We start from the raw sequence: 234,362 nt of genomic DNA, 5'->3' as shown, positions 1-234,362 counted from the left end.
TCCCTCCTCCTTCTCTGTCCCAGGTCTTTAAAATGTTTTCCTTAAAGCAACTACAGAGATGTTGACCGTGCGCAGTATAAAGTCATTGAAGGCAGTTTGGGGTTTACAATTGAAACTACTTATTTAGCGGAAGCATTTATACAAAGCAGCTTACAAGTAAGACGCTATGGACGACTTGGGGCTTCAGCATCTTGCCGGGGACACTTCGACTTATAGCAAGGATCCTGTGGGTCATGGTCGACTGCTCTACCAACTGAGCCACAGCTCAAATAATAAGAGTAAATTCTAATCTTTTCATCAAATGATGTGTTGTGTTGGTGGTAAAGGAGAGTTGAGAAAACACAAATGATGATCCAATAGGGGTTGTGGGGATCAGAACAGGGACCAAATACAAAATTGACTACATTTCTATGTGCTCGCCACCGTGGCTCTAAGCAAATACAGAGGGATTTACAGCCAAGTGCCAAGGCAATGACGGCCATCACGAAGCACATAACATGGTGCTGACTGATCCCAGCTGCTTTAAGGTGAGATGACTGTGGTGGAGTTTCATGTGTTCGAGTTGTTTCATGCAACTTTATGATTGTTGAAGTGACGTCATAGAAGCTTCTATCTGCGTCTCCAGTGTCCAGGAAAATAAAATCAGCTCTTTAATGTTCACTTTTCAACTTTTACTTTGTTTATGCTGTAGTGTCTTTTTCCTGCTTTTTAGAGTTTTCATTTCTGAACATTAACAGATTTGTTTTATGTTTTTCTCCTTTCCCATGTACAGTGCTGCTCGCAGGTACACAGTGTTCTTTGGATTTTTGTGCTGTAATTGTGATGAAAGGCATGTGAAGGTCTTTTTTTCGCTTTGTTCAATTTAAGTAAAGCGGGTGAATATTTGGTTTCATTTTAGATAAACTGATATCGCACACATGCAAACTAGTCTTTCTATAGCTGTGAGGACCCTTATTGATATAATGCACTCGCTAACTTCACCCATCACAATCCAACAATAATCTAAGTCTCATTTTAACCCTCAAAGAAATGTTTGAACTTGTGAGGACCAAACAAATGTCCTCACAATAATAGAGTCCAACTGAAATTTGTCCATAACGCCACAGAGGAACACGCACACACACACACACAGCTGCAGGAAGGAAAAGTTTTAAGTAAATTGCTGTGTGAGAAGTGAGCGGTGTAAATGTGATACTCATGACATAATGCAGTTTATCTAGAAGCAAATGTGTGTCTTTGGGAGTGTGTGTGTTTGTGTAATGTGAGTTTTTCAATGCATGTGTGTTAATCTTATCTGCTATCGATAGGTTTAACTGTATCAGCAGTATTAAAACCCACACACACGTGGGTAGCCTCATTTCGTGTGTGAGGAAAAGTCAAATGTGACTGACAAAGGTCACGGGTTTAATTATCATCAAGATAGAACAATATGTAAAAACACTGTGATATTAAAGGGAAACTGTGGCAGTGACTCACATTAGTAGTGAGGCTTTGTAATTAGTGTCAGTCCATTATTTCTTTGCGTATTCATTGTTCTAACGTTAGTGTGCTGTCAGGTTGAATTTAAGGATTTGGAATTACAGCCAGTTTTAGTTCTTTTTGCAAAAATAAAAGCAAAATAAGCAACAAAATTGTCAGTTTAAGTACTTTAAATCATCTACAGTCAACATCTGCCTGAAATCTACAAACTATAGACATCATTAACAAAATGCAGTGATACTTCACTGGTGATACGCTGACACAACGTTGCTGCAGCCATCTTCACTTCCTGCTCGATCTTGTTGCATGTGGCATCATTTACGGGAGATTCAGATCAGGTGACTGACTTTGACATGGCAGCGTATTCCACTGACCCAGAGGCCCACAGAAAACAGCTGTTTACCACCAAGATCTCAAACACAGGAAGACCACATTATAAATCAGGCAGAGGTCTGAAGCAATGTCCGATGGACCGATGAGACCAAGATGTGTCGAAATGATGGCAGGTTTTTGGCGTCTGTGAAAAAAGGTGGAGGTAGATTCACAGTCTCGCACGTATTTATTGATGAAGTGACTTCTGACAAAAGCAGCAGGATTAAAATTGAAAACTCACTGGACGGTGCTTCACAGTGCAGATGAACACTAACCTAAAAAAATATAATCCACTGAGTATTGACGATGTCCCCCCTGAGGTTTCTTGTCACAGATGGTTTTAAGTATATATAAATGTTATACATTATTAAAATAAAGCTATAGAACTGATTTGTGTGTATGTGTTTGCATTATTTCATGTCTTTTGTGTTTTTAAATGTAATTTTTAACACTTTTATTGATACATGAATGTGTTTTTTCATTATATATTGTTCTTTCCTCTAAGGCATCATCCTGTATGTTGTCTCTAATGTTAACTGTGTGAAATATTAACTTTAGCTATTATGACTAAAACCACATGAGATGATTCTTTATGGTATTTCAATGAAATATGATGTAATCTTTTATTCTTTTCTTCAGTGTACTTCATCTTCATGTCCCTGTGGTGGAAGCCATCCATCATAATAAAAAGGGAGTTAGCTCGAGGTGAGGGTGACAATTAGTAAACTGATCTGTGAATGCAGTGATTGTCTGTCTTCCTCCACACACAACAGCACCAACAACAAGGCTGAGATGTAGCTATGTAGTGTCCTAAAGTACCGTTCTGTAGGCTCGTACTATGCATTTCCATTTTTATGTTACTTATGCCAAATAGAAATATTCCCCTGACTTTTTCATATTTACACTAACTGGCCACTTTTTAAAGTATAGCTGTAAAATCTAATGCAATGCAATACAGCAGCTCTGCCATGAGTCTTACTTCTACAGTGTTATAATTTCTCAGTTTTTAGGTTGAAGCTGTCGGAAAGGTGACAATTCTACTCTCTGTTTATTATTGAGGTCAAAGTGCAGTTGTACTGCAGTGCATAATAAGAAGAGGTGGTTCTAATGTTTTGGGTCATTAGAGTTTGCATGTGTACCTAATAAAGTGGCAAGTGTATTGTGTGTCCCATTTTCATAGTTGCTACAGAATATTACAGAGTAACAGTGAAATATAAATTATTGTTAAAGAGTTAACAGCTGTAAATCTGAAAACATTAAACTTAGCTTCATCCTTACAAACACCGGTCATAAAGTGCAGTAACTGATGGGGTAAAGTTAATTACAATAGATTTCATATTTAATGTTACACTTTTATCTAAGCCAGTTTATGGTAATTATTTGTGTTTATTTACATTTTAGACAAAAGCGTGACAAAGCTGCAGAAAACAGTTTGTAACACTTTAAACTACAATGTAACTGTGAATACAGTACAATCGAATTAAAATTGTTGAAATTGGCTCCAACTTGAACAACAGTAGTTGCAGTAGTTGATGCTGTAAAAGAACTGTTAAAATGTTAATTAGTTTTAATCTTTTCTGCCTAATGTGTATTTCTGATTTTGATATACAGGGTTAGTACATGTTGCTACTAACTGCTAATTTAGCCTGGAATTGTACTAATAATAGGTTTTTCCTACAGCTTTGTGTTGCTACTTTAGCTTTTTCATTGTTGATCATATAGTTTTGAATATAACTCAGCTAAATAATCTTGTACTTTAACATTTATAACAGCCAGGTGAGTCATTGTGCTTTGTCCTTGATTTAATAAGTGTTTGTGTTTATCTGACCACAAATCCAACTGCGTGTTTTCGAGTAAAGTGACACATGAGCAGAATCTACAGGAACTATTTAACATTTCCTCTGATCTTTTGTGAACCTTCTGTTTGTTTTCACACGTTTAAATGAGGAGCCCTTAATCCCACCCCCACCTCCCTCCCCGCTCACCTGTATCGATGGATGCAGGTGAGGAAGCGCGTGGGTATCGATGTGTGGTGAGGGAGGGGCGGGGAGAGCGTGACCTGGGCTGTGGGCGGACCGCGTACTGCGCGTGGCGGTGTCGCAGCAGCCTATAAAGGGGATCAGGGGTCCGGGTGCATGTCACCGATCCGCCCAGCAGCTGCGGCATGTGCGACGCCTTCTGCTCACCTGAGCATTTATTTTGTGCCTTAGAAATATTTGTTTGAAAGTGGAAAGACGCAGCAGACTAACGAACCCTGAAATTGGGAATTTGGTGCAACAGATCGGGAATAGTCCAAAAACATTTGGATCATTGGAACAGAAAGAAGAAATTAATTCTGCGGTCACCAGGTAAAAACACGTTGTTTTTATTTGCTATTTTCATTGAAGTGCGCAGATCAATTCTTGCTACAAGTAGCATATAAACATGTTTCTTCTTCAGCTGCAGGTTTTTTGCACACTCGAAATGCGCTAACTGTGATTCGTTTCCCCGTCAGCAGCGGCCATGACCCGTCGGGTGGTGCTGATGGTGAGTCTCGGGCTCGTGCTGTTGGCAGGTTGCTGCGGCGGGAAGGCGCGCGTCAGGCTGAACGCCATCCAAACAGTGGTCCTACGGGAGGGGGAACTGCTGCCGGTGAACCGGAGCACCTGGAAACCGAGCGCGGACGTGACGGTGAGCGGGTGTTTCTGGGGTCTATGTGTGACCCCAGTGGTGAGAGATGCATGCTTAACATACCACCACCACAAGTAAAAGTACTGCAATACTACAAGTATTATTAGAAGTTAAAAGTAAACTAGTCTACAGCAAAAAAATCACTGTAACTGATGCCTAATAATAAATCACATCATTACACACATCATTACTTACTGCTGCAGCTTTATCTAGTTTGGAAATAGTTGGTTGTAGCTACTGTTTTCCTACCTGGGGGTCAGCCACCAGATAAATCTGCAGGGTCCTGAGATGATTGATCAGACAGGAAAAAAGAACAAAAGTATGACTTAGTTTGATGTGCACATCTTTCTTCAGGTTTCACATTTTTCCATCTTAAATCTAGTGGGATAACCAAGTGAAAACACTTTCAACAGAACAAACAGTACAATTTTGTAAACTTTATTGCTGGAACTGTTTGAAACTTTATTGTCAGGACTGTAACAATGTTTAAACTTTATCGCCTCGGCTGTTACAATGTTTCAAAGCGCCTCCCATTCACGGTGTCTAACATTGTATTTCTCCAGCTCTATCAGTGCATGAGTGACCTGGAGTGTGCCGAGGGGAACTACTGCCACACCTCCACCAAGAGTCCCACACGCACCCGCTGCCAGACCTGCCGCAGGCGGAATAGGCATTGCCATAGGGACAGCATGTGTTGCCCCGGCAACCACTGCAGCAACAGTGAGATTGGTTTTTATATACTGTATTATATACCTATATACGTATATACTTTTATATACCCATTTTTATAAATTGAATTGTAGTCCAAAACCTTACTGTCTAGTAAGTTTATTTTTATTGCCATTTTGTGGCTTTTATTTTCATGCAGTTGATTGAAAGTTCTGTATTTATGCCTTTTCTGTTTTTTTATTCTCTTTCAGATATCTGTGTTCTTGATGTGCACAGTTTTATGTCGCCTAAAGTCCCAGAAAAAGGGAAGAGTTCACTGTCTAAAAAGAAGAAATGGAAGAAGAAGGACAGGATGGACATCAAAGTTACACTGGGTAAACCTCTAGAAACTTTTTTGTCTTACTTGATTTACAATGATTGTCAGAAACTGTTAATCGGGTGCTCCAATAACATTGTTCTTTGTGTCCTCGTGGCATGTTAATCAGTCTCTTAGAGACATTTTTGTTGCTAAAAATACAGAGAATACACAATCGCAAATAGAAGGAGCCTCTTTTGTTAAGTTAAAAGAGCTTTTGTAATTATACATGAATTTTCTCAAACTTTGCTGATGAAGAAGTCTTGGAAATAATGCAACTCATTGCCTAGATTCTAGGACATGAGTCATTTTTGTGAGACAGTATCATTACAGCTGCTGCTTCCCTCACATTATTGTCTGTTTCCAGGTCAGGCTGGAGATCCCTGCCTGCGATCCTTAGACTGCTCAGCAGGTTTATGTTGTGCCCGCCACTTCTGGACTCGCATCTGTAAGCCGGTGTTGCGCGAGGGCCAAGTTTGCACGCGACACCGCAGGAAGGGGAACCACGGCCTAGAACTCTTCCAGCGCTGCCCGTGTGGAGCTGGACTCAGCTGCCGAACGCTGCGAGAACCAAAAGTCCAGCCTTCATCTTTATCAGCCTCTTCAACATCACTGCTGGTGGACGCTGCAAAATCCAAGTTTGTGGCGTCTTCTTCCTTGTCTCAACACTCGACTCCAACCATATCTTCATTATCAGCAAAACCATCATCGGTGGTGGCAAAGATGAGACTTCATGTATGCCAGGAAATCTAAAGAGGGAGGGACAGATGAGAAAAAGAAGGAACAACTGACAGCGAGGAGAGATGCATTGGTCTGAAAGGAGGGAAACGAGAAAGGAAGGAAATACTTCTCTCTTTTTGCCCATGACTGACTCTAGAGGGAACAAGAGGCAGATACAGGAGAAGAGAGTGAACACAGGCAAATAGCAGGAGGGTTGAATAACCATACCTGCTTACATATGTGAAAAGTCACTTTGAGCCCCTCTTCTCCTCCACCAAACCTTCCCAGTATCTTCATGCAAATTAACGTCCTGTCGGACTGCATTCACACACAAACTCAACTGGATTTGAAAGTCTTTGCGGATCAGATTGGGTTTCCTCCTCTGTGTCTAGACGGGCAGAAACCATTTTAAAATCCAGTTTGACCCCATTTACACCACCAGGAAAAGCTTTAATATTATAATACTTCATATATGTATATTGCGATAGCCTGCAGCAGGCTTTAAAGATTCACAGATATCGGATCATGTGCTGTTATTTTGAAAAGCCGTAGAGCAGAAAAATCAAAAATATCTATTTGTATTCTTGAAAACAAAGAGATTATTGTAAACTAATTGGGAAATAAGGGTCAGAGTAACATTTGTTTTAATAAAAATCTAGTTAGCCGGGTGGCTTTTTTATAAAATACTTTTTGAACATACTGTAATTGTAGTGTCCTGAATTGCACGGATATAACCAGCAACGGCTTTAATAGGCAGTTTGAGTGTAACTGTAGTTTAATAGTGGTGATGGTTGACTGGTAGACACCAAACTGCCAAAAAATAACTACCATAAATATAAATACAGCACCTTTTTCTTCTCTACACCAAAGTCAAAAGTTGCAAACTTTCGACTGATGCATTGTGATGATCCAGTCTGAAAACACACAACACCACATAGTACTAGTTTCTAATATCTCCAGCCTACCTGTTTAACATACATGTGGCACGATGATTTTATGATCATATGATTCTGCAAATTAAGGAAAAACGTATATTCATTTATAACCTTTCAAATTATTTATGTTTGCATGTTTAAAGTACATCAAAGAAATGTTAAGTGAAAAAGTTGCGAAAAGTCCCAGATCTCTGAAATAACAAACAGCCACAATAGAAACTTCTTCACATCCACATTCATATGACTTAAGTGTGAAATGCTGCCTCATTAAACCCAAACTATCCCGTCCCAGGTTTTGAGGCCTGATGTCCAGGCTCCTTGTTGATTGCACTATTTCTACTGATTGATAGTTATTTTTGTAGAATTAAGAGTTAAATGTTGGTATGATTAGTGTGTTGTGTGTGACTCTGTCAGATTGTTTTGGGGGGGGATGTGTCCACTTTTGTGAGCAGAGATCTTCTGTTTCACCAGTGTCCTGTGATTAAAGGGATTAGCCCTTTTCTAACATGTCAGAGTGTCTGCAGGGGACAGCTAAGGATAGAGGACAAAACCATGTAGCACTTTTCAAGACTTTAGCCACGAAACATCAGGATCAATTTTATCTTATTTCCTTATGTTTCTCTGGCTGATGCCAAATTGTGTAATCAAGTTGCTGAAGTACTGAAGTGTGGTAATAATAAAACACAGTTTTGTATTCTAATCCTTCTATGCTGTGGTTTTGTGACTTTGTAAAAAAAAAAAAAATGGCTGAATCACATCCCGCAAATAATTTAAAGGGTTTATGATAGTTAGCTAATCAATCAAGCTAATTTTGGGGATAAATTAAAGGTGGCTTTATTAGTTTTGCACAAGTTTTGTTCCTCTGACTAATCCTTTGTGTAACTAAAGTTGCTTGTGTAAAAGTTTGGTAATTTATTAAAAATAATTTCAAGAAACATAGTTTTCTTTGTTTGACTATGCTACATTCACTCGTCTGAGTAAACAGGAACATACATATGCTTTCTAGGACTTTAACATAACAAAACTACAGAAGCTTTCAGTACTTAACAACACCACCCTTGCTAAAAGTAACTTTACAAGGTAATTTTCTAGAGGTTAAGACTGTGAGAGTGTGTTCTGCTGATGGGATGCTAGTACATGCCTCACACAAAAACACTGATTTGTTGTTGTCGTTAAGTCCTTGATTAGTAGTAACACTTCAAATATTTTACTCAAGCAAAAGTACTCAGCAGATCATCAAAATTTTAATTACTGTACAAAAGTAGAAGTACTCCACTAAGAAAACAATGTATTTAAACAACAGTGATTATGGTCATAATGTCAAAACATGTACAGTAATTAATTTTTAAAAATAACGGTCAGAGGTCACTGTTTGTTAAGGTGGAGCTTAATGTGCTGACAGGTGGTTAACACATAATGATACATCATCATTTATGAGTTTATAATATTTATATAAAAACCACACCATATTTTTATATTAAAACCACCAGATGGGTTAATGTTGTGGCTGATTGGAGTAAATTTACAGCATGCAAACATGTTGACTGATGAGTCTTTTCCCCCTGAGGACGCAGGGTGTCACATGATGTTGTTTGTTTATGCTATAATAACTAAGCTACGTAAAATGGACATGGCTTCAGTTTTAGAGGTGTTGTTTTTAGCCAGACCAGCTGTTTCCCCTTCTATCAAACCTCTGTGGCTAAGCTAAGATGGATTTCCTCCAGCTCCCATTTTCCCCCAGAATATTGAACTAACCTTTCAATATCTAAGACGGAGGCATTTGGTTAGACCACATGTATCTAAAAAACCAGGCAGTGAATGTTTTCCCAGCGACTGGTGGGTGGTGATGAGATTATCAAAGAGGAAAAGACTTCCCCACAGGCCTGTGAAGACACAGGGAAATGATCCCATCTGTGCAGATAAAAGTTATTCATGACCACAGAGTCAAAGCACTCCCACAGATACATAACTGGTTTAAATATCTGTCAGAAGCATAACAGGTGATTTCTGTCTTCATTTGGAGTGGAACAGAAGACATAAAAGAGTAGATCTTTAGAATATCAGGGTTTAAAAATCACCAGATTGTCTTCCATTTGACTTTCATGGTCACATTAACATTTTATCTGATCTTTTAACCTTAAGTAACATCAGACGTTTGATGGCTTTTAAAACCCATAATGCTCTTATTTCCCTCTGCACTGACATCTCGCAAGCCTACAACTTCATCTTTCATCCTAATATTGCATAAATAAAGTTAAAGATCTGACTCAGAGAATGTGACGGTAAGATGGCACCTGCGGCTGAACCCAACTGAAACATTCCAGCATGGTCTGTATATAACAGTTAATATTCAATATAAGGGTATTTAAGTTTTATATGTGATCACTAGATATGTGCACAAAGAAACTTCCTACATCCTTAAAAAAGAAAAGTTTACAAAACTATGAGGAATATGAGTTTATCCAACATGTTCTCATCCCACAGCATTAGACAATGATGCTTCCTAAGGCTTTGCTGTATCATGTTGATGCCACAGGTACACTTCTGCACTCCAGTAGCGCCACTATTTGATGTCACAGGAACGACATTTTATACACACAAATAATGTGTTAGAGTTAGGGAAAATAACTTCAGGGTACGGTTACGTTAAGAGACAACAGTTAGGGATAGGCGCTCAAACTTCAGGATAAGGTTAAGTTACAAGATAAATTACATAAAAACAAAACACTACAAACAGTAACAACATCACACACATACTCCTTTACTATAGTAACCAAGTCTGTCACATTGTGTTTTGATCATCATTAAAGCAAAAACATGGTCTCACTGAAACCTCGGAGCGTTGATTACCAACGCAAAGAAGTACACTTAATGTCATCATGTAACGCAAGAGGACTGGACACAGCTGGGCTTTTTGATGCTTGGGAATGAGACAAGCTGGTTTATTTACTCTGATGTAAGCCACAAACTGTTACTGCACTGGCTTCTTTACAGACTGATCATTTTCACATGATTTTTGTTGAAACGTTATAGACTCAGAAGGACCTTCACTGAGCACTGACAGACTGAAAAAAGTATGCATTAATGTATGTTCCAAAAGGAAAACTCAGAGACAATAAACCCAGTGTAAATTACCAAAGAGCTTCTGAGATAAGGGCTAAAAAAACAGAGATCCTTGTCTCACTAATTTGTTATTATTGGTATTCGATTCCATGTGAGGACACTGTGAGAAGCCCAAATCTTAACAGAGTAAGACCAAATATGGAGATTTGTTTTGGTTTGTTTGTTTGCCAAAACCTCCCTAGAATCAAGTTTAATATTTTGAAGGATCCAAGAAAATGAAAAATAAAGGAGAGAATATGTGTGTGTTCGCTCTTCTGTGGTTGATAGCTGTTGGGCATTGCTGTCCTCACTGTGGGTACGCTAGTTATAAAGATAACACACGCACACAGGTTTTTCCATGCTTGTGTCACTCTTCCATCCGTGTTCCCCAGCTATCTGCATTATCTTCACTTTCCCATCTGTGTTTCCCCGTCTCTTTGATGTCTTATTTCACAGTTTTTCCTTATTGTTATGATATTAATATGATTAAAGTGAGGAAGTACTTTCCATTGTTGGTCACTATTTTCACCTTTGGACCACCTTTACCATAAAGAGGATTAAGTGTCTGTTTTATAGGTTAAAGTTTCCCAGAAGTTATAATTTGAGTAGTCTGCACAGTTTTTGTGGTGTTTGTTGCCGTGGCACTTGATGGCGTGCTATGGGAAGCTCCTCCCATCTCTTCTCCTGTAGTTCCATACTAATGGAGCCACACGGGTTAACGGTAGTGCCCTTCTTATAGTAACATCATTGTACTCACAGCTTAGTTTGGTGTCAGAAGAATGAGGCTGGTTGAAGAGTGGGAAAAAGATCAAATGCTGTAGGTAAAATAAATTTGTTGAAGGAGTCTCTGGCTTCTGCGTGCTGAAGGTCCTTGCCTTCTTGGTGATGGAATGTCATCTGCAGGCCCTGAGGCTCTAATGCCCTAGGCAGCCTCACCTGACCAGGTGAAAGATGAAAGAAGAAAAATGTAAACCTTTCCTTTACGCAGCCTTCCTGCATTAGGAACCATACCCTGGTATTTGGTAAATGGTCTGCACTTATATAGCGCTTTTGTACTTATTGGCACTCAAAGCGCTTTACGCTGCTTCTTATTCACCCATTCGCACTCACAATCACACAAAACCCTGCTGCTATGCAGCTGGCCAACGCTCACCGGGAGCAACTAAGTACATGGTCTTGCAAAAGGAAACTTCAACGTGTGACAGGAGGAGTCGGGGAATCAGACCAACAACTGCGAGATTGGTGGACGACCGCTCTACCTTGTTATGATGCACCACAGTCGATTTCTGACATATACAGTGGTTATTTTCTAGTGTTGCCATTATCAGTCTGTATAGCAGCAGGCTATAACTGCTTAACATGTAAAATGTGAAATTATTTAATAACCAGGACTCTGGCACACAATATATCATAAAAAATTATGAAAATCAAAATTTTTATAAAAGCAACAATATTCATTAGTTCATTTATTCATATAGGGAAAATTTACTATGCAGTATTTTTTAACAAAAAGTCACAATACTACAAATTTAAAAAAAAAAATTAAACATTTTATGAAAATAAATTTGTTTTGAAAACAAATAAGGAAAAATGCTGCATGTAGACATATAGTATGAATATTTAAAAAGCTAAATTAAAAAAATAAATCTTTCAACTTTGCAATAGTTGGCTTCCATACATCATTCAGGTCCCTTTTAGTCTAATCTGAAGCAAGGTTTGCCACTTTTACAACCCAATAAAACAATGCAGTGACGAGCAGTTGGACAGATCTGGTTACAATTTAACCAGAAACCTCCCCTATAAACACACACAACCAACTTCCCATACTGATTAGTCCAGGAAATGTGTTTCTGTTTGTCTCTTCTGCAAAGGTATAAGAGGTAAGACACATTATTTTTTAATACTGATGATCGTCTAGTTCTAATTTTTGTGATTAGAAAGTTCACAAACAGTTTAATAGCAGATTCATGAACTACATATCATTTGTTATCATACCGATCGACATTTACACGCAGGTTTAGATGAGTCTTAGACAGATAGTCACAGGTCGACACTAATTCACACGGTGACTGCTGCTCTGATAAGTCCTTTGAGTTTTATAAAAATAAAAGGAAAGTTACCGTTAAATTGGGTTGTTAGACACAGGTTTTGATTTTTTTGGATCTGTTGTGCACAACACAAAAAACTTAATTTGGTATAATACATTTTTAAAAATACTTAAAGCAGGTGGCTTTCTGGGGGTTGATTGTCCTCTATTTCCTCTATTTATAAGACAGTTAAAAAAAAAATTATTCGGTAGGAATAATTGTGAATAAGTGTTTTAAGTTTTCAATTTTTTTTTAAGTGTAAAGTTTGCTGTTGTTTTTTTACAAAACTTAGTTCATCATAAATCTTTACCTATCACTAAATAATATGAAACCTTTAAACTGCTAAATTTGAAATTGTTATCAAACATTTTTTTTAGACGGAGCTCAGCATGGAACACGGTCGTCGTTGCGACAAACCTGTTAATATTCTCGGCAGATGGAGTCCTCAAGACAACAGTGATGAACGGAATGTGCTGGTCCTGAACGTACTGTTGCTAGGCAGCAGGCAGTGTGGGAGGAGCTCTGTGGGGAACGCTCTGATTGGTATCAATAGTTTTAGATACTCGTATTTTACTAAAATCTCCACATGTTAGCTGCAACCTGCAACCCATTATCGTCTTTTGGTCTAGTTTGCTGCATTAATATCTATTGATAAAGCGGCTAAATATAAGAAATCTAAACATTTGCCCCTGCATCACATGCACACAAAAATAAAACCCAAAGAAGATTCTAGCATCATCGATTTCAAGTTATTCCAAATGAATGTGTCACAATAATGGAATAATTATTCAAAATATTGATTTACTTCATTATAATTTGTTCTTTTGGCATGATTTATTTTCCATTTGCCATTTTGTAGAATTAAAGCATTATTATTCTTCCCAATATTTTAGGGAGAAAACTGAAAAATAATGACTGTATGACTTCATTTTTATACCGTTTAAAATTAATAAAAAAAATGTTTCATAGGTGGGCATGAATTCCAAACAGGCACCCGCATTTGTGGTGATTCTGTGACCACTGAGTACAAGGTCCTTAGCCGTAACTACCCGCAATATTTCAGACGACAGGGGGCAGAGTGTGACCTGATGCTGCGAGTGATTGACACGCCCCCTCTGCTGCCACAGCAACAGATCGTGCGTGAGCTCTGCCCTGAGGGCGTGCATGTCCTCGTGGTCATTGTGAGAATCGACCTCCCACAAGAAAACATACACCTGGATCAGCATATGGAGGTACGCACACAAATGTACACGAAAACACTTTGTGTTTGTGTATTTACTTTATGTTCACTCATTTTTTGTGTTTTATATGTGTTCTTGTTTTCTAGAGTCTATTCGGCCCAGAATGGCATCGTCACGCATTACTCGTCCTAACATATGCCGATCACCTGAAGAAGGCAGGTCTTCAGCAATCTGACTACCTCGCGCAGACCTCGGACTGGCTGCGAGCTCTGGCGAAGGAGGTGACAGGTGGAGTCTTGTTCTTGGACAACAGTTGTGACTGGCCGTTGATGAGAGGGAAGCCGCTAAGAGAGACACTGCTCAACCTCTCAGCCAGGAACCACCACAAAACTCTGAAAGTCAGGACAAGTGTCTCACTCTGATTTCAAATTTAGCAATCAACTACCAACACCCCAAAAATCAACAGCCCTAAAATGATGCTCTTTTTACTCACATTGTAACACATTCTGACATTACTCATATCAGAATCACAGAAGCCTGGAACTTGCCAGTTAAATGTCTTTATTACTCAATTAAGGATAAACTTGAGCATAATATATCCATTAACTGTCTGCTTCCTGACCAGCTGAAAGGGACCTTAATGTATTTATCTGCCATTGTCTTCGGTGAAGAACACTCGAAGAACTAGACGATTTTGGTTTCAAGCAGTTTTATTCAATAAACAGTGATAGAATTAAATGTTTTTATCCTTTGTAAGCTGACAGCACAAGTCCATAGCATTAGCTACGCTGGCTAACTGATTAACATCAGTTGATTTTTGTGGTTGCCAAGCCACAGTAGAGAAGGCCTTTCACAATAAAAGTGCTCTGGTGCACATCGTGTCTTTATCATGTCTCCAGTGTTTGTGTCTATTTGATGATGCAGTTGGTAAGTGTGGGGGCCCTACACAGCCCCTTCCCCTTCACTTCAAACCCACAGCCTTTATAATTGGCTACACCCTTGCAGTCGACCTGCATGTCGGGCTGAAGATTCTCCCAAACTCTCTGCTTGCCCTGCAGCTCCCTGTCCGGGTCACCTAAATACATGAAGAAAGACGGGTTAATGATTTCTTTGAAGGAAATGTTATTTGTGTCCATCAAATTTGGCACAATTTTTTATCAAAAATGTCTAACCTCCAAAATATAAAATATTTTTTAATGGTATATTTTTAAAGAACTTGGGGTATTCGTTCCTTTGTGTAATGAAAATTTCATTGTTGTAACCATGGTTACCAGGGTAGTTGAGGAAGGTGACTCTGTCTCCAGGGGCGGAGCCTGTAGGCGGTGCCAGCACCTCAATGCAGTCGTCAGAATTGGTGCAGCAGAGCAGCCGGGCCTGCGAGACCACGCCTCTCAGTTTACAGGTCTTAACATTGCACAGCAGCACAGCCAGACTGCCCTGGAGCTATGGCAGAGAGATGAAATAGTATTTGTACAAGAAGTGGAGGATAACAAAAGAAAAGAAATAAGGGTAACCAAAAACATTTAAAGTGAAATAAAAGTGAAAGAGAAAAGAAGAAAAGAAATGAAGATGATGTAAAGCTTCACAAACCTTCCCTTTACACGGCCTGTCTGCGTTAGCAACATCAGCTTTTTCTTTCCAACAGATGAGGTGGTTATTTTCTAGTGTTGCCATTATCAGTCTGTGTAGCAGCAGGCTATAACTGCTTAACATGTAAAATGTGTAATTATTTAATAACCAGGACTCTGGCACACAATATATCATAAAAAATTATGAAAATCTAAATTTTTATAAAAGCAACAATATTCATTATCATATAGAGAAAATTTACTATGCAGTATTTTTTTAACAAAAAGTCACAATATTACATTATCAGGCTGTGTAGCTTCAGGCTACAATTTCTTAATATAGAAAATATGTAATTACAGCGTTACATTCTGTTTGTAATTAAATGGTCTGCACTTATATTGCACTTTTCTACCCTATTGGCACTGAAAGCACTTTACACTGCTTCTTATTCACCCATTCGCACGCACAATCACACACACTCTCACACACTGATGGGTTTAACATTGTCTTTCTAAAATATCCAAGGTCTTCCCTGAAAGAGACGTTGTCTGGATGGGAGCATATGTTGCTCTAAAACCTCTATGTACTTTTCAGCATTGATGTGTAAGCTGCCCACACCACAGTCACCAATTCCCCCCACACCATCAGAGATGCAGGCTTTTGAACTGTCCGCTGAGAACAAGCTGGATGGTCTCTCTTCTCTTTAGTCTGCAGGACACGGTGTCCATGGTTTCCAAAAAGAACTTCAAATTTTGACTCACTCATCGGACCATATAACAGTTTTCCATTTTGCCTCAGACCATTTTAAATTAGTTTTATCTCAGAGAACACGGCAGCATTTCTGCATCGTGTTCACATCTGGCTTCTTCTTTCCATGATACAGCTTTAACTTACATTTGTGGATTACACAGAGAACTGCGTTCACAGACAGTGATTTCTGGAAGTTTCCTGAGCCCATGCAGTGATGTCCATTACAGAATCATGACTGTTTTTAATGCAGTGCTGCCTGAGGCCCAAAAATAACATGCACCCAGTTTTGATCTTCATATTTGTCCCTTGTTCACAGAGAGTCCTACTGATTCTCTGAAACTTTTGGCAATATTATATAATGTAGATGGTGGGATCTTTAAAGTCTTCGCAATTTTATGTTGTCCACAATTTTAAAGACACAGTTTATCACAGATTGGTGAACCTCAGCCCATCTATACATTTGAGAGACTCTGTCTCTCTGAAATGTTCCTTTTATAACAAGTCATGTTTCTGACCTGTTGCCAATTAACCTAATTAGTTTTCAAATGCTTTGCAGATCATTTCATTCTGTTTTTATCTATGTTTTCATATCTTCCCAACTTTTTTGGAATTGGGGTTGTATTTACTACTCAGGAGTCTGGAGTTTGATAGAATCACTAATATTCATTAACATATAGAGAAAATGTATGAATTTTGTTTTCATTGCAATAAAAGCAAATTGTTTTGATTGCAGTAATTTTTAAACAAAATCATAATATTACAAATTAAGTTCCAATATTAAAGAAAGAAAAGTGTTGCATGTTGACATTGTCTTTTATGAATAGCGATATATGATTTATATATGAACATTTTTTAAAAATAAGTCATAATACTTCAAGGTAATATTTGAAATGCTGTAATATTTTATAAGCAATGTCTAAGTAGTTGGAGAATAAAGCCATCATATTTCAAGAATAAAGTCACTCTAATAAAAGAAAAACGTTATACTGAAGTCACGTTAGTTAAACATGTGTGGTAACGCATCAAGAATAAAACCAGAATATTAAAAAAATCCTAACATTTTGATAATAAAGTTCGAATGTTTTTATAATAAAGTTATCTGTTACCTCCTCCAGATGTGTTTTCCCTCCCAGTTTGCTGACGACCGTTCTGGGAGCAGTTTCTCCCACATCCACCTCCAGGATGGACATTGACGCAGCCAGTGGGTGGGAGCGAACAGTAAAAATCCGCCCAATCCTCAGATCAAGTCGAGACACGTCAACCCGGGGGTCCAGCTCCAATGATAGAGAGTCAGAGGTGGGACGAGCTGAGGGAAAGAAAGCCAATCAGTCTTTGCATTTTTTTTCCTTCCTCACTTCCACCCTCCCCCTTACTTTGCCTCCTGTCACCTTTCCTCTCTCCTTTCCTCCTCCTGTTCTGTTTATCTCTCCGCTCATGTGAGGAAGAGCAGGGAGGAGGAGGATTTGTTGGAGCAGTAGCTGTTGCTCCAGCAGGGGGCGCAGATGGATCCACAGGTGTGCTGGGGGCGGGGCAGAGGGTTGGCTGAGGTGTGGCTGAAGAGAGCAAGGCCTTGGCTGTAAGAGCGAAAAAGAAGAAAGAGATCTGATGAGGTCAGCAAATACATGCAGGACTGTCATCTTTTGGCTTGAATTTTAAAAGGTTTTGACTCAATAACGTGCTTATCAAAATTTTTGGAAAATAAAATTGAGCCAAGTTTTTGAATGTGGGGATGTTTTGGAAATGTAATTTTTTAAATATGTAAATGCAATTTGAGGACACTTTATAGAAAGTGGGACGATTAATAAAAGTGTTGGATTTCTTGTAAAATGTCTTTTTGTCAGGTGTCCTCACCTCTTGAATGTTTCTTTTAACATCAGTTTTAGAATTAGGAAATGCTGTATGAGTCCAATTTACCAGTGCGTCTTCTTTGTTTTTCCTGGAGTTGAATTCTCAGCTGTTCGATGTCTTTTTTCAGTTTGGCATTTTCCACCAGCAGCTTCTTCTGCTCCCTGACCGACGCTTGCAGCACTAAAACATTGCATTGCTTACTTTGTCTTTGAATGTTCAAAAATGATTTTTAATCAATTAGTCATCATGAGTTGGGGTACTTACGTGCTTTCTCTTTCGTCAGAAGGGCATGAGTTTTAAAATATTCCATGATCTGCTCACCATCCTCTGGATCGAGCTTCATGATAGCTGCTGCCAGGCTGAGACACAGACAATTTGAGTAGTGAAAATAAAATAAAAAAAACAATTGGAGAAGAAATTGGAGAAAATAAAATTTTGTCTTCCCCAAAATTCTTTTTTGAATTTCAAACAATCTATGGCTCCAAAAAATGCTGTAACAAATGTTCCTTGTAATGTATCTGCCTGAGAATATCCTTTAATAACATTCAGCCCCTCTTCAGTACAAGTCTTTTGTACGTGATAAATGACTTTTTGACTGTGACATGCTTGACAATCATAAAATGCTTAAAGTGTCAAATAATGATAATGACAGATTTGTGATTATTTTTATTCTGCATCAAAATTTTATTTCATAGTCTCAATCTACTTCAAAGCACTTGATGATGTTTGAAAGACAGGTGGTTTAGACGACACCTGTCAGCTTCCTCATCACCTGACACACACCTGAGTTCTTATAGAGAAAGAAGCAATGAAGTTTGAATGAATGATGAATGATGAATGAGTTTTTTTTTTTTTTTGGTAGAAAGTGCTATTCTAAAGCTTGGAAGTAGCAAAAGTTTTAAAGTTTTAAGTTATTCTGTTATTTATAACACAAATAGTTTGAAATATGTTTAGTGCCACAAAAAATATTGTTTGGAATATTTGGATAGATAAAGGTAGATGATAATTCTTTTGTGTTTAACACCATTAAAGGGGACATTTGGCATAATGATTTTTCGCATTTGTTGCAAATGCGAAAAATCCTTTTTTATTTTTTATTTTCACTATTCAATCATCACCTCTGTTTCCTTTAATTTAGCAAAACACTTCAGGAAAATCCATTAACAAACACACACACACAGAAGAGTCTAAGGAGCCATAAGTGAAGTTTAAATAAATGTTACGGGGATGGAGGAAAGCACATGATAATAACCATCAAAGGACTGAACACACACACATACACAGGCTTATTAAAACCAGTCTATTTGCATAATGACAAACAGAAAACTGCTGACGCGCCCATCAGCTGTTAGGTCTAGTTAACATTTGCATACACAAGCACACTCAACTGTTGGTAGCCCTTTGTAGCCAGAGATCCAAGTCTGCTGTCATTCATTTGAGCCTTTATAATGATGACAGCTTTGCCTAATTTAAACCAGCAGAGGGCTGCCCCCAGTGTTCTTTGACATTTAACCTGACATTCAGCCTGACAGATAACACATGCATCGGGAGCACGCGTGTCAACGCTTGGAATGAACCATGTATTAATGAGCTTTTGATTCAGGAGCCCAAGTTTGACTCCTGAAGAGAGAGAATTACAACATTACTAAGAGCAGGTGCAAAGTCACTAAAAAAAATAAATAACAATTAAAAAGAGACGCTACAAAAAGATGCAAAATGACTGAATCTATGGGTTTAATGTTGTGAGTGTGGGGGGCCTTTTACTCATCTCTGCCCAGGGGCCCATTGTCCCATAACACATGAATAGGCAGAGGTAACTGGTGAGGATTTGGGTAAGTTTGGGATCAGATTATGCAGCAGAACACACGAGTGGTTGGGCTAAGCTTCCAAAAGATTTGCATGACAGTCTTCCTGTTTCTCCTTCAACATACTGTTCATAAGAGAGAGTCCAGGAGAAACAACCTCAGTGGGGAATTTCAGAAATAACATCATCAAGGTCCAACGCATCTTACATTTACATTTACATTTAGTCATTTAGCAGACGCTTTTATCCAAAGCGACTTACAAGTGAGGTACAAGGCAGCAAAAATCTCAGTCAAGGAGAAAACATCAAAGCAAAGTCCTATCAGAAAAGTGTTCACAGTTCGCGAGATGCAAGTGCGAGAAAAAGCAGAAAGGAATTTTTTTTTTAAGAGATTTAAGTGCATAGGAATATGCGAGATTCTGTTTTCAGCAGTTTTTTGAATATTGAGAGAGAGTCAGCTGAGCCTGCAGAGTTTGGTAGCTTGTTCCACCATCGTGGGATCATTGCGCTGAAAAGTTTTGCTTGGTGTCTTCTGTGCGGTGCTGGGACGTCGTTCGTTGGCACCTTTTGTCTGCACAGATACTGCAACTTAACCATCTCCTCTGCTGAAATAGTGCAGGGTCAAAATGGGCCCCCATGTTTGGGGTGTGTTTTTTATCAGACAGGCAGCACAATTCTGCAATAATATGGCCTTAAACTGAAGCCAGTTTTAGACATGCACTGGAATCCTGACGTTCTTCTGGCCTTGTCAGGAGGCAGGGGTGTATGGGTCAACACCAATGTCAGTTATCCAGACATTATATGTCCCGAATTGCGGATTTAATGTGAGCAAATAGGCGTCCTGCAGATGTTTTTATCACTCGACTGCATTGTAATGTGCTGTAAACACAAAGCCCACAGCTTAAGTTTTCTACCACGTTGTGCCTCTTGTGAGTTCAAATAGGAAACAAGCTTCACAGTATTAAATCTATGCGTTCATGATCATTATTATGGTGAGTAACTATAAACAGTATATAAAAATACAGTTTTAATTATGTAAAATTTAAAAGTTTACCATGTGGGGACTCACTGTTTGTCCACATGGTTGTGGAGTCTCCATAATGTCTAAACATTTATGACCTCAGAGTGTCCCTAATACAAGTGTATACTCACACACACACACACACACAGGCAGCAGCTGCTAAAGTACTGAGTACTGAAACAGAGAGATGCAACAGCTGCAGTCAGACCTTTCTACTATAAATAACATAATCTGCAACAACTCACACACAAACACACAACACTGATCCAATAATGTTGAAAATGTTATCAAATACAATAATAAAGAATGATTTGAAAAAAAAAAACAACAGCAGTGTATGATTATTTCAAGAGATGCAACCACTATAACTATGCTCAATAATACTATATTAAACAAGTTCATGTCATGAAAATTAAGATACAATAAAATCACTACATTTCCAGTTTAGAAATTACCAAAGAAACATTTTAAATTTAGACAAAAAGGGCACATATCTGCAGCTACTGACATTACTGTATATAGCTGCACTATTTAAGTAAATGTCACCAATGTTTGTCACCAACATTTCGTCTTCAGCAGACCTTACCTCAGATTTTACCTTTAAAGATCCTCTGCAGGAACTTTATATAATATATATGTACAATATATAATCCTTATATCAAATCTATTGAAAGTATGACATGCATTGCATGTGACATTCACAAAAGGCTGGAAAAATTAAACAGACATAATTAAAAAATAATAAAATATAACAAAAACTAAACACAAATGCAAGTTTCTACCTTGGATTAAACAGGTTTTCTACATTGTCCATGTTGGAAGATGTTGTCGGTCGTTCGGTCAGAGAAAGAAAGCCCAGAATTTGTCTTCAGCTGAGACAAACTCGCTGTCAGCTGTCTGTTTCAATCTCCAGCTGGAATCACGCCTGACTGTGTTTGCAGGTCACAGGTCAGACCCTCCCAATTAAATCTCTGATCTAGGCTCTCATTGGAAATTAGATTTAAATTTAAAATTAGCTATAGAGTAATTTACTGTATATAGATATCGGTGTACTTGTACATATGTGATATGTAATAATTGTGTTTTTAGTGAAACACAGATCTCATGCAGTGGTGGGTTGAGCATCACAGTGTCATAATTGAACTACCTACCATACGATTACCATAACTACCATTTTAAAACAAATGTTTGCATAATAATAAAGATCTACAACATTTTTTATATTAGCATGAACCAAAGCCAGAACACATAGCGTATAATTGAAATATTTATCATGGTTTAAACACATGGTAGATAGATCTTTCCATAACCTAAAAAATGTAGTTTAGCCGCAACGACGTGATAGAACACATCAGACAATAACAGTATTAATGAATAGAATTACTAGTCAAACATGCATAAAATATGCTTTAAAGTATATAGAACAGGGGTCACAAACTCCAGGCCTCACAGCCCTGCTTGTTTTCCAACTCTCCCTGCACCACCCACTGCTGATCACCTGGATCAGTCAGTCAATCAGAAGAAGTAGGATGAGGGTTGTGGGAAAACAAGTAGGGCTGCAGCTCTCGAGGCCTGGAGTTTGTGACCCCTGCTATAAAAGCATCTATTGTGCCAGTGCTCATGCCTTCTTGTATCTGAAGTCACATGACCAACACTCAGGCAATAGTATGAATGGTGTTCACTTGTTGTTTTTATTTAGAACACAAACGCAATATGAGTAACTGCACCTTTATCCATTAGATCCTCATGGTAGAAAGAAAAATATATGTATATCTGGGTGAGAATCAACAGGATTATTTCAGCCCGATATGAGCCTTACGGCACATTTGAAGAAGAGGGTCCACATCTTAATGCAGCTGAACATGTGTGGAACTGTGCAGGCTTAGAGCAGGAGGGAAGACAGACAGTGTCAGGGTCATTTCAGCTTTCAGTATGCAGAGAATGTGTATTTGAGGGTAAATATAGGGTGTGATGTATCATTGTTTCACCAAGTCAGGACAGCGTGGTGTGTTTTTCAGCAGATGATCAGCCTCCTCTGGTGGAAGTATACAGTTCTACAGCCACAGACATTTATCTATTTTTTGTCTTCACTACTTTCCTAGTTAATTTCTTATCACTTCAACATGGTAGTTTCTGGTTAACATTGCTGACGTCTAAGCCAAACGTGATCTCTGACTACCAAAGTCTTCATAGACACATTAGAAACTGCATTAGAATTAATGTGAAATTTTCATGTGAACTGCTTTGAATCTTCTGATGGGTTTGTTTTAGAAGAATAATTAACAAATGAATTGTTGCATAGGCTATTTAAAAAAAGGGAAACAACCGTGGTGGGGATTTGTGTTGTTTTCAAACACCCAAATCTAAGCTTTAGCTTGTTATATGGATATTGTTTTTTTTTTGTAATGTTAGGAAAATTATCACATTGTGCCCCTCAAAACGTCAAAGAATTACATAAAAATTTCTCAAATTAATTCAAAAAGGTTTCAATTTAGATCCTGGAATAGTGTATATTAATTTAATGAACATCAGAACAAAACTTTATAGATAACTGTAGTTTGTAAAACATGCTCCAAGCAGACCTGCCAGTTTCACAGAAAATGCTGAGTCCAGCCAATAGAGGCAAAGTGAACACAACAGCCAGGAATTGAGGTGCAAAACAAAGGAAGTGGGGATTTGATGAGAAGCCATCCCATAATTAAGTGACTGGGCAGGAAAAATAAAGGCAGGTAACGGATAAAGGGCAGCACTGTGACAACATCTTGTTACCATAAATCTACAAGTATGTATTAAGTAAAGCAGTAAAGCTACACCATTATTGCAATAAATTAAATAAATTACATGGTAAGTCATGGGCCGTAATCTAAAGCACAACCATTTTCACTTTGTAATTATGGGTCACAATGTGTAGGCTAGTAGCAATTGTGTAGACATTTTGTCTATTTTAAAATAAACATACCACATAGTATAATGTGCATAAAGTAGAGGATTCTGAATATTTTATCTAATGAGTTTCTGTAACAGTGGTGCTCAGGAGCCACTGTGCTGCTTGTTTTCACATTGTTCTTGTATTACAGTCTGCTGGTTGACCTGGACATCTGATCCAGGTAATAAAATAACAACAATAAAAATGTAATCCAAATGTGTGTTCTCTATAGCAGCTGCAGTTTAGTTGTATAGATATGTTATTATTGAGAAACAGATTATGAATTCACATGACCGTTTTTAGTGTTAAGTGTAAAGTGCTGATTATTAGTGAAAGAATATTCAAAGGACAATATGTAGTCAGATTAGTATCTGAGTCATTGCTGGAAACGTGTCCTGAGGTAGAACCAGACTTACAGGTTATTAATAGAATAGCAGTGAGGAATTATTTCTGCCTCTGCTTCCTTGAGTTCATCCGCAGTTAGGTTTTTCCTTACAAGAACTGTTTTGTAGTTCAGGATTCTTCTTTGAAGCACAAGACATTGTTTATCTTTGTCCTTTTCATTTTGGGCAGTACTTATACTGTATATAGCTACTTTCTCTTTCTGGACAAAGGTAGACGTGTATCCTTCAATCTAAGGAGCCATGCCACATCCCCTTTAAGGCATGTCCATGATGAGTAGTACTCCGTCAACTTTTTCATTGTCTCTGAGCTTTCTTCACTGAAGAACATTCACTGTCACATTTCTTTGCACCTCAGGATCAGCTGTTTCCAGCTCTTTTAGTTGCTCTGGATTCTTTGGCCATTTCTCGACTGACTGTGTGAGGAAGTCAGGTCCAAATATCCACCGTTTGCTTCGAAGAAAGACGTTCATGTTCTGACACCTAGATGCACAGTCTGCAGGATTGAGTTGAGCATTTATGTAGAGCCACTGTGAGACCGTTGCAGTGCGATTAATCATTGCCACCTCTCAGTTTCAAATAATCGAAACCTTGATGTCTCTTGTATTTTAGTCCTCCAGTGGTAGCTGCATCTCCTTCCTTAGCATTCCATCCATATGCACTGCCAAGGAATGATTGTTTGACATGGTAATGTCCATGTCTTTTAAATAATACTGTAGTGTCCATTTACCATTCTAGCAGACACTCTGTGACACTCTAGCCATAAACAGACACTTTGCCTTAGGCATCTCCTGCTCTTCCTCTTGACCACCCTCAGGAAAGTCATATTTCAACTGCTGACTACACAAGTCCTCCATCTTGGCTACAGATACACGTCTTGACACAACCTGTACTAGTCCATTTTTATGTTGCAACCACCTTCTTTCAGTGACCCATTGACTGTCTGTGCCAGCATAGTTCTTACTGCATAAGGCTCATTGTTGATGACCTCCTCTGGTTCCATTGCCTGTGCAACATTAGTTAACATTACCAGTTCTATGAGTGATATGAGTGATATTTGCAGCGCTTTAAGATGCGGTCACTTATCTACATCTTCTCGTCGTGGGATGTTGTCTTCACTGGAAGTTTATCTGTTCAAAATGTGGCTTTGCTGCCAGGATTCAAGAATCATATGAAATAATTAAGTTGTTGTTTTTTGCCCAAACTCAAACAGGAACTGTAGCAAAAATGCCCTCAGTGTTTCTAGTATCCAAATGCTGATTCCGTCTGGCGTTCACACATCTGCTGATCATCATCCACAGACTGCCTTTACTTAATAGGTGTGTTTTCTTTGTGTGCAGAAATGTGGGGTGTGTCCTTGAGCAAACCTGACAGTTTAACTTCTCCTGGCAGACCAATGAAGAGACTATAGTCCAGAGGATCTCCACTAAAGATGAGAATATTTTGAGGAGGTAGACAACCTTTGGCGTTTAACCAGAAATTGGAGAATGTCATTCTGCCGCTGCATTAATGTGAGCAAAGCATGCTGACTTTCTGGAACTGGAAGCCGGCTAACAGCACTTACTTGGGAACCACAGTGGCCTGTTTCTGCCTTTGCATTGCCACTGGAATTAGCACTGCAATACCTCATATTAGGCTTATTGCTTGCTTCTTCACACTGTTCCACAGCATGTAACGTGTATTTGCGTGTATTTGCCTTAATGCCTCAGCCTTAGGTAATAAATCTGGCCTTTCTAGTTCAACCTTAAGACGTACTGATGAAGCTAAAGATTCAACAGAGCTCTCTGCTCAGAACTTTTTTTGGACTTCCATGATCTCCTATAGGACACCACAGACACACTTTCTTCAGGACTTCACTTGCTCTGTTTGCTTCCTCTATGCACTTTTGCGCCTCTTTAATCCAAGGGGTCAACAACAGTCACAAATTATTTTAATGAATTTGCCCTTGGCTCAAACCAGCATATCTGATAATTTAATTTCCTCTTCGGATTTAAGGTTTTGCAGTACTTCTTTAACTGAGATATTTATATCACAAAACTCACCAAACAGTTGGTTGATACCACCTCCACGCAGCAATCATCATCCATTAAACGAAGTATCTTGTTCCTTTTTCCACCCGCCGGCCTAATTTGACCTTTCGCCATTCTCCATGGCGTTAAGATTTAGTTTTGTCATTTGGACCAACTTCCCCTCCATTATTTATACCAAATGTTAATCCATGTTTAGTCCAGGTAGATACGGTTTCTTACTAACTTGTGTCCGGTGTTCAAACAATTATCCACTCCAGAGATCATTGAATGATAAAATACTGAACATTTATTGAATTCCACAGTCCACAACGGAGCTGATAAGTTCCACAGAACACGAAAAGAAACCGTAAACCTCCACAGCTACGCACTCTTCCCACAGCTACCTTGTTGCTCTCCCCCACCCCTTAGCTCTGAGAACGGCTAAACCAAACAGTGTTTCCTTGACAACTGGTTTGGCAAACTTCAAAGGCAAACACTTCAAAGGTAAGGTGCTTTATTTGTCATTATACATACAAGCTGTACAACGAAATTGCATCAGATGGTCAGATGGAGGGTTAGTCCTGAGCCACTGAGACTGAGCGTACCACCACTATGGGCCCCCGTGACCTGGTCCCTCTGTTATTAGAATGGATATAGTCCTCGGACCCAGGACCTTCTTGTTGTGAGGCAAGAGGTCTAACCACTGTTCCACCGTGCAGGCGGCTATGTGACGTCATTGATGACATCATCGGTTCCTTATGCACTTCTTAAGTTACCTAAACCTTTCAAGACAAAGCGACCACAGAAAAAACAAAAGCAGAACAAACACAGAGAAAAGTCTTGTTGCTCTCGCTCACACACTTCGATCAGCATTGTGGCTGAGAGCAAGTGAACCATGAACTTTTAATGTGAGAACACTGAGTCAGGAGGTGTGTCGCAAGGTGTGTTTCTATCCAGTGAGAGGACATAAATCCGAGGCGTGTCGGTGGCAGAGTGGATTTAGGAATTGAGTGATAAAATGTAGGCGTGTTTTACCAGCAACATTACTGTTTATGATTTAATAATCCATATTTATAATGGATATAAAATATTTAAAACTGCAGTTTCTTTTAAAAAAATTTTTTAGCATACATACAATTGGTTTGACATCTGTACAAATCATATAAAGTAGTAATTTGCAGCTAATTTTCTCATTACCTCTTGGAACTATTTTCTCTCTCTCTCGCAACTCTCGTCTCTAGCGCTCTTGTCATCGGAAGAAGCCGAACCATATACGGATTCTAATCGGTGACTGGTGGGAAGCGCGAGGACAGGCGGAGTCAACATGCTCGTGCCCACAAGCAGAAAGCGCGAGGGCGCAAACAGGTAATGAGAGACAGATGGTGAAGGAGGAGGTGAAGTGTTCTTTGGAGGTAGAAAGTGACCGGGTTTGGCGGGTGTTGGTGAAACCCAACAGTTACGATGTTGAGTCTGTGTCTGTTCGCATCCCCTCGGAGGAAAAACCCACTTTGTTGATTCATTTACTAGCAGTTTGAGAGCAACAGGAAGCAGCCACGTGTCGCACGTCGTCCTACAGGTGAGTGGTTTCTGAAGTCCCGGCTTTCTTACCTCGGCCTGTCGTTCAGCTTGTAAACACTACGTTTGGTGTAGTATGTGCAGGTGGGCCAATTAGCACGGAAAGTGAGACCCTGAGCACCATGAGTGCCCCGCCCCCCTGTACAGGCCCCCCAGTTCACAAGGTGTCTGTTTTAATTCTTTTTGTTTTTGGTGATTTTCAGTCTGGCTTTGATCATTGTACCAGCCTTCGTTATGTGGCATCTGTTTTTGATTCTTGTGCCATTTTCAGGTAACTTGATGTCGGTTTTTGGTGGTTGTGTGACTGCTGTCATTTTCTTTGTTGTGGTGTTGTCATTTGACTCTGCTGAAAGTCTCTTTTTGCTAGTTTTTTCTCCTTTTTGTGTCACTTTCTTGTCTCTTCCAGGTCATTTCATGTCAGTTACGGTGTGTTCTTTGTAGTTGTTCTGCATCCATATTTGGTTTGGTCTTTTGGTCATTTTGGGCTCATGGGTTTTTGAAGTTGCCTCCAAATTGGATGTTTTCCCTCTATTTGGGATCATTTTGTATTGTCTTTTTAGTCGGTTGGTGTCGTCCCAATGATCTCTGTCGATTTCACACAGGCCAAACATTTTTTAGGCCCTGTTTAAACCTCCTTTGTTCTTTTCATATAATAATAACTTTGGATATTTTTTTTTAAGTTATGCAAAACGAGCCATATCAAGAATGTTACTTGGTCTGTGTAAAATTGTGTTTCTTCACTAATTCCTGATCTAATGTATTAAATTAATCACTTAATTACCTAATAATTTACAATTAATCTGAACTGATGTCTGAGTCAGATGGTGTGTTTCTGTCAGGTGAGACACTTTCGCCCGGGAATTGGAGTCATGTCAGTGGCAGGGTGGATTTAGGAGTTAAGAGACAAACAGTTGTGTAAAATAAACCTTGGTAGAAGCCCTGGTTTTAGTCTCAGTGATACCAAGACAGCAGTTTTTTAGTTGCAGCTCTCTAAGACTCCCTTCCTGTCAGTCTTGTGTTGATGAATCAGCACTAATTTGGGGAAATTGAATTCTTGTGTTCTTAACTTGATTAGGGTTGGTTTCTGTTTTTTATGGTGTGTAGCTGTAAACAGGATGTTACATGCAGATGAACCATGCAGAAGTCAATTTGGTTATGGTCTGGGACCAGAAAAATTGGTTTTTAAATGGAAATTTGCTTAAACAAAACTTAAATTCATGTCAGACCTTGATGGAGTATGTTGGTGCCAATATTACAACTCCAAACAACAACAAAAAATTTAGAAGTCAGATAGTTATAGTAGACTAGTAGACTAGTAAACTAACTATAGATAGTTAAATTATTTTAAGTTCTTTTTTTTTTTTTTTTTTTTTTGCTCTTTTTAGTCAAATGCAGTTTTTGGGCATTCAAAGTTGCGGCTTTTAGTCAAAAGTCAAGCATAGTTTCTTCACAGGTAAAAAAAACACTTATTTAACTATACAAAATAGTAATTACAGATATTATAGGATTTAATTACAGTTGTGTAATTATGTATCTACATGGTGTTTTCTTGCAATGAGTTGGTGTAAAAAGTTATTTCATAAGTTAGATGGGTTTTAGAGTATGTTCTGTCGTCAGTTAGATGAAAAGTTAGATTTCATCTATTTGAAATACCAACATTCACCACTAATGTTTATTTTTATTGATCAATAATAGGTCAGCAATTTGTGAAAGTTTCCAGTAGAGTCAAGTCACAGCAAATGTGAAGATCAGAATTGCATTAAGATTTTTGAAAGCCATGGCCTTCTCGGCAGAAAAGTGTGGGTGCTCCTTTTGCTGCTTTTTATCTAGTCAATAATACGCCCAAAAAATTATGAAACATCTCAATTGGATCAGGTCGCTGCAGGTGTGCAGTTAGAACCTCATTAAGAATTCCTTTGATTTATAAATGAAGCTAACCTATGTTTTTAAACAATGACTCAAATGATTTATGATCAGAATAGTTGGTGCCAACTTCTGTTGATTGAATACAAATAGCAGTATTGCCTGCTGTCATTTGGATCATCAATCTGTATTATTTTCTAGATTAATCCTTTTGTCTTTTGGTCAGAAAAACATTGCCAGTTACAGTTCAAAAACCCTAAAATAACGAATTCAGTTTTGTATAAGGCCATGGAAACCAGAAAAGAATCGCATTTTGAGACAAACACAGGATAAATCAGATATTTTCTTAAAACAACTGGCTCATATTTGTTTCTGACCATAAATTGTTTAAACTGTCTTATGCATTGATTTCACGCTCAAATCTGCAGACACATGCTCAGCTGTATAAGCAAAGAAAACTACTTGCCAAGAGGCAGCTGATGGTGGAGACTTTATTACATAAACTGATGCTTCAACATCTGTGTGCCTTCTTTAGAGCTTTGGAGCAAATAGTTTTTGAAGCTGTTTAACTTGTGTGTGTGTTTGTGTTAACATAACACACCAATATATATGCACTTTGTCTGACGCGTGGTCAGTGAGGCAGCAGGGAGAAGAGGTATTTAGCAGGGGAGAGAGACATGAGTCACATTTTAGTGAATGTGCAGCAGTTTAAACTTTTCAATGCTATCTTTGTCTAAAAGTACAGCGTGTTTATAATTTCCCCTCAGACGGAAACAGACACCCTCACCAACCAAAGTTCTCAAACATCTAGATACACATCGACATACACAACATGCCTGTTTTTCTATATATATAACAAATCCAATGAAAACAGCCAAAACAAAAACCTGTTGGAGTAGTGTATTTCTCAACACTTTCTGACCTTCTGTCTGTGTATGTGTGACTAACTCAAAATAAACTACAGTCTGTGTTTCTGCTAAGGTAGTGAAGGAACACGTTCACAAGTTCACTGATAGTGTTAATAGTTTTTGAGCACAAGTGAAGCTCTGTGCCACAGAGGCATTTCTGACACACACTCACACACACTCACACTGATATTTAACGTGGGTTTGAATTGTCACATGGGACACAGGGTAGAACAGTCTAGACTACCACAAGATTTTTATCTTAAATTAATACAAGATAACATTTGCAACAGTATTAAGTTGTCTTAAATATTATTAGAATTTTAGTGCTCATACAAAAATAGCATAAAGTCAGAAATTGGCATTATGCAGCACTGCAGAGATAGGAAAATTCCTGCAAATGACCACAGTAAAATTCTGAGGATTCTTGTCTTCGAAGGTGTGTTTTGCAGAACTTCCTTGAATTTACCAATGGGCAACTGCCAAACGATATAGCCACTGCTTTCACACCTCAGCACAGAATTGTGTTAGAGTGGTTGAGTGTGGTTACAGGAAATGTAATCGTCTGACAACATGATCGAAAATAAAGTTTTAAAGCCATTCTGTGTAAAAGCAGCATAAGTTCCTGAGAACTAAATTATGTTTGCATTAGGGTAAGAAACAACTCCAATTACAATTCCTTTGTTACATCTACTAAACATGAAAAGGTATATTTAGCATAAGAAGTTGTGTTAAGTTTGCACGGTAAAGCAGTTACTAGCCGGATAATTAAATGCACGTCACAAAAATAGACAAATGAAAGAAAGTAATTCAGATCGTCAATGCTATTTTAAGCAGGTGAATTTTTCCTCCTGGTTGGTTATCACAAAGTGTCTTTATGTTAATCTCATGTCAACGCTGTCTGACTTGTTTTCTGTTCAGTCACGTGTGTCAGTACTGTAGGATTGACAGCATGTTTGTGGGTGTGGGTATTTTCCAGGAAGTGCCTTGCTTAGGTTACTTAATATCAAACATGCATTTTTATATGTGTGTGAGTCAGATTGCATACACTTGGTTAGCTACAGAGATAAGAACATTCCTGTATACAATTTCAGCAGGTTCCTGGAGGGTATATCAGAAAGCAGGTTTAACAAACTTAACTCTGAGTTGATTAACTCTTAAGATTGGAAATGTCCAGCTCCAGAGAAGCTGCAGCATTGGTTCAATCAGTTCTACGTTTGTTCACTCTGAGTTTAAATAATAATATAATGTCGTCATCATCAGTCAAGTTTAGAAACTACAATGGGTACAATAAAAAGCAGAGCCACTATTGTAATCCAGTGAAGATAGAAAGGTCAATGTGTGATCATTTCAATCCATTTTGAATAACCGAGCAGCAGCAGCAGCAGCAGTGAAAGACTTATTTATAGATCTCTATTTGTAACCCTATAGTCTTATTGTAATTATGGAGATTTAAAGTTGAAAACCCACTGAGATTTAAATTGACAGTAAAATTGTAGACACTTAATTTTAAAAGAAGATGGGTTCATATGCAGCCTAACAACTAACTTCTGAGATACAGTGGGGTGGGGGTTTCAATATGAAAGTCCAATGACAGTGGTAAAAAGGAAATAAACAATAAGGTAGGGTTTAATGATAAAATAGATAAAAGTAGTAGTAAAACAAAAATATTGTCCTGTACAATATATAGGCCTAAATATTGCATCAAACCCTGCAATCTGTCGTAGGGCGAGAGGCAGGTTCACCCTGGACAGGTCTCCTGTCTGTTTCAGGGTCAACACAGAGAGACACATACAGGCAAACATTCGCACAAAAAGGCAATTTAGAGTGAAGATGTACGACACTAAATTGGATTGTAAGAGTTTTTCTTTTTTATTTTAAGTTGGTTTAATACATTTCAGCAGAACTGAATAGAATAGGAGGTAAAAGGTACTTGTTTATTTCCACATAAGCTGTGATTTTGTTTAATGGGAGTTTACTGAAAAAATTATTCTGTGGTTTTTCAGGTTTTTGCTGAACCATCCTGACTGGACCATATCCCCCAGTCACCATCTTGCTCTGCAAACTCGCTGGCTTGGATGCTTGTGTTAATCCGATCATTGATCAATGACTCTGAAACCTATGATCCAAATCCTGAACAGAACAAATGACTCCATACTAATAGTTGTTTATTAACTACTTGTCTTTTTTTTTTTTTTTTTTATTGTGTGTGTGTTGGCTCAAGTGATCTTTTTAACAACCCAGCGAGTGGATCAATGGCAGTGACAGATATTTGCCTTAATGTGGAAGATGGTGTGACCACTACAAGCCCCCCTGATCCTCCAAGGATTGCCAACGGTAACTCAGTTTGCCACTCCTCCTTGCCGTTGCCCCACTCTGACTCCCATGATGGAAAAGGCAGTCATGAGCGCAGCAAACTTTGCAATTTTTTTAAACAGAAGATCAATTGTCCAATGAACATCCATTCTGTAAGCAACACACTGAGGCAACACTGTGACTACAACCAGATTGCCATGCCAGAGGAACCGGAGAATTGCCTCCCAAATGAGTGGTGGAAGACTGGCGTGGCCTTGCTCTATGCCTTGTTCAACCTTATCTTCACCACCATTGTCATAACCGTCGTCCATGAGAGGGTGCCGGACAAGTCTGTAGACCCTCCGCTGCCTGACAAGTTCTTTGATTACGTGGACCGAGTTCCCTGGGCTTTTACGGTCACCGAGGTCAATGGATTGATCTTGGTCGGACTCTGGCTCATCCAATGGATCTTCCTTAAACACAAGTATGATCAGAGATCCCAATCTTAGTCCCAGTAATAAGTGTCTTCCAATTCCAATGCCAATCCAATACAATCTGCTCGTCTAATTTACCAATTTGCTGCCTTGCTGTTGTGTATAAAAGGTAAAGTACATGCATGTAGTGATTTTTGACCCTTCTTTATGCTGCCACGAGCAGTAGTAAAAGTAGTACAACCATTCCACCCCAGTACCTGTGTAAAAGGAGAGGGACAATTTGGGGACGGGGGGTTTAAAAAACATGTTTGTCCTAAAAACTACTACCTGTTTAGTTTTTGGATTTATGACATGATTGACGCTCAAATTTGTTGTACTGTTTTGTTTTTGGTTTTTGTTTTTATTACAGTGACTTTGGCAGAGAAATAGGAAAAATCTCAAAGGACTGCTAAGACAAGCAAGAGTTATGCAGAAGGCAGCCAAAAGAGGAGGAACAGTTTTTATTTATTTATTTTTTCCTAGTCCAACCAGTTGTGTGTTGTATTGTCAACCTTACAACTCTTAAGTTACTTCCGGCCTTCACCTGATCTGCATGTGATAGCAGTCCTCACTTTCTGTTCCATCATGTTGGCTGCAGCAAACAGAATCCATACTTACAATTATTTTTAGCCCCGGTTCTCAGCGCAAATTATCAAGACACTTTACACAGTAAAGTCAGGAAATTCTCAACAAATCCATGGGCAGCACTAGGTGACAAAATGTCAAGGAAGGTGGAAATAAGGTCAGGATGCATAAATTAATGAGCCACAAAAAAAAAAAAACGTGAGCAGGTATGTGGTTATCTTGTAGCATAATTTTGAATTTAACTTTTTAAATCTGATTGCTTTCCGCAACTATATATAAGTAAATAGTACAATGGGGCAGCTTTTTATTTCTTTCTGGCTTTTGTTCAATGTAAATAGGAAAAGCAGTCATAAAAAAGGGTCAACTTAACCACGACATTCTTGCTGTAATCACTCCTCCTGTTCGTCCTGGCCTGTTAACAGGATGAATAATCACAGCTAGTAACCTGAAACTGCACTAGCTGGCATAAAAGCATATGAGACAAACTTGACAACTGATTTACAAAAAGCTGCTACAACCCAATCCTGGAATTATTTACTGGGCAGTGTATGTAGCAGCAGAGACAATGATGAAAACCTCATTCTTTTTTTCTCTCCCCCTCTCTCTGCAGAGCTATAGTTGGTCGTCGTTGTTTCTTCCTGATAGGGACTCTCTACATGTATCGCTGTGTCACCATGTACATCACCACCCTGCCAGTGCCTGGAAAACACATGGTCTGTGCTCCAAAGGTACGCAAACACCAATTTACATATGCTTTACACTCATTGTTTTCCTGCAGTTCATCTGTAAATGCTTCTTTGTTTGTGCAGCTGTATGGCGACTCAACGGGGAAAATATGGAGGATTCTTAGGCTGCTATCAGGAGGAGGTAACCAACAAACCAGTTTCTACTAACCTGTCATTTAGGTTGTAAAGAACAGAAACGAAGAATTCTACTCTTTAGAGCTGAATAAGGATAGACGAAGTGTTTTAACGTGTACAATATACCCGTACATTTAAACTGAATGAGTTCAGAGAATAGGTTGTCATTAGGCCGGGGTTCACTTATTTGCTAAACTGCATAATGAATGCTTGAATGCAGGAATAAAATACAGTGGCTTGTGTTCAAATTGATAAAAATAGTCAAAATTGATCTTTACATGCAACTAGACTGAGAATCTGATCTTATTTAATACAAATTTACAGGTAATTGCACATAATTTCATTTAGTTTTTCCTACTGTAAATAAATAGACTGGTTTCTGAGCAGCGTCTTCGTAGAGATGTGTGTACATGTCTAAGGAAGGAAATGATGTAATAGATGAAATAGAAGGTGTAACCCTGCCTGAACACACAGAGAGCAGAATTAGCTGTTTGTTAGCCACTTCAGACGTCTGCTCAAAGTGTCTGACGTACTGTCAGATGGATGGTGGTTGATAACATTTCCAATCTGCACTTCAGGTGCATTAAGTTCCACCTGCAAGTTCGTGTGCATTTTGTCAACATGGGGTTTTATAACTCACTGCAGTTTAGTGATGCATCAATAACCATAGAACATGTAATTTAAAGAAAATTATTATTCTCCAGATTGCAAAACTGAGAAATACCAGATGTGACAACTTTATATTTACTATGTGGGACATTTTCCATCGGGACATTGTAATGTTATGTGTGTGTGTTTTGTGACTGCATACAGTTCAGACTTGTATGTAATAAAATAGTTTCTTGCATATTCGTTCCAAAGTCAGTATTTAGTAGCTTGTGTGGTAAGGTCTCAATCATCTTTTGAACATCCGGAGGCAAAATCTACCCGCTTTTCTTTGTGAGACCACTTAATCTTATGTCTGGTTGCATGGGGAATCGTGAGTTACCAGTACTTTTTAAGTTTTAAGCAAAAATTCTTTATTTGGTTGATGTCTGGGCTCTTATTCAACAACTCTACAATGTAAACCTCTTTCCTGTTGTAGTAATAATATCAAACAGGAAACTGTTCTGTAAGAAATGTTTGTTTTTTCAGTATTGTATTTTTTTTGGGGGGGGGGTTTCCCAAGTAGCATAAAAAGAAACTCCAGGTAATTACAGAAGTAAAAAAAAAAAAAAAAGTATTTGTTTCTAAAATATTTAGTTTTCTTTTTTATTCATGTTGAAAAGCATTATGACTGTGGTACAACCTCTTGTTTATATTTAGATTTATTAATATACATTCATATTTTGCTTTTTTCAACTTAAACCTCCTGCTGTCTTGTGCTCAGGTTTGTCTTTGACTGGTTCCCATTTGATGTGTGGAGACTTCCTGTACAGCGGTCACACCGTCATGTTGACTCTGTCCTACCTCTTTATCAGAGAGTGTGAGTAAACACAGTTTTCGTCACGCATTCACTCCTTTCTCATACATGGTTCCTTTTATTATTTACAGTCTAAATTCAGTGCAGCACTTTTCACTGTACCAACTTGTTGCCTTTCTTAGTTGATGATTACTTCAGTAAACTTTTTAAATATATTTCTTCCTACATTATTTCTTCTCTAAAGAAGGCCTCCATGTTGCAGTAGATTTCTAAATGCTCAGAACGAAGCACAGATATACAAGGTCATATTTGTCAATCACTGACATGCATTGAATAATATTTGAAATGATTTGTTCAGCTTAGCTTTGTTTAACTGAAATCACAATAGCTACATGATGAACTGACGTGCATAGACAAATATCAAGTAGCAAACTGCTTTTTCTTTGCAAACAATTTGACAACTCTGCAGGGGTAAATTATTTCAAAGGTTGTAATCAATTTACGTTCTTACCAAAAAAGGGTAGTTTGTGCACCCGAATGCACATTTTTGACAAACCCCCAAAAAATCCTGTAAATTTGGGAGTGCAAACTTTTTGTTTACTTGGAAGAGGAGTTTTTTTTTAATTAAAAATAACAAATTATAATGAAATGTTTAATTTTTGGATGTACAGACTCTCCTCGGTGGATGTGGTGGTATCACTGGCTCTGCTGGGTTCTCAGTGCCTCAGGGGTCCTCTTCATTCTGATAGGCCACGAGCACTACAGCGTTGATGTGGTGATTGCTTACTTTGTCACCACCAGGATCTTCTGGTGGTACCACACCATGGCCAATACACCCGTAGGTGGACACACACTCTGGACCTTAACCCACCTTCTGTTAGAACGGTTACTGTGTGTTAGTAAATTTGAACTAATATTTGTTTGTGTGGATTCTCAGCAAATTTTATCAGGTCTGTTCCTTTTATTTAGTCTCTTCTTTCACCTTATACTGCGTAAGCTCACTTACTTGGCAAAGTCAAGTTGGGTGAATGGACCTGAATGACCTATCTTAAAGTAGCCGTTAATACTGGGTTGATCCTTCTTGAAACAAAGAGATGTATATACTGTTTGTATGTAAATAACATACGACAGAAAAGTTCTTTCAAAAAAAATTTGAAAACAAAGAAAAAAATTAGTTGACAACCTGTTTTTCATAAGGTTTAATAAAGGATAATAAACTTTATATACATAATTTATTAACATACAATTCCATTTTGCTATTTTGATCAGTTTATTATAAGATGTATAAAGACAATTTAAATTCACATTAAAACTAGTGGAAAATGTGGCATTTTTAGTTGAAATTATTTGGTTTTGTAATTTTTTTTTATGTATTTTTTTTTTGTGTGTATTTCTGATTAGTCACTGCGTCAGGCTTCAAACAACTACCTGTCAAGGACGTGGTGGAACAGGATCTTCAACTTCCTTGAGAAGAATGTCCAGACAACTGTTCCCATCATGTTCGAATGGCCCCTGGCCCTTCGTTCACGCCGCAGACAGAGATACAGTCAGGTGGAGGGTGGGAGGGATGATTGACGAGGTAGCTGAGGGGATGGAGACCAGGGCCAACCTAACCTGTCTGATACAGACAGACGGAATGATGGGGATGGACTGACGAGGAATTTATTTATTAGAAACGAGCATTTCCACCTCTCTCCTTATGTTTGCGGAGGAGGAAGCACCAATGGGTGTATTGCTATGTTTGCGTCATTAAAGTCAGAACATTAATATTCCAGTGCCTGTGAAATGTGTAGCTGTGAATAAATAAGCCGTATGGTCAACTTCCAATGCTCACTGTAAGCAAAAGAAGAGCGTGAATTAAAGACACATGTGCCTAAGAAATCAGTTTCACGTCACTGCCTCGTGGTGTTTGCTCACAAGCCTCCAATAAGTCTCTAAAACAAACCCTTTTTTTCTGACATCGCAGTGCAACTACACAATGTCCATGCGAAGCGATAATAAACCAAGAAGTGATCCAACGGTTCAGTTCGTCATTCAAAAATGGACGATTTAAAATAATAAGAATGTGAATTCAGCTGGTCCCGCAAAGTTTTGAAATGTAGTTTGGGGTATTTGGCTGAAAAAAAAAAAAAAAACAAGCAAACTGTCCTACTTGCAAGCGAAATGCTAAGTAGTAGTGAATGTATTTACTTTTGCAGTTAATCTATATATTTTTTTCTCAGTGGCTGAAAAAGATAAAAGCAGCTTTCTGTCTCTGCCAATGATTTGTGCCTTCCACTTGACACATATCTGGATTTATTCACCACGAATGTGTTGTTAAAACAAAGTTTGTAATTTGTTGTGCCAAACAAGTCTGTCTCTGAAATGGGTGCAGTTAGTTATTTTTATGAGTAATGCAATCAAATCTAAAAGGAAATGTAAGATTTTCTATACATTGAAGACTAACTAAGCATTTTTCAACACACAAGAAAGTGTTAAAAACTTGAGTGGCTAGTTTGTGCGTTGCTGGAGATTTAGAACCAAAGGTAAACTGTTACCTTTATCTTGCTAGTGTCACTAAAGACTAAACTAAGCAGACCGGAGAGTTGGGAGCTTCCCTGTGCTAACTGGATTTCTCTTTGAGTTGAGTGCTGTTTAAAGTGCTGACGCTTGACTGGTTGGTTTGTAAGAGTCGTGGCTTGACGCCAAATTGCGAATTACCTATAGCTAAAGCTAACATCTTCACCAGAATGAGTAAAGTAGAATTGTTTTAGTTAGCAGCATGCTAACTCATTCTGCTATACACATGTTAATACTAATATCTACATAACACGGGAAAGTAATGGCATTAAGTTGAGTGCAATAGCTACAAATACGCAATGTTGACCAAACTAAAATTCCAATTTTAGCAAACGGCAACACGCCAACTTGAAAATCAAACCAGTTCGGGCTGCTTGGATAATTTATTGCTCTTTTGGTTTGTAAGACAGATTTCTGAGCAAAGTGAGCATCAGTTGTGCTTTTTGGCTTTGTGAGAATGAAGAAAGAACTGAGGAAAGGATTGTTTTGGTGACTAATGCTAGCTAACTTAAGCTAACTAGAAATTCAGGACCAACGCTAAAACTGATTTTCCGTGCCATGTAAATTTCGTCATCATTTTGGATGTAAAAGTATGCGAGAGTGCAGTGCAGTAGTCACATGTTAGCTCTGTATGCTAAACACAGATAACGGTTTGTGTTTGCAGCGATTACAGATGTGGGCAAACAAGAAAAGTAAACCTTGAGAATGTTGACGCTTAAACAATGTGTTGCTGTTTTGGTTTGTCAGCTAGCAAGACGTTCAGGATCAAAGCTAAATAGGCTAATGACTAAATATTCCCAGTGCAACCTGCAGTTTGGTCTTTATCCAAGTGGAAGTACATGAATATCAGTTGATAAATTTTGCTGTATGTCTTTCTGTACTTGAATATTGTTTAAGTTATATTTTCCAAATATGTATAGTTCCAAATATGTATAGTATTTAGACACCGAGCTTTTTTTTTTCCTTCTTTTAATGTACTTTTTCATTTATTCATGCAAAATGAAATGAATCTGTGAAAGAACTGTAATTTTTGACTAAACCAGAGGTCCCTCATAAATGGTGCAGATTTAAAGTTAATTATCTGATGAATTTCATTAGTGTTACCTGTTATCTTGCTAATTGATTTTCTTAAAATGTCAGTCGAGTTTTTGCTTTGATAAGAAAACAGTTTTCACTTAAAGCCTGTATTAAGGATTTATGTTGTAAGTAAAAGAATAAGTAACATGTTGTTTCTTTGTTGTGTTTTCCATCAGTTTATTTTAGCTATTAGACGCTATTTCTTACATTGCTGTTGTTGAACTGTTACATGTATTTAGTAAAGCCAAAAGCACAAAAAACAAACAAACTTGTATTTAAGTATTTTACTTAGTTGTAATAGTTACCCTAATAGTGATATAGATATATTCCAAAATGTTTTTTATTCAAATGTTATTGTTCCACAGTTTTTCAGTAAGTCATATAATACAGAATACTTCTCACTATAATAGTCAGAATCGTGGTGTTTAGTGCTAATCTGTTATTACAGATGCACACACCAGTCTTTTGATAATTTTGAATGTGCAAATCTAAAATAAAATGTAGAAAAAAGCTGAAAAACTAAATTGCATGAATAATCACATACAACTGAGCAGTTAAATATAGAAACCTATTCAACATGTTGGTTGATTACATCTTATACTTCTTAATACTGAAATAAACGAGCAAGAAGACCTGCAAATTCTGTTTTTATCATTTAGCTGAAAGGACTAAGGAATGTGACTTGTTCATCAGAAAAACCAGAAAGAATCCTGTTCTTTTATTTCAGCCTGGAACGGTTTCCTAAAGGCTGCTGGCTTTTTTTCCTCTTCCTTTTACCCTGGGAAGAAACGGAAAAAAAGTTTTGGTTTTTGATTATGTACAGTATACACTGTAGTATTGAATGAACTGTACATACGTAGTTATCTCTGGCGGACCATCCAGGATAAAGCTGCATGTGGAGCAGCCTCTCCTTCTGTGCCAAATCATAGTATTTGGACTGTTCAGAGTGGGACAGACCATGCCACTGTGAGAGACAAACACCGGTTTATATCTAAGTTATATCAGACAGAATCAAACATTCTACATACGAAAGAAGTTGGGGAACAAATTCCACTGCTCCAAACATCATAATGGAAAGGGGGAGGGTTTTATATATATATATATATATATATATATATAGCTTTGGGAATTGTGAAATGTGTCTTGATACACAAAATTAAAATGTAAACAATAAAAACTATTTTTCCTTTCTAATCATTAAGAATGTGTAATTGATGTGTCTTATAGGGCCTTTCTTAGTGTTTTTGCAATGATTGTTCTGTGAATGGCTATCGTTCTTTATTAATCTACATTTTTGTAGATAAAGTTGAATGGAAACTGTTTGTATTCTCACCCTGCGTCCCAGGATGCGGTTGATAGCGGCACTCTCTCGCTCTCGTCCCTCCTGCAGTACTTGGTGTCTCGTCCCCTTCATGTAGAGCATGAAGGCATTCAGGGGCTTCTTCACCTGCACTGGCTGTCTTCTTAGGGCGAGAGACATGTACAACAAATGGGGGCATAATGGGAGAGAGTGAGCGCTCATCCACATCAGGTATCAGGTCTAATTGATTATTGTGTAACAGACCTCGAACCTGGTCAGGAAAAGAATTATGTCCTGTTGGGTTTCAACTAATTCAATAGTACTTCGGTTCCTCCAGATCAATTTTCTATTTCAGTATTAAAACACTAGGGTTGTACTGCAGTTCATCTGTACCATTGTATCATGTTACATATACTGTAGTCACACTGCAAAGACATGAAAAGTACTTTTAATCACAGCTGTGATAGGTGCACCCAATGTAGTAACACGAATAGTAATTGTTGTAGTGTTTCTAGGTTTAGCAGTAACAATACTTAGAGTTTTCAGTGTCAGTAGCAGCAGCTGTGGTAACTTTAACTGCAGTATTACAAGTAGTGCTTTTACTACAGTGTCACCTGAACCTCATTACAAACTCACGTGGTGGTGATGTTGTCATGGTAACAGGGGTGGAATTTGGAGTGGGTGTTGGTCTGTGTAGCAGCAGTGGACATGATTGGTCGAGTGAATGGGCAGGATGGAGGGACGTGTCTGTCACTGTAGAGTAGGAGAGGGACAAGAGGATGTACGGACGACTGCAGGGAGAGCAGAGATGAATCATGGGTAGTAAAGGTACTTTTTTACAACTGCTGACTATTTATAGACTGTCCGTTCAGTAAAACACTACTGATTCCTTAGAACATGTACTCAATATTTTTATGTTTGGTTTTTAAAACTGCAGTAGTGGTTGTTGTAGATGTAGTAGTAGTAGAACTTACAGTAGCTTTCATAGAAGAACATGTACTTGTTTTGGTAGAAGTAGTAGAAAATTCTCTTGTGTTTGATAGAGATTTAAAATACTGCAGTAGTACTGCATTTTACCTAGGGTTATCAGGTCTCTAATAAAAAATACTGCATTGATCCTGCACTTCATCCAGATCAATGTTCTGCATTTGTGGACAATTAGTACTGTATCAGTATTGCAGAAACAGGAGAATATTTGCTATTAGTAGTGTAGCTATTGTAACAGCAGCTGTAGTAGTTGGTAGAAGCTGCAGAAGTAGTAGGAGCATTTCTATGCACAGCATCGATAACAGTACTTATAGTAGTTGTTGCCACAAAAGAGGCAGGAAGTAGGAAGTATTATCAGCAGTTCTAATAGACGAAGTAGGAGAAGAAGCAGCCATGTTAAAAACAGTAGTAGTAGAAATACTAGCTGTTGTAATAAAAAATACTAGTTTAAAGGAAATAGTAGAAGCAGTTTTAAAATAATAAAGTGCTACATTAACAGAAAGAGACATTTGTTAGACAGAGAGGTACAATACACTACAGTATACACACACACACACACACACACAAATCCTTAGGGCAGTGACTCACTCAGACTCTCAGCTACATTTAACACTGATTGTGTCAGAAAGGGAACAAATTGGCTTCAAGGGAAACTTTACCCACACATGGAGTCTGAGGACATCAAACATTAAACATCGTCTTATGGTGACTTCAACCATGACCCTAAACACTATTTGCCCAAATCTAACCTTAATCTTAAAACTAAAATTGTTTTTTTTAAAAACAATATTTTATTAGATTTTCCATATCAAACAAACAAAAAATGAGAACCAGTCACCTATAGCAAAAGAGTTTGGGGAAAACTACAAGGTTTCCATTCTTCTTCTCCGCTGAGCTCAGTGGTTCCAGGCATTTGAATATTTACTTTTCCACTGGTTTGATAGTACATGGTCTGGTCTTAATCCACGGAAATAAAACTCGTCTTTGCCAGAATTTTGTGCAATGGTTTTTGCCAAATGTTTGTCATAGCTTGTTCATCCCCAGAGAGATCCCCACCCTGGATCAAACTTTATGTCTTTCTTAAGAATAAAATTAAGTTCTTATGAGATTATCTCCCTAAACCTAAACATTAAAGAGTGTTGCCAAATACAGTGTAAGTAAGATCCCAGGTGTTAGTTACACTTCACACAGGGGCGAGAAATGTCAGGGTAAAACTCATAGAGGCTGAGGTCTATGTTGTGCCGGATTCTGTACCGACATTCTGTTAAACTGTTTATTATATTTCAATCATCCATATTTGAATTGTACTAAGTAATACTGGACTCCTTTCTTACGTCTACTGGGAGCAGGGGTATTTCATAGGTAACAATACTAAGCAATAATTTAAACTCTTGCCCAGAAAGTGTTTCAGCCAGTGACACCATACACGGAGGCCCAGTGGTAAAATAGACAGGTTTGGAAACTGTCCGACCCTCCACTCATTTAGCAATTGCAGTGGTGATTTAGGATGCAGTTTCTCACCTGGCCAGATACATTTATAACTTTTTAATATCAGAAAGAAACTGATTTCAAAGGGAGCATTTGCACTGGATATAGTATCCTTGCCAGAACATTCATCTTGATCAGGTTGACTCTACCCAGTCAGGCACGAGGCAGCTCTGGCCAGATAGTCAGATCCCTCATAAAAGCACAAATACCTGTGGCCAAATGAAGTTCATATCAGCAGAGAAATTGGCAGAGGTTTTAATACTTAAATGTGTAAGCCCACTGTCTGAGTGAAAGATTTAAGATTTATCATAGTTTTTTTTAGTACCATTAACCAAAAGCATCTATGACAGAGATCAGTGCAAGGATTGAAGTCTCAGACCTAATCAGAAAAGAATAATGTTGTCTGCATAGAGCCTCACCTTCAACTCTGTTAAGGGTCATGTCGTATAAATTATTTTGACACTTCATAGTAATTTTCTTGTCAAGTCCCTAAAATAATTTAGCAAATATTTACACACACATACTCACAGCCACAGATGTCTGAGTGTGTGTCCCACTGTTTTGCTCCCCCCTGGTCAGATTCATGTACTGCTCCTGGGGAGGTGTAAACCAGTCACATTCTCGAGGTTTACCTGAAATATGGTGAGCAATAACACAACATAATGATTTGTGTAAATTATTCAGCTTAAGTTTAAGATATTTAAATTAAGTTGTGTTTCCCACCGCAGGTTGATGCTGCAGAGTTCTGGTTCAGCTCAATCATCAGTCCGAGCTCCTGAAACAAGATTTCACTTCCACTCTCAGAGATCATCAGTGCATAAAGAAATGCTGCTGTACACGACATAAACTGTGTGTTAAAATACACTGTACAAAGTAGTCAGCAAAAGCTGGGCTCTGAGAATTCCAGGAAGTGATATTTACATACTCTGTGGCAACAGGAACATTGTTGTCTGTCATAGCTGCCAAACTCACCAACACGATGGTGATTTGTTTTCAAGATGGTCTTGTTTGTTATCTTACTGTTTCACTGTGTGGGAGTACGCAGCTACAAAGCCAGCTTTGACACAAAAGGAAACTTAAAGGGATTTATATTATAAAATACATACAAAAAAGTAATTAAATACAAATTAAACAAGTGTAAAAAGACTATATATACATATATATATATAAGAAGTGGGAGGTCGAAATGAAATAAAAATAAAGATATCAAAAAAGTAAAAGTAATAACCAAAATAATTCAAAACCCTAATTAACTTACAAAAATAAATTGTACATATTATACTAATAATAGCATTAAAGGTATTTTCTGCATGTATATTTGCATTTTCATTTGCAAACATGTAAAAACATTTAAATATACAAAAAATGGAAATATATGAATTAAAATCAAAATGTGACTGTAATAAATTCATTTCTTATGAGATAGAATGTGTAAAGGTTAATGCAATGACTAAGTAGTCATGTTTATCTTTTAAACATTTCTTTTAAAAAAAGAAAATACTACTTACCCCTCTGCATGGCATCTGCTTCATCATAATAAAAATGATGACAATAATAATGTTTAAGAGCAGAGGAACAGAGAGCTAACTGTCACATCATCACACTGGTGGATAAAACCACGGTCAAAATCCCCACCACACACACTCGCACACTCGCAAACACACACACACACCCATGAGCTAAAACATCCCAATAGACATATTGTGCTTGTGTATTCAAGTATATCTATACAGTGATTCAGTACTTCATATTTTGACTTTACTAGATATTAATGATCTTCTTGCTGCATTACATTTGTACATTTGAAAATTGTTGGATAATTGTACTTTTAAAGACCTTTGAAAAGATGAAACTCTATGAGAGCTTTTCATACGGTCATTGGTGGAAAGATTTATCAGACAGCTACATTGTACATACAGATTATTAATGCAGTGTTTGCTTAGCTACATATATGTTTTGTCCCTTAGGTCTCTTTGCATACATTTTTACATGCAGGCTTAATTTCTGATGGATATAATTTGATTTGTACTGCTGTCTAAAGTTTAAACAAACAAAAAAGACATTAAAAGATTTAACAATTTCTGTCATATTTAGACAATCACTACTGTATCTGACCCCATTTCTACTCCCTATTTTGTTCATCTCGTCTTTTTTTTTTTTCAGCACTCTGACTTTTGACTTCTTTTGCTCTCACTCCATCATTTTGCCTTTGGTTTTGTATTAGTCTCCAGAGTACATATCCCTCTGGATCTGCCACCACACTTGTCAGAAACATTTTTCTACAGAGCCTCAGACAGAATCACAGCAAATAAAAATCAGCAGTGAAAATGTTAACCTATGACTTATAGCATATTTTTTCTATCAAATGAGGTTAGAATGACACATCTTGGTAATTTTTTGAATTTTTAAAATATCCTTACTTATCTTGCTGTAATGTATATACAGCATAGCACTATATAGCACTCGCATAGTTATTATTATTATTATTATTATTATTATTATTATTATTATTATTATTATTATTATTATTATTATATATTAGTTGATTGGAGTTTTACTTATTTAAGGAAATATTATTTATAGCTAATTTAATGTAATTTATTGTAATGTCATGTGTTTGTTTTTGTTTTTTTTTACATATTTTAACATTTATTCATCTACATTTATTTTATTTTCAGTCTGTTCGTTTTGTAGTTCATACTAATTTATTTGCATTACTTATTATTTATGTTTATTTATTATTTAGATTTACTTAATCAAGTTAAGTTTGATTAGGTTTTGATATGACCAAAGATTAATGTAAATTAATTTCATTTTAATTTATTTTGTTTTCGGTGTTTAATTTGTGTCAAAGGCACAAGATGGCAGTGATGCAACAGGGACAAGAAGTTAAAAGAGAAGAAGAATTGGAGCGGAACTTTTATTTTCTAATGTTTCCCGTAGGACAACATTACTGAGGAACAACATCTAGTTTTTCTGCACAACAACTTGAGAGTTCTCCGTTAAAATGGAGAGAGTAAGCTTGCAATATATTTCCCCGACGGACTCTATGGATTCTGAGGACTCTAAACTGTCCAAAGCAGAAATACTGAGGGGACTTATCACCGAGAAACTGACCACAGCTGCCCAGGAAATATTTGCAGTTGTAGAGAGAACTGTAGCCGGGTATGAGGAGGAGGTTTCGGGCTTGAAACAGGAGGTCGACCGGCAGAAGAAGCAGATGGAGGTGGTTCTTCAGCCTCATGTTTCACTGTGTCGGATAGGTGAGTAAACCTGAAATGTCACGAATCATAAAAAATAATGGATATACACGCTGGAACAGATAGAGCTCATTCATGTACTTGGATCGTACCAAACTCCATTGAAAAAAAGGTGCTTTAAGATCTTTAAGTTTGTAGCCTATATGCGTCCGTGTTCATTTCAAAAACAATACCGAATTATGGGCTTTTTGATCTTGAAATTTGAGAATCATTATGTACATTAAAACCACTGTTTGTGAATCTTTTCTCTGATTTGTGGAATCATCTCTTACATTTCTTTCATTTCATTCCGTGGTTGTTGATGTTTGGAGTAAAATAATACCATAATGCATTAGAATATTACTACGTTTCCTTGCTTATAACATTGTGTGTATATATTACTTTGTATTTCCATCTTGCTTTGTGTTGTCATGTCATTTTACACTTTTCCTTCCCGTCCTCAACTGTAATTATTTTGCTTCTTTGTACGTCGTCGCCGACCTACGCTCGGATAGTTTGCACGTGTTTCTTTTATACTCTCGCGTACACGTACGTGTCCAGAAGAGGGCAGTCAACTGTTTAACAAACCTCAATTTGTTGAAAATGAAGGAACAATTTCCCGAAATTAAATGCGCATATTCTACAATTCACAACACGCAGTGTCTGTAAAGGGTTTGTGGTCTACTGAACCACAAAGAAAGTCACAAGGCTAAATTCACATCTCAAAACAATCAAGTGGGATCCTGTTCTAATAAAAGTACTATCATAACACAGCAAAAACAAAACGTATACACTGAATAAATAATAAATAATGCAGCAGTAAAACAATAGAATATATCAAATAACGTATTAATATTATATAAAAACAGTGTATGAAGACTTGTGTTTCTTCTACTTTTCTATTCTTTTGCTTTCTGGTTCTATTTCCTGACATTATCCAATCAACTTGTTTACACTCATCTACGCCCGGCATGTTGTTGGGATTTAGGAGGTGTGAGCATCTGCGGCCTACAGTTACCCATTGTTCCTGCATAGGTCTGCGTCGATGTTTGCGTGTATCAACGGAGAATTATAATTCCGCCTTGAATCTCTCCAACTGACTGAAAACCCATTTACCATAATTTGGGTTCATGCAGCTAGCAGTTCATAGTGCAAAAGTATGAAATATGTCTGACAGCCATATTGCTGAGTCCATCACTCTGAAACAACTGAACAGCGCTGGGCTGTCAAGCAGTTTTAATTGTTGTTAATACCAGTAATGCATTCATTACTTAAAGCACACTGGCCCAAGCATATTTTTTCCCATTGATGGTAATTAGAAATGAAAAGCTTCTAGACTGAATCTTAACCAAATCTTATCAGAAGCAAAACCAGTTTGTGCTAGTCATGAGAACATATGCACAACATTAGGATTTTTTTTTATGACTAGAATCTGGAAGACAGCTGAAGAAAGCAAACAACTTTCATGCAGTTGAATTGTGCAACATTTTGTAATTTGGAATCCAGTTCTCTGTAATAGATCTTTGGGAAAGTCAGTGATTTTTGACTAAACCCAGACAAAAACAAACAAAGCTACTTTCCTACTTTTTTCCAAACTTCACCAAAAAACTTCACACTCATATTAAACCAGACTAAAACAGCAGCCTATTGGCTTACTGAGATATCATGCAGGATTGTTAAGAAACAGAGTCTAAAGCGCACAATGTAACCCTTAATGTATCTAACTTGTGTCCCTGTGTTGCCCATGAATTGATTTGAATAGTAATTTTAGGCTATTTTTCTATCTTTACTTACACTCAGTGAGAGAAGTTATACAAAATACATTTTATAATGACTAGGGATGTCCTGATGCCGATACCAGTATCAGGCATTGGGTCAGATCCTGCCTTTGGATATTTGTACTAGTTAAACGTCTCTAAAGACGTGAACTCTAGATAATTTTAGGAAGATCAGATGCTGACATTGTCTGGATTTTCCCTTTCAGACATGTAGACAACATCGGGAGATGGTCTGTGCGAGATGCAATCTCACTTGTGAACAAATACTCCGGTGTAATTGGGGAAGGGGTGGTGCTTGGGCAGTTCCAGCAGGACATGAAGCAAAAACAAAGGTGCGAACGTGACCGTGTTTTGCTTTGTAAGCGTATAGTCGTATACCACAGAATCTTGTGCTGTTCCTTGTACAAATACAAATTCTGCGAAGTGTTACCTCCTCCTTCACAAACGACCTCGGTTGGAGATAATCCAGACTTTGCACTAAGAAGTTGTCTGGGTAAAGTCTGAGTTATGTCAGGGGCAACATACTTGGGCATTTGCATTCACACATACACACACCGCAGAGAAATTCTGGAAAATGTCTAAATTCCAGTCCATGTCCAAAAGGGGCTTGATGTTACGTTATCCTCTGCAGGTAGGCAGAGGTGGAAAATGTCTCTGGTCGATCTTTTTAAAGTTAATTGACAAAAGTAAATCCAAATCCAAGCTCTGCTGTGCTATTCTAGTCTTTGGATCCATCTACTAATAGCCATACTCGTGTTTCTTAATATTATTTTAAAAATGTGTAATATCTGCAACGAGGGTTATATACAGTTACTAGAACCTTACATTTATATTTCTCTGTGGATTCTACAGTCTGCGTTACTCGCACGTCTTCATATAAAATGTTTTGTTTTGTTTTTTCGCCATATTCGTTTTGACAGAAGATCACACAAGAATTTCCATTTTCGTGGGATTTCCTTAACTGCATTGGATTGATGAGCATCTTGCCATCATGATAGAAGCAAAACAGTTTAGTACTCGTACAAGTAGGAGGAAGTGGTATCGGGAAATCTCTACCAGTAACCTATCAGAATTAAATTTAAAATAGCAAATGACAAGTAAGAGTCATAAAAACAATTCAATAATTTTTTTTTATTATAATTTATGGAAACTTAAAAAAAACATGCTCCTTCGTCATAGGCAGTTTTTCAAAGGTTATTAAGGTAAGTGAGGAATTTTTATTTATCATAAATTATCGGGTAAAAAAGCTAGCGTTTTTTTATTTAGGTGTGAAGTTATTTTTGCAAATTTTTCTAGGCTGCATCAATGACTGTGTTTTTATTTTATTTATTTTTTTAAACACATTGCTTAGGGAGCAGCTGAAAGAAAATACAGTTTTGTGTTTTGTTATGACTTATAAAAACTGGTGTAATCTGTTGTTGGCTTTTGGAATATCTTCTGCTGACATTTATGCTGTATATTTAAAGTAATGCAGGAAAGTTTTATGTTGCTGTATCAGTGATTAACTTATCATTTTGGTAGTTGGTAATGTTATATGCTTAGAAATTAACACTAGTTAGCCACATATTCACTGCGTTATGGACAATGATTCCACCTGAATCACCAGGTTAAAGTTTAATGGACTTCTGATGATTAATTGTTTTAAGTCAATATTTGCAATTTTTCTTGAGTATTGTGTATTTAGTTAGTGTACTACTACCCCTCTTCACACAGTGTATCACAGTGTATTTGCTGTGGTCGGGGTTGTGTAGCTGCAGACTGCTCAGACTGGCCATTCTGACCTTTGTCGTCCACAATGGTTGTTGTGGCTGATCAGTGTAGAGGACTTTTTCTTTTCTTTTCACCAAACGAGACAATTTGAATCGCGCAGAATTAATTAATGTTTTGATAGGGGATTTGTTCCACTGTGGAATTTTACAAATCTGGGTATTTTCTCTCATAAATAATTAACAAATGCACTTTGTTTTGGATGCTTTCAGCCTGTATAACCCCATTATGGGCTTTACTGCCCACAAATTACTAATTGAATATTGACTGACTGTCAGTATATGAGGAATTAATGTTGTCTCCTTGCATCATTCAAACCTTCGCAGATGTGGATAATGACAACCTGCAACGTGAAATTAGGACGGCGTTACCTGAACTGCATGAAGAAACAGCAAGGACACTCAGTGAGCACCTAAGGGAGAATATCGGCGTTAGAACAACACAAGATCTCTTCTTTGTCGAACCTGGTGACGTCTGCACTTTTCTTACGCCAATACAGTGTCGGAGACTCATTCAAGCCTTCAAAAAAGGTAAGTTGAAGGTGATTGCATATGTAATTTCCAAAGGCTTTTATGGTGCCAAACTTTTTTTCCTAATCTAAATTATAAAAATATTGTTTTATCGCTTTACTTCTAATTCTTTTGTGGAACCCTTTAATAATGATTAAAGCTGGAAGGAAGATTGTCACAGACGCATCTTCACTTTTAGAAAACTGACGTGTCTTGAAGTTTTTTTTTTGGTTTTGCTCACGTCACTTCATCTCAGTGTTTTTTGGTTTTGTAGTATCGACACTTAACAACACCTTTGCAAACGGCACTTTGTGTTTCTGAATGCAGCTCCATGTGCCACCAACAGACATATTTTGTATTGTGTATGTCTCTGTTCATGTAACATGTATCTTACTGCGCCATTTTCTTCACATCGAATGACAATGGTAAGTTTTTCATTTTCACCTATTGAATAAATAATTTGACATATCCTGTATCAAGAGCATGTTAAAATGACTATACTATGGCTGCAAGTGTTTCTTAAGACTTTTCATTTCGAGTGAGTTGCGAATATGAGGGCGACGTTATGTGCAAATGGTAAACACACAACTAGCTGAAGTGATTGGTTAATGTCAGTGTTATCTAATACTGTTGTAAGACTTGTCATCAAAACTTGATGTGTGATGGTACAATTTGTGATGGTAATTGTGACTTGTGTCCTTGTGTGTGAAATTCAGTAAAACTGGAACAAGCTCTTGTCGGGAGTTAAAGTTAGCTTTGAGCTAGTGTTAACATTAGCTAGCTAACTATCACTATGGGTAACACAGGTGTGCGGGGATTCGGTTAATGTTACATAGTGTAATTGGCCTAAGATACTTTGTTCCTCTGTGTTGTCTTGTCACCACCAAAGTCTTCACTAAGTTATGCTAATGTTAAACACCATCCTAGCTCACCAGTGCTAATTTAGACAAAGTAGCGCTTGGCCCTGGGCCTCATGTGCTTTCTGTTTTAAGTAACATTGTGAGAGCTGTATTGCCTGTAGTGGGGAAAATAAGTGCGTCAACTGCAACCATTTACTGATGTATGAAAACGTGAAGTGTTTTTATGCTCAGCTTTTAAGATTAGTGCTCAGTAGCAGAAACTAAATAGAGCATTACTCAATTGAATTCGCCAGAGTAATAAAAAAATTAGTGAATATAAATTATGTGTGGTATTAAGGGCAAATGAAACAAAAAATTTGGTATGGACTAATAAAGTTAGTCTGCCTGACACAATACCTTGTTATACTCAAATTAATGGTACATGATAAAATGTATAACGAAATGTAGGAGTTACTGCAGAGCAGTTCTGCAGGAATTCACTGTTCTGACTGTTCTGTTATTGTATCATTCATTTTTTTCTGTTACTGTTGTGTAATTAAGTGCAACAACTATAAGGAATCATTTGTTTGTACTCTTTACAGGGAGAATGCTGCTTAAAGTAAAACTTGGAGACGTGCAGAAATTTGTTAGAGTATCGAAGCCAAGTCTGAAGCAGTTCTTGATTGACGGTAAGAAACCAACATTGTTGCAGAAAGATGCGAAAGGTGTTTTAAGGTATTTTAGTAAGTTAAGTGAAAGTAGTCTCTTTAATCTGCATTTTATATGAAATTCTCCATTCTCTGCATTTTGGAATAATTTTCATTATGTTACTTATGTTTATGATTGATTATGTTAAAAATGAATCAATTTTTAGGTGTAAAAACAAAGCCAAAAAAAAAATCTACTGTTTAAAATCTATAAATGCTTGACAAATCAATTTCTAATAATTGTTTCATGGGAGCCCCTTTTTTAAAACGGAATAATTTTATTATTTCAGGAAAATGCTCGATCGTCTTCATTTCAGGCTTATGTAAAATCAATGGTGATCCTGCTTTTTACAGAAAACCTGTGATTGTTTTACAGCATTTGCAAAGTTTGGTGTTCCAGCCCTAACAGAAGGTGTGAAAGTGGTCGACAGTTCAGGGACTGAGTTGGACGATGATATATTTGAAGATGTACTAACAGATCCCTCAACTGGGGTACTAACCATCAAATATGACACAGGTTTGTTTGTGTGATGTTTCTTCTTATGAGTCTTGCGTTGTTTATGAAATAAGTCTGTAGAAGGTGTCAGTGAGAGAACTGTGTATACTGATATTTTATTTCTTGATGACGTTCAGAAACGGCTGCCACAGAAGTGTCTTCTGAATGGTCCCAGTTATCATTATCGTCGCTTCATTCATCAGACTCACAGGATACAGTCCTCATTTCAGATGGCCCTTCCACCAAACGCCAGAAGCTGGACACAGAAGCTAAGCAGGTAAGAATTAAATAAATTCTACATTCTTCTGACACTATTAAATTGTTGTCTTGAGCTGTTTCCACATATGCTCTCCGGACTATGCCTGGAGAATCTGGGTAACAATGTGTTCTCACTTGGGTAAATGGTCAGTTTGGTTTCAGTGTGGGGCGGGTTGGGTAGAACTTGTAGGTGGCACAACGTGACACAAAAAGTGCGCTGAACAAATCAACGATATTTTGTTTACAGTATATCGAAGCAGAACCAATCACACAATTAGAAATGATACGTTATGTATATATAACCCTGGTTTTCTGAAGGAAAAAAGTGGTATAACGACAGAAACATGGTAATAATTTCCTATATTTTGTGGTGTTGTGCTAAGCAGATTGATTGAAAGTGAACACCCACTCACTGTGTTCAAAACTAGGCTCACACTGACATTACACGGATCCGGATCATGTCCTAGGTTTCTTGCAGTATAAAGAACATCTAATGTCCATGCCGACTTACTTGTTCTCACATGCAGCTCACAATGGTTAAATCTGGAGAAGTTCAGGAATCCATTGCATGTGTGAAAGCAGCTTTAGAATTGTGACATTACCTTAATTTTGGATTAGTTGAGTTGCACTTTAAATGGCAGTGACTATTTTAACATGCAGAATGTTTTTTATTATATTTTCAAGTTGGTGGAATCTATTCTTCTCAGCAAACCGGGTGGGGAACGTATAATAAATGAATACAATCGAACCAAATCCCTGGTGAATGAAACCAGAAGAAAGCTGGTAAACCTCCTGGCAGCCGATATGACAGAAAAGAACGGGTAATTTGTGAAGTGTTTTCATTGTCTTTTTTTTTAAAATAAATTCAAAATTCAGGGAAACTGAGAAGTTCTTTCCTTTTTGGTCCTGCAGCACATCACCACCACGACATATAAAGGAAATGTATGCCAGAGGAGTTGTGACCCTATTCCCCTGCCTCAGTGACCCATACTCTAAAAAAGGCTATGTAAGTTGCTCACAGGAACAACGTCAGTACAAATAACTTCACCTGTAATTTGATTTCTACCAAGAGTCAATTTATTATTAATTGGTAAACAGCAAAGTAACTTGTCTGTTTGTGTCACCCTCCAAGGAACATTACTATGATGGTGAAAGTGGCACGGGGTACTTGGCCTGGAGAATTAAAACTATACAAAGATGCCTCGCTAAAGACAGACGAATAACATTTGGAGGTAAAAATACACAATACCGAAGCAAATTGTTAATGTCTGTGTTGCAGCCAAGATTCAGAACTGTCAATTGTCTAAAGCTATATCAAATCCACGTTGGTAAAAGTGCTTTCAAATGTTCATAGTTGTCACCGGTTTTGATATCGGGGTGTTTTTTTTGTTAATGTGCTTTTTAAATATTGTCTAGCATCAATAGAAGGACCACCATTTGAAGGCTACTCTGGAGGACCAACTGTCAGACGAGACCTACAGTTTGTTGCAGAGAAAGTGCTGAGCGAAGACGAGTGCAAGGAAGCAATCTTACTGATGAAACATTCAACGGATGAAGATACAGTCAAGAAACACATGAAGCTGACGTTTCTCAACCGCCGCAACATGGTCCTTGACCCCCAGCAGTCAAGCAACATACTGTCTCACTTTCCACGTTTCAAGGATATCAAAGGCTTGGTAAATATTTTTCATTCCTTTGGCAATGCAAAGACAATTTAATAGGTAGACAAAAGATATAATTCTCCATCAATCAATTACAGATTGAACAGGATTTTGTACTGATGTTTGGTGAGGATGTATCCGGCAAGCTTTTGGAAAAGTGGCCAACAACATTCAAGAGAAAGATCATCCAACAATGCAAAAAGCTTCCTTCCTCTGGTGACCTGGAAAGACTCCTTCTGGCCGCTGATCCTTCTGAAGATGACATTAATGCCAACAATGGTGAGCTGTTCACACTTTTCGTTATTTTGACAGTGTGCACACAAGAAACCGACAAACATGGGGCGGCTCAGTTGTAGAATCAAACCTCCTGTTTGAGAGGAAATGTATTGTCAGTATTATATTTGAAGTTTGGTTGAGATAGAGAAATGTTTAGCTCAAAAAATGTTGCTGTACGTTTAAACTAATTTCTGTTGTTACAGGTTGGGACAGTGACCTTTCAACAATTTTGCTGCTATTACATTTGATTCCACCTTCGGCTCAGGGACGGAAGAGACCGGGAAAGGTGTCAGCCTCCCAGGCAGAACAGCACCTTTTGGTCTTCAAGAAGGTTCGTATTCTAGTTCCTTTTTGGGTTGAAATTGCCAATTTAGAATATTATAACCACTTAGTTCTTACAGTTTGTCTATCTGTGTTTGGCTTTTCAGAAAGGAACCAACCTCCAAGAGCATCTGGATGCCATCACTACCAGCACTCAACCCTATCTCCTGGCTGTTGGAGCAAAAAAGAGCAAGATCCACCAGTTCTTCATCATTCTTGATAAGACTGCCATACCATGCAAGACAACTTCCTCTCTGGGTGCTTTCGATGAGCTTTTTAAAGCACACTTTGTGTTTGGCACATCTTACAACATCATACTCCAAAACATGTACACATTCATCCAAACCACTGTGTACAACATAGATGTTGGAAAAGTAAAGGAAAGTCCCCGTGTTGCTGAAGTTAGGGCAAAGTTGCTTCATTAGCATTTAAAGGTTCTACTCTGTCATGAAGTGTTTTGTACGCCACAGTTTACTTGTTCAAATGTGGTGGTTCGGTATTTGCAATTAGTTCATGGCTACTTACCTGAATAAAATCTTTGCCTTAAATGTCCAGGTTGAGTGTAGCTGTAAGATTAAATGTTTTCTGAACGCTGAAAAAGTAGTAAACACCAAATGCGACTGTGGTGCAGTAGGTGGGCGGTTGTCCACTAATGCTTTAGCTGGTGGTTCGAATCCCTGCACCTCCAGACACATATCAAAATCTCCATGAGCAAGACACTGAACTCAAACTTATTTATTCCCAGTGAGTGTTGGCAAGCTCCCCGATCGGTTTGTGTGTGTTTACAAACCATTTACAAACTTCCTGAGTATAGTGACCAGGCTTATGCTTGTGTTACTCTATAGTCTGATGTGGCAGTTAAATCAATTACCACTGAAGGAGAAGTGGTATCAAATAATGTAGAAGAGACACGCACAGCCTCTGAAATGTTGAGATAGAAGCACCTTAGATATGTCTACCAGAAAGGTAAAATACATGCCTTTGACTATGGCTACGATCGGCACGAAAACTGGCCTCCATAAGTAAAGTGGTGTGACGGCTGTAATGAATTAGGATTAAATGCAATTCCGTCTTGATGCTTATTGCATAATATGCCTTTGTTGTTTGGTAAATTAGTACAGGCAGATGATAAGTAGTGGCACCTCTACTTTCCACTAGGTGAATAAAAGCTCATGGTACAGGGTACTACCCTGATTCATCATCTGTACAGAGGTTGTCTGAGATTCCTGTGCTATGTAAGATCAACACTATTGCTGTGAAAGATGACAATGTAGTGCTCTGTGGGAAACTGATGGAAACCCTGTTTTTTGAAGACCACCACAATGCATTTAGGGAGTTGTGAAGGTGTTGAACATTATTAAGCTGTTACTTCAAACCACTGGATCTTCAAATGAAGTATGGCACAACAGATTCCTCCCTGTACGTTGTTCCATATTTCTGTTTTCTGCAGAACTAAAGTCAAGGTTTTTTTTATACGCTACTGTTTTATATATTACATAAGATGTTTTAATATTTAGAGCCTGACATAGTTGGGAGAAGAAAATAAAGCTGTTACATGTATTATTTGTTTTGTCAGTTGTGTTTTTTCACTTATTTTCTTTGAAATAGGAAAATTGAAAATTTGCACATTTTTGATGCTGCTTAAAGTTAATTAGTTTTAAAAGTAACGCCACAGTTTTCTAACACCATTTTGTATACAATTTTAAGTTTTACTCTATCAGAGCTTATTTTTCACTGAAGATAGTGTATAAACAAAACAGTAGTGTTTAACCTTTAGTCTTGTTAGAGTTCTATCACCCTTCAGTTTTAACTTCCAATAACTAAATGCTGTGTTTAAAGCAAATGGGCTGTAACTCGATTAGTCCATTTACCTCTGTGATCATTTACTTTTGGTGAACGAGTCAATGATCACCACTACTGAGTGTAAAATTAACACTCCAGAGTTATTTAACATGTAATGAAATAACACTTGTCAGTGATAAATTTGCACACGATTTAGAGTTAATGTTACTCAAACATGTTAACACTATAGCAACAGTTAATTTAACACCAATTCTGTTTAGGACCAAATAAACTCAGGAGTAGTGTTAAATCTAACTCTTACTGATTTTTACTACGTAGTTAGAACTTTTAATTTACATCTCAAATTTTAAATTGACAAAACCTGCTTTAATTAAATCCTGCTTTAATGAAGGTATAATAAAGTATCTGTACCAAAAAAGAAAAAATGTTTTTCTGGGTGAATGAATGTTAAATTTTTTGTGATAACTCTTGTTTTAAAATTGTCACAGAAGCAGTATCTTTGTGTCCCAGGTACTATTTTTATTGTCTCTGGAACAATGAGGGTGCAACAATAGGGCAGCTGTAGGTGTCCTTGTATGGCAGTCACCACCATTGGTGTGTGAGTGTGTGTGACTGGGGGAATGAGAAGCAACATTGTAAAGAGCTTTGGATAAAAGCATTATGTAAGTGGCCATTTAGAATGAGACGTCCATAATTTTGAAAAACTGAAAAGCCAGGTCTTATTTGCAGTAAATGGCAGCTGTTGATGGCCCAGCGTCCTTGAATCCTCTTTTTGAATTATCCCTTAAAAGTACAACAAGCTAAATCCTTAACCTGAAATGGGTACGGTTTTCCCATGTGCTAGTTTCACTCTTATTCTTGGTTGCATTTATTACTGTCTTTATATTCAGTTAATGTCTTTTTTTTCTTTGAGGATTTAGGTGAAGTTGTGAATTCCAATTCTTCAAACCATTTGGTGGAACCTGTAACAAACCCCCCACCACCTGTGTCAGTAGAAGCACACGCGACAGTTGAGCTTCCTTCCACACAACCTTTAAAAGCCAAAGCCTCTTGGACCAGCAACTTTCAAATTCCATGGGAGAAGATGCCTGTAGGACTCTCACAGGCCATAGAAAGAGGTGTTATGGCTCCACCTGAAGACAGAAGAAAAATGATTAGGATTGTTGTGGAAGCAATGAGAGTGCACTGCCTCAACCCCAACCTGGCTGCTTGTACAGAGGTATCCAGGTTGATTGTAACTCAGTATCCTGCTACTTTTGCGGCTAAGACTGCAGATGGTGAGCAGTTAGGGTGTGGTTATTACTCCATACTCAAACAACTTAAAACGAGAGTTGAATATGTCAACAGAGACGATGTCTTTAGCAGAATCCGGCAACCTAGGAAAAGGCTCAGTAGTGAAAATGCTCCCCATGATGTTGCCATCAAAAGAGGGAGATCTGAACTGGATAGGTATAGTTGCATCAACTGGCAACCCACGGTTCTTCCAGATGGTGAAACAGTTGACTCCTTGGAGGCAAAAAGAAAATCTATGTCAACTGTCTTCAGATCAGCAGGAGCTCAAGCTATTGAGATGACAGATGTAGATGAATACATGAAACTGACTTACATTCACCAGAGACAGAAGATAAATTCTTGGCCTGCCCTACGCATATGTGAGATCAAAGAGGAGTGGCCATTCATTTTTACCAAAAGGGGCCTCTGCACCCACTTCCACTCACTCACAGGTGTTGAGGTAGACGCACGCCTCAAGGAAGCTCTCTCAACCAAGGGACAGAGAATTTGGAACTACTGTCAAAGCAGGAGACTTAAGCAGACTGAGGAGATTTGGCATCTGCTAAGTGAGGCTGACAGTAGAGAGTTGAGCAATGACCAGATCTCCATCGCAGTCATCCTTCTCTTGATGAAGTGCTTCCAAGAAAACGAGGACTCCATCTTTATCCTTGCTGATGTAATATTTTGTATCTTAGGCATTCAGTTCATACTCAACATCCACATCTTAAATGTGAATATTTCATTTGTTTCACTCAAATCAAAACAAACATGTCATTCTTAGTCATTTAGCTTGAGAGTTGTGGTGTCAACGTATTGTTTTAAGATCGGGCCACATTTTTCTCTCTGAACCCAATCCAAGCCCAAGAGTGTGGTGGCTGCACCTGACCGGAGCCTGGCTCAGTTTGTGGGATGTTCTTTCTAGTACAAGCACGTAACAAGAAGCAACATGGCCACTAACCCTGACCCTACATGGCTCATTATTTTAGTGTCTATTAGGAAATAGATTCATGAAGTTTGTCTTATACTTCTACTGATTTATAGTTATGCATATTTATGCTAACCTCCATGACCATGACCTGAACTAAACATGATTTCTAAATGTCAAACCAAACCTCTGGTACCAAAGGTTAAGGCTTGGCTTGGCTATGCACTAGGGATAATGCAATACAACTTTATCCTCCACTGCTTTGTAGGTGAAGAACATGACAATATACCTATGTATTTAAGAAAATGGATAGGTAGATAGGTTATTGACCCTAAGGGATTACTAGAACATGCACAAGCACCCAACACCAAGTAAATCAATAACTAGAAACAAGAACTGTACAACATAATCTATAATCATAGCATACAATAAGAAAAGCATATTGTATTTTGAAGGCATCCACCAAGACGTCTGTTGAGACAGAGATGACATTACCCTCCACACCAAGGGTGATCATGCTTGGTAAGATAAATTCTAAAAGCGAAAAAGAATAAAATGTTTGCTGTGGTATTCTCTACTTTTACATACTACAGTTCAAGACACAAGTGTTGTTCTATTTTAGGGAATATGTTGATGTCAGCAACCCGGTGGATGGTCAGTATGGAGGGGAAGATATTTTATGAAGCTGACCAGTTCCACGACTTTAGCAGTGTGCTTGCAGTCTTTTTTGGATCGTATTATATCTTCAACCTGGAGTATCAGGAGTCAGCATCCACCACACTGGAGATGATACAGAGGTAAGGGATAATAGATAAATGACACTTTGGAAGAGTTTCATTTCCTGTTTGGTAAACCTCCCTACCCCTTTTTGACTTGTCTCTTAAGGTCTTACAAATTACCCTGCATTTATCTTGTCCATTTTGCCACTTATTTTTGAGTTTGCCTGTGAAAACCCTGTTTGAAAGGCTACTCATCTGACCAGATAGGCTACTTTGCCCTATTTTGACTACATTTGACTACAGGACCAGGTCACAACCATCTCACTGCTGTATGTCTTAATTTCTAAGTGTTTTTTTTTTCTGTTAAAAGATTCTTTGTGAGGATCAATCCAGATGTGGGTACCAAGTGCACAGCCAAACTTGGTACAAGCCGCAAGACGGGACGCGTGGTCAGCAGAAAAGCAGCAAACGTCAACGTCATGCCACATTCCTCCAACGCCTTGCTGAATTTGAATGCAGGACATCCAGATAGGTAACGGATTTGCTGTGTCTAATTTGTTTTCTTTGTCTCAGATCTTTTTTGGATAATTTGATGCTCTTCAGCCTATTAATAAGAGGCTGAAGAGCATTCAGGTAATGTCTTCATAAATTGACTGTTGGACAGTTCCCAGCTCAGGTTGTTAGCACACATCACTCTGATCATCCTATGACCTTCCTTGTTGTCTCTGTATTTCTTTACAGATCATCCGTCCAAGGTGGACTCTGTGTTGGGTGAAAATGAAAGTCTGCTAAAGCTAGAGAATGGATCTTTTGGTCGACACAACAGTCCGTCCATATTGATAAAGAATCCCACTCAGAGTGATAAAAAAAAGTGGATAAACCTGGCACATTTCCTTGAGTATGGACTTTTTGTAGTTGTTCACTCAGTTTGAAAGTGGACTTAGGAACTTTACTGTAAAAACAATTTGTTTTGACACTAACTTTTATTCACTTAATACTTTTAATTAAAAAGAACTTAAAATAGAGGGAAACCCACAGCAGAACATTGAGGTTCAGTGCCTTGCCTTGAGATGTCCTACAGTATTTTTAACTATGGACTAAGATTTAGTTTTTGTAATGTTCATTAACAGAATAAAAATTGGGTGAATACATTTAGACAAATCTGTTGATCTTGAATAAATGAATCTGTTGTTCATTGTACCAGGACTAATGTCTCATTTATTAAATTCAATGGTTCGTAGTAAATATTAAACACAGTCACTTAAACAGGTGCAGTAAACCAGTTTCACGGTTAAGCACAAGGAGAGTGTCATTTATCACACTACACAAGAATCACTGTAAAACTAATGTACGGTGTAACAACAATTTGTTGTAGTTTGTAAGCAGTTGATTGAAATACATTTACTTCACTTCATTTTACCCTGCCTCATGGGAAGTACAGTACTCATCCCAAAACGGTACTTATTGCTCAAGCATCATTTTTGGGTGTTTGTACTTAGGTTTTCCATTCTGTTATACTTTAATCCTCTACATTTCAGAGGACAATATTGTAATTTTTATTTCTTCAAACCACGTTTCTGACAGAGGGATTATTAATAGAAGTAGAAATACAGTCAAAATGTGTTTTTTGCTGAAAGGCATCAGTCTTTCACTGGTGATATTATATTATTTTTTTGAACTTTCGTAATATTATCAGATAACAAATGTAATGTCAACATACTCATAGGATGTTTAAATAAAGGACTTGGCTATACAGAGGTGATTGCAGACTGCAATTTCTTGACAAATAAATTAAGACATAAAAATATTAAACAATTCTAATAACGTATTGTTTAAATAACAGTGATTTAAAATTTCTTACATGTGAAAATGATCATTTTCTTTGATAGGAAAATTGAATATGCTACATCCACACTAGTGTTTTCTGTATAGTTTTGAGGGACAAAGAATGTATCGATTGATTGGGGGAGACACATTTTGTATATTAATGGATAGATTGAAAACTTTATTTCTGAATTTTATTTCAGTATGTGAAGATGTTGAGGAAAGGGCTGGTGGAGGTCAACTCACTGTGGAGGAACAATGGCAAAGAAAGCAGAGATGTACGTCCTCACTGTACATTTTTAATGTTTTTATTTTTTTTAATGTCAACGTCTTCTTGTAAAGGGCTTCTTGTTGACTCTGTATTTTTATTCAGATCTGGATGCTGCACGGAGCTATAAGTTTTCAGGGCACAGTGATGAACGAGGGAGTGAAGATAAAGATGATGTGGCATCTGCGGAGGAGCCAAATAAAGACAAAGATGATCTAAGGAAATCAGATCATCAACTACAAAATACAAGGTTCAAATATGATATTACTGTGTTTTCATGGAGATCAGATTCACAGGTTTTGGTTTGTTAGAAATTCTTACCTCAGATTTTTCCTTAATTTTTGAATTATTATTTATTGCAGAGATCAGTCTGTGACACCAGAGATCAGGATGTGGAATCCCTTGAATCTTAGAGTCTGTCTGTTGAGAGACACCCAGGCCAACATGGTCAAAGAAAGTGGTAAGACACAGAAAAAAGATGAAGCCTTTTACAAAGTTGTTTGTGAATAATAGCTGAGCATATTGCTGCACGACTACACACAGCGGTGCACAGCACACCAGTACAACGTGAATAAGCCAAATGTTTTTGGCATAAGAAACGAAGAAAGTTGTATGCTAGTAACAGATATTTTGTCAAAATCTCATTTGCAAGAATAATGTTTGATTAGATACAACCTGTGTTTACGCACATTTGAAAAAAAAACACAAATATCGTAGAAAAGTTCTTGCAATACTGCTGTGCAACAAATATGTAGTAGACAATGACATTGAGAAAATTGCATCGACAGTTACTAAATGAAAAACGAGGTGAAAGACAAAACCTTAGCAAAAAATTGTAGAAAAAACTGGCAATTAAAACCGACTTAGTAAAAAAAAATGACTTACATTTAGCGCAAAACACTTTCTTTTTAATGCCAAGAATATAAACAGATTGGCAGAGTGAGGTTCTGTATACTGACAAATACATTAAACCTTTTTTCTGATCCAGAAAACCAGCACATTTTATATAACAGAATAAATTCCCACAAACATTTGAATCTCTTTTGTTCAGATGTGAAGCAAGCTGCTGGGAGCAAGGAGGTCTCAGGCCACACTGAGGAACAAGAGGAAGAGAAAGAGGAGGTGGCATCAGCTGAGGAGCCAGCACAGAGCACCAGTGTAGAACAGGAGGGTCTGAGGGACCCAGATTATCAAATACCAAAAAAAAGGTTCATATAAAATAGTTGATGTTTATTTATTTATTTTCGGTTTTCTTCCTTGTACACGAACTTAAAGCAAATCACGATTTTAAAATTGTATTAAAAAAGGAAAATACAAAATATTTTCCAAGCAATTGTATATTGAACAAACACTGTAGCTGTTAATTGTAGACACAGTGTTACTTACTGTGAGGCCTGCACAAAAACCTCAGTGAGAGGAGGGGGAGGCCATTTGCTTATTTCTGAGGTAACAACTGTGTTTCTTAGCTATTATTTTAGTCTTTACCTGCCGCAACAGGCAGGTGTTTCTATGGAAATGGCAACATGTTGTAACTGTAACTGTTGTAACTCCGGAGAACTGCTCACTGACTTGTGAGTGGCAGCTGAGGAAGCATTAATCTCGATTATGCAGTTTAAGAATTTTTTACTTTGTTTAAAAACCCAAATGAAAAGTAATCGAATTACTTCAATGTATCACCCAGACCTAATCAATACTTTACATTTCCTTTGTGATGAGACTGAAAGATTTTGGGCGCTTGACAAATAATCCAGTGATAAATGTTTTTCCTTTTTTTTATTCTTTTGCAGAGGCCAGTCTGTAAAAACAAAGTTTAGGACATGCGATCGTTTTATTCTGAGAGTCTGTCTCTTGCGGAACAACCAGACCAATGTGCTCAAAAAAGGTGGTAAGAATACAACAGAGAAAAAAGAGAGTGCATAATACTCGGTAACACATCCAGTCAAGTTAAAGAAAAGAAGCTGAGGATACTGGCAAATAGAATCTAACTTTGTTAGTGGAAGAAGGAAAGTATTTGTATTTAACAAAACAATTGTGATGAAGCCTTAATGACAAAACTTTGGAAATGGCAACAGAGTGAATTAGCTGAAAACATTTAACCACTAAAACTTAGTAAAGGCAAAATTTAGTTAGCAAGAAAAAAAAATTAACAACAAATACTGTTTACTCACACACACATCAGGACACACAGACGGATCTAATACACAAAGACAAAAGGATCATGGAGCCTTGGAAACGTTTTGCAGCTTTTGCTGTTATGCTGTGTACTAAGACGAAATGCCAATACTTTGCTTGTGTGTTAGTGTTAAAGTCCCAGATAAAGCGGATGAAGTGTCCTCGATGCATGAAGGAGGCTGACTTCCTTACACAGCTGAGGTCGACCTTCCCTAAGCTGAATGGAGAGTTTGACACCTTCACAAGTGATGCAACCAGAAAACTAACGCCACTAAAACTAAACACACTGACACCAGTGGAGATCTACAACTCCATTAAATCATCAGGGAAAGGCAGATCAGCCCTGTATATCAGAGTAAAGGTAGGTCATTTAACAGAGTGGAGCTTCTTCCCTTGCAAAGAATCTTTGGCTGAGTACAGAAACCAACATGTTCATCAGAATAAAAACTTATATAATACAGACCATACTTGGCTATGCAGACACTTGGCGTTGAGACAAAACACATTTGATTTCAGTAAAGAAAGCATCAGTTTTTAATGGATTGATTTTGGCCGATAATAATCAACTTGGGGCGACTGATAAAAACAGTGTTTTCCACAATACCACCATATTTTCTCATGCATAATTACAATGTTATTTCATAAGATTGTGCAAACTTCCTGTGTACACAAAATGATTTTATTTATTTTTTGTTTCCAGGCTGCAGATGAAAAGCAGATCAGTGACAAAGAGCTTCATCCTGCCATTACAGGTTCTCTGTCCACATCTGTAGCAGCAAGTGATGAAACTGGACAACACAAAAGGTAGTAACCCATTAGTTAAGATACTGTGAGGATTAGGAATACAAGCTACTACAAACCATTTAGTTAGTTTAAATTAGGACTGGATTTATTATTTAGTAGGAGTTCAGATGTTTTAGAGAAAATTTACTTTCACAAAGACACTAAGTGCCAAAAGAAGCATGTAGTGGCCCAGTGGCTCTGGACAGAATAGAACTAGTGAAATAATTTTGACATACACAGTGAATATTTGCAGAGTATATGTTTCAGTAAGTGAAATACAAATGCTTATCACCATCAAAGATGCGATATTTAGCTTATGGACAGTTGTTTGTGTGAACAAATGTAATGAAACCCACATTTGTACTTTTCTAGTATCTGCAGCAGGGCTCTTGAAAGAGTGGAAGGTAAGAAAGCAGATGCTGTGTCCAGCAACCCAAGGAAACATCAGATTGAAACAAAAGATGCTGATGATGATCATGGAGTAGATTTACCTGTATTACCAGACCCAACCAGTGACTCTCTGGTAGCCTCTCCCACCCACTCTGCAGCTCTCAGTGAAGCGAATCATGGTGAAGCCCCTGAAAACAGGCAACAAGATGACAGTGATTGGTGCATGATGGAAAGTAACACTGATTCATATTCATTAGTCCGTCATAGGAAACAGTCAAGCAGACTATCTTCTTTACCCTCCTCTGCCAGCTCTGAACCTAACAATGAAGAAAATGCTAGTGACAGTAACATGAATGAAGATCACAGAGATACTGACTGGAAGCCAGAAAAGGGTGATGAGTCTCCATCGTCAAAAATGAAAACGAAGAAGCAGAAGTCACTGCAAGTCAGAGTCTGCTTCCTGAAGGACACCCAGACTGATATGCTCACAAAAAAGGGTAAATCTAAAAAGTGTAATTCTACTTTAGACACCCAGATAAAAAAATAAAATAAGAAATGGAAATCAAATTCTGTAATCTAATTTGTGTCTTTGTTTTAGCCTATAAATGTCCAGTCCGGATGCTAATGTGTCCACGTGGCCTGCAGCAGAAGGAATTCTTGGCTTTGCTGAGGTCGACCTTCCCAGAGATACTGAAAGGTAACCAGCCATTTGATGCCTTCTTGACTGACAACTTAAGGAGGCTAGAACCACTGAAAGTGAAGACACTGACAGCAGAGGAGATCTGCAAGTCCATCAGGTCCACTGGGAAAGGAAGATCAGCTCTTTGCATTCGAGTAAAGGTAATTTTTGGGGCTGGGTAACTGTCTCATTTGCTGTTTTGGATAATATCACTGTTTAAAAAATACAGGCTTGTCATTTGTTTTCATGAGTCCACTTTAGTGATTAATTCGTTTTGGGAAATAATTCCACTGTTTACCTTGCAATTGGTGCAGTGGCTGATTCTAGCTGTAAAATCCCTTCGTGGAGTTTTCAGTCATTGAAAGGAATCAAAGCTGTCATCAAACTAAGCTTTCATCATTTGCAGGGACAAAGTTGACATGTTACACATTATGCAGCCCAAATAAGTTAACACTGCCTCCACAAATTTAGCACAGAGATGCATATAAAATTAGGAAAAAAGAGCAAATGCAAAGATCTTGGGATTTTCAGAATGATTATTGGATAATTTAAATAAAAACTGCATCCAATTAGAAAATCATTTCTAGAAATACTAGAAAAACATATTCCTAATTTGACTTATGAGCTTGTAATGATAACAGTTTGTTCTCCGAGGTAAAAATTAACTATTTAAATCAAGGATCCTCCTCCTCCACAGAGAAACAACAAAGCCACCAGTGAAACTCCGTGCACCTCTACCACACCAAATTATGAAAATATGCCCCATGCAAGGTGAGTTTAAAAAGCAGAGAACATTTTGATACTGTTAAAGCTAAAGGTACATGTAACTAAGTCCTTATGTTCTACCCTCAGTTCCTCCAACAGTCCTGTGGAAAAAGCAAAGCAACAACAAATAAAAACAGATGAAGTTGAGGAGGGGGAAGATTGTGGAATATCAGATTCAGATGACATTACAGTGCTGTCTTCTGCCGGCTATGCGACTGAGAATGAAGACAACAGTGGTGGTGATGAGGAAGTGGAAGAGGGTGAGAGTGATGTCGACTGGCAATCAGACAAGAATGATGACGAACAGCAGGGGGAGAGTGACCCAAAACTGAAGTCATTAAAGGTAAAAAGAAAGCAGGGAATGAAACATTCAGGTGTCAAAACAAAGAGAAGAAAACTGATCAAATCCTCTCAAAAGGCCTGGACCAAAGGTATTGTTTCCTGCAAAGTCTGCGGATCTCTGCGTGGGTCGATGAATATTTTGATTAAACACTCCTGGAGTCATGTGGACAATCCAAAAAAGCTTTGCGGAGTTTGTGGAAAACATTCAGAGTCTGCAGAGGAGCTGAGGAACCACCTTCAGAGTCACCTGAAAACACACACATGTAACATTTGTGGAAGGTTTTTCATCTGTGTTGCTGCTCTAAACAGGCATGTGAAACTTCACTCGGGAGAGAGACCATTTAAATGTGAGATCTGCCATAAAACATACATAAGTAAGTCTAGTTTGATTGCTCATCGCTGGAAACATGTGGACGATAAACCACACAAATGTGATGTTTGTCATCAGTCTTTTGGTCAAAAAAAGCAGTTGATGGTTCACAACATGGTCCACACAGGTGAGAAGCCTTACTGCTGCAATGTGTGCAGTAAATCCTTTGGTAATTTGAGGTCTTTATCATTACATAAGTTGAGACACAACAGGGAGAAGCATTATGCCTGTCAGGGTTGTGAGAAGCAGTTCATATCACTGGAAACACTGAGAGAACATAGGAAAATTCACACAGTCAGAGAAAAAACCTACCTCTGTGACATTTGCTGCAAGGCCTTTTATAAACAAGGCGAGTTGAATGTTCACCTGAAAACACACAGCACTGAGAAGATCTTGTGCAATGAATGCGGGAAGGGGTTGTCTTCTCAATCCGCTCTGAAGCGACACATGATAATCCACAGTGGGGAGAGGCCATACAGCTGCTCCAAGTGTGGACGAGCCTTTAACTCCAGGAGTACTCTCAGTGGCCATATGAGAACTCATTCAGGGGAAAAAAGGTTTGTCTGTGGGGTTTGTGGGAAAGCGTGTCCTCGCCTTGAACACCTGAAGGTCCACATGAGAACGCATAATGGAGAGAGACCCTACCAGTGTACTATCTGTGACAAAGCCTTTACTCAGAGCCACTGTCTGAAAACTCACATGAAGAGCCACCAGAGAGACGAGGAGTCAGCAGTGCGTGGACTGATCCCCTAAAAGACTGAAGTGCCTTTTCTTTCTCTACAAAACATTGAGGGTTCTATCATATGAACAATGTGTAGTTAGGAGAATTTGTACATTCTAGAACATGCAAACTCCACACTGAATCATTACTGTATTATTTTCCAACATGACTATCGAAATGTTGTTTCAAAGCCCCTCTCATCCCCAAAATACCTACAATTTCTTTTTTTTTTACCTGTAAATGTAAAGCTCCTGGCTACAAAAAGCAATGCTGTGTTGGGCCAGTAAATTAAGGAGATTTACAGAAATCTATTTCCCCTTTGAAAGTTTGTTTGCAAATTGCAGCACAAATGTGAAACACTTTGACTAATATTTTCTCCTCCCAGAGATTAAGCTTTTTTTCCTTTGTTCTTTGTCAGGTTAAGAAAAGCAGCTATGTTGATACTATTCGTGTCAAGGCCATATAAGAAATACAATATTGTGACTCAAAAGGGATTTACCTGATGGCTTGTGGGAGAAGCTAAGGATAAAACATACTTACGGTTGTATTAACTTTATTAACAAACACAGGATAAACAAATACAATAATCAACCTTTATTGCCATCATTAAGTTTGATCTTTCTCTTTTTTTCTGTTAGAATAAAAATAAAGTTCTACCTAGTAAACCTTGCACATTTTACTTGTTGTGTGTTTTTTTAATATACATATAGACAGCTGGATAGCTCAGTGGTTGACGCCACTGACTTTAATACAGTAGGTTGTGGGACTGCACACTTCTGGACAGAGATCTCAGATGTTGTACCTGGAATCTATCTTAGCCACTCTCCCAGTTTTGGTTTCACAGCCCCCGTGTTCTTATTACCACTTGTACCTTCACCTTCCACATCTTTTCAAACTCCTGTTTCAGCCCATGGTATTTTTCGAGCTTCTCATGTTCCTTCTTCCTGATCCTGCTGTCGCTACATCTTCCACTACAGCCTTGTTCTTCTGTTTGTCCACAACTACTATGTCGGGTTGGTTTGCCATTACCAGTTTGTCAGACTGTATCTGGAAGTCCCACAGGATCTTAGCTCTGTCATTCTCAACCACCTTTGGATGTGTGTCCCATTTAGACTTTGAGATGGACTTCTTCACAATAAGCTGACTTCTCAGGACTTGGTTTACTCTTTGTAGGTACTTGGTATTAGCTGCTTTCCTTGTGGCCTCTTCATCGTTACCATTTTACCTGTGTGATTCCAAGTTACTTATAGCTGTCCTCAACATCTGCTATGTTGCCCTCCGGTAGTACAATCCCAGTTCTGACTACCTTTCCTCTCCTTGTTACCAACCAGCCACACTTATCTAGTCCGGATGACATTCCGATTTCCTGGCTGTATATCCTGGTGGTATGGATCAGTGAGTTGATGTCTCGTTCACTCCTGGCATACAGCTTGATGTCATCCAGTCTCGCGCACTGGTGGGTCTGGTCTCTTACGTTGATCCTATAGCCAAACGTCTCAAGGACCACGGTTGCCGGGTTGATGGTCGTAGTCGGGTTATAGTGCTCCATTCACATCCTTTCATTATTGGTAACCGGCCATGGACGTTCCAGGTGTCCATCTTAGCCATGATCTTCAATCTTAGGTCAGCTTCTCTTGCATTAAGCTCATTTTTTTAATTATTGTTATGTTTTATTTTAAGCTTTGGCTTGAATATAAACGTCTGTTTGACAGTAAACGTGTTTTTGGAATTTCTCATCAATGGCAAAATAAATAGCACGCTAGGATTTAATCCACCTTCTCCACATTTGGCATACATTCATCGATACCCGTGAAGTTGTCCGTAGTTCTGCAATTGGTTGCAAACAAACTCAACCATGTCCTCCAGGTCAGAGTACACCTTGCGGTGAGAGTATTCTCCTAAGGTGTCTGTCACTGATGTGAAAATTGTGCCAAGCACTGTGTTAATGGCTTTGTATTGGAGGCCAAGTTAAAATAAAGCTCTATGAATAGCTCCCATGTCCATGTCCCTGCCATTGTTGTATTTTCCGTGGTGACAGACCAAGAAGTATATTTAAAACGAAAACATTTGCCAGATGTAGTAAAAGTTTATCTTTTTTTTTTTAGACCAACTTTTTTCTCTTGCAGAAGTTTATCGGGACATGTACGATTGCAAAGGTCTGTTTTTTCCCCACCATCTTGTTTTTTCTTAATGAACTTGTCGTACTTTTAAAGTACATTTTTAAAAGGGTAGTACTTTTTAGGCACGTGCACGAGTATTCATTAATTCTTCCCGCGCCATTTCTAGCTTATAGGACTTTTTCTTTTCCATTCGTGTTTCTAGTCGGACAGTGTTTGTGTTTGCATCAGCACCCGCGCCAAACCTTCCCCGCCTGTTTCCTCCAGCAACAACAGCGCCGATGCTAAGCTGGATCCACAGGACCAACATGGAGCTGGACACAGTCGTCAGTCTGTCTAAAGTGGAGATTCTGAGAGGAATCATCACCGAGAAACTCACCACGGCCGCCCAGGAAATCTTCGCGGTGGTAGAGAGAACTGTAGCCGGATACGAGGAGGAGGCTTCGGGATTCAGACAGGAGATCGACCGGCAGAGGAGGCAGCTGGAGGTGGTTCTTCAGCCTGAGATCAAAGTAGAGGCAACAGGTTGGTAAAACCCGAAGTTAAACGCATTGTCTTCTCGGTGTAAAGAGGACGCAGCTACTGGCGAATCCGGTTTAGAAAAGTGTCATGTTAGGGGACGTTTGCCAACAGTAAAACACATCGACGTCCCCGAACAACTGTTGTCATCGCTTCTCCGTTTGGCCTACAGTCAAACTCCGGCTGAAACGTGGAAACTCAGAGTGAGCTGTTGGTGCTTGAACGTAGCAAACTGCATTGACCCACTGAGTGTTGGACTTCAGGGTTTCTGTTGAAACAACTTTCTACTAAGACGGTACATTTATTTGGCAGCTTGACGAGCGAATTCACCGTCTTCATCAGCGGTTTTCATTCAGAGACCAATTATTAATGATTAAGTCTTTCGTGTAATCCGTAAAATGGAGAAATAGGAAGCACATTTACAATCTGAGGAATTATTCTGTATTTTAAATATTTTAAGAAAAAATATTATATATATATATATATATATATATATATATTTTTTTTTTTTCTTTTTTTTTTCTTCATCTTGCATACAGAAGTATTTTTTTTGTCTTTAATTTATTTTCTCTGTCTTTACCTCGCAAGCATGTGCTTCGAAATCTCACTCATACTGGAGCGTGAATGAATGAGCATAAAGTTTTTCAATCTTACATTTGGACAGTTAATTTACCTTAAATGTTCATTTTCATTTTACCTTGGTGTTTATTGACAGTACTGGCATTTTATAAACAATTAGTAATCTACTATTTAAGTGAATAATAAGTGGATTTTTACATATTGAAAATAATAATTGCCTCCTTTGTTATTCCTTATTCAGAGGAGGAGCATCTGTCCCCCATCTGTGAGCCTGTACGAGAGGAAGCGACTGGAGGAGTTGAACTCTCTGAAGATGACGAGCAGCACAAATATGAGCCAAGTATAAATTAAAATACTTTTAAGATACAAACAAAGTGAACTGAAATCAGGAATGAAACAAGTTTGTTTTTTATATAGTCTGACATTTCATTAAAGACAGTACAATTCAGTGTTATATTCTTAATAATATAAAAAATGTTAATTTAACAAATACATTCATACAGAATGATATTAATGAACTATTACAACAGTGTTATCATTATCAGTATTTAATATAATCCAGGTTTTAATGATGATGTATAGTATTTAACAAAAAGTAATTAAACTCATCAGTGTTATTTTCTTGATTAAATATCATCTACTGAATTAAAAGTTCTTACAATGTTACTATAGTAACAGTACACTACACTCTGTAGCAGTAAATTCCCAACTAACCCTGCACCACCCACTGCTGATGACCTGGACCGGGTGTGTTTAAACTAGCTGAAAGATGAGGATTGTGCAGGGATAGTTGTTAAACAAGTGGGGCTTTGAGTCTCAAGGCCCAAAGTTCACCACCCCTCCTCTAAAGGCGTATAAATCAGTGCATTATAATTACAACAACCACCTATAACTTCCTTTTTATGTGATCTGATCCCTATCCATAAATGTTATTTTGTACAAAATATGTTTAAATGAACATTTCAGTGGTTACTGAATGTTTACATTCATTACATATTACTCTGGTGTTTGCATTCAGTGACATTTTTAAGGATAGATGTGTAAATAAAAACAGTTACTTTTTAAAACTTAAACTAAATAATGGTCATTTTATAAGTTTATCTAAATGAAAATGCTAATTTACTTATATGTACTATTTTTTTTAATATATTTTTTTCTGAAGTTACACTAAAAAGGTGATTAAACTGGTTTAACTGGGAACTATTTGTGTGCAGATATGGGTTTTATCTACAGCACTGAAGATGAGTATGATGAGGGGGTTGAGAAGCAACCTGTACTGAGCCCCACACAACATCAGGAACATCTCGCAGAGCCAGATTATGAACCAGCATCAAGGTTAGAGGCGACAGTCTTACGATGTGGCCAAACACATGTGGACACCCTGTCTGCTTTTGTTCTGTCTTATTTCTTCCCATGGTGTATTCACTGTAACTTCTGAAACGCTATTGCGTTTGTGTCTTCTCCGTTTTAGGTTATTGCCTGCCTCAGTTCCGTTTAAAAGAAAAAATGGTGGCAGACATAAGGTAACTAAACCACAGAACCACATAGATCTCAGAATCCGCATCCTGGAAGACTCTCAGATTGAAGTCCTCTCAGTCAGTGGTGAGTTTGAAGCAGTTCCCACATTCAGATAGAACATTTAGTGAAGGTTTCCCGAGCTGAGGTCTTCAACGTAGTTCATCCAAACGATAAATGAGTTTGTTTGAGCAGTAAGGAACATTCAAGTATCTCAGATTCACCTCATGAATTTTCTTCTGTTTCAGTGTTTAAGAAGTATCCGCTTCATGAGCTGCAGTGTCCCTGTGGTCTACAGGAGGCAGACTTCCTGAACCTGCTAAGGTCCACATACCCTCAGCTGGCTGCAGATAATCCATTTGAGATCTTCCTGACTGATCACACCCGAAGATTAAAACCTCTGAAAGTAACGACGCTGACACCCGAAGAGCTCTACGCCACCCTCAAATCCACAGGAGCCGGCAACTCAGCCCTCTACATCCGACTGAAGGTAGTTTGTCTGACTGATGTAACTGTATGTGAGAGTAAACTGTTTATGCCGCCTGGACGATATTTAATTTTCTTTTTGTTCTTAACAACATTTATGAACGTTGACCTTAAAGTTGAGCAAGAGTAAAAAACCTGAGCTGTAGATCTTGTAGTCATAATCGACCTCCTCCTCCAGAGCTCCACCCAGATAATGTAATCTGAAAGATTTCATTTTTATACAGATAAGCTAGAGAGACTGCCATTTATACACGTCCTCCCCAAACTGAAACCATAGAAAGTCAAGTGAAAATATGTAAACTTGCATCTCGCTGCAGCAGTACTATCAAAGTTTATGTCTTAACTTACTGTAATTTGGATTCTTTTGTGCCAGAAGGTGTCTGTTTTTGACCGGGATTTGATCCGATTTCAGACACAGGTGGAGCCCGAGGCTGGTAATGAAAACATTCATCCACCACAGAGAACAGCTGCTGCTGATTCTGCATCCACTTCTGATCAACTCAGACCACACACAAGGTACTTGAACTACTCCAGTGAATGAGATAAAATACTCAGAATAGCTGTTGTTTAAAAAAAAAAACAAATGCCAAAAATCCACCAATCTTTTGCTATAAACAACAAACCAGAAACACATTCCAAGACACGGAGAACCAAACTACTGACAACAGGTTTAATCACTGCATTAGTTTTTGATGAACCTGCTAAACCCATGTTTCAGGTCCTTCCCAACCACGGTTTCTCCTGCCAAGAGGAAATGTGGCAGACATCGAAACAGTGAGCCACAGACGCACGTAGATCTAAGGATCCGGATCCTGGAGGACTGGCAAATTGATGTACTCACAGGCAGTGGTAATTTTCACAGTTTGATAAACATTGGTGTTTGTGAATTTTTTATTTTATTGTATTTTTTGGTCTCTGACTTCTTGGTTATTGTTAGAGGTTTAGAGATGTTTGGGAAGTATTTTATTATTATTAGCAATTATTTTTCAGGGTAGATTTACTGAGAGGCCTCCTCTCTTTTTCAGGAAAGCCTACAGTTACACACACACACCCGTCTGTCTAGAAACTGCTCAGTCTGATCTGCAACTAGTGAGCAGCAAGTACTGGAGCGGTTGGCATTAAGGGCCTTGCTCAAGTTCGTAAGCTAACGATTATTAACGGTTCAAGGCCAACAACGATGCCTCGCACTAGGTCCCGAGCTTCGCCTGCCTCTCGGGTTGTGTTGCACACCTACCCCACTACATGTACCTCTGGGTGGCCAATTTAAAGGGTTGTAGCCCCTTGTTATTTTTCCCGTGTCTGACTTCAGGGGGGATGAGGTCAGGTTCAAGTTCAGGTGCTGCTCCTTCATGTCGAAAGATGCCAATCGAGGTAGTTTAGGATCTGATTAGGATTCTTCTGGAGGTTTGTTAGTTATGTCCAGCTGGTCAGAAACCACAGGATCCAGAGTTCACTGGAGAAACTATAAATATCTGGCCTGTGAACCTCTCATCATCCAACAAGATGAAGTGGAAACAATGGTGGCTGAGAGGATCAATGGCTCATATTGCTGCCATGGGAATTTAAGGATGTAGAAGAACAGTTGGTGACCTGCTTTTTCACTGGACAAGCAAATAATATCATCATCCATCGCAGATGATCAACAGATTTCACAAATTAGGCTTTATTTAAATATAAAAATAAAACATTCTGCACCCTCCTGCCAACACAGACATCTGGGCTGATTATAAATAACGTTGACTGCGGCCGTCACCATTTTTAAACGCAGCCCAGGAGGATTTTCATACATTAAGGGCAGTTGGTAGCAGGATTCACAGTCCCCAACCCGTTGTCAAAGTCCACAAGGTTCACCTACCTATAACGACCACGTCAACTATCTAATATAACTTTTAATTATATGATGACACTTGTCTCTAGGTGGAGGAGCTGACATCTCTGCAAATGCTGTCTTTGTGTTTCAGTGTTTAAGCAGTACCCTTTGCACGAGCTGCAGTGTCCTTGTGGTCTACAGGAGGCAGACTTCCTGAGTCTCCTGAGGGCCACCTTCCCTCAGCTGGCTGCAGATAAACCTTTTGACGTCTTCATAACTAATCACAGGAAGAGATTACAACCTCTGAAAGTAAACACACTGACACCAGAGGAGCTCTACAGGACCATCAGGTCCATTGGGAATTCTGCCCTCTACATCCGACTGAAGGTACTCGAAGAAGTTGTTAGGATGGATTTTGATTGTGCCGTCTCAAGCTCGTCTTAGGTTTGTTTGTGTAACCGTAATTGAACCTTTTTATTCCACTTCTGTCAACTCTACTTTAAGCCTCCTGAGGAACTCTGGACCTTAAAGAAACATAATCATATCCTGCAAAGAAATGAGGCTGCTTCTAAAGATTCCCGGTCTACTTTTGAACCGACCAGACTCAACTCAAGGTAAATCAAACACTGTCAACTGCTGCTCTTAAGCCTCATCATTAACATCCTCAGCTCTTATTACCTGGTGTATTATGTTGCTCTCGTTAACTCGGCTGCTAATTTCCATCCTTATTGTTGCCCAGGGCTGAGTCTGACAAACCTCAGATCACTGAACTACAGAACCCTATAGATCTCAAGATCCGGGTCCTGGAGGATTCACAGATTGATGTGGTGACAAGCAGAGGTAAAATAAATCGTAGTAATTTTGTTATCTTTTTTTCTAGTTATGGTCATTTTATATCATCGTTTAGTAAGTTTGCATGTTTTTGTGAGGATTTGCTTTTTGTCTATTCTGGTAATGTATCAGTGATGATCTTGTGTCTTTGTAGTATCATTCAGTTTTCTTTATATTAGTTTTATGTATGTTTTCGGTTCATTTGTATCATTTTGTGGTGATTTTCTTCCCCTGTGATTGTTTGTTGTCTCTCTGTGGTCATTTAAATCACAGCTCATCATCATCAGCTTTATTGGTATGTTACTATAGTCAGTTTGTCTCTTTGTCGTTGAATCTCTTTGCAATCCTCCTAGACTTGATGGACTGTTTCAGTTTGATGTTTTTGCTTTACTGACTTTTACCAGTGTTTAAGAAGTACCCCGTGCAGGAGCTGCAGTGTCCTCGTGGTCTGCAGGAGGCAGACTTTTTGGACCTACTGAAGTCCACCTTCCCACAGCTGGCTGCAGATAAACCTTTTGAGATCTGTACAACAGACAGAACCAAGAGACTCCACCCTCTGAAAGTAAACACACTGACACCAGAGGAGATCCACGGGACATTCAAGTTTAGCAGACCTTCTACAATCTTCATCCAACTCAAGGTACTTTGATTTTTTTTTTGCCATTACGTTTAGTTTCCTCTGCAGTACTGTTTATATTCCCCCTGATTCAAAGGGACAATTAGAAATGACCAGACAGATGAGTCGGTCAAGTCAATAAAACTGGCCATAGTCTCAAAATGCAGCCATTTCAATAAAATATATCTTTGTATATGACACTGCTCAGCCTTTCTTTATGGATTAAAGAGGATCATAAAAAAATCTTCAGGCAGTTAAATATGGAAAATGTAATGCTCTCAGGCTTATTGTCAACATAATCAGCATTAGGAAGAAGAGAACATTACATGGGAAGTGTGACTAAACACCCATCAACCACAAATACTTTCATAGAGATCATACGGAGTCTCAAATCAAACCATAATATGTAATTGTCCAGGGGAAATACCTGCATGAGGTATAAGCCAGAATTCTTAGCAAGTTTGCACGTGAGTGTTCATGTTCAGGACATGAACACTCGATTATCGTTCCTCGATTATCGTATGTACTAAAGCAAAGATGGATTCTTCAAAGCCTTTTTGAAAATATGAAATGTATCAAACCTTTCCAGGCACAAGAGGGAGTTAAGTTAAATGTGGAACATTTTCTGCGGAGAACAGTTGATGCAGCTAAATATTATCCTTCAACTTCTGACCAAACTACACTGCACAATAGGTAAGTCAGGAGCATCAATTGAATTATGCGTATTTATCATGTTTTAAGCTCAGAAAATAGTCCATAGGCCTGTCTTTTTTTTAAGTACACTAGTCTACCTCTCTAACTTCTGTTCTCAGTGTCAATGTTCAACAAAAAGACAACTCACAACAAATAAACATTGAATCAGGAGAAGCTGAAGACACTGATCATGAGTCCGCCAGTCTATGGTCCCTGCAGTCTCTGATTCCTTCCGAGAGTGAAAAGGATGGCGATGAGGCAAGTGATAGAGATGATAACTGGAAACCAGAGACAAGGAATGCAAATCTGAGGAACAATGAATCCCAGAACGTGAGAAAGAGGCAACGAGCCGAACGTTCAAATATCAAAGTGATTAGAAGCAAACAGTCAAAGGTGACTGAGAATGGTGAGGCTGCTCTGAGACTGTCCTGCAAAGTCTGCAACATTCTTCGTGGGTCTATGAAAATGTTGGTTAAACATGCCTGGAGTCATGTGGACGATCCAGAAGGGCGTTGTGGAGTTTGTGGGCAACGTTCAGAGGAGCTGAAAAGTCACCTCCAGAGTTATCTGAAAACTCACAGCTGTGACATCTGTGGAAAATCGTTCCTGTCCTACAATGGCCTCAAAGGACACATTGCTCAACACAAGGGAAAGAGACCATACAATTGTAAGATTTGCCACAAAGCTTTTGCCAACAATTCAGGATTAAATAACCACAAGTGGGTCCATGCGGTGGATAAACCACACAAATGTGGTATCTGTCAAAAAGCATGTGTTTCAAAGATAAGGCTAAAACTTCACATGGCAACGCACTCAAACAAGAAGTCATTCAGCTGCATCACATGCAGGAAATCTTTCAGCAACCTAGAAACTTTATCCAAGCACATGGTGAGTCACTCAAGTTACCCAGAAATCAGAGTAAAATCATACATCTGTAAAATCTGCAGCATGCGTTTTTACACAAACGAGAAGTTACAGCGCCACTTGAGAAACCACTCCAGAGAGAGGCCGCACGCTTGCACTAAATGTGATAAGCAATTCCTGGCCAAAGCCCACCTGCTTATTCACATGAGGGTCCACACTGGGCAGAAACCTTTTAAATGTCCTGTCTGTGACAAAGCCTTTAGTCAGAGCCACTGTGTAAAAAGACACATGAAGACCCACAAGGTGGAAGAAAACTCATCTCTAGATGGATCAGATTAGCAGCGCTGTAAAACTTTTTGCAGTGTTCATTATATTGAGACTTTTTAACAGAATGTAATTCGATTCCTTTTACAGTTTTAATTACTGAAGAATAACAGAAAACAAGTTACAACAATGTGAGTGTTCATTTTAATGTTTCCTAAACCCATGTGCAGGTTTAGTGAATAGGCCCAGTTTATAAAGCCTCTGTTTAAAGGGACAGTAGTTTTTCTAGTTTGAACATCACAGTAAAAGACTGACCACAAAGTGATGTTAATAGATCACAAAGGCAAAATGACCACTGGTTTTCAGTTCATTCAAAATGACCATAAATATATAGAATTACTGCAAAGGGACTGAAATCAACCACAAAGATACTCAGCTTATCTCAATGATGTACAAAATTGCCCCATAGATTCAAATTGACTGTTAGAATATGCAAAATTACCAAAGAGTCAAAATGACAGTAAAGACGCAGTTACCACAGGCTAAAATTTACAAGAATCAGCCATAGAAACGCAAAAAGACTACAAAGAGATGCAAAGCCAGACAACCCCGAAGATCCTGTTTTTAATATTTTGCTACTCGATTGTGAGGTAATGGGCTTTCAACAGATTAATAATAATAATATTAATAATACTATGGTCTCTGCAAGAAAATATTTTTGAGTCTTTTTGTAAGGTTTTGAAATCCTGTCTTTTTTTTTTTTTTTTTTTTTTTTTTTTTTTTTTTTTTTAAAGAACTAAATTCAGTATTTTTAAAGACTTTTCCAGACCTGCAGAAGCCATGGTGAAAATTGAATCACAGTTTATTGACATTTACAAATGTCTTGTTTATTCTGGCCAAATCTTCCTTTGAGGATCTGGGCTGTGAGAATGTGCTATATTGTTTGAACAATAGCTGCACATTTTCCTGTCAGTTGACTCATTGGTTGGCTAATTATTTCAGCCTAAAGATTAGTAAAACATTTTACTTAACATTCAACTTGTTTTTAAACTACAGCATTGCCGTAAAGTATTGAACACACAGGAGTTGCAGACAGGATATGGAAATTAGAGATCCAAGTAAATGGAAAATTGTGTTTCGTTTGCTAAATTGTGTAAAAAAAAAAAAAAAAAGTGTAATTGAAATGTTTTCACCATAATTCATCTACTTATGTGATATTTTGTCCATCATACCTTAAAATGCACACTAATAAATATAAAAGATATAGGTGTGAAAATGTCTGGCACACAGACTCCTTTGTGTTCTCACAGAAATTCACGTATAAAGGCACAGAAAATACTTTAAAGTTCTGTTTACTGAAGGAAAAGTTTAATATTCACTTTAAATCTTGATTTCAGATGAAGGCTTTAGAAAAGATGGCTTTAGAGGTCTTTTATTGATAAACCAACGTTTTATCACTTCTTAAGATTATTTTATTGTAAGTTGACAGACATTGTGTGATGCTGTTTTATTGTTTAAAACCACATGAAGAAAAGATGGAGATTGTTTGTTTATTGTGAAGGTTTTTGTACTGTGTTTTTTGTACTGTATTGTTTTCGCCAAACTTTTACTTTTTTGTCAAATTTTCTTGGATTTCTGTAGCATAATGTTGTATTTCTATTTTTATCTATGTTTGGATCTAAAGTAAATGAAAGAATGAAAACATAAAACATCTTTCTATCTGGGTAACAATTGCATTTAAACCTGATTGTACTAGATTTAGAATGTGCCATTCTTATCAATGGGGTAAGTGCAGAAATAGTAGCATTTCCTCTTTGTAGGGTTTAAAGGGATCAAAGAAATAAATAGCAAAAATGTCTCTCAAAACTTTGAAAAATACTTATGAAATATCCACAAATGCCAAAAAAATGTTTTATGATAGTTTTGGTAAAATAATATAATGCAGAAAAATATGTTCCCCAAAATATAAAAATTTCTAAAAAAAAATGATGTGAAAACTTACATAAATTGGCTTGTAACAAGAAATTTGATGAGCCTTGTCAAAAGTCACTATAAAAACTGATGAAGTTATTGAATTCAGTCTGAGAAGATTTTGCTTAAGAGGCAGAGAGTTCTGCACATGACAGTCTGACACTCACAATGAATGTAAAACAATCTGATCATGAAAAACTACTTATAGAGTGTTGAGCAATGACTGTGGATTTAAATGAAACATGATTCAAGACTTAAAGAAATTTTAAAAACCATGTAGGAATTAACAGCCTGTTTATTTGAAGACCCTCAATTTGGGTGGCTCATAAACACGGACTTGTTTTATGGCAAGATGAGTTGTTTTAAGTGTGACATTTGCATTTGGAGTCTGTTGTTAATGGTCCATATGAAGTTCATTGTTTGAAAACCAAAAGAAATCCTTCATAGAAAGAGCAAAAACATTAGATGTGGTTGAATCCACTATTTAGTAGGTTCTTAGTTGGATAGTACAGTTCCAGGACATCGAAAGGCAGAGAAACATGGTGGCGGATGACAGATTAATGTTTTCCCTGGTGAAGGAACAACCCTTTACAGCTGTTGGACAGATGAGGAACACACTCCAGACAGTAGATGTATCTGCAAAGTGCAAATTTAATTTAAAGACAGATAATGTTCCACTAATGATGAAACTAAGGGCAACATCTTTCTTTCAACATTTGAGGAAATTAGAAAAGTTAAAATGTCCACCCAAAATATAACGAACTGTAATTTTGTACAGTTGTTAATTAAATCTTCTACAGTTTTTAACGGACTTAAGTTAATAATAATATTTTTACGACAAATGTCTATTACTAAAACAATATGGCGCAGAGTTTTGGCGCCACCTTCAGGCTAATGGAAAGTCTGCAAAAACATTATCATTTATCTATATTAGTTTTCATATCTACGAGGATATAAAAATGTTAAGGACCAAATGACGATCCAAAACAAGGCAGTAAGACTGAAGGCTTCATTCCTTTATAGGGAATTGTCTCAGCTATGCTTATTGTTTCTGGTCGGACCGTTTTTGTAGCTGCACTGTAATCCGGAAAAACACCTTCCGCGCAAAGGTGTGCTGCACCAAAACAGCTGTGGGAACAAATTGATTATGTTTTACTGGATGAAGAGCAACAGCGGCGGCTCCGAGACACTCGACAGTCTCGGTGAAATGTCTAAAGCCGAGATTCTCAGAGGAATCGTCACCGAGAAACTGGCGACGGCCGCTCAGGAAATTTTAGCGGTGGTGGAGAGAACCGTGGCCGGGTACGAGGAGGAGGCAACGGGCTTCAGACACGAGATCGAGAGGCAGAGGAGGCAGCTGGAGCTTCTGCAGCCTCGGGTGAGAATAGAAAGAAGAGGTCAGTGGCTGCATGAACTTATAGTAACGCAAAAGTAATCACAAGCTTTCTGGGTTATTTTTGTTTGTTTTATTTTGATTTATTTTCTCCGGAGTCTCAAACAACCTCAAACTTCCTCGAATATTAAAAAAAAAAAAAAGCTGTTATAAACGACTTTTGCTTGCTGGCGGATGTACACATTTCACAATACATCCAGTGAATGCGTATATGTTTTTAGGATGTTATGTGCAATTTGGCTTCTCCCTACATTAAAAAGTTTTCCTAAAATGTGTGAATCAAGTCAGCTGTTGGTTCGTAGGCCCCATCATAAAGCCTGAGTTAGTCAAAGTAAGAAAAGTCACAAGTTCTGGTCTTTGTTAATGACAAACCTGAACACATCCATATACATAAAATGAATACTTTACAATAACAATGGCACTTACAATTGAAGCACACCGTAGCCCAAGTTCTAGTAAATCTGCTTATATCAGGTTTACAGGCTCTAACACAGGGACATATATTCTTTAAAGCTGTGGTTTGCAGAAATCAAATCACTAGGATCAAACAGCATTATCTTATTTGTACCTTTCTTTTAAAAGTCAAAACCCTGAATGCTGATCTGGACACCCATGAAGTGGTGGTTGTGAGTGAGGAGGAAGATGAGAATCAACAGCGTACACAAGAGGAAGGCACGTCTTCATTTTACACTTTTTATTCCTTATATTTACCTGGATAGATGCCATTTGTTGTTATTATTGTATTTTTATATCATTTGTCTTACGTTCACACAGTAGGCTACAGTTGTAATGCTTGATAGGACTCTGATTCTGAATCTCTGATTTAAGAAACTGGAAGAAAACATCTGCCTTATGTTTTTCTATTAAATCCTATATTTTATTGTTTATTTTTTGTGGAGGGGAAGGTTTATAGCAGGAATGAACAATGTCCAAAATACTGTGTTCTTTTCAGTTGTGATTTCTCAAATGTAACTTCTAAGCGACTGAATAAATCTTGTTAAAGACATAATGTAGAGCTGAAACAATTAATCTCCTGCCATTTGTTTGTCTGTATTTAGTCTTTAGTCTGTATTATGACTTTGTCGTGATTCTAAAACAAAGCGTCACAAGCGTAGGTTGATCACCTATTAGATCAGTAAAGGACACTGTAACCTTTGCCCCATCTCCATCATATTGTGAAGGATCTAAAATGCCTTCTCAGCCAAACAAAACAATTGACTGCAGGTGACCCATTGTAAATACTGTAGCTGGTTGAGCACTTTCCTCTGAAAATCCCTCCCTCTTCCTGTCCCATCCCTTAGCCCAACAGTTCACATGGCATGATGTAACTTCACATTCTTCAAAGCAAAGCATCGTCCACACTACACATTTTGTTAGAATATTTTGAAGCGAGTGCTCGGGTGTCAAGGATAAATTCAATTGGGTTTTCCCTTTTTCAGAATATAATCTGTCACCATGCAGACTATGCATTGCTGTTCATACACAAGTCATTGGTGACTGTGGTTTGTGCTGAAGAGACAGTCAAAATAAATTATGCAACTAAATGGAACTTTTGATCCAATCTCAACCTTTGTCCAGTTGTGGAGGACACGGGGAGTCTGGGCCTCCTGTGGTTTGATGATGATGATGTTGATGAAGATGCAGCGAAGCAGCAGCAGCCATCATTGCAACCAGCTACAAGTTCCAGAAAGAAAAGAGATGACCTGAAGGATCCGGATTATCAAATACCATCAAGGTTACAAATCCCACTACTAACTTGAGAATATGATTTACTAATGGTTTTTCAGTAACACTGCAATATTTTCAGAACAGTAATGGAGAGTGACAGTAAGAGAAACTGGTCGAAACTAGTTTCAGTTGGTTTTTAATCTCCATCCTCCAGGACCTTTTCCCCCAAGGTTCGTTATGGAAGGAGGAGGCCTGGTAGGCCTCGATACAGTGACACAGAGAATCATCTAGACCTCAGGATCCGCATCTTGGAGGACTGTCAGGTTGACATCCTCTCGAAAAGTGGTAGGTTTCAAACACTTCACAGTTTGTCAGTTTATCATTTAGTGAATTAACACATCTCAGGATTCATTAACAGAATTGGAGACAAATATTTAGATTTTTAACTTCAAGATGAACTTTTCACGGTTTCAGTTTTTAAGAGGTGTCCAGTGCAGGAACTGCATTGTCCTCGTGGTCTGCAGGAGGCAGACTTCCTGAACCTGCTGAGATCCACCTTCCCTCAGCTGCCTGCTGATAAACCTTTTGATGTCTTCACATCAGACAGAAGCAAGAGATTACACCCTCTGAGAGTAAAGACGCTGACACCAGAGGAGGTCTCCAGGGCCATCAGGTGCAGCGGAGCAGGAAACTCTGCCCTCTACATTCGACTGAAGGTGGTTTCATTTATATAGGCTATTCGCCCAATCCTACAATACCTGTACGTCCAAAAACCAGCAGTCCAGAACCTTGTCCTATTTATAAAGTAAGGCAGTTTATCCTGTCTGTCTGGGTTCTTCTACAGCCAGGAGACAAGCCCCAGGCCTGCAGCGAAGACCTCCATCCTCCACAAGCACAAGACAGTTCTGTCAATGATCCTCAGTCCATCTCCACCACCTTGTCAGCTTGTCAAACCAAAACGTTCACGGGGTAACAAAAACATCAAAGGGCAAAAAAAATGGGTCTTATAGTCTCCATAGTTGGTGGTGGTGTTAATTTGCCCCCTCATTTTGGTTACATTCATTTTCATTAAATCATATGTGTATATATAACATTTTCTGTAAAACTTGTTTCACATTGTTTCCCAGAGATCAGTCTAACAGGAGGAAGCGAGGAAGACCCCGGCTCGGTGAAGAGCCCACTCATCACTACTTTAGAATGTGCGTGCTGGAGGAATCCCAGTCAGATGTGGTGTCAAAAAATGGTAACTTTGAAAGATGTCAACTGATCAATGCCGTAACCGTATTAAACAAAGTTTACATTTTGATTGACTTTGTTAAAGGATAATCTGAAGCCTGTGGTGGATCTTTCTCTGTTGCAGTGTTCAGTGTCAAATCCTTAATGCAGGAAGTGAAGTGTCCTCGTGGTTTGCAGGAGGCCAACTTCCTGGACCTGCTGAGGTCCACCTTCCCTCAGCTGGCTGGAGACAATCGACCTTTAGATGTATTCAAGGCAGACAGAGGAAGGAAACTCCAGAGGCTCAGATTACAGAGTCTAACACCAGCAGAAATCTATAGGACCATGAAGTCCACTGGAGCAGTCAACTCAGCCCTCTACATCCGACTGAAGGTAGAAATCAACTTTTGAGAACTTTAGACATCAATAGGTGTAGAGTGTCGGCTTTATTTCAAGGGTTTATCAAAATATTGGATGAACTATGTAGGAATTATCGCTATTTTATTTTTAATTCAGTCCTAATTTTAAGGGCTCAAAAGTATTTGGATAAACTAACATGGTCATTAATTGAATTATTTTCAACACATGGTAGAAAATATTCAGCAATTGCAGTTAGCTACATTAAAATAATAAAAAATTAACTCTAGTGGTATTGATAGAGGTTTTTTTTTTTTTTTAAAGTTCTGTCATTTTTCTTTATAGACAACAGAGGAAGAGGAGGATGAATTTCTACAGAGCGACACTGACACCACTGTGGAGTCTCCATCCACTGAGACTGCGGGAGGGAAAAGTGACGAAGCAACACTCAGATCAAGGTAATTTTTACAACCAACATTAACCAATTACTATAAGACACTACACAAAATGGATTTAAAAGTTTATTTCATTCATATGCTCAGCTGATTATATTCTGAAGACATTAATAATGTGGAAAACCTACAGATTAAAATGTACATTAATCTCTGTAGGGCTGTTTTCAGCATTCAGACGGTAACAGAGTGGTTGTTCTGTCCTGCAGCTCAACATCAGAGCAACGGGACATGGAAACTGAGGAAGCTGGTGATGAAGATGCCGCTGAGAGCGAGGTGGGTGATGGAGATGATGATTGGCAACCGGAGCCCGATCCACCAAAGATTATGAGACGAGGGCCCAAAACTTTTAGTGTGGAGAACAGTAAAACGCCCTGTAAAGTCTGTGGGGCTTGGTACAGGGTGCTGGGCAGCTTGATCAAACACGCCTGGAGTCACGTGGATGAACAGCAGTGCATTTGTGGAGTGTGTGGAGAACATTTCGAATCTGCGGAAGAGATAAAAAGACATATTAGAAACTACCAGAAAACTCACGACTGCTCGTACTGTGGGAAGTCTTTCTTCACCATCACTGGCCTGAACAGTCACACAACTCTGCACACGGGAAACAGGCCGTTCAAGTGTGATGATTGCCACAAAACCTTTCCTCACTTGTCCAGCTTGACAGCTCACAGATGGGTTCACGTGGTGGACAAACCACACAAATGTGATATCTGCCCAAAAGCATTTGGCCTAAAGGCCCAGCTCAAAGCTCACAGCAAGGTACACACCGGTAAAGACAAGTACCACTGCAATATCTGCGGTAAAGCCTTTTACGACATCCGCTCTTTATCTCGCCACAAGGCGACTCACTCTGGGGAGAGACGTTACGGCTGTGAGATCTGCGGCAAGCGTTTCAAGATTCTTGGCACACTGAAGTCACACGAGAAGATCCACACAGTCAGAGACCGGCCATTTCTCTGCGACATCTGCTGCAAAACCTTCGTGTCAAACTGTGGTTTGACTGCTCACATGAAAACACACAGCAACGTGAGGCCGTTCATCTGCATCATATGCAGCAAGGGCTTCATATCCAACGGTGAGCTGAGGGCTCACATGCGAGTTCACACCGGTGAGGCGCCGTACGGCTGCTCCGAGTGTGGCCGCTTTTTTAAACGCAAGACTCACCTGAACAACCATGTCAGGAGCCATTTAGGCATCAAACTGTTTGTCTGCAGTGTTTGCGGGAAAGCATGCTCTCGTCAAGAACACCTGACAGTCCACATGAGGACCCACAACGGAGAAAGACCATACAAATGCACACTGTGTGACAAAGCCTTTACTCAGGGCCACTGTCTGAAAACACACATGAAGAGTCACCGGGCAGAAGAGACCCCCTTCCTGAGTCCATCCACGTCCTAAATACACATTTTATTCATAGGTTCTTATGTAGTTGTAATTAAACATTTTACATTTGAGAACCTTGATTATATTCACATCAAAGGCGTTAATGTTTTTTTGTTTGTTTGTTTGTTTTGTCATATTTGATCTTTTTTGGAACATGTTAATGTGAAAGTAGGTACAGAGTTGTGAAATGAAAATGCACGTGTATATTCCTTCAAATACTGAAAGTATTGTTGCAGCTTTGATACCAAAATTTACAACACTTGTAGAAAAACTATCATAGCAGAGCTGGTACTGAAAGTGTCAAACTATAACCCAGTGCTACTTTTTGAAAAGACAATTAAAAAACAAACTTAGAAATGTGCAGCTATTGGTTATGGCTGGCATTAAACATATTACTCTACTTATAAGTAACAAAACTAAATTCAGTAAATAACTGATTAGTTAAACTAGGGAAACCGTTAACAGTATTAATTAAAAGTGGTTTTGGCGTTTACAGAAATGTGAGTGTTGGCAATGTTATTGAACATTTTGAATTATGGAAACTAAGAAAATGGTGAATTGTTATAACAGTGTGTATAATTGGTTTGTAGTGCCTATCAAGAGCAATACTTGATTTAAATGTTATCTGATAATGAAATTAATCAGCAGATACTGCTTTAAAATGTTTGAGTTAGAACTCATCTGGTCTGACAGCACTTCCACATTTATTTTGCTACAAAATAGTTACAAAGCTTAATGATGTTTCTATGTAAGTACTGTCATGTTGTAGTTACTGTTTTTTGTACATCACTCATATAAACACAAATCTCTGTCAAACTTGTCTACAAGATGAAGTTGTGGCACTTTGTGCTGATTAATACTAAAAATGCTGCTTGTTGCTTTAGTTAGATTTAGGTTCAGAATAATAGAATGTGTCTTCTTATTCCACTGTAGCCATTAAAAACCCCATAGTTAATGTTGCATTCAGAGCAAGTGGGAGATGGGGCCTTTCCTCAAAGTGAGCTTAAATCAACCCAATCAGCCCCTCACCATCTTTAATAATATCTCCTTTATTTGATAAACGTTTTCTTCTTGATTGTGATATCAGATCACTTCCAAATACCACGTGGTCCTGAAAGCAACATACGGTGCCTTAAAGTGCATGTTTACATCTGCAGCAAAATGAAAAACCATCTGCTTAAAGTTCTGTACTTCTGTGAACAATGTGAGCCTGCCTGTTTGCTATTACATACACTGTGTGTGGCTAAAATAAACTACATTCTGTGCAAAATACAAACGTGCTATTTTTGTTCAGCGTAGATTCTCACATTTATAAAGTCGACTGCATTGAGCCCAAAGTTGCCATCCAGTATGTGTTTTTGTTTTTTGGCTTGTTCCTGACATTTAGCTAATAAATGACCCAGGTGTGTACGTACCATCACAGGGTTGACGGCTGCTGGTCAGGGCAACTCCAGCATGCCGTGTTCAGCCAGTATTCTCTGAGTTCGCGTATGCACCAATGTCAGAGCGTGGATGATGATACGCAGGACGGGCGCAGCCTCGTGTTGGTTCTGAACGCATACAAGCTGCAGAAAGTACTGCCTGTCTGGGAGGGCGAGGAAGACGAGCTCAGCGGCCTGACGGAGCATCCAGGGGTGGTGGGGGGCCAATGCCACCCTGTAGGCCTCCCTGAGGGAAGAGCACACAAACAGACCAGTTACAGATAAAACACAGCATCTCTTAAATTCCTGGACATAATATACTAAGGATTTAAGTGTTTTCTGTAGTCTGTGTAGGCAACAAGCATATAAAACAAAAAAAATCAACTAGCAGGAAAATAAAACTTTACTAAAAACTAATACATTTCTTCAGTTGGTAAATATAATTATCCGATATCTTTCAAATATGTTTAAATCACATGAAAGGAATCCCAAATAAATATTCCCATAATTTTTTTGAAATTCTAAAAAACGATGACACTAAACATATTGTTATTTGCCTGACAGAAAATAATTCAGCAACCCTTTAAACAATCATTTCAAGAAATCTTTTAAGAAAAAACACCCAACATTCGATGGTTCCAACTTCACCAATCAAAACATTAACTGATGTTAAGGGTGTTAAATGTTAACTAAACTCACGGTTTTGGTTTTAATTTGGGTAATTTTCCACTGAGATTCTGAAAGTGCACATAGTTACCTGCTGAGCTCTCCAGGTTTTTTGTATTGTCCATCTGCATCTGGCCCTTCAGCCAAACCCTCCAACATCAGCTTTAACCACAGCAGAGATCGATGCAGACGCAGCAGCGTCCTGCAGCCTGAATCTGTGCGGCGGGAGAAGTCGACCAGGCCTGTTTTTAACTCCATCTCCACCATGGATCGAACTGAACGATAGGCCTCGAGAGAAAAGTCAAGAAAACTGAAAATTAGACTTTTTCATTTCATTCAGGCTCGTTCAGTCCTCAAAGTTTCTGTCTCACCCCATCTTTCAGTCCAAATGATGCTGGAGTTTGAAGTCTGGAGTGTTCAACTGGACCACGTTTCCTATGAGCCTCTGCACTGTGTTTGAGTGACAGCTCTCGTATGAGTACGACTTTTTCTTCCACTTTCTGAGAGAAGAAACTGACCATTGTGCCGAGAGAGTCCATGAAACTGTAGAACAATAGGAGCAAGATTTGTCTCACCAGAACTTCATCTGTGAACTGTAAAAATGGGTGTTTAAATTCTGGATTTCTACTTCTGTGACATGTATTATAGTATTTTTCTGTTTTTTCTTTACTTCAATTGAATTAGAGCTTTTGTTACATTTGGACAGTTTCCACTCTATAAGCTAATCAGCGACTGAGTGTAGCTTCATGTTTAAAAGCAAGTACATTTATTTCCCAAAATCCCTTTAGAAAAATTTATTTTTACTTGAGCAGCTGATCCCAGCTCTGCAAGTACGGCTCCAACAGGATGTCATCATCATCTGACAGACTGGACTTTAAATACAGCAGAAGATGCCAAGCCTGAAACGACTGGCCTGGACACTCCTTTATGAGGGGTGGGAGTCCAACAGGGTCCACCCATCCATCATGTACCAGTGGAGGCTGGGGCTGAAGAAAGGTTTTTATGTATAAAAAACGTTTATATAATCAGAAAGTTGGAAGATTAAGAACACAAGAACTTTAAGAAGAAATATTACAGGTTCTGAACCTCTAACAGCTCATAAATCAAATTAGGCAAATTGTTTTTTACAAAAAGTTCGGCATCTCGATTTGTATCCACTGCAGCAGTTCAGTTGGGTTTGACAGAGTCATCAGAGGCTTTAAAAGTACAAACGTGTACTGGCCCTACCGTTTTGCGGTAAAAACTCAAACATGGCTGCCAGACGGTGCCACAGTCTCCAACTCCGCCCTGAGCTGAGGAAACACAAAATGTAGCATTTGAGGATTTATTTTTTATATTTCATATTGACATTAATACTACTTTATATTACAGTATTACTACTGTGAACCCTTCAAATTTTCCTCTATTTTTGCAAATTATGTTGCAAATTAAACAAATGACTAAAATTTTATTTTACACTTATTATGATTTGATTTGACATATTTGTGTGTAGCAAAAGTATGTGAACCTCTACTGTAGCATTTCTATTGTTTTGAGGGCAGGCAGGTTTTTTCAGTTAACACGATGACAATCAAGTGCGAGTCTGGGAGGTCCTGCATTGTTCAAAGGACTTTGATACCACTGCTGGAAGTCTGGGACGTCACAAGGGAGTCCCGGGTAACATCTAGGAAACTAAAGGCTTCTTCTGCACTGGCTAATACCACATCAATGCAGCCAGTCAACAGTTTGTTCAACTCCATTTGAATAAGCTAGAAAACTATTGGATGACAGGGAGTTCATGCAGGAAACAACCAACATCCCCTTCTGTAGGAGGAATAGACTTAAATCTCTCCAAACTGATGTGCAGAGCTGATAAACAGTGGCTGGAAACCTTTGTCTAAAAATCCCTAAAACAATACATGTGATAGAAAATGTGTTACTTCTAGTTCTTGTTGCAAACGGTAGTCACAGCAGTTACTGATGGTTCACATACTGTTGCCACACAAATGTAGGCGAGACTGGATATTTTCTTTACTAATTGTCATTTGCTGAACTTGTTTCGTTTCTTGTAGTGGGCACATGAACGTTTAAATATCACGAAGCATCAAATGTACCTTAAGTACAGTGCTAGAGTTTCTTTTACTCTGTAAAAACGTAATGAGCCAATGAGAGGAAGAAAGGTGGAGCCAACATGGCCGACCAGTATCAGCGACACTTACGTAGCCAAAAGGAGCTGATGAAGAGAAGCACAGCCAAAAGCAGCAAGTAACGAAGTAGAACTGTCCGTCTGAGGAAAACCATGGTGCTAAGAACAGAAACACACTTACGCCTCACACACACTCACACACACACACTTTGTTTACAAGCCTCCCCTCTCATTCTCAAACTCTTCCTTGGGCTTTTGTTGGGGTTAAAGGTTGTTTACTCGCTCACTCCCACAGGTGCAGGGCAGACTACACACATCCCATGATGATCTTTAGACTCCACCTTATCACACACAGTAATGTAACATCTTTGATTTCATTTGAACCTTGTTACAAACTTCAGATTCAAAAGTGGAAACGGTAGCGTTCAAATTCCGACGTCTCTTCAGTAAAACACTGCACAAACTAATCAACATCGGATGTTAATTTGTAACAAGCAACTTTCTAGGACTGAAAAACATCTTTGGATGTTACACATGTAAAAGTCTGCTGTCTTTTCTGTTTCGGAGCAAAAACCCAGAGAGTAAAAAGAAAAACTACAAAACTGTTATAGCTCTTTGTTATTTATCTGTTTCTCGAGCAGGTGGTTCATTAATTAAAGACAAAAGTCTCCAGTGAGAAAACAATTTATTGATGGTGAAATGACACATTTAGCACCTGTGGGTTCTATAAAGATGTTGTAAGACACATGATGGATTCGTCATTTCATCAGTAATTCCAACCTACAACTTTGACTCACTGATGTCTTTTATTTATGATGTCATGTTTGTTGTGCAAAAATATCTGTGCATACCTGTGGGTGCACTTGTGCTTATTTCTTAAGGTAAAGCTAAGGGTTTTGTTAAAATTCAATGTATGACTAAATACACAAATTATGGCTTTTAAAAGGTATAAGTCTTCTTAAAATTCTTGCTGCTAATTATTTGAAGAGTAGGTTTTTTTAACGTAGAGCTACAAACGGTTGGTAGAATAAGGGTTATTTTAAGGTGTGTAAAAACTGTTGAGGTTCATTAGGGATAAGATTTTAATAAGATTTATTAATAGACTTAATGATCGATTTAAGGGAATCTGTTAAGGTTCTTCAAATTAGAGAGGAAGTATTTGATTTATACAGTGTACTAAAAGACAAAATAGGTGGAAGAAGATTGTTTGAAGCGTAAAGTGATTCAGACAGGATCAGGGGCTGTGAAGGAAGGGTCAAGGTTTTTCTGAGGCCTTAGCCAGGACCAGTATTTCCTACTATCCAGTGAGTTTATGTTTTGAACTTTTTTTTCCATAAAAGGATTTTAATGATGTAGGCGTACTGGATAGGGGTCAAATGTATAAAAATGTGTGCAGGTATTCAGGTCATCACGGTGCTTCAGCTATAACCTGCAGGATGTCACACAACCCGGGACGCTTCTGCAGAACCTGAAGGAAAGACAAAGACAAAGACTGGTCTGCATATGGGCAGTGGATGGGAGTAAGATTCAGAAATGACAGCGGTAAAACAAATGACATAAAAAATAATATTTATATGAAAATATACCATAGTGTGTAACATATTTGCTATCAAGTTTTTTTTTTGTGATTTTTTTTTTTTATATCAATAAACCAAGTGACATTTTGCTGCTCGTGGCTGTTATCTGTTTAAAGAAAAGAGACCTTTTTAAACTTAAGGTGGTATTAATGACCACATCTGCCTCAATAACGGAGCTAAACAAGAAAAATCCAAGTTGGACTGAAACACGGTCACGTTTTAATAAATTTGTGGCTTGTATGTATGTCCTAAGAGACATCTGACATCTGAGTTATCTTACTAATTTTTTTTTTTACAGTGCAACAATCACTCACCTTCAGTGTGCCAAGAATTTCCCCAAACAGGTGTTGAGCCTCCTGCGTGTCAGGCTCTTCAAAGTAATCTGCAGCAGAGACCTCAACCACTATAGATCTGATGTTGTCACACATACCTGCACAATCACAAAGAGCATCACTTAACACTTTTATATCCAAATAATTGTACATAACTTTTGGGTTCACAATGGGAAAACAGCTCACTGTGGAAGTGCAGGATGGCCTGACCACTGACAGGTGTATGTGTCAGGATCAGCATCTGCAGACTCATCAGTCCAGCTTTACACAGCTCTGTTGCTGCCTGCAGGCCGAGGTCGGTGATATGCTTCAGCTTCAACACCTCCAGGTGAGCACACCTGCGAACTGCAAACACACAGACAGTAACTCGAGTTGTGTTACTTCTTCCCATTATATGTCTTTTCATTGTGTTCATATCCAGTCAGGTGCAATCTGGTGAAGGTCCAAATACGTCATAATTGCACGGCCCAAAAGTGAAGAAAATAGTCAGTGTATTGGACCCGACTCTTAGAAGTATGAAAAGACACTGTGCATGTCGTAAGACAAAGTAAATTATAGGGGAGTCCTGCAGTAGGTACTGGGGACACAAATGAGTACAACAAGAGAAGGTTTTCATAAATGGAAGACAGAGAGTTTTTTTAAAGAAATAACATGAATGAATTTCTTTTTACCGGAAAACATCTGACACAATATGTGAAACACACGGGGCAAAACAGAGGATTACAAAATAATATAACAAGATAAAACATACTTTAGACCGTACTGATAAGGATGCTTTACATTTGGTGAATGCAAACAGCATAGTCTAAATTCTTTTTGGAAATTAGATTTAAGCAATTCGAATCTATGTATTGAAGTCTTTAGTCATCTTTGTAAACCCACTTATATTCAATTTATTAGACTGAGTTTAATAAGACTGAACGTAATTCAGTGCTTAGCGCTGACAAGTTAGAGGAAAGTTCTTTTGCTGCTAAACCTTTTGCTTTGCAGTTACTTACCAACGTCAACTAATCCTTGAGTCCCACAGCCTGCCCCTCCCACGCTAAGCAAGCGGAGGTGTGGCCAACATCGACCAATCGTCTGCAGGCAGCGATCTCCAAAACGAGTTGGGTGTTGGCTGAGGTAAAAACGTAGCGATACAAAAATGTAGTAAAAGTTCACTTCATGCCAGTAAAACAGTAAAAGTAGTTTTATTTAGTTAAGTATCAGCAATTACAGTACTTAGATTATTGATACTGATTTAGCATTTCACTACTTTTTAGCTGAGTGGCTGAGTAAGTAAATTCAATATTTACTTCAAGCACAGTACACTTTCTGATCCTTGAATAATTAACGGTGTGTATACTGACCAGGGGTGAGCCGGTGCCACCTGCAGGCTGCTGATGTTCCTGCAGCCAGCACCCAGGGCCCACAGAACCTCCTGGCCGACAGGATCTGAAGAACTCCTGCACGAACAGACAGAAAGGTCATTGGTCAGACAGACACATGAACCGTCAGACAGGTACGGGAGCGTCACCTGTATGTGATAGTCAGTAGGTTCCTGCAGTAGCAGCTGGCCAGCCACACAGTCCTGTCAGTGAGGATGTGAGGACATTGGGAGACAGACAGGTGGAGCAGACTGCCCCCTGCTGACCGAAGCAGAGCCTCCAACCCCAGCTCCATACTCCCCCTTAGAGAAAACACACACAGAGAGGTGGACTTCAATCCCCACAATGCACTAAGGACATGTTTCTTCATACTCAGCTAGATTTTATGTTAATTTCTTCAATCCATTTTTCCCCCCATCTGTTCAGACCAATCTCAAGACAGCTAGGCTCTTACTGAAATTAGATCAGCACGGCAACAACAACAACAGCAAAACAAAAAAGATAAGAAAAGCTTTTAGATTTTTCCCACTTTGCAGCATTTTTGAGTGTTAATCCCTGGTGCTTAAGGTGGTATCAATGACCACATCTGCCTCAATGACGGAGCTAAACAAGACAAAGATCCGAGTTGGACTGAAACACTGTCACATTTTAAAGAATCTGTGGCTTGTAGGTATGTCCTAAGAGACATCTGTCCTGTGAGGAGTAGTTTTAAACCATTACAAGCACATTTATGCGCTGTGAGGACATACTGGCTGGAGGACTGTCCAACAAAAGACAAGTCTGAGCATGTGTGTGTGTTACCGTGTGCTCCTGTGGTAATCCTCTCGCGTCTCGTTTGCTCGTCTGTTTCGAGGTTTGAGGTTGTGGAGAATCACAGACTGAGTTTGAGTGCACCACTGTGACAGAGTGATCAGGAACTACCCACCACATTGGAACAAGAACAAAAAATAAAAGTATTATTACTAATATGATCTTATTACTGTTATTGGGTGTTTCAGTAACTTAGACTCATTAATAGAATAGAACCTGTCAGTTTAATACAATGCAATTCAACCAGAGACCAATTTTAACATAAAGGAGGATTTTTTGCAGGGTTGTACATGATTTAATTTAGAAAAATCTGTCCCTGTTGGCCATTTTAAAATCAACTTAAAACCATAAAGGCGCTATCAGCTTCCCTAAAGGCTCATCACCAAACACAGAACAGCCCCCAAACTCTGGTTTATGTCATTACAATTTAGGAGGAGCCGCAGGATTTGTCAAAACAAATCTTTAAAATCCTAAATGATGAAAATGGCTAATATATTAGCAGGCAGGAGAAGATTTAGATAACAAGATGCAACATAATTACTTTCTCAATAGAAATGGTAAGTTATAGTACTAATGTTGTTTAGCAAAAATAGCTCAAAGCTCTCATATTTTACCTTTTTTCAGTCAAAAAAAGTCAGAAGATGACTTGAGTATCATACTTGTGTAAATAAATCCCCAAGGATCACGCACCACAGATCCCTTCTAACCCTGTCTGTAGCAGCCCTCTTCAGAATGAGCGGTTTTGGTGCCTGTTGCTTTAAATGTTAATAAGTCTATGAAAACCGAACCCACTGTTGTGGAGCATATAACAAAATATTTGACTGGTTAGAAATTAACTTTGTCACTTTGACATTTATTTTGTATTTAGATTAAAGTCAGAGTGACGGTCACTTCCTGTGCTCTATTTACATTATCTGTGGTATTAATGAAAATAGTTAAACATGAAATATTGTGGATGTTCTAAACACCAAGCCCTAAAGCAACATTTAAACATACACAAACCTTCAGTGTAGGTGATATCATACCACCAAGGAAGCAGAGTTAAACATCTGGAAATTCATTCATTTTCTTTGCAAAAAACACACAGAGCGGACACAGACCCAAGACTTGGTTTTAAGTGATGTCTCTTGCATGCGTTCTACTCAGGTTTTGGATATTTGGCCTTGCCTAATATGATCTGAACTGATCTGCCCAGTAGTCCAGCAGCAACTCACCCTTACTTGGATTTAAATTTTTATGGAAGATACAACTAATCTCTTTTCATAAGAAGTTAAAATAACCATGGACGTGTATTTGCTTTTACATTGTTCAAAACAGGAATTGATTCACCTCACATGTGGGCTCTTAACCTTCCAAATAGTGTGCAAAACAGGGGTCCTAAAATATGAGGTCTGAAGTTAGACACTTCTTCATTTATACTGTATGTAAAGATATTTCTTATACTATATAGTTGTTAGATGATTCTAGTAAAAGCTTTGATAAAGACAGAAACAACAGTTGTGAGAAAGACAACATGTTTAACAGTTCGATGATGACTTTAACAACAGTAAGGATGAAGGTGAAGGCTCCTCTACCTCAGCTGACACTCGGGCGTTCTCCAGCCGAAGACGTGTCCAAACCGCTGGGTGCCGAGCAACAAATCTCCAATCAGAGCAAACCTCCGCCGCACGCAGCAGCGAGTGCACATCCAGATATGGAAACACGCAGAAAAGCCCCGCCCGTAGCCTCAAGGTGTCCGCCCCCAGCTTCCTGTCACCACGACGATGAGAAGGGGTGGAGAGGAGTGAAGAGGCGGTGTCTGGAAGGAGATAAGGAGGCTTTTATTGTTAAAAAGCCATGAGAAACGCTAAGAGAAAAAAATTTTAATCAAGAAGAATTTACCTGAAAAAGGTGAGTGCATCCTGTTGTAGAGAAGCCTCCTCATTTCAGCGCTGTTCCAAAGTGTCACCTCCTCTTCCTCCTCTTCGTCATCCTCCTCTTCTTCAGTGCTGTGGTGGCGACGGTTTCCCCTACTCAATTTTCTCCCCCATCCTCCCTCTCCAACCCTGGAAACACAGAAAAAACAAAGACAGCAACTGTATAAATGATTTAAAAAAACTGTAAATTGCAAATCTTTTTCTCTCCCTCCAGTTCTTTCATTTTGTCCACATTCACCAACAGAGCGACTGACCAAATGCCGTTTCACATACCAGAGTCTCTCTCCTTCTCTTCCCTCTCGTTCTCGAGTCCAGGGTGGATTGTAGTGGTGTGGGTGGATGCGAACCGACCCCCTTTCAAAGTCCCACCCGCCTGAACTCAGAGACAAGGTTCGCATACGACCAGTAAGACCACTTAAAGGAGGTGAGAAAGATAGAAACAGAAAAATAATTTGTGTCTGAAGTTTAAAACCATAAAATATGTTACAGTAAACTCAATATGTCATTATTACTCACAACAAAGTGTTTCTTACACATTGCTTCAAGGTTTTTCAAGATTTGACAATAAAAGTTGTACAATGTCTTTACAATAAATAAAGAACATTTCATGCTCTTTTCTCCAGTATGATGTTAACTGGGTGTTTTTCAGGTACCTGTAGTGACGATGACTGTGCAGCTGTTCCGCCAGTTTGCAGGAGCCTGAAACACTGTAGCTTCTCTGGAAGAGATGGAAAGTGGAAGGAAGACACAGAGCTCAAAAATGCAACTAAATGTTAATCCTGTTAAGCAAATCAGTTAATGGTAATTGAAAGAATGCTTCAGAATGGTCGCAGTTGCCAAATCATATTATAAGCTGTTAGATAGATTTAATATTTTTACACCTATCAAGCCTAGAAACGTATAGCCTGTACAGTCTTCTGTTTTTTTTTAAAAAATGGTCCTTTCAAACATAAAACACGTCAACAAATTTGAATCTGTGACCCTTGAAGAGAAAACAATGCAGGAAAAAAGTTTCAGACTGGTTTTGCACGTTTTGGAAATAAAGTCCGAGAGGTCAGATTGAGGTGCAGAGACTGTGAATATATCGGTAGAAGGATGCTGAGGTTGGAGTTGCCAGGCAGGAGGTCTAGAGGAAGAACAAAGAGGAGATTTATGGATGTAGTGAGAGAGGACATGAAGTTAGTTGGTGTGAGAGAAGAGGATGCAGAGGACAGAGTTAGATGGAGGCACATGACAGCTGAAAGGAAAAGAAAAAGATGATCCTGTTTAGGGTCTCGGGGGGCTCAAGCCTATGTCAACTGTCACTGGGTGGGAGGCAGGGTCCACTGTGGACAGGGTCTCCAGTCTATGTCAGGGCCAACACAGAGACATATACGGACAGACAACCATTCACACCTAAGGGCAGTTTAGAGTCACCAATTAACCTAAGATGCATGTTTTTGGACTGTGGAAAGAAACTGTACCTAGTACCCAGAGGAAACCCACACAAGCACAGAGAGAACATGCAAACTCCATAAAGAGGCCACGGTCGGCCAGGGATTCAAACCAGGGACCTTCTAACTGTGAGGAAGCAGTGCTAACATGCTGCAGTCTTTAAAAAAAATTTTTTATTTGAGTTTAAATTTATTTAGGTATTTTCCTTGTTTAAATATAATTTCCCCTCTTTTCCCTGCAGAATTCTGTTCAAATACTATAAACTGAAACTGTACATGTTTTAAATTGAAGTTTTCTCACCCGGTTACCAATGGTTTCCTGCATCTTGTTTGCGAGGATGTCGTCTGTGCTGCCGTCCAGGCTGTGTCCTCCTCGACCGGGTAAAGGTGAATATTGCTCTACAGGTGTGTACGGGTCGGTGTACAGGTCTGTGTGTGTGTATTGGCCATTGTGTGGGTAGCGGTTGTGATGTGTGTGTGAGCTGAGCAGCAGCAACTGTCTCTCTGCCCGGTCGGCTCGTTCCAACAACGTCTCGATAAAAACCTGCAATATAAACCAGGACATTAATTTTAAGCGTGTGTAAATACTGTAATCAGAACAAATTTATCCACCTGGATCAGTGGAGAAGTGAGTACTGATGAGTACTAATGAGCACTTTGGGAGTAGTTTGTTATAAAAATCTGAGAAATTTATATTTATGTTGACTGTAACTCGGTAAAGAAACACTAGTTCATTGACTGAATTAGAAGCAAAGCCTCTAGCTAATATGAAGTAACCTGTTTTTAAAGTGAAATTCAACTCTAACGTGAACCTGACAACAGAACTTTTGAACATTTTAAACTGACATCTCTTGTCCTGAGTGTTGGTGTCAGCTGGAAGTTGCTCGACATCCTCCCTCATCCTAATTTTCATTTATGTTTATTGTCTATAATGTTGTGCTATGGTTTCCCATTTTTGGTTTGGTTTATGGTTTATTGCATGTCTGTCCTTTCTGTAGGTGGGTCCTGGCTCAGTTGCATTTTAGAAACCAAAAAAACAGAAGACGATGTTTAAATACTACACCACAAAGATTATTATCTTCTGTTACTCAGACGGCAGTATATGATACGTGTGGACTAAAGCTAAGCTAGCTGTCTGAATGTCACAATAATAAACTGTTAGCTAACCTAATAAAAGTGGGTGGGTGAGTCATGCTCAAAAACTTTTAGAGACAAATATATCTGCACTTCTGCCAGCGCTTTGGAAGAACGTGTTTCACTATTATGGATCAGTAAAATTTGTAAAAGGAGGCAACACTATACAATGTTTAGCATTAGGATACCTGCAGTCTGGATTTGGCTTCAGCCTCTTTGTCTGCTGTCTCCCTCAAAAAACGCTCAATGTCCACCATCTCCCTGCACGGACACAAAAGTATTATGATCAAAGACACATTTAGAAAAAACTCCTACAGAATTAAATCAACACTTATCTGTATAATATAAAACATTTCACCACAATTTCAAGTTCTCGATTTTCAGTTGGCAGACATCTATATACATAATAATGCATGTTTAGCTAGTACAAATGTTTTTCCATCATCATAAGCAACAAAAATGGTCAAGAGTATATATATATATATATATTGTGTACATTTTAAGAAGTAATTAATATTTTCACACAAAAAATTATATATATATATATATATATATATATATAAATAATGTGAATGAAAAAATGGCAATGCAACTTTTTTTTTTTTTTTTTTACAGTTTATATACTAAATCAAATGCTTTGACAGACTTTTAGATGCATATAACGACGAATATATAAAAGAACATTAAAAACAATAATATGCACATGTATGCAGATAAATGAAGCCACACAAACAGCAGTGTGGACTTACAAATACAAGCTCACACAGCCTCAGGGCTGCTTTGCCTTGCTGTCATCTTATATTCACCATCCCAGCTGAGTGTGTTCAGTGAGGCAGAATAAACATGACGTGTCCTCTGTCTGTGCATCACGTTGTGTTTGGCACATTATGAGCTGTGCCTCAGACATTCTGCTTGATATAAGCTACGACATTATACTAGTAATTACATAAATACATCATCAGTAAATAGCGCTCGAAATAATTAATATTTCACTAGGCTGGATTTCCATAGTTGGTTTCAATTTGGATCAGGTTTCAAATAGGTGAATTGATTAATCTGCCCACAAATCATGTTAATTCACATTCTTTGTTTAGTTCAAAGACAGGCAGACTGATTTTATAAACAATAATGCAATAAATGGGGGATGCTGTTGTAAACAAAACAATGATGGATAAACATAAGCTGTTAAATGTGATCATTGAGGGAAGGTGATGACAACTCCTTTGTTTTATAGTAATGAAGTAGACTTTCTTATTGCTGTGGTTGTCGTATCAAACCCCGTCTCTAGAGCTCAATTATTGTCACTACAAATTAAATATGGCAGATTTTATGGTACAGACAGACACATATGAGGGAATCCATGGTGATACTGACTGTTGTCGTTCACTCAGCTCCCTCTCTTTTCCTTGCAGATCCTTCTTGAGTCGCTCCATCATCTCCATGGCAGCAGAGACCTAGTAGGAAAAAAGAAAGTGCTACTGAAATATCACTGAGTATTTAAAGGCTATGTCAGCATCTGAGCTGCCCACACCTGTCTTGTCAGGTAGACCGCCCTCTCCTCCACCTCTGTTTTCTCACTCCTCAGACGCTCCCCTTCCCGTCTCGCACGCTCCAGCTCCACGTCCCTCCTCTGCAGCTCCACCTTCAGTCGGCCCATGCGGCGGTTCACCCTCTCCTCCACCTCTGCAAACGTCTGGTTGATTTTACGGTCCAGCCCCAGCCCCAGTCGCTCCTCCAGGCCAATCCCCACTGGGAGCCCAAAGTCCAGGACACCCATCTTCATCCCTGGGAAAAGCTCCAGAGAGCCAGGGAGGGCCAGAGCAGTGAAGGGCTTCTCTGTGTGTACTGCAGAATATGGCAGAGCGTGATCCGAAAGTCCAAACATTTCCCTGAGAAGGTGGACAGATGCAGATGAAGAGGCAAGATCCAGGCAGGCCAGAGGCAGCGGGAGACTGTGGAGTTCTAGCCCCAGAGAAGAGCTCGGTCTGTGGGATCCAGCTGGGCCGGGGAGGAGAGCGCGTGGTCTGGAGCTTCGAAGCCGAGTCTGAAAGATTAAGAAAAGTTAGATTCAAATTTCCACTCAAAGCCATTTACACTGCTTCTTATTCACCCATTCACACTCACAATCACACACACACACACACACGCACCGATGGGGGAGCTGCTATGCTGCCCCAATTTTCCTTCCACCTTAAAAATCTTGTTTTTGAAGCGATTATCAAAACATTGCATTATTCCTGAGCACAGACTCCACATTCAGCCCAGCCGACGAGAACACTGCCTCACAAATAATGAATATTTCAAATTCTGCTTACACCGATACAGTAACAGTAGTTACGTTGCAACTTATACGCTGGATTCTTATCCTGGATGTGAAGACAAAGAATGTGCTGTGCATAACTGAAACCTCAACAGGATGTCTCTGAACAGTCAGACGTTTCCAACAATTTTTTGTGTAAAAAGCAGCTGGAGGCAGCTAGCTTAGCTTTAGCCCAGACATATCCTACTCCTTCCCCCGAGTAACAGAAAGAAATAATGTTCATTGTAAAGTTAGTGTTCAAACATCTACTTCTGTCATTTTTGACCACATAGGTCTTTGCTGTATTTCTTTATATTAGACTCATTATCTATATTAGACTATATTACTCATTTAGATCTTTATTGTGGTATTAGATGAAGCAGCCATTAGCTCCCAGTTTATGATTCAGGCCTTTTTTTTATTCCAGTTGCACAGTGAAACAGTTTCTGTGTCACACTGTGGCTGCTTAGTTTGACAGTGACTCCATAGCTCCTGACCTGTGACCACGCTGCACTTTAAAGTGCTGCTCCACGCTCTGTCATATAACGTCGTTTAAAGCAGAGACGTTTCAGGTTTCAGAGTGAGTGAAGAGAGGAGATGGGGGAAAAAAGCACAGGTCGAAAAACCATGAAACAAACAATGAGTTGGAAGTCAGTTAGAGTTTAGTAGCTGCAGCAGACGTCCAGGGCAGCTACATAGTTAAACATGGCTGAAGTGACTGTCGTTTTCACTGTGTTCTTACTGTGAACTGTCATATTGCTAAGATGTTTAAAAAACACCTAAAAGCTGTCTGCACTTTTTAAAAAGTTTTATCTAAGGAATATTTTTGCAGTTTATCACCCTTATTTTAATTATTGGTATAACATGAATTTAGATCTACAAAAACTCAAAAACAATTTGCAGCAGAAAATTATCTGCAATTGCTTTTATAACCGAATTACTGTGTTTTAAATGTTGAATTTAAATAAAATCTCTGGTTTCAGGGTCTTAAATGTGAGGATCTGATACTTTTGGTTTTCATACAGCACTATAAACTTTAAGTTTCAGACTGTTGTAAAAAAAAAAGCAACCTATCTGATTACGTTTACTTGTGCATTTTCTGACCAAACTAATAATCATTGTACAAAATAATCAACAGATTAATCTGCGATGAAAATAACAATTTGCAGCTCTTGATAAATCACCTGTGACAGCACCAGCAGGGTCTCGTAGGTGTGACGGGCGACTAGGTGAGCCCGGAGCTCAGGTACAGATGAGAAGCGAAACTCGTCACCACAGCGAGGACAAAAGTAGGGCAACTCCGAGGTAGAAGAGGAGGAGAAAGACATGATTCACTGGGGAGCTGCAGACCTGGAACATAAAACAGGAGCACGTTGCAGAAGAGACAGTAACTGTTAGTAGAATGATATGGTTTCTGCAAACACAGTCTTTAAGAGTAAAAACCTTAGTAAAAACTGGGTCAGTGTGTGTGTGTGTGCGTGAATGCTACATAATTGATTTTAAGGAGATAAAGATTTAATGACCCTGATATCTGCTGAATAAAAACAGCAAAATGTATATTTGAGCCATTCACACAGTTTAAGGAGAGGCCGGTCATGTTGATGCATTTTGAAATATCACTAACACGTGTTCTACTAATGTCCAATCCAACAGGCGAGGAGGTCCTGTTGACATTAGTAGGACATGTGTGTTTTCCAGTGAGGCTAATCGCTAAGTGAAGCATGCATCTTCCACCCCGCTGACAGCGTCCTCCGGTCAACTCCATGTAGAGGAATTTTAAATATGGATGGATGAGCAGGAATAAAGAAATGTCTGGGGTGTGGATCCTGTCTCACGCTGCTTTATATCCCCCCATCTCGACCCTCGGTTCTTCCTATTGACCCCAATTAAGTTTAATTAAAAAGCTTGTTTAAACAAACAAATATCTCTGCACTGTTCCACTGTTGTTCTGATAGTCTGGGTTTACAGCTTTGGAGCATTTTTACATCCTGGATCTTTGTTGGTTGAGGTGGATTCGTTTTATAAAAAGGGTTTTTTCAGGATGTCTGTATCTGCTGATTATTTTCTTATTTCATCAGTTGACTGTTTTGTTTGTGTAATGAGAAATACATCCAGATGACCTTTTTTGTCTGGTCCAAGCAGCGGTAACAAACAAAAGAATGACCAAAATTCCATGTGTCAACTGTTAGTGGGTTTAGTGCATTTAAATATACAAGGTAACTGTCAAAGTAGTTGCCAAAAAACTTTCTCTTGCCAGCTGATAGTGTAAAAGTGTAACATAAATCATACTGAAGTGATCATAAACTCTAGGACAGTATTTGACTTTTCACTTCTATCGTTTTACCTAAAGCAGCGTTTTACATGCTCTAATTTCATATATATATATATATATATATATATATATATATATATATATATATATAAATTCTATTAGGCTGAATAACGATTTAGGAACAACAACAACAACAACAAAAAAAAAAAGAAAATTGTAAAAAAATGTGATTGTCATTTGATTCATGTCTACCAGAATTTTAAACAGATTTTTTTTCGGGTTCTGGACTGTTCCATAACAAATGTAAAGATGTCACTATGGGCTGTGAGAAATTACAGGCTACCGTTGGAATGTTTGACTATTTTCTGAGGTTTTATCATTAAGATGGAGAAAATATTCAGCATTTTTTTTTTTGATAATCCGCCAATGTAGTTTGTGAACTGGTCAGTGCCGTAAACCTGTCTGTAAATAAGCTCTTACCTGTAAAACGATGCGTCACTCCGTCGACCTCGTTTCAAACCCCGTTGCCATGGCGGCGGACCGTTCAGTCCATACCGTCCGGTACCGTAACGGTCTCGTGCAGGTGGAGCAGCAGCGGGACCCGTTTCAGACTGTACGTGGTCCAACCGCCGCCCCGCGCGCGCGCCCCTCCCCTCGCGGGTGTCTCTGCTTGCAGCCACCGCGTGCAGCTACTGCTGACGTAAGAGTCGCGTGACGTGTCAGTCCTGACGCGGAACAGTAATGAATAATTACAGTGGCTGAATAATTACCGCGTTTATTTAATGTAAATTTTAGAAAACAACAACCGCGGAAGGTTAAGCAGCACAGGTTCAGTGGTTCAAATCCCAGTGCCTCCTGGCTGTGTGTCGAAGTGCTCTTGGGCAAGGTACTGAACACTAAATTGCTCCTGGTGAGTCAGGTGAGCACCTCGCATGGCAGCCATTTGTGTGTGCGTGTGCGTTTGCGCGAGAGTGTGTGTGATTAAAACGAAAAATTGTAAGTGCTAGTTATCTTTTGCTGAAGCGCCCCCTACTGAAGCCCCTCCTTTTACGACAATTTTTGCTTAATGTTCTGAGATATTTTCCGTCTCTCTCTCTCCCCACAGATTTTAACTTCTGGTCAGATGACTGGACTTTGAATTTCTGTTTCCCCATAACAAACTATTTTTACATTATTGCAACACTAATGACACAATAACGTTTGAAGAAAAGCTAATGGCTAAAGGCTTTTGAAGATCTGCAAATACAAATGTTGTAAGCGGTTACATTGTTAGGCTACAGTATCAGTGCTAACCTGATAATTTGCTCTTTTATCAACCACCTAATGAGGAAAAATGTAATAGGACAACTGCATTTTAAACAATACAGAAAACTGTTTTAAACAATACAGAAATTGTGACCACAAAGAGAAAACTTACGTGGTTCTGTGTAGTGATTTGCTCGACAGTGGTCAGATGCAGTGCTGACTGGAGACCACTGGAGAGCGCATTTGTGTCTTCAGTAGGAACTAATGAGCTGAAAGATATATTAGAGACTGTTAAGCCTTCTTTTCTACTAAGGGACATAAAGAAAAAGAAGACTCGAAATAACCAAAAAGAGGCACAGTGACCATAAAGAGATGAAACGTGAGGACACAGAGACTCTAAATGACCACAAAAACTCCCTATTGGTTTATAACAATCGCAAAGATTCAAAATATGGACAAAGAAGTGCAATAACACCAAATGGACACCAAATAACTACATGTGCTACAAAGAGACTCTAAATGACCCTCAAGCAGCACAAAATGACTAGATAGAGAAGTCCGATTTGAACAGACTGAATAACTTCAAAGACGCAAACCGACCCCAAATGGATTTGTTTGTATTAATAAAACGAATACATTAACATCGGATGGTTGTACTCTCATGTTAAGATGAGTCGCGAGTAGGTTTTTAACTGGTAAAATAAAACAGGATGAAATTCATCGTTACTGTGGCAACACAACTTTCACACTTCATAAAACTGGACAAACTGTTATTCTGAGAAAATTAATGGGGAGTGTGTGTGTTGCCTGGCAACGGCAGCCTGTTGCTGAATGGAACAGGAAGTACAGAAAAATCTTTTGCGATGAAGATGGTAAAAATACAGAGTGATGATAGAAATTAGGCTGAGAAAGGAGAACAATGAGCAATCACAATGGAAAAAGATAAAAACCGTTTATATTTCTCGTGATAATGATGATGATGAACACGAGAATGAGCATTTGTACAAACGTGATGAAAGTAATCTTCAGGGCGAAACAGTGATTCTGATGTTGAGCCTAATTATTATGATCTACATGATGCTGCTCACTAATGCTTAAAAGATGGCGAGGAGATGAAGATGTTTATAGGTCAATTATGTAAAATCCCAAAAAATAAAAAAATCAAAAAAAAAAATCACAAGATTAACAAGGAGGGAGGCTGGCGATGAAGACTGCGAGAATGATGATGGTGACAGTAATAATGACAATGACAAAAGACAACGTTAACTATAGCGACAATGATGACAGTGATGATGATGTCAACGGTGATGAAGATGATAACTATAATAACAGCAGCGATGATGACAAAAACAGGGACAGTGAACACCATGGCAAAGATAACATGGCCGCTACAATGATGGAGGAATGATGAAAAGGCTGAACTCTTTGTTGCCGTTTGGTGCCTGTGATGACATTTGCATTATGACAGTCGATGATCATAAAAAAGAAGAGAGAGAAGACGCAGTAAACCAGACTCTTTGTTGCTGTTTGTTTGTTTATTGACAGCGACAGCAGCAGCAGCCTCCATGCAGAACGAGGGAACAGTACAACCTGCACAGCCATGTGTGCTACTCAGAGCTCAGCTTGCACTGAGCTGTTTCTGTTTTATCTTTACACTGCAGACACCAGGATACATCAGTGCAAATGTACCAACACTGGATCAGCAGAATGAAAATGATGGAGTAAGGTCCATTCAGTGTCCACAGAGGAGTTACAATCATTTCATAGAAAAGTGACATCATTGCACATTTATCCACCATAGAAATCTGGCTTCTTTTCTAGAAATATATACACTCTGACTGTAAAACAGTGTGACATAAAGAGGTAGACAAACCATCTAGAAAAATAGATATGTTACAAACATAGACCTCCTTGGTAATGTCAAATATAAAGCGGTTTGACATAAAAATATCTGGGTCAAAACAGGAACAGAAGCACAACATCCTGACACCAACACTCAGTTTCTTCACTGGTCACATCCTCATGCAGGGAAGTAGAAAATAACTATTTTACAGTGAAATGTTTCTTCACTTAGACCGTCTGCTCCTTTAAAGTCCAGCCCCTGTCCATCACTCCAGCTCAGACTGAAAGCACAATGTACACATTCAGGGTTACGACAGCAATAAGCTTTTTTTCCCCCCATTTCTTAAAATAAAAACAGCCTTTCCAGAGTCCCGAGCACCATGATTAGGAGGAGGTAAACCAGCTGGTCCAGGATCAGACCTGAACACGATAAAAAGTCTGATTCTTCATCAGCTGCACAATCACAACCCTCCTGTAGTGGGTTGTGATGCCCACATTCATAGCGGATCCAAAGCCCGGACTAAAGTCCTCATTAACACTTTTTATGTCATCTTCGGGGCTTCTCTTAAAACCGCTTCCACTGTGACGTCACACTGAAGCGTCCCTGACGTCATTCCGGTTGACGGTTCAAATCCTGAAGCTTCAGCAGCCTCACCGGCCATGTTTTGGGCACCCAGCGTTACTGCTTAGACTCCAGGTGCATTCAAGGCCAGGGAGTAGGTGGCCATCATCTGCGCGCGCAGCTGCTGCTTAACGTGCACGCGCCCGTGCCGCTTTCTCTCGTCGCTGCGTGCGAACCTCTTCCCACACACGTCGCACGAGAAGGGCTTTTCTCCGGTGTGCGTGCGCGTGTGCGTTGTCAGGTGGTCGCTGCGGCTGAAGCTGCGCGAGCAAATGGTGCACTGGAAAGGCTTCTGTCCTGTGTGAATACGCACGTGCCTGTTCAGTTCATCCGAGCGCGAGAAGCGGCGCTCGCAACCCTGCACAGAGCACGGGAACGGCTTCACTTTCAAGCCACTCTTGGCGGGAGCTCTTCTGCCCCCGCGTGACAGTTTGGGGGCTCCTGCCGCGTGCACGTTGCTGATGTTGACTATCGGGAACGCACCCTGCAGGAGGGAGGAGAGAAGCTGGGCGTCCAGAGTGGAGGGAAGGGGGGCGGGGGAGAAGTGGAGGTCGCTCCCGCTCTGCACGAGCTCCGTCTTGACAAACGGTCTGCTGATGACGTAGCTGCTGGAATCTCCTCCGGTAACCGGAGCAGCCGCTAAGCTCTTCAGCCAGTCCTCCAACCCCATTGGCTCCTGCTTCACCTCGCAGCCGAGCTTCGGCTCGCCCTGGGCCGCCTCGGAGCTCAGCAGAGTGTCAATGAAATCAGCCACATCCACCTGTTGCTCCAGAGCCGACAGCGGGAGGAGAGATTCGACGCCTGCCGGGAACACAGCATCCATTGCGTTCATAGAAGATTGTCCACACCCGCTGCTGCAGCTGGAGGTCACAAACTCGCTCTTCACCACCACTGGATGCGAGGTGGAGGTGGGGGGGGAGCTCATGTCAGAGCTGGGAGCCAGGCTCGGAGATGGAGTGACGAGCGGGGGCGAGGGGAATGCTGCGGCTGTGGAGGGCGTTGACTCGCAGGCAGAGCTGGCGTCGCTCTGCTGCTCCATCTCAGTACAGATCCCAACGATCTCCGTGATCATGTTCAGTATCGCGTCCGCGGTGCTGCTCAGACCTGCTGCTGCAGGTGACGACTCGGGCTCGGCGAAGAAGCTGCCGGTGTAGCCGAGGGACGGAGAGAGGGTGTCCGAGGAGCAGTCGCTGAAGTCGGAGAAGAAATCTGAGTCAGAGGCGTCAGTTCCCGGAGAGAAAACTGTAGAAGGAGAGAGGGAGGGAGAGGGAGAGGGAGAGGGAGGAGGGGGTGTTATTGCATAATATCTCCTCAGTGAGCAACAGCCTACACAGAAAAATCAATATGATGTGAAGATGCCAGAGCATCTGCAGCCATGCGAGCAGTTGCATCATGATTGATCGACAGGTTCAATGAGACTCGATCACACCTTTCTGTGCGCGAGGCAACAAGTGAACAACTAAACCGATCAATCAATTCAGCAATTAGGACAACAGTTCATAAAACTCATATCGATCTGTTATTGATGAGCACACACCTTGACAGAAAGGTGACCCCACATCTGAGTCCGCTCCGTCACTTGGGCTCGAGCCCACACTGTCCACCCAGGCGCTGCACGCGTCCTCAAACTCCGACATGAAGCTATCCTCGCGCTCCAGAAGCATGTTTGCGTGAACTGTTGGGTAGGCGCGTGCAAGAATGCAGAAACAGCAGATGAGCTTTAGCAAACTGTATGGTGGATAAACTGGCGCTAAATTGTCCGTGTCGGGGATTCCCTGTTGCGGTTAAAAAGCCCAGTTATTAATCCGCTACCGGGGCTCTGTGTGTTCCGTTAGTCCGCTCGGTGATGCTGAAGATGCTGGGCTCCCTCCGCTCGATGCTCCTTTTATACTCTCCATCTCCAAGGTAACTCCCGTCCAAGTCTTATTGGTTGGCACCGGCGCAAGGGATTCCCCCCGCCGAGCGCTTCGCACCTGCCCAAATATGGGCTGCATCCGGTGGTGACGGCGGGTATCCCCATACCAAAATAGGAGAGGCGGGAGAGCGACGTAGACACCAGAGGAGAGAGGGGTTTCCTTCACTGCGGCAACAGAGGGAGCGATACCGAGAGAGGTTACACAAGCAGGAGGGAGGCAGGGAGTGTGACAGAAGGATGAGGAGGGCTGGATGGAGGGATGATGGATGCAGCAAAAGATGGAGATCCACTAGAGCTGTTGTTTTTGACGCATTTCTACAGGTTGTGCACAGATCAATTGGGCCCCGAGTTTGGCCTCGCAGGCACATGCAATGCGTGTGATTGGTGCAGCCTCTGTCTGCCAGGATAAAATCAGGCCAAAATAATAAAATCTGTATGATAACATTCTGCAAAAAGTCCCCAGACATTTGTCTGATATATGTTCACATAAAATGATGCAGCACCTTGTAACTATTTTACTTTAAAATACATATTAAAGACAATCTGGCCTTTTAATGTACAGTTTTTATAACTATTAGTTGGACTTGGACTAATGTACAGTGTAATCATTGGTTATTGTGTTCTATCAATGTAAAGTTTCAGGCTTAAACTCCATAGGTCCATTTATCTTTGTGCACAATTTATTTTACAACTAGAATTTCTTAATATGGTAAGTTTATTTATTACTTTTGCTTATTTTGGTTTTGGGGAGGATGTCAATCTATTTGGCTTTTCTTTTAATTTAACAACATATATTGGCCTTTAAAAGTAGAAAGTCAGGAGAAAGTCACTTTTTAAAATTCATTTAACACACAGGCCTTTTTTTTTTATCTGGAGTCAGTGGAGGACAGATGTTATAAACTCACCATAAAAACAGAATAAAAGAGTATAATAAATGTAAAAAGACGTACCAAGCTGTCACAAACAAAAATCAATCAACAGCTGATCACTGATTAAACCATATCTGTTCATATAATGTGCAGAAAATGTCTCTTTGGTTGCTCCACATAAATAAACTCGAATGCAGAAATGGCCCATGGGAAGTATTACAGAAATGTTATATGCAGGAGACATTTTCTTCAAAGAAGGAGGGCTTTTCTGTAAGAAATGACACTCCATTTTCAGCCTGTGTCGCACTGAGAACTGTTTTCAGCACCACAGACAGCTCTGCAGTGCTGCAGAGTGGGCGAGAGACAGAGAGAGAGAGGGAGGGAGGGAGGCAGCAGGAGAGAGGGAGGTAGAGAGATTATCACATATCACTGCCCCACATATGACATTCCTGCACATTCACCCAATGTGATGTCGCCATGGTGATGGGAAGACATCCAGCGCAGGCGTTATGTAAAAGTATGTCAGGAATAGAAGCGGCGGGGTTTACCTTCGTTTACTTTTAATACTTATTACACAAATGTGACTAAGGGTCTGTTGTGTCAGCGGTAATTACAAAACTGCACATGAGTGTAACATTACGGAACATTTAGTCCCAACAGAAATGAAGGTGTATAACTGCTTTCTGCAGTGCCCTCTAGTGTGGGGATGCTGGTGTTTACAATTTGTTTTTATGTGAAACAAGTGGCTTTTTCATCCAAACGAAATTCTCTAGACTGTCATGCAAGATTACTGGCTACAAATATGTGAAGTTAGAACTACAGTATACACTTGCTACTGCTGTTAGAGTACAGATCAAGGGACTGTTTATAAGGAGGAGATGCAAAATAATATGACCATGAAAGACAAGATGCAAAACGACAACAAAGAGACTAAAGTAGAGCACAAAGAGATGCACACGTACAAACAACTACAAAGAGATGGACAAAAATGTGATATAAAATAGCTGTAAAAAGATGAAATACAATTACAAAGAGCTACAAAGTGACAACAGCAAAACACGGAATCACTACAGACACAAAGAGACACAAAACTACGAAGTGAAGAAAAATAAGACACAAAATGATTGAAATTCAAAAATCGCTACAAAGAGATGCAAAACAGCCACAAAGTGAAACAAACTCACAATGAGACAAAGTGATGGAAAGACATACAAAACAACTACAAAAGACACACAAAATTAATATATAAAATCAAGACAAACTGACTACAACAGGACACAAAAGGATTAAAAATAGGTAAAGAAATATGGGACAAAGAGATGCAAAGCAGCCACAAAATTGCACAATACAATTAGAAAGATACATAAAATGACAACAAGATGCAAAACAATGCTAAAAAAGCAGCAACAGATGCCAAATTACCAAAGATATGGCTGAAGGGATATGCAAAAGTAAAGAAAATAAAAAAAAAGGGGGGGGGGCCCAATGTAGAGGGGCTCACTCTCTATGCTGATCCCACATTCATCCTCAGCTGCCATGTTTGGGTAGTGCTTACGTTTGTGTTTGCGACCAGATTGGCAGAAATAGCGCTGGACTCCTTTCCATCTCAGACCAATCACAGCAACGTGTGAACAGTGAGGAGTTGTGGCTTTGATCCAAACCATCGGTTCCCTGTAACGAGGGATGAGGCAGGAAAAAAAAAAGAAAAGAAAAAAAACTCTCACATGAACACGGGAAAAAAAAGGCTAAAATCAACAAGAGGGCATGGTTGAAGTATGTGAGTGTGGGGGCGAGGTAAGAGACTGTTGCCATGGCGCTGTGCCACCTTCTGGTCCCTCCACCTGTTACAGAACACACACACACACACACACACACACACACACACACACACACACACACTCACACACACACACACACACACACACAGCTAGATGTTCAGAGCCTTGTGGCGTCAGAAACTGTCTGGTCTTTGGTTTCTTTCATCTGCAGCCACTGACTCACACTTTATACATCTGTCAGATAAGTTGTGTAGTTAGTCAGATGGTCAGTAAGTCCGTAGTTAAACGGCTAAGGCACAGATTTAGCATTGCACCCTTATGGCAATGGGCCTCATGCAATAAACAAGTTCTACAAACAGATTTTTGGCATTCAAGCATCAAAATGCAATCAGTGAAATATGTGTGGATTTCTGGTTTACTAAGAGATATTTCAGATTTTTATTCTTCTTCACATTTCCACAGTTAAATGTGTAGGACAGTATTAACTCTTTCCCTGCTGTTGCTGCCTTAGGATGTTTATTCAGGTTTTTGTCCAGTATCATGTGTTTTGTAGTTAGAATCTAGATTCGCAAATTAAGTAAAGCTGTTACATTAATGTCCTGGAGCAAAAAGTTCAGTATTTCACTCTAAAATGCCAGTGGAGTAAAAGGGAAAGAAAAAATGCCCATGGTAGTTAGAGCTGAATGCAAAACTTTGCATGGCCTTATTCTGAAAGTGCAAATGTTCCTTCATCACGAGAAGTAACAAAAAAAAAACCCAATCAAGTTTATAAAAGTTAGAGTAAAATTATGAAATGTCTGCATTGCTTTGGATGAATTACTTAAAATAACTTTAATTTCTGATGAAGGAATGGTTGTAGTTGAACATGCTTTAAATAGCATGTTGCTAGAAACATAAATCATAGTTTTACTACTTTGCATGCAAACATTTGCACCCAACTTTAAAAAAGCGATTTTACTGTCACATGTCAAAGTGTCCTTGAGGAAGACACTGAATCCCTGTGTCTGTGATTGTGAATGAGAATGATAAGCAGCACAGAGCACAGTGGGAACCAATAAGCTACCGTGTACCTTTGGTGTTTATATTACTTTATGTTAAATCACCCTACATCCCACTTTTCACCATGACCTCAGGACTGAAGACATGAGCTGTAAACTGAATAGGGCTCTGGCAGCAGACTCCAGGCTTCAGAAACCACTAACACATCTCTTGGCTGTTGGGCTGGATTGTGGGATATGTAGGCTTCAAGGTACATTAGTAAAGAAAAATGTGTGGGATTTAAAAACTGTTTACCTTCTTAACTACATGAATCTCAGAACAGCACTCAATCACCACAATCTTGTAAAGGAAAAAAGGCCTGCACATTTTAGATTTGGAGGTGTGTGTGGAACACATTGCTATGTAACTTTCATGGGACGTAATTTTGCTGATTTACTGATTTTAAACATTTTACCATCAAGCTGATGGTAACAAAGCTGATAAGATACTGACATGGTGTCTACTTTTATTAGACTTCTATTACTTCTATTGGTCGATGAGCAATCTGATAACATGAAGGTCGGCTGACCAAGATAAATATGCACACATGGTCAGGGTGAGGCCACCCACCCACAGACACACACACCCCCCCCCCCCACACACACTACTGATAACACAAACAACCTCTGACCTCTCCAAGGTTTCTGCGTGTGTGAGAGATTAAAACCAGGACTCCTCAGCGTCTGTCTTCATTTTTTCTTCCTCCTCATCACAGCCATGTTTACCCATCTGCTCTCGTCTCTCCTCCCTCCCTGTTTCTCTCCTTCACTCCTCCTCATCCTCTTGATTATTGCGGCAGTTGCCTGGTTTCTAATCACACATCTGTCGCTTCCTCAAACTAAACCTTCATCGCCCCCTTCCAGAGCTGGGAGCTCCATCCCCTGCCTGCCGAGGATCCCCATCCTGGGCAGTCTCCCCTGGCTGGGAGGAGGCCTCCCTCCTCACCTCCTCTTTTGTCAGCTGGCCCACAGGTGAGAACACTGAGTTTTCTCCTTAGAAAAGTAGATTTAGGTTTCTGGGGTTCCTAAAGACCGTTTTGAGGTTAGAATTACTGTAAAGAACATTTGTTAATGTTTGAATATTAACTAAAGTTTGGAAGTATTTGTTCGTATTTAAAGAAGTTATTAATGTTTGTGAGGAATAATTATCATTAATGAATAAAGTGCTTTTACATGTTTTACTGTTTGAGAAACTTAATTTATGAATGACCTTGTTTAAATGTGAAATAACTAGTATATATTGTCTGTTTGGTGAAGGATACGCACAAGAACTTGTTTGTTTGAAAGAGCATTTAAATATTTAGTAAGTGATGAGTGTTTAAAATCCAGTTAATGTTTAGAAGAACTTCAAGGCCTCCGTTAGGGAGCCCTTGTTCATGTTTATGAGGCTGCTTCATATCTGGAAGGTCGCCAATCAGAAAAGCTGCATGCAGGATGCAATTTTTACAAATCTGGGCAAGATAAATACTTTGGCTCTAGTATTTCACAGAAATCAAAACATTTCATATACAAGCTTTTACACAGTGTACTGTTTTAGATACGGGTCTCTGTTTGCGCTCTACCTTGGTCCCCACTACACTGTGGTGGTGAACAACAATCAACACGCCAAAGAGGTCCTACTGCAGAGAGGAAGAGACTTTGCTGGACGGCCAAGCATGGTGAGACTTACAAATACTCAGAAAAGGAATAATTACGGATTGTCGCAGTGTTTTATAAGATTAAAATTATTTAAACAATAGTGGGTGAATTATATTTTTTTAATTCTAATCTGCTATAAACTGCCTATTACTCCTACAAAAATTTAAGTTAAACTCAACTTAAATTTTTCCATCTTAATGCTTTGTGCTGCCATTTTCTTGGCTTATTATTATATACAATTAAGCTTTTAATCTGAATTAAATGCATTTTATCAGGACTGAGATGTTATTGTGTTTAGGTTGCACCTTTTTTCCTGCTGCTTTAATTTCTTCTAATTGAAAAATAAAAATCTCAACTGAACTGGTGCTGATGTACAAATAAATTATTCAAACTGTTTAATAATCAGCTTTCTGACATTTGTATGATTCCGGGGCAACAAGATAGAGTTTGTTTAGTAAAAAAACATTAATCTATTGGAAGTATTGGTTGTATGCATAATTCACATGGTTTCTCCTACCATTGCTATGCTGATGACATACAGCTCCTCCTGTCCTTCCATTGGATGTCTCCACTGTTTCAAGATGCATCTCTGTCCATGTCTGACATGTCTGCTTGAATGAGAAAGATACATCTGAGCTCAATCTCTACAACACAGAATTTCTAGTCTTCCCAGCAGCATCAACATTGAGTCTTCAGTGATTGTCCCTAGTAAGTCTGTCAGAAATCTAGGGGTCGACGATCAACTGAGCTTTACCAACCACATCTCCTGTGTCTCTAGGGCAGCAGATTTGCCCCGTATAACTTTAGAAAGATCAGCCCACCTCATTGTTTGTGGGCTCTGGGAATATCTCGTCTTAATTAATGCAATGTCCTATTGTCAGAGCTACCAGCAGAACAATCAAACCCTTTCGATGATCCGCATTAGTGGGTCTCATTTTTAATCAGCCAGAACTTCAGGCTCAAAGCTCTTTCACCTACAGAGTGATCAACTCATCAGCACCTTCCTTCCTGAACTCCCTCATCCAGGTCTACAATACCACCAAGTCACTGTAATACATAAAAAACACCAAGCAAAACTCGTCAGCCCAGTGATCCCACGATGGAGGAATGAGCTCCCAAACTCAGTATGCTCAACTACCTCACTCCAAATCTTCAAAAAACTGCTGAAAACAGAACTCTACCTGAGAGCTTCCTTCTTGCCTGTCTGTCCTTTCTTGCACTTGCATCTCATGAAACAAAAACATTTCGTCTCATAGCACTGCTTCAATGATAAAAACATTTGTCAATGAGGAAATGTAAGAGTTTTGAAATTAACATTGCTCCCGTTTTTTCTACTACACCACTTTTAACCTCTCTCCATTTCATGATTCTGCAGGTGACCACCAACCTATTGACCAGAGGAGGTAAAGACATTGCGTTTTCTGATTACTCTCCTCTCTGGAAGTTTCACCGTCGCCTCGTCCACAATTCCTTCACACTGTTTGGAGAAGGGACCAGTCGATTGCAAGACATTGGTACAACTTCCTTCATTTAGATATTATTTTTCTATCCTTTTTACTAATTTGTTTTCCTTATGTACAAACATTTTCTGCCTGAACTGGCCTTAACATCTGCAGTCCTCTGACATGAATACAGTCAATTGTACATAAAAATTGTAGTTAAGTTAACATACTGATACACTCTAAAATGACTGAAGCAGATTGAGCCCAGCAGAAACCTGTTGCAGTTGTTCTCCTTGTCGCGCCTTTTCCTTATCAAGTATAGTCAAGCAATTAGTCTTTCAATAAGAAAATGTTCAGCGAGGGGATGCTGGGGGAAAAGAAAACGGTGTGGAGGGAATAATGGGGATAATGTGCACTCTGGCACATTATCACAACATCTGCCATGAATCCTTAACATGCTGCAGACATGCAATGACTTGAGCAGGTCATTTTATACAGATGCTGTGGACAACATGTATGGCGGCATAGTGGATGATTGGTATTGGAGCATTAGTTTGGGATGCAGAAGGCCGCAGGTTCAAATCCCACCCCATCAGGTCTGGCCCCGCCCACCCACCAAGGGCGACCTTGGTGCTGGCCCCAAGCCTGCATAAAAAAACAAAACAAAAGAAAACAAACAAAACAAAAAACTGCCATCTGGCAAAAAAAGAAAAAGCCAAATGAACACGTAAAACACGTCCCACTGTGCCGACCCCTGGGACAAGGGGGGACAAGCCAAAAGCCATTGATCATATTAATTCACAGACTGCTTTACTAAAAGTCCTGTTTGGGTCATACTGGTTTTGGGGAGCTTAAGTTTTTTGCCCTGTAATCATCAGCAATCATCAAACATCATGTGTTTTTGTGAAGTTCCTGCAAAAGTGTATTTTGATAAATTGATAAAGTTAATGTCTAAGCAGAGTAATGCAGCTTCAGAAAAAGATGTTAGTGCAGTACCATCAGCAGCTATGTTATCCGAATAAATATCACCTGACTGTTTCTCTCACCCGTACATCAGGGACGGGCAAGGCTCCTTTCAAGGTCAGGAGACAGGAGCACCATGCTGATAGTCATAATCAGTAATAACAGGGTCTGTCTCTCTGATTGTTCTCTCTCACTAAATTAATGTTTGCTCTTTACCACAGGCAACAATTAACAAAGCCAAGTAGTTCGCAAAAACTTTAAGCAAAAATATTTCCTTGGTTACTTTGAAAAAGCTTAGCGTGCGTTAGGGCTGCGCGATCTATCATTTCAGCATCATTACTGCGATGGGTGCACGTTTCATGTAATTATTTCATAAACAAAAAGGACAATGACTGAAAACAGTTAGTTTGTCTACAGTTAACAAATGTAAAAGTACTTTATTTCTTTGTCTAAAATCACTTTAGGAGAGACAGTCAAAGTATATCACAATAAGAAAAAGAGTTATAGGACTTTATTATTCGCACCATCTGGTATTCAGTTCTAGATATCCATAAACTGTTTGGGCAAAAATGATGTGAGCCAATCTGTGACAATTTCAGGAACCGAAAAAGAAAGTAAGTTTACAGCCCAACATAGAGGAAATATAAAATAAAGAGGAAAAAGTAATACAGTTCCCTAATTATTATTATTATGTGTGTTATGTAATTTATGTAATGTTATTGTGACAGAGAAACAGTTGGAATGATTAATAAAAATCGTTTTCCACCGTTGTTGGTGTTTAGCAGAGACAGTCAGAAAACAACTGCCCGCTGTGCTCAGCACAACACATCACCTGAACTGCTGCTTCACCCTACGCTAACCTCTTATTAACCTCACTTATTACATTTCTAGATTAGCAAATCTGAACTTCAGATATTTCTTGCGTTAACAATGTGTTAACACTGTGTAAAATGTAAATAAAAACAGAATGCAATAATTTTCAAATCTCATCGACCCATATTTTATTCACAATAGAACATAAACAACAGACATTTTAACATTTAATGGGAAATATTAGCTCACTTTGAATGTAATGGCAGCAACACATCTCGAAAAAGTTGGAGCTGGGTGATGCAGCATCCCCTCTTCTTTTAACTACTGTCTGTAAATGTCTGGGAAGTGAGGAGACCAGTTGCTGGAGTTTTAGGAGAGAAATGTTGTCCCATTCTTGTCTTATGCAAGATTCTAGCTGTTCAACAGTCCTGGGCCTTTGTTGCTGGGTTATTGTTTTATAATGCACTAAATGTTTTCTGTTGCTGAAACGTTTTGACTGCAGGTAGGTCAGTTCCTCACCTGAACTCTTCTCCTGCCAGGAGGTAGTATGTGGCCTAACACTCTCTTGCTGAAATATAAAGGCCCTTCCATGAAAGAGACATTGTCTGGATGGGAGCATATGTTGCTCTAAAACCTCGATGTACTTTTCAGCATTGATGGTTCCTTTCCAGATGTGTAAGCTGCCCACACCATAGGCACTAATGCACCCCCATACCATCAGAGATGCAGGCTTTTGAACTGTCCGTTGATAACAAGCTGGATGGTCTCTTCGCTCTTTAGTGTGCAGAACACGGCATCTATGGTTCCCTGTTTTCCATTTTGCCTCAGACCATCATTAATGAGCTTTGAAGAGAGAAGATGACCGTGTTTCTGGATCGTGTTCACATAGGTCTTCCTCTTGGCATGATACAGCTTTAACTTATGTTTGTGCATTGCACAGCAAACCATGTTCACAGTCAGTGATTTCTGGAAGTTTCCTGAGCCCATGCAGTGATGTCCAGTAGAGAGTCAGGCCTGTTTTTAATGCAGAGGGAATAAAGATCATATCCATCCAGTTTTGACCTTCTGCTTTGTCCCTTGTGCACAGAGATTCCTCCTGATCTTTTGAATCTGAATCTTGAAACCTGAATCTTTTGATGATATTATATACTGTAGAAGGTGGGATCTTCAAAGTCTTTGAATCTCTGCCCATCTTTACATTCAATAGACGCTACCTCTCTGAAATGCTCCTTTATACCCAGTCATGTTTCTGACCTTTTGCCAATTAAAATAATTAGTTGTCAAATAATCCTCCATTTGTTTTGGATTTGCATAAATTACTTTTCCAGACTTTTGTGGCCCTTCTTCAAACTTTTTTGAGATGTATTGCTGCAAATCAAATCAAGTGAGGTAATATTTTCGATGAAATCGCAAAAGATCTTTTTTCAACATCTCATATGTTGTTTAGGTTCTATTGTAAATAAAATATGGGCCGATGAGATTTGCAAATCATTGCATTCTGTTTTTAATTTATGTTTTACACATCGTCTCAACTTGTTTGGAATTGGGGTTGTACTTCATATTAGCCAAACTGTCTGGTATAGTATTCCAATAAAGGATGCTTCAAATATGCCCATTAGTTGTATAATAGATAGTATAAGATAAGATATGACTAAAATATGAGATTACTGATATCTTAACAGTATGTTGCTGTTGAACTGTGCACACAATATGTCACTATGGGCTATATACTGTGCATATAATATGCAGTGAGAGAGGTGACAACACCCAAGTTATTTACTTAATGAAATTATAAAAGTGTAGAAATACTCTAAGTAAAAGTTATGCACTTTAGTTAAAAGTGTTAGAGGAAATATACTTAAAATCACATAAAGTCAAATTATTATTACAGAATTGTTAAGTTATAGTCATTTTACTAAATGAGTCATTGATAGTAATATATTACAGGATTTAAATAACTGATGAATTATTTTGACTTTATTGTTACAACCCATAAAGGCAGAGCTAATTTTACTTATTCGCACTATATCTATTTTGTCATTATAGTATCCTACAATAATTCAATCAAACAAATCTTATCATTAGTAACTGTTTAGTCAATGCCTTTAAAAATAGGTGTAAAAAAAACTACCAAAATACAGTGGAGTAAAACTACAATACAAAGTAACAAAGTAGAGTAACATGAAATGGAAATACTCAAGTAAAAAGTGGTGGTAATTTAAAGCATTTATCCTGTTTCAAGAAAGCAAACAGCATTTGAATAGAAGCAGAGCCTGTTGAACCTCCTCTTGTTAAACCGTGTGTCCATGTTTACCTGAGTCGCCTCTTCAGCTGCTCCTCGGTCATTATTCACAGGTTTGATGGCCACGTTTGCGAACAAATCTGTGTAGGATGATATAATTGCTGCTGGCAAACTTCAGCGAAGAGACGAGTAAACTTGTGACACACCGCGCTTTTCCCGACAGGTGAGCAGAACTGGCGGCATTTTTGACTTTCTTCCTCTTTATGTTTGTTGACGGTTTGCAGACAATGACGTGGCGCATTACCGCCCCCAGCTGGTGAGGAGTGTGGATCCAGGTTAAAGTAGGATATTCATTAATTTGATAAATAAATAAATATAAAATTAATTTTAAAAGACTGAAACAAAAACTTAGAACAGTCACTTCCGGAGTTTTCCCTTAAGAAAAAAGAGAAATCGGTTAAATTATAGTTTACTTGTATCTTACTGAGGTTTTTACATAGACTCATTTTTTGTATTGTTGACAATAGTCGCATCTACCTGTTTGTGTTTTATTATTTTAAATAGAATACTTTAGTACTGTAGGTCCAAATTTAAGTTTTGATATTGTCACATCTCTTCTACTGTCCTTTCACAGGCTTTTTTACTTTCCAATCAATCTTTTCTGATGTTTCATTTCCCTTTACCCCCAAATCTGCTGTTATCCATAAAAAGCCACACCTATAATTTTTGTTGTCATTCTACTTAAATTTCTGCTCTAATGCCAACTTATCATTAACATAATTTGAAGGCTGGGTGTGGTTCAGTTGGTGTATGTGTCCTAACCAGAGCATTTATGTACTTTGTTGAATCCATAAATATTTATCAAATACACAGTAAAAGCCCTTTTGAAGCAACCATTCAAATTCCTCATTAGGTGGTTATATAAATGAAAAATGGCCATCAAAGATCAATGGCTTTCGCCTTTAAGTAGACAAATATACCTACAAAGAAATACTAAATCACTATAAATCACAACAACTAAAACAAGAAAAACAAAACAGACTTAAAGAGGAGATTTCAAATGACACCTACAATGTCTACAATAACTTACCTATAGAAGATTCAAAATGAACACAACATACTGAGTTACAACTACAAAGCTCTTTCACCTTGTATTGAAAAGAAAACCATCACACTTGAAAGTTTTCACCTTTTATTTTTTACATTGTTTTGTGGTGGTAAATATATTTCAGGTTTACAGGGGCCCTGCCTGGTGGATCAGGGGTAAAGTATTGGGTTGGGATGCAGAAGGCCTAGGGCTTAAATCCCACCCCCACCAGGTGTGGGCCCCCAGCAGCCACCAATGGTGACCTTGGTGCCGGTCCTGAGCCCAGATAAAAATGGGAGTTGCGTGTAAAAACTGTTGCCAAATCAACGTGTGGAATGCGGTCTACTGTGGCGACCCCTGAAGGGACAAGTGACCTCAGCTAAATAAATAATTTCAAAGAATATAGAAATAATAATTAAAATATAAAACTGAAAATACGTGAGCGTATGAGTTCTTAATGTAACAATACAATTTCATTTTGTAAAATAATAAAAGTTGAAAATTTCCTAGAATTTTAAATTCTGTTTTGTTCTCTCTCTAGTTCTGTCCTCAGTTGACAGTCTGTGCATTGAGTTGCTCTCTGGTGGGAGGTGTGGCTTTGATCCGTCTCCAGCAGTGACCAGAGCTGTCACCAATGTCGTGTGCACGCTGGTGTTCAGTGCTACCTATCGCCCCGGAGATGCCGAGCTGCAAGAGGTCATCAAGTATAATGATGGCATCGTGCAGACAATAGCCAGGGGAGGACTGGTGGACATTTATCCTTGGATGAAGGTTTGTACTTCAACATTTGTGTTCTCTCACACTGACCAAGCCTGGAAATATAATTAAAATTTTAACCCTAAAACAAAAGGAACAAAAAAAATTTTTTAAGAAATGTTTTCACATTCAAAAAAATCTATTATTTCTAAAAATGGTCTCTTTTAGGATATGTTCACTTTTAAAAATGATTCCTCACTACTCAGGAATGTTTTTGCAAACGTACAATCCCGTCTCCTCAAATCCCGTCTCCTCAACTGTTAAAATATGAAGAGAAAAGAGACACAAAGAATGACTGTTGATTTCTCCTTAAGAACTTTGCCATCTTAGAACCACTGGTTGCATTGGTTCTAATGAAGTATCAAAAAAATCGCAAAATTACATAACAATAAAGTTAATGACAAAACTGTTGACAGTTATTCTACATGACAGCAAAATACATATGGTTATACAAAACAAACTAATTTGCCCAGACAAAATGACAATTGTGCTGCCCAAGCTGAAGCGAGGTAGCTCTGCAAAACAGTGACTAATATAATGTGGAGTTCTTAACAGGTAAAGGAAACTCTGGTTAGATATTTCTCAACCAGCCCCAGCTTGGAAGGACAACAGCAGCATCAAACAATTGCAACAACGTACGATTTTACTAAAAATATTGTCCAGGTTTTAATGTCATTATAGTGTTAGTGTAGCTAGTTTTACCTTTAGGCAGTAGCTAATAACACTAAATATACCAAATCTATGCTAATGTTGCTAGCAGTACAATATTATGAACCTACACATGTGGTAACCTTCTGGAAATTGCAATAAGGTCTAAACTACTTAGAAATTATGCAAAGGTATGGAGTTACAAACAGCATTTGTGTAACTAGACTTTCCCGATGCTGTCTTTGCCCTGTTAATGACCAGCTGGCAGCTTCTCGCTGGGGTGCTGCTGGAGTCATAACAGCTTCGTTAAAATGATGGGAAATTGCAGTCACTCTTACAAATAAGATAATTTTGTTCTCACCAAAGAAACTACTGTTGCTCCTCTGCCTCGGTCAGCAAATGCTCTTGTTCCTCGTTCAAATTCAACCGCCAAACTCAACAGGATCCAGCTGTGATGTGCATCATCTTCAGTCAAGATACAACTCGCCTGTAATGGTTCAATATGTCATTGTGGAAAAATGCGGTTAGCAACTGTAATTGTTTTTAACCCATGATGCATTGCAATATACAGTTAAAATTTGTAAAATGACAGAAGTTATTGTAAAATTGTACTGTAGAAATTGCAGCAATTTGTTACAGTGTCCTAACAACCTGTGTCTGTCCCTCAGATGCTCCCAAACAAGTCTCTCAGTAAACTGAAGGACTGTATTATCATCAGAGACAGACTGCTAACACGCAAACTGGAGGAGCACAAGGTAACGTACAAACACTGGGGGGTCTGAATACCGTTAAAGGGTATTTAATGTTGTGTGCCCATAAGGTTAAAAAACATTTTTAGGTGATCTGAGAAAATGACACACAGCAGCTATTCTACATATTAAACAAAAATCAAACTTGTGCCTCTAAGACCAGTCAGATGAACTCTGTTCCACCTCTTCCACCTCATATTCAGGCATCACAGAGTGAAGATGAGCCCCGAGACCTCCTGGACGCCTTGCTAAAGGGCAAGACAGGGAGCGGCCAGGGTCATAGGTCATCTGGGCCAGAGGACGAGGGGATAACTGATGACCATGTCTTGATGACAGCGGCTGAGGCTTTTGGAGCCGGAGTGGAGACGACATCTACCACGCTGCTGTGGATCTTAGCCTACCTGCTGCACCACCCAGAGGTTAAAAAAACATCTGATATTGATGGTGATAATATATCACTGCTTCTACAACTATTGCTAACAATAGCCAGTAACAGTTCTACATAAATGTGTCATTTGCTTTTTCTTTATGTATTTCAATGCTGTTTTGGTTCATGAATAAAAACTGCCACTGTGGACCTTGCAGGTGCAGGATCGAGTGCAAAAGGAGCTGGATGAGCATATCGGTAGTGAGCGAGCAGTTTGCGTATCTGACCGAGGCCGGCTGCCGTACCTGGACTGTGTCATTAACGAGGGCATGAGGATCCGACCGGTCAGTCCTGTGCTGATCCCACATACTGCCATAACCAACAGCAGGTAGACCTACACTGACACACAGACGATTAGTCGGATATTCAGTTCCAGTGGTCCTTCAAGCAAACGTTTCTTGGTTAGCTTCTCAAACATTAGGCTTTGGTTTTTGTTGAGGCCAGTCCTGCCCTCAAGGGGGCCTCATCAATCCTCCACCTTCCGACTCTATAACATTGATACGTCTCTCCTCTATTTGCGGCTAAAGTTAAAAAAGCATAAATCTACTACAGAATGGCTTTGACACAGACACGGAAGACACAGAATACACCTTTTGGAGAGACCCAGCCAGAGACCAGACTTCAAACCAACAAAGACGCCTTGGAATGACCTCAAGAATATGGCTGCGCTTTTACCACCATCGCTTGTCTGTTTAATGGGTGTGTTCATTGAAGACACGAAAGATCGTAATTGTGTTTTATCTTATAAGTACTGTTTGCGGACATTTGATAAAGATCAGATCACAGATCAAATGACCACTTTATGGAGAAAACCAGAAAATTGCAAACAATGCCATTAGTTTTTTTGCAAATGTATTAGGCAGGAAGTGAAGAGTCTGTGGTTGAAGGTGATGTCTTGGAAGCAGGAAAATTCAGCAGGCCCAAGGATCTGAGCAACTTTCAGAAGGACCAATGACAAGCTTGTAGTGGTGAAGGGTAGCATGTCTCTTCCTATCCTACAGCTGAGCTACTTTAGCACCAATTGCTAAAAAAAGGTGGCCACGATCAACAGTTGTCAGAGCTCATCGTGCACAGTAGCTGTAGACTGGTCATAGTGACCATGTTGAACCCTGTCCATCAACAAAAGCCTCAGACTCGTGAGCATCTGAAGTAGACCATGAAGCAATGGAAGATGAACTCATGTGAATCTGAGAAAGCTGGGAAACCTTAGGGCTCAGCACTGATCCACGGGGATTTAACTTTGACACATAGCACCTATATTACCTCAACATAGTGGTAGATCAACTAAACCTTCTCATGGAATCAGTTTCCTGTTGGCTTCTTATTGCAGGATAATGAGTCTTGTTACAGTGCAGGAGTATGGCAAAGATGAATTGATGGATCAGGGCTGTTTTGGCAGCACGATATTAATGTTGAGGCTAATCGGTGTAGTAGTATAGTATAAACAACATCATAAACTTGAATCTAAACATTCAAAGTACCTAAAACTAAACAATGATCATCCGACATAATTTATGAAAATAATTTCTTGAAAATTGAGGAAATCTCGATAAAGAAATTGGCTATTGCAGAAAGCTTATTGTACACTTACTTAAACACTGACTTATACACACTCTCTCTCTTTCGTACAGAATTGGAAATCACTCGATCAGTCGTGGGACTCGTGTTTTGATCAATATGTGGTCAATTCACCATGATCCCCAACAATGGGACAAACCGGACCTGTTTAACCCAGGTAACGAACATTGACTCTCCTATTACATAAAAGAGCATCTAAGCACGACACTTTAGTTTTTCGCCTGCCTTTTTAGATCGTTTCCTTGATGACCAGGGTCAGAGGGTCACACCCTCTTGCTTCCTTCCGTTCGGGGCAGGCCCCCGGGTCTGCGTCGGTGAGTCATTGGCCAGGCTGGAGCTGTTTCTCTTTTTGTCTTCTCTGCTACAGCGAATGAGCTTTAGGCTGCCGGACAAGGCTCCCCCACCAAACCTGCAGGGGCGGCTGGGTGTGGTCCTGCAGCCATTACCCTTTAAGGTCGTGGTCACTCCGAGGCCGGGATGGGAGAATGGATCAAAATAAAAAAAATAAGGCAGTAAAATGTAGGTGAAAGAGACATGAAATTAACATTTTACATTCGTGAACATAGATATTCTCCTGAGATAATCAACCAAGTGTTAGTGTTGCCACATTGAGCAGGTTTTCACAGTAAAAATCACTTTGAGCTGGTTGTGGTCCCACTTTTTGTAACAAACTCTATCCCTACAAAAGGTTGTTTGTCACGGAAATAATTATTCCGAATAAAAAATTAAACTTAAAGCTCCATTGTTTGTTGTGTGAAAGCGCTCATGCAATAGATCACTGCCGTGTTTTTTTTAATTGATACATAATAACTTCCTTCAGTGTGGTGTGTTTATTATCAGGATAAACGTGGCTCTGCAGAATAAAAGCACACAGACAGATTGTAGGTTTGACAGTGTCATTTTATTGTATATCTTCACACACTTTTAGAACAGGCTGGTTTAGTTAGGTCACCCACATACATACATCCACACATACACACTCATTTAGTAATAATAATTAGCATTGTTATCATATTGAGGGATTTTACACTCTTCTCTGTGTCCTTCGAATCCTCTGACAGAAACCTCATGCAAATAGGAAGGACAGAAGAGACGAGATCACAAGAAGAGAAAAACATCCTTTAGAGTGAGTGATGTGCTCCTTTGATAGAAGGAACATACTGAAGTTTTAGTAAGTTAAAGGAGTTTGTCTAAGACCACAGGTGGAGCTGCTTCCGGTCTCCTCTTGGAACACACAGAGATTGGATTTAATTATACCAATTTCCAGTGTTGTTCCAGGTTCAGAAAATATTTGACTGGGTTCACATATCAGAGTCAGTGCTGGTTTTACAAGGCAAGAGAATAAATAACAGTTGGATCAGGAATTTAAGTTTATAACATTCTAGGGACTTTAAATAGATATTGGGGTCTTAAAGTTGAGCTACAGTCTTGTGTTGGGTGTCTGAGTGGAAGTGGACTTAAACCAGAGCTAATGATATAGGTTCGTAATTTTCTAAAAGTCCTAATTGACATTGTTGAAAACTTTTCACCTTTCATTCGTAAGACTTCTTAAGCTAAATTTGTTAGGGTTACGAGTCAAGTTGTTATTTGGCGTTAGGCTGCATGGGTAGTGATGACAAGACTGCAGTGTAAGTGGTTGATGATGGCGATTTCATTCTTTCTGTTTTCACTGTGACATGCATAAAAAAAAGGGTCTGAGCAGAGTTCGAATATATTTCTGCACTTATTTCAAGAATTTGTGTCCTCACTGCAAACTCACTCACTGCACATGTGCCAGATAAAAAAAGACTTAATGCTCAATTCATGCAGCGCAGGTATGTACTGATATTTTAGCATCCTTGGCCGTGTTGGATGTGTGGAATGTGTATTCACATATGATGAGTTTCTGCTCTTGTTTCACCAATTCTAAAAAGTACTGAATCTGTTCAAACAGCTCTTGCAAAAAGACCCTAATTATCTATTTATAGCTCAGATACTTGCAATGTGACACACCATTAACAACCATTACCAGAGATTGAGAGGCTGTTATTTCCATGACGAAAGGTGAAAGGCAAGAGATAATGTGACAATGTGTTGGAAATTCACAAAAACTGAAATAAATACCTGCAACTTTTTTTATTTCTTACCAGCAATTGTAAAGAAGTAGACTATCTTCTATTTAAATGAATTCAACATCATCATTGTGACTGCACATTATCTCCTGCAGCTGCTTCACAGTAAAATCATCCACCAAATGGCAGCAGATGTCAGGTCGATAAGAAATCATTTTTCTTTTGTTGCATTATCTATTCCTATAAATGCTTATGCACAGACTTGTAAGCTGGACACACATTACTGTTGAGTTGGTTTTCGATATGATTTGCATATGATAACAAATGGAACCTATTCCAGTTTTTATGGATCTTTTAACCCCCAAAATCCAGAAAGGTAACTTTAAAACTTACTTGAATCATGCAGGAATATTTTTTTAGTTAAAAACCAAATCTGACCTGTCAATGTCAATCCAGTCAGGGCCAAACTCTTCGATGAAAGAGAACCAGATTAGAATGTTTTCGTACACCAATGAAAACTAGTCCTTGTTAAAGTTGGATTTCTCAGTGACAAAAAACATGGTTTCCAAAGCTAAGCTTGCCCCAAACATCAGTCTCATATACAGGGATATCGCTTAAGCTACTACGAGTTATTTGGTTGAAGATTTTAGCCTGATACACTTCACAGTACCGGAAGTGTTGAATTTCAGCGGGATTTGAACCCCCAAACCTGGTGATGCTGGTGCTCTGTTCTACTTTATAAACTACATGGAATCACCAAACACCACTCATTCCAACCAATTATTGGTCGAAGCCATGGGTTCTTTCCTTGATGTCCAACATAATTTCTATGCTGGTCTCCCAAAGCAAAGTCAACACTCTCCCATTACTATAGGGTAGGGTAGATAAAAAATACTGAAATTGCAGAAGTTACATTAAAAACATTCATTCCCACATGAGGCTGATCTGAGAACTGCAGAACCTTTGGGAACCTGAAGTACAGACACACCTCCAGTCATTCTGGTATAACGTCCACACTCACACAGAGCGACAACAGCTCTATCTAATGCTAAGTAGTAACAGTTGTCAAGTAGAAATGGCACTCGGTAACCATGAAGATATATAACTGTATTAGTTCCGGTAAACAAAAAACACCATCAACCACAAAATCAACCACAACATCAACGGTTCGGTGTCACGCTTGAGCTTTCTTGTGGAGGTCCTTCAACCTCTACAACCTCTTCATACTTAGTCCACAGGCACAAATTTAGCCTGATTTACTTGATCAATATCTTGTACTTGACCTCAGTCTGAGACAAGACATAATCAGAGAATTTGCCTGAGCTCTCCAAAGTCTGGATTGGCTAAAACCAGATTCCTATGTCTGCAAATTTAGCCACAGAGGTTTACAAAAAAATAAAAATAAAAAACAACAAATATTTGGGTCATTTTGATCCATCCATTTATAAATCCAATCTTGTGCATGAAGGTTTCCAAACTGACTACCAAGACTTCTTGAATTCCAGAAAACATACAGGGGTCAAACTGTTTGGAATAGAAACTGTCATGTCCTTTCCATGGCAGGACATTGCTTTTGTTATAGTGAAGTCCAGGATAGCTTTGTCCATCATGGGCAATGTTATGGTTACAGATCATCCTTTGCGGCAGTTGGGTAGCGAATAATGTGACATTCATGTTGTAATGCAGCATGGACAAGAGTTTAAGGGTCAGAGTGTCCATCAACAAGACTCAAGGTCTTTCCTTCAGAGGAGGCTGAAAATGACATAGGTGACTGTAACAATTTTCAAGTGCCTACTACCACAGCATTTGCTGTATATACAAAGAGCATCACTTTCCTCCTTAAGTGAAATTACCTCAAGCTCCTGTGTCCTTATTTTGTAAAGCCCCATGCAGATGGCATCAACATTACTGAGGGAGGTTGGGAAATAAAAATTAATTCGGCTCCTGTGTAATTTAATTCATGCTTCCAGATGGCATGTTAACCACAGTCAAATAACAGAACACGGTCTGGAATAGAATTAGTGCCAAAAAATATACAATTCCTCAGAGTCATATGATATATGAACATTAATGTCTTTCAGTGTGACTTAAACCTTCTGAGGACATCTCCAAACTCCATTAAGAATAAACATGTATAAATTAATTTAGAAGTTAGTAAAGGGTGCTGCAGAACTTGACCACATTGTCACCACATGTTTTACTTTTGTGTAGTATCAAAGTTATGCAGTGATAACGGTGCATACACCTGGGAGTACAGGAACAGCTGTAAGCTATTTCAGAATACTTTGATTGGAGCCAACGTGCCAAATGTTTTAAAGAATTGTAGCTCTGGATGGTGGGAAAATGTGGCTGTAATTATTATTGGGGTTGTGTCTACACTCAGTAAGTTCCAGACAAGATTGAAAACACTAACCAGACCAGGTAATGAAATTCACTGCACCTCCCTCCGAAAAAATACATCTAGTCTGAATGGGGATTAAGACAACACTGAATCATCTGCCAGTACAAAGCGATAACAGACTATATTTCTTATTGGCTAAGGGTCACATTTTACTATCTGGTGTCTTTTTTTTTTTCAACACACGCCAATGTCACACACATTTGTGACAGTTTCTAACAGAGACTACATGACAACCTGTAAAACAAGTGCACACTGTGGGAGCAGGTGTACGAAAAGGAAAAACATCCAACTCTTACACTCAATTCTTAGTTCTAATGAGAGCAAACATCTTGTTGTATTAGTGTAATGCATTACTTGTTAAAGAAGCTGATGGAATTAATAAGAATCTATTCATATTTATGTAGAATAAAACATTTATGAATGTATCAGACCAATGGACCAAGAGGTTCATTTCGAAGTTTCAACATAAAAAATATTACAGATGTGTGATGCATCAGTCGAGTGTGTTGGAATTGACTCTTAAAAACTGCACCACCCATTACTAGTATTACACTGCTGAGACTTTTCTTTCTGACCCTGATACATCTTTCAGTTTACCCAGAGGATTTTGAAGACATCTGCAAAAGGTCAAAAGACACTGCCCAACCCTTAGAAGAGAACATAAGATTCACCTGAACTGGACCATGTTTTTACCAAAGATTGGCAACACACTGCTTTGCTATAACCCATCTTGAATCAATTTTTCTACATTTTGGGGGAATTATTTACATACAGACCCTTGCTGATGAAAAATATTGCTTTTCACTCATGTCAAATCGTCACTAACAGTGGTTAGAAATACACCAGCATGTACTATACAAATGTTACTGTCATTGACAAAATATACTCTACCTTTTCTGTCACGAAATATCCATATTGCCACGCCTATCAATCTGACAGCATACAAAACATCAATATGTTACAATTTCAAAAAATAAATCCTAAATGAGACGGCTTTGCAATTCTTTAGGAGGACTGCCCTAGAGTTGTTTGGTAAAGTAGGAGGCTATAAATTTAGTCCACAATCGGATTTCTCAATAATAAAACTGAGATGTGTTTAGAGATATACAAAGTGAAAAGGGAATATTTCAAAGTGTAGAATGGGACTTGTGTGGTGTCTACATGTTGTTGACCTCACATTCAGAGAAAGAGACAAAGACGAGAACGATGACGTGTCCCGTCTCTGCTCTGTATGGTGCTTTGTTTCTTTCTAAAAGTGCCTATTGTTTATTCTTTCTTACGTAAGAGCTTTTCTCTGCCGAAAGGCCGACGCACAGGAAGCAAACTGATCGATTCGCCCTGGAACTTCCCATACAGGATCCAGTTGAACACGTAAAATCTGAAATGCTGTCTCTCCTAATTCATAAACTACCCACCTAATTCCACTTTCTTGACAGACTTTAACAAAACGTCCCCTCTAATGAATGAATCAGTCTTCCCTCTGTCAGTCAGAGTGAATCATCCACCCACATCAGTCTCCCTTCAATTCCAAAACAGCCAATTTGTCCCCGGCATGTTTCCAAACCTCCGTCATCACCCAAGATAAGATTGGATAAGGAGGTGTCTTCAGCTAAATGTTCAACTATTTAAAGTTGTTCTTTTCTGGTTGGTGAAAGACAGACGCAAGAAAGACAGTGTAGATTCTGTCTGAGACATAACGCACTATGCAACAACCTTGTTCACAGTATTTATGTCATGTTCATTCCATGTGGGTGAGACAGGCAAAAATGGGAATGATTCCGCTGTTTACAAGTTTTGAGCATTCACAAAAGTGGAACAATGCGGAACTGGTTGACTGAGAAGTATAAATCTTGTGCATTTTCAGTAAAAGCATAGTGCTTTTACAGACCATGCACAAGATTCATTAATTGAATTACCAGTGAATGGCAAATTTGGGTGCAGTGACATGTCAATAATGAAATTGAAGTTGAATCATTTCAACTGGACTTCTTTTTTCTTTGTTGGAAACATTGCACTTGGTTGAATATCCCTTTTAAAAAATATGTTTTTTTAAATGGATTCGTGTTCTTCTAAAAAGGACTAATGTATCGTTTGGCTATAATTGGATCAGTCTCCTTGCTATAGTTTGGAGGCTATGCCTAAAGAGATATCAATTTAACTCCACAAACAAATAGGTTATCAATTTATCACTCTGACTGACCACTTTACTGAAATCTACAGATGCTTTCTAACAGGCTACTGTAGTGTACTGTTCATGGCCTTTGGTAGAGATTTAGACATTCTACATCAAAAAAACAAATTTCCAGTGCTACGTAATGGCACTCAACAGCTGACAAAAGATTCCTTGCGCTGACATTTTTAGGATTGATCAACCTTGATTACAATCTAGATAATGCTAGTAAATGCCTCTTCTCTTGCGTAATCATCCAAACCGTAGCCCATAATAATTCTAACTCAGACTTGAGTAAATCATGACTACTACTATATCCTGCTGAACCTGCTTCTATCAAACATCCAATACCCACACTGGTTTAACTAACAGCCGCTAAAAAGGCAACATTTATTTATGGTACATAACTGACCGGTCAACACAACATCCCTTGGTACAAAATCTCCAGAAACACTATCAAGGTTTGACGTAATTTGCCTTCTGTTCATCCCTTGTTTGGATGAAAAAAGTTTTATCTACTCGTGTCTATCAATCACACTGTCTCCATGACAATGATGACTTTGCCACTGTCCTCAGACATGGGCGTAGTGGTGGAGGTGGGGTTACACAGTGTAAGACCTTCCCCTGTGGTTATCTGACCTCTGGCAGGGCAGTCCACACTGTCATGGAGATCAGTGCTATCTTTCTCACCTTCTCCTCTCCTACCATCCGTCTTTCTCCCCCCCTCTTCCTCTCCCTCCTCTTCATCTTCTTCCTCCTCCACCCGACACCTGCACACCTCAATTCCAGAATCACCAGTCAGTCGACGATGTCTATACTGACTCTCATCAGCTCCCATGTCCTCATCTTCATCGTCGTCATTGTCTTCTTCCTCCTGGTTATCCTCTCCACCTTCCCAGTTGGGAGGGCCCGGTTCAAAGACATCCACGCATGGTGAGAAGAGAGTCTGTTTTGGAGGGGACTGAGTGGCACGAGGTGAGGGGGAGAGTGAGGAAGTGTGGCCAGAAGAAGATACACCTTTGTCAGACTGGTGCAAAGCAGTGAGGGGGTCCAGAAGTAAAGCAGGGGCAGGAAGAGAGGAAGAGGACAGGGGTGGAGGGGAGGGAAGGGAAGGAGGAGAGGGAAGACATGGGGGAGAGGATGGGGGTGAAGGTAGGGACAGGGCTGAAAGGGGTGAATGAGAAAGACCAAGAGAAGATTCAGATTCTATATTTATGGCTGGGCAGGAAGAAAGGGAAGAGGAGCTTATAGGTGTTGGGAAGTTGAGCACTGGGGCAAAAGGAGACAGCAGACCTGGCCTAGAACCAACATCAGAGCCAAAACCAGTCTCAGTACTAAAAGAAGCATGGGTATCTGAAGGCAGTGGACCAGGTCTAAGGTCTAACTCTGATGACTGAGATGGCAGCACAGAAGATGATGAATGGGCTGTTACTGAAGCTTGACCTGGAATAGGCGCAACAGGTAATAGGTGCTCAGGCAAACCTGACCCAGCACTTTGAGAAACCAGGACTACAAGTGATCCAGGTGAAAGCTCTGGGTTCTGGATTTTGGGTACTGGAGATGAAGTGAGTGCAGCATCAGTAGTTAAAACAACATCTAAAAGTGTATTTTTTGGAGTTAGTAGGTGGTTAAGTGTGGAATCTTGGATGATGGTGGTTTCAGAGTGTGGTTCCAGCACTAAGGTAATATTTGTGGATACTACTTCTGGTTCTAGACCTTTGCTTAAGTTTGTAGGTACTGCGCCTGGAGAATGGGTAATTATTGTAGGGTCTACCTCTGTAGTTTGGATAAGGTCTGTAAATTCTGGGCCTGATAAGGGGGTAAGATTTGTTGGTGCTAGTTCTGGTTCTAGATCCTGGCTCACATTTCTAGGTACTGCATCTGGAGCTTGGGAAAGTATTGCAGTTCCTTTGACTGGAGTCTGGGTGAGGTTTGAAGATACTGGAATTGGCACAAGGCTAGGATTTCGGTCCAAGGTTGCAAGACCGGCAGAGTCTGTTACCAGTACTATAGTTCTTCCAACATCTGAAGCCAGCATAGAGACTGGGCTAGTAGGAATAGTGGTTATATCTGAATTCCTTGTTAAATTGAAGGTGTCTAGGGGTTTAATGGCTAAAGGGCTGTTAGAAGAGCAAGCTGTGGGGGTAGAAGGGCCTGATATTGGGGTGATTTTTTGGCTCGGGTTAAATTCAGGGCCCTCGTTTGGCCCATCAATGCTTATTATTTGGTTAGAGGGGAGTGTTGCATTAAGAGCATTTGGACTACTAAGTGTACTCAGGCTACAGGTGCTAACTTTTGGGGTACATGGTGCTAGGTCAAGCTGTTTCTTTAATGGAGATGTAGTTCCAACGGGTAAAGCATCAGTAACAGGAGAGGACACAGATTGAGGTGAGGCCGCCCTGGTGACAACCGCAACAGTAACAGTCTGGTTGGGAACCGATAAGTCCGTGGCAACAGGTTCCTGTGCTCTGGCAGCATCTGCATCACTGGTGTCAATAGCCGCTGTAGTAACCATCCTCTCATTTACCTCCAAACAGGTAGTGGCAGCAGCGATGGCCTCCATGGTGACATCAAGAGTGAGGGGCAGAGCCTCGCTGGGTGTGGAGGCGTGGCTTGTGTCAGTCTCATAGGTGACAGGTGCTGATAGGGAGGAGCTGCATGGAGAGGATGGGCAGCAGGAATCACAGGAACAACTGGAGCTACAGGAAGGACACACATAATTCAAACAAAGCAAACAATGGACTTATTGATAATTCTTCAGGTCCAAATCTGAACAAATCAACCTTAGCTTCATCAATCTACATAACTTGTGTTGTGAAGTATCATGCAAAGCACTTCGCATAGTATAAAGGAGTCGTAGACCAACATGAAAACTTCATCCAAACATATGGTGGAGTTCAAATGTGATTTCTGGCCATAAACTAATATGTTTTCTTTATCTGCTTTTTTAAATATAAAAAAATATATATATTATTATGTTATGAATTTAGATATAGAATCGGTTTGAAAACATGACTCCTTCTCTTCAGATTCAAATTCTAAGTTTATTACCAGATGTTTTTGGAATAGAAACCAAATATTTTTTGATGATGATGCTGAAAACAAATTGAGTGTTTATAATATATTCAACTGTCCTCTTCTTACCCTACCAGTATTTATATAAGTATTGCCAGATGTAGAAGCAATAGTATTGGTAATTGCCATCACAATAAATGCAGCAGTACCACCTTTGGTCCTACCAGTAGTACCAGCACAGTTAACTAGCTTGCAGTGCCATCGTCACCGGCGGTTGTCTTAATAGTGCTAAATGTGAAGCACATGCCTGACACCAGTATTCCCAAAAGAGTAATTAGTGTTCATAGTTCTACTCCTTGTATACCCAATAGTCCCATGTCCCAGTAGCCTTACCAGCATTCCCAGTAATCACATTCGTATTTCCTTAACCGCCAACATTTTTCCAAAAGTTTCCTACTGCTGCTTTTTTTCCTCTCTTGTTGTTGCAGTGGCTGAACCAGCAGTAGATTGTGCTGCTGTGTTACCTGTTGTCGGAACTTAGCGAGGAGGGTCCATCGCTGACTGGCCGGTGCAGCAGTGGGTCGTGCTGTGTGAGCAGGTGGGGATCAGCGGCGCGGGGTGGCTGTGGATATCTTGGGGCGGTAAAAACTGAGCTGTAGGGAGGAGGTGGGGTGGATGGCTGAGCTGCCACCTCTTCATACGATGGCAGCTTAAGGGAGGCCAAGAAACCTAAACACAGAAGATTGAAGTGAGGTTAAAGCAAAGTTTAAAATTCATATTTTCAATATTGATTAGAATTTTTGAAATCTCATCAACCAATATTTTATTCACAATAACATAAACTACATATTAGATGTTGAAACTGAGAAAATTTTACCATTTCATGAAAAATATTAGCTCATTTTGAATTTGATGGCAGCAACGAATCTCACAAAAGTTGGAAGAGGGGCAACAAAAGGATGAAAAAAACATTATTAACATGAGTGTGTATAAAAGGAACATTTTGGAACGGCAGAGCTTATTAAATGTAAAGATGGGCAGACGTTCACCAATCTGAAAAATTGCACCCAAAAAATTGTGGAACAATTTCAGAAAACTTCTCCTCAATGTAGAACTGCAGAAACTGCACGTTCTCTGGGCCAAGGCTCATTAAATATGGTCTGAGGAAAAATGGAAAACTGTTCTATGGTCAGATGAATCAAATTTTTTGGAATTCTTTTTGGAAACCATGGATACACTGTTCTGTGTACTAACAAGGAGAGGGACCATCCAGCTTGTTATAAGAGGACAGTTCAAAAGCCTGCATCTCTAATGGTATGGAGGTGCATTAGTTCCCATGGTGTGGGCCGCTTACAGATCTGGAAAGGAACCATCAATGTTGAAAAGTACATAGAGGTATAGCAACATATACTTCCATCCAGACAACGTCTCTTTCAGGGAAGGTCTTGAATATTTCAGCAAGACAATGCTAAACCACAAACTGCATCCATCACAACCGCATGGCTGCGCAGGAGAAGAGTCGGGGTGCTGAACTGGCCTGCCTGCAGTCCAGAAGTTTCACCAATAGAAAATATTTGGCACATCATAAAACAAAAAAGTCCAGCAAAAAAGAGCAGCTACAATCCTGCATCAGACAAGAATGGGACAACATTCCTCTCCCAAACTCTCCTCACTTCCCAGATGTTTACAGAAAGTTGTTAAACTTAGAGGGGATGCAATGGTAAACATCCCCCACTTTCAACTTTTGTGAGATGCGTTGCTGCCATCAAATTCAAAATGAGCTAATATTTTCCATGAAATGGTAAAATTTCTCACTTCTAATATGTTGTTTATGTTCTACTGTGAATAAAATATGGGCTGATGAAATTTGCAAATCATTGCATTCTGTTTTTATATACATTTTACCCGTTTTCCGCAAATTTTTGGACGTGGGGTTGTAATTGATAACGTTTGGAAAAGCTCAAATCTGGGTATTTTACCAAATTGTAACCAGTACAAAATTTAACAAACAACGAGAACCAATTCTACAAGTTCTTTGTCTGAAAATAAGTAGAATTCCTCTTTAAAGCAAGTTGTCACGGCCACACTAGAAAAACAGTACGTCACTCGACAGCCGAGCATCAATCGCATACACACAAAAAACAAGAACTGGCTTCATTGTCTTGATGCTGGGAATTTAAAAGCAGCTCTCAGACAAACAAACAGTCGTGTGTCTTACTGAGGTCCAGCATGGAGGAGGGGTAGGAGTTAGCGCCATGATAGGCCAGGAGGCTGATCTCTCGCTGCCTCTGCTGCTGCTGGATTCTCAACTTGGCTCGGCGGTGTCGGTAGGCACAGCAGCAGCTGAACAGAATGAGGACGGTCCACAGCAGCCAGAACCCTGAACACACACAGTAATATATTTTCAAGACAAACCCCCCACCACACACACACGTGGACAGATGGTTTAACCTGACTAACCTGAATTTAAAAGTTAAAAACGAGGGCTGCAAATTAGTTTCAGGTAGATGCCATTTAAACATTACATATGTTGCAGTACTTAAAGTGGCAATTTAAACTTTATGAACCTTTTAGTATTTCCTGTTTCTACATAAATTAACAAACAACACCTTAAGTCCTAAAGCTGCACAAAATAAAACCAATTAAATAAATTACACAGAACTTACACTCGTTAATGTATTGTATTGGAGAACATGGTGTAATCTTAAATATTTGCATATAGCAAGAGTATGTGTACCTGTATGGGATTTTCAATTAGTTTGACCATTGTGTGATGTTTGAGTCATTATTGGGAATTCTCTCATTTAAATAGGAGAACTCTGATCTTTACAGCACAGGTTTGTAAAAGTGTGTCATGGCTAGAATATTACTTTTCATAGTAACGCTGTAATATTCTGACTTATGAAGTTTAGCAATATTATTACTAGTTCCTGTATGTAGTTATGCATCACCATGTTCAGGGACTATACTGGTTTTGTTTTTAAAAGTCTTTTTAAAAGACCCTTTTCTGGTCTACTCACATGTAGACTCACACTAACTGAGACTGGTGATGGACAGCAATGTATTTGTGCCGCACGAAGATGCAAAGCAGTACAAGTTGGAGCGGAATCCCTGTCATCGGTTAAATCTTTGTATAGTAGGAGCCATGGCGCCTTGTAGTGGAGTGTGGGCCGACAATATCTGACCAAGTGGATTCAGTCGAAGCATGAAGAGGGGAGTTTTTAGCTGCCAGCTGTTCAGGCCCATCTAATTTTGTGTTTAAATAAAGCTGGTCTATCTTCGGGCTCTGTGAAACTTGGTGGAGGCCGTATCAAGATCTGAGCCTGCTTTGCTGTCTCTGGATCTGGACGACTTGCCATTGTTGAGCTACAATTTCTGAGTTTACGCGCAGATTCTACAGGAATGTGTCAAAGTACCCATCTTTGAACCGAAGCTCAACAGAATATGGATCATGCAGCAAGACAATGACCCTAAAGATGGAAGTCCTTATATCAAAGAATGGTTAAGTTCTCAATCCAAGCCCTGATTTCAGTTCTGTAGAAATGCTCTGGAAGGGTTCACTAACTTTCAAGCACGATTGTATATGCACAAATCTCCAGATGCCATGCACCCCAGTAAAACCTTTTAGCTTATCAATGTGAAACCTTATAGATCCACCGCTGTGTTCAGTGTATTTTAAAAAAACATTTTGGATGTGTGCCACTACTGAATGTCTACGGGGGAACACTGTAAAAAATGGTCTTTTACAGCATAACGCTCCATATTGAGAAAAAAGTTACATTTATAAAAATTAAAATATCAACCCTTATTGTCATTGAGCTCATATACATATTGCACATACATATAACATGAAATTCTTTCTTTGAATCTAACCCGTCCCCCTGGGGGGGAGCAGTGGTCAGCCGTGGGGCGGCACCCAGGGAGCCATCGCTAACAATGCTATATGAACCAGACCCACAGTAAAAAAAGAAAACTTACACCAGAGTTCGTAGTAGTAGGTGCAGCAGCCAGTCTCTCCGCAGCAGTGTCCCGTCTCACACAGGTATCCTCCGTTAGCGTTGGCCCCAGGGCAGTACCGCGGTCTCCCCAGCAGGGGCAGGCTGCCACCGGAGTGGTACTCCATCGCACCCCTGCTCTGCCCAGAGTTAGCCCCACGCCACCGTTACCTGCTCCCCACTAGCCACTAACTAGCCGTTAGCCACTGAAGACGTGATCCTGGTTAGAGTCCAACTACATTTATAGATTTATTTTTCAACTCAAGTTTCTTCTGTGTGTGGGGGGATGGTATTGAGTTTGCTGTGTTAACTGTTAGCCGCTAATTGTTTCAAGAATAATCTACATGTTGAGAGCAGACAAAGCAGCTGCTAGCCTGGGCGATTTCTGACAAACAGCTACTGAGCTCATCAGCAGCAAGATTACAACAAAGCAGGGAGCATTCAGGGACCACAAACTTTTAGGGCCGGCCAATAAGATGTTGGTCCAGGTGTGTTTTTACTACTAGTCAGATATTAGCTGCAGACTAGCACCACCAACAGGTGCATTAAAACACCTCTGCTAGAAAACACTGGTATTAGTACTGATTACTGGAGGTAAATACTACAAGTACTGCAGCTGTTGCGGAGGACCGGGTGATGGAGCGTGACAGGATGACAGGCAGTCAGAGGTCCTCAGCTGGAGAGAGAACAGACAATAGTTTATTGATAAAAGGTACGACAGTACGTCACACGCAGCTGAAACGTCCACTTTTACAGGCCTGTTTGATATTCTTCACCGCTCCGGCCCAAACCACAAGTGGACACAAAGCTTCCACTCACATGTCACGCACATGCACGTTTGTACTTCATTTGTCAGGACCATTACTGACACAATTCTTTCAGTGGTTCATGGTCTTTCTATGTCCGTATTAAAACAAAATTCACAAATACACTTGTACTTTAAAAATCACTTCAGTCGCTTGTCCTCTTTTCACACTGGCAGCAAAGAGCTCAGTCTTCATTCAGCACTGTAATACAGATGTTAAGATGGATGGATGTGTGAACAGGTCCACCAGGCTCAGGGGCCTGAGAAGTCTTAGGTCCCTCTGGGAATGAGCGTCTGTATGAAGTGGCAACCAAAACCACAGGCACCTGTTTCTCACTCTTTAAATACTACAAACAATGATTCAGGTGCCATGCACCAACAAAAATAATTGAACATGGCCTAGAAATACCCAAAAATGCAATGTGAAATACATATCAATCTATTCGCAATTGTTTGTTTTTTTTTTACTTATTTACATAAAAACGACCATCACGTATCCACAAAACCTAGACAAATTACAAATATTACAAATATTAAACGTTATAAACTTATATTTTATATAAGTTTATAAGAACTTCTTTATCAGTTCATCACTCTAAGCTCTAAGTGAGGACTGGTCTTCCCAGTCTTTTAAACTAACATTGGATGTACAACAATTCTCACACAGACAAGAGCTGAGATGGACTCACAGTACAGGTTGGTGGTCTGAAAAGAGTTTTTACAAGGCCAAGTTCTCCTGCATGCTGCAGTGCTGCGCGCACACACACACACGCATACACACACACACGCATACACACACACACACACACGCATACACACACGTGCGCGTGCACGCTGGTGTAATGACAGCCTTTCCAGAGTGGTAAACATGATGGCTTATAGTCAGTGAACGCATCATACACATACACACAGGCCATATGTGAAAATACAAATGTATATACAACCTGTATATGTTAAATTACACAAGTCTGTGTACACTGACTGACTGCAGTACTCTGTGCATTTCTTTTGTAAGTGCATGTACTCAGAGCTGCCGTTAACGGTAAAATCTCCCGGTAGCTAAACAAAAACAACCGTACCACTCCATCCGTTCGTCCGCCCGCCTTGTTGTCAGTCCGCGGTCAGTTCTGCTGCTGTTGTCGCTGTGATTAGTGTTTGTCTGTCGGTGTGTCGGTGCTCGGTACCGCCGGGGCCTCCTCTCTCCGTCTCTCCGGTTCCACGCCTCCTCGCTCTCCCTCCTCGGTGCGACCCTCCGCCAGCCCCGCCGCCATCAGCTCCAGCGGCACATCAAGTCCGCGCCGCATGAGACGACACACTTTCCGCCGCGTCGCTTATGTAGATTTCAAAATAAAAGCCACCTTCAACAGCTCGTTTTACACTGGGACACAATACCGCCCAAAGGAATGCGATGAAGCAGAAAGGAGCCACATAGGATAGATGGATAAAAACGTGCGCAGCGTTTAACACATGATTTGCAGAGGAAACAAACGATTATACAGGTTATATTATATTTATCAACAGCATTAAAACAGTGCAAAAGCCAAACGCTAACTCTTATACCCTAGATAGTACAGAAACGAAGCACTAAAATGAAAGCATAGTTTTGTTTCACCGCTGATTGAAGATTTTCTGACGAGCTGCGCACTTTGGCGAAACATGAGCCTTCTGTTCTGAAAGCGGAAGTCGCGACTGCGCCTGTTTCCTTCAAACTCGACAGATCCGACGTTCCAGCCATGAGCCAGGAACGGTACCGAGTCCCCTGCAGTACAAGACCAGGCTCGCGGTGAAGGCAAAGCATAAGAGAACTTAGTTAAACCGCAGGTCTTTACCGTTATTAGTATTGTTATCTAAGGTTTACGCTTATGCCCACATGTTTGTTATGACCACAGTATGTAACATACACATTTTTATATTAAAACGCCTTGATGTAGGTGATTGAAAACAATGATAGACAAAACAAGAACAGTGAAGGAATCTTACTGCACAAACACAACGTATATTTACTTTGTGTTGATATCTAAATTTTAGAAGTGAAAAAAGAGATTATAGATTCTTATGGCGGACGCTCTGGCTTCTGATTGGCCTGAGGTGACAGGCTAAGGGCCAATCAGAGTGCACGCTGAGGGAGGCTGGCGCTCCTAGCAACAAGAGAGAAACTTTTTATTTTTTATATATTCTTATCAGCCTGTTGTAGAGCTCAAGTTTCTCCACTTTCTTTATGAACATATACCACAATACACACTATTACATATATTTATTTCATATTTTTACTGGATTTGTAGGTTATGTTGAAAAACAACAAAGAAAAACATTTGTTTTGTGAAACACATGCATACACAGTTGTTCTTGAACGTTTGTGAATCCTGTCAACATTTTTCTGATTCTCCTGAGTTTTTTTATTTTTTAAACAATGGAATGATAATCAGATGTGAGTCTAGGAGCCCTAGCTTTATTTTAAGAATAGAAATCTGGGTGTTCACCGTTAAAGTCTGATGCTGACAACACAGGTTTATAGGAAATTTCTAAAAAAACTTGGAAGAGTTGTTGAGGTGGACTTTAGTAGATCAGAGATCAATGTTGTAATGGAGCTTAAAGGAAGAAGCCAAACCACTTTTATGAGTATAGAGAATATGAAGGTACATCACATCTTAACTGTTGCTCTTAACCGGAGCACATGGACGCCACCTTTGGAGTTATGCACTCAGTCTGCGACATTAGGTACGTGCATATCGTTAGTATGACTTGGCTAAGAGGTTATGTCCCATTTATTGGAGATAGGCAAAGATAGGGCAGCATTCCTCTACTCTCTGTTCCTTTATGAGGAAGCCATGGTTAGACAAGTCTAGCTCTGACGTGTGTCAGCTGTTGCATGTCTCACTTTGTCTCATATTAGGTCTCCCTCTGCTGGTTGCTGTGTTTAAAGGAAAAGAAATCCATCCATTACCCAAACCACCTATCCTGTTTAGGATTGTGGGGAGAAGAGAACTCCTGCACTCAAAAGCCCACTTTAGTAAATGTACAGAATAATAAGTCAGAAGCTATAAAAAGGAAAATAATGTACCAAAATTAAACTACTCAATGCATCAATTCAGTGTTGCAGCTAGTAAAGTTTAAACACATTTTTGTTAGTTTTGTTCTCACAATGAGAGATAATAAATATCAACCAAAGGTGTCAGATAAATGGTGTAAAAAGTAAAATTTACCTCTGAATATTGTAGTTGGGTAAAAGTTTCAATAGATTAAATGCATACTTTTTGTTTGTTTTGCTGGAAGTTGTTGCACTCCTTAAAATGAGATGAAGAGGTCAAAGGTAAAGCAGCACTCGTCTATAGACCTGCTAGCCCATGAAAAACAAAAGTTCAACATGGCATCACATCAACTTTGCCTGTCTTGTCTTTATAATTATTATTGTCTTGATACAAGCCCAGTAGAGCTGTATATAAACACACTGTCTATTATCAATATGCCAACCTGACCCTCAAAGCTCCTTTAAGGTCCAGGTCTCTACATAAATTGCCTTCAATCTAAAGTTCTGCAAAAACTGCAGATTTTACTGGTTGAGAATGCCATTTTTGAAGTTTTTCAGTTTGATTTTAGGGCAGGACTATGGCGGTATTTTGATGCTTTAAATGAGAAATGTTTATTTTGAAATAAACCAGCAGTGGAGGTAGTAAATTGTCTGCGGCCTGTTTGTGTAAATGAAGATGGGTGGCTTTAGAGTTTTGGGGCAGAAGTCATCATCTGGAGGACTTTTCTTTGCTAGAGACTGTAAAGTTACTTATATATGTTCTGCCAAGTTCTTATTCAGTAAAACAGACCTTTTACATTGGTGCTTTGTTGCTGCAAACTAAAACCAATTCGCTAAAATATGTGTGTTTCCACATCAATAGTGTATCCTGACCTAATACCTATTTTCCCGAGAGCATCATGTTCTTTCTGACTGTGCTGCTTTTGTTTTGTCATCTCTTTGTTCTGGATCAGTATTTTGGTGACATTGTGGTGAGGATAAGTGCTACAGAGGCAGGAGAAGCACAATACTGGCTGTGACACTACAGATGGATGCTGATCAAATTGGGTTCTTTGCAACTTTCATCAAATCCTATTATGCCACATTAGTGTTATTACCTAAACAGGAGGTACAGTACGTGTTCCGTGTGACAATCCAGCCTACACTGGTGTAGACTGTCGAGCCTCATTACTTCAACCTGAAGGTGGAGATCCAGTGCCCAAAATCTGCTTCTACTAAACAGGAAACACAACATGGACAGAGACATAAGGGCTAATTAAAGATGAAATAACTTTACTATAATCCAGATATTCAATTAGAAGAAGACTTTGTCATAACTGTTGCCTTGATGCCAGTTTAGAATCTGATCACAATAAATATTAAAAAAATATTAAAATAGCCCCTCCAGAATGTAAAAAAATCTGCTTTGTAAACCGTAAGTCTAAAGTTGTATTAACAACAATGTCAATTAAGAATATATAGTCGTCCAGGGAAAACAGAGTCAGTGGTTCAATCCCAGCTTCTCATGCAGTGTGCAGTGCTGGTAGAAATTGCATCAGGAAGGGAAAAAAAACTGTGAAAACTGTGCCAATCAACATGGGGAGAATGAACTCACAGGATAAGCCAAAAAAAAAAAAAAAGTCCACCATCAGGACAATAATGAGCCTGGCAGAGTTGAAACCACTTCTCTCCTAACTAAACTCTGCGTTCCAGCTAAAGAACCTTATCTCATCTGTGATACATGGTGGAAGCAGTATCCACCATGAAAGTCCATCAAGGCTGTGACCAGTAACACAACAAGTGGCTCCACCAGGTCTTAAATTTGAGGAAATGTAATGTTTGAGTTAAATTCTTATCTCATTCCTGTAGAAATGCTATGGAAGGAGTCAGGGACTTTGTTAAGGAACCCAGTCGGCCTGAGTTGTTTCCGTTTTGTACGTTCACATACTTACTATGCGCACAACTGTTCTCATCAGCTTATCATTTTCCACCGCAAACACACAAACAACTTGACCGTCAGCTCAACGGCGCATGCTCGTAAACTCGTACTGTACGGAAGTGGACACCTACCATAATTCAGGCGGCGCGTGTTTACTTTTCTGCGTTCATAGGAAGCAAAATACGTGAACTACCTCCGTTAGTTGTCACAATGAAGAAGGCGGCGAAAAACTTAATCAGTTTCTTATTTGTGGACTTTCTCAGCAGCGTCCTCCTCCCAGTGACAGGTCGGTGTGTTTAAATTAGAACCTTTGCTAAAATGTTTCCGTTAGAGAAACAACGGGGGGGATTCAGGCAAACTCCGTTATAAAGTTCCATTAATGTCACAGTGGATAATTTCTGTGAGAATGTGTGAGAAAATGGCCTCAACACATGACTTTATGATACGTTTCGTTATCATGGACTATTCCGGTGAAGTCGCTAAGCTGTTTTTGTTGGGAAACGACCCCAGTCCCTGTCTTCCCTGGACGGATTCTTTTTCAGAGATCGTGTGATTCATTGGGTTATAGCGTGTTCGGGACCTGAAACAAGTTCTCCCTGGCACCTTTCACGTGGCCTGAACTGTATGGCCCAGCTGATATGAACGATTCAGGGGTTTTTACATTACACTTGTCTGATTTCGCCTTGGTAAAGGCGAAGATGTTCAGTTTTCTATGCTGTGTGACTTTGGAAAGTTCCCTGAACTAAATAAAACCTTTGAGGTCATTACATAGATGACCTGTAAGATTTAGGCCATTTGTCACGTGGCTGTTGATACAGTGAACCGGCATAAAACGAGCTTCTCAGGTTGATTCACAATGTTTGCAAAATCTATCTAACAAACGTTTATGGCGCTGTCTGACTCCAATTTATGTATTCATTGCTTTTAATAATTTTCAAGCAAAAATGTCAAATATGCTGTGGTTCTACATTCTCCAATGTTAGGGTGAACAAAATAGTCACTTAAAAATGTTTTATTATGCATTTTTTTCTACTGCCTACCATTTGGAAGACATACTTTAAAAAACAGTGTACATTGGATTAAACAATGACAAATAAAGTTAGTTCAAATTTATTTTAAACTTTTTTTTCCCAGGTGCTTATCCACCAATGGACTCCCCAGACCAAGTATTTGCAGTTGCTGGTGAAGATGTTACTCTCCACATCCACCCCACAACATCAGTTTACCGCAGTACTTGTGTGAAGACGGTGGACTGGTCCCGGGTGGATGGTCCACAACAGTTGACAGTTCATGTTGAGCGCAATGGAGAACACCTTATAAAGGAGAACTCACCAGAGTACCATGGTAGGACCAATCTAATGAGCGATGGCTCTCTGGTGCTGCGCAATGTCACACAGCGGGACAGCGGAAAGTACAGGTACTGCTATAGAAGATTTCTGAATTTTTACGTGTTCGTGTCAGTGACATTTATTGATAACAGAATTATTGTTTTCAGGGGAATCTGTTTACTCCGTCCCTCTGTCCTACTCTTGTGAATGTGATATTTTACAAATGCCTTGAGGAAATTTCATTACATTCGTTATATGGATGAACTGATTAGATTTTTGGTGGTCTGAGGTAGCTGTAACCTCACTTCCTCTTAAATTCATGTCAGCACTATATCTCAGGAATGTCTGGAGCGAATATCATTACATCTGGCAAAAATGTATATTTGGATTTAGAATGAAATGATTAGAGTAAGAGTCTGGACAGATGTGCATGTAAACTGAAACCTGAAAAATTGGCAGAGGCCTACAACATGAGGTGGTAGACAAACAACAGCACAGTGTGAGAAAGACACAGCATAGCTCCTTTTCACGATGTGAACTGTTTGAAATTTAAGGGGATTAGAGCTGTTTTCATAGAATTGATGAGGACAAAGTTAAAACTGAATGCAGCTCTGCTGTGCTAAAGTTCTAGGGTCTAGTTACTGTCATACTCATGTCTCTCGAAAATGTTTTAAAAAAAGTGTAATATTTGCTACTATATAAAAATGCTATTTGCTACTTATTTTACTTTTATATTCCTGTGTGGACCCTACAGTCCATGATGTCCATGCTTCTCCATCCAGGATCTCACCCTAAATCTGTTTGTCTTTATTTCGTCTCTTATTGTTCTTTTCAGTGAATGTTACTCCATTTATTAACACTGATCTCCACCATATTTGTTTTGAAAAAATATTGCCCAAGAATTTCCGTTCTCACTGAATTTGCTTACCTGTGGAAACAGTCTTTTTCTTTAATGAGTCCCTGCTGTCTTTATTTTTTCCCTAATCAAGGTGCATCCTTCTGACACCAGGGTCAAGAGCAAATGTTGAAATGTTTGTCTCTCTCACTGTTGGTGAGCTGACATTTTTTTAAATCTTCAAAATGATTAATGTTACACAAGGGCTATGTAGTCATTTAGTGCTGAAAATAACTGAATTTAAAAACAAACACTAAAAATAAACCGTTAATAAATATCTGATCAAATGATGAATAAAGACAACAATACAGTAGAACTACTGTGGTAGCAGGAGTCTTTTTCCTCTTCAGGTGTGGCGCCTATGGTCATCGTTACTCTCCAGCGAACTTCAGCCAATGAAATATTTCTTCACTGTGACTCAAGAGACTGGAACCGGAAACCACAGATATCTCTGCTGGACGGCAGACGGAAGGACCTCCCTGCTAAGATAACTCAGGCAGAATCTGACAACCTTAGTGCGAGTGTCAATGCAGCAGCTGCTAAAGGTACTTCAACCAAAAGTCAAGATCAGTCCTGTCCGGCAATTTGCACATGTACTAACAGTTGATAATCAGTTTTGCAGTACAGTCTGTAGTAAGCGGGGAACAGCTTTAGTTTTAATACTACTTGTCTTTTTGTTAAAACAGAAACTGGAATCATAATCTGTCGAGTGGAGATACCTGGAACCAGTGTGGTGAAGGAGACACAGATTTCTGTCAGAGGTAAGAAAAAAATCTTTATGATGAAGTTTTGTGGGCTTCACAAAGATTTTCTTCAATTTTCTTTGTCTTTTTTATTTGCTGGTTGCACCAAAGCGCTGAGGTGCCAGTGTCCACAAATGAAAAATATATATACCCCCTGCAGCAAAGACACATTAAAACATTAAAACTTGAAAAAAGACAAACAAACACTAATTGTGCCTGCATTCCACTAAATCAACACTTCAGATGTTGACTTGGATAAGATTGCACTCAAGCTTGTGCTCTGATGATTTCTCCATGTTGACCCGGGTCGTGCACGAACCCAGTGGGTATCTGCATTACCACTCGTCTACCAGCCAATCAGCAGCGTCTCTGCGGTCACTAAACTGTTTTGTTTTGAGCTTCATACGGCAGATGTGCTGCTGTCTAAACTTCCAGTTTCTCTCATGAGCTGTTTCCTAATAATATTTAAAGGATGCCTTCACTCATATTTAACTTGCTTCTTTTGGATCTTGTTTGAGTAGTTCATGTAAATTAATGCCATTAAACTTCCTTTTGAATTCCCTATATTAAAGTATCTCTATTTCTAGCTGAAAAACTCCTCCATTTGACATCACAGGAATTTTCAGTTCAGGTTATGTCATCCTGTTGCTTACGCTATGGAGTTTGTAATCATGGTTAGCCTGCTTTTCCAGCGCTCCCCCAGATAACATCATCTGAACTCCTAATGATTCAATTTCAAATCAGCTTTATTTATATAGCGCATTTCACAAGAAACTTATCTCAAGGCACTTTACAGAATAAAGTCAAGACTATAAAGATGACCAAGCCATAGGCAACAGTGGAGAGGAAAATCTCCCTTTAACGGAAGAAACCTCCAGCAGAACCAGGCTCAGGGTGGGCGGCCATGTGCTTTGACTGGTTGGGGTGAGTGGAAAGTGGAGAGAGAAAAGAAAAGAGCAACAAAAGCAAGAAAACATCGGGCAGGTTGGTAGGACCAGTAGCTGCCCACTCGAAAAACACAGCCCCAAAGCCCGGGGACACCTGCAGAGAGGGACAGGGAGAGGGAGACAGTGAAGGACAAAGACAACTAAGTTGGGGTTCAGTGTCTTGCTCAAGGACACTTCGACATGTGACTGGAAGAGGTGGGTATTGAACCAACAAGTGTGACAACCGCTCTACCTTCCTGCGCCACAGCTGCCCACTTTGAGGGCGTGAGAGGATAGGAGAGAGGGTCAAGAGAAGTAAAGGGGCTCAGTGCATCAGGGGGTGGGTCGCCCAGCAGTTGAAGCCTATAGCAGCATAACTATTACTAACTCCTCTGGGTGATGTCATCTGGAGGAACGTTTTAGCTAGAAACAGTGAAATATTTTAGAATAAGTCAGAGGGCAGTTTAAAAGCTTTATGCATATTTATACCCTAAACTAAACTCATCAAAAGCAAGTCAAAAATTGGTGAAGTTGCCCTTTAAAGAGAGGGCTCATAGATGTTGTTAGGAACAGCTCTTGAACTCTGAATGCCAATCGTGCTGCAGTAGTACTGTGTTTGACATCAAAACTTTGTTTCTGCAGATGAGTTTTACCCGCTGGATTCAGGTCATGGAGGCTTCGTGTTGCCGTTAATCGCCTTCACATCGGGTGTGCTTTTGACTGTTGCATTTTATTCTTTGGTTAGCATGGAAATGATCAAGAACCTGTCACATTCACTAAGAGGTTGGTCTCTAGCAGTCGTAAGTGACAGTGGTCTGTATGAAGTAATAACAGTAACAGGAAGTCAGAAATTCAACAGCGACTTCTCTGTTTTTGTCTCGTTTCAGGGCTTATTGGGGGAAAGATTAGTGATTCTCCTGACATTCTTCAATTCAATATACTTGATAAAGGTAAAAACACTGTTTTCCCGTACAAATTTATTCTGAACATTGGTGAAAAAGCTGTAAATGTAAATGTTTCAGAACAGCTCCAACATTACCATTTGAGGTCTTAAGGCCAGGGTCAGCATGTGATACACTGTGTACAGAGGTGGTACTCAATTTAAAAAAAAAAAAACAAGTATCAGCCTAACAAAATATTTACTAGTACCACTACAAATTCTTTGTTTTTTAAACAATACTGAATATGATAATTATCGCAAAACATATACAGTAATTAATATGAAAAAGGGTGAAAGGTTACTGTTGGTAAAAGTGGAGCTGATTATAACGGCTGACAGGTGGTCAATCCATAATGATACACCAGCATTAAATTTTTTTTTAAATAAAACCACATGACATTTTTATATCAAAAACCACCAACTGGTATTAATGTTGTGGCTGATCAGTGTACATTTACAGTTAATTATTTGGCAGATGATTTTATCCAAAGCAGAACAAGCTAAGTCATGGGGTAGACATTGAAAGCAAAATGCCATGAGAATGAATGTTTGAGTTTTTTCAGATGTGTTTGTCCTCTGACTGTTTCAGATTATGGAGACATCACCAAAGTGGAAACAACAGGAACTTTAAAACCTCTGATCAGCCACAGTCAGTTCCTGTTTCATCTCCGTCTTTACCGCTGTCCTATTATAGGATCTGTTTCTGATGCCATGACTGTTATAATTTACCTTGTTGTCTCTGGTTGTCGACATTAGCTGCTAAGTGGTTTGGACAAAGACCCATTGTATGTCTAGTTGCCTTTGCACTCCATAAATCATATCCAGTGAATATTACATATATTTTAATACTGTTAAGTTTATTATTTAATCAAATCATATGGACACAAGTTGTGTTCCTGTGTTTCAGATGCACCACTGACTGGAGTTGAAGCTTCCCACGAGCTTGCGAGAAGAGACCTAGAGGGGATGAATGCATACAAAGACAAAATCATCAGTGCTGCAAAGGAGTACGATAACATCTTTATCCCGGTTTCCTTATGTGGTTCCTGTTGCTGTGGTCATCTTGAGATGATGACCAATAAATTCTACTGTGCCCTAATTGTCCTCCAATATTAGAAAAAGTTACTAACCTAGTATTGGAAACAATAACTAAATTACTCATAAACTAACAACAAAAAAACATGCTATAACTTATGAATATTGTGACCAGTCTGTTATGTTCTTCTTTCTTCTGGTGTCAGAGGTCACCAGCACTTGACACACCATGTGTCTTTTACATTTACAGTCGCAACTAGAACAAAGATAGGTAAAGAACAAAGCTGGTGATAAAGTTGTTGTCAACAAATCCAGTGAAAAATGCAGAAGCCCAACAATGCGTCAGTCCAGTGTCTTTTATTCCTGCTAAAGTTAATGTTTGAAAATTGGTCATAGATATACAGTTAAGTTTCATAAGAGGCTCAGTGGTTTTGTAAATGTCTGTCATTGTATTTGTTCATTGTATCTGCAGGTATGGTATACACCCAGCTATTATTGCTGCCATCATCTCCAGACAATCTCAGTTTGGAGCAACTCTGAGACCGAACGGTTTTGGACATACTGACAGAGATTGCTTCGGTCTCATGCAGGTATGTGCCTGACGACTAACCAAACCAACATCAGTACAGGTCAAAGACAACAGCTCTCCAATGTTGTTGGTTGTATCCACATCATACACGAGTTTTCCGTGTCCACACTGACACACCGGAGAAGCATATTCAGATTTAGACACTCTTAGTTTAAAGTAGGTGTGCGTAGGTCTCAAAGCTGCAAGTTTTTTGGTGATTGAATGTTTCCAGCTGATGGTGTGTGCTGATGGTGTGTACTGTTGGCGCAGATCAATAAGAACTACCACACACTAGTAGGTGGTCCATACGATGAAGATCACCTGAAACACGGAGCCTCCATTCTCGTCAATTGCATCGAAACCATGAAGAAGCGGCCCAATTGGACCAAAGAACAGCAACTGAAAGGTAAAAACATGGGTGTTCTATGCCTCCTTTCCTTTGTGTTTCTGTCATGAAGAATCTGAGCATCAGCTTCACTGTGTTTCAGGAGCGTTGGCTTGCTACATAGCAGGTGAGGAAAAAGTCCTTCAATTGACATATGAAAATGTGGACAGTGAGACTCCATATAAAGACTTCGCCAATGACGTTGTCGCCAGAGCACAGTGGTTTGCCCACAATGCCTTTTAAATGTCAAATCATTTCATCATTATAAGTCAATCAGCTGCATTTACCCAAACCTATCGTGGAAGCGAAGAACGGGATAGAGAGTTTTTTTGTTTTAAACATTTTTTCATTAAGCTTAGTTTAGGAAGCTGCTTTGCATTTTCTACCTTTATTTTACACAACTAGTGTTTACCAGCAAGTATTATTATTTTAGTAATATGTTTGTCCAAATATATGTCAAAGCACATTTTTTCTAGTTGTACAATTGTGAAGAATTGTCATTTCTTAATCTCACTTTATATTTTATTTATCATGTGTCCGTCCTTGAATCACACAGAACTCTAATGACAGTAGTCAGTTAAGCTTCATAAAAACCATTAAAACTATAAACAAACACACACACTGTTACATTATGAATCATATGTACTGTTACATTTAGATTTTTACAATTTCAGACCATGTTATCAACAACTGCTGATTGTTGTCACTATGACGTATTCAGATTTATTTAATTTCTGGAGGAAATTTACCAGAAGAAAACAGAGGAGCTGCTGACAGGTGAATCAACAAAACCAAAAAGTTCTCTCTGTGTGGGATGTTTTCAAGAACAAAAACATCGAGGTTATGAAGTCATAAAGTGATGCCTGTTGACCCAAAGCTCAGTGCATTTTACAATAATCTGTAGCCATCTTGTGAGACTTCTGCCTTTGTGTTAGTCAGTTGGAGACAATAAAACACCTACAAATAGTATATTTACAATCACAAAAGAGAAGCTATTTCTAACGTAAAACAAAGGCAATCTGAGAATCACATGTTTCAAATCATAATTGTATTTTTTATTTTTTTTAATAAGCAAAAACATGCAGTACCTAAGTATAGTTATTGCTCCCTGGGCCTTATAGCTGCTTCATGTTATTAATGGGACGGTCCACTGTTCCAAGTCTTCTCTATTTGTTGACAGTGTCTCTCAGGGTGGATCTGTTAAGTCCCAGAGCCTTAAAAACAGCTTTGCAACCCTTTCCCGGACTGATGGGTAGTTGTTGTTTTTTTTCTGCATAAATTTGCTCAGGGGTAAAATGGTCTTGCCTCAAAAAATGCAATTAGTTTTGTATTTGATCCTGTTGCCTTTGATTTATTTTAGTTTTTTTTATATAACACACAAAAAAGTTTATTATTAGGTAAAGTTGTTTTTAAGAAAAAAAATTTATATGTTTTTTTTAACAAAACAAATATTTAATAAGTAAGCTTAGTAACTTAAAGAAACACATTTTTTATGAGGTAATTTAACAATGAAGAATTTGTTAAAATGAATTTAATTTATTGCCACTTCTCAACATATTTTATTAAGCTCACACTTACGTTATATTTAATGCATGAACCAAAGTAAGAAGGTGAATAAAGTTTTTATTGAAGGTAAGAAGCAGAGCGATTTCTATGTATTTGGGGCCTTTGCTCTTTAGATGTTGTTTTTTCAATGTTGTTTGAAACAAATTTTGTTGTAAACACATTTGCACTTCCGTTAAAAAGTATGTTTGTTACCTGTGTGTCTCAGAATTGTCTGTTTGATTTCTGTTTTAAAATGAACTTATTTTACTAATGTGATGGATGTTGGTTATGTGTTATTGTTAGTTGCTAAATGTGAAAACCTTTTCTGTGTTTTTGTTGGTATTAAACCAACAAGAGCAAAAGTAAAAGGTACACAAGGGCTGTGCCATAAAGTGCCATCAAAGTGTTATTTTTGTGTAAAAAAAAATTCACTGGAACACGAGTTAGATGTTTAAAGACTGTGATTATGAAGAATAAAATAACTAGTTGGTAGCTATCATGAACCTGCTTGGTGTGTTGAATCACAGAACTGAAGACTAGTTTCTTGTAATGATTTAAATATTAGGAAAAATACAGATTAAAATTCAATTAAGATCTGTCAAGGAAAATTATCAGAGTATTTATATCTTGTGGTAATATACAACCCCAATTCAAAAAAAGTTGGGACGATGTGTAAAACCTTAAAAATAAAATAAATAACAGAATGCAAGGATTTGCAAATCTCATCAACCCACATTTTCTTCATAATAGAACATAAACAACATTTCAGATGTTGAAACAGACATTTTACCATTTAATTGAAAATATTAGCTCATTCTGAATTTGATGGCAACAAGACATCTGAACAGGGCAACATAAACATCTGGGAAGTGACGAGACCATTTGCTGGAATTTTGGGAAAGTAATGTCCCATTCTTGTCTGATGCAGGATTCTAGCTTCCGTTTTTATTTTACCTTTTACACATGTTCGAACTTTTTTGAATTGGGGTTGTACTTTTACCATTTTCTTCTTTAATTTGAATTTTCATTCACCTTTGTTTAAACAATTTGACTAAAGCTGTACATAACTTTACATTTTCCCTCTCACAATGTATAAGAAACTCAAAATACACTAAGAGGCCACAGTGCGACCGATATTTGTAGATTATAGTTTATTAATCATTTGATTGAACATATGTTTGTAACCTAGTCAAAATGAGGTCTGGAAAGAAACATGGAAGCGGTGTCAGCTGTATCTAGATTGTGACACTAAAACATGCTGGATTTCACATTGACAATGGGAATATTACAGTACGTGACCTGATGGTGATTTTAAAAGTGCAAATTCAATGTTTATGTTAGTCAGATTTCTAATTAATAATAAATAATAATAATTATAAAATTTATAATTTCTGACCTGTTTTTGTGCAGCATTTGCAACCGTCTGATCAAACTCTGCTTAAAGACTTAAGGACAGAGATTTGAATGAGGAGACCATCATGGATCTAGATATCAGAAAAAGTTTAGTCCTGAAATGAAAAACAAAACCAGCCCAAAAAAACCCCACATCATCTGCTATCACATCATTTCACATCTCCCTCTCTGATGGTTGCCATGTCGAAAAGAACATGAATGAGATATACTGACCCCGTTGGTGCTGGTCCCAAGCCCGGATAAAATGGGAGGGTTGTGGCAGGAAGGGCATCCAGCATAAAGTACTCATGCCAAATCAACGTGCAGAACACATTCTGAAGGCACAAGCCAAGAGCTGTTGATCTTTTGGACTAAGTCCATACTGAAGACACATTAAGACTTTTCCAGTTATTTAGTTGATGTGGAGAAACTGATCCACCAGCATATCAGGGAGTTTTCGCTGTAGTTTTAAACCACCTGCTGTTACCATGGTCACCAGTCCAAGTAAAAGTTAATATCTGCTGAGCACCAGGGGGCAATAATGCATGTTTTTGATTGGACTAGATATTCAGAATATGGCACATGCTTCAGTTTAACAGTCTGATCTAACGCGACTTTAGTACATGCACATAAACAATTTCCATTATGCATAAGTTTCTCAAGAAAATCACCACAGTACAAAATATGATTTTAAAATTAACTGACCAAACCTGTTTAATTTGGCATGTGTTTTACGTCGGATGCCGTTCCTGACACAACCCTGTGCATTTACCCAGACTTGGGACTGGCACAAGAAGACACTGGCTCAAGAAGACACTGGCTCGTGCCCCCTTGTGGCAATTTTAAAAAATGTTCACAAAAATTGATCACAAGTTGAATAATTAAGAACTATATTCATATATAAAAGTTTCATAAAATTTGAGAGAAAAAAGAAAATAACTTACAAACCTGAAAATTAAACACTAGAAAAACGTCTTATATGTAAGTAATTTTTCTATGATTAGTCTTTACAAATAACAAAACTACTTGTCAGGACGACTGACAAACTGCTGCAGTCAAATCACACCTGAGGTTCTCGGTTACGTGGATCAGTAAATGCAGGACTTCTACTGTAACAGCAGAGAGAGTCCACGACTTTCGCGTGACCTTCAGACAAAGTGTTTGGGTTTCTGGGCGGTGGTGGGCTTGCCCTGTGGTGGGAGGGTCTTGTGCTTGTCTGCCGACTCACCCGGGTCTCCACGGAGATGTGTGGGATTTTCCGCTGTGATGAATAAAACATAAACATAATTCTTTTAAAATAATATATAAAATAATATAATATTAATATATTAACAAATCAACATCTCTGTGACATGCAGTTCTTTTACTCTAAAATCCGTCAGAATAAATCTTGAATCCTTATCTTAATTAAACGCTTATTCTTTAATATGTTGCCATTTCTGTCAACAAACCTTTTGATGCCTAAAATGTAGAGGGAAACCGTCTTTTGTTGACTAAAACCAGCCTAAATACGCGCGTCTTTGCCCCCAGACTTGACCACTTGTTTAAAAAGCAATTCAAATGGTTCATGGTTGCTGTGAGAATTTGACATTTTTATTTTCCCTTTCCTTTCAGGGGTCACCATAGCGAATCATTTGCCTCCATCTAACCCTGTCCTCTGCATCCCTGACTTCATCATGTTCTCTCCGTTCTGGAATGGAAGTCAGATTCAGTGTGGACGATTGGCATGTTTAATTAGCCATGTGTTTTACGTCGGATGCCCTTCCTGACACAACCCTCTGCATGTTCCAGACTTGGGACTGACACAAGAAGACACTGGGTTTTGCCCCTTTGTATTAGCATTCTGTAAGAAGTTTACATAAAACTACTAAATTTTAATCCTAGTTTCTCTTCATTGATTGGTCTCAGTTTCTATGAATGTACTAAGCTTAAGGACTTAATTTCTCACCTGCAGACAAGATAACTTAAACAGTGAGGTTAAGTTTAGGGTTAGAGACTTGAAAATAGCTGCAGTGCCAGTTCTCACTAGTATAAATGTACAAACATGTCTGTCTTACTCTGTAGTTTGAATAAAGCGAACTCCAGTCCCTTCATGGCCTTGGCTTGGTTAGTTTTAAACCTTGCAAAACCGAACTCCTGGTAGAGAAACACAAAGGATTAGACACGAGCAGCATCTCAAATCAGGGCCTTCAGTTCAGCGTGTGGCTGAAAGCTGCATTTGAAACCCTACTGTGTCACAGCATCACAACGAGTCTGTCCTATTTCAAAGGCTGCTTGAAATGCAGCCAAGAAATCCACACAACAAAGGCTCCAACAGGTGGATCCTTTGCAGCATGGCCCTGAATTCACACATAATTACAGAAAGATGTGCATTGGTCTTTGCTGTTCCAATTTCATTTTGTAATATTGACATTCCTGCATTGCGAGGCCATGTCGGGAGGTCCCCGCTACTTCAGAGGACTGAAGGTAAAGACTGGGGATTAAAGTTAGGTTTAGTTTAAGGCAAAGGCAAATTCATTCTTTTTGGGTCTTTCCCAGTTCCTGAGTCTCTAATTGACAGGCAAGTAAACCAGGCACTAGTTGTATCCATGTTAATCTTTCAATTGTGAAGGTAAAGCTTATTATAATGGTCCTCACAAATAATAGCATGTACCTGTATGGGCCGGGCAAAGCCATATATACCAGAGGAGATCCAGGCCTCTCTCCTCAGTTTGGTCCAAGATGGCTGAATAATGTTCTCCTTAAACACACACCGCTCTACCACCATCTGGGAGTAAGAGACAGTAAATACTGGACATTATCGGGGTCAAGTTCAGGTGTGTTGTATTTTCCGCACATATGCTTAACACACATACAAGGAAACAGAAAGTTGTTGTTCCTCATGAACCTTAATGAAACTCAGAAGAAGTGTACAAACACCAAGGTCTTAAAGGTCAGATTGAGCACTTGGATGTAACCAAGGTAACTTAGGTTAGTTTACTGATCTCTGCTGTCTGCTGAAACACTGGAAACTTTAGATAAAATGTTTCCTATAAGTAAGTTGGGTCGTGTCTCACCATCAGTGTGTTGTGGTTGAGGTTCCAGGTCTTGGTGGTGAATGTGTGCATGTGAGGGTCCACAACTGAGTCCTCCAGGACATAGACGGCGCGCGCCATGTGGCCAGGGAAGACCCGCTCTGCCCACCCAGGGAGGTGGTTGGTCTTAGTTAGCAGTCGTCGTGACAGCAGGCGGTTGCTAGGGGTGACCTCGCGGTACAGGACGTCTTCGGTGAGGACATGGCCACTAATAGACAAAGACATACAAATTCACAGATGTTCAACTGTGTGATGAACAGTTTTAACTATCCTTCTGTTTTTTTAGTTTTTTATACTCACTTTGTGTTTCTTTATGTTGTTTTGCATTTCTTCGTTTACCCCCTGTTCCTACTTGTTTTTGGGGTAATTTTGAGTCTCTTTAAATTTATCCATTCGTGCTTTTAATGGTAACGGCTTTTGGATCCCCTGTATCTGTTGCTTTTCGGTTGACATGAACAAGCCTTTTCAGTAATCCTTTCACCCTGACTGGATGCTGAGATGTACTTTCTGCAGAGCTGGTATTTATCTGATCTAACTGACCTTCATCGAAGACTTTGTCCCTACTCCAGCAGGTGGTCGTTATGTAAAAGCCTTTGCTAACCACAGAATTATGAATTAAAGAACATGTACCTGTATGGGTTGGGGTAACGCTGCCAGAAGGCCACCAGCACCTGATGCCATGGACTCCTTATGTCAGTCTCACTGTGGAAATACTTCCCCATGGCTACACACACACACACAGTCTCGCTATCACACACAGAGCCTGCTGTTGAGAGTTCATTCAGGAGCTGCAGGAAAAAGAAACGAGACAAACAGAGACAGTGATGTTTCACAAGATTTGGATTTGTGTGTAAAAAAGCCTATTATATTTGTTTTATACACTGGTGTCCTTAATTCACACAAGTATAATCCACTGTTCAAATTTCCGATTCATTTAAATTAGAGACTCCTTATGGTTTAGACTATGGCGGGAGTGAAGGAAGAAAAAAAAAAAAAAAAAAGATCTGCTGCGTTGGCCGGGAATCGAACCCGGGTCAACTGCTTGGAAGGCAGCTATGCTAACCACTATACCACCAACGCCTGCGATGTTCACATATCATGTATTTTTGTTTATAAAACGAAAATGTAAACATTATTGACGTACGTACACTCATAACTGTTACTTGATCGGCGGAGTGACGGATTTGGCCGCTAAATGCAGTAGCTATGACCGACTCCGGTAACGATATAGCGTTAGGCTAAGAGCGCTTAGTCTTTTGTTGTTCCGGTTACTTGTCATTTACGGTAAATGTGCCAGTTAAGATCGCTTAACCATCGCTAACCATTGCCAGAGTTAACTTAGTTAAGCCCGTTTGGTAGCTAGTATTCGCTAACTGTACGATACTGACGTTACTTATACGTCGGTCCAGAGTCAAATACTTTTTGTGGAAATAATTAACTTACGAAGTTTGAAAGACTTGGGAGATTGTTCTCTAACACCAGTGGTGGTTTTGAAGATATATCCAGATTCCTCAAAGTCTACTCTATCCATCTGGGCAATGGCACAGTTGGTCGACTAAATGATAAAATACGATTTTAACTCATTTTTCAAAGAAGCGAATCTGTTCTGATACAAAACGAATATGGCGGAGCTTAGACAATCGCTATAGGAAGCACGAGTCAAGTAAAAGAAAACGGGTTCAAAATTTTATTTATTATAAAGCGGACAACACAAACTTTCACCCAGATGGTTAGAAACGTTTACAGATATTCTTAAAATATAAGCACAACGTTGAGTGTTTTAGAGAAGAGACCTTTTATTTGCTTTTAAACCTTATCGGGTATTTTACTTTTATTAAAAAAAAAACACGACTACGTCTGAAAATTGAATAAATGCAAATACTTGCCAATCACAAACTGACACGTGTGGGCTATTCTTGGTGCTAAATTCACATTAGCTATTTTTTATCAACCTGTATGTTACTAACGAAAACCCATCAACATCCTATGACGCAGCTACTTCCTAAACCCAGCGGCTCTTCGTCATCACCATCAGCAGCGGCAGCAGCATCTGGAGGATGGTGTGCAGCATCTGGAGGCTACTGCCAACACTCAGGCGCTCACCTACCTGTGGTTTGTGGTTTACAGCAGCTGTTAAACTCGATGATAAAGACACGGTGTCCAGTAAAAGTGATCAGGTGTGGTCGGTTTGTGCTTTGCAGCCGCTGCAGCTTCTGAATGAAGAAGAAGGAACAGAAACTGAAGTCAGGTGACTGTAACATTAACAATGTGCTTCTCACTTTTCTCCACTAGATGACGAACTTTGACTACATTTATTTGCACAGAAGCTTTCAACGGCAAAGAAGTACAAAGTGCCTTGTGATTTCTATGGTCTTTCCTGTAGTTTAAGCATCGTCACAGCTGATTAGAGACTAACTTGCAATTTTTTTATATTGTCCAAATATGACTCCAAGTGAACTCCTCTTCACAAATGGAATTGTCTAAAAACTTGTTTGTTTGCAGATGAAAAATGACCTTTTAGATAAATGTGACACCCTAACATGATGTACCGACAGTGACACACTAACATGATGTTAATTTGTGTGTATTAAATTAGTTTCACTGTTCATTAATGCAATTTCAGGGATAGTATAATTATTCATTAACGATAAAAAACATTTGTTCACCCACTGTGATGCAACACAACCTGCAGAAGAACAGATAATAAAATAAAATGTACGCTCTGTACAGTGTAAACACCAAAAGACTACCACTTCCTGCCTTCTCTGCTGCCTTCAAATGTTTTGCACCGCTATTTTATTTGTACATTTTTACATTCACAATTCAGTATTTATTTCTTTCACATCACTTTTTCTTTTGCTGACTGGAGTCACAGAGAGACAGAGACACGATGATGGCTCGTAGCAGATTCCCTGCACAGGGTGAATGAAACAAAAGGATGAGACATTTATGCTCAGCTCCTTTCACATTGGTGCTGTCAACTGCAAACAAAATGTCAAAGGTTAAAAGATCACACAGACACATTTTTTGGTAAATAACTCAAACTAAATATCACTTGAAAATGTTTTCTGTGTAAACACTTTAAATGTTAACGTCATCCTTCAGGCTGATAGTGAGGCAACGTCTTGCAGTTACAGTAAATATGACAGAATCAGGAAGGAATGCTGGTGACTGATTACAGCCGATATTTGTCGACCAAATGCTTTGCTGATAGGGCGGAGGTGTACAGGTGAGCTGCTTTTACCTACATGCACAAGACAGCCTGATGGATAATTGCATAGATCAGTCATCATTTTAATCCAACGTACCATTTTCTCCTGCAGCAGAACATAATTGTGCCCCCACAGTCAGAAGGTAGAGCAGTCGTCCCCCAATCCCAGGGTTGTTGGTTCTATCCCTGTGTCCTCCTGTCGATGTTTCCTTGAGCGAGACACCGAACCCCAATTTAGTTGCTCCCTGTGAGTGTTGGCCAGCTGCAAAGCATCTCCCCCATCGTTGTGTGAATGTGTGCGTGATCGTAAGTGTGACAGGGTGAATGAGAAGCAAAGTGCTTTTAGTACCAGTAGGTAGAAAAGCAGTATATAAGTGCAGACCACTTACAATTTTAAGTTTTCTTTCTTTTAATGTTTACACAGTGTTGAACAAGTCAATGCCCACAAGCCAAGAAAACACACTGTAACTACATGTTTGCATGAAGAGAAAATGTAAGTCAAGTTTGTTTTTGTTTGCTATGTTCATGGGTGTATTACAAGAATTGGACACTGGGTTAAAACGCCCATACATTCAGTGGAGAATCTGAAAACAGTCCTCATTTATCCAGTTTGTCTGTATGATAGACATCCATTGTTGTCAAAAATAATAAAAAAAAAATCCATCAAAAACACAAATCTCCACGGGGTGACATGTTTCTTCATATCAAAACTTGCAGTTGAGTAATTTGTAATAAATCACTATAACTTTACAGCTTAAAGTAAGTGAAAATGAACGGTGCAGTGGAATTATGGTTTGATTCAGAGCATCTGGGGCAACATTTGTTGAAAATGTCTTCAACACATGTTTTGGATTGAACACCCCGATGTCACCCAGGGGAGCAGGACAGTGGCACGGTCGAATAAGCTGATCCAGTTTGCGGACTGACAGACATTAAGAACTCACTGTTGGTTTTAGTGTCTAGATGTATAGCAACTTTTTGGTAAAAATTGGAATAAAATAAAAACATGATCCTACAACTCTTGTAGGATCTGCAGACAATACTGGACAAAATGAATAAAAACAAACAAACAAAAATCTCAGGGGTTTTTGGTGCTCAGAAAATTTTATTTCTTGATTTATAACTGCTGGAGAAAATATGCTTTTTGAAATTTAAAATAAAATCTCTTGATTTGTGCAGCTCGTTTTGTTTAGGTTAATGCAATTCAAAGTGTTTTATGAAAACATGAACAGGCACATCAAACAAGGACAATAAAACATAAGAAGAGTCAAAACTGTTATAATAATGCACACAAAACAAGAATATATTTTTAAAAAATCATATGATGTCAAGTCTGCTAACTGAAAGTTGTAGAGCCACTAATTCATTTGTCTGATTCAGTTTTGAAATTGTCAAAAAGATGTTACAATAATGATGCTAAAAACTAAAGCAGAAGAACAAAGCAGGCGTCAGAAACCTCTGAAGGGCTGTAGGTTGAAACCGTGGGACTTCAGCAGTAATCAGCTCATCATTTGTGTCACTTGAATTATTATTATTATTTTGTTTAATTGTGCTTTCTCATTAAAGCACCATCCTCATGATCAGAACTTGTTGGATGAAAGGTGAAATATTTTGTTGGTCGACTAATTGGTTAATTGACTCCTCAGTGAATTTCTAATCATGACATGTTGGTAAAATATTAAACCTCACTGCTACAAACACTAGTAAATATTTCATTCAGCCCATTTCTCACTCAGCTCTCTCCTTATGTCTCTCTCCCTCTCCCTCGCTCCCTGGCAGGCAGCCAATCATCTACGGGGTCTCGCGCCTCCTGTTTGGCCCTCACCCTGCCTCAGCGCCAATCAGACGCCTCACACCAAGCGCGCACGGCACATCGCCACGGGCGCCGCCGAAAGCAGGAGACATGGCGGAGAGCACGAGCCAACACACGCGCACGCATACGCGCGAACGAACACACACACACACACACACCCCTCTCCGTTACAGAACATCAGCGTCGCGTGTACCCCCTGCCGCCACCTTCCCCTCCCCTTCTCACTTCAGTCTGTCGCGAGAACGACGCACGTATCCGTTCATAACCTCCGCCATTATTCATCACCCCCCCCCCAGTCTCTCTCCTTTCATCCCATGGTGGTGGTGTTTCTTTCCTCGAGCCTTTTCCCGCCCCTGCAGGGTCTCCACAGAGCCGCTTCCTTCCTTCTCGCCTCGACCTGACTAATTTAACGCCCCCCCTCCCCCCCAACTCCCCCCGCCTCACGCTCGCTCGTGCCAAGCCCAGGTGATTATCTATACGCCCCCTGTTATCCATTACCCCCCCTCCTCCTCCTCTCCCTCACCTCCTCCTCCTTCTCTCCTCGGTACCGACAGACCGACAAATCCCTCCCGGTGCTCCTGTCCCCCCCCACCCCTCTTCTCCTCTCTTCTCTCTCTCTTGTCTCCTTCCCCGCCAGCCATGATCCGTGGCGGGCTAATTCCCAGACGGTCTTCTTCTTCCTCTTCTCCTCCTTCCTCCTTCTCTTCTACTCATCACCCTCTTCCTCCACCTCCTCCTCTGCCGCCACCTCCTCCTCCTCGCGGGCCTGGTAAGTAGCAGCAGCAGCACGCGCCATCCATCTTCTCATTTTCTCCTCCTCTCTCTGTCGGACTGCATGCTGTGTTCACGGTATTTATCGGTTGTTATCGAGTCTGGCTTTTTTTTTTTTTTTTGATTGACCCCCCCCTCCCCCTTTCTCACCTCCCTCCCTCCCTCCTCTCACCTACCTCACTGTGCTGAAGGGGGGAGTGGAGGGAGGGGGGTTAATGTGTCGCGTGGGAGAGCCGTTTTCCCCTCGCGGCCGGTGGCCACCATGACCTTCTGTCGGAGCTCGCGCCGGCCCGGTTGACCAGACAGGGTAATTAGTTACGCCTCGAGGGAGTGTGGGGGGGGGGGGGGTGGGAGGAGGGAGGGCGTGATAACACACACACACATTGTCACACTGCCTGCACACACGCACGAACTCGCTCAGTGCAGACACACTCATCGGGCTTTTTTAAGCTGCACGTATTTGGTTTCCTGCACGCATCTCTCACACACATTTTGTGTTTCTTTCTGCCTCTCTCTCTAACACACACACACACACACACACACACTGATTTCACACTCATTCACATGCATGCTTTCAGTCTGTTTGTCCTGCACACACTCACAAAAAGCGGTGAGTGTGTACAGAGGTCAGAGGTCAGAGTTTGAAAAAGGAAGAGGAGACCATTCTGTTACACAGCAGCTACCTGCTCTGGCCGGAAGGCTTGAATCCCAATAGGACCAGAGACTAAAGTAGCAGAACTCTATAAACTACTGCTCCATTTTTCTCCAACACAACTTTTGCTTGTCGTCTGAAGCCACATGGAGGAGGGTCATCTTAATTTCCCCACGCTGCGTATGGAGTACAGCCCTGTTACATTAAAATGAACGTTAAAACGTATGTTTTCATCCACACAGTGCACAATGACTGCGTTTACGTGCATTGATTTCTCCTCCACCTCTGACTTATTTCAGAAGCCTGCCTCAGATTTTAACTATACAGTGACAGAAAATGCTGCTTTCTGACTTCTACTTTTTTGTATGTGTGTTCATGTTGCGGCAGACTGTGGGAAAAGGGGGACGGAAAGGGGAAAAAAGGGGGAGACGTGCTGATGATCCACAACGGGAACTGTGTGAATTTAAGAAATCAGACATAAGGCACTTTGTGATAGTTAAACTGTCTGCTGGACTTTTAAATCGTTAACGATTTCTACTTTTATTTGTTCTTTCACTCAGCTGCGAGTTCGAGTCTGCAGCCTTTTTCCGATTTACTTACCGTGTTAACGCAGTGAGTGTGATGAATGCTGATCGTTTTCAGTCATGCTGCTGTGTCAACAATTAAATCACTCGTGCGTGGCCCTTGGTGTTACTTACATATTTTTACTTGGTTGGTTGATCCTTCCACTCAGGCCACATCATGGGGATGGTCCGGTCTTGTCAAAAATGTTATAAAAGTCAACGTAGAATCAACAATTTACCTTCTGCGGCGACAAGTTGAAGAGAAACGTTTAAGTCCCCATTCAACTGCGGCATTGACACTGGAGCTTTACTTAATTTAACTCCTTTGTGATCTTTTTTTTTTCATTTGCAGAGCATAACACGCCAACAACACACAACTAACTGTTGGACGACTTCCTTTGTAAGGGTGTGTGTGTGTGTGCGTGTGTGTATGAGTGTGCGTAAGTGTGTGTGAGGTCATGTCGGGCATGACGAGTGGCGTGTGTGTGGAGAGCGACCTCTCCTCGATGCTCCAGAGAAGCTCTGCACCCTCTCACCATCACCCAAACCACCATGGTTACAGCGGACAAGGACAGGTAAGTCCCCATTGAGACATTTCCAACATTACGGACCTCAGTGCAGTTCTAAGTAGAGGTCCTCTTGGTTTCTGGTCTAATGGGTCATTTCCCATCGAATCTTTTCCCTCTTGTCTTGTGTTATGCGTATGGTTCCACTGCCCTCAACTTACTTCAAAAAGATTTAAACTAAATCTAGTCCCAGGTACTTGCAAGAGAAAGGGGTCAGTACTCATGTTCGTGTCATCTGAGCTGTCTAAAGTATTAGCGTGTAGCAACAGACTAAAGAAAACCAGAATTATGCTTCTTGCGGTGGGACTTGCAAGGGCCAAAACCTGACGTGTGACTCTAGTATTCTAGAAAACTGGACCTTCTGATTTATTGGTTGGAAGGATCCTTGAATGAACAACTTTCTTCTCCGTCTTCTTCCAACCCACAGCAGTAGTATTACATAGTTACAACATAGTTTCCGGCACCAACTTCTGTAAGCTCTACTTTCCCATTGCACCAGATGCCTCCATCTCTACTGCAAATATACAACATTGGTTCTATATGGTTCTCAAACTGATGACAAACAAACAAAATTAATAGTGCAAAACCACAAAAAGCATATTGAGACCCATCTACTTTTTGACTGTATATTTTGTTGAAAAAAGTATTTCCAGTTTATGCATTCCAATTAGAAAGTCCTCGGTAATTTCTTCCCCAGAGACTAGAGACTAAATCCAGCAACCTCCACTGGGGAAAAAGTGTATTGTAACTTACATTTCCATAACGGGCCAAAGCCCCTGGCAGATTAAACAAAGCAAACAACCTGCCTGCACAGCCCTAAGTGAGAAATGAGGGATGGGATCTCATTAATCAGCTACATTCAGTACTACAGGTCCTGCCCCAATAGTTCCTGAACCTTCTGAAGTACTACCCCCAGACTAGGGACTTTGGCCCAGAACTAAATTTTTCTCTCTGGTGGAAATGCAATTAGAGGAACTAAATTCCGCAAAAGGTTCCCGGTCCTGCAGTGGAAATAAAACTAAAGACTTACTGGTCAAGTTGGGATTCAGATGGTTCTAACAGCTCATGACAGGCCCATCTTTGCAGAGATTATCCATAACAATGTATGAAGTCACAACATGACAACAATTTAACAATGTATGACTTGTAATGAAGAACGTACAGAGAATTGTTAGCTGACTTTAGTTAGGTCATGGTTATCCCAGAGGTGCTGACCAGTGCTCAATGCTTGAAGGTCTCCAAGTTCTCGAAAGCTTGCAGCTTTTGGGATGAGGGGTGAAATTTCTTCGAGAACTTCAAGCAAGCCCAGTTGCTACTTAACTAGTGATTACATTTAAGAGTAGCAATGAATTTCATGTGTTGCAGGTGTCCGGCCTGGCTCCAATGTTGGACTACACTACAGAGATGGACCGTTACCGTTCGTCCATCGCAACCTTCTACAAGACCAATGTCAACATGAACATGAACGTCTCTAATTTTCCTCAGTCTGCCAAACTGGCAGCTCGCTTGGCAGCTGCCACCCCCATCTTCCCCCCGACCGCTGCTAGGCTGGGTGCCATGGCAACAGCACCCTGGGGTTGCCATGACAATATGAACATGAATGTAAACATGAACCACCCGGCTGCCATGTTCTGGGGCCGGCCTAAGCCTGTGGCAACTGCACCGACACATCACCACCACCATCACCATCATCACTCCTCTGGAACGCCAGGTCACATGACCTCCTCACACCACCATAGTACCAGCATGCACCAAGGCGGTGGGGGGTCAGGAGGGGGCGGAGGAGGAGGTGGGGGGAGCAATGAGGGCGGAGGAGGTGAAAAACAAGGACACACTGCCTCCTCACTTCCTGTCACTCAAGGAACAGCACACCATCACCCCATGGCACCTAGCAATGGAAACTTCCTCCCCAGTTATGGCGCTGGAACAGACTGTGGCATCATGAACAAGCAGGGACATGCCCACCCAGACATGATGGGCCTATCAGAGGGTGGGAGCTGCAATGGGGGAGGGGTGATGGGTGGGAGCTTTCTAGGGGGGCTAGGATTACCACCAGGGGTTATTGTTATGGCAATGGGGTCGGCAGGGGGAGGGATCTCGGATGCCGGCAGCGCTTTTCAGATGACCGGAGGCCAACGGTCACTAACGGACTGCCAGCAGCACACAAACTCCTCCCCCTGCCCCTCCTCTTCCTCGCCGTCATCGTCGGGGGTTACAGCAGGGGGTGTGGGCTTGTCGTCATCATCGTCTTCGTCGTCAGGGGCGGTGGCCAAGAGGAAGAGGAAGCGGTGCGGTGTTTGCGGGCCATGCAGGCGGCTGATCAACTGTGGAGTCTGCTCTTCTTGCCGCAACAGGAAGACAGGTCACCAGATCTGCAAGTTCAGGAAGTGTGAAGAGCTGAAGAAGAAACCAGGGGGAGGAGGGGGGGCGCTGGAGGTAAAGACACACGCACAGTAACAGATAGTGACAGAATTTTTTTGTCGTATTTCACAGTTTCTTGAAACACTTTGTAAGCCTGTGTGTATATTCTTGTGTGTGTGCATGTTTGTGTGTGTCCTGGCTCACTTAACCCAGATCACTGCCAGCGAAAGGCGTGAGCTGGAAGGCATCGCTCACCCTGCTGAGTCTGTGTGTGAGCGCTGTGCAGATGGTGGGTGGTGAAAAGCGAGAGCTCAGTCCCTGCTGAGGTCTGGCAGGCTGCCAACACACAGACACACACACACACACACACGCACACACACTCTACTGATTCAAAGAGATAAAGGAAGCTAGTGAGCGAAGGAGGGAAAGGAGAATATTTATGTTATCTACTACTGTGTGCATGTGAGTGGAAGTGCAAGTGAGTGCAACATGAATTAGCGGCAATCAATAATTCATTGACACCCGTGTTCGACCTCACTGACGTCTCTATATATCATACACACACACACACACACACACACACGCACTTCTTCCTGTGGGAATCTCCACAAACTACCACTAATTATTCCCTTAGCTTCAACACACATGTGGTTTGAACACATGCATTCAAACATGGCATCTGTGTCCCAGGAAGACACTGAATTAGTTGTCATAATCTGCCTCAATTACACAGTAATTGGACCTGTGGAGGTGAACATCAAGTGACACCATTTTGTGTGTGTGTGTGTGTGTGTGTGTGTGTGTTACAATGTATGTATCTTAGTGCATCAGACTGTGTTCGGTATGTGTGGTTATTAGCAGGTGGTTTCACACTGTTGCCTCATCCCCTCTCCCTTTCTCTTTGATGTCGACCTGACAGACTTTTCAGCCACTCACAAAGTTTTGAAACGAGCAGCAAAACCCTGTGGGTAGAGTTTCTTTTAGAGGACACCTTGTCTCTTCTGAAAGAATATTAGCCCTGTGGAGTCTGGAACAAACTGACCATTGACTTCAAAGTGAAATACAGTAAATGCAGGCTAATTTAGTTTCTTTTAAAGTAATAGTCCCCTGAAAAATCTCAAATTTTCTGTCGAAACATTTCTTCAAAGGTAGTTCAAAAGTCTTCAAAGGTGCCTGAAAAAGATTTGTAACTTGCACCTTCACAAGACTGACACATCCCTGTAATTGTACCCTTTCATTCTTCTAGCCAACTACATTTATTTGACTGTTTCTTTCAATCAGCCACAACATTAACACCAACCTGGTTGTTTTGTTGGTAAATGGTATTGATGAGAGGGACAGGGTTCTAGTCTGCATATACACAGCCCCATATGGTGCAAGATGTTCTGTTTGGTTTCATAGCCAGCGTTACATTTTTCCTATGTTGACCCCTTGTCCATCACATCATTAACACCATCAGATGGCATTAAAGGTGTGAGTCATGGGCACATAAAGTGGTTCACATTAGCTCCACCTTTGCAGTGATGAAAGCCGATTCACCAATATATTTTTGTGCTTTATAGCACAACAATGTATATTAATTTAAAAAATAACCAATTCCGCATGATGTGTCTCACAGAACAGCACTTGCAGCAGAGTTGTGATGTTTCATTTTATCGGTTTATGGACTTCTATTTGAAGAACCTTGTGCATCACACGCCAATGTGAAAGGGAACCCTTTGCATATCTGTAGCCCTGTTTACACAGAAAGCCTAAATTAATAGTATTTTAAACAATCTCCATACAGACACTAAAACCAACAATGGAAATTTTAGCTTGTTCATCGGTGTCGTAGACCTTCACCGTTGTCCGAAAAATGATTAAAACACAGGTCCATTGATGAAATGGGGTAAACCATGACGCAGACTGATGGTCAACACCAGTGGGTCATTGTTGGTTTCCGGCCATGACAGATCAAGCTGATGGTCAGAAGGTCTTCACTTTCTCTTCCTCTCGCTAAGACCCAATACTTGCTCGTTTGGTATTGTAGTTTCAGCGTGTTCCTGTGACACCTGTCAGCTCAGAGGAAGCCAACTTAAGCTGACGCAAAAGTTGGTCTTGTCTGCATTAGTTCTTTGATATCTGCTTAGTTTGTCATGGCCCTTAGAGTCACTATGGGAATTGCAGAAATTCATTTAGACAATGACACATTTCTCTATCTCATTCTTCTTCTTAATTTCTCCTTAGCGACCACCTTCTGTCCCAGCCGGCGAGGCATTTCGTTGGTTCTTCTAGTCTCCAGCTTCCCTCCACCAACTGAATCACAGAAAGTCACTGTAACACGTGGACTACAAATCAGGCTTGGACAAATTCAACAATGAACTACAATTTCTGGAGCTTAACTAGACATTTTGCAACAGGATTACAAATTTCCTACTGTGTGGATGATAACTTGGGACTTCAAATCCCACCTTCACTGGAACAGTGGGCCAGCTAGGAGAACAGAGGAAGAAGGGGGAGTTTGGTTACAGGAAACAGGTATTGATCAATCAGCATGTGGTGTGAAGATGTTTTCCTGAACTTGTTTGCAGGTAAATAAAAAAAACAAAAACATTTCTTATTGACACATACAGGTTGTGTAGATGTGAGCTTTCTACAACAATGCTACCAATGTTTCTTTTTACATGTTGTTACAAGGTAGTATGTTAATGTTTGTGTTTTTTGTGGGGGGTTTTTTGTTGTTGATTTTTTTGGGGGGTCATTTCTTTAGGGTTGTAGGACTTGTTCATTTCAACACACTGATACGTTCTCTCTTTAGTTAATGACATTCAATTAGTTTCAGGAGTTGGTTGCATTCCTATGCTCAACTTTCTCTATTGTATGTGATCAATTATTTGAGCTCATGAATTTAGTAGTTTTGAACCAGAATCCTCAATTCCACCTGAGAGGGTGTCAGATTTAGTAGATTTCAAAAATGTATATAATAGCTGTTTAAGTATTTGAGTTGACTTCCATCCATGTACTTCAGGAATATTCCCTAGCAATTATTTATTTTCTGAAGCTCAGATTTATCTGAGGTTCAGATTTATCTTGTCACCTACAAACATATACCGCTTTATTCAGCAAGAGTCAAATTTTCAGGGCAATGAAACCCAAACGTAAGGGACATAGTTTGTTCAACCTTAAAACCAGCTCTGTAATCATATGGCCGTCTTGAGTTGTCCAAAGATGTGAGCGCTCACAAGTTGTAAATAAGAGAATCTATCTACCATCCATTTAATGACGTTAATGCAGCACTAATCTACCATCACCACATGTGATCAAACTGTCTCTTCCTTCCTGTTCCTCCTAGCAAACCACAAACTCCATCATAGCCAAATCTGGAAGGTTCAGGCCTCAGCCACAGAAACAATCACAGTTTGACCAAAACTGGATGACAAGTTAACCTCAAAGGAAGAACTTTACCACAGCTCAAACTGACCTCAACAGGAAATGATCCAGGACTGTTATTAAGGACTACACTTTCACCACAGTAGGACTACAATTACCACATCACTGTTATCTGTCTTCTCTGTCTACCTCCTCCTCAAGAACTTTAAAGGCACCTTGATTCATTTTTACTGAGCTGTGTTCATACTGGTACAGCATGATCTGCTTCTTAACTCTCTAGTGGGTCCAGAACTGATGGATTCTGGGGTTTGGATTCTGTTTTTACATTTACATTTGGCTGATGCTTTTATCTGAAGGGACTCAGTCAGTCAGGTAAGGTATTAGTGAGGTACAAACGGAAACTAAACTCCTGGATTTATTTTATTCAGTCGGGTTTAAATGGAAAAGTCTCAGGGCGCAGTCACACTTCCAGTTAGTTTTACATGAACTAAAGCAGACTGGAAACACACTTTGCATATAGGATGGGAGTAGAAAGTCATTTTAGTCTTAACGGAGTCTTTAAAAAACAAACACTTTTAATGGATTCTAACTTTAAGTATTGGCTCTAAATTGGTGGCCTCCTGTCCCAAACATTCACCTGGAGCCAAAAGAGAGTTCAGAACCAGCTTCTCTATTCTTGAATTAATGCAGATTGTACCACATTATGACCAATAGGACACAACAGGAGAATCCACCTGCAGTTTAAATGTACCGTGGGAACTCACTGGAATCCTTTGAATCCTTTGGGAAGCTCTGAGCAGAACACTGGGACTAAAGGGATCCAAACTGAACTGAAAGAGATGAGATCAGTACATTCCACACAAAAAATACATGTAATTTCCAACACGTCTGTGTTAAATTTTGAAACCATATCATCATATTCTTCCGCAATACCTTTTAAACATATAAAAATTTACAAAATGACATGCATGCACGGCTTTCTTGTAACTTCTTCTTCTTATTTTTAAAAAAAAATATTAACTTGATAGGTGTCATCTAACAGAGACAGAACTCATTCTTATTTTCCATAATTACGGATTTGCTCCCTGTTCACCACAGTTGTAGACCTTCAGGAAAGTGCCAAAAACCAATTTGTATCAGAGCAAAAGTTTCAAATAACTAAGTCCTAATGCTTTAGGAATTAGAGTACAACCCCAATTCCAAAAAAGTTGGGAAGATGTGTAAAATGTAAATTAAAACAGAATACAATTATTTGCAAATATCATCAACCGATATTTTATTCACAATAGAACATAAACAGATTTTGTAACTGAGACATTTTACCATTTCATGGAAAATATTAGTTCATTTTGAATTTGATCGCAGCAACTCATATCAAAAAAGTTGGAACAGGCTGATGCATACCATACTGTAGCATCCCCTCTTCTTTTAAACAACTGTCTGTAAACAAGTTTTAGTACAGAAATGTTGTCCAATTATTGTCTTATGCAAGATTATAGCTACTCAACAGTCAGTCATGGACCATTGTTGCTGGATTTTTTGTTTTATGATGCGCAAAATGTTTTTTACTTGTGAAAGGTCTGGACTGCAGACAGGCCAGTTCAGCACCCGGTCTCTTCTCCTGTGAAGCCATGCTGTTGTGATGGATGCGGTATGTGGTTTAACATTGTCTTGATGAAATATACAAGACCTTCCCTGAAATAGACGTCTGGATGGGAGCATGTGTTGCTCTAAAGCCTCTATGTACTTTGATGTTGCCTTTCCAGATTTGTAAGCTGCCCACACCATAGGTACTAATGCACCCCTATACATCAGAGATGCAGGTTTTTCAACTGTCTACTGATAACAAGCTCTATGGTCCCTCTCCTTTTTAGTCAGCAGAACAGGGCATCCAAAAACTATTTCAAATTTTGATTGGTCTGATCACAGAAGCGTTTTCCATTTTGCCTCAGACCATTTTAAATTAGTTTGGGCCAGAGAACATGGCAGCATTTCGGGATCCTGTTCACATATGGCTTCTACTTTGCCTGATACAGCACAGCGACCTGTGTTCACAAGACACTGATGTCCAGTTGAGAATCCTACTTGTTTAATGCAGTGCCCTAAGGGCCACACGCATCCAGTTTTGACGTTCGGCCTTGTCCCTTGCGCACAGAGATTCCTCCTGATTCTCTTAATCTTTTGATGATTGTATAGATTGTAGATGGTGGGAGACTTTGCAATTCTATGTTGAGGAACATTTTTCTGAAATTGTCCCACAATTTTTTGGCACAGTTTGTCACAGATTGGTGAACCTCTGTCCATCTTTACATTTGAGAGGCTCTGCCTCCCTGAAATGCTCCTTTTATACCCAGTCATGTTACTGACCTGTTTCCAATTAACCTAACTAGTTGTCAAATGCTCTTCCATTTGTTTCTGATTTGTGGCAATTACTTTTCCAGCCTTTTGTTGACCCTCTTCCAACTTTTTTGAGATGTGTTGCTGCCATCAAATCCAAAATGAGCTAATATTTTCCAGTAAATGGAAACATGTCTCAGTTTGAACAATATGTTGTTTATGTTCTATTGTGAACAAAATATATATTTTTGTATTTACATTTTCACATCTTCCCAACTTTTTTGGATTTGGGGTTGTAGTAATAGTAGAAAATTTACTTCAGTTGCAATGAGTAACTTTGTAGATGTAAATTTACAGTCATGCAGGGGAGTTCATGTGTATGATGATTCATGGCAACAGGACTTCATGCTTGTTATTTCAAAAGGCTTTTCATGACTCAGTCTGGGGAAAGAGATTTAGAGAACCCTTCTCATCAGACCTGAACAGGCTTGTGACGTGAACGATAGAAATAGTATGACTAGTGTAGGGGCCATAGGATCTAATGACGATGACAACTCCTACAACAGCTTGTTTCGCCAAAATGGGCCATTAGGTGGACGTGTGAAGTGTCTTAATCTTAGATGAATGAGCAGCATGAAAAATTATATACAGGGAAGGATTTTACTGTTGAAGATAGATGGCTTTGTTCACTCCATTCTTAAACCATCTATTCTCTCTATCAAAACCCACTATTCCCATCAGTGAGGACAACATGTTTTGTTCTTCAGGTGAAGGTATACTGCTAATTCTGATCCTGTAGTGTTGCTCTTCCTGTGCTGGACCAATGTAGAGCTTTGAACACTCTTCATTGATTGGACTATATGTTTCTACTATTACTATGTTTCTCTTCTTTTGTGTTTGACCATCTGTCTTTTTAGTCTCTGCCTAAGTGTGTGATGAGTTTAGAGACAACAAGTATGCAGTGTTTTCTAATGAGTCTCCTTTGTGGCATATCGGACACACCACCTGTGTTAGCACACTTTTTTCCATCTCACTTCCACCCATGACCTTCTGTTGGATCAGGGTGTTGTCTTGATAAAGGTCCACTGTCCTCAAGTGTCTGCAGTTTGACTCACAGTCATCAGTGGGCAGAAAACATCCTGACCTCTTTCAAAGCTAAGAAGACCGGAAACAGAAACAGTTATTTGCACTACACACTACACACTGTAATATACACTAATATCTGGATGGATTTTTGGCTGGACTTTCTTTAAATTTGGTTGTATTATTCATGGTTCCCAGAGGATAAATCCTAGTGACTTCAATTCCTCTAGCATCACCAGCTTCACATTTACTTTATTTCAGATATACATTAATTTCAAACAGAAACACAAATCAAAATTTTTAGAATTCTGTAGGGACCATGGGTGACCCCATCTCGGGATGCTCCTCTGACTTTTCATTTTGTACCACCAGCAAGTTATAGGGTTTAATTCAGAGGATAGGTTGCCATTAAGTTCGCTAAACATATCTAGTTTCCACACAAAATGAATCATAGCGACTTTCTTGATGATCCTGACTTTTCAGTTATTGCAATCGTTGTGGATCTAGCGTTTCATAGACGTGTTGGAAATATTATTTTATTTTTGTTTATTTCATTTACAAATATCATGAGGAAAATGATCCCCTGCCTATTTGTGGGAACTATAATCAAACATCCCCCTTTTCTTACTTGGGAGGTGAGGTGATAAGGGGGAAGGGGATGTTTGTTTCGTGTGTCTGTTCTCCTCCTCATGTATTCTGTCTCTGTGACCTCCTCATGTGCTGAATTATAATAAAGCATTTCAAAGATTAGCTGTGAGTGTGTGATAGACACACACGTTGGGGGAATATGGGTGTCAAGTGATTGCATCATACAGAAGTGTGTGTAATGATGTGTGTGTGAGCGAGAGAGAGAGCGAGAGAGAGAGAGAGGAGGCATGAAAATGAACAATATGTTTTTGAGTGAAAATTTTCTGCCAGTGTGCTGCCACAAGATGGAAGCGCTGTGTGTTTGTGTGTGTGTGAGGGCTTGTCATCTTAGTAATGGTGTTGCTATCAGAGCAAGAGAGCGACAAAGACAGAGGGGCTGGTTGTCCCTGACGACAGTGTGCCGTGTTGCCTGGCAACAGCGCTAACAATGGCCCACCACCAGTGTTCTAGAATGTGGGCGTGGCCTGAGAGCGAGCGAGCGGGGCACCTTTCTCTAGGCATAGTTTTAGCCCATTAATTTTAGCATGTGACGTAAATTATTGTTTATGATCATGTGTCATAAATCTGCAAATAAAGCAGCTTTTGAACGAGACTATGACACATTGAAGTTGCAAAAATCAAAAACAAAAATTGCAGAATCTGAGATGCTTGGAAGAATAGGATTACTTATGGTAATACTGGTAATTTTTCTAATATCCTCCAAAATAAAATTGATATGTTTTGTTGCTGGTTACCATATTTGTTAATAAAATAAAGCCAGATTTCAATTGGTACACTTTGAATTAAAGTAACATCTCAGACTCACTGCAATCTCAGCTAGAGTTACATTTGTGTGCAAGCCAATGCATACGAACAATAAAGTTTTGTTTAATAAGAATAAACAAATATTTTTATACGTTTGGCAGCTTCAGTAAACATCCCCAAAAATTTGCTGAAATATTTGGAAATAAATGTGTTATCGCTGTGATTTCCCAAGAACTGCACCAATACAAAAAATATGTTTAACTTTTCTTTAAAGCCACAGTTTAAATTTTTATTTGCTAGAAATGTGCTCCAAAACGTACTTAAAACTCTGTGAAGTCATTCAAAAACTACAAATCCCTGGCAGTATTGCACAAATAGTCACTTTCTTGGTGGGATTTGAGTGCAACTCGCCCTCCTAACTAAACCGAGAATTTTCTATTATTTCTGCTTGACTAGTAAGTTTTGGAGCATTTTCATTTCTCCTACTTTTGGCACTTTAGGTATTTGCTTCAGGCTAAGCAGCTTTATGCAGAGAGTAGCAGAGCAGGGACCACCAACCACCACTCAGCTAAAGTCACTCTTCACACATTTTCTTCCCAGTGCAGTTCTCTGTCCAACGTTTGGTGACTTGGTGGTAGAGCATTGGCTTGGATGCAGAAGGCTGGGGGTTAGAATCACACCCCCTCCGGTGTGACCCTGCCCAGCCACCAAGGGCCACCTTGGTGCCCGTCCCGAGCCCAGATAAAATGGGAGGGCTGCAGCAGGAAGGGCATCCGGCTCATGCTAAATCAAAGTGCGGAACACGTTCTGCTCTGGTGACCCCTGAAGGGACAAGCCAAAAGCAGTGGATCTTTTATGTTCACAATTATATTTGTGGTGTTCCTCCAATGCCAAATCTTGGTTACATTTAATCTTTTTTTTCTCTCCTGCTTTTTTTGGTTTCATTTTCTCTGTCTTCTCTATCCCATGTCCTTTCCTTCCACCAGCATCAGGACCTGGCAGTAATCCACCACAGGCTGTGTGTGTTTAACAGCCATTTAATCGGACCCTGATAGCCTTAATTAGTGTAGGAGAGCCTCTCTGTCTCTGTCACTCTCTCCCTGGAGACTCATTATCCCTTTTAGTTTTCTTGCTCTGAGGGCAGGAGATGGGGAGATGGAGGCGCGGAGCGTGAAACTGGAGCACATGCAGGAGGAAGAGGAGAAAGAGGAGAAAGTGGAGGAGAGGAACAGTTAAAACCAAGGCGCTTCAGCCTAAAGGTTTTTCTGGCTCCATCTGGTGGTAAGCAACTTAAGGCACCTGAGCAGGTTTCACATCATTGACTTGTTACTGTTTGATATGTAGTTTATAAAAGTGAAAACTAATGATCATAGACAAAGATCATACTTTTATATAGAATCTGCAGGTTCAGAAAAAACGTCAAATTCGACTTAGAGACTTAATTTATGAAAGAATTACTCCTGCAGAAAGTCTGCGAGAGACATTGGGTAAAGTTGTTCAAAGTTTTTACGCTACACTGACTTAAATGTGCTGATGCATGAAACCTGTTGTACTGAAGTTACTTTATTTTGCGCTGCTATAAATGATCACATGGTAAAACTGGGTAAAATGTTGTGTCTATATATTATACATCTGTATATGACATCTGTGGAGGGAACGTGATCATTTACACAATCGACCTAATGAACATGATACCTGACGTATCAAGTGTCCTGATGGAATAGGATGAACACCACCTACAGGAATTTTTCATAACTTGGCAACTTACAAATTATTGATCATAAATGAATAGTTGTTATTTTGAGAATTAATAAACAAGAATAGAGCTAAAACTTCCGTAACGGGAAATGCTGAACATTTAGTCAGTACTGTTTCTTTAGAGATTCAAGGTTCCAAAACCCTTTCTGAACAAACCTTTATTCAGAAATCTTTTCCTCATATTTTCCCACAGAACATATAAACACTAACACAGTCAAACACTAAGGTGTCTGGAATGAGAGTGTAGCTGACTTTTATTTGTGAAGGATGTTTCCATGGTGATATTTATGTCCTGAACTTCTCTGTCACTGTCCACTTTATATTCTTGGTGTGTAGTCACAAAGTTGTCTTTTCTATTTTAATTCAGAGAACAGATTTCACTAATTTTATTAGGCAGGAGAGATGTTACAAATGCAGAAACTTGCACCAAAATGACTCTGGCCATCTTTTAATATGCATTTTGTCCCCTTGCTAAAAAAAAGTGGTCTTAAATACTTGTTTGTAGTTGACTTGTTCATCAAGTGGAATAGGGACCACTCATCAATTTATCAATAATCATCATTTGGAACTTAACAAAAATAATTATTTAGCAGCTGAAATGTAACAATCTTAATGTAGAATGAAAGTTTTGAGACTTCATCAAAACTAAATATGATTGATTGTGTGCCAGTGATAATTTGACATAAATAGCTGAATATGTAGGTACTTAAAAACCAGTGTAGCAATTTGTCCAAATTTCTCACTGTCCCAGGCCCTAAACAAACAAATAAGTAATTATACTTGAAAATTCAAAATCTGCTACTTTCCTTACATACAGAGCACAGCATCAAACAAGCATCATGGACTTGGCCACAGGATGAAATAGACAAAAAGAGAATGGGATTTGTAATTAATCACATTAACTTATAAACATTTAAAACACAAATAGTAACATATTAAAAAAAAAAATCTTTTTAAGATCCCCGTTATGTTATCAAACATTTAGATTTCTTTTTTATTTGCCTGTCCTATGTGGCAAAGTGTCTGTGGTCCAGATACTACTGGCTGAGTGTTCGTCGAGGTGCGACTGAGAGTCTGGATGGGCATCAGTGCAGGCGTTTGAATTCCACTGTTTTTCCACAGAATGGGGAGAAGATGGGATATGATTGCTTGTGTGAAGCTGAAAGTCTTTCAGAGAGTTTTCTGGATTAAAGTCAGTGGGCAGATTTTGTTTTGAGCAGGTGTCGTTATGTAACTGGAGGATGGGCCTAGGACCAAAGTGATTGGCAGGTCCTGGATCAGAGTCAGCATGGTGGAGATGTTTAAAGGGGGATTTTGTGGTGGGTGTGGATTGAGAAGTTCCCTTTCTATGTAATGTATGGAAGTTAATGTTGAGTTCACTGGGAGAGGGGGATGAAGCTGCATGGTTGAAATGTTCGCCAACAGTGGTGTTGATAAAGCTAGAACACCGTGGGTTAGCAGGTAGCACAGGACTTGTGCAACGCAAGTCAGCGGGTGTCGACTGACCATGAGATGATCTATTCTCATGACTCACTGTTAATGACACCTTGTTGTTTGTGAGCTCTTCTGAAACGGCACTTGAAGAGTGGGGATCGACAGGGAATTTAGGATTCCTACGATGTAAGTCAACTGGTAAAAAACTGCTGGTAGAAGTTGTTGTTGGCAGTGAGCTAACGCTACATTTTAGTGAAAAGTTCTCACTTTTATTGGAAAGGTGGGAATCAATGGGTGAGTGGGGTTTTTGAGTCTTGAAAACAATGGAAGAGAGAGAAACAGCAGGTAATGTGTCATTAGATTTGACTCCTGAGAAAACACTATTACCTGTCAGTGTGGCTTCAGCAGAAACTTTGCTGCAACAGTGGAGGTCAATGGGTACTACTCCACAGGTATTTTGGCCAAGAGTCTTATTCCTGAAACCTCCAGAGGTAGAGTCAATGTGAGCCCGCTTCTCCGTGGACTCTCCAACCTTAGCTGAGCACAAATCAACAGGGAATAAAGAATTTGCAGGATGCATGTCAGTGGGTAAAAGTTTTGAAATAGAAGCCATTTTGTTTGAGCGATCGACTGGGGAAGATAACTTTGAAGAATTGATGTCCAAATTTGTGGGATTGTTTTCATATTCAGAAGAATGAGAATGAATGGGAGGAATGTGACTGGAATCGCTACTGGTGGTCACTGTGTGGCCTTTAGTAGGAGAAGCTGAATGGGAGTCAATCGTTGCTGACTGACAAGGGGAATGAATGTCAGTACCTGAAGTGCTGTAACTGCTAGTAGAGGCCAGCTCTTTTATCATTGCCAGGGTGTTTGTGAAATGTTTCTTCATTGCTGGAATGGGAGGTATAGCCTGGTTATTTTTGGAAAGTTCAGCAGCCAAGTCTGAGTCGACAGGGGAGTCAGTGGTATTTGAATTTAGAACAACAGGGGAATTTCCACGAACTGGGTCAGTGTCAGAAGTGTGAGATGAGTGGAGGTCAACAGGAGAGATGGGGGATAGGTGTGCACACCCATTATTTCTGTAGTTTAATGGTGGCGGTGTGTTTCTTTTGTACGATTGAACAGGACTGGCCTGTTTCAGGGGCAGAAGGAGGTCCCTGCCCTCTTCTTTTACACTACGCTCCCTGAGCTGCTCAGGAGGAGGTGGCAGGGCGACGGTGGTTTGACATGTTGGCAAGTCCAAGCCCTGACTTTGGTCTCCAACGTTATTAAAATGTCGCTCCTCAGGCAAAGTCCTGGTATGACTTGTCTCAGCCAACCAGCTGTCCAGGTTTGACTTGGCCTGTTTATCACATAGATTATTCAAATGTTTTTTTCTGGTTTCAGGTGAACTGGCCTCAAAGTTCAAAGAATTGTCACATTTTGGTGCAGTTATTACCTCCAGGTCATTGAGGATTGTTGCTAGCAGGCAACTGTCAGAAGTCAAGACCTCAGACTCTCTTTTATGGACGTCCATTGTTACAAGGTCAGCAACGTTTTCTCCTGTTGGAACAGAAGCATCTAAAGTCGCTGCTTCTCCCTGGATATCACAAGTAGCTGCTTTATTATCAGGCTTTCTGACTGTTGCATGTATGTTAGAAGACAGTCTTTTGTCAGCATCACTACATCCCTGCAATGAATTGCTCTCTTCAACATTTTCCACATCCACTTCTCGATCACTGATGTCACTGTTGTCAATGGCAATGGGACCTGCAGCCTCGGACTGTCCCGCCGGCTCGGTCTCTGAGCCATCAGATCCTCGGTCCAGGATGTCAACTGGAAGTTCACCAATTTCAGAATCCAAGGCCCTGCCAACAGCGGCAGAATGAGCCAAAGGCAGAGAAGGAAGATCTGAGAAATCAACGGTCTGCTGGCTGCTGAGGGGACTGCTGCTGCTGCTGCTGATCATGTGTTTGGTATTGATGTCATCATGGCTGCTGTCGCTGTCAAGGGTGATGATAACTGGGGAACTGAGTGAGACAGAGTGTGGTAAAGTTTATGTCAAGAGGAAAGCAAAATTATGCCCTTAAAAGAAGTGGTTGATGAATATTCACGACCTTAAGTGTTAACTTGAATAAGATAAAGATATTATTACATATATCAAATATAGTATATAGGGTGTAAAATACAATAAAAACGTATAGATGAGGGACTTCATGCATATTAGCCATAAGAACAGTTAATAAAATGCCAAACATAAGGAAAAATACACATCTCAACAGAACATCAGAAGTAACCAATTCCCCTGAATCCTAAACACTTCTTCCCTGTTGATGAAAGAATATTGCCACCTGCTGTCTGTTTTTACAATTACAGAGGGTTCAACCTCTTGACAATAAAAACCTATTTAAAAAACAAAAAACAAAACATTAATTATTTTAGGCCACAAGGCTGTTTGCTGCTGTACCTGCTGTGCTGTGTCGTGCGGTGGCGTTTCCTGCGGCGTTTGCAGCCAGTAGGTTGCGTTGGGTCAGAGCTGATGGTGCCCTCGTAGATGATCTCGACGCTGGGACTCCGGTCTTCTCTGCATCTTTTGCTGCTGCTGGACAACAAAGTGACAGGAAACAACTTAGTTTCTTCCACACAGACAAATTAGCCACATTTTCATATCACTGGTTACCAACTTTCTCAGCTGGAAGAACTTGCTATAAATTGCTTGTTTATCTTGGTTATGGTCAACTGATAAGGTGCAAATGTAATAAAACATTCATTTTAACATTTTGCATAATTTAGCCATTATAAACATTGTTGTTTAAAAATCATTTTTAAACTGAAAGCTGACTAAGGGACCATTTGCAATATGACATAATATTGTTATATTATCCATTATTAAACCATCTGTGCAGTGCTGGTCCAAGCCCGGTAGAAATTGAGGAGGGTTGCGTCAGGAAGGGAATCCGGTGTAAAAAACTGCCAAATCAACATGCGGTCAATGACCCGCTGTGGCGACCCTGAACTCACGGGATAAACCTTCTCCACATACACTATATCGCCAAAAGTATTCGTTCACTCATCCAAATAAATGAATTCAGGTGCCCAAAGCAGGGTCCATAAAGACATGGATGAGTGAGTTTGGTGTAGAAGAACTTGACTCGCCTGCACAGAGTCCTGACCTCAACCCGATAGAAAACCTTTGGGATGAATTAGAGCGAAGTCTGCGAGCACTGTGTATTATGTATTTCATAAACACACTCCTAAACCTCGTGCAAAGCCTTCCCAGAGGAGTTGAAGCTGTTATAGCTGCAAAGGGTGGGCCGACGTCATATTAAACCCTATGGATTAAGAATGGGATGTCACTAAAGTTCATGGGTCTAAAGGCAGTTGAGCGAATACTTTTGTCAATATAGTGTAGGTGTGAATTCCACATTGATCTGAGTAACTTCGTCTGTTAAATCTATTTACTTTAAACGTTAGTCACTAAAGTTGGGGAATTTCAGGGCAATTAAAACAGAAAGCAGACGTTCTCACCTCTCTCCGCCGTAATCACTGCTCTCCCTGTTTTCATCCCTTCTGTGTCTTTTTCTCCTCCCTCCATCTCTCCCGTTCTTCTTCTTCATTTCCTTCTCCCCCCTTTTCCCCCTTTTCGCCTTGCAGTGGCTGCTGCTCGGCCTCCAGTTGGGGTCCTTATCATTGCTGTCCAGATGGCGGCTCTTGTATTTCCTCTTTCCTCCAGGCTTTTCTCCGTGGTGAGGATGGCTGGGGGAATGTGAGGGTGTTGGTGGGGTCCGTGGTGGTGGCGATGGTTGTGGCGAAGAGGAGAAAGGTGAGGAGATGGAGGAGGTACGAGAGGGTGAGGAGACAGAGGAGGTGAGAGGGGAGCAATTGTACTCCCAGCTGGAGTCGGGAGGGCTAGGCGGCAGCGGTGAACCAGACTCGCCACTGGAGTGAAACGGTGAGGGAGTTTGGGAACGGCGGCACATCATGGCAGGATATATGGAGCGGTTTGGGTTGTACAATGTGCCGCTTTTCTTTAGCCAGTTGGTGCTTCTCTCCCGCCCTTTCCTCCTCTTCTTTTTCTTTCTCTTCTCCCTTGCCGCCCCACTGACCAACTGCTTCCTGTCTCTTAAGCTCTCTCGCTGCTCTGCACACGGACTGAGCATTAACACAGACTCATGGCTTTTTCCTGAGCTACCCGACCACGAACGTGCACACGAGCCATGGTCGACTGCCTCGCAATCTTTCTCCTTAAGCTTGTCGTCCTGCTCATCTCTGTAGGCACCTGAAGTAGAGGGAGGGACTGTGGGGAGGTAAGAAAGGGGAGGTGTTGGGTTGGGGAGGGAAGGAAGCGTCTCCTCCACCTTACCCTCCTCTTTTTTCTTCTCTTCCTCATCCTCCTCAGTGTCAGATGAGAGTTGCACCAACTCAGGTGTCCGCTCTGCTATTGGCTTTTTGTATCCAACAATCAAACACTCTTCCTCCACATCCCCCTCATCCCGCTTCTCTCTTCCCCCCTCGCAGGCAGCCTCATGTGGAGCGGGACTAAATGACAACGAGGCTAATGAACACGACGGCTCGGCAGTGGAGTAGGAAGGTCCCGGTGTCTCGTCATCCCAGGCTGACAGGCTGAGGCAGCTTCCTGATTGGATAATATCATCATGGCTACCCCCAATCCTCTCCTGCAGCCTGTCCTCTGACCTTTCTTCTGTTCGCCTCTCGTCTTCCTCGCCCTCTGAAATGGCAATGACAGAACTGCTGTCAGAGGAGCTGTTTACCCTGTCCAAGTCCAGGGCGGCAGCTGGAGGTTCATACACCGCCTGCAGGTCGTAGTTGTCCAGGCTGAGGGGTGAGCGTGCAAAGCTCACCAACTCATGAAGGAAGTGCTCGGTGCGTGCTAATAGGAATGGCCGCAGCTCTTCTTCTATAGTGGGTGTGTCCTCCAGACCATGGTCGGCAAGCCGTGCCATGATGATTCGCTGGACGATGTGGACTAGCACGCCATGTGCGCCGTACAGCACCGTCAGCTCCCGCTGCAGCCAGGGACGGAGTCTGTTTAGGTGTGTGGGGTTTTCACGGAAGCTCTCTGCTGTGATGTCACGCTGCTGCTGCCTCTGGTTACCGTTGACACCAGCAACACCACGAACCTGTATGCCACAGCGATAGAGGGCACGGCGGAAGGCCACCATCTCTCTCTCCCTCAGCCGCCGCACACTTCCACCTTTTCGCTGCAACCGCTGCCTTGCTGCCAGACGGCTCATCAGCCGGCGTGAGGCCCGGTCGTTGGGGGCTACAGGTGCCACCGCCCCGCCAAGTCCAGTCAGTCCCTCAAATATGACCCCACGTTCTCCCAGATATGGTCCCCCCCTCAGACTCAGCTGTGACAGGTGTTCTCCCTCGTCACTCTCCTCTGTGCCGACAGGGGAGACTGGGGGAGGGTGAGAAGGATGAGAATCAAGATACCACTCCAACACCCCTGTCCCCTCCCTGGCCCTCCTGCTCTCCCAATCTCTTCCTCCCCTCTCCCTCCTGCGCCTCCTCGTACTTGTCTCTCTGCCATCTTCACCTCTGTGCCTCCGTAACGTCAACCTCATCTGGGGGTCACTCCTTGCAGCCGATGCCATTGCGGCCACCAATGCCACAGTGGCAGCAACACTGTTGTTGGCGGGCTGCGGTCGGAGTGTGTACTCCTTGAAGTCATCCTCAGCTCGCACTGAGTGCAGGATGGAGGTGAAGGGCTGCTTGCAGAGTGGACATTCAGGCTTGTTGTGCGACCACTCTTGGATGCAGGGGAAGCAGAAGCGGTGCAGGCAGCGGTCCAGGTACGCTAGGTTGTTAAAACGGTCCAGGCAAATTGGGCACTTGGAGTCAGGTGAGGCCTCCTCAGCTGCCACCACCGCCCGCGCTGAAGCAGACACAGAGGAGGTAGGTTGAGATGAGGTGGAAGTGGCAGCAGCTGTTGTTGAAGTGTTGCTGGTGTTTTTTCTCCTGCTGCTGTGGCCAACATTCTCTCGACTCCCCTGCCCTCCTTCCTCTGGCTGACCTTCTCCTTCACCACCAGCCGCATTACCACGACGACGTACACGCAGTTTCATCCGCGTGGGTGCCATCACCTGAACATACAGGACCATGCTGTGAAATCGTTCATTTAGCATTCATTTGTTATAAACCTCAACATACAACAGCATCTAACTTTCTAATAATCCTCCCTTCAAAATGTGATTATGTTACTGCTTACTAAATACTACAAACCAAAAATGTTCACAGGGAAAAGAAGCTGCTGAATTTCTTGTGACATTATTCCAGTGCAATAATACGTATTTTTGTGTTAGAAGCATATATAAGGTTCCAAATGTTAAATATAGAAATGAGAGGTATTAATCAAGGCCATACCTAGTGTGAATTAAAAAAAAAGATGTTACGTCTCTAATCATGCCTCAGGTTAGTCAACCACAGCGATGGTAAAGCTCCCAGCATTAATGTTTTAAACCAAGATAAAGAAAAAAAAAAAAGCTAAACTACGTTTACAGTATTTTAAATCTTCCAGATTAATGTTTTCCATTTAATTTTTTTTCATTTTCGGCTCGTCCCGATAAACACCGGACTGAAGAGAAAGGCAACACTGACAGTCACGAGCCTAGCGTGCTACCAGTAAAGGTCCACTAGCATTTAGCGAACCCCGGTACTCTGAAATGTGGTCTCCACTACTCGCTTCAAGCTCATTTATAAATATTCAACATATTAAGTTCAATAAGTGAAAATCACAGTAAATAATTATTGGAACGTGATCAATATTTTTAGCTGAAGACAAGCAATAAATACAGAAGTGTTACTATTAGCATGCTAACAACACCACCACCTTCCCGTACATGAGCCGAAGCCTCTCCGGGTCGCTCAAGGGGGTTCTCATCCGTGTTTATTCTCCTCCTCCGGGCAGAACTCCGCACCGTGAGCGGCATCCACCGTCTGCTAAGGTATCAGTGTGACAGTCTCCGCTGCTCTGATCGATTTAAACCGAAAATTCGCGATAAAAGAAGAGACATTTGGGACGGGTGTTGTTGTCCAACCCGAAACTACTCACAGCTGGAATGAAAACGATGCCGCGGTGGATGATGGGAAATTGTTTATTTATTTTTTTTTTCCTGAACCAAAGATCGTGAGAGAAACGACTAACTCGCATTGATAATCCGTCATCGGCAAAATTACAGACGTATTTTGAACAAAAGTACTTTCTGTGAATTGTGAAACTACGAGTACTCACAATATAACGTGTGACTAGTGTGATGAGTTCACCAGTCTTTGTTGAAACTGCTAAAAACTCGTAAACATCGGATATGTGACGAAGACACAACTGCAACATGTCACAATTGAGACAAAAAACACTCATTTAATCTTGAAGGGTTTTATAAACCTAGGACCCAATGGCAGCATTGTTTTTCCATTTATTAAAATGTCCGTTCTTTATGTGTTCTGTGTGTGTGTTTTAGTTGTGTTTATCCATTTTATAATTGTTTAATGCTATGTTGCGCTCGTGTTGACGCCTCGACCATTAAATGTAAATCTGACATATACCTAATATCTATAGACCTTAAAATTAATGTAATGCAAAAGAAGTACAACATCTTGTAACGTAAAAATTCAAAAAGAAAATCAGAAAATCGAAATGCTCAAGAGTTGTATTTAACTTTAATGATTATGTTATGGAAAATAGGGCTTTGTTACTAACATAAGTAAGTTAAGTAGTGATTTGGAGATTAAAGCGTCACTTCCATTACAAATAATGTAGTTGTGGAGAGTTCAAAAAAAGACAAAAAACAAACGTTACCATAAGAAGCCAGCTGCTGCAACCGGCTCTTCACTTAAGTACCATAGTTCTGTAAAAGTGTATTTATGCATATTAAACGTTTGAAGGATAATGTGTGTCGTGCCCATCAGGACCACTACCCGATGTGTTTGTGGTTCCTAAAAAGCGAGGCTGAGTTGCACCTCACTCTGCCGAATATTTGCGTTGCCATGTGGACAACCGTGCTTCTCTCTGCTGCCTCCTAGCGGTTAATGTGGAAAACGTCCCTCGGCTTCGTGCGGTTCGAGTGAGTCTGGATTCATTGTATCACAAAAACCAATAAGACAATGAGTAAAAGGAAAGATTTTGGCGGCACGACTTCATTGTAGTTATATAAATACAGGATTTTATTCTGGGTTCCACACTCCGAAGCAGAAGATGGCGGTATCGGGCCCTAAAAGCTGCCCCCTCCCCGCCTCCGATCGACGGAAGACGAGAAGTAAACACAACAAAGGATGATATTCAGCAGACGAGCGAAGGACAGGATTTATTCCGCGGTAGGGTCGTTACACTTGTTTTAAACTGAAACTAGGGTCTTAAGGAGAAAGCTGAAATAGCTGTGGGTTTCTGTCTGGGATGTTTGTGAGCGATCCCCGTAGCATCTGAGGGGGGTTTCAGTATCCCGGTAGACCCACGTCGTCATCCACTGCACCCCCAAGGTGGGAGTCTGTTCGTTTGCTTGAAACGCAGCTGAAACTTCGAAAGCGAATTAAAATAAAATAGTTTCAGTTGAATTGAATTGAAAAACGTGTCGTGGTTTGAAGAAAAAGTGGAGATTTTAGTGATGCATCTGGACCATTTGTGAGTGGTTTCAAAACACCAAGTTAATAATTTTTATGAAGTGCGCAAATGTTAACACCTTAAAGCTCTAAGTAAAATGAAATTGGAAAATTGCAAACCACGAAAATACACATTTTCAAAATGTCTGTGGATAAACTGACAACAGTAAAGTTGATATACATTTTTATGTTCCTGAGAAAGAAGCAATTCCTGTTGTATTATTTAGCACATAAATACAATGTAACCCTCCAAAAAACGACAACAACAGTATTTATAAGAAAAAACGTGTTGGACATAAACCATTACTTTTTGTTTGGACCTGCTGCATCTTTATTAAATATGTACAATACCATATTTGTTTAATTGTATATCCTGCAACAAAACCTATGAAATGTCACAATTTTTATAAAATGTTATAATGTTATTGCCACATCTGGTGATCTAAATGCCCAAAATGAGAATATTCAAGATCAGTAGTTGACACAGACAAACATGTGTAAATATGCATGTTAAAACATAACTATTAAAAATAATACAAATAGTCAATATTAAACTATATACACACACACATATATATATAAACTATATATCTGTGAAGTAAACACAGTAATTTATCTTTCCATGACACAAACTGTAGACCGTGTATAGGAATGTCACTTTGTCTCTGTCTCTCAGGTCTTGGTGGCTGTGGTGGTTTTGTCCTGGTCTTATGTGATCTACGCCAGCAGGATTGCAGCTCAGTGGCTGCTAGAAAAGAGGACCGGTGTCCTCCGGCAAGACTGACAGCACACTGGACCACCAGTACAATACAGTTCAATCTACACAAACAGGACTGTGTTTTTCCAAAGTGTGGGGCTGTTGGTTTCAGATTTGTCCATATTCATTTAACACGGTATTCAAATAGCTGCCATAATGACTGCAACTAATAATTATTTTTATTATGAATAAATGATTAATCTTAAGGTCAAATTATTTCGTATTTATAATGCAAAATAGTAAAAACTAGACATCACTTCTCCCTAAAGCCCAGATGGATTTATTCCAATTTCTTGATTTCTTTTTAAGCTAAATCAAAACTAAAAAGAAATCGAGAAATTTGAATAAATCCATCTGGGCTTTAGGGAGAAGTGATGTCTAGTTTTTACTACTTCACATTGTAAAGCCCAAATAATTTTTCCTTAAAATCACTGTCATTCAAACTATGAAAACACTCAAAGATTTGAACCTGTTGAGTCAGTACATTTTTTAACTTCGAATTCATCCTCAAGATTTTTGATGCTGAAGCAACTGAAGTAATTTTTAGGTTTGGGCATTTAGAAATTGTTCTCTCTCTCCTGCTCTTCTCTCAGACTCATGGACCCTTTCGGACCTGGGTGGGGTTCAATCCTCTTACAGACTGTGGGACTGGACCTCACACACTGATAGAGAGCAGACGAACTGATATACAAGACCTCTCAGAAGTGGACTCGAGGTCTGAATGTAAACAATGGAAACGCCGCTCAAACCAAAGTTGTCAAAACATGAAGACATTAAGTGGTTAAGTTACGAGTTTTTCTTTCCCAGCTCCCACTTTGACGTCACTAGTGAAGGTAGAGAACTGTTGTTGAATATGAGATATAAGATAAAGTTTTCCACATGCAGTAAAACTAAGTAAATCTTGAGAAATTATCTTAGATCTTAGTCTGTCATGTTTGTAGAAACATCTAATGTAATTATCTGCCGATGATGTATGATGGTAACTACATATTGCAGAAGTTATTACATTATGAACTTAGTCTTAAAATGGATTTACTCAGCACATTAATAGTAAGCATTTCTGACATAACAAGATAAAGTAATTTGTTGTGTGACAGTAAAAATTTTGTTAAAATGTGCTGATTTTATGTAGTAATGAGCACAAACATCATTCTGTAAAAAGAAACTACAAAGATAAAATGATTCTAACCAGTGAGGATAGTTTTTACTCCATACACTGATCTCATATAGTTACTTTAATATGAGGATAACAATGTTAATTTAGGCTGTGGTATAATTATTTTGATGTCGATGTCTAGATTTATTGACATTAAACGGTTGTTTTGAACAGTTGTGACCAGTTTCAAACATCCTCATTCCTGTCTCTGTAATAATCTAAACTTTAAGCAGCAGTGACGACAGTTTACAGACCGAACATGAAGGATCGAGTCTTATCCAACACAATTTAAATAGAAAGACGTGTCAGATCATTTGTTTGTGTGTCCTCTGATGTATTCAGTAAATAAGAGCTCTGACCCCCCCCCCCCCCCAGTCTTGTCTTTGATGTGTGTGTTGTCAGATATGTAAATGCTCTTAACCAAATGGGTAACTCAGAGAGAAGGGCGAGGGAGCTTATCAGATAGTCATGGAAAAGGAGAGAGAGAGGTGAGTCCTCATTGTGTTGACAAAAACACTTCAAATGGACACATCCACTCTCATCTGTAATTAAAAAACAGGTTTTCATCTCTGCTCGTCTCTCCTCTTGCTGGGTTTGTGGACCTGGGGCCTTTTTAAAAACAATGTCATGGTTTGCAGACAGGAACAATCCAGTGTGATGTAGAAAGTTCTTAAATCTAACGCGACCTGAACGTCTTAGATTTCTGCAAAAACCTTCTTTATGTTTCACATGTAATCAACGCCATCAAGTTCTTTTCAGTACGTCAGTCAGATTAATCGTTTTCTTAGTGCAGTATTATTGTATGTTGAAGAAGATGAACTATAGCGCTCGAGCAAAGAATTAAAAGCGGAATTTCTTCTTGTAGTGCTTTTTAAGCAAGTGCTTGAACTTTTCAGATTCTGAAAAGGTTTTTAAAAACTCGCTGTTGCACAGATGGTAAAACTGAAATCGTACCTGTTTAAGGTAAATATTTCTGCACAGTCCAGCTTGGGTTGGCTTTAATTCAAGCATATTAGACATTTATACATCCACCTGAGCCGTGTGTGTGTGTGTGTGTGTGTGTGTGTGTGTGTCTAATGGGAAAGACAATTGAGCTGCCTTTTGCAGCTGTCCTTGTATTCAGACCACTCATGCAGATGAGCCCATGTAACACAAACACTCCTCTCTCTCCTCCTGCTGCAGCTCTCTGTCCCTTATTTAACACACACGTGTTGAAATAAAGAGTTAAATATATATTTCGAGGTTAGAAAAACAAGCTGTAAATGATTTTATTATCTGGTGTATGATACTTACAACGTAGGTTTTAGATTCTTCAAAACAGCCAGCTTTGAAAACGGCATCGCACCATATGCTGAGTTCTTGTTGGCTGCTTTTACCCTGCAGACCAACTCATCCCAAACCATCTCACTGCACCAGGTGCTGCCCTCCATTCCTTTGCTTTTTGGTCAAACAGTTCTAACACAGCAGCATGTAGATTAGAGGTTAATGTCCTATTGAGAAATACACAGTAGTCATTATGAGCCATTGCACAGGGAGGTTCAAGTGTTTCTTTTCCTTCGACTATAATCTGGGTTCTGAACTCTAAATAATTTTATATTGTGCATATTTTAGGATACAGGTATTGAACCCCCAGACTAAAACAAACTCCCACCGGTGGGATTTCTGACTCAGAAAGTCAGAAGAACCAATCTGGTACCCGACTGTTTCAGTAAGTGATGCAGCCTAGTGTGATTTATTGGCTCCAGCGAACACTGTGACATAATAATGAAGTAGGTGCTAAAGCTTTGTTTAAAGGTCTCAGTTAAATCAACAAAACATTAATTGTTAAAAGTACCGATGAGATTTATTGGAAATTTATTCTCATAAAGCAGAACCTGGACCTGCTACAAACCCTGTGTCTCCTCCTCTCTCCATGGTCCTCTTCTCGTCCTCTTCTTCCTTTTGTCCATCTGTTGTCACAATCGCCATCTTCGCTGCCAACAGGTAAACAAACCTCCTCATCCTTGTCTCTTCAGGTCTTCCATCTGCTAAATAATGTCACATGAATATTTATAAAACACATTCATGCCAACAGAGATGCTAAACAGCCCATTTGAAACTGCGCACGGTCAAACTGGAGAATCCAGAGGAAGGTGGTTACATTTTAATACAATTGGTGCATTATTGTTGTTAATTAATACTGAGGTCATGAATGAATTTAACAATTTTCACGTGTTAATTTGTTAATGGTCTCAATGCAACACATTTTATAATATGTAATTATTGTGTAATATTTGGTACAGCAACATTTGTGTGTGTAAAAAAAATTATTTGTGTGAAAACATCCACAATGTGGTAGTGTTTTCATTTTTCATGCAAAAATGCACCATAAACTATTATATGGTACCAGCATCACTGTGAAGCTGCTTGTCATTGTAATAGTTTCTAATTATTTAATAATTATTTAGACTTTTTACAAATGAATTGTTTAATCAAGAAATAATTAGCAGATTAATAATGAATCTGTTTTAACAATGTCATGTAGTAGTTATGCAGCAAAATGCTGATTTTACATAAATGTATGAGAAAACCAAAAGTACAATTTCAGTGTTGAAAGCTTTTGTTTGTAATGGTGATTTAGTTGTATAACGTGGCCTTAAGTTTGGTTTTTCAGTGCAGGATGAAAATTGAACTAGATGCCATGTTAGTTTGTGTTCTGACATAATATGATTAATAAAGTATTTCAGGAATAAAATGATACCACTATTTTTAGGATTTTTGTTAAAATAAAACAACCTTTTTTAAAATGTATTTATTTATATTTTTTTTATCCACAATAACATAAAACTCTGTTTTGTAAAATATTTTCCTGTACACATCTACAGCACCTACTAATGGAAATACACACATACAGTACATACAGTACACAGTAAAACAGTATTTGTGTTTTGTAAGAAGTTTATAACATTTAAATGAAAGTAAAATATAAAATTTTATTTTTTAAAATATTTTCATTATTTATCTTCTACTTGGTTTGTGGTCTGTTTCCTTTTAAAACAGCTTTTTGCCTAATTGAAGATGGAAACACAAATTAGATTACATTACTGTGTCTTATTTATCACATCAAACACTGTTTTTACATCACAAAGATTTTTAAATGACAGGAAACCTTCAACCCCAGACACACCCTGTTATGAGGACAGGTTTTCCTGTATCTTATTCACACATAATTAAAGCAGCAGAGCCACATTCTGCAAACTAACAAAACTTTTTACAGGCTGCACCGACACTGATGACACATCAGACGCACAACATTGAATGACAGTTTCTAGGTCAGGCTGGATCCAGCAGCAGATCCTCATTCACAAAACCGGGCACAGATGAATATGCCTCTTGTTCCTTCTCCTTTTCCATGGGGATGTGCTGGGACGTCTTGGCATCGGAGCTGACATCCTTGGAAGTCAGAGACATCTTCTTTCCTTCCAACCAGTAAGTCACCATGTCACCTTTCCCCTGTTAGACAGCAGACAAAGACAGACAATTAGTAGTTAGCTCCAAGTGTCTGAAAGTGTCTGACCTGTTTTCGGTAGCTCACCTTAACCTGGAGTGTTCCTCTACACTCCAGCACATAGCCGCCGATCTCCTCCAGGAGGTAAAACGTACTGGAGCTGCACTGGATCTTCAGGGCTGCATAGCAGGTTATCAAAGTTTTTTTTAGTTTTGTCCATTAGATCATTTGTGTAATTGTAATTACTTTCATTTTACATCAGTTTATGACTAAGACAAGTAGAGGCAGTTCAATTTATACAGCACATTCCAAACAGACGTAATCGACAGTGATTCACAAAGGGAAACATGTTAAGCATTTAAAAACAGAATGTAATAAAATGAGTTGGGTTTGAGCAGGACTATACTTGTGTTCCCGTCTACTGTAGTTTATTAGTGTCGGGATTAAAGACTAAAGTTTAATACATTTTGGAGCATCTACACAGGTTTATGTGTTACCAAGGCTGTTGGACTCCATCCGCGATGCTGTGTTGACCGTGTCTCCAAACAGGCAGTAACGAGGCATCTTTGTCCCAACAACCCCTGCTACAACTGGACCTGCACAGACAGAAACTACATTAACGAACAGTTACTGAAAAACGTCAGCACCTTGTGTGTGTACATGTGTGTATATACCAGAGTGTATCCCAGCTCGGATCTGCAGGTGTGTGTTGGGTTTGTGGGGGATCCTGAAGGTGCGACAGACACCCACCAGGTCCAGGGCCATGCTGGCGATTTCAGAGGCATGGAGGATCCCGTTCTCCCGGGGAACCCCGGACACCACCATGTCTACAGTAAATAAACATCACCAATTCCTGCTTTCATGGAGGTTTGTTGACATTGTTTAAGAAGCTTTAGTTTGGGCTGCTGTTGCGTCCTACTGGCATGTGTTTCTTATATTCTTATATAAACTTTTATCTAACTGAGAGACTTAGAATATAGTTTGGGGTTCAGGTCAGAATAATAAATGTCCTCAAAGAGACGGAAGTACAAATGGGTGTTTTTCACTTACAGGCATCTCCAATGGTTTCCACTTTGTAGACGTCGTAGTTGTCTATTATGTCATCGAACGTTGTGTAGAGTTTGTTGAGGAAATCCACGACCTGGTAAGGAGTGCTGCTGCTGGACAACTGAGTGAAGCCGACGATATCACTGCACACACACACAGAGTATACACATACGATAAGTATTCCAGTATTACAATGTGAAAAGCACTATAAGTAAATGTCCTGTGTTTAACAGCCCACATACATAAAAGTACAGAAGTATTATCAGCTACATTTATGTGTTTTAACATAAAGAATTAAGTACTTTCCAGAGGTTTTGCAACTGTAACTGTAACATTATTAATACTGATGAAGAAGACCTCAAGGATGAAGAAATGTCTAAGGGATTGTGTGTTGTTAAAGGGAAAGAAATAAAACATTGTGATGTCAGGCCAGTTGACATGACTCTTCTAACCTTGTGAGAGAGAGAAATATATTTTTTTAGGTGGAGCACTAAACTCTCAAACATTTAAAACATGGGGACACTTAGTTGTAGTGAGTGAAAAATACAATATTATGTCCCCATATTGCAGTAAAGTATAAGGTAGCACACGTAAAGTAACCTCAAATTTACATTTGAAAACATTCTTGAGAAAATAAATAGACCGAACATTAATACTGGTGGCCGTAATAATGTGATGGAGGCCAAGATCTGCATGGCCGCTCTGAGCAGTCTGCAGCTACACAACCCCATACACAACGAAATGTGATACACTGCATGCAATAAAATGACTCATGCATTTTAAACAATGCTGATTATGGAAATGATGGCAAAACATGTACAGTCAATAACAATATTTTACTGTATGTGCTCACAGGTTGTTAATCCATAATTATACATCAACATTTATTAGTTCATATTATATGAAAACACACACACACACACATACACATATATTTCATATTAAAACCACCAGGTGAAGTTAATGTTGTGGCTGAAAATGGGAAATCATGACTAACACAACAAAATAACACCAGACACAGTCAGACAGTTCATTTGTTTCCTACCTGAAGAATACAGTGGCGCTGACATAGCTCTGAGCCTGTGAATGTTTCCCCTGTCGTAAGTCATCAGCTACTTGTTTAGGCAGCATACCTGCAAAAAACAAAACAAAACAAAAAAACCAAATAAAAAATGCAAGTACTGTATTTCTTATTTTATCAAATGTTCATTTAACCATGGAATCTGCTGAGAGTCTATTTCACCATAGTATAGTATATAAAAATAATTTGCAAGTAAATAGAGTTTATCTTCTATTTCCATTAAAAGTGGTACACTTTTGTGCATTTTGGATGAATATTAATCATAAATCGCAGTTTTAAAATAAATAATAGTTTGATTTAAACAGAGCGCCACAGTATAGAATTTTCTGTCAAATATTGTTTGTAAAAATAAAGGCAAAACCTTGTGATAATATTTTTACCTGCAACTCTAAAAACAGAATAATAAAAACAATCTTATTAATAGCACATCATGAGATTTTATATTATTAACATCATTTGTGTTGCATCAGTCAGCAATAAATAATATATTTAAGCATATCATACTGTAAAGAAGCCTGTCGGTTTTCTGTTTCTCATGCGTCAGATCCTGAGTGCGCTCGGCCACTAACACCTCCAGGTGTTTACTGTACTTTTCCATCTGAAACAGAAAGTGTTTAACCTTGTTACAATGAATGAAAACTTGGTTTTATTCAACAACAACCACAGTCTCATCAGTTACATGAAGTCACTTTTGCAGCTCTGTTAGGAGAATTTAAATTTTCAAGCCATTCCTATTCACCATGAAGCTGGAAACTTGTTATTCTTGCCTTCATTTAATCCCAACTCAATTACTTTAACTCACTTTTACTCACCTTTACTTCCTAGAGAAAGTATTTGAATGTAAAGTAAATAAATTTACAGTACAGTAATGACAATATTTGGCAATATGATTAAATGGTGTCAGATGCAGGTAATTACCAGGTTCATCATCATGTCCACTGGGCTGATTTTGATCGGGTTGATTCGATGAACAAACTTTTTGATTTGTTCAAAGGTTGGTCGGTGGGTAGGGTTATGGGAGCGACATCGTCTAATTAACTACAGAAACGCATAGTACAAAAGATCAAAAGGTAAAACAGAAATCTGTTTATATAGATACATTTTTTGGGGGAAAATGAATAGTGGATACATTTGCAGGTTTGGAGAAACTTAAAGTAGATCTTTCATGAGGGCACTTGTTTTATAACTGACAGTTAAATGCTCAAATTCAAGATGTGATTCATAATGTTTTGAACAGACAATAAAGTGCCTCAGCATTTTCTGATGTTCAATGCATTATTAAGTAAAACTCATTGTTTTGATTTGATTATGCTGTACACACATCTGCAGACCAATACAGAGGGAAAATGTGAATGATCAAAGTGAAAACACCATCAATACATTACAATAATGAAACACACTTGTAAAGGAGATTTAAACAGTGTATACAGACCTCTACATAATCAGCAGGACAGGGACATGTGCTGTCGGCTTTACTAGAGATCAGCTCAGGTAGGGGAGGACAACAGGCGCACTCCAGATTAGACTCCTCTGCCTGCAAAGTTTTCATATATTTACTTGTAATAAATCATTAAAACCATCAACAAAAGCTTTAAAACAATGAACAAGTCACAATATTGTATTGTACAATCTGTATTAAGAGTGACTGTAAAGCAAACCAGTCAGTTTTATGACTTACAGGGACCGGGTCGCTGCGAGTGGCTATCTCCAGCAGAATGATGGAATAACTGGAAAAACATACAGAAGTTAATAAGCGTGTGCAGTATGTGTGTCGGAAAATGTTTTAATCACATGTTGGGGACATACATGTGTACACACAATCACTGTAGGGGGAATTGTCTGAAATCTGGGGACAAAAAAAAGATTGAGGCTTGGTTTTCCAGGATACACTACGTACACCATTCATCAAGTTTTCCTATTCCGACTATAAACACTTTTAATTTACAAATACATCACACAATCCTAGTTCTACTATATCCTGAGTCACAAAAGTGTTTTGTGTTACCTGAACACATCTCCGGCCAGTGTCGGCTCCATGTCAGAGTTTTGAAACTCGGGCGGCATGTATACCTCCAAGAGTCTCTGCTGATAGGTGGACAGAGGCTCTGCCACATCCTCTCTGCGATACGTCCTTAGCCCATAATCTGATTGGACAGACCCAGTCAGTCACTAAGCAAAAGGGGCCAGCTTTCTCTTGCTGTTTTATTCAGTAGCAACCACTGGGCTGCAATGCTCAGACTGCAGTTCTACTGTAGCTTAAAGCGTCTGCTTTAATGTAGGTCAATTGAGAGATTTTAGCCAGTAAACATATTGGAGCATTTAGTTGATAAAAAGTGAGTTAATTCCCTTAGGGGTTGGTAGAAAACATAACAAGAGAATAACAGAAACCCCTATTCAAATAAACAATCGTGTATTTATAGCTGCTGTAGGTAGAAATAAGGAACTGATCCTACATTCAGCATTTGATACGGTTTATAATCAGCGAGCAGTCAAGGTCAACACAGCAGGTTTGATTTTCACCTGTTATTTTGCAGACCCAGCGATCATCTATGACACAGTTTAGAGACTTAAGGCGGCCATGACAGATCCTGTGTTGGTGAAGGTACGACATCCCTCTGGCGATGTCTGCAGCGAAGGAAAACCTGGGAGAAAATGAATTATTGTTTTATTCCTTATAATTAGTTCAAACCTTCTTTACCGTGACAAAACAAGAAGTTCGATTGTCTACCTGAATCCCCAGTTCAGTGGAATCTCCTCGTTAAGTAGAACATCGTTAAGGCTTCCTTTTGGGCAGTACTCAGTCACTATGGCAACATTTGGCACCTCAACGCACCCACCGATGAATTTACACAGGTTGGGGTGATCGAGCTCCCTGGGAGACAAAGAGAACTTGAAATAGCATGCTTTTCATATAAGGTGATGAGTGTGTTTTTGATTGTTACCTGACTTGTGTGACTTCCAGTCGGATGGTTTTGGAAAGAGAAAAAGTCTTTGTTTGAATCCTTTTGATGGCCACCGTTCTGCCGTCACTGAGGACAAAATAATTTTTAATACAGGATGTTTTCTAACAATCCAGCAGCTCTCTCCAACAAAGTCGAACATTGGAAACATTGGAAAAACATAAATATGATGTTTAAATATTAGACAGAGAGAGAGATGGTCTGAAGGGTATTGTACTATATGCCAGTGTATGTGAACAGTGTTTTTCGGGTCCCTTGTTGTCCTGTACAGGAGCTGTGGGCAGTTATACAGCTGGTATTACTGTCGCTGTTTCCCACCATCACACTCATTATACTGCCCATGGTCATACGAGCTTCCTGATCTAAGCAAAAAAAAAAAAAAAAAGGTGAAACATGTCAGAAGGAAAAAGTAGTTGGATTTCTTGTTCTGTCATAATTTTCTTGTATGTCTGCAGAGAGTTCCTTGGACAATTTGTTGTAAAACGTTATATTTACTATACACTATACAAAATTATGGCTTCCAATCATGCTCCAGAATCATTTAAAGAAACATTAAAGCAAACAAAAGGCACCTGATCATAGCCAACCTTTTTAAATGATAGATTTTTATAAATTAAATATTTTTTAACTTTTCATGGGTTTGCAGTTTTTGAACATATATGAATGCTTTCCACAGCAACTGACATTCAGTCCAATGTTATAAAACTCAGATTGCAGATTGAATCCTCAGTCTCTCAGAATTTTCGACTAGTGTTCGAGCTGTCTGGACCTGACTAAACTAGTTTAAAGGTAATTCAACTGATTGAAATTGTTAAAGTACCTTGTTTTATTGTAGAAAAGTCAATGACCCAGCTCTCGTCCCACAAGAGCTTCTGCTTCTGGTACCTCAGCCACTACTCGGGACAGATTCATTGACTGAAATTAACTTGGGTATATTTCATGTTTGGAAAATGAATTGGGTTTCAGTTCAGCATATTGTATGTGTGTAGTGTAAGTTCTCACCACAGCGGTCATAATTAAGGAAAGGCAGAGCAGGCTGAGTGGTAGGCCAATGGCCAATTTGGTGGCAGGGGTCATGGGACATTCACCACAGTCAGCTGGACAAATGGAACAATGTTCTGCCTCCTCACAGATGCCATCACCACAAACTTAGAGAGGGATGGAAAAACATTAAGTAGTCGGTCAAAAAATGAGGGTAATATTTTCCGAAATAAATTATACAGACAACCTGTGCCACCCAACAAACCTTTTCCACTGTCCAAAGACATGGATGATAGCTTAACTATTAACCCTAAATTGCCCGTAAATGTAAATGTAAGATGGATGGATTATACTGTAATTTAAATACAACTGGAACAATATGATAAGATAACATGACAGTCGGTAGTTGGTGTATAAAACAAAACAAAAAAAAAGCCCAAAAAACCAACAAAAAAATGGCCTCAGTTGGTGGCAAAGTGGAGTCCATGGGATCAACTTAGTAGCTACTCATGCCGTAATTAATCCTGTTCACATTTGGCCAGGGATATTTGGTTATGGTTATGCAGGACAATGTAAGAATCACCAATAAAAATGAGCCCAGATAAATGTTGGACAGTTACACAAAGAGGTGATTTCGTTATAATCTGAACACAGCCTTAAACTACCCTTATCCCCATGTCGTGCAACATATCAGTAGCTTTTACCTACCTATGTCATTCCATATGATTCATTCCTATTCTATTGGCCTGTTAGAGAGTAGAGAGCGAACATACACAAGCACAACTCACCTACAGCTGGCAGCACAGTGCTCTTGGCCTCCAGTGCAACCTGCATGCGACCTACTCGTATGTGGGCTATAAGTGAGGTTAAGCCAGGGTGGACCAGAACCACCTGTAAGACAAAACAAAGGCCATGAAATAAAACATTTAACATTAAAGTAACAGAAGTCACGAGGTGATTAGTCTGTTACTGTATTGGCAAAAAACATCTCAGAAGAGATTACTGATATAAAGAAGCGTATCATTTGCATATAATGATTTCCAATTCAGGTTTTTACATGAATTTGAGAAATAGTTATTATATTGTATAAATAACATTGCAATCTGCAATCCTCCACACAGTACGATTGTTTTTACTATAAAGGTGTTAAAAATTAAGTTGACAGGTGACTGGTAACTTATATTGATTTATATAGATAAGAAGAAGTTACCTTGGCAGTCCAGTTAGTCTGGGTCATCTTGCCGGAGGTAGAGATGGTGTGTGTGAAGATTTTTCCATCATCTGGAATCCATGGACCACAGATGCTGTCTGATATCTGCAAGTTAGTTTATTTAATGATTAGTACCAAGTAGTCAAATTGTGAAACTTTTAAATAAATATGTGAGAGTGAAAACTAAATATCTGAACATCATGGGTTTGATTCTCTGGTACTCAAGTATTTCCATTTTTAGATACTTTCTATATTTCTTTCACTACATTTTGGATTGGATTTTTGTGCATTCAGAGATAAACATTGGTTTGATAGAAACTGTAACAATGTTTTAGACACATCTACAGCTAAGAGCTTAGAAAGACAAGTTTCAGAAATTCAACACAGCGTCTACCATGTATCCCATTGGACAGGAGTGGATGTTGGCGTGATGAATGCAGCAGTTTTCTCCATCAGCATCTTTCCAGTTGGCTGGACAGTCATGATATTCGCAGAACTTTCGAGCGGCTTCAGCGTCGACTATGGAACTGAACATAAATAAACACAATACTCAGTCTAAATTCAACCAAAGCTAGTGTCAAATGTCGTGCTAATACTTCAAACCCTCTTAACAACTGTGTAACTAATTGTAAACCAGTAAGAGGTGTATTAACCTGTGTGTGAAGATGTGGTTTTCAATTGCCCACTTGTAAAAGGAGTCCTGGGCTGTTATTGAGTATGTGACGCTGAACACCTCGCCGCTCTTCACACTCTCTGGAGGACGGTCCACCCAGGCCATCTCCAGACCTGGAAACAAGGGAGTGATTATAGACCAGAGAAATGAACTGGGCAACAGACAAAGTTGTGAGTGTTTTCTTTATTATAGAACTGTGAATTTCTCTGTGTTTATGTTCTGAAATTTAATTCTGAGAAAAGTTTGGTTTTGTAGTTTTTATTAGAATTAACTTTTAGGAAACTACTTTACGAGAGAAATTAAATGACCATAAAAGAAATTCAGGCAGTGAATTATTTAAAACAAAATATAACTATTTTGGTCAGTGAATAATTAAACACTTTCAGTCAACATTCTTTTTCTGTTTACTTCTACTTGAATGACCAGATACCTGTTCTAAATTTGTAAACTTTAATAATCCTATTTTATTCAATGCCAATTAATTAGACTGTTTTAAATATCTGGGGGAGCAGCCCTGGAGAAGCTGTGTGACTATGATTACAAACTCAATAGTGTGAGCAACAAGATAACATAATTGGAACTGAAGGTTCCTCCAAGTGATGTCATCTGGAGGCGTGTTTCAGCTAGAAGTAGAGATATTTAAAGTAGACAATTCAGAGGGAACTTTAATGGTATTCATGTGTACTACTGAAATTATACATAAGAGAAGCAATTTCAAAATCAGTGAAGCCGTCCTTTAATACTTTCTAATTCACAGACTCTTAGCTCCAAACCCACTGGTTCATAAACGTATCCAAAAATCTATTAATATTAATTAAAAACTACACCCAGTCAATGTCTTCCTGAACGAATAAAAACAGGAGGAAATGGTGCTTAAGAAATCTAGGCTGTTAATTTGTTCAGTGACTGTATCAGATTGTCGATTTCTCACCTCCACAATCAATCATGTTGTACTCGTTGGGTCTGTCCAAAGGCCAGCAGTCGTACTCGCTGTTATCCAAATCGTGCCAACAGCATGTCGGACCAACACGGCAAAGAGACACCTAAAGGCAACACAACATAACATGCACTAGCGATCACTGTCTAGCGAACACTAATGATCCTGTAAACATCACACACACACACACACACGCACAGACACACACACACACACACACACAGTAACATCTGGGCTGCAGTGTTCAGCAATAATTAATGAAAAGCAAAAACAGATGTTGGTTGACATAACATAAACCTTTTAATCTGGCTGCACAGATTTAAAATATTTCATCATTTTATGAAGAAAAATGTCTCACAGATTTGGATTTTATAACAAAACCTGTAAATCTTTTTGAAAAGCTGTTGTTTTTATCTCAAACATTATGTAGAAAACATTCTTCGAAATTCATACATTGTTAAATGTGAGGATTTTTTTTCTCTGCAATCTTGAGCTTAAAAAAAATGTGTTTAGTAAAAATCAAACAGAAACCACCAGAAATTAAGAAGAAAAATGTTTCACCAAAAACACAGTGCTACATTTTCTGAGAACATTAAATGGATAATTAATAACTTAAGTCTATTTAGTTGATATTGTTTTCTTTAATTACCTCGAATTTAACCCTGAATCATAACTAACAGGGGCTGAAAGTGTTCACATTAAACTTTTTATTTATATTTAACTTTCTAATAAATCCTATTATTACACATTTTCTTTCCTCATTCATACTTGTCGTTAAAAGATAAGCTGCTGGATGTGAGGTCTTACCCATAGCAGGATCCAAAACTTAGAGTATTTCTCCATGTTGCGGGTGAAGGACAAACAGGCTGAGACAGAGACAGGTAAAAACACAGGTAATTGTGGACATCTGCGGCTTCTGACCTGTTTAATCCAGACTGAATGATGAGTAAAGGAGGAGCAGGAGAGACCAGGGAGTGAGGTGCATCTAGACATTTCCACTCTACTGTTGAAACATGAATATACACACACACACACACACAAACACACACACACACTTATATTAATTTGCTGACCTCCTGTGGTCAGAGCTGATATTGCACATCTGTACTATTGGTACTGCAGTACATTCCTCTGACACCTGAGTTGATTCCTTTGCCAAGTAACATCATACAATAAAAAACACATTGTTCATAAATAATTTGTCTCATCATTTCCCAATAGCAATCCTGCCGAAGCAGCATTTCCCATAAAAGGGTTTGGTTTTAAACCACAACCTCAGTCAATAATCATATTTCTACAATCATTTTACGAAATTTGAAACCAGCACTGAATCTGTTTAATACTTACTTTGGTTAATAGTCACACTGTATCATGGATTCACTCATCTGAATCCATGAAAACCTTTTCCTAATCCTGAAAATCAAGACCTTTGTAAAACTTGTCCACGCTCTCTATAGTCTCCTTAATTCCACCTTAAATCTCATACATGCACAGTTCTGTTTGTCTGGCTGAGGTGTTTTTAATATCTTTTGGATAACGACAGAGGTCTAAATCTAACAAAACACGAGTTGAGTAGATTTAGTGTTGGATTTAGACTTTGTGAGATGATTGCAGGCAGATTATCCTTCAGAATCCTTTAAAACCCAATTTAGGGCCCAAACAGTTCAACTTATCTAATATTGGACATAGTAAAAACGAACCAAAAAAAAAAAAAATGTTCATAATCTAGACACACAGAAGCTATTTGTCTATAAAAACGTTGTTGTCCTCTCTAAGTAAAGACTTCTCAACCCCTCAGTCCTTGTGGTGGGGCCCAACCTCACTGTACTGCAGAGGTTAACTGCACAGTACATGAAGTATTTGTATATTTAGCTCCACTTAAAGCAGCTGCAATGGTACAATGCTGCTTACATATTTTGTTCTTTTACTTTTTTACTGGAGTAAAGGCTCTGAATACTTGTAGTGCTTGAATGTGTACAGTACACTGGCTCCTCCATATTTTTGTCAGGTTTTTGTGCCTTCGAGGCTGCGAACAAACAAGAAGTCACGACACTCGGAGGCATTTTACAGTGACGATGTCAGCGCGGAATGTCAGCCGCTAACGTGGAAACCGAGACAGAAACACGGTTTCCAGCCTCAGCAACCTCGTTTGTTAGTGAATTTCCTGACGAATGTGTTTAGTCTGTTTACAGTCAACATTCACACACACGCCAACGGCCCATGTGTGTCTGTGTGTGTGTGTGAAGATGAAAAAGAAAATGATGCCTTTGTTTGAATTCAGCTCCAAACTTCCCTTCTTGTTCCGGGTAGGTCCTGCACGAGACACCAGACCTTTCGAACTGCAGCTACCTATCAGAGAGTGCGCGAGGATTTTTTTTATTTATTTTTTCTAGCGCACGCGAGGCTCCGCTGGGGTACGGGCACGCGGGCCGAACCGCTTCACAGACGGTGGAGAATTTAACGGAGATTATCGGTTTCTAACATCGCGTGTTTTTAACCCTCTGAAGTGGAGAAATGAGCCGCTATCTCGTGTCTTCCTTCATAAACCTGGACTTTTTAAAATTTTATCGACAAATCTTAAATTAATTAATTTGACAGTGTAATGTTTGTATTAAATCCAAGTTTAGTGTTTCACCCTTGTAATTAATTACATTTTTCTATTTTAACATTTCAACCATTTAATTGACCGTTTTTGGGTTTTTTTTTTTTGTATAACTACGAACGTTGTACCGGATCCGAGTCACGAATCTGAGATGTGGCTTCCAACCGCAGCCAAAGGTGGATATTAACTGTGTTCCGGACTGAGCGGGGTTTTCATTAAACGAACCTGGATTGCGGTTCTTGTTTCTAGGGTTAAAAGAGGAGGATGCTGAACCGGGTCCTGGTCCTGCTGTCCTGGCTGTGTATGCGGAGCCAGGGTCAACTATTGGATCACGAGAGGTCAGTGGTTTACCCCGTTATTTGTCATTTCTCAATGAAAAAAAAATGAAAAAGTTTTATAGTGACGCACATTTGAGCTTTATTATGTGATAGTGGTGTAACAAACGTTTAGACTTTAGAAAAAAAAGTTTTCATATGTTTTTCTGTCGGCGCATAAACTTTGGGGAAATGATTTCATCATTAACGTGTTAACGTTAGATGATGTTTATTCACGAATACCATTTTTTTTTTTGCTCAGGAGTCTTTGCAGTAAACGCTGCAACTGCGAATATACATATAGCACTAATATATAATATATATTTTATAATCTGTTATTATCCTTTACATATGTCAGCTGGTAGGTTTGTTATTTCTTTCTCTCTATTTGTTTTTCCTTGAATGAACTATGTTTGACTTATGATTGTGGAAGCCTTTTGCAGTGAATGTCAGAGTAATAATCATTAATTCATAAATAAACGTCTGAATTTAAAATTGTAATTGATGTAAAAGATAACAAAGAATATGTTGCATGTAAAAGTACAAGCAAACGTACAAAAAAAAAAAAAAAAAAACAACCCAAAGATGGAGTGTGGCTGAAAAGAAGCTGAGAAAGACAGAAGTGGTGAAAAGTGTGACAGGAAAGAAAGTATGTGGAGGGAGTGAAAAAAAGGCACCACCCACCCACCACTCTGCCTGATATAATTCATGTTCAGACAGGCACGTGGAAACAGAAAGATGTCAGGAAAGAATAGACACACACTTTGGCTGGTTTAAACCAGTACACAAACTAAACAGCTGCCTCCACTGTTTACTCTGTTCGTTTTCCTGCAAAGTGTTTCGTTTTTACAAGACACCGGTGTTCAGTCTTCAGTTATTTCTGCATGTTTGCACAGAGACTTTAGTTAATATAACATCTGAGCTCTTTATAGAAACCGTGTATATATTAGTGTAATTGTGTGTTGCAGGCGGACAGACCATGTGCTGTCTAGTGGTCTCTGTCGCTATGGTAACAGTGTGGAGTGTTGCTGGGGCTGGAGACAAATGGACCGGGGACGCTGTCAACGTGAGACAAATTTCTCGCAAATTCAGCTTATAGATTAGTTCTTTCACAGAATCACTGGTTTCACTTCATTCGTGAAAGTCCAGTTTTTAACATTTACACTTATTGGGAAACTCGTTGGTTTGAATCGCAAGTTTGAATTATGCCAAAAACTTAAATTACCTACCTTTCATATAATCAGCAAGTTTTTAGTTATGATTTATTCGTTTGACTTAACATGAGCTCCCAGCTGTAAGATATGACAAAAATATCAGTTTCACCAGTAAAGCTATTCAATTTTTTTTTGCTGTACACTGAAGACATCTGAAATAAAGATCATTGGATTTCAGGACAAAAGATCAGAAATCCAGCTTTCATTTGATGGTATTTACATGATAATATACTAGATAATGATAAGCAAGATAGCAATTAGCACCTTTTGCATCATATCACTCGCATTTGTTCCAAAACTATTTGACCAAATAGTTTTTCAACCAGCTACTGCTTGAAGAAAAAGAAACAAACCCAAAATCTAATACATGAGTTTCAACAGGACTAAAATGCATCATGATTTACGGCTAATAGATTAAAACAGGAACAGGAACATGTTAATACAGGTCTGCAGTCAGTCAAACACCTGTTTATACTGTTAATTAGAATGTGTATCAACCACCTGTGTAAGTGTGTGTGTGTGTGTGTGTGTGTGCAGCTTATTGTGAGCAGGGATGTAAACATGGAGAGTGTGTCGGACCAGATAGATGCAAATGTCACCCAGGATACACCAGCAAGGCCTGTAACCAAGGTAACTGTGTGTTCATGTCTTTCTATAGTTGTACTGTGTGAGTGTGTTTGTGAGGGCATTTCGACTGGTCCTCACATGTTCAAAGGGCTGTTGCTAAGGTTGAGATTTGATTTTAAGGAGAGAATCAAACCTCAACCAGCAGCTCTCTGTAGGACCACGCTGATCTGATTTCCTGTCAAGAGTTTAGCTTTTTAGCTTACTTTAGATCTGTAGGTGTCACATCTGATCCGCTTTTCAGAGTATGATAAAAATGCATTTCTGTGTCGACGGTTCATGTTTGTAACGGTACATAACTGACTCTGGTGAGGATACAGTAGAATCCCATGACGGAGCCATGTGCGAACAAGAATAACAACAAAAATGTTATTTGAGCTGCAGCCAGATCTTGTTTCTTTCAGTTTGAAATGAAATGAAACTTAGATGTCCATATAGCAGATCAAGGACCACACAATAAATCCAGGCCTAACATGAAAAATTCAGACTTGAGGGAAACTGTGATCTGAGGCACAGAGAGAGAGAGAGAGAGAGAGAGACATTCCTGACATACTTTTTTGACCTGTGAAGGTGTGTCTTACCTGAAGACCCCCAAAACACACAAAGAGACACCTTTGTATTGCTTTGTTTGTGAGGACATTCACTGATGAGCACCTTCAACCCTTCACCTTCTCCAACCTGAACCCTAAAACCAGGTCTTTGAAGGTGTGTGAGAAAGTGAAGATGGGCCTAGATTTCCTTACTTGGATGGTATAAAAGTGCTTATAATGTCTACCCACAAACACACACACATGTTATAATTTAACAGAAAACAAGACACCTGTTTGAATGAGCTCAGGCTCAGAGTAGGTGGCAGAGTTTCACACAGCCGTCCTCCACCCACCTCCACATACAGTGTTCATCTCCTGATTAGAGGTGGCATTATGACTCATATCCTGACAGTAAAAGAGCATCTGGCCTCAACCTGGGGCTTCACACACACACACACACACACACACACACTAATGTAATATAACACTCCACACACAAACACTTAAAATGCTCAACATGACTTCCAGGGCTGGGGGTCAAAGGTTAATCCCACAGGTGGACAAGCAGGGTTTAAACACAGAAAAAAGTGCACTTAATTTAATGTTTGACTCCCCGTCTTTGTTGTGTGTAACTGTGTGTGTTTTTTGTTGCATTGTGTGGCTCAGATCTGAATGAGTGTGGCCTGAAGCCTCGGCCCTGTAAACACCGCTGCATGAACACGCTGGGCAGCTACAAGTGTTACTGCCTGGACGGATACACGCTGCAGGCGGACGGCAGCTGCAGGAGTGAGTTCACACACGTTTAGCCGTCACTTAGCATCTGCGTCTGACAACTCTTTGTCCAGTTCCAGTAGTTTCTGTGGTGTTTCAACTCAATTTGGTTAAATTATCACCTCCGTCTTCACTGCATTACACGTTTTCACAAGATTCTCTCTAACTGTGTCTGTTTGCTGCTCAGCAAGTAGCGAACAGAGGTTTTTCTCTCTTTAACTACAAAGCTCCCTAAAGCTGAGGAGAGCTGCAGATTTAGCACGTTACTCTGTATATTGGCTTTATAAAACTACTGTAGCTTCTTTAACTAAGCCTGCAGTGTTAAATGTGGTACCACAACTGATATCATCACCACTTATTACATTTTTAAAAATTACACAAAAGTGTAATGAGCAAAGCAAATGTTTAGAGCTTTATCTAGAAACATTTACAGTGTCGCGAGTTGTGTAGAGTGAGACAGTGCTGAAAAATTCCACTACAACATTTTGTCTTATTTTGAGCAACCGACTGTCCAAAAACGCATAGACTTCTTCAGATTTTCAGCCTCTTTTAGCTGCTTGTTTTGGTTTTACAAATTTTCATCTAAAATTAAAAAACATTCTTGCTGAATGAAAATATATATTTTAATTGATGTTTTTCTTCTGTGTCTAACTGCAGATACTCGAACCTGTTATCATGCCAACTGTCAATATGGCTGTGAGGTCATCAAGGGGCTGGTCCGATGCACCTGTCCATCTCCAGGGTTACAGTTGGGACCGGACAGACGCACCTGTGTGGGTCAGTGTTTTTCAGAATGAAGATCTACAGTCTGATGTGTGGTTTACCGTCACTCCTCTGTCTCTCTCTCTGCAGACATTAATGAGTGTATATCAGGCGGAGGTGGGTGTCCTCATCGTAGGAAGTGTGTCAACACTTTTGGAAGCTTCGTGTGTAAATGTCACCTCGGCTTCAAACTCACGTACATCAACGGACGCTACACCTGCATCGGTGAGGCTGTTAGTTATTAATCAGCCCTTTACTGATTCACAATATGTGTTTTTATTGTTGAAACTGTACAGTATTCAGCGGTAAGTGGATGAAATGACTCTATCACTCTGTGTTTTATTAGATAAGGACACTCGGTCGTTCTGCTCACTGAATCCAACTTCTCCAAAGTGCAGGTGTGAAGACGGCAACTGTAAAGGTAACATCAACACCTCCTCATCTCAAACGTTTATACAGTACAGTATCATTTTTAATAGAGATCAAAGTTTTACTTCTGAGTTTCTGTCTGTTTCCTCTCAGCACCACCCAAAGTCACTCTGGACCCTTATAGACCGAGAACTACACGTGCCTATAACCACAGCCTGCCACAGCCTATAACTTCTACTACACCTACAACTACAACAACCCCTGCAACTACAACAACTGCAACTACTACATTACCGACATCTACCACAACACCTAAAACACCTGCAACAACTACAACACCTTCAACAACTGCAACTACTATAATACCCGCAACTACTATTACACCTAAAACAACACCTGCAACTACTACAAAAGTTGAAACTGCAACATCTGCAACAACTACAACACCTGCAGCAACTACAACACCTGCAACTACAACACCTTCAACAACTGCAACTGCTACAATACCCGCAACTACTACTACACCTAAAACAACACCTGCAACTACTACTAAAGTTGCAATTGAAACATCTGCAACAACTACAACACTTGCAACTACAACAACACCTGCAGCAACTACAACACCTGCAACTACAACACCTTCAACAACTGCAATCACTACAACACCTGGAACTACTACTACATCCGCAACTACTACTACACCTAAAACAACACCTGCAACTACTACTACACCTGCATTACCACTTCAAACTACAACATCTGCATCCACAACTACTCCCCCTCCTCTCACTACTACTACACCTGTTACTAGTATTGCAGTTCTGCCAACCACCAAAGAAACGACCACTGCTACTACTAGTAGTACTAGTATACCTGTTACCACAACTTCTGGTGCTTTTACTTTCACTACTAGTACTCAAACCACCACCCCTAGTACAACTGATTCAACCCTGTTGCCTACTAAAACTAATCAGGACACTACAACTCAAACAACACCTACTACTACCACAACTTCTTCTGTTTCCCCGACAACCACAATGCTCACCACTGTTTCCTTGGTAACGACCACCATGAACAACATGATCAACAAAGACGTGACACAAAAACAGCGAGGAGATGTGCACAGTGAGGACACACACACAGCTTCAATGATTATTTAATTATATATTTAATGTTAATGTTAATGTATTAAATGCTTACATTTCCTGTTCCCGACATCTAAAATCTGAATATTTTGAGAATAATTTCGATATTTATATAACAGTTTTTGTTTGAATATAATTGAAGGATTTTAATGTATAGTTTGTTTGCCATGATCATGGCTGCATAAATTCCTTAATAATGAATATTTGTTTTTTGCTGAAATTAATGATACAACAATCTGATAAAATGTTTGCTGCTAATAAGATAACTTGTGTTGCAGCCGTAGTGGTCACTGTTTAATATATCTCTGTGTGTTTCAGTCCCTCGACATCACAGTTACAACCAGCTGTGGGAGTTTGACATTGAGCTGGGAAACACTGATGACTATGCCAGAGATGATTCTAGTAAGTTAGTGTTTCAATATTTGATACCCTTTATATTAACTGGAGTCTAAACTGTGGGCTCCAACCATATTTGTTTTTTCTCTGTTGGTGTTAAAGCTAAACAGCATTAGTTATTTGCAGCTCCTGTTTGCAGTGTACACACAGATGTACAGACAGCAACCACTGGATTAGAGTTAGAGGGATGGGTACAATTCAAACTTTGTGACACTGTTGCTAACACAATACTTTAGCTTGTTAAATGTTGTCTAGACGCAAACAGCCATACATGGATTTAAAAACTTTAACATTTTTCTAAAGTACTGATTGTTTTAATAAAATAACTGAAAGAGGATTAAAACTTTCCTGTGTTAGAAGTTGGAGTGCTGCACTGCACGTTTGATCATGGAGTGTGTGACTGGATGTCAGACAGAGAGGGAGATGTTCACTGGGAAACTACTCACAACTCTGAAGGTATTAAAGACATGTACATACTCCCAGTACATCATGTTTCAATCATCATGAATTTATAATAAAAACAGAACACAGTCATTCTTCAAATTATTTAAAAGACAGAGAAATCTTAGCACACAAAATGAAATGGTTGTGATCTTTAGCCCTCAGGCTGCACTGCATTAAAAACAGATCAGTTACTGTAGTGGAATTCATTACATGGGCTCCACCATACAAAGAAACAACCATATATTAACAAGATCCAGAAACTCTGCCACCTTCTCTGAGCCTGAGCTCATTCAAACTGGTGTCCTGTTTTCTGTTAAATTATAACATTTGGCTTGTTGAGAAAAGAGATGATGCAAAACAATGGTAAACGTGACCGTGTCCCTAATGTGTTGATGGCACCAATTTCAGAATGAGCAAATAAAAAAAAAAGCAATTAAATAAATGTAAATTGTGAAAATTAATGAGTTTTCTCTCAGGTCACTCATACCTGTCTGTCCCGGAGCTCAAGGCGGGACAAAGGAGCATCCGCGGCGCTCGATTGGGCGTCCAGATTGCCCCGCCCTGGAGCCAAGGCGATGTATGTTTCTCTTTCTCCCATTGGCTGACAGGGAATCATGTGGGTGTCCTGCAGCTGTTCGTCAGGACAAAGGGACGAGGCCAAAGGTAACAGAGCTCCACTGTAAACCAGTGATGTATTTTTTCATTTTGCTTGTCGCACCTGCTCATGATTGGCTATTGCAGGTACAGCGCTGCCATCTGGAGTAGGACAATTGGATACGGTTGGAGGCAAACACAAGTTACATTGACGACCTACTCTGTGGACAAAGTGAGATATTCTCACACACACACACACACACACACACACACACACACACACACACACACACACAGATGAGCTAATGGTGAGTTTTGTGTTATTGATGATGACAGGTGTCTGTGTATATGTGTGCAGGTGTTACTGAAGGCAGAGCGGAGACGAGGGCACCGAGGACAAATCGCTGTTGATGACATCACACTGAGACAGGGGGCGTGTCGATGACATAACTGTAGTACAAGGACACTGACATAAGGAAATTTCAGGGCACGATTTTTTCGATTTAATCACGATTTTAATGACAATTTTTCCCTTACAATTCTTAAAATCTGGAGGTAGATTTTTGAATTTGTGTTTCATCTGAATGGAATGTTATGTGTGTGTGGGCTCTAACTGTCGGAGCGGAGAAGCTACAGATACAGAGGGGCTCCTTCATCCATAATAACATTAGTACTGTACTTAAGTACATGGACATAGTTGTTGTGATGTGTCTTGAGTTGTTCTCAAATAAGCGATCACGAATCAAGTCTGGATTGTGAATTGAAATCGGATCAGAAGATTGGTGCGGATGTCCCGCTTCAGTTATCACAAAGTGAGGAGTGTTTTCCTTTAATGCTTTTTGAAAACTGAACTTCAGAGCTTAACTTTTGGAGAGTTTAAAGCTGCTGTTTTATTTTAGTATGTAATCTTCATGACCTTCATGACTTTCTTGGTTGTGAGCTGCAGATTAAGAGCAGTCATGTTTGTGTGTCTGTATGACTGAGAAGCTCCTGTGATCACCGACTTGGAAACCGTGGGTTAGTTAAGAGACGACCTTTGTTATTCGCTCTGCAGATTAAAGCGAAGCCGCAGGTTAAAACCAAACTCAGTCAAGCATTCTCTGCAGACTGAACTTTGCTTTGCTTTCATGCAGACCTGTACGACAGAGCTCAGCGATCAGAGGGTTCAGCATGTTAATATTTCACGCACTGTTGCCCTCAGTGGTTGTGGGCTGCATTGCTTGATGCATGATTTACATGACACAAAAAGACTGGATACTGTTCTTTACGTTTGATTCATTAAAACGCCCCCAAAAATAATATTCATTCAACATCATCTTTGTTAAATCTGGTCAAAAGACTAAATAAGTCATAAAGACACATAAATTTAGTTTTGTCAGATAAATATGTTTTAAACCTAAACATGTCATGTATCACCAACTTTGTGTTATTTTAAACAAACCACTGTTTTGTACATGTACAGTTGTTTTCATTAAACACACTTTCTGCTAATCCTCCTTAAGTCCAAGAATAATCCACAAAATATTGAAAACATCCAAGAAATTGTCTTATTTTATCAAACAGCCAAAAAATATAAAGATGCCTAGTTCCTAAAGTCAAAGATCAGTGGTGGAAAGTAACAAAGTAAATTTACTTCAGTATATGCTGCTTCATATTTTATATTTCAGTTGTAGTTTCAAGATTAATACATTTGCACAAATCAGTTTGAAATTACGAAAAAAGAGAAACACGATGAGCGTACAAAAATGACCAAAACTATTGGAAAAGACAAATACACAAATACATTAATGTGACATCTTCAAATTTCTTTTTTCAAACCTGCTAATCAGTGTGATATTTTAAGAATTTGTTATTAATAGACATGTTGCTGCTCCACCTCTGCCTTTTCACCTAAGACCTCTGCAACAACACCACCTTCACCTGCAGGGACCGAGAGGAAAAGGAGGGTGGTGTTTTTGTGATTTGTGTTCGACATCTGCTTCTGAGGGCGGGGAAGCCGGAAACATGATTGGTACTTTACCAAGCGTGACAGATTCCTCAGTGTGTGTGGAGAGTGAAACCTGTGATTTAGCTTTTCAGTGTGTTCAAAGCTAAGTGGGGGGGGGGGATTTGTTTCACCCTGTAATTTCCACAACCACATCTTAACTCTCTCCTTAGTCATCTGTCCCCTGCTGGTGAACACAAGAAGCCCCAAATTACTGAGAATCTCAGAATTGTTAGGTTTTATTTGTGACATTAAAAATGGTAAAAACACATATAGTAGCACATCATGTTGATTTTAAACTTAAATTATGTTGAAAGTAAAAGTCAGCTTTTACACAAAGTACACAGCGGTGGATGAAGTTCTCAATGTTTACTGAAGCAAAAAAGTTTCTATCACAGTGCAGAAACAGGTACAAGTAACAGTTCTGCATTTAAAATCATCAGTCATCAAGTAGAAAAAATATTAACTTAACAAGTAAAATAACTTGGCAGAACATCTCATTTCACATTATTGAGACGTAACAACCTGATGTTTTGTTTTAAAAATCACCGGCATTATGTGTATTCATGCATTAAACCTAATACTTGTAAATTACTTTAGGTACTGCTGGTAAAGCTTTTAAACTTCACATGTGAAGCCTGATGATTGTACTGATCAGACAGAAAAACAAAACCTCACAATTAACTTATACTCTTATTATTCTATATAACAATAAATCTACTGAATGGAAATAATAAGCTATTATCCAAAGGAAAGATATTAAATAACTAACGTGACATAGCTAAATTACCCAAAACCGAAATTAACCAGAGATATTCAGATCACTGAAAATTAAAAACTTGAGATGAAGGAAATGTTTATAATTTAACTAATAATGTTTTCATACAATGAAAACTAAGTTTTGATTCAAACATAACTCTACACCAAACATAAAAACAATACACATTCAGCTGGTACAAATGTTCTCTAATAATTAGAAGTAACATAATGTTTAAAAGGAGTGTAAAAAGGTTATAGCGAAATAATAGAAATTTGTGCAAAAGTATCCATCCTCCTTGTTAAATTAAAAATAAACTTTATTTTCTGATGAAGGAACATTTGTTCTAGCTGAATGTGCATTAAATATTATATTGACAAAAACTATTTCCTCTTTTTGACATTTCAAAATAACAGATTGCAAACTGGGTTGGTTGGGGTTTGCACCATCACATCGCACACACACAGGGATTTCTTCAACAATCATAAAACATCTGACCATTACATCAAATTAGGACTCTTTCCATTTGCTGGACTTTCCCAATTAATATACACATGAAAATAACATAAAAATAATTAATTTAATTCTGATATAACCCTGAGTAGTTGTTAGACATGCATTTACCACAAAGCACAAAAAGTGATTGTGCGTATTTCATCTGAAGTCTCTGACTTGACAAACACAAAAGGGAATTTTCTGCTTTAAAATAATTGCAGCTGTGGTTAAAGAAAAAGGTCCAGAGCAGATTTTTAACTGGGTCCAATCTGCAGACAGTCAAAGCTCAATGAAGTTGCTGCTGTACAGTGAAGACTAAACCTCAGTGTGCAGGATCCCGTCAAGGTGCGCAACAACATGAGGTAATAAATCATAAAATATTAATTAGGACACAGCGGTGGTGCATGCAGAGGCAGGAACAAATCTATCACTGCATTTGATAAGTTTAAATGTTTTGGCACATTGACATTTCACACATTTGACACATACTGAGTAAAGCTGATAAACTGACGAGTGAAAATGTATTTTCTATATCTACAAGGTCACATTGACTATATACATCTCCATCTTATGAACAATATGTATAGAATAATTAGCTAATCCCTGGTTGAGGTTTTAAACAACTATGGATGACAGTTACCATCACTCACTGGTCCTCGGTCACACACCGACAGACAATTGGACCAGTGATAGTAACAAGAAAGAATCCACACATTAGTGGCAGCGCCTCCATTCACTCAGCCAGCGCTGCTGCCGCATACAGCATCATCAAATGTAAATGTAGAGTTTCTAATCCAAGTTTTGCTTGATACTGATTTCAATGTTCATGATCCCTTTTGTTTTTAAATAAACCTTTTGTGAATAGTACTTGTTCTTGTCTTATACGTTGTATTTGGGAAGCTTCCAATGAGACTGAGCCTTTGTACACTTGCATACTTGGCTAATAAAACATAATCTACTTTTGTGCATCGTTCAAGTCGACTGGACAATGTCAGGAGTCTGGATCGAAACAATAATAGATCCAGAAAGATGAACGGAAAAGTAGAATGAAAATATGTGACAGTTCATACCAGCTTTTATATAATATTTATATATATTGTTAACTATATTATGTTGCTGTGATGCTGCTTTATTCATTTTGTTTTCACGGTTTTGATAGAGGGCTGTACCTTTCTTAAAACTGAGGGTCCCACTTGAATGTTTAGAGATGCATATTTTAAATTGCGACTTGAAGAAAATAAAAAAAATAAAATAAAAACGGTTTGATAAAATACTAAACTTCAAATGGGACACAATGTATTTGGTTAATGAAAACTGAAATAGTCTTTGATATGACCCCTTCTGCTATCTCTCAAATACTCTCATAATAAAAAAGGACAAGACATTGTTCTCTCAAACACACGACACACGATCCTCATTTGAACAATGGCTGCATAAAACAAGGAAACTCCAGAGGCTTCACAGACTTTCTCGTCATTGCAATATTGTCCTCTCTACTGCTGTGGAAGTCAGTTCAGTAGACCACATCTCAGCAGAGCATCCTGCCAAAGAATAATTCCCGCAGGGGTCTGGAAAAAGTTCATCAGGTCCTTTTACTGTTAAAATCCAAGTGTTGCCCCCTTGTGGACGTATAGGTTGCGAACATATCCAAGCGTAGGTCTGCATCAACCCTTACGTGCATCTTGGGAAAAGCATAATTCGACCTTCAGAAAGAATGTGCATTAATGCATTATTACTGCCGTAGCCTCTACAGCACTGGTACTTAGTTGCTTTCCACAAATAGAAAGAAACTTTCAGGACATCAGTCCGTCCGAGGGTAAATTCTCCTCCTTACGGTGATTCTTCATGTGCATTTTTAGATAGTAGTTCTGAGCAAAGGCTTTGTGACAAAGAGTGCACTTGTAGGGTCTCTCTCCAGTGTGAGACCTCATATGGATTGTGAGGTGTGTTTGGCGAGCGCATGGTTTTCCACAAATGCCACAGGCAAACCTTTTTTCATCTGAGTGGAGAATCATGTGATCCGTGAAGTTATTTTTGTATTTATAGGTCCGACCACACACTGAGCAGCTGTACGGTCTCTCCTCAAAGTGAATCTTCATGTGAGACAACAAATTGACCTCGGATTCGTATGCCCTCCCACATTCACTGCAAGTGTGCGGCTTTTTCTTGTGTGTTTTCAGGTGAGCATTTAGTCTGTCCGTACTGCAGAAGCTTTTGCAGCAAATATCACAGAGATACGGTCTTTCTCTGACAGTGTGAATCTTCTTATGTCCTATCAGGTTTTGTCTAAGTCTGAAATGCTTCCCACAAACATCACAGCCGTGGCGTTTTTCGTCTGAGTGGAGCAGCATGTGTTGAGATAAAGAGCTCAATTTACGCAAAAATTTACCACACACACTGCAGCGATACAGTTTCTCAGTGTGCTCACGGCTGTGACGTTTAACCTCAGCCTGACTATAAAATGCTTTTTGGCAAACATGACATTTGTGTTTACCCACCAGATGGTCTTTCTGGTGAGCAGTCAATTTACCCTTAAAAAAAAATCCTTTACCACAAATATCACATTTATGTGGTTTCTGTCCCGTGTGTCCAGCAGTGTGCTCCCTAAAGTCATTGCGTGTGATGAATGCCTTTCCACAGATGTTACAGATGTGTGTCTTCAGGTGACCCTGAAGGTGACTCCTCAACTCCTCTGCAGACTCTGAGTGTTCTCCACAAACTCCACAAAACGTTTTTGGATCATCCACATGAGTCCAGGAGTGTCTGATCACGAAGTTTCTAGACTTGTACAGAAATCCACAGACTTTACAGGAAACAACAGAATCACTGTTCTCAGTCAACACCTGTGGAGACGACTTGATCCATTTCCTTCCACGTTTCGCCTTTGTGTTCACTTTCACTTTTCTCTCTTGCTCCTCGTCCTCAGTCACGTCTGGTTCCACGGAGTTTGCCGAACAAGAGGCTTGAACATCACTCCTCGGTTTTGATATTCCAGCTTCTTCATTGTCATCATCTCCCTCCATTTCCATGACTTGTGATGTTGCGCTGTCGCACAGGACCTGTGCTGTGTTTTCTTGTTTATTCTGAACAGTGCCACTGTAGAAACCAGAAACATTCATGAGTTGCATCGAAATACCAACCAACAACATCTTAACATGTTGTCAAGGTTCCAGCTGACCAGCCCTGCTCTCACACCAAAAGTTATGTTCTTCACAACATGGACAGTGCAAACTGGCAACAACCTACGTTGAATTAACTCCGCTGACATACATCTCTTGCATTAGCAAACCTGTTATTAATCATTAACTTGTTAAACAAGTTAAACAAGTTCAACACTAAGCTTTTTTAAAAGCATAGTGTTGCTCTGTGTGCTTGCTTCTTTAGCCAGAGACATTGTGCACAGCACCTGTTCCTGCCATACATCCTCTGATTTAAAACCAAAATATATTAAACAACTAATATGACTTAACTCCATCAATACATTTTTTAAGGCAACATAAAACAAAAACAACACATATGCATATGCCGTTAGTCAGCTGCATTATCAATTAAGAGATTCTAATTAGACGTAATACGTTGTGCAAAAACATGTTTTTTCACTTTATTTCACCTGCTACACCCCTACATGCTTTTACCCAGTCCCATGATTTGGCCAAGTAATTTTTTAAACAGTTACAATTGATTTTTGCTGCTGACCTGATCCAGTAAAGGACTCTGACTCACAGACACTCTGTAACACTGTGGACTCAGTCAGTTTTAGAGCCACATTCCTCGAGTTATTCTTTCATTCAGAGCAATACTTTTTTTATAAATTAATTGGAATATTTTTGAACCCTTAACCTTTTTTAAAACTTTCACAATTTTAAAAGTTAGATTTTTTATTTTTTTACTTCCAGATCAACTTACACCCTGAAAAATACAGTGTGTCCAATATTTACAGATTTGACATAAAAATTGAATGAACATTTAGTTTAGGTAAATATATTAATAAGTATCGGATCAGAATCAGTATAAGCAGACACCTAATGCTAACGGTATCTGATCCACATAATTGGATTGGGACATCACTAGTCGTCTGAATATAAACAGACAGTTATGCACACTGACAACCCACATTGTTGAGGTAATGCACTTTCATACATTGTTAAAAACATAGTACTGCATTGCAGCACACTGTATACAAAATAATCAGATTTCAGAATTTAGAAAAAAATAAATAAATAAAAATCAACCAAACGTTTGTCAGTAGAGCCTGAGTTCAAATCTAAACATAAAATTATTAATTATATGGCCTCTTTAACACAGAAAACTCAGTACATTACTATCAATGCCAGCATTAGAAGTTCCAAACTAAAAACAACAATAGGTATAAGTCTAAACTTAGTATAAACTTTGCCTAAATACACGGTGTAGTAGCAAATGTCTCATGGCAGTGGTTGGTGTTCTTGTAAATCACCTTATGTGTTGCCTGGTGTTATTACTTGTCACAGTCGATTTAGATGGAGAATATGTGGTGGTGTCCTCTTGCTTCTGTAAAACGTGAAGCTGCTCACTTGTTTTAGGATCTTCTCCTGTCTGAAAAGATGTAATTTCAGATTATATATTAGAGTTTGGGGGTGTTGGACATTTAAAGCATAACTTCAGTCATTTTCTAAATTAAGACCTCGAAGATTGTGGACAATATTTACAAGGGCAGATCAAACAAATAAATCCAGGCTGCTGCCTGACAACTAACCAAACCTAAAGGGCTTGTTGTGTCGTGTTTGCTTTAGCATCTGTGCTGTGATTGTAGACGATATGATCAATGTAGAACATTCTTCAAGTTATCCTTCAAACACATGGATTCCCAAACTATTTGTGGTGATAACTGAAAAAGTATTCTCAGTATTTCACAGAACTAGAAGTAGATGTTTCATTTAACATGTCTTGGATTCTTTTTCAAACTACCTTCAGTCGGATGTACAGAGTTGACTTCCCTGCTCTGTTCCAGCAGATCGCCTCTGGTGTCAGAGTCTCAAGGTTCAGAAGTTGTAGCCTCCTCTTTCTGTCAGGTGCAAAGATGTCAAAAGGTTTATCAGCAGCGAGCTGAGGAAACGTTGACCGTAGCAGGTTCATAAAATCTGCTTCCTGCAGACCAGGAGGACACAGCAGCTCCTGTACTGTACAATCTATAATAGAGAGAAATTCAATAGACTCTTCATATCCAAACATCAAAACCACAGGTCTCATGCATAAATGATGCATTCACACAAAAACCTAATATATTGTTTAACCCACAAGAATTTTTTGGTTGCATTTGTCACCTGATAAAAAGGTAACATTGTGTGAAATATTGATGCCCCTGAATTAAAGATTTTTTTATTATGTAAACTATAGTGTTTACTTGTTTTATTGTCATCATTTAATTTGTATGTGTTTAATAATTCTGAGTAGGTTTATCCAGCAGTATTATATTGCTTAAGCTGTAACAATTTGTAGTAATGTTTGCGTGTTTAATCTTTTATATTGATTTTTATGTGACAATATAAGATCTGTGAAGGCACCGCAGATTAAAATGAGCCTTTTGCTAACTGGCAAATTTACAGAGATGTTTATTAATGTGTGATTTCCCTGTCAAATAAAGTAAAGTAGTCGATTCATGGCACATTTTTATGTGGGGGACTGTTTACCGTTGTCAGAGAGAACATCAGTCTGGGAGTCGTCTAGGAAGCAGACGCTGAGCTTCAGTGAGCTCTGTCTTTTAGGCTGCTTTTTTCCATTTAGCTTTGTTTGATTCTTCTTCTGGGCCTCATGACCCTCAGCTGGCCTCCAGTCATCATCTCTGTCATCTAAATTCTTCCCATTAGATTCCCCCTCACTGTCAGGTACAGAGTTGGCAGGTGAAAGACGACATGTTCGTCTGACTGAGCATTTCCTCTTTGTGTTTGATGAGAATGAATGAGTTTTACTTTCTGTCCGGCCTTCATTGTTGGTGTCTGGTGTGCTGCACTTTCCACTCCCAGTTCCTTCAGTGGTCCTGTCAAAAAATAAAAGAGCAAAAAGCATAAATATCTGACTTTAAGAAAAACTAATTAACACTTAATACCAGCAACTCTAGAAATGCTGTCGATTCAGATTAATGACACCAAAAAAAGTCTTTACTGATCTTATTAAAATGATTGATTTATTAACTGTGTCCACAAACTTCATACCACCAGTCTCTTTATAGACACCAGTTATCACTTATGATACCGTCAATGACAAGACAACAAAATGTAGAAGACGAGTAATCTGATCCTCTTCCACCTTCAATAAAATATTATACATGAAATTTAAGAATCCTTTTATTGAGGAAATTGATTTTTCAGTTCTTTTTATGCATTTCTACAAGCTGTAGATACCCTGTTGACCATACTCTGCTGTGTATTTATTGCTAGTTTAGGTTTTGTCCTCTTTGTCCACATAAGGTTAAAAGCCAAGGAAAGGTAATTGATTAACAATATAAACCTGGCTGCCATCTGGTTTTCTTGTTCATGTAGAAAATCCTGATCCAAGCCAGCGGGCTGAGCTGGCTCCACTTTGACTTTGTCGTCTTCATCCTCATTCTCGTCAACCTCCAAACCTGAGCCAAAAATAAATAGGTAAATGCATTTAAAAAAAGAAAAAAAAAGAAAGAAGAAGCAGTTTACGTTTTCCGGCCATCCATTATGTGTAACTGCTTATCCCGTTTAGGGTTGTGTGGGGACTGCAGCCAATCCCAGCTGTCATTGGGCGAGAGTTGGGGTCATCCGATGAACAGCCAACACAGAGAGACAGACAACTACAACACACCTACGAGCAATTTAGAGTCACCAATTAACTTAACGTACATGTCTTTGGACTGTGGGAAGAAAACCAGAGGAGACAGAGGAACCCATGCAATCACGGGGAGAAGTATGAACCACTCCACCTCTGTGCTGCCCTGGTTTACTTTTTGGAATTTGTAAATTAAGAGCATCTGCCATTTCTGTTCAATGAATTTATTTTAAACATATTTAAGCACAGAATAATAAATCAAATTTGAATGTGAAACTGTACTTTCAGGCAGTCGTTTGTGTGTGTGAATTGGCTTTTGATAAAAGCACTGTATAAGTGGCCATTTACTACGGCATTCTTCATTTTTTCATACATTCAAGTGTAATGCTCTTAAACTGATCATGTATATCTCTGTCAGGTGTTAAAACTTAAAATAGTTTATGTCTAGTAAACCAATATTATTATTACGTTTTCATTTGGCTTCACCTTCACAGAGAGAGTGACTTGTCATAGTCAGTGAAACTAGAACTAAAAAGAGCTCAACAAAAAAGCTTGAGAAACTCTTCAGCTTAACACCTGCCTAAACAACAAAGCAGAGGTTTGGAAAGTGCTGCTACTGCTGGGAGGGAACTGATAAATAGAATTCTCCAGATCTGTCAGATAGTTCTTCTTCTTTTCCTTTGGGCTGTTCCCTTTCAAGAGTCGCCACAGCGAATCATGTGCCTCCATCTAACCCTGTCCTCTGCATCCTCTTCTCTCACACCAACTAACTTCATGTCCTCTCTCACTACATCCATAAATCTCCTCTTTGTTCTTCCTCTAGACCTCCTGCCTGGCAGCTCCAACCTCAGCATCCTTCTACCGATATATTCACAGTTTCTCCTCTGAACAAGTCCAAACCACCTCAATCTGACTTTATCTCTAACACATCTAACATGAGCTGTCCCTATGATGTCCTCATTTCTGATCCTGTCCATCCTCGTCTCTCCCAAAGAGAACCACAACATCTTAAGCTCTGCTACCTCTAGCTCTGCCTCCTCTCTTTTCTTCAGTGCCACTGTCTCTAAGCCGAACAACATCTCTGGTCTCACCACCGTCTTGAACACCTTTCCTTTCATTCTCGCTGAAAGTCTGAACCGTTGAAGTCCTGCATCTTCTTCACCTCTGCTCCCTGTAACCTAACTGATCCAATTTGGTCCCTCTCACAAATGTATTCTGTTTTGCCGTGGCTAACCTTCATTCCTCTTTTTTCCAGAGCAGACCTCCACATCTCTGTATGTATTTTTGCAAATTTGATTTGATTTGACCAAATTGGATTTCTGCTCAATTATGCTTATAAATGTTTTTCATTTTGTGAATCTTTTACAAACACATGATTTGATAAAACCAACAAGACAATAGAAATACAAAAGTATGTTGGTATTAAACCCCCTTTTGGGGGCAGTCTACCTTCCAGCACATTACAATAACAAACTGTAAGATAAATACTTGTGTTTTATATAATAGAAAAACATCTTTGTGAAGACTTACTGAATGTTTGTGCTGCGTGTCCGCCTCCATCAGCCTCTTCCTTTCCCGGTTCACATACAGGTAACAATCCGTGATCATCTTAACAAGAGATAAAAATAATGTAAGATGTCTTAATGGAGATTATCAGGATTATCTACAAACGACCTGTTACTAAATGACAACATGTGAGTTTGGTCCTTCTTTGGCATAAGGTTAACTCACCAATCCGACACAGCAGAACCTGAGGCTGAAGAACCACCTCCAGCTGCCTCTGCTGCCGTTCGACCTCCTGTTTTAACTCCGCAACCTCCTCCTCGTACCCGGCTACAGTTCTCTCTACAACCGCGAATATTTCCTGGGCAGCTGTGGTCAGTTTCTCGGTGATGAGTCCTCTCAGTATCTCGACTTTGGACACTTTAGAGTCCACAGAAGAAACCTGCACGACGGTGAACATCTTGAAACTCCTTTCGCGTTCACTAATTACGCCGTTCTTCCTGGTGTCACACGTTATGCTCCGAGTAGAAATTACACACAAACAACGTTCCGCTTCTTCTTTTCGGCCCCTTTTTTGGGACGTTGCGAAAACTGAAATTGAGCAATACGGCCACCACCTGGGAAGGATTGTGGGTCAACATGACTTAGTCCTTGTTGAAATTCTAATAAACAAATGTCCTAACAACTAAATAAATAAAAAAACTAATAAAACATAAAAAAATTTGAATTGAATCTGAATTGCCTGTGAGTAATCTCAGTTTTCTCTGAGTTGTGTTTATATTTGTCTTATTGATATCTGGGACGTTCTATAACTTCGTTCCCTGCTGTTTACAATTATGGGGCCCCATGAAATTGTATGGTATAATTCTGAATCCCCTGTCACCCATACAGAGGAAACTTATTTTATCTTCTTATATTGCCGATCCTATTCTAGAGTTCTTTATCGAAGGTTATGCTTGGAAGGTAGACCTCGTCCCACTCCCCCTTGACCTCCTATCCACAAAAATCCTGAACTGTCAAAGTCAAACGTGAAAGTCAATTTTATCGTCAGTTCTGTCATATGTATCAGACAAAAGTTGCAATTGAAATACTTTTTGCAAATCTAGGTGCTAAAAGATAAAATAAATAAAAAAGGACTTTGGAATAGGGTATAAAAATTTGTACATGGTTAGTGACAAGGGAAAAGGCCCAAGGGAGGCAGATGCCAAATGGGAATGTTTTTTTAAATTTTTGAGCAGAGTAGGATCACAACTCTCACCCTTAGCACATTTTGCCATGTTGCAACCATAAATGTAATCGTATTTTATTAGGATTTTATATGATAGACCAACACAAAGTGTTACATAATTTTGAAGTGAAAGAAAAATTATAACTGGTTTTCAAAATTGTTTACGAATAAATCTGGTTTGGCGTGCATTTGTATTCAGCCCCTTTTACTCTGATCCAATGGTTGTGCTTGCTGCTTTCTAGGTGTATGATGTTCAGATCAGTGGTGTTATTCAGTGAATCTTACATTCTGTGTCAAATGTAACCACATAATCTCAGCGGATGCAGACACTAAGGTTGGAAAATCACTGGATCCACAAATGGACTTTGGTGTCTTTGAAAGCAAATTTTATTATTATTATTATTTTGTTGTTTACAGTTTGTATGTTTGTCAGTGATCTGTAGCTTTTCAACCCTATACTGAATTTAGACTACAGGATTTGCCAGAAAATGAAATACCGAAGTACAAACATCTACTGTCAGTTTGAGGTCAGTAGCCAACCCTTGTCTGCCATTGTCCAGCCATTTCCCCAATCACACTTTACAGTACTTAACTTTGAAAAAAACATGTCGACTGGCTTTTGATTGGGGACTGAAGCAAAACTACAAAATACAAAAGTTAGACAGTTAGAATATGTTACTGTTTTTATGTGAACAAGTTTTAGAAGGAAACGCTCCTGATGCTGCAAGTGTATGATCCGTTGAGGATACTTGCACATGGAAATTTATTTGCCAGGAAAATTATGCAAGATCTTTGGAGGATGAGACTGGGATTGGATGAGACTGTGCCTGAACATCTTGTCCATTCCATTGAGTACAATGTCTAAAACATTTAAGTGAATTGACAAATGTTTCAAGCCAGAAAACTTTGGTCAGACTGTGGGCTGTGGAACAGTAACAGACTTAGTCCAGTGAAAAAGGAGTAATCAAGTTTACAGTGCCTTTGTATTGGCAAAGGCAAGAGTTTCCCCCTAAAGCCCATGACCATCCGTTGTACAAGGATGAACAACGACATTTAGATACACTCTCAAAATACAGAGAGTGCATACTATCCAAAACTAACTAACATACTATCATACTATCCAAAAATCACAAATTGTAAATCTTACCTAAAAACACAAACTTATTATGTTCCAAATGTCTGTCAATTTAATAGTCTTTGGCTCATTCAAACTATTTATTACCATGAAAATTTACCATGGGTCAAATAACGATGTGTATTAAAGTTAGACTTTGCCAAATAACTCAGAAAATCTGCCAGTGCACATTCTCTAGACATGTATCCTGGTTTCAGACATTTAAATAGCTGCTGTTTACACATACAATTTTGTGTTATACAGTATCTAAGAGGTAGGTACCTGACTTTGTTTATATGAACTCAGATGTTATCAGAATCCCACCTATAAAAAAGTATCAAACTCAGACCCTAATCATCAGAAATTCAGGTTTTTACATTATTGAAAGAAGTATCATTACACAGAGGTGCCTCACTTCCTTCAGGGTCTCTATGAAGGACCAATATCACCAATATCAGCTTTGGATTTTCCCCACTGGACAGAAAACCAGAAAAAACTCTGGGATGTAGATGGTGTTACTGATCCGGTGAGGTTTGTAAGGTAATAAAGCGAGTGTTGTGTGTCACTTCTCTTGGTATCTTCATTAGGGAAGTACCTGATTTCTCTTAGGGTCCCCAGAGGGACTGGATTGCTTTTAGGATCCCCATGGGTTGGCCTAGGGACTTTATATTACTTCCTTCAGAGTTCCCAGAAGAGGGTTACCTCATTTTTGTGGCTCCCCAAGAGGTATTTACCTCGCTTCCATTACAGTCTCCAGGTTGGAGGTTCATCACTTCTTTCAGGGTCCCTGAAAAAAAGGATTGGCACTTTTCCTAAGCTTTGAAAATAGAGGCACCTCATTTCCTTTTGGGTCACCAGGAACATGGTTTGTCACTTCCGTTAGGGTACAAAGGATAGAGGTAAAGTACCTTATTTCCTTTTGTGTCCCAGGAGCTAGGTTTTTCACTAAAGTCTTTCATTTAGGGTATTTAAAAACTGTATGTCCCTTCTTGCAACTTTCAAAGAGTCCTCCAACTTTAGTGCCCACAGAGGTAATTTGTACCCCAATGACATGTTCATTTGAGTCAGGCATCTGTTAAAACGGCAATTTCCAACCTGATTTTAAATTTAATTTAAAAGTGTAATTTTTAGTACAGCCTCTAGATGTTAGTAAGTGGTAAGATGTATTCCTTGTTTGTTTTTGGCGGCTGGTGCAAATGACTTACTCTTTCATATTTTACAGCAGGACAATCAAAACGCCCGCTGTTGGACTGAACTAAAAAGAGCCAAATCCATTCATTTGAACAATTGACAAGATTCAAAGGTCCTAAAAACAATAAGATCTGTATTCAAATCAAATTGTGCAATGTAAGCCAGAACACCTGTATATTTGTTTGAGTGCATGGCTGTGGTCTTTTAATCACATCTGTGAATGCAAATGCAGTTTGCTGCAGTTTTGCTGAGCATGTTTCCCTGTCCTTCCCTGGCATTCACTGACAAATGAAAGATATAGAAAATATGAAATGTCAGTAGCCGTATATACTTTAAATTACTTAGCTGTGGAACAGCAAAATGTCAATTTTCCTGCCCTGTGAAGAAAGAGCAGAGGCAGCAGCAAACTGCTGGGAAGATTAAACCAGATTGCAGATATCATCTCCACACACCTAACCCTGTAGCTCATCAATGGAGTAGCACTAAAACCCAGCCAAACACAAACAAGAATCCCTACAAATAACAGCCACAGGACTCCCATTATGCTCATGATTGTGTAGAAAGCTTTCTGCTTTGATTGGGCAACCCGCTCCCTGTCTTTGCCTACTTCTCCTGGTCCTGGACGAATCAGAACACAGAGAACAGAGATGCTGCAGAAAGAGACGACAATCAAAGAGAAAATCAAAAAGCCTAAAAATGGAAAAATGGGAAACTCAGGGTAGTAAAAAGCTGTTAAACTGCTCCATCCAACACACAGCCACCAAACACACCCAGTGCAGATGTTTCTGATCCTGACCCCAGCTGATTGTTTCAGCCCTCGGTAAGTGATGGGGTGAACAACAGCCAGGTAGTGCTCCACACAGGTGAGGACATGAAACATAATCTGTCCGGGGAAAATGATAAAAAACACATTTATCCCCACAATTGTCATATAAAAAATATGTGTGTAGAAGCCGCAACAGAGTAGGCCCCATCCCAGCTCACTGATCAGCTCCATTGCAGCCATCTGGAAGGAGAAGAAGTCGGAGTCGCTCGTCATTTTAAAAGAACAATGCTGCTGCCATTGTTGGTGACCCAGGTACAGGACAAAGACAGAGAGAGGGAAGATGAGGAAGACTTTGGTAATGGTGAAGGCAACACAGATGTAAACTATTACATTGACCTCCAGGCAATTATACACACTGAAGGTGGAGTTGGTGGGAAAGGATGTGTTGACTGACATATCTGTTTGCAGGAGAGTTTGAAGCCTGGAAAAAGGAGAAGAGGAAAAGAGAGAATAAAAGAAATGAGTGGTGACAATAAAACTTTATTATCTGACTAATGGTAGTGGAGACTGATTGGATCAGTGGACCATTTCCACTGAAAACCAATAAAGATTAATAAATATTGTACTCTATAGTTGAAATTTGTATTTATTTACACTATAAAATTAAAATCACTTATGCATATTGTTGCTGTTGGTATGCTTAATGTATAGAGAGCCAACAGCTAACCTGGCTCCGTCCGATGTAAAAAAAATACCCCCACAAACACTTTTAATACTAAAAACAGTAAAATGAATATCTGATCGCATCTAAGGTGAAGTCACCTGGAACATAACCATTCAATAAGGTTTAAATAGTTAAATTAACTTAGCATTACTACAACTTTCTGTATATTTTTACATTAAATTAGTTCATAAGTAAAGAAATATGTCAGTTCTACTAAATTTCTAATTGATTGTCAGTGAATATTATCTGTATATATTTGGCAATAAATCAGGCCCTTTGTACATAGATACAATAGTGGTGGAATGTAACTAAATACTAAATACTGAAATCCTGGACCTATAATTAAGAAAAAACTAGTACTTAATGAAAACTAATCAACTCTAAGTATTTTAATTATACTTTAAGTATAGCTTGCTGACACGATCGAAGCATCTTTTGTACTTGAATATGAGTTTCACATCAAATAACGAACATGATTCTGAATCATTGGACTTATGAGTTGTGTGATGAATAGACAGATATAAAATCTCTAAAGAACACTCACCTAAGCAGAGCTTGTTTTTGATCGCTCCTTGTACTGCTGTTTACTGGTGTCCAAATATATTAAATGATTAAGGTGGTGTGTTGATTTTTATGTTTGAGTGTATCAAGATCATGTGAGGGCAGGACTGTTTGCATCTTGCAAATGTGATGTGGATATTATGATACTCTGTAGTAAATTGCAGCAGGCAAATTCCTTGTTCCACAAGAAGGTCAGAGCAGAGCAGAGTGATACTGTTGGTACTGGGTTTATTCTTTGGGGATGAAAGTGTGTTGCTATCTGTTACTTATTATATTATATTATTATTATATTATAGTCTAGTTTTTGTAAAAAAATAAATAAAATGGAACTGTAGAATATAATGTACTGTTTCCCATGTCTGAAAAGAGCAATAAACAAGTCAAAAGCTAGTATGGCCATAGGTCACATCTGGACTCAACTACAGTTTGTATCCTAAAATGAACTGAATGATATTTTCTTACAAATACGACTCACAATCTTAAAGTAGATGTCTACAGGTCATTTTGTGTCTCTTGCCAGTGTTTTTTTTTTTTGTTTTTTTGTTGGTAATTTTCAGTTTCTTTAAAGGGCTTTGAGGTTGTTTTGTGTGTATTTGAAGTGGCCATAAGTGTGAGATTTAAAGGAGTCTGTAGTACTTTTAAGCTTTGGACAGAGCCACACCGGCTTTTTCCCTGCTTTCACTCTTCATGCTAAGCTAAGCTAATGAGCTGATGGATCAATATAGTATTTAATGCACAGACATGAGCATAAAGTATCAATTTTCTCAAATAAACATTAAAAAAAAGGCAACTTGAATTTATTTTTCAAAACAATTTTCATGAACCAAGAAAGTTCACAAATTGATTTGAAATTTCCGTAGATGTGTTTCCTGCACTACGCCTGTAGTGTATGTTACATGGTGGCATTGTGCCATGTGGAAAATCTCATGGTCTGGAAACATTTGGGCCTTAGAAAACCCTTAATACCTTATAAAAGTCATTACAGTGTCAAGTTTATTTGCGTTCCAGTTCTAACAGAAAAGTGTAAAAAATAACTAAAAACACACTGTTTATAAAACCTAAAAGATCTGATGAGCATTGTTAGATTTTGTATAAGCTCCTTTATTAATGATTAAAGCATTGCCACTAGGTTTTGAAGTAACTTATCGTCATATGGTCATTTAAACTAATTTTAAAGCTTAACCATTTCTGGTCAAGAGTGTGAACATTGAAGGAACTTCACTCCAGTCTCAGCTGACTCTCCTTCCACTTATACACGTGCAAAAAGCATTTTTTAAGAATAAATAGACTTACAGGTTAAACACTGAAGAATAAACCTGAGCAAATACAGGGGGCAGAAAACATATATGGGTTAAAAAAAATGGTGTGACTTTCACATCAATGTTATCGTCTGGCCAAACCTCAGTCTAACTTTCCATCCAGAGTTATTATCTTACGGACACTTTCAACCAAAAAATTAGTAATTATTATTATTATTTTTTGTCCTTTCGGCTTATCCTGTGAGTTCAGGGTCATCACAGAGGATCATTTCTACGCATGTTTAGCACAGTTTTTACGCCGGATGCCCTTCCTGATGTAACTCTCCCCCAATTTCTACCGGGCTTAGACCGCCACTGTGTGGAAGGGTATGAGGATGGGTTGTTGGGGATTTAGTGTCTTGCCCAGGGAGACTTAGACATGTGTTCGGGAAGAGCAGGGCGTGAAATTATAACCTTGTAAAAGTAGTATTCATTGCCTGTTACGCCTGATCGGTGTATACAAACACTCTGTGCATACATCCCTTTCTCTGCTCTTCTGAATGCTAGCTCCAGCACCCCTGTGAGCCTTATTAGGGTTGGTGGTTTAGATAATGGATGGGTGGATCGGACCTAGTCCTCAAGCTGATCCAGTATGATGTTTATAGTTTGGTAGTTTTCCTGATCTTTGTAGATACAGCAGAGGTAACACCAGACCACTGGGAAGAAGACAGACAAATGTTAACCCCTCTGCTGCACAGCTCACACTCACTAGTGTCGAGGATTTCATTATAATAACTATCACATTCAAACCAAACTTAAACCAAAGCACTCCCATTATGATTAGGATGGTGTGTATCGCCCTCTGCTTTGATTGGTCAATTTGCCTACTGCCCAATTTCCCTGGACGGGGGTGAATCAGAACACGGAGGACAGAAATGCTGCAGAACACCATCACGATTAGGGAGAGAATTAGCACCAAGGCAGCTAGACATCTTTTGAGATTATTGTAGGTCTGCAGCATGATCAGAAAACCCACCCAAATGGAACAAGTCAACCAAATGCACCCAGAGGTGATGTTTCTGATCCTGACCCTACTCTCCTGCCTCAGACGCTGGTAGGTGATGGGATGAACAACTGCTACATAGCGCTCCACACAGGTGAAGATTGGGAAAAGGGTCTGTCCAGGTGAGGTGAAAGACCCAATTAAGGTTCCAACAAACGACATGACTGGGACATCAGCGTAGCTGCTGCAGTAGTAGAAGGCGTAGCCAGCAATGCCAATCAGCTCAATGACAGCCATGTTGTAGGTGAAGAAGTCTGAGTGAGTCATGGTGGCTGCTGAAGAAACTGAGACTCTTTGTACCCATTGGTGAAATCCCAGATACAGGACGAAGACAGACAGAGGGAGGATGAAGAGGATGTAGGTGAAGGAGATGGCTGAGAGGACATAACGGCCAACTGTGGAGTGGAAGCAATTAGTCTCATATGGACAGAGAGAGGAGTTGGAGGGTGAATCTAAGTAATTTGTAAAGTTGACTGACATATTTACACACTGGATGCCTGAAGAAGTGGAGAAGGATGGAAATGGTGGGAAAATGAGATGTAAAGACAGGGAAAAGAGATCAATCAAATAAAAAAATCAATTTGACATAGAATAAATATTTTTAATTGATTTTGAAAGTTATCTTAATTCAACATTTAAAACTTAACTTAAACTTCTGATCAAGTTAAAATTAATGAATCCCAAAACCCCCAAACCAGTCAGCACTTTTGAACTTCACTTCCCTCGTCTAAACACTTTTGTAAAAAAAAAGAAATTGTCTTAAACATGTCTGTTACTAACAAGTGGTAAACTAAAGTAGACTACAGAAGCTTTCAGGAACAAACTATAAAACCACCAGTTGTTACACCACAACCAAAACTTACTTAACCAAATGGGATTAAAGTGTTTATTCACTACATGAATGTCTTTGGAATCTGTACAACACTCTAGATCTTGTAGCTGCCACAACAAAATAACAATAGCTACATATGGTGTATTAAGGATCAAAGACCTTTAACTATTGTTGGGTTTTTAAACATGAACAGATTTGACTAAAGTCATAATAGAATATTAAAAACACTCACCTTGCTTGCTTTTTGTGCTCTTGGTCCTTTATTCTGTGGTGTCTGTGGAGCCTCTGTGTGTGCGTACACATCTACATCAGGTGTTTGTTACAGACAGTTGAAGGCAGGGCTGTGTCGTTATTCCATGCTGCACATGAACTACCAGCATCCATCTTCTTTGTGATTCTTGCATTATGAAAATTGTGTCACATTAATCTTCCACAGAGGGATAATTGGTCTTGAGGAAGGTTTAGCACCACTGGCAGAAATGTACAGTAAAGTTTTGCCAAAGCACGTATTACCAGACTATTCAGCACAGCACAGCACTGCTTTACAGATTCATGCCAAAAAGTTCTACTTTGGTTTGTCTGTTAAAGGAAAATTTTTCCAACAGAAAACATATCTGGGTATTTAAGGGTTATAACCAGAAAGTGATTGTCTAAAGACTTAAAAGGTCTTATGGAGTTCAGTTTCTCCTAATAAACAATTTGGTAATCTGGTGAAAAGAGCATTGCAGTGAATGTTTTGAGATTAATGTGTGGGCCTTTTTCTGTGGTTAGTGCAGACAGATCAGGCTAAAACTGCCGGGGACTGTCAACCCCCACAATGATGTAAGGAAATCAGCCCCTAAACCACCTCCTCAGAAGCCTGTTACAATGCTGTGTTGATCCAGCAGTGATTAGTGTCCAGATACTGTAGAGTGTGTGATGATCTGAACTTTTTGTCAAATCAAAAACCCTCAGAGCAGGTGCCTCTTTCTTTTCATGTCACTGATCTGCATTGAGAACATTAGTGCTACATAAATCCAGGTTCAGGTCTGTGTGTCTGTGTGTCTGAGCGCAGTCTACACACACTAGACCAACTAAGGGAACCCCTTAGAAAATGAATAGCGTGTAATTTCATTAGTAATTGAACTCAAAAGTACACTTTTAGTATTATTTTCTAAAAAACTAAATATAATTTGAAAATAAAAATATGTCAGAGGTGTATTTTTTTGAAGCTCTGATTGGCTTTTTCTCTTGACCCTTTAACTCCAACAAATAGAATCATGTACACGTCATGTTTTAGATCGATTGCATGTCATTTGCTTTTCAGTCTGTGTTGTATAGAATTGTTAATGACCAGAATTAATGATGAAAACAGATTCTGGACGCATATGGTACAATTTCAGGTACTTTTTTAATTTATTCATTGTATGCAGTTAGACTTGGTTTCATCAAAGACAATCCCAGCTCTCCAAATATACAATAAAAATCACAACACGATTAACAAATGATAAAACATACATCAATGATTGCTAACAGAATAATCAAGATGCAAAATGAAGATTAACATGATACAAACACACAACATAGGATTATACATGGTGTCTGAAATTTTCATTCACACTAACACTATTCACCCTTATAAGATGCTAAGAGTCCATCATTATACATTTTATTAAAAAAAACAAACACCCTAAACGAACTAATACCTTGACCTACCTACGAATAATATGTGTAGACACATGCTAACAACCAATAATTAGTTATTCCCTCCTGCCAGATGGTCCAAGAGAGCTTTTTGACAAATGTGTCTTTTGAGCTGCTGAATAAACCCAATTGTTGATGAAGCCCACTGGCAAGCGCTTGTATACATATTGGAGCCTTTTAATGAGAATATAAATAAATGTTGGATGTTCTCATGAACAGGAATAGAAAAGAGAAATAAGCTGCACAAAGATCCACCACAGTATATCACCTTAAGTTAGCTGGGATACCTGTCAATATGACATTATTATCCGGAACAACTGCCACTGGAAACACAGCCGTATTAACCTTTCTCAGAACATGTGTAAAATTATAATTGTTTGTACCGA

The 234,362-nt window shown here is 39.4% G+C and overlaps 20 protein-coding genes, 2 long non-coding RNA genes and 1 other non-coding gene across 43 annotated transcripts; 12 read left to right on the top strand and 11 right to left on the bottom strand.

Annotated features, from left to right (window-relative positions):
- Positions 1–3,959: 3,959 nt before the first annotated feature.
- Positions 3,960–8,046, top strand: LOC137137206 (dickkopf-related protein 2-like). 2 transcript variants are annotated; one of them, XM_067523170.1, is made up of 5 exons: positions 3,960–4,199; positions 4,349–4,521; positions 5,085–5,241; positions 5,442–5,564; positions 5,913–8,046. In XM_067523170.1, exons 2-5 carry the CDS (start codon positions 4,354–4,356, stop codon positions 6,296–6,298), a joined length of 834 nt encoding a protein of 277 aa, XP_067379271.1. In that variant the 5' UTR covers positions 3,960–4,199; positions 4,349–4,353; the 3' UTR covers positions 6,299–8,046. The 2 variants fall into 2 exon arrangements, with proteins under 2 accessions (XP_067379271.1, XP_067379270.1); XM_067523169.1 differs by having other exon boundaries at positions 4,346–4,521.
- Positions 8,047–12,070: 4,024 nt separating this feature from the next.
- On the top strand, positions 12,071–13,992 carry LOC137137211 (GTPase IMAP family member GIMD1-like). The gene is made up of 4 exons (XM_067523177.1): positions 12,071–12,182; positions 12,767–12,932; positions 13,359–13,621; positions 13,717–13,992. Exons 2-4 carry the CDS (start codon positions 12,779–12,781, stop codon positions 13,990–13,992), a joined length of 693 nt encoding a protein of 230 aa, XP_067379278.1. The 5' UTR covers positions 12,071–12,182; positions 12,767–12,778.
- A 421-nt stretch (positions 13,993–14,413) lies between these two features.
- LOC137137203 (aminoacyl tRNA synthase complex-interacting multifunctional protein 1-like) lies at positions 14,414–26,253 on the bottom strand. Of its 4 annotated transcripts, none has more exons than XM_067523162.1 (7): positions 25,932–26,253; positions 18,002–18,096; positions 17,804–17,917; positions 17,263–17,463; positions 16,996–17,195; positions 14,842–15,013; positions 14,414–14,645 (listed from the first exon to the last, which is right to left on the bottom strand). In XM_067523162.1, the coding sequence occupies exons 1-7, from the start codon at positions 25,970–25,972 to the stop codon at positions 14,479–14,481; spliced, it is 990 nt and encodes a 329-aa protein (XP_067379263.1). In that variant the 5' UTR covers positions 25,973–26,253; the 3' UTR covers positions 14,414–14,478. The 4 variants fall into 4 exon arrangements, with proteins under 4 accessions (XP_067379263.1, XP_067379266.1, XP_067379265.1 ...); XM_067523165.1 differs by having other exon boundaries at positions 17,278–17,463; positions 25,932–26,246; XM_067523164.1 differs by lacking the exon at positions 25,932–26,253 and adding an exon at positions 21,345–21,487.
- Positions 26,254–27,139: 886 nt separating this feature from the next.
- Positions 27,140–39,639, top strand: sgms2b (sphingomyelin synthase 2b). 6 transcript variants are annotated; one of them, XM_067523158.1, is made up of 8 exons: positions 27,270–27,474; positions 27,677–27,744; positions 32,466–33,020; positions 34,205–34,322; positions 34,404–34,461; positions 35,824–35,919; positions 36,528–36,694; positions 37,258–39,639. In XM_067523158.1, the coding sequence occupies exons 3-8, from the start codon at positions 32,497–32,499 to the stop codon at positions 37,429–37,431; spliced, it is 1,137 nt and encodes a 378-aa protein (XP_067379259.1). In that variant the 5' UTR covers positions 27,270–27,474; positions 27,677–27,744; positions 32,466–32,496; the 3' UTR covers positions 37,432–39,639. The 6 variants fall into 6 exon arrangements, with proteins under 6 accessions (XP_067379255.1, XP_067379259.1, XP_067379258.1 ...); XM_067523157.1 differs by having other exon boundaries at positions 32,248–33,020; XM_067523154.1 differs by lacking the exons at positions 27,270–27,474; positions 27,677–27,744 and adding an exon at positions 27,140–27,263.
- A 235-nt stretch (positions 39,640–39,874) lies between these two features.
- LOC137137207 (transcription factor 7-like) lies at positions 39,875–44,113 on the bottom strand. 3 transcript variants are annotated; one of them, XM_067523173.1, is made up of 6 exons: positions 43,991–44,113; positions 43,796–43,899; positions 41,429–41,583; positions 40,826–40,955; positions 40,349–40,456; positions 39,875–40,270 (listed from the first exon to the last, which is right to left on the bottom strand). In XM_067523173.1, the coding sequence occupies exons 1-6, from the start codon at positions 44,109–44,111 to the stop codon at positions 40,211–40,213; spliced, it is 678 nt and encodes a 225-aa protein (XP_067379274.1). In that variant the 5' UTR covers positions 44,112–44,113; the 3' UTR covers positions 39,875–40,210. The 3 variants fall into 3 exon arrangements, with proteins under 3 accessions (XP_067379274.1, XP_067379272.1, XP_067379273.1); XM_067523171.1 differs by having other exon boundaries at positions 39,875–40,456; XM_067523172.1 differs by having other exon boundaries at positions 39,875–40,456; positions 40,826–40,952.
- On the top strand, positions 41,546–44,126 carry LOC137137215 (uncharacterized). The gene is made up of 3 exons (XR_010915688.1): positions 41,546–41,620; positions 43,847–43,909; positions 43,996–44,126. It is a non-coding gene; the product is annotated as an uncharacterized lncRNA (long non-coding RNA).
- A 2,009-nt stretch (positions 44,127–46,135) lies between these two features.
- Positions 46,136–79,225, top strand: LOC137138081 (uncharacterized). Its single transcript, XM_067524987.1, has 27 exons — positions 46,136–46,530; positions 50,378–50,581; positions 61,865–61,939; positions 62,035–62,179; positions 62,292–62,389; positions 62,981–63,137; positions 63,717–63,814; positions 64,230–64,462; positions 64,802–64,905; positions 65,257–65,771; positions 65,873–66,114; positions 66,651–66,724; positions 66,806–68,180; positions 69,581–69,685; positions 70,445–70,793; positions 71,608–71,706; positions 72,581–72,701; positions 72,838–72,968; positions 73,130–73,371; positions 73,780–73,883; positions 74,086–74,216; positions 75,329–75,564; positions 75,682–75,791; positions 75,917–76,017; positions 76,413–76,648; positions 77,214–77,317; positions 77,437–79,225. Exons 1-27 carry the CDS (start codon positions 46,275–46,277, stop codon positions 78,518–78,520), a joined length of 6,729 nt encoding a protein of 2,242 aa, XP_067381088.1. The 5' UTR covers positions 46,136–46,274; the 3' UTR covers positions 78,521–79,225.
- On the top strand, positions 50,599–56,891 carry LOC137137193 (uncharacterized). The gene is made up of 11 exons (XM_067523143.1): positions 50,599–50,985; positions 52,002–52,088; positions 52,483–52,623; positions 52,740–52,879; positions 53,545–53,681; positions 53,773–53,866; positions 53,993–54,092; positions 54,277–54,536; positions 54,620–54,800; positions 55,001–55,128; positions 55,226–56,891. The coding sequence occupies exons 2-11, from the start codon at positions 52,007–52,009 to the stop codon at positions 55,541–55,543; spliced, it is 1,581 nt and encodes a 526-aa protein (XP_067379244.1). The 5' UTR covers positions 50,599–50,985; positions 52,002–52,006; the 3' UTR covers positions 55,544–56,891.
- A 2,255-nt stretch (positions 79,226–81,480) lies between the features above and the next one.
- LOC137137179 (uncharacterized) lies at positions 81,481–88,163 on the top strand. 2 transcript variants are annotated; one of them, XM_067523114.1, is made up of 10 exons: positions 81,481–81,813; positions 82,392–82,481; positions 83,388–83,544; positions 83,692–83,822; positions 83,952–84,193; positions 84,322–84,446; positions 84,605–84,720; positions 84,838–85,085; positions 85,395–85,507; positions 85,711–88,163. In XM_067523114.1, the coding sequence occupies exons 1-10, from the start codon at positions 81,564–81,566 to the stop codon at positions 86,900–86,902; spliced, it is 2,664 nt and encodes an 887-aa protein (XP_067379215.1). In that variant the 5' UTR covers positions 81,481–81,563; the 3' UTR covers positions 86,903–88,163. The 2 variants fall into 2 exon arrangements, with proteins under 2 accessions (XP_067379215.1, XP_067379216.1); XM_067523115.1 differs by lacking the exons at positions 83,952–84,193; positions 84,322–84,446 and having other exon boundaries at positions 84,891–85,085.
- On the bottom strand, positions 85,848–91,400 carry LOC137137205 (ceramide-1-phosphate transfer protein-like). The gene is made up of 7 exons (XM_067523168.1): positions 91,173–91,400; positions 90,202–90,266; positions 89,779–89,960; positions 89,346–89,517; positions 89,066–89,262; positions 88,303–88,555; positions 85,848–85,988 (listed from the first exon to the last, which is right to left on the bottom strand). The coding sequence occupies exons 1-6, from the start codon at positions 91,252–91,254 to the stop codon at positions 88,327–88,329; spliced, it is 927 nt and encodes a 308-aa protein (XP_067379269.1). The 5' UTR covers positions 91,255–91,400; the 3' UTR covers positions 85,848–85,988; positions 88,303–88,326.
- Positions 91,401–92,403: 1,003 nt separating this feature from the next.
- On the bottom strand, positions 92,404–105,233 carry LOC137137180 (F-box only protein 41-like). Its single transcript, XM_067523116.1, has 17 exons — positions 104,720–105,233; positions 103,152–103,317; positions 101,200–101,712; positions 101,043–101,122; positions 99,857–99,929; positions 98,836–99,078; positions 97,755–97,819; positions 97,375–97,515; positions 97,067–97,230; positions 96,760–96,983; positions 95,177–95,292; positions 94,525–94,677; positions 94,358–94,453; positions 94,007–94,125; positions 93,195–93,353; positions 92,991–93,106; positions 92,404–92,567 (listed from the first exon to the last, which is right to left on the bottom strand). The coding sequence occupies exons 2-17, from the start codon at positions 103,293–103,295 to the stop codon at positions 92,508–92,510; spliced, it is 2,466 nt and encodes an 821-aa protein (XP_067379217.1). The 5' UTR covers positions 103,296–103,317; positions 104,720–105,233; the 3' UTR covers positions 92,404–92,507.
- Positions 105,234–107,000: 1,767 nt separating this feature from the next.
- LOC137137196 (early growth response protein 1-like) lies at positions 107,001–110,856 on the bottom strand. Its single transcript, XM_067523149.1, has 2 exons — positions 109,486–110,856; positions 107,001–109,190 (listed from the first exon to the last, which is right to left on the bottom strand). Exons 1-2 carry the CDS (start codon positions 109,610–109,612, stop codon positions 108,013–108,015), a joined length of 1,305 nt encoding a protein of 434 aa, XP_067379250.1. The 5' UTR covers positions 109,613–110,856; the 3' UTR covers positions 107,001–108,012.
- Positions 110,857–114,250: 3,394 nt separating this feature from the next.
- On the top strand, positions 114,251–126,626 carry cyp17a2 (cytochrome P450, family 17, subfamily A, polypeptide 2). The gene is made up of 9 exons (XM_067523140.1): positions 114,251–114,519; positions 115,085–115,205; positions 116,561–116,699; positions 122,274–122,503; positions 123,805–123,891; positions 124,089–124,304; positions 124,471–124,640; positions 125,944–126,047; positions 126,124–126,626. Exons 1-9 carry the CDS (start codon positions 114,266–114,268, stop codon positions 126,387–126,389), a joined length of 1,587 nt encoding a protein of 528 aa, XP_067379241.1. The 5' UTR covers positions 114,251–114,265; the 3' UTR covers positions 126,390–126,626.
- Positions 126,627–130,142: 3,516 nt separating this feature from the next.
- LOC137137178 (uncharacterized) lies at positions 130,143–141,905 on the bottom strand. Its single transcript, XM_067523113.1, has 5 exons — positions 141,407–141,905; positions 139,506–140,198; positions 137,746–137,907; positions 136,052–136,256; positions 130,143–135,211 (listed from the first exon to the last, which is right to left on the bottom strand). The coding sequence occupies exons 2-5, from the start codon at positions 139,648–139,650 to the stop codon at positions 133,045–133,047; spliced, it is 2,679 nt and encodes an 892-aa protein (XP_067379214.1). The 5' UTR covers positions 139,651–140,198; positions 141,407–141,905; the 3' UTR covers positions 130,143–133,044.
- Positions 141,906–145,362: 3,457 nt separating this feature from the next.
- On the top strand, positions 145,363–157,091 carry LOC137137194 (butyrophilin subfamily 2 member A2-like). Of its 4 annotated transcripts, none has more exons than XM_067523144.1 (13): positions 145,364–145,559; positions 146,408–146,690; positions 147,591–147,652; positions 147,847–148,041; positions 148,183–148,257; positions 149,808–149,948; positions 150,053–150,115; positions 150,695–150,754; positions 151,013–151,112; positions 151,613–151,730; positions 151,979–152,114; positions 152,197–152,220; positions 156,645–157,089. In XM_067523144.1, exons 1-13 carry the CDS (start codon positions 145,484–145,486, stop codon positions 156,797–156,799), a joined length of 1,488 nt encoding a protein of 495 aa, XP_067379245.1. In that variant the 5' UTR covers positions 145,364–145,483; the 3' UTR covers positions 156,800–157,089. The 4 variants fall into 4 exon arrangements, with proteins under 4 accessions (XP_067379248.1, XP_067379245.1, XP_067379246.1 ...); XM_067523146.1 differs by lacking the exon at positions 145,364–145,559 and adding an exon at positions 145,602–145,822 and having other exon boundaries at positions 156,645–157,091; XM_067523147.1 differs by lacking the exon at positions 149,808–149,948 and having other exon boundaries at positions 145,363–145,559; positions 156,645–157,090.
- Positions 154,307–160,367, bottom strand: LOC137137213 (PRELI domain-containing protein 1, mitochondrial-like). Of its 2 annotated transcripts, XM_067523180.1 has the most exons (6): positions 160,212–160,367; positions 158,735–158,892; positions 158,087–158,312; positions 157,684–157,797; positions 157,088–157,166; positions 154,307–156,291 (listed from the first exon to the last, which is right to left on the bottom strand). In XM_067523180.1, exons 2-6 carry the CDS (start codon positions 158,824–158,826, stop codon positions 156,179–156,181), a joined length of 624 nt encoding a protein of 207 aa, XP_067379281.1. In that variant the 5' UTR covers positions 158,827–158,892; positions 160,212–160,367; the 3' UTR covers positions 154,307–156,178. The 2 variants fall into 2 exon arrangements, with proteins under 2 accessions (XP_067379281.1, XP_067379280.1); XM_067523179.1 differs by lacking the exon at positions 157,088–157,166.
- Positions 159,113–159,184, bottom strand: trnag-ucc (transfer RNA glycine (anticodon UCC)). Its single transcript has one exon. It is a non-coding gene; the product is annotated as a tRNA-Gly (tRNA).
- Positions 160,368–163,662: 3,295 nt separating the features above from the next.
- Positions 163,663–175,580, top strand: LOC137137198 (CXXC-type zinc finger protein 5-like). 3 transcript variants are annotated; one of them, XR_010915686.1, is made up of 5 exons: positions 163,663–163,897; positions 165,467–165,689; positions 167,046–168,116; positions 170,268–170,558; positions 171,373–175,580. XR_010915686.1 is itself a non-coding variant. In XM_067523152.1 (4 exons), the coding sequence occupies exons 2-4, from the start codon at positions 165,573–165,575 to the stop codon at positions 170,313–170,315; spliced, it is 1,236 nt and encodes a 411-aa protein (XP_067379253.1). In that variant the 5' UTR covers positions 163,663–163,897; positions 165,467–165,572; the 3' UTR covers positions 170,316–175,580. The 3 variants fall into 3 exon arrangements, 1 of the variants encoding a protein (XP_067379253.1); XR_010915685.1 differs by having other exon boundaries at positions 170,268–170,611; XM_067523152.1 differs by having other exon boundaries at positions 170,268–175,580.
- A 2,771-nt stretch (positions 175,581–178,351) lies between these two features.
- LOC137137173 (uncharacterized) lies at positions 178,352–186,496 on the bottom strand. Of its 3 annotated transcripts, none has more exons than XM_067523105.1 (4): positions 186,257–186,496; positions 182,922–185,500; positions 181,861–181,995; positions 178,352–181,423 (listed from the first exon to the last, which is right to left on the bottom strand). In XM_067523105.1, the coding sequence occupies exons 1-4, from the start codon at positions 186,344–186,346 to the stop codon at positions 178,975–178,977; spliced, it is 5,253 nt and encodes a 1,750-aa protein (XP_067379206.1). In that variant the 5' UTR covers positions 186,347–186,496; the 3' UTR covers positions 178,352–178,974. The 3 variants fall into 3 exon arrangements, with proteins under 3 accessions (XP_067379206.1, XP_067379207.1, XP_067379208.1); XM_067523106.1 differs by having other exon boundaries at positions 181,861–181,992; XM_067523107.1 differs by having other exon boundaries at positions 186,247–186,484.
- Positions 186,497–187,435: 939 nt separating this feature from the next.
- On the top strand, positions 187,436–192,133 carry LOC137137214 (uncharacterized). The gene is made up of 4 exons (XR_010915687.1): positions 187,436–187,727; positions 188,686–188,902; positions 189,360–191,905; positions 191,997–192,133. It is a non-coding gene; the product is annotated as an uncharacterized lncRNA (long non-coding RNA).
- A 504-nt stretch (positions 192,134–192,637) lies between these two features.
- On the bottom strand, positions 192,638–203,293 carry LOC137137177 (atrial natriuretic peptide receptor 1-like). Its single transcript, XM_067523112.1, has 23 exons — positions 203,106–203,293; positions 202,293–202,404; positions 201,342–201,474; positions 201,083–201,215; positions 200,689–200,793; positions 200,267–200,369; positions 199,500–199,645; positions 199,318–199,390; positions 198,715–198,859; positions 198,480–198,566; positions 198,266–198,409; positions 198,058–198,179; positions 197,543–197,681; positions 197,216–197,264; positions 196,970–197,071; positions 196,456–196,575; positions 196,042–196,135; positions 195,502–195,589; positions 194,460–194,599; positions 194,084–194,236; positions 193,907–194,005; positions 193,497–193,588; positions 192,638–193,414 (listed from the first exon to the last, which is right to left on the bottom strand). Exons 1-23 carry the CDS (start codon positions 203,289–203,291, stop codon positions 193,235–193,237), a joined length of 2,745 nt encoding a protein of 914 aa, XP_067379213.1. The 5' UTR covers positions 203,292–203,293; the 3' UTR covers positions 192,638–193,234.
- A 986-nt stretch (positions 203,294–204,279) lies between these two features.
- On the top strand, positions 204,280–214,123 carry LOC137137183 (nephronectin-like). The gene is made up of 14 exons (XM_067523122.1): positions 204,280–204,604; positions 205,150–205,238; positions 206,183–206,280; positions 206,966–207,058; positions 208,249–208,368; positions 209,011–209,130; positions 209,206–209,340; positions 209,462–209,536; positions 209,638–210,609; positions 210,948–211,031; positions 211,383–211,481; positions 211,946–212,132; positions 212,211–212,295; positions 212,422–214,123. The coding sequence occupies exons 2-14, from the start codon at positions 205,165–205,167 to the stop codon at positions 212,506–212,508; spliced, it is 2,229 nt and encodes a 742-aa protein (XP_067379223.1). The 5' UTR covers positions 204,280–204,604; positions 205,150–205,164; the 3' UTR covers positions 212,509–214,123.
- A 2,091-nt stretch (positions 214,124–216,214) lies between these two features.
- LOC137137181 (zinc finger protein 37-like) lies at positions 216,215–224,083 on the bottom strand. The gene is made up of 7 exons (XM_067523117.1): positions 223,805–224,083; positions 223,604–223,681; positions 221,786–221,900; positions 220,969–221,315; positions 220,247–220,467; positions 219,756–219,874; positions 216,215–218,395 (listed from the first exon to the last, which is right to left on the bottom strand). Exons 1-7 carry the CDS (start codon positions 224,034–224,036, stop codon positions 217,093–217,095), a joined length of 2,415 nt encoding a protein of 804 aa, XP_067379218.1. The 5' UTR covers positions 224,037–224,083; the 3' UTR covers positions 216,215–217,092.
- Positions 224,084–234,362: the final 10,279 nt, after the last annotated feature.

The sequence above is a fragment of the Channa argus genome, chromosome 12 (assembly GCF_033026475.1).
Source record: "Channa argus isolate prfri chromosome 12, Channa argus male v1.0, whole genome shotgun sequence".
Taxonomy (NCBI): Eukaryota; Metazoa; Chordata; class Actinopteri; order Anabantiformes; family Channidae; genus Channa; species Channa argus.
The sequence above is the reverse complement of the archived record's forward strand: the minus strand, read 5'-3'. Positions and strand labels throughout refer to the sequence as shown.

Excerpts from the sequence above, each read along its gene's own strand:
- LOC137137206 (XM_067523170.1), top strand. The coding sequence starts at position 4,354 with ATGACCCGTCGGGTGGTGCTGATGGTGAGTCTCGGGCTCGTGCTGTTG. Across the intron at positions 4,522-5,084 it reads AACCGAGCGCGGACGTGACG|CTCTATCAGTGCATGAGTGA; the intron begins GTGAGCGGGTGT and ends GTATTTCTCCAG. Across the intron at positions 5,242-5,441 it reads CGGCAACCACTGCAGCAACA|ATATCTGTGTTCTTGATGTG; the intron begins GTGAGATTGGTT and ends ATTCTCTTTCAG.
- LOC137137211 (XM_067523177.1), top strand. The coding sequence starts at position 12,779 with ATGGAACACGGTCGTCGTTGCGACAAACCTGTTAATATTCTCGGCAGA. Across the intron at positions 12,933-13,358 it reads TGTGGGGAACGCTCTGATTG|GTGGGCATGAATTCCAAACA; the intron begins GTATCAATAGTT and ends AATGTTTCATAG. Across the intron at positions 13,622-13,716 it reads ACCTGGATCAGCATATGGAG|AGTCTATTCGGCCCAGAATG; the intron begins GTACGCACACAA and ends CTTGTTTTCTAG.
- LOC137137203 (XM_067523162.1), bottom strand. The coding sequence starts at position 25,972 with ATGATGATTGCTGCGTGGAGGTGGTATCAACCAACTGTTTG. Across the intron at positions 17,918-18,001 it reads TCTGACGAAAGAGAAAGCAC|TGCTGCAAGCGTCGGTCAGG; the intron begins GTAAGTACCCCA and ends GCAATGTTTTAG. Across the intron at positions 14,646-14,841 it reads CACCTTCCTCAACTACCCTG|GTGACCCGGACAGGGAGCTG; the intron begins GTAACCATGGTT and ends TCATGTATTTAG.
- sgms2b (XM_067523154.1), top strand. The coding sequence starts at position 27,223 with ATGCTCGTGCCCACAAGCAGAAAGCGCGAGGGCGCAAACAG. Across the intron at positions 35,920-36,527 it reads CTACCTCTTTATCAGAGAGT|ACTCTCCTCGGTGGATGTGG; the intron begins GTGAGTAAACAC and ends TTGGATGTACAG. Across the intron at positions 36,695-37,257 it reads ACACCATGGCCAATACACCC|TCACTGCGTCAGGCTTCAAA; the intron begins GTAGGTGGACAC and ends ATTTCTGATTAG.
- LOC137137207 (XM_067523171.1), bottom strand. The coding sequence starts at position 44,111 with ATGTCGTGTACAGCAGCATTTCTTTATGCACTGATGATCTCTGAGAGT. Across the intron at positions 43,900-43,990 it reads CTCTGCAGCATCAACCTGCG|GTAAACCTCGAGAATGTGAC; the intron begins GTGGGAAACACA and ends ACCATATTTCAG. Across the intron at positions 40,457-40,825 it reads ACCGCATCCTGGGACGCAGG|TGGCATGGTCTGTCCCACTC; the intron begins GTGAGAATACAA and ends TGTCTCTCACAG.
- LOC137138081 (XM_067524987.1), top strand. The coding sequence starts at position 46,275 with ATGGAGAGAGTAAGCTTGCAATATATTTCCCCGACGGACTCTATGGAT. Across the intron at positions 62,180-62,291 it reads CATCAACTACAAAATACAAG|AGATCAGTCTGTGACACCAG; the intron begins GTTCAAATATGA and ends TATTTATTGCAG. Across the intron at positions 63,138-63,716 it reads TATCAAATACCAAAAAAAAG|AGGCCAGTCTGTAAAAACAA; the intron begins GTTCATATAAAA and ends ATTCTTTTGCAG.
- LOC137137193 (XM_067523143.1), top strand. The coding sequence starts at position 52,007 with ATGCTGCTTAAAGTAAAACTTGGAGACGTGCAGAAATTTGTTAGAGTA. Across the intron at positions 52,880-53,544 it reads TGGACACAGAAGCTAAGCAG|TTGGTGGAATCTATTCTTCT; the intron begins GTAAGAATTAAA and ends TATATTTTCAAG. Across the intron at positions 54,093-54,276 it reads CAGACGAATAACATTTGGAG|CATCAATAGAAGGACCACCA; the intron begins GTAAAAATACAC and ends AATATTGTCTAG.
- LOC137137179 (XM_067523114.1), top strand. The coding sequence starts at position 81,564 with ATGTTTTACTGGATGAAGAGCAACAGCGGCGGCTCCGAGACACTCGAC. Across the intron at positions 82,482-83,387 it reads ACAGCGTACACAAGAGGAAG|TTGTGGAGGACACGGGGAGT; the intron begins GCACGTCTTCAT and ends ACCTTTGTCCAG. Across the intron at positions 84,447-84,604 it reads CAAACCAAAACGTTCACGGG|AGATCAGTCTAACAGGAGGA; the intron begins GTAACAAAAACA and ends ATTGTTTCCCAG.
- LOC137137205 (XM_067523168.1), bottom strand. The coding sequence starts at position 91,254 with ATGGTTTTCCTCAGACGGACAGTTCTACTTCGTTACTTGCTGCTTTTG. Across the intron at positions 90,267-91,172 it reads CATCAGCTCCTTTTGGCTAC|CTCAGGGCGGAGTTGGAGAC; the intron begins GTAAGTGTCGCT and ends GTGTTTCCTCAG. Across the intron at positions 89,263-89,345 it reads CATTTGGACTGAAAGATGGG|GCCTATCGTTCAGTTCGATC; the intron begins GTGAGACAGAAA and ends TTTTCTCTCGAG.
- LOC137137180 (XM_067523116.1), bottom strand. The coding sequence starts at position 103,295 with ATGTCTTTCTCCTCCTCTTCTACCTCGGAGTTGCCCTACTTTTGTCCT. Across the intron at positions 99,079-99,856 it reads AAGCCAAATCCAGACTGCAG|GTTTTTATCGAGACGTTGTT; the intron begins GTATCCTAATGC and ends TTTATATTGCAG. Across the intron at positions 94,678-95,176 it reads GATTACCACAGGAGCACACG|GGGGAGTATGGAGCTGGGGT; the intron begins GTAACACACACA and ends GTTTTCTCTAAG.
- LOC137137196 (XM_067523149.1), bottom strand. The coding sequence starts at position 109,612 with ATGCTTCTGGAGCGCGAGGATAGCTTCATGTCGGAGTTTGAGGACGCG. Across the intron at positions 109,191-109,485 it reads GGGGTCACCTTTCTGTCAAG|TTTTCTCTCCGGGAACTGAC; the intron begins GTGTGTGCTCAT and ends CTCCTTCTACAG.
- cyp17a2 (XM_067523140.1), top strand. The coding sequence starts at position 114,266 with ATGTTTACCCATCTGCTCTCGTCTCTCCTCCCTCCCTGTTTCTCTCCT. Across the intron at positions 114,520-115,084 it reads TTTTGTCAGCTGGCCCACAG|ATACGGGTCTCTGTTTGCGC; the intron begins GTGAGAACACTG and ends GTACTGTTTTAG. Across the intron at positions 124,305-124,470 it reads ACCTGCTGCACCACCCAGAG|GTGCAGGATCGAGTGCAAAA; the intron begins GTTAAAAAAACA and ends TGGACCTTGCAG.
- LOC137137178 (XM_067523113.1), bottom strand. The coding sequence starts at position 139,650 with ATGGAGTACCACTCCGGTGGCAGCCTGCCCCTGCTGGGGAGACCGCGG. Across the intron at positions 136,257-137,745 it reads CTCCTCCATGCTGGACCTCA|GTTTCTTGGCCTCCCTTAAG; the intron begins GTAAGACACACG and ends TTCTGTGTTTAG. Across the intron at positions 135,212-136,051 it reads TCGCTAAGTTCCGACAACAG|CTCCAGTTGTTCCTGTGATT; the intron begins GTAACACAGCAG and ends TCCTTCCTGTAG.
- LOC137137194 (XM_067523144.1), top strand. The coding sequence starts at position 145,484 with ATGAAGAAGGCGGCGAAAAACTTAATCAGTTTCTTATTTGTGGACTTT. Across the intron at positions 150,116-150,694 it reads ATTCAATATACTTGATAAAG|ATTATGGAGACATCACCAAA; the intron begins GTAAAAACACTG and ends TGACTGTTTCAG. Across the intron at positions 152,115-152,196 it reads CAAAGAACAGCAACTGAAAG|GAGCGTTGGCTTGCTACATA; the intron begins GTAAAAACATGG and ends ACTGTGTTTCAG.
- LOC137137213 (XM_067523179.1), bottom strand. The coding sequence starts at position 158,826 with ATGGGGAAGTATTTCCACAGTGAGACTGACATAAGGAGTCCATGGCAT. Across the intron at positions 158,313-158,734 it reads CGTTACCCCAACCCATACAG|TGGCCATGTCCTCACCGAAG; the intron begins GTACATGTTCTT and ends TTTGTCTATTAG. Across the intron at positions 156,292-157,683 it reads GCTTTGCCCGGCCCATACAG|CGGAAAATCCCACACATCTC; the intron begins GTACATGCTATT and ends TATTCATCACAG.
- LOC137137198 (XM_067523152.1), top strand. The coding sequence starts at position 165,573 with ATGTCGGGCATGACGAGTGGCGTGTGTGTGGAGAGCGACCTCTCCTCG. Across the intron at positions 165,690-167,045 it reads GTTACAGCGGACAAGGACAG|GTGTCCGGCCTGGCTCCAAT; the intron begins GTAAGTCCCCAT and ends CATGTGTTGCAG. Across the intron at positions 168,117-170,267 it reads GAGGAGGGGGGGCGCTGGAG|CGACCACCTTCTGTCCCAGC; the intron begins GTAAAGACACAC and ends ATTTCTCCTTAG.
- LOC137137173 (XM_067523105.1), bottom strand. The coding sequence starts at position 186,346 with ATGCCGCTCACGGTGCGGAGTTCTGCCCGGAGGAGGAGAATAAACACG. Across the intron at positions 185,501-186,256 it reads CCGGAGAGGCTTCGGCTCAT|GTGATGGCACCCACGCGGAT; the intron begins GTACGGGAAGGT and ends CTGTATGTTCAG. Across the intron at positions 181,424-181,860 it reads CGCACGACACAGCACAGCAG|TTCCCCAGTTATCATCACCC; the intron begins GTACAGCAGCAA and ends TGTCTCACTCAG.
- LOC137137177 (XM_067523112.1), bottom strand. The coding sequence starts at position 203,291 with ATGTCTAGATGCACCTCACTCCCTGGTCTCTCCTGCTCCTCCTTTACT. Across the intron at positions 200,794-201,082 it reads CCTGTCCAATGGGATACATG|ATATCAGACAGCATCTGTGG; the intron begins GTAGACGCTGTG and ends ACTAACTTGCAG. Across the intron at positions 198,410-198,479 it reads CTGGAAGTCACACAAGTCAG|GGAGCTCGATCACCCCAACC; the intron begins GTAACAATCAAA and ends TTTGTCTCCCAG.
- LOC137137183 (XM_067523122.1), top strand. The coding sequence starts at position 205,165 with ATGCTGAACCGGGTCCTGGTCCTGCTGTCCTGGCTGTGTATGCGGAGC. Across the intron at positions 207,059-208,248 it reads CAGCAAGGCCTGTAACCAAG|ATCTGAATGAGTGTGGCCTG; the intron begins GTAACTGTGTGT and ends TGTGTGGCTCAG. Across the intron at positions 211,482-211,945 it reads AACTACTCACAACTCTGAAG|GTCACTCATACCTGTCTGTC; the intron begins GTATTAAAGACA and ends GTTTTCTCTCAG.
- LOC137137181 (XM_067523117.1), bottom strand. The coding sequence starts at position 224,036 with ATGTTCACCGTCGTGCAGGTTTCTTCTGTGGACTCTAAAGTGTCCAAA. Across the intron at positions 223,682-223,804 it reads GGTTCTGCTGTGTCGGATTG|ATGATCACGGATTGTTACCT; the intron begins GTGAGTTAACCT and ends TCTCTTGTTAAG. Across the intron at positions 220,468-220,968 it reads TGATGTTCTCTCTGACAACG|ATTGTACAGTACAGGAGCTG; the intron begins GTAAACAGTCCC and ends TCTCTATTATAG.